The sequence below is a fragment of the Oncorhynchus mykiss genome, chromosome 8 (genome assembly GCF_057628025.1).
Source record: "Oncorhynchus mykiss isolate SJ-2025 chromosome 8, ASM5762802v1, whole genome shotgun sequence".
Taxonomy (NCBI): domain Eukaryota; kingdom Metazoa; phylum Chordata; class Actinopteri; order Salmoniformes; family Salmonidae; genus Oncorhynchus; species Oncorhynchus mykiss.
This window is the reverse complement of record NC_143029.1, coordinates 74,018,037-74,306,394: the sequence shown is the minus strand read 5'-3', so window position 1 is coordinate 74,306,394 and position 288,358 is coordinate 74,018,037. Positions and strand designations below refer to the sequence as shown.

The 288,358-nt window shown below is 41.2% G+C and overlaps 4 protein-coding genes and 1 pseudogene across 7 annotated transcripts; 3 read left to right on the top strand and 2 right to left on the bottom strand.

Moving 5' to 3' along the window:
* The first annotated feature begins 53,613 nt into the window (after positions 1-53,613).
* Positions 53,614-122,373, top strand: LOC110530497 (corticotropin-releasing hormone receptor 2). Of its 2 annotated transcripts, XM_021613636.3 has the most exons (13): positions 53,614-54,193; positions 57,424-57,517; positions 67,362-67,481; positions 100,178-100,263; positions 102,309-102,415; positions 102,733-102,850; positions 102,949-103,102; positions 109,960-110,020; positions 112,714-112,786; positions 113,099-113,184; positions 117,530-117,665; positions 118,504-118,545; positions 119,180-122,373. In XM_021613636.3, exons 1-13 carry the CDS (start codon positions 54,152-54,154, stop codon positions 119,318-119,320), a joined length of 1,260 nt encoding a protein of 419 aa, XP_021469311.2. In that variant the 5' UTR covers positions 53,614-54,151; the 3' UTR covers positions 119,321-122,373. The 2 variants fall into 2 exon arrangements, with proteins under 2 accessions (XP_021469311.2, XP_021469312.2); XM_021613637.3 differs by lacking the exons at positions 53,614-54,193; positions 57,424-57,517 and adding an exon at positions 66,968-67,255.
* On the top strand, positions 97,009-98,828 carry LOC149982109 (uncharacterized; annotated as a pseudogene). The gene has a single exon (XR_016482817.1). The product of XR_016482817.1 is annotated as an uncharacterized LOC149982109 (transcript).
* A 4,489-nt stretch (positions 122,374-126,862) lies between the features above and the next one.
* LOC110530496 (myosin light chain 3) lies at positions 126,863-130,928 on the bottom strand. The gene is made up of 6 exons (XM_021613635.3): positions 130,765-130,928; positions 128,998-129,025; positions 128,055-128,204; positions 127,605-127,778; positions 127,269-127,346; positions 126,863-127,158 (listed from the first exon to the last, which is right to left on the bottom strand). Exons 1-6 carry the CDS (start codon positions 130,864-130,866, stop codon positions 127,130-127,132), a joined length of 561 nt encoding a protein of 186 aa, XP_021469310.1. The 5' UTR covers positions 130,867-130,928; the 3' UTR covers positions 126,863-127,129.
* Positions 130,929-156,878: 25,950 nt separating this feature from the next.
* On the top strand, positions 156,879-225,476 carry LOC110530495 (parathyroid hormone/parathyroid hormone-related peptide receptor). 2 transcript variants are annotated; one of them, XM_021613634.3, is made up of 13 exons: positions 156,879-158,086; positions 199,462-199,564; positions 204,700-204,810; positions 205,193-205,317; positions 211,428-211,522; positions 217,732-217,918; positions 219,790-219,943; positions 220,506-220,566; positions 221,181-221,247; positions 221,410-221,504; positions 222,465-222,606; positions 223,048-223,089; positions 223,310-225,476. In XM_021613634.3, exons 1-13 carry the CDS (start codon positions 158,000-158,002, stop codon positions 223,682-223,684), a joined length of 1,644 nt encoding a protein of 547 aa, XP_021469309.2. In that variant the 5' UTR covers positions 156,879-157,999; the 3' UTR covers positions 223,685-225,476. The 2 variants fall into 2 exon arrangements, with proteins under 2 accessions (XP_021469309.2, XP_090038687.1); XM_090182561.1 differs by having other exon boundaries at positions 156,887-157,047.
* A 20,003-nt stretch (positions 225,477-245,479) lies between these two features.
* Positions 245,480-272,829, bottom strand: LOC110529137 (transmembrane inner ear expressed protein-like). Its single transcript, XM_021611273.3, has 4 exons — positions 272,524-272,829; positions 256,779-256,896; positions 246,669-246,818; positions 245,480-245,613 (listed from the first exon to the last, which is right to left on the bottom strand). The coding sequence occupies exons 1-4, from the start codon at positions 272,641-272,643 to the stop codon at positions 245,480-245,482; spliced, it is 522 nt and encodes a 173-aa protein (XP_021466948.3). The 5' UTR covers positions 272,644-272,829.
* Positions 272,830-288,358: the final 15,529 nt, after the last annotated feature.

The following is a 288,358-nucleotide window of genomic DNA, read 5'->3' as shown; positions in this document are numbered from 1 at the left end:
CTAAGCAACGTATCACAAAGGCAGGGACATATTGAAAATGTTGAAAATGTCAGTGAAGACACCTGCCAGTTGGTCAGCACATGCCCGGAGCACACGTCCTGTAAATCTGTCTGGCCCAGCAGCCTTGTGTATGTTGACCTGTTTAAAGGTCTTACTCACGTCGGTTACGGAGAGCGTGATCACACAGTCGTCCTGATCAGCTGATGCTCTCATGCATGCCTCAGTGTTACTTGCCTCGAAGCGAGCATAGAAGTGATTTAGCTCATCTGGCAGGCTTGTGTCACTGGGCAGCTCACGGTTGTGCTTCCCTTTGTAGTCTGTAATAGTTTGCAAGCCCTGCCACATAAGACAAGCTTCAGAGCCGGTGTAGTATGATTCAATCTTAGTCCTGTATTGACGCTTTGCCTGTTCGCAGGGCATAGCAGGATTTCTTGTAAGCTTCCGGGTTAGAGTCCCACACCAATAAAGTGGCAGCTCTACCCATTAACTCAGTGCAAATGTTGCCTGTAAACCATGGCTTCTGGTTGGGGTATGTACGTACAGTCACTGTGGGGACGACGTCCTCGATGCACTTATTGATAAAGCCAGTGACTGATGTGGTATACTCCTCAATGCCATCGGAAGAATCCCGGAGCATGTTCCAGTCTGTGATAACAAAACAGTCCTGTAGTTTAGCATCTGCTTCATCTGACCACTTTTTTATAGACCGAGTCACTGGTGCTTCCTACTTTAATTTTTGCTTGTAAGCAGGAATCAGGAGGATAGAGTTGTGGTCGGATTTACCAAATGGAGGGCGAGGGAGAGCTTTGTTCACGTCTCTGTGTGTGGAGTACAGATGATCTAGAATTATTTTCCCTCTGGTTGCACATTTAACATGTTGATGGAAATTTGGTAGAACTGTTTTAAGTTTCTCTGCATTAAAGTCTCCGGCCACTAGGAGCGCCACCTCTGGGTGAGTGGTTTCCTGTTTGCTTATTTCCTTATACAGCTGACTGAGTGCGGTCTTAGTGCCAGCGTCTGTCTGTGGTGGTAAATAAACAGCCATGAAAAGTATATCTGAAAAATCTCTAGGCAAGTAATGTGGCTTGCAATATATCACAATATGCTCTACTTCAGGCGAGCAAAATCTAGAGACTTCCTTAGGTTTCGTGCACCAGCTTTTGTTTACAAATATGCACAGACCCCCCCACCCTGTGCTGTTCTATCTTGCCGGTGCAGCATATATTCCGCTAGTTGAATAGCCATGTCTTCATTCAGCCACAATTCCGTGAAACATGGGATATTACAGATATTACAGATGTCCCGTTGGTAGGATATTCGTGATCGTACCTCATCTAATTTATTGTCTAATGATTGAATGTTGGCGAGTAATATTGATGGTAACGGCAGCTTTCCCACTCGCCTTCTCCGGGTCATGACCAGGCATCCGGCTCTTTGTCCTCTGTACCTGCGTCGCTTCCTCTTGCAAATAACGGGGATGTTGGCCCTGTCGGATGTTTGGAGAATGACCTGTGCGTCTTGCTTGTTGAAGAAAAAATCTTTGTCTAATCCGAGGTGAGTGATCGTTGTCCTGATATTCAGAAGCTCTTCTTTTGCCGTTAGATATGGCTGCAGAAACATTATGTACAAAATAAGTTACAAATAACGCAAAAAACCCACAAAATAGCACAATTGGTTGGGCTATCATGGAAGTATCATTTAATTGACATGTTGCATGTAAATACACTGCCTGCCCTCTAGGACACCTACAGCACCCGATGTCACAGGAATGTCAAAAAGATCATCAAGGACATCAACCAGCCGAGCCACGGCCTGTTCACAGCGCTATCATCCAGAAGGCGAGGTCAGTGCAGGTGCATCAAAGCTGGGACAGAGACTGAAAAACAGCTACTATCTCAAGGCCATCAGACTATTAAATAGCCATCACTAGCCTGCTACCACTCAGTTACTCAACCCTGAACCTTAGAGGCTGCTACTTTATTTACATAGACACGGAATCACTGACCACTTTAATAATGGAACACTGGTCACTTTAATAATGTTTACATACAGTTTTACCCATTTCAAATGTACTGTATAAACTGTATTCTAGTCAAGGCCAACCTCTTCAACTATTTCTGTACATACACTATTCTATCCACATGTGTTTCAGATATACTATTTAATCTATCAATATACTGTCTATAATGTCAATACATCCCATCACACATACATTGCATTCGGAAATGTATTCAGACCCCCTGACTTTTTCCACATTTTGATATGTTACAGCCTTATTCTAAATTGGATTAAGTAAAAACATGTCCTCATCAATCTACACACAATGCCCCATAATGACAAAGTAAATGTTTGCACATTTATTACAAACAATAAACAAATACAAAATAAAAAACAATATTCTGGGGAATAAGGACTGACTGACCTTCATGTCTTAAAGTAATGATGGACTGTTGTTTCTCTTTGCTTATTTGAGCTGTTCTTGACATAATATGGACTTGGTTTTTTACCAAATAGGGCTATCTTCTGTATACCACCCCCACCTTGTCACAACACAATTGATTGGCTCAAACACATTAAGAAGTAAAGAAATTCCACAGCAAACTTTTAACAAGGCACATCTGTTAATTGAAATGCATTCCAGGTGACTACCTCATGAAGCTGGTTGAGAGAATGCCAAGAGTGCAAAGCTGTCATCAAGGCAAAGGGCGGCTACTTTGAAGAATCTAAAATATATTTGGATTTGTTTAACACTTTTTTTTTTTACTACATATTATATTATGTATTCTATTCTACTGTATTTTAGTCAATGCCACTCCGACATTGCTCGTCCAAATATTTATACATTTCTTAATTCCATTATTTTACTTTTGGATTTGTGTGTATTGTTTTGAATTGTTACTAGTGCACTGTTGGAGCTAGGAAGATAAGCATTTCGATACACCCGTAATAACATCTGCTAAATATGTGTATGTGACCAATAAAACGTGATTTGAATTTTTTTAAAAATTGGTTAATTAATTAATATAAAGTGTGACTGTTCATGTGTATCATGTCACCAGCCAGAGACTGTAGGGTTGGAATGACATATAAATATTTCTGAAGCACCTCCCGGCTAAAGCAACCCTCAGATGTGCGAGTGCTTTTAATTTATAAGAGATAGTTGGAAAACAAAGACAAATCAGTAAAAAAATAATTGACATTCAGTTGACATTCTGGCAGTCAACAGGGTTATGACAGTGTCATATGAGGTGGACATGTCAACACACTGTACTTATAGTAGATGTCATGGTTCTGTAATGTGTTTAAGACAGATAAGGGCTTCTCAAGCTTTCTACACAACTCTGGAAAGTTCTCTAACTAAAGTACAGTCTGAGCAAACATCCATTCACCAGAACAAACCAGGCAAACAAAGAAATGTATGCATTAGAGAAGTGAAATATCAGGGGCATATTTATTTAGCCAACGACTGAAAGAGTTAAAGGGGCAATCTGCAGTTGCTATATCAATTTCCTGACTTTTAAATGTATTGTATATACTCATTGGTTCTTGATGAATATAACGTATAGATGTCTCATGAGCTTAGTTCAACTGTCTCACCCCATCAGACCACAAAATATATGCTTATTTTACCTCTTTGTTTGTAAAATGTGTAAATGTAATTAAACACTGTATAGTGTTTAATTAAGGGAGACACTCAAGTGTTTTAGTACTATATCTCTTGACACAATGATGAAAATAATCATGGCCTCTAAACCTTCAAGCTGCATACTGGACCCTATTCCAACTAAACTACTGTAAGAGCTGCTTCCTGTGCTTGGCCCTCCTATGTTGAACATAATAAATGGCTCTCTATCCACCGGATGTGTACCAAACTCACAAAAGTGGCAGTAATAAAGCCTTTCCTGAAAGAGCCAAACCTTGACCCAGAAAAAAAACAAAACAACTATTGGCCTATATCGAATCTTCCATTCCCCTCAAAAATGTTAGAAAAAGCTGTTGCGCAGCAACTCACTGCCTTTCTGAAGACAAACAATGTATACGAAATGCTTCAGTCTGGATTTAGACCCCATCATAGCACTGAGACTGCACTTGTGAAGGTGGTAAATTACCTTTTAATGGCGTCAGACCGAGGCTCTGCATCTGTCCTTGTGCTCCTAGACCTTAATGCTGCTTTTGATCGCCACATTCTTTTGGAGAGATTGTAAACCCAAATTGGTCAACACAGACAAGCTCTGGCCTGGTTTAGATCTTATCTGTCGGAAAGATATCAATTTGTCTCTGTGAATGGTTTGTCCTCTGACAAATCAAATGTACATTTCGGTGTTCCTCAAGGTTCCGTTTTAGGACCACTATTGTTTTCACTATATAGTTTACCTCTTGGGGATGTCATTCGAAAAGATAATGTTAACTTTCACTGCTATGCTGATGACAAACAGCTGTACATTTCAATGAAACATGGTGAAGCCCCAAAATTGCCCTTGCTAGAAGCCTGTTTTTCAGACATAAGGAAGTGGATGGCTGCAAACTTTCTACTTTTAAACTTGGACAAAACAGAGATGCTTGTTCTAGGTCCCAAGAAACAAAGAGATCTTCTGTTGAATTTGACAATTAATCTTGATGGTTGTACAGTCGTCTCAAATAAAACTGTGAAGGACCTGGTCGTTACTCTGGACCCTGATCTCTCTTTTGACGAACATATCAAGACCGTTTCAAGGACAGCTTTTTTCCATCTACGTAACATTGCAAAAATCTGAAAATTTTTGTCCAAAAATGATGCAGAAAAATAAATCCATGCTTTTGTTACTTCTAGGTTAGACTACTGCAATGCTCTACTTTCCGGCTACCCAGATAAAGCACTAAATAAACTTCAGTTAGTGCTAAATACGGCTGCTAGAATCCTGACTAATACAAAACATTTTGATCATATTACTCCAGTGCTAGCCTTCCTACACTGGCTTCCTGTTAAGGCAAGGGCTGATTTCAAGGTTTTACTGCTAACCTACAAAGCATTACATGGGCTTGCTCCTACCTATCTTTCCGATTTGGTCCTGCCGTACATACCTACGCTACTGTCACAAGATGCAGGCCTCCTAATTGGCCCTATAATTTCTAAGCAAACAGCTGGAGGCAGGGCTTTCCCCTATAGAGCTCCATTTTTATGGAATGGTCTGCCTACCCATGTGAGAGACGCAGACGCAGACTCGGTCTCAACCTTTAAGTCTTTACTGAAGACTCATCTCTTCAGTAGGTTGAGTGTAGTCTGGCCCAGGAGTGTGAAGGTGAACAGAAAGGCTCTGGAGCAACGAACCGCCCTTGCTGTCTCTGCCTGGCCGGTTCCCCTCTCTCCACTGGGATTCAATGCCTCTAACCCTATTACAGGGGCTGAGTCACTGGCTTACTGTTGCTCTTCCATGCCGTCCCTAGGAGGGGTGTGTCACTTGAGTGGGTTGAGTCACTGACATGATCTTCCTGTCCGTGGGTTGTGCCGTGGCGGAGATCTTCGTGGGCTCGGCCTTGTCTCAGGATGATAAGTTGGTTGTTGAAGATATCCCTCTAGTGGTGTGGGGGATGTGCTTTGGCAAAGTGGGTGGAGTTATATTCTGCCTGTAGGGCCCTGTCCGGGGGTATCATCGGGTGGGGCCACAGTATCTCCTGACCCCTCCTGTCTCTGCCGCCAGTATTTATGCTGCAGTAGTTTGTGTCGGGGCGGCTAGGGATAGTCTGTTATATCTGGAGTATTTCTCCTGTCTTATCCAGTGTCCTGTGTGAATTTAAGGATGCTCTCTCTAATTCTCTCTTTCTCTCTCTCGGAGGACCTGAGCCTTAGGACCATGCCTCAGGACTACCTGGCATGATGACTCCTTGCTTTCCCCAGTCCACCTGGTCGTGCTGCTGCTCCAGTTTCAACTGTTTTGCATACGGCTATGGAACCCTGACCTGTTCACCGGACGTGCTACCTGTCCCAGACCTGCTGTTTTCAACTCTCTAGAGACAGCAGGAGCGGTAGAGATACTCTCAATGATCGGCTATGAAAGCCAACTGACATTTACTCCTGAGGTGCTGACTTGTTGCACCCTCGACAACTACTGTGATTATTATTATTTGACCATGCTGGTCATTTATGAACATTTGAACATCTTGGCCATGTTCTGTTATAATCTCCACCCGGCCACCCCTCATAGCCTGGTTCCTCTCTAGGTTTCTTCCTAGTTTTTGGCCTTTCTAGGGAGTTTTTCCTAGCCACCGTGCTTCTACACCTGCATTGCTTGCTGTTTGGGGTTTTAGGCTGGGATCCTGTACAGCACTTTGATATATCAGCTGATGTAAGAAGGGCTATATCAATACATTTGATTTGATTTTAGTGTAGCCTAAAAACATGGTCACAACTGTAATTATATTATCATGGATGGTCAGTCCTTTTATCCATTGCTTTGTCCATGAGTTTAAGAGTGATTACATTTCTCCAGCCCCATCCCTCAGTGGTGGGGTTGAACAGTTTGTTATTGTTGGAACTGCATAGTTCCCCTTTAAGTACTGCACATGTAATATTTTACTTATTCAAGATGGTTTAGATCCCAAATGTTTAGGTGCAATTAGTCTATAGAATCTGTATGATTTAGAGATGTGTGTATAATCACAGATTATGGTGAATAACGTTATACTGTAAGGGCTTGATTTCTCCTTCTGTGATGGTTGAACGGCTCAGCATGTCTTTGGTCAAAATATGTAAATATATGGAGTCAGCACTTCTTTTAACAGAATCATCTTATCAACCTCCTGTGGGGACTGGTGGGAAACACAGCAATATAGTAATCCATCATGCGACATCTCACTATTATTGTCTATGTAAAGACAATTGCTCCTTATCATATTTCAAAGAGAGGCCGGTTCATCTATAGAGCTGCTTCTCCTTTAGAAGTGGTTAACAAGCTGCTTGGGTGGTGGCGTTCTGGTGAAAACGGATGATGGAGGAAACGAGGCTTAAAGGAAACATGACTATTGACAAAAGCTTTCGCATAAACGTTAACATAACACTGAGTCTGAACTCAAAATATGGAAAGTGTACTGGCGGAGTGTTGTTTCAACACGGCATCCTGTCATTGTAAGACTGGACTTGATGGAAGAAAATAGGAAAAGCAAACGGGCCATCCGAATCAGGCTCTAGTTTGGTATCTTCTTACAAAAATACATTCCATATGTTTGTCTTTATTTTCATGTTATAAAACATCACATTCCTATGGGTCATATGCACATACAGTACAATAGCAAAGAAACAACTGTTGCTTAGCGAAACTCTGCTGTTAAAATTGAAATATTATTGAATGTTGAATAAACGTTCCCCTTTAGTCATTCTAGTAATGAATGACCTTGAACTTATCATGCTCATATCAGCAATCAGACATATAGGATATTTATGTCTTTATTTTCATGGAATTAAAAAATGTCACATTCTGGAAACTGTACAATGGTGAAGAAACACTTAGCAAAGCTTTGTTAAATATATCTTAACCTTTAGTCAGTTTAGGAAAGACGGACCGCCTTGTACTCATCACACTCAGAGCAGCCAATCAGTCAGACAGCTTCATGTGGTTCCAGCTACTGGTTTTTGAAGTAAGAATTCATATAGATATCAGTTTATCTTTCTGGTACCAGGGCATACCTCACATTCATAAGAGGCCACACATGAAGACCTTCATTTATGTATGTTTTGGTATACGTGGTTGGGGGGTGAACTTAAATCCGGTGCACAATACATATATAGTACCAGTCAAAAGTTTGGACACCCCTCATTCAAGGGTTTTCTTAATTTCTACTATTTTTTACATTGTATAGTAATAGTGAAGTCATCAACATTATGAAATAACACATATGTAATCACGTAGTAACCAAAAAAGTGTGCAAAGCTGCCTTGATGACAGCTTTGCACACTCTTGGCATTATCTCTACCAGCTTCCTAAGTAGCTTCCTGGTAGGCATTTCAATTAACAGGTGTTAAAAGCCTTATTAAATGTTAATTTATGGAATTTCTTTCCTTCTTAATGCATTTGAGCCAATCAGTTGTGCTGTGACAAGGTAGGGGTGGGATACAGAAGACAGCCCTATTTGGTAAAAGACCAAGGTCATATTATGGCAAGAACAGCTCAAATAATTAAAGAGAAACAACCTTCATTAAGACATGAATGTCAGTCAATCCGGAACATTTCAAGAACTTTGAACATTTCTTCAAGTACAGTTGCAAAAACCATCAAGCGCTGTGATGAAACTGGCTCTCATGAGGACCAGAACAGGAAAGGAAGACCCAGAGTTACCTCTGCTGCAGAGGACAAGTTCATTAGAGTTACCAGCTTCCGAAATTGCAGCCCAAATAAATGCTTCACAGAGTTCAAGTAACAGACACATCTCAGCATCAACTGTTCAGAAGAGACTGAGTGAATCAGGCCTTCAAGGTCTAATTGCTGCAAAGAAACCACTACTAAAGGACACCAATAATAAGAAGAGACTTGCTTGGGCCAAGAAACCAGAGCAATGGACATTAGACCCGTGGAAATCTGTCCTTTGTTCTGGTGAGTCTAAATGAGAGATTTATGGTAGGGGTAGGGTAGGGGAATGAATGTTCTCCACATGTGTGGTCCCCACCGTGAAGCATGGAGGAGGAGGTGTGATGGTGTGGGTGTGCTTTGCTGGTGACACTGTCAGTGATTTATTTAGAATTCAAAGCACACTTAACCAGCATGGCTACCACAGCATTCTGCAGCAATGCTGCATCCCATCTGGTTTGCACTTAGTGGGACTATCATTTGTCTTTGAACAGGACAATGACCGAACACACCTCCAGGCTGTGTGAGGGCTATTTGACCAAGAAGGAGAGTGATGGAGTTCTGCAACAGATGACCTGGCCTACACAATCACCCGACCTCAACCCAATTGAGATGGTTTGGGATGAGTTGGACTGCAGAGTGAAGGAAAAGCAGCCAACAAGTGCTCAGCATATGTGGGAACTCCTTTAAGACTGTTGGAAAAGCATTACAGGTTGAGAGTATGCCAAGAGCATGCAAAGCTGTCATCAAGGCAAAGGGTAGCTTCTTTGAAGAATATGAGTTTAACACTTTTTTGGTTACTACATGACTACATGTATGTGTCATTTTATAGTTTTGATGTCTTCACTATTATCCTACAATGTAGAAAATAGTCAAAATAAAGAAAAACCCTTGAATGTGTAGGTGTGGCCAAACTTTTGGCTGATACTGTATATATTTGTTTTTATTTATTTAAAGTTTTTTTAAACTAGGCAAGTCAGTTAAGAACAAATTCTTATTTACAATGACGGCCTACCCAAAAAGCAAAAGGCCTCCTGCGGGGATGGGGGCTGGGATTAAAAATAAAAAATGAAATACAAATTTAGGACGCAACACACATCACGACAAGAGAGAAACCACAACACTACATAAAGAGAGACCTAAGACAGCATAGCATGTCAGCAACACATGGTAACACAGCATGGTTTCAACACAAGATGACAACAACATGGTAGCAACACAACATGGCAGCACAACATGGTAGCAGCACAAAACATGGTACAGTACAAACAACAATACAACATGGTGGAGACAACAATACACCACGCAAAGCAGCCACAACTGCCAGTAAGAGTGTTCATGATTGAGTCTTTGAATGAACAGATGGACTGTCCAGTTTGAGTGTTTTTTGCAGTTTGGTCCAGTCGCTAGCTGCAGCAAACTGAAAAGAGGAGCGACCCAGGGATGTGTATGCTTTGAGGACCTTTAACAGAATGTGATTGGAAGAACGGTTGTTGTATCTTGAGGTTGAGGGCTGTAGTAGGTATCTCAGATAGGGGGGAGTGAGGCCTAAGAGGGTTTTATAAATAAGCATCAACCAGTGGGTCTTGCGTCCAGCCATACTCCCAAGTAATTGTATAAGGTGCTAAACCCTCAGAGGTAGTAATCACACCGGTGGGGAGAGGGACATTCTTCTTACCAAACCACATGACCTTTGTTTTGGAGGTGTTCAGAACAAGGTTAAGGGCAGAGAAAGCTTGTTGGACACTAAGAAAGCTTTGTTGTAGAGCGTAAAATAAATATATATATATATTATTTTATCAATTTTACTGAGAAAACCCAGTAATCGCCCTTTTGTCACATTTGGGCCTACACTGCAAAATAAACTAAAGGTTACGGACTTCACCTGTCGGCGTGTCTATGGTGATGGACTGGTTTATTCCCATGATACCTGAAATGAACGCAAACTGCACTAAAACTAACAATGCACTTGTGGTTCAGTGTATGTGAATAATCACTGTCTACTTTAATGATAAACCCTGAACCTGGAGAATGTGAAAAGGGTGAAAAGGTCCAATTGTATTCTATTTTTCAACTCCTTTAGTTATCCAGGTGGGTAGGGTTGCACATTCTTGTGACTTAATCAAAATGTACTTGTTTTCGAGAAATCCCGGTTGAATCATTAACCAAATCAGGAGGGACCAAGCGGGAAATCTGGGTTCCTCCAAAAAGCATTTCCAATTCCTGGAATTTTGCAACCCTAATGCTGACTGAGATAATCATGTATTTTTCTAGAAAGCCCTGACCAAGAAGTAGCAGTTTAATCATATCTCGGGCCAAAGAAGAATCACAGAAAATGTCCTAGGCTGGATTCTTTGTACAGTAAATAGGAAGTAGAGATCAATTACTGTAAACGTATAATGTCTGGTCAATGTTAAATGCACATATTTTGAAAATTGTTCATCATGGTTTGTGTGCTCCTTAATTCCTATTTTTTTTGTTACTGTGGCTTGGCCTGATCGAACTCAGTGCGTTCTGGGGGAGTTTCATTCGACCAACAAATTAACCATATTCTCAGTGCAGGTTTTTCTTTACCTCAGCAGTTTTATGGACATGGTCAAACACCGGTCACTTTGGCAAGCCAGTATTGACATAAGAACCTTTCCCAGTACAAAACAAGGTTGGTTAATGGTAACAGACCCCATTCCTTTCCTGTAGTTTGTGAAAACCCCTGGCACGAATTGATCAACTTGACGCATATTATTATTTTAACAAGAACACAGCTTTTACAGGACGAACCTCATAACCATCCTCTGCTAGAGTCATCAGAAAGATGATAAGGATGGGACAAATTCAATGAAAAAAATTCAAGTATATTTGTTGTTTTAATCAAAAAACCTCCTAACAGAAACAGCATCCAGTGCCCAGTGCTAGATGTCTTTGCCAAGAACACCGTCAGAAAGAGTGGGGATCACTGGTCAATTAAAGAGCCAGAGAGACTAGGAGTGTCCGATAGTTATCTGACTGACTGGATGGGAACAGACTCCCTCACTCCTCCCTCCTCACAAACAGGGAGCATGCATAACAAACAGGAGCAATGCACGGAATCCTTCCACCTTTTTTCTTTCTCTGCTTCCCTCCACAAGGAAACGCATAGGAAAGAGCCTTGACCTTCTAAAATGGCACATTTGGGAATAAGCAGAGGGGACTTCCTTTCCAACTAGGTTACAATAGATGGTTCATCCATTTGGGTCCTGAGGGACATTTATAGCAACATGGGTGGGTCGTCTAATGTTTGACCGAGGTGCGAGACGTTGGGTTAAAAAACAATGTGTAGTACAATAAGGGATGGAATCACATGTCTTCTCCACACAACACAGGTCATTCTGACCTTATCACTCTTGTTGTTAACATGCCGTTAAATCTCTTTATTCTGATGTTCTTTCACTCAGATCTGGTCAGTCATGTTACTTTTGCTCTTTGTACACTAGTATGTTGTCGTTGCATCAGTGAATACTGATTTTGTCTGTTTGATGGTTTCTTGGATGAGAGATTGATGTAGAAACAATGATAATTTTTGGTGATTGTAGAATTCTGAAAGAAACAATTTTCAGGTATTTAATTACATGTTACTTTCTTCATAAATTCTACAAACAATCACCAGAAATGACCAATCATCACAATTTGATTTCTACAGGAAATTACTCATTATGTTCTTCAAAACTTACGAGAAGGCTGGGCTGGACATGTCCCCCCCCCCACATTCTGAGATTGCACCACCCCCCCACACAGTTTTATCATTGGAATGTGAAACCGAGACAACTGTGTTGACATGGTGAGTGGGGGAGGGATTTTTTTCTCCGCTCATACAGTAGTAATACAGGCCTAGTGTATCACAGGCTGTATCAGAACCGGCTGTGATTGGGAGTCCCATAGGGCGGCGCACGGCCCAGCGTTGTCCGGGTTTGTCTGGTGTAGACTGTCATTGTAAATAAGAATTTGTTCTTAACTGACCTTCCTAGTTAAATAAAGGTTAAATAAAAATGTTAAAAATAAAATAGCGCACTAATTTGGGGGGGGGGGGATTTTACAAATTTTGATTCATCAGGCAGCACCGAGGCAGCACCCTCAGCATCCCTATTTCCCCATGCTATGGCTTCATAGGATACATTTCTGCACTTGATCTATGAGTCGCTCAGCTTCCCAAACTTTACACGTCGCTCATGCCCCCTAGTGAATGCAATGTGGAAAAAGTTATACTCAAAAATATGCTCTCATTTGTACTGTCGTAGCCTGAAGTAAGCTGTTTTATGCTTTATGAAGGAGCAGTCGATTGGAAATCAGCACCATCATTGTGAACCTCTTCTCGCCTCTTGTCCACTGGACAGAAGAAGATGTTTTATTCTTATTTTCTGCTGAGATGGGACTGCTATATAGTTTCCTTTTATTCTCAATCTAGCAAGAAGTGTTAGAGATGGCCTGACAGGCTGAGGAACAGATCTAATTTGAATTGGAAGTGAAGTGTTCTGCATTTTTCTTACTATTACTATTTTCTTATTATTCTCTACAGCGTCAGATCCAGCCGAGCTTTGAAAGGTGCTTAAAGAGAGATGATTTACCAGCACAGGAGAGACCTTGTATAATCTCGCCATGTATTATTTTTTTCATGCAAATTGCATGCATTGCAATTTGAGCACTTCTCTTCCCAAACTAAAAGATTAATCAAATCATTCAAACTATATTTTGTAGTGCACCAGTGCTGAATTTAATTAATTACCCTTTCCCTTCCCTTCCTTTCTGGATCCACTTGGAATAATTATTGAGACTTGACATCAATGAGGATTATAATAGTTAACATGTATTGCTGAGTGGAAATCCCTTTCTCAGATTTGTTTAATCCCTTTCTGACTGCCAACCGAGAAACATGAGAAAAACAGAGATAACTAAGACAACTACAAAGATGACCAAATTTGAGGAACAATACGGTTTGATACAGACTAAGGACTACTGATTTCCTTGAACATTCAGACCATGGGATTATGCCCCACCCTCCTGCATTCTCTGTCTGAAAAGCTTTTAATAAAATGCCATCACACACACTTTTCAGTTTGTTACTTCACTTTGCAGATGAGTTGACAGAGGCGCCGTGTTCTTCGAACACAACAGCATCCCTAATCAAAAGAATTCAGAGCATTGCAGCGACAATAAAGCCTGGATCCCCAACACATCACCAGATGCAATATGCATAGGTTTGTATACAGTAAAGGTGTTTGTTTATGTATGACTCTCTGTATTGTATTGATTTTACTTTACCGTAGGAAATCACACAAACTAGTTTGTAACTGTGACTGGTAGTTTCACCTGTCTCTGACTTTGAAGCCCAGTCTTCAATCCAATTTTATGTAACAGATTAGTATTATGCTTCCACTTGCCATAGTTGACTGCATTCCAATTGTCTGTCTTTTCTCCTGAAGCATGCACTTGTTAACTTCTAGAGGAATGTCACGACTTCTCCCGAAGTCGATGCCTCTCCTTGTTCGGGCGGTGCTCTGCAGTCGATGTCACTGGTCTTCTAGCCATCACTGATCCATTTTTCATTTTCCATTAGTTTTGTCTTGTCTTCCTACACACCTGGTTCCAATCCCATTCATTATCCTGTTGTGTATTTAACCCTCTGTTTCCTCTCATGTCCTTGTCAGTGATAGTTTGTTTGTTCATGATCGTGTAGTTTGTATTGGTGCACGTCAGGTCCTCGTACCCACTTTGATTATGGTTTTGGAGCTGTGTTTTAAGTTATTAAACTACTCCATTATACCAAGTTTGATTCTCCTGCACCTGACTTTCCTGCCACCTATACACACGTCGATGACAAGGAAACTTTCTAGTCCAGGCTTACATCAATCCAATGCCTTTACTTGGGGAGTCAGCCCCGTTAAAATCTTCCCAACATACCGATTCTGCCCCACCAATAGGTCATGTTATGAACAGGGCTGGATTAATTAAGGGTACAGAGGCTGAAGTCCAAGAGGCAAAATAAACAAATTAAAAAAGAAATATACAGTGTTCAGTGTTTCCCAAACTTGGTCCTCAGACTGAGTTTGGGAAACCCTGGATATTGTATATACACAGAGTCCATCAGCCAGCAGAGGGTGATGATGGACTGAACGTGGCCTGGCTAATGAAAGGCCTGAGCCATCCATGCCAATTTGTTATTGATAGGTTCACAGTATTAGTACACTGCCATTTAGAACATGTTACTTAGTCATTTGTGTTAATGACAGTCATCTTATTCTGGATTTAAAAACAGTAAATTACTTGGCTACATATCATTTCCCGGGAAGTCTAAAGGAAATTTAAATACAACCTCAAGTCACTGTAGCATCGCAATAATAATCCATTTGCACATAAATACGGGGATTTGTCTGTGTAGAGGAAGTCTCAAGGATGTCCTTAAACCATCTCAAGTGGTGTTGGTGTTGATGCGTTGGTGAACTATATTCAAAACGTTGACCTCTGTGTGAGTTCATAATGCTGTGTGGTTGCTAATACCTCTTCTGCCTCCACCCTCTTCACAACCCTCCAAGCTGCCTGCCTGCTTGTATGTAGATATCAGACACCAGTCAACCCACAGGAAGTACTGCAGGATGGAGATGAAAATGATTCCAGTCTGACTAGCTGCTCAGGTGTCAGGTTTCGGCAGCTCATCAAAGCGTTAGCAGATCATAAGAAAGGAAGCAGCCAACAGACTGCCTACATTTCCCTACTTTCAAAATGCAGAAGCAGCAGCTTCCCCCAACGGGTCCGGGGATGGGAGGGAGAGAGAAAGTGAGAGAAATAATAGAGAGAGAACATTGTTTAAATGCAGCTTTTCTTCAACCTCTTGAAATGCAGATGACAAAAACAATTTCACAGGTTGTGATGCTTTTTCTGTTACATTTAATGTGGATCCAACATCACAATGTTGGTGTTAATATGGGGCATTGGTGAGGCATAGTTCTCTAATAGGGTAACCATCACCATAAGGGTGTAAAATACAAAATGCTAGAATATTATTAACATTGATTCAGCTCACTTAGAAGGAACCCCAAGACTCTTAATTGCAATTAAAACCATGATTAGAATATTAAATATCCTTGGGAAGGAATCTTTTTTTCTTATTTTAGCCTTGCAGCACATAAAAGCTGTACTGTAACATGTGGGGAAAATAATAATGAGAGAGGAAGTTCTCTAATCGAATACTTCCTCTCGATTAGACCCAGAGACACAGAACATTCCATAAGAGAAGGCTGTTTTCTCTCCGTTCAGGAGCCACCTGACTTCTTTGTTTACTCTCTAGAATCCCACCAGGGGAGACCGATAGCTCCTTGACATGCCTCTGTTCCTCCAAGGTGACAATCCTAGCTGTCACCATACAGTATCTCATCTTGTACCCCGCATTTACAGTACATCGCCTGCCAATATGGATGATAGTGATTTAACTTTGAATAGGTTATTCCTGATACTGAGTGAATGCCTTGGAACAGTAATTAAGGTTGTGAATAATAGGGGCCGTTAGGTTAATAATATTTGAACTTGCTTTGAAGGGGCATGGAGGTTCTGACAGGCTTTATAGTGGGGTGATTATTTTGCAAGGAGGGGTCATGATCACCAAAGCCTTTTAATTGCAGTGGTTGGATATGTTTCGGTCGAAACATAGGCTAATACTTAGACGTGCATGTGTGACTCCAGGACAGTCAGAGACTGAAAAAGGTTAGCCTTGAGGCTACTGCTCAATCTCAGAGAAATAGTTGTTTATCAATCTGGAAAAACAGTGGGCTAATCTAGGCTAATCAGTTAAAAATAGGATTCAGTCCCTCCAGCACTAGTAGCCCACAGCTGTGTTCCATACAGTTCCTTTAACACGCTTACAGTTGACATGCTCACTGCATTGTATTGGTTACCCACGTTCTTTCCAACTCATTACATTTAATGTGATTCACTAGATTGGGAACTCCTGACCTGGAACAGGCTGGACAAAGCCACAAATGGACCGTTGGTCATCCGAGGCATGTGCTTGGTTTCACAGAGGTAGCATTGACAATGCAGTATTTGCAGCTTCGATCCTTTTATTTGCAGAGCTCCAGGGTTCTAGTGGGGGACAATTCCACGCTAACAGAGTGATGCTGAGACTCACTTTTTCACTTTGAAATGTATGCCAACCAAAAAACATTGATTCCAAAGTTTGACAATCCATACACCTATATGCAGCAGTCTACGTTTAACAACTGCCCCAGAAGAAAACTGTGGTCACATTTTGGTTATTGAACTACAGTAAGTAAAGTGGATCAATACCCAGTAACAGCTGGTTAACGTGGTCTCAGAGCATTTCGTATTATTCTGTACGTAAATCCGAGACACTCCATTTGTATGATATATTACGTTTCGTATGGTAGATATTAACTTGTGGATGTCCATCATTCATTTCATATGAATTACAATTTGTATGATATGTTAAGGAATTTTATTATACGTTAGGAATTTGCTATATGTATGATATGTTACAAATTCCAATATGTTAGGTGGCTAACACTAAAGTTAGCTAGCTCTCGGGTTAGGGGTTAGGGTTAATGTTACGGTTAAGATTAGGAATTAGGTAAAAGGGTTAAGGTTAGGGTTAGGGGAAGGGTTAGCTAAAATGTTTAAGGTTAGGGTCAGCAAAGTAGATAAAAAGTAGTAGTAGTTGCAAAGTTGCTAATGAGATGAAATACTAAGTTGTCCGTGATGGAATTCAAATATTCAACCTTTGGATTGTTAGATGTTCACATTATATGACAACCCACCCACCCACCCACCCACCCACCCACACCAACCAACCTCCCTAAGTAGCCTTCTATCTCATGTAAACATACCAAATGTAACAAATCATACTAATTTGAGTGTCCTGGACTTATGTTTGCCATGTTACATCTAGTCTATGAGACCAGTCTGGGTAACATTAAGGTAACAGAATGACATCATGGGTCCTTGATCTGATCTGCTAACTCTTCCCCTAATCCTAACCCTATGTCATTCTCTTCATGGTGATGTATCCTGAATAGGTTCACAATTGTATGAAAATGTAATATCCTCCTTTGCATGTTTAGTATTATTCTACACACTGTTTTTATTCTAATGAGCTCCGCCCCCAAACAAGACCAAATTTGGTTGGTCCGGACCGGACCAAATCTGTATCAATCATAGATGTCTATGTTTCACATGTTTGGACATCACAGTACAGCACAGTAGAGCACAGTACAGTACAGTAAAGTAGAGGAGAGTTCAGCATAGAACAGTAGCGTACAGTACAGTAAAGTAAATGACAAGCAGTATATATTACATTATACTGTACTCTACTCATGTGTGCTCCACTGTACTGTACTGAATTCTACTCCACTGTACTGAACTATACTCTACTCTACTTTTATTTTAATGTACTGTGCTCTACTGTACTGTAATGTACTGTACTCTACTGTGTTTTAATGTACTGTACTGTGCTGTACTGTGTTCTACTATACTATGCTTTCAACTGTGGTTTGTGACTACTGTGATTTCCTATTTCCCATTGTCATTCTGTTACTGATTGTTTGGTAACATAGTGACACAGTGATTGGTAACAGAGTGACACATTTGAATTACTTAATTATTCATACACAAAATTGTTACCAGTAAAAACACTATAACTAATTGGAAGGGCTACCTTTACTTGTTTCTTCTGTGAACTTCCATAATCCTCCCTCCTCATGAGGGAAAGAAATTATACAATATCTAAAGATATGCAAGTTTTGGTAACAACAAGACACAATGCAATATTTCTTAAACGTATAGAAGGCAAATAATTTATGCAAAACTAAATATAAATGTTAATATTAGTTGGCATGGGCCATTATTTCAACAATATTGTGCTTCTATATTTTTTTTTTTATACCTTTAAAGACTTTTTCTAGTAGGTGTTTTTTAACTTCTGTGTGACCAGAAATTCCACATTTTTAGGATGAAATGGTTAAAAAACATATCTGTTCCTTAATTTCCTAAAAATAAAGACTGTTGGCTTTCATTTGACTCCAATTTTGATATGCTCCTATACAATTCACATGTTGGTGCTCATGGGTCACTTACACTTACCCCGGCCAATAAGTTTCTGATACGTTCACAACCACAAAAAAATACACAGAGACAAACACAAAGCAAGACAGCCTGAAGGCGCTTTAGCATTTGTCTGGGTATGTAAATAGCCCCTCAAATACGGATACATTCATGCAACAACCTAAAGGCATCATTGAGGACAACCAAAGCAGGTAGCCTAGTATTTAGAGTGCTTGGCCAGTAACCGAAAGGTCACTAGTTCAAAGCCCTGAGCTGACAAGGTGAAAAATCAGTCGATGTGCCCTTGAGCAAAGCACTTAACCCTAGTTTCTCAAGGTTTGCCGTTAATAATGGCTGACCCTGGCCGGGACAGCACTCTCCAGGGGTGTTTCAGGGGGAATTGGGATATGCAAAAAGCCTATTTCCATTTCACACGTGTATGAAACAGGACAGATTTAAGCACCCACCTTATTATTACATGAATCATACTATGATGTACAGAGTAACTGCTCAGACTCATATTTATTTTATAAAAATAACAGGAGGAGGTTTGGTTCAACCATGTATCAGAGTTTGACCCAAATGGGATTTATTAAGCATGTTTTCATGATGAGCTTTGATGATTAAAGAGCCACTCCACTGTCCAGAGGAGGTTGCAGGGGCACTGTAATGATGTAGAGGTGATGATGGGCCGATTGAATGGTTCTTGAGCTTCACAGAGTGTATGGGTAGAAAAATATCCATCTGATGTTGATGGCACAAGTGGATGCTGCAGTATGGTGATGATGGGTCGTGCTATTGTAAGTAGGTGGAATATGTTTTGAAATGAGAAGGTACTACAGTATCTGGACTTTCTTGTTGCAAAACGCTGTGCACACTGAACATGTCTGCAGCAACCCACATCCCTCACCCACCTGAGAATATGTATTTTTCAGCCATCTATTTCCTGTGTTTGAGGGGTGCAAAATTCACTTGTGACTTAATTCTCGCTGGACTGATTTTACTCCTCTGACTCTTTCATATTCTTGCTTGTTGTGTCTGCCATTTTATCTGTTAACGTTACCACTGCAGAAATGTTTGTAATAACCTGTCAAACACCCCCTGGCTGAAATAGGCTCAATGGGATACATGGGCTTTCCATTGAATCTATACGAACTCTAACGCCATATGTCTAGCAGATGTACATGCGCTTTGCCATATGTTGTTTTTGCTGGGTGTCTAGCCCGCATTTAATTTTCGTACTTGATGCACATGTGCTTAGCAAGGCTGGAGAACGGTTTGCAGCCTGGAGAAGATCATTTTAACCCTGTTTCACCAAAGCTAATATTTAGAACAGATTAAAGTTATTCTCCTATCCATATACTGGTTTCATAAGCTGGCAGAGCAACCAACAGACTGGCGTGCACAAGGGTGCATTTCAATAATTCATCCAGTTTGTTACCATTCTTCTGTCACCCATCTCTAGCTACATCAACAAATTGATCTGGCTGTTTCCAACTGGCTGTTCTCATGCATAATTTAGCATGCCATCATGCAGGGCAAGCTAATGATTTGAAGATTTGAAATCAGTACTCAATTGGGTACTGATTTCAAATCACTAGCTTGCCTGCATGTTGGCAGTTCTGTGCGTAGGAATTTTGCACGGCATACTAGCCAACAGGGCCCACTACCCAAGTGTAGCGGACTGCAGTAATGCAAAGAGTTTGACGCATCTGGTGGACATGAAGCTGACGCCTCGATCTTTGAAGGGTTGGTCATGGCTCACAACACCATTATCCAAGAAACCCTAGACCCACTCCAATTTTCATACTGCCCCAACAGATCCACAGATGATGCAATCTCCATTGCACTCCACAGTGCTCTTTCCCACCTGGACAAAAGGAACACCTATGTGAGAATGCTATTCATTGACTACAGCTCAGCGCTCAACACCATAGTGCCCTCAAAGCTCATCACTAAGCTAAGGACCCTGGGACTAAACACCTCCCTTTGCAACTGAATCCTGGACTTCCTGACGGGCCATCCCCAGGTGTTAAGGGTAGGTACCAACACACCTGCCACGCTGATGCTCAACACCTGGCCGTGTGGTGCCAGGATAACAACCTCTCCCTCAATGTGATCAAGACAATTGAGATGATTGTGCACTACAGGAAAAGGAGGACTGGGCATGCACTCATTCTCATTAACAGGAGCAGGCTGTAGTGGAGCAGGTTGAAAGCTTCAAGTTCCTTGGTGTCCACATCACCAACAAACTACCATGGTCCAAACACACCAAGACAGCCGTGAAGAGGGCACGACAAAGCCTATTCCCCCTCAGGAAACTGAAAAGATTTGCCATGGGTCCTCAGATCCTCAAAAAGTTTGACAGCTGCACCATCGAGAGCATGACTGGTTGCATCACTGCCTGGTATGGCAACTGCTTGGCCTCCGACCGCAAGGCACTATAGAGGGTAGTCCGTACAGCCCAGTACATCACTGGGGCCAAGCTTCCTGCAATCCAGGACCTCTAACCAGGCGGTGTCAGAGGTGTCATAGACTGTTCTCTCTGCTACCCCCTCTTTTCCACTGCCGCTACTCGATGTTTATTATCTATTATCTATGTCTTTTTTACTTATCTATTTTTTACATAACATTTATTTTTCTTAAAACTGCATTGTTGGTTAAGGGCTTATACGTAAGCGTTTCACCAATATGTTGGATTTATCGAACGTTAAATTAAACTGTATGCATAGATGGCTTGACAAAATAAATGGTTACAGAAGGTGAATGTTAAACTTTTGATGCACACAGATGAATGCATGTAGGGTATACAGAGCATGTAGGGTATACAGAGCATGTAGGGTATACAGAGCATGTAGGGTATACAGAGCATGTAGGGTAGACAGAGCATGTAGGGTAGACAGAGCATGTAAGGTAGACAAAGCAAGTGGTTGGTGGTTGCAGCCCTGTTCCTCATCTTTACATTAATGTATTAATATATGCAAATGCACCTGGTGTATTTATGCAAATGGTACCATATAAATGTATTTATTTTAAGACCAAATACATTTAAAAAATGCCTGGTACAATAAGAACATGTATATATGAGTCTGTTCTATGAAAATGATAAGTTACATTTTACAATAAATTAAATACATGAATTCCCACCAAAATCATTGAACTATTTGTCCATGCCAGTAAAATATTTTGCGTGCTATAATTCAATCAATATCTGATGGATTATACAAATTCCAAATGTTTGAATGTATTGTCCAACTGTTGCATTTATTAGAATTGTTTTTAAAACCTTTTATCAATTTTGATGGCCGTTGCTAGAACAAGTGCATTATGGTGGTGATGGGACTTGTTAAGTAGGAGGACATTTTTTTGAAACTTGTCCAATTACATTTCTGTTGCGATTTTTTTTTTGCTACAGTGTATCCACTGAACATGTCTGTGATATCTCTGGTGCATATTTTTTTTTTTTACCTTTATTTATCTAGGCAAGTCTGTAAAGAACAAATTCTCTTTTGCAATGGCCCACCAGGGAACAGTGGGTTAACTGCCTTGTTGAGGTCCAGAACAACAGATTTTTACCTTGTCAGCACAGGGATTCGATCCAGCAACCTTTCGGTTACTAGCCCAATACTCTAACCACTAGGCAACCTGCTGCCCCACAATGATGCCACTGGATGTAAATTACACATTTGTGGAATGGTTAATGATATGTTACTCTTTCTATATGCTGACTGGCCTTAAAGCAAATCACAACAGACTATACACGGAAACAAATATCAGAATGAAAAATGACAACAACTCAGGGTAATATTATTCATTAAATGACTCTGATAGCAACACCTGAAATGAGGTGGGATGAAGAAAATATATTGACATCTCAGACAATCACTGAAACAGGCCTATTAATTCTCTTAAGGCCATTAAGAATCTCCCTCCCTTGTGAATTTTATGAGGATAAACAGTTTGAGAATTTTAGCTTTCCTCTGTGGGTTCTACAACTAAAAATGACCACGATGCAAGTTAAATTGATTTTCGGGCAGCTTTACAGATCATCAAACAAGTCTATGGTATAATCACACAGTTTTTATAGAGATAATGGAAATAGAGCACCATTAAAAACATACACTAGTGGTTAGAAGAGTTCCACTGTTAAATGTCAGGTATTGTCATCCAGTCCTTGGCCTGGTTAGTTGTATTTATTATTATTCGTAATTGTTCATGTCATTGATCGGGAAACGTTGTTTGGGCAAGACAAACTCCACCATTCCATAATGAAAAAGCAATTCCTACACATCACCAGCATCCACCAATCCATACAGGGAACACCAATGAGCACAACATGACATTAATCTGGATGCACACAAATAACAACCATTGGCTTTTTGAAGCAGACTAGTGCGGATTTCTACCCTTCCTCACAAAATAGCAACAACAGTATTCAAATTCCTGTAATGAATACATGATGAATCTGGATATACAAAACATCTTCTTAAAAAATGTGTAGTAGGCTGGAAATGTCCCACTGTGATAAAAATCTAGGCCTATTGGCTATGAATTTAACTTCTGTGACTTCACACCCCAGGAGCTCTTTCGTGACGATTATAAAAATACCTTACTCATACAATTTGCAGAAAGAGGAGTGCTATGACAACAGAGTACACTCTGCTTGTCAATAATTCAACCCACTTACTCTGTCTTGTTCCCCTTTGGAAGTGGGACTGCAAAACTACACTACTAAGCTAATTATCTCAGTGTTGGAGTCGACTGAAGCTGTCTCTGTGTCTCCCTCTAGCTATGCCACTGATCGTTCTCATCAAAGGAAGAGATGTTTCAGAGTGGAAGGTAAAAAATTCATTATCTGACTGACATGGCAGCCTGGCCTCAGACCCATACGAAATATGCTTTACCTACTAATGGTCTAGTTACTTGAGACAGAAACGAGAGTAGGGAGGTTAGTCGGGCATAATCCGCTACAGTCTAGCAATGCAAAGGTTGCATGTTTGAGTTGCATAAGAGACAATTGTAGGGACAATTGTAGCATTTTAGCTAACCCTTCCCCTAATCCTTATTCTAAACTTAACCCAGTTCGACTAACCTGCTACGTAAATTCACCTAATCTTTTGTTGTTTTAGTTTTTCTAACCTTTGTCGTGAATTCCCCTAACCACCAGTGAAAATTCTCCCTGTAATTGTCTTTGTTCTGACTGTGCAACAAGCAACCTGGAATCAGATAAAGACGTGCAATACTATACGTCCTCCAAGTAGTATGATAAGTTTGAAATTCCAATTCGCATGCTATTCCATTCATATTGTCACCAAACGTAATGTAACTTAACATACTAAATGGAGTGGCACAAATTTACATACAGAATAATACGAATTGCCCTGAGACCACATTGGACATGGGGAGGGTGGAGGGTGGGTTGCTTCAGAGGACTGCATGGTGAACTGCAGGCAGTGCATCTGCCTTTGAAGAGAGTTAGAGTCACTGTACAGCAAATCACAATCTACTAGGCCTACATGACAGACAAAAGACAATTAATAGTGATAGTGAATAATTCAAGAATTATAATAATGGAATGCATAATAATGTAAAATGTGGTTAAATCAGTGCCTTCGGAAAGTATTCAGACCTTTTGACCCAAGAAGACTTGAGGCGGAAATTGCTGCCAAAGGTGCTTCAACAAAGTACGGAGTAAAGGGTCTTAATACTTACTGTATGTAAATATGATATTTCAATTTTAGATTTGTTTATAAATTAGCAAACATTTCTAAAAAACGTTTTTGTTCTGTCATTATGGGGTATTGTGAGCCAAATTGATGAGGAAAAAATTCAAGGGGTCTGAATTCTTTACAAAGGCACTGTATATGCGGTAGAGGTCAATTGAACTGGACCAAAACAATGAAATTGCCATGGAAACGTGTGGGGGAAAGGGCCGTAGGAAAATATCCTGAATTTCCTCATTGCCCCCCAGCAAAATTAGCCTACATTTAGGCTATTGTTTATATGTGTTTTTCACACTATGTTGAGGTAAAAATCTGAGTATAATGCTTGTACTGTATGGATGTCAACCCCTACACATGTCATCTTAACCAATGTCATCTTAACCAAGCAATTGCATTATGGTTAAATCAACTTTGACTACCACCACCGATTTCTGTATGCTAGCTATGCTAACCATCTTATAAAAACAGGAGTTAACATTTAGTAGTCACTTCTTCTAAACATGAAAAGGGACAACTTTTAATTGTTATGCAGTAAAAACAGCCAAATATATCAAAATTGGACCTAAGTAACCACATTGTGGTCCTGTTACAATACGTAAATAATGACACATTTGACTAATATCTACTTTGTTAGGTCAGATTGGTTGAATGTGCACCAGTTCGGTCAATGGAACAGTCTGTACTCCAGTTACCCCTTTACTGCATCTATGTTTGGGATAGTTTCAATGATGGATAGGTCTAGGGATACATGTAGTTTAAATGATATATTGGACCTAACATGGTTGAGAGGAAAGGAGCTTAGAGAGTGATGATAGCAGGTCACGGTTGGTTGATGGCCTACGGTGCCCATTTGGCAGGAGAGATAATTGGATCGTAAAACAGACACTTAAGGCCAAACATCTTCCTACCAGAGATGCTAATAACACTGGACAAATACAAAGAGGCGCAATGGCTCTCGACCAACCAATCTGTGACCCTTGATAAATCAACAGCTAGTGCTCGTTTCCATAGACACAGGAATTACAAATTCAGACGATATTTACAAATTATAAAAGTAATTACATATTTTCATTGTAGACACTATTTTATTCATATCACACCACTACACAGCAAAATATGAATACATAAATTAATATATTCATAATCTGTCCAGTGCCCAGTGCCCACACAGATCCGGATTTCCAATATCCATTAGCGCACCTGGTTTGCAGGTATTGGCATCTCACTTAGGTATGTATAAAGGATTGAACATTGATATGAACAATCACTGAGAGTAAACTATAGTTGTAGTTGCTAAGATTTTGAATAGCATGTTAATTAAACATTTTAAAATCACATTGATATGGTTAAACTCAGCTCGTATAAAATAGATACGTATGACAAATGCATCCTCTACCTTGGATGTGACTTAATGCAGTTCCTTCACAGCCACCTAGGCTAGGCGGGTCTGGTGTTACCAAACAATTTGGTAAGGGTGAGAGTTTCGTTGAGATTATCGAAAAATAAATCATTAGCATGTCATTATCTAGTCTCCAGAGATAGAGGAGAGAAGGAAGATCACTAGAAAATAAAGCATAAAAGAAAGTAAGAGGCACAAGAGAGAACCTGGAAAAAATGTGTACAGCAACATGGCCCAGAATTCAAATGCTTCATTTACATCTGAGAAACATGCTATGTGCAAAAATGACATTTTGTAATGAGCAAACTACTGAGGATTAGAAGCACATTATGCCTACATGTTGTTAGAAGGGAAATCCAACCCTTTTGTGTGCAAAATACCTACTTATGTTTTTCAAAGTGTTTTTTTCTCTCGATCATCTAAGCCAGTTTGATTAAAGTTTCGTCCAAATGTCTAACCTTTCGTTTTCTATTCAACTTACAAAAATAAATAACCCAATTGACACATGATCCCCTGGGGGCAGGAAATCTGTTTAGTGAGTCTCTAGCCATTGCTGGATGCCTCAATTATGGATTTAGCATATTTGAGGATAAGCTTTTAATTTAATTGCCTATCTGGAGCCATTGCTATGCATACCAGATGTTGTCTTGAGATTTCAAGGGCATCGATGATAAAATAATCAGTTGATGACAAAGGATCTGCGATACTATTGATTTAGTAATGCACTGCATTATTTACAGACATCTAGATCTTCTTAATCGAAATGTTCAAAGGATGGAACTCTGAACAATAACTGCTGACATAATTCAATATTATTTTATACATGTGTATTGACACTGTAATTTGCTGTTATATAGTATTTACATTTCCTCCACTGCAGATGTAAGACTACACTGGCTTCATCAGGATTGGAGGCATCCTCTCCTCCTACCTCCATCAGACCACTCTCTCCATCCCTCTTTACTATGCACTGTTGCTTCTATGATCTGCTGCTGACACATGGCACCGCAGGGGGAATACTATTAAGTGCGTCCAATGAGTTCATACAGGTTTGAGCACTTAAAATTCTCCACACACAGTTGCTAATGCAACAAAGCACACGTGGATATCCAACGTTTTACAAAAAAAAGACTACTAGGAAATTAAGTGCTGTGTGAATGACATCCCATCTAAGTGTGCATGAATTGGTAATGATGACCAAATCATCACATTTTTCTGATGATCTTGTAATGACGTTTTTCAACATTTATTGTCATATAATTGGATTCATGCTACTAGCACCAGCATCTGCTATTCTATTTATTTTCAGATCCCATTTGAGAGTTGTTGTTTTTTTGGGGGGGAGGGTGTGTAAAATATGGTTATTCAAGATACAGTATATCAGCAATCTCCCTGAGATACAGTAAAGTGAATGAATGTTGACAATGCTGTCTGAGTTTGGATGCAGACTCTATTTCTACTTGTATATGTGGTGTCACAGTGAGATGTACCCTTTAGATTCCTGTCGCTCTGCTTCCTTATTCTCAGGATACAGCACAGAGCTTTTTCCCAAATCAACCCCACAGATGAACATTCCTCTTGCTTCTCCTTTGGTGGACCCAGTTACTCAGACACTTCCCATTATAGAATAAAACATATCTGACATTGTAATTGATAAACTTTTACAGAATCAGAATAGCTTTTGTCATAGTAAAGGAATGTCAACAAATAGTAATTTATGGGGACATTAGTGAACTACTGTCCCCAAAAATTGTGAAACAATGTCACCACTGTGTCAATATATTGTTGCTGTCACGATGACAAAACAGTTTTATGAAGGTACACTTCAAATTGGAGATACAGCAGTTGGTGACAACTGTAAGGGCTTTCAAAAATGCATTTGATTGTAAAAAAAAAAGGTTTTGATATTCAAATGATACATGGTTTTGTAATATATTTCAGCTTCTATATACTGTAATGTTTTTGGGATGGCTTATTTTTTGCTGTTTCATGATGGATGCATTTTAAATCAAACCAGCAGTTTCCTGGAGCATGGAGTAAGAGGAATTAGCTGTGAAACTACCCTATTCCAAGTGGCTGTATACATTGTATTATGAGTATGAAAACCAAATCAAATTTGAAAGCATTTTCTAATATTTCCCTTTCAAATATAATATGCATGATGTTATTTTTTTCATGTCCAGACACATTGTCATTAGGCCATGTTAAAACCAGAGACAGATTACACTATTTCTAGGAAAATAACAAAGGTCCAATTTGTAGATGCTTTCAAATCTGTTCCAGGGTTATGGTGAAATATTGAGATTACAGGTGGCAAGGTCAGAAAGAGTTTAACCACTGTACCATGTTAACACAGTTTATTCCCATATAATAACCATTCCTCCTCTCTGTCAATATTAGTTCCCTACATCCTTGTGTTAGCTTTCCCATTTTGTTTGTGCTGGTTCTATCCTTTCAGATCGTCAGTGCCGAGAAGGTAGTGTAAAACGGTTGATTTGGATTTGGGAAAGTGACACTTAAGAGTTGGCGATGTCCCACACACCTGTATAGCTCTGAGATACAGTGTCTTCAGAAAAGTATTCATACCCCTTCACTTATTCCACATTTTGTTGTGTTACAGCCCGAATTCAAAATATTTGTTTTTCTCTAAGCCATCTACACAAAATGTGAATGACAATGTGAATGAAAAAGTGAAAACATGTTTTTATAAATGTTTGCTAATTTACTGAAAATGAAATACAGAAATATCTAATTTACATAAGTATTTACACCCCTGAGTCAGTACATGTTAGAATCACCTTTGGCAGCAATTACAGCTGTGAGTCTTTCTGGGTAAGTTGCTAAGAGCTTTGCACACCTGGATTGTACAATATTTGCACGTTATTCGTAAAAAAATTCTTCAAGGTCTATCAAGTTGGTTATTGATCATTGCTAGACAGCTATTTAAAAGTCTTGCCATGGATTTCAAGCAGATTTAAGTTAAAACTGTAACTAGACCACTCAAGAACCTTTAATGTCATCTTGGTAAGCAACACTACTGCATATTTGTCCTTGTGTTTTAGGTTATTGTCCTGCTGAAAAGTGACTTTGTCTCCCTGTGTCTGTTGGAAAGGAGACTGAACCAGGTTTTCCTCTATGATTTTGCCTGTGCTTAGCTCTATTCAGTTACTTTTTATCCTAAAAAAAACTCCCTGGTCCTTGCCGATGGCAAGCATACCCATAACATGATGCAGTCACCACAATGCTTGAAATATGAAGAGTGGTACTCAATGATGTGTTGTGTTGGATCTGACCCAAACATAACGCTTCATTTTTTTCATCCTCAGTTTTCTCCTATCATAGCCATTCAACTCTGTAACTGTTTGAAAGTCACCATTGGAAACTGAGATTGGAAGGATGCCTGTATCTTTGTAGTGACTGGGTGTATTGATACACCATCCAAAGTGTAGTTAATAACTTCATCATGCTCAAAGGGAGATTCAATGTCTGCTTTGTTATTTTTTTTTACCCCTCTATAAACAGGTGCCCTTCTTTGCATGACATTGGAAAACCTCCCTGGTCTTTGTGGTTAAATATGTGTTTGAAATTCACTACTCAACAAAGGGACGTTACAGATAATTGTATGTGTGGGGTACAGAGATGAGGTAGTCATTCAAAAATCACGTTAAACATCCATGCAACTTAATAAGTGACCAGTTAAGCATATTTTCACTCCTTAACTTACTGAGACTTTCCATAAGAAAGGGGTTGAATACTTATTGACTCATTTGACTGATTTTTATTTTGTATTAATTTGTAAACAGTCCTAAAAACATAATTCCACTTTGACTTTATGGGGTAGTGTGTAGGCCAGTGACACAAAATCTCAATGTAATCAATTACATTAAGGCTGTAACACAACAAAATGTGGAACAAGTCAAGATGTGTGAATACTTTCTAATGGCATGGTATAAGCAATAATTATTATAGTAGTGTTTCCACAGTTGTCCTCAAGTTGGAGAGGGAGAAAAAGGCCTGGGGGAGCAGCAAACAGAAATCACCTCAGTTTGCACATTTGTAACTGCAGTTCCAGTTTGCCCAACAGTCTTTTTAAATTAGATGACAATTCTTTATTTTTGCATAAAAACAACACCCCTCGGGATATTAAATTCGTCATCTCTTCTTTAAAGATGAATGTACTAAAACATAAGTCTGCAGTATGCGTCCATCTGGTGCATCCTGATCCTGTCTCTGCTACTCTAACATACTGTATGACCAAGCTTTTTTCTGTCCTTACCCTACGTACGTGGTTCCCATTGTTGCCAATTCCATTGCAGTCATTCTGTTACAGATTTTTGCTGTTTGTCCGGGGCCAGCTCTATGAAGAGTGTTGATGGTTCCAAGCTTCTTCCATTTAAGAATGATGAAGGCCACTGTGTTCTTGGGGACCTTCAATGCTGCATAATTATTTGGTACCATTTCCCAGATCTGTGCCACGACACAATCCTGTCTCCATGGACAATTCCTTCGACCCCATGGCTTGGTTTTTGCTCTGACATGCACTATCAACTGTGGGACCTTATATAAACAGCCTTTCAAAATCATGTTCTATTGTCACGTTCTGACCTTAGTTCCTTTTTTATGTCTTTATTTTAGTTGGTCAGAGCGTGAGTTGGGGTGGGCATTCTATGTTGTTTTTCTATGTTTTGTTCTGTTGTTATATTTCTATGTGTTTGGCATAGTATGGTTTTCAATCAGAAGCAGGTGTCAGTCGTTGTTTCTGATTGGGAGCCATATTTAGGTAGCCTGTTTTCTATTGTGTTTTGTGAGTGGTTGTATCCTGTGTTAGGGTTTTCACCATACGGGACTGTTTCGGTTGTTTGTTGGTACTTTTGTTATTTTATTCAGTGTTCTGTTGATTTGATTAAATACACTGCTCAAAAAAATAAAGGGAACACTTAAACAACACAATGTAACTCCAAGTTAATCACACTTCTGTGAAATCAAACTGTACACTTAGGAAGCAACACTGATTGACAATAAATTCCACATGCTGTTGTGCAAATGGAATAGACAACAGGTGGAAATTATTGGCAATTAGCAAGACACCCCACCACAGACCACTTTTCAGTTCCTATGCTTCCTGGCTGATGTTTTGGTCACTTTTGAATGCTGGCGGTGCTTTCACTCTAGTGGTAGCATGAGACGTAGTCTACAACCCACACAAGTGGCTCAGGTAGTGCAGCTCATCCAGGATGCATGTGTCTGCTCAAACGGTCAGAAACAGACTCCATGAGGGTGGTATGAGGGCCCGACGTCCATTTCTTTGGGGGGGGGCCGCACAGCCCTCCATGTGCTCGCCAGAGGTAGCCTGACTGCCATTAGGTACTGAGATGAGATCCTCAGACCCCTTGTGAGACCATATGCTGGTGCGGTTGGCCCTGGGTTCCTCCTAATGCAAGACAATGCTAGACCTCATGTGGCTGGAGTGTGTCTGCAAGAGGAAGGCATTGATGCTATGGACTGGCCCGCCCGTTCCCCAGACCTGAATCCAATTGAGCACATCTGGGACATCATGTCTCGCTGCATCCACCAACACCACGTTGCACCACAGACTGTCCAGGAGTTGGCGGATGCTTTAGTCCAGGTCTGGGAGGAGATCCCTCAGGAGACCATCCGCCACCTCATCAGGAGCATGCCCAGGCGTTGTAGGGAGGTCATACAGGCACGTGGAGGCCACACACACTACTGAGCCTCATTTTGACTTGTTTTAAGGACATTGGATCATCCTGTAGTGTGGTTTTCCACTTTAATTTTGAGTGTGACTCCAAATCCAGACCTCCATGGGTTGATACATTTGATTTCCATTGATAATTTTTGTGTGATTTTGTTGTCAGCACATTCAACTATGTAAAGAAAAAAGTATTTAATGAGAACATTTCATTCATTCAGATCTAGGATGTGTTATTTTAGTGTTCCCTTTATTTTTTTGAGCAGTGTATATCATTATGGACACTTACCACGCTGCACATTGGTCTGATCCTTGCTACTCCTCTGAAGAAGAGGAATTCCGTTACACCTATCAATTGAATTTACCACAGGTGGACTCCAGGCATCTAGAAACATCTCAAGGATGATCAATGGAAACAGGATGCACCTGAGCTCAACTTAGTCTCATAGGAAAGTGTCTGAATACTTATGTATATATATTACCTTATTAAGGTATTTATATTGTTTCTTAATTTTAATACATTTGCAAAAATGTCTAAACTGTTTTTTTTTTTGTCATTATGGGGTATTGTGTCTTGATTGATGATGAGAAAAAAATATTTTAATCCATTTTATAATGAGGCTATAACATAAAATGTAGGAAATGTCAAGGGGTCTGAATACTTTCCGAATGCACTGTATCTATGCCTTTATTTCCACAAAATATAGACTCTTAGCTTTCATTTGACACAAATTTTGATATGCTCCTATACATTTCACATGTTGGTGCTCATGGATCCTTTAACATGGAAATGACCTGGGAGAACACTTACACCGGCCAATAAGTTTCTGATATGTTTACAACCACAATAAAATACACAGAGACAAACACAAAGCAAGATAGCCTGGGTATGTACAGTAAATAGCCCCTCAAATACAGATACATTCTTGCATCATTGAGGACAACCACAGCAACGTTTTGAGCGTTTGTTCAGTAACAAAGGTCACTAGCTAGAAGCCCTGCGGCCACAAGGTGACAAATCTGCTGAAGTGCCTTGTGCAAGGCACTTAACCTTAATTGCTCCAGGAATGCTGTTGATAATGGCTGGCTGTGACACTCTCCAACGGTGTCTCAAGGGGAATTTGGATATGCAAAAAGCACATTTCCATTTCACACATGCATATAATACATACTTGCACATGTGTGAAACAGGACAAATATAAGCACCAGACTTATTATTACATGAAGTATGCTAAGATCTAAAGAGCAACAGTTTAGACAACAGTTTACCCCCCCCCCCCCCCCCTCCCAATGTGGTTGGTTCACCAGTCAGAGCTCTCACTCTCTCTTTTTTTTCCCTCTCGCTCCCCCCTCTCTCTTTCTCCCTCTTTCTCCCTCTCTCCAGTCCAGCCACCACTTCTCCTAATATCCAGTATTATTCCCCTCCCTGTAGCCTAGGCAACAGATGCCTCCAAGGTGGTGACATTAATCTGGATATTCCTCTGTCTCGCCATGACATTCTACCCCCCCTTACTCCATCATCAACCCACTCCTCTCCCAAACCCTGTTTAGACTGACAATTTGTAATTCTAATTCTCTCTTGTCCTCTTTGCCAGATTGTACCGTTTCATTCTAAATTGTCTCAATTTAGTTATTTTGCGAAAGCCATTTGGTGTTCCTCCCTCAGCTGCACTTTGGGTTTGGCCAAGGACAGTATAAGTAATGCAGAGGATAATGACTTCTGAGTCCTGTCATTGGCTTTTTCCAGCGCCAGGGGAACTGACTGTCAAGAATCAGGCAGTTGAGGTAGGAAAATCACTCTCAGAGGGGAGTGCCAGTTCAACTAATCGACTTTGAGGATTACTGAGCAACAATGAATTTGTTTACAACACCTCAATAGCAGAATGAATTTGCTTGCAACACAACAGCAAAGCACATAAGCAGAATAAAAGTGCTGTGCATCCATAGATGTAATAAAATGTATTAACAACCAAACAAAACCAGCCTACCGAGGATTCAAAACTGCAACCTGGAGTTAGGAACTTTTTGCTTACGCAGAGCAATGATAAACCAGGAGTGACATACCATATATAATATCAATAGGGACATACTGTATAACTAATATTGACATATTCTAATGAGACCATGTTTGCAGTATTACAAAACTCTTTATGTACATACCACAACAATGGAATGAAAGAGAAGAACACTTAAAGGTTAGCTTTGTACTCTTTACAGAGGCCTCAGGCTCTCTCAGGCATCAGTGTTTGGCCTTTGACCTATATCACATCCTCATAGAGTTTAAATACGGGAATGGTCAGAGTGGAAATGTAGAAAAGAAAAGAACCACTGTCATTTTCTTTCTCCCTTGATGGTAAAGGTGGAATGTGGTTTGATTTAAGAACTGTTGTTTGATGAGTCATCTTCTTTGACGGATGGTATTTTTATTGACAGAGTACTCGGGCCAATGCTGCTTATTTGCAGAAGTCATCTATCCTCCGTTCCCCAAGTCAGTCAACCCTTCAATTCTATATAGAGGTTTTGGATTGGAGGCAATTTTCTGAGATTTTATCTTGTTCAGTTCTGATGCCACCCAGACAGACAGCACACACAAATACAGTAGCAGGCGAGTCTTGGATACAATTATATTCTAGAAAATTCTGTGCTTCCAAATTTGTGGCAACAGTTTGGGGAAGGTCCTTTCCTGTTTTAGCATGACAATGCCCCTGTGTACAAAGCGAGGTCCATACAGAAATGGTTAGTAGAGATCTGTGTGGAAGAACTCGACTGGCCTGCACAGAGCCCTGACCTCAACCCCATCGAACACCTTTGGGATGAATTGGAACGCCGGCTGCAAGCCTAATCACTCAACATCAGTGCTCAACCTCACTAATGCTCGTGGCTGAATGGAAGCAAGTCCCCCCAGCAATGTTCTAGTGGAAAGCCTTCCCAGAAGAGTGGAGGTTGTTGTAGCTGCAAAGGGGGACCAACTCCAAAAATGATGCAGAAAGAGTATCCATGCTTTTGTCACTTCTATATTAGACTACTGCAATGCTCTACTTTCTGGCTACCCGGATAAAGCAATAAACAAACTTCAGTTAGTGCTAAACACGGCTGCTAGAGTCTAGAACTAGAACCAAAAAATGGTATGAAATTACTCCAGTGCTAGCCTCCCTACACAGGCTTCCTGTTAAGGCTAGGGCTGATTTCAAGGTTTTATTGATAACCAACAAAGCATTACATGGGCTTGCTCCTACTTATCTTTCCGATTTGGTCCTGCCATACATACCTACACGTACGCTACGGTCACAAGACGCAGGCCTCCTTACTGTCCCTAGAATTTCTAAGCAAACAGCTGGAGGCAGGGCTTTCTTTAAGTCTTTGCTGAAGACTCATCTATTCAGTAGGTCCTATGATTGAGTGTAGTCTGGCCCAGGGGTGTGAAGGTGGATGGAAAGGCACTGGAGCGACGAACCGCCCTTACTGTCTCTGCCTAACCGGTTCCGCTCTCTCTGCCTCTAACCCTATTACAGGGGCTGATTCACTGGCTTACTGATGCTCTTCCATGCCGTCCCTAGGAGGGGTGCATCACTTGAGTGGGTTGAGTCACTGACGTGATCTTCCTGTCCGGGTTGGCGCCCCCCTCGTGGTCGTGCCGTGGGGGAGATCTTCGTGGGCTATACTCGGCCTTGTCTCAGGGTAGTAGCTTGATGGTTGAAGATATCCCTCTAGTGGTGTGGGGGCTGTGCTTCGGCAAAGTGGGTGAGGTTATATCCTGCCTGTTTTGCCCTGTCCGGGGGTATCATCAGACAGTGTAGCCCTGTCTCAGCCTCCAGTATTTATGCAGCAATAGTTTGTGTCGGGGGGCTAGGGTCAGTCTATTATATCTGGAGTATTTCTCCTGTCTCATCCGGTGTCCTGTGTGAATTAAAGTATGCTCTCTCTAATTCTCTCTCTCTCTCTCTCTTTCTCTCTCTCTTTCTCTCTCTCTCTCTCTTCTCTTGGAGGACCTGAGCCCTAGGACCATGCCTCAGGACTACCTGGCCTGATGACTCGCTGCTGTCCCCAGTCCACCTGGTCATGCTGCTGCTCCAGTTTCAACTGTTCTGCCTGCGGCTATGGAACCCTGACCTGTTCACTGGACGTGCTACCTTGTCCCGGGCCTGCTGTTTTGGACTTTCTCTTTACCACACCTCATGTCTCTAACTCTGAATGATCGGCCATGAAAGCCAACTGACATTTACTCCTGAGGTGCTGACCTGTTGCACCCTCTACAACCACTGTGATTATTATTATTAGACCCTGCTGGTCATCTATAAACATTTGAACATCTTGGCCATGTTCTGTTATAATTTCCACCCGGCACAGCCAGAAGAGGACTGGCCACCCCTTAGAGCCTGGTTCCTCTCTAGGTTTCTTCCTAGGTTCTGGCCTTTCTAGGGAGTTTTTCCTAGCCATTGTGCTTCTACGTCTGCATTGCTTGCTGTTTGTGCTTTTAGGCTGGGTTTCTGTACAGCACTTTGTGACATTGGCTGATATAAAAAAGGGCTTTATAAATACAATTGATTGATTGACTTGCAGGTGCACAAAATACCACCCAAGGTGTTTTCAAGAGAAAACAACTTTTAAGTTCATAATCACAAACTGACAGGAAAACTGCAAAACCATGAAGCTTTTAAGACAAGGCATTTGTTCAATTGTCAATCATTTGTATCTGAAAAATAACTTTTTTTAGGATTCCTGAAATAGTATTTTAAATCTGAGTTGGGATATGATTCACTAGAGTCACACTACGCCACACAGCATGGTGAACTCACTCACACAGCAAATGTACAGTACAGTTGAGTATATGCATGCGATAAACAAGTAGCAGTACTTCCATTCAATTTAAGTGTTTGCCCCACTCAAATAAGTCCAAAGAAACCCCTCAATGGCTATACTAGCTCAGAATGTTCCATCTGTATATATATTTAAAAAATACCTACAAAGGAAATGGATTACAGTGAGAATCCAATCGTGATGCAAGGACAAAAACATTCAATTGAAGGAAATTGCAAATACAATTCATCAGGGTCTTGGAGATCGTGGGAAAGTATTTTGCTGAACTGAAAGCTATTTGTTGTTGTTATTTTCAATCAAAAGATCCTCTGTTCCACTGTGTTTTTCACCAATACAGCACCTGAGTGCACATGACCAGACAAAGGTGATAAAACAATCATGTTCCTACAAAATGTCCAATTTCGTCCATCCATATTTGCTTAAGAAAAATAGCCAAATGGGTTCAGCCGCCTTCCACTGACTTACAGAAGTGTTCTCAGAGCAAATCAGATGTTTTTCTTCTGATGAAGAAAGTGTCAGGGTTTTTCTTTGTAGCAGAGGGAGACAAGACACCTCATGAATAATGATGTGTGGGCATGCAGGGAAAGAAAGGTGACATTTAATTGCGTCACTCAGCCCAATGGCCAATGCATCACCTTCCTTACACATGACAAAGGAGAGTTCACTGAGTTCACAGACATTATTATGAGTGATAAAGATAGACCACTTGTTGCATACAGATTTCATCAAACATTTGATGTGGTGTACTGTATTTCTGATATAGGCAATATTAATTTATATATTAATATTAACTGGCTGCTGAGCTTACAGGTACGTGGACTGAAATGTAATTGAGTGATAATCAACAAAAAACTATCATCCCATCCCCAAGAGGAAGGAAAGGAAGGATGTCCATTTCAGGATTCCTAGCAGCAAGTCAGACATTTCTGTACATCATCCATCACTGCACAAAAAAGCAATTAAATGAGTGCATCATCAGGTCTTTCTCATAGTTGGCCGTCATAAGCGCATTCAGCTGCATTAGTTCACTCAGCCATGTCAAGTAGATGTTTTTCCACCAGAGACACCCCATTATAGAGTGTGACAGTCACTGCAATCAATCACTATATACTGTACACGTCAATCATAATGCATTAATGTACACAGCTACCACCACATATAGAATCACTGCTGAAAGAGACTGTGACACACATCATACAATGTATAGCCTAGTGCACAAGCACACATTTCTGGTTCATTTGGACGATTCACATAATTGTAGCTCTGTGTCTCCTTAATGTTTTCATGTGTCTTTCAGTTTTCCAATTATCCAAGAAAGTTGCTTTCCCACTTGTAGGTTACTTTGCTTGTCTACCTTCTGATTAAACTGTTGTCATGCATATGCAATGTTGTTTTTTCTCAACATAATTTTCAGAGTGGCTACGGATCTGACTTTCCCTTTCTTCCTGACAATTAAAGGCCTGAGAGGGCCTGCACATGTGCAAGATTCTCTGTAGATTTTGCACATAGCTGCTGCTCACACTGCTGCTGCTTCCCCCTCCTTCCTTTCCGCAGCGATGATCGGACGTCTTTGCTTGGTGTAGTCTACAAACTTCGACATGTAAAACAGACATTATCGATATGTTGTACAACAAACTTCTTTGTCTGTTGTTGTAACAGTAGGCGGTTGACAGTACTGCATGTATTCTTGGCTATCGTGCCATGGCTGTGTCAGAGTAAGTTGTATGTTAAACTTTGGTATTCCTTTATGGGTAAGACACATTTTTACTTGCAGTCATTAGCGGCCGTAAGAATCTGTTACTTTTTCCTTTATCCCTTCTTTGTCGGAATAAAACAGGCTATAATGAGGACTACATTAAATGTGTCTTGCATGCAATTGTCACGACTTCCGCCGAGGTCGGTCCCTCTCCTTGTTCGGGTGGCGTTCTCGGTCGAAGTCACCGGTCTTCTAGCCATTGCTGATCCAGCTTTCATTTTCCATTGGTTTTTTTCTTTATTTTCTATACATCTGATTTTCATTATCCAATTACATGTTCATGTATTCAACCCTCTGTTTCCCCCATGTTTGTTGTGCGTGATTATTTCTATGTTCAGTTTGGTTATGATGGCTGGTTTTTTGACGGGTGCTGTGTTCACCCGTGCGTAATATTTACCGTTGGTTATTGGTCAAGTGTATTTCCTTACCGTGTGCCTTTATTTTTTGAGTAAAGTACGTTGCTCACTCATTTTGCTCTCCTGCGCCTGACTTAATTCACCAGCTACACACATTCTGACAGCAATGGACATAAACAACTGGTCTTGCGATATATATAGGTTGTTATCTTTTAATTTTTTCAAAAATGTTTGAACAATTGAATCCAATGAATTGAGCAGGTTGGGTTGAGATGCTTATAGCCTTGCTAGGACTTTCTAAATATTAATTTATAAGATAGCGCTGTTATTATTTCTATTAATATGATATATTATTGTTACTATAAAAAATGTAATTTGGTTAGTCCTCTTAAAAAGCACCATTATAGATATTTATGTTATCATGGGACTGCTCATATTTCCCTCTGACCTACATCAATTGGCGGCCAAGGGTTTTTTCTTAGGCACCTTGCCAAAGGTGCGTCATGAGTCAGGGAGATGGTCTGATGGTCTTAGTGGGGGGAGGTTTTAAGGGGTGGAATAGTAGAACAAATGGAGGTTTACAAATTTGTAGCTACAGTATGCTTAACAGTGCAAATATTATGGTACAGCTACAGTATATGGACACTTAATCATTATGGTGCTTTTTAATGGTAAGTTGACAAACATTGGTTGTGGTAAGTATAATTGAAACGTGGGTATTATTATGGTATGTGGGGAAATAAGTATAGTCAGTTATAATTGTAATGGCTTAGCCGAACACAAAAAAAGAAGATCAATTTTTACCTGGCTAAAAGATAATGAATATAATATATATTGTTTACAGGAAACTCATTCTACAAATATAGATGAGGTTGGGTGGAAAAAGGATAGGGCGGGATAATTATATTTTTGTTATGGGCCAAAAAACTCAAAAGGGGTGCTTTATTTTATTAATACACATTTTTATCCGATTGTGCAAACAGATCCGCAAGGAAGATGGATTATATTAAATATGCTATTAGATCAAAAACAGATCTGGCTAAATAATGATGATCCACTCTTCTTCGAAAATATATATAATAATCTATTGCGCTCACAAGCAATGAATTAATCTATTATTATGGTGGGAGATTATAATGCGTTTTTAAGTACCGCAATGGATCGTAAAAGATATCCCCCTCAAGCACTTAAGGAGATCACAAAGATCATGGATACATTAGAACTATGACCTAGTGAGATATACGTGGAGGAGGCTTTAACAAGCTAGCCGTCTTGATTACTTCCCAGTCTCATTCTTGCTGGCATCAAAAGTTTAAAAAAGTATTAATAAGGGAAAGGAAAGGGGATACCGAGTCAGTTGTACAACTGAATGCATCTTACACATTTAACCCAACCCCTTTGAATCAGAGAGGTCCATAATCAACATCCACATTTTCAGCGCCCGGGGAACAGTGAGTTAACTGCCTTGCTCAGGGGCAGAACAGCAGATTTAAACCTTGTCAGCTCAGGGATTCAATCCAGCAACCTTTCAGTTACTGGCCCAACGCTCTAACCATTAGGCTACCTGCATAGGAGACTGAATGTGATCGGACCACCATCTAATTGGCCTCCATATAACTCTCTAAATTTTATCAAAGCCTATTGGATGAAAATGTGTTGTTAACTAAGACAAAATAATTAATTATTGACTTTATTTTGCACAACATACAGTAGGTATAGCAGATCCCCTTATTGTATGGGACACTTTTTACCTGTCTAGGACTGGGGTTCCGCTCGCCAATAGCCAATGAAATTGCAGGGCGCCAAGTACAAATCAACAGAAATCTCCTAAATCAAATTTCTCAAACATACAAGTATTAGGCACAATTTTAAAGATACAATTCTCGTTAATCCAGCCAGTGTCTGATTTAAAAAATGCTTTACAGCGAAAGCTCCACAATCAATTATGTTAGGTCACCACCAAGTCACAGAAAAACCCAGCCATTTTTCCAGCCAAAGAGAGGAGTCACAAAATGCACAAATAGAGATAAAATTAATCACTAACCTTTGATGATCTTCTTCAGATGACACTCATAAGACTTCATGTTACACAATACCTGTATGTTTTGTTTGATAAGGTGCATATTTATAGCCAGAAATCTCATTTTACATTGGCGTCTTATGTTCAGTAGTTCCAAAACATGCTGTGATTTTGCAGCGAGCCACATCAATTCACAGAAATACTCATTATAAATGTTGATGAAAATTCAAGTGTTATGCATGGGACTTTAGATACACTTCTCCTTAATTAAAACCTTTTTGGGATAGGGGGCAGCCTTTTCACTTTTGGATGAATAGCATGCCCAGAGTGAACTGCCTCCTACTCTGTCTCAGATGCTAATATATGCATATTATTATTAGTATTGGATAGAAAACACTCTGAAGTTTCTAAAACTGTTTGAATGATGTCTGTGAGTATAACAGAACTCATATGGCAGGCGAAAACCTGAGAAAAATCCAACCAGGAAGTGGGACATCTGATGTTTGTAGATTTTCAAAGCTTGCCCTACCAAATACACATTGAGATATGGATAAAGTTGCACTTCCTACGGCTTCCACTAGATGTCAACCGTCTTTAGAAACTTGAATGAGGATTCTACTATAAAGGAGGGGCTCATGAGACCTCTTTGAGTCAGTGGTCTGGCAGAGAGCGTTGGTCTCATGACGCGCGCCTCCGACAGAGTTACCTCTCGTTACAGTGCTTTTCTGAAGACAAACGAATTCTCCGGTTGGCAAATTATTGATGTTAAAAACATCCAAAAGATTGATTCCATACATCGTTTGACATCGTTTGAATTTTTTGAGTTTGTCTGGATGAAGTGCCTGCGCCTCATGAAGATGGACTACTGGGCTGAACACACTAACAACAAGTGGCTATTTGGATATAAATTATGGAACTTTATGGAACAAATCAGTCATTTATTGTCAAACTGGGATTCCTGGGAGTGCCTTCTGATGAAGATCATCAAAGGTAAGTGAACATTTATGGTGTTGTTTCTAACTTTGTTGATTCCAAAATGGCGGATATTCCTCTGGCTGTTTTGGGTTCTGAGCGCCGTTCTCAGATGATGCTTTTTCCGTAAAGTTTTTTTGAAATCTGACACAGCGGTTACATTAAGAAGTCTATCTTTATTTCTGTGAAAAACACTTTTATTATGATGTTTATTATGAGTATTCCTGCAAAATCACTGGATGTTTTGGAATCAAAACATTACTAATGTAAGGCGCCAATGTAAACTGAGATTTTTGGATATAAATATGCACATTATCGAAACAAAACATACATGGGGGCGTATGCTTCATGGTTAACGAGACGTGGTGTGGTCACAACAACATACAGGAACTCAAGTCCTTCTGTTCACCTGATTTAGAATTCCTCACAATCAAATGTCGACCGCATTATCTACCAAGGGAATTCTCTTAGATTATAATCACAGACGTATATATTCTCCCCCAAGCAGATGGCTCTGAACTAACTTTATTTGACTCTTTGCAAACTGGAATCCATATATCCTGAGGCTGCATTTATTGTAGCTGGGGATTTTAACAAGGCTAATCTGAAAACAAGACTCCCTAAATTGTATCAGCATATTGATTGTGCAACCAGGGCTGGAAAAACCTTGGATCATTGCTATTCTATTCTATTCTATCAATTTCTATAGAAAGTTAGCAAAAATAGATACGATTCTAAAACCATGGAGAGGTAAATGCTTGTCTATTAATGGAAAAATCACATTGGTTAACTCTTTGGTCCTATCACAGTTTACTTACTTAATAATGACACTGCCTACACCAGATGACTCGTTTTTTAAATCATATGAGCAAAACATATTTCATTTTATTTGGAATGCTAAGTCAGACAAAAATAAACGTGGTATTTGTATAATGAATATGAGTTTGAGGGGGCTAAATTTATTAAACATTAAAGCTTTAAATTGCTCACTAAAAGCTTAACTCATACAAATGGTTCTCCAGTAGAATATTAAGAAAGGCTCATCCTTTGTTAAAAAAAATGCCTTTTTGCCTTCATACAGATTAAATCAAAACAAATGTTATTAGTCACATGCGCCGAATACAACAGGACCTTACAGTGAAATGCTAACTTATGAGCCGCTAACCAAAAATGCAGTTAAAAAAATAAAATAAAATATGGATAAGAATAAGAAATAAAAGTAATAAGTAATTAAAGAGCAGCAGTAAAATAACAATAGCGAGATTATGTACAGGGTACCAGTACAGAATCATTATGAGGGGGCACCGGTTAGTTGAGGTAATACGCAATTAAATACAAATATATATAATAATATTTCACCATTATAAATCCTCTTTAGGGATCCCTTAAAGCGCCAATCCCGTTAGCAGGATAGATTTGACAACATCCGGTGAAATTGCAGAGCGCCAAATTCAAACTACAGAAAAATCTATATTCAACATTCACGAAAATATAAGTGCAATACATCAAAATAAAGCTTAACTTCTTGTTAATCCAGCCGCTGTGTCAGATTTCAAAAAGGCTTTACGGCGAAAGCACACCATGTGATTACCTGAGGACAGTGCCCCACATACAAACACATGAAAATCATTTTTCAACCAGGCAGATGCGACACAAAAGTCAGAAATAACGATACAATAAATGCCTTACCTTTGAAGATCTTCTTTTTGCAAACCCAAAAGTCTCAGTGACACAATGAATGGTCGTTTTGTTCGATACATTCCTTTTTTATATCCCCAAAATGTCAATTTATTTGACGCGTTTGATTCAGAAATACACCGGTTCCAACACACCCAACATGACTACAAAGTATCTAATAAGTTACCTGTAAACTTGGTCCAAACACTTCAAACAACGTTTTTAATCCAACCTCAGATACCCTAAAATGTAAATAATCGATACTATTTAAGACGGGACAAACAGTTTCCAATACTGAAGAAAAACAACACGGAGCGCACTCTTGTTCACGTGCACCAAAATACTAGATACCTTCTGAGTGACACGTAGAAAGAATAGCACTACTTCTTCATTTCTCAAAAGAAAAACATCGAAAAAATTCTCAAGACTGTTGACATCTAGTGGAAGACATAGAAACTGCAATCTGGGCCCTAATAAATCAGGGTTCCCATAGAAATGCATTGGAAAACACAATGACCCCCAAATATTTTTTCCCTGGATGGATTGTGCTCGGGTTCCACCTGCCAAATAAGTTCTGTTATACTCAGAGACATTATTGTAACCATTTTCGAAATTTTAGAGGGTTTTCTATCCAATACTACCATACATATGCATATCCTAGCTTCTGAGCCTGAGTAACAGGCAGTTTACTTTGGGCACGCTTTTCATCTGGACGTGAAAATAGTGCCCCCTATCCCGAAGAAGGACAGTTGAGAACAAGTTCTCATTTACAACTGTGACCTGGCCAAGATAAAGCAAAGAAGTGATATAAAAACAACAACACAGAGTTACACATGGGATAAACAAAGGTACAGTCAGTAATACAATAGAAAACCTGTATACAGTGTGTGCAAATTAAGTAAGAAGGTAAGGCAATAAATAGGTCATAGTGGAGAAATAATTACAATTTAGCAATTAACACTGGGGTGATAGATGTGCAGATGAGGATGTGCAAGTAGAAATACTGGTGTGCAAAAGAGCAGAAAAACAAATAAGGGATGAGGTAGGTAGTTGGTAGGATGGGCTATTTACAGATGGGCTGTGTACAGCTGCAGCGATCGGTAAGCTGCTCTAACAGCTGATGCTTAAAGTTAGTGAGGGAGATATAAGTCTCCAACTTCAGTGAATTTTGCAATTCGTTCCAGTCATTGGCAGCAGAGAACTGGAAGGAAAGGCGGCCAAAGGTTGGCTTTGGGGATGATCAGTGAAATATACCTGCTGGAGTGTGTGCTATTGGTGGGTGTTGCTATGGTGACCAGTGAGCTGAGATAAGGTGGAGCTTTACCTAGCAAAGACTTATACAGTATGCAGCTATTGAAAAGATATGGGAATATCTGCTCAATCCAAATGTACAACCAACTGATTGAGGCATTACCACATAAATGGAGGAGGCAAGATGAAAAGAGAGAAGGTAGGGAACTTGTTTGCCTGCCATGTATTAAAGATACAAATTGGCTGAACGGAATTGGCATAAATGGAAAAATATACCAGCTTCATTTGAGGTCAAAAATGTTGAAAGCTGCACCATACAGGTTGCAAAAAAAATGGGAATAGATTTTAGACGTACCGATTCCATGGCACATGGTTTATGAACTGGTACAAAAAACAATACTTGATTCATCACCTGTAAAAGTATTCACCCCCCTTGGCATTTTCCCTATTTTGTTGCATTACAACCTGTAATTTAAATAGATTTTTTATTTGGATTTCATGGAATGGACATACACAAAATAGTCCAAATTGATGAAGTGAAATGAAAAAAATTACTTATTCACGAAATTATAATTTTTTTAAATGGAAAAGTGGTGCGAGTATACGTATTCACCCCTTTGCTATGAAGCCCCTAACAAGATCTGGTGCAACCAATTACCTCCAGAAGTCACATAATTAGTTAAATAAAATCCACCTGTGTGCAATTTAAGTGTCACATGATCTGTCACATGATCTCAGTATATATACACCTGTTCTGAAGGCCCCAGAGTCTGCAACACCACCAAGCAAGCGGCACCACCAAGCAAGCGGCACCATGAAGACCAAGGAGCTCTCCAAACAGGTCAGGAACAAAGTTGTGGAGAAGTACAGATCAGGGTGGGTTATAAAAAAATATCTGAAACTTTGAACATCCCACACAGCACCATTAAATCCATTATTAATAAAAAATTGAAAGAATATGGCAACACAACAAACCTGCCAAGAGAGGGCCGCCCACCAAAACTCATGGACCAGGCAAGGACGGCATTAATCAGAGAGGCAACACAGAGACCAAAGATAACCCTGAAGGAGCTGCAAAGCTCCACAGCGGAGATTGGAGTATCTGTCCATAGGACCACTTTAAGCCGTGCACTCCACAGAGCTGGGCTTTACGGAAAAGTGGCCAGGGAAAAAAGCCATTGCTTAAATAAGAAAATAAGCAAACACGTTTGGTGATTGCCAAAAGGCATGTGGGAGACTCCCCAAACATATGGAAGAAGGTAGTCTGGTCAGATGAGACTAAAATTGAGCGTTTTGGCCATCAAGGAAAATGCTATGTCTGGCGCAAACTCAACATCTAGCATCACCCCGAGAACACCATACCCACCGTGAAACATAGTAGTATCATGCTGTGGGGATGTTTTTCATCAGCAGGGACTGGCGCCAAATACAGGGAAATTCTTGAGGGAAACCTGTTTCAGTCTTCCAGAGATTTGAGGCTGGGATGGAGGTTCACCTTCAAGCAGGACAATGACCCTAAGCATACCGCTAAAGCAACAAGTGTTTTTTTATGGGAAACATGTAAATGTCTTGGAATGGCCTAGTCAAAGCCCAGATCTCAATACAATTGAGAATCTATGGTATGACTTAAAGATTTCTGTACACCAGCGGAACCCATCCAACTTGAACAGTTTTGCCTTGAAGAATGGGCAAAAATCCCAATTGGCTAGATGTGCCAAGCTTACAGAGACATACCCCAAGAGACTTGCAGCTTTAATTGCTGCAAAAGGTGGCTCTACAAAGTATTGACTTTGGGGGGTGAATAGTTATGCACGTTCAAGTTCAGTTTGTCTTATTTCTTGTTTGTTTCACAATGAAAAATAATTGTCATTTTCAAAGCATGTTGTTAAAATCAAATTATACAAACACCCCAAAAATCTAAAACAAAACAATATTCGTCCTTCGAAGAGGGGGGTGGATGGGTTCATAATAAAATAAATAACAATAATGATAATAATATAAAGAATATAATAAAACATTTGGAAAATGAAATGAGGCTATTGCAAACATTAGCATGACATAATCAGGGAGTCTAAGTAGCTATTTAATTATTGGCTAAGCAGGAGGAAGACATGCCGTTTAAAGTGGAACGTGGGCATACAGCTACTCTGGCAAATTTCAATCATCTGCTGTATATCAAATTGTGTGGTACTGTATGATCATTAAGAAGCGAAATAACTTAAGGTTACTTGCGTAACCCAGGTCCTCTGATATTATGAGTGAGACATCTCTCTTGTGAATTCACCACAATCTCCTAAGTAGCTCAAAGAACCAATCATACACGTCTATCGGAGTGTCTTGCTAATGTTGTCATTTGGTGTTCAGTTTTCCAATTAGTCAAGAAAGTTTCTTGAATGCTTGCAGGTCATTTTGTTTGTCTACCTTCTGATTAAACTGTTGTCATGCATATGCAATTGGATGCTTCTTATACATATAATTTTTAATTACAACACCTTTCGTTTCCTTCTTCTGTAGTAAATGGTGTAATGAAGTCATGTGACCATGCCAGTGAGTCAACATGAACGGCAGGTCTTGTGTACACTATGTTCCAACATAAATAGAATGGCACAATGCCTATCCTTCTTCAGCCCTCAGTATCTTGTGCATGACTAAACAGTATCAATACCACAACAGTGGGCATGTGTTTGTTGCCCAAATACCAGGGGTGAACTCTCTTAAACCTCTGATTTGTCTGCCAAACAGAGGTTGCATGCTCACTGAAACGTTATAGAAGATACACAAATATACGGAATTTGTCCATCACTGCCCCATTTAAAACTTTCTTGGTACATGACCCTACTGCCTCCAAAATAGGCTCAAATGGGCTGTGGTTGGCAGGATTTCAAAACGCAAGTACCGCTATAGTTCTGGTCAACCAGAGTTAAACCCTAACATGATATACAGTAACTGTCTTCCCGAGGAGAGTTAGGACAAGGTTGTTCAACCTGGACAGAGCCACCGTACTCAGAGGTTAACCTCAGTCCCAGAGGTGGAACTCTTTTTGTGACTTGATAAGGAAAACTAGAAGTAAAATACCTCCTTGGCTAGCCCTGAAGTTGCCTCACGCTAACTAGCTCCTTTGACCATGAACTCCAGGTGTCAGATGTCTTGGGAGCAGCTGAGTTAGAGGGCTGTTGTGGTCTGGATGAATATGTTAGACGTTGTGGAATGGACTTACCCAGATAGGAAGACTGAGAGCAGCAGCTGATGCCTGTCCTACTCGAAAGACTTGATGAATAACCTGCCAACTTCCTGTTCCAACATAATCTTCTGTTTCATGGTCCAGCTAGCACACTGGTCCTTAACAGTATTTCTGTTTACATCCGAATGAAATTATGTGACTTGTGTGACATGCTTCAACTGAGCGACACATTTGGAATCTTACATTGATTTTGTGGTTGTTGTACAGCTGACTTCACATAAAGTCTTGTTCCTGGAGCTGTCATGAAGCATGTTGACAACAACACACAGCCTAATGGATCACTTCTAAATACATTAGCTACCCACATTCTAAGAGGTAGCCTGCAGCACCCGGCCTTGAACGTAGTCACTGTTACTAGCTGGCTACCACCCAGTACCCTACCCTGCACCTGAGACTGCTACAAAATGTACATAGCTATTGAACACTGGTCACTTTAATAATGAAAATTGTGTTTTTTGACCTTTTTATAAATGAATAAAAATTAAAAGTTGAAATGTCTTGAATGTCACATAATAATAAGCAATAATAGTGTTTAACATGATTTTACCTCATCTCTGTACCCCACACATACAATTATCAGTAAGGTCCCTCAGTCGAGCAGTGAATTTCAAACACAGATTCAACCACAAACACCAGGGAGGTTTTTGGGAAAGAGAAAGGGGGATACCTAGTCAGTTGTACAATTGAATGCATTCAACTGAAATGTGTCTTCCTTCCGTATTTAACCAAACCCCTGTGAATTAAAGGTGCGGAGGGCTGCCTTAATCAACATCCACACCGTCTACGCCCAGGGAACAGTGGGTTAACCGCCTTGCTCAGGGGCAGAGCGACAGACTATTAGCTTGTCATCTCGGGGATTCGAGGCCCAACACTCCTACCCGCCAGGCCACAATGCCTCGCAAAGAAGGGCACCTATTGGTAGATGGGTAAAAATGAAAAAGCACACATTGAATATCCCCCTGATCATTGTGAAGTCATTAATTACACTTTGGACGATGTATCAATACACCCAGTCACTAGAAAGATACAGGTGTCCTGCTTCTTTTATTGCTTCTTTAATCACAACAGTTTTCAGCTGTGCTAAATAATTGCAAAAGGGTTTTCTAATGATCAATTAGCCTTTTAAAATGATAAACTTGGATTAGCTAACACAACGTGCCATTGGAACACAGGAGTGAGGGTTGCCGATAATGGGCCTCTGTAATATGTAGATATTCCATAAAAAAATCAGCCATTTCCAGCTACAAAAGTAATTTACATAATTAACATTGTCTACACTGTATTTCTGATACATGTTATGTTATATTAATGGACAAAAAATGTGCTTTTCTTTCAAAAACAAGGACATTTCTAAGTGACCCCAAACGTTTGAACGGTAGTGTATGTAAATTGGATATTTATTTTAAATCATTTGAAAACATGTCTGAAACCCTGTTTTCACTTTCTCATTATTGGATATTCTGTGTGGATGGTTAAGATTAAAAAAATACTTAATCCATTTTGAATTCATGCCGTAAAATAGGGGTGGACAATACCAGTCCTCAAGGGACTGATTGGTGTCACAGTTTGGCCCCAGCCCCAGCTTACAAACCTGACTCCAATAATTACCTAATCATGATCTTCAGTTTAGAATGCAATTTGACTAATCAGCTGTATTTGCTAGGGATGGAGAAAACGCGTGACACCAATCAGGCCTTCGAGGACTGGAGTTGCACACCCTTGCAAGTAACACAACAAAATATGGAATAAGTTAAAGGGTATGAATATTTTCTGAAGGCGCGGTATATACTGTATTCTAATCATGGCTCATCCTATATAACTACTGCTGTACACATCTTTTCTATTTGTATACTGTCCATACTGCCCATACACAACATATAACTAACTAACTATTTTGGGGATTTGTGTGTATTGTTAGGTATTACTGCACTGTCTGAGCTAGAAACATAAGTATTTTACTGCACATGCGAGAACAACTGCAAAATATGTGTACGCGACATGACCAATAACATACTATTTTATTTGACATGCACTTAGTGCATCTGTAGTCGGATCTGTGTGTAGCTGGTGTAGAGGAGTCAGGCACAGGACAGCAGATATGAGTAAATAAACATACTTTACCCAACATATACAAATGTAATACAAAAAGATAACCCACATTAATGGACCGTACTACATACAAACAATTACTCACAAACAGACATGGGGGAACAGAGGGTTAAATAATGAACAAGAAATTGGGGAATTGAAACCAGGTGTGTAAGACAAAGACAAAACAAATGGAAAATGAAAAGTGGATCGGCAATGGCTAGAAGGCCAGTGACGTCGACCGCCGAACGTCGCCCGAACAAGGAGAGGGACCGACTTCGGCGAAAGTCATGACAGCATCATTTTATGAGAATGCATAAGAATCACTACTGTATATGATTGCATTTCACAGAAGGTTAAACTGAGGCATGTTATATATGCCATCCATCCTCTGAAGCAAAGCACAGGCCTTCAGTCTAGTGACATCTGAATGTCACACAGGACAGATCACTCTAACAAACCATAATGTGATGAAAAAGGGGGGATGAAAAGGGAGATGAGATCATCAGCCTTATTTTTCTTTGCTTGAGAGAGCGTGATGTGGTCAGGTCAGTGCCTAGCCAGCTCAATGTAAGCTGCAGCAGTAGCTTGGTCTGTCAGAGCCAGATGTAAACAGAGGAGAGATGCCAGGGAGAGTTAGCATTACCTTTAGATCCCCAACAACTCAGTAGTTCACACTACTGCTGCACGATCATCAACATCAGCCTCGGTGAGAGAGAGAGAGATCTTTGTTTTCTTCAAAGAGTTTGATAACTGGCTTAGTGACAAAACATGAAAACATTACTCAGGATGAATAGAACAGAAACTAATTAGACACATTACTTCACAACTCACAACCACAGATGCAGCAGAATCACATCCACAGATCTTTTGTCTGTAATAAATAGAAACAATTTAGGAATTGATGCAATAGTATGACCCAGCAGCTCCCTGATCATTGTGTAATTAGAATACATTGTGAAGATAAGATAGAATAGCTATTCTGCTATCATTGTGTCTTTGTGTCTTTGGATAAGAACCTGTCAACTAACAGTAGCTCATTTTACAGTAATTTGACCTGGGTGATAAAGAAGTGTTGAACTGTCATGAGCGCTCTCAAGGTATGACCAAAAATTTGCTTCGGTTTATCCGGAGGGGAAGAAGAAACCACTAAAATGGAGAAGCATGACGTTTTCCCCCATATTTCCTTAACTATGGTTTCTTTGTGTCAACAGACGGCTCAGACATTAGTCTCTTCTCTTCCAGACCTTCAGACAAAAGAGCTCAGTGAAAATGAAGTGAGCACAAAAAAAGTCTTATGATTTCAGTACCAAGTCTGAGCACGGTCATTGATCAGTTCTCAAATATCTCATAATCGTTGCAGTTAATATGTCACAGCCATTAACTCGCTATCCCCTCAGGTGCTAATAATTACACCCCATCACAGCTCTTCATGCATGATCATCATGCACTGTGCCGTATTTGCCCAAAGGAGCTAACAATTGTTCGCCTAGTTTTTTAGGTTAGGAAACGCAACAGTTGAGACAGTTGATTCTTCGATCAGGTACAAATATGGTGGAAGAAGACTGGATCCATGCAGAGTATTTACAAAAAAAATTGAAATGGCAAAAATGACTTGAGAAACATAATAGTAACATAATAAACTTGAATAATAGCATTTGATTAGGCCTAACAATAGCAATAGACAACTGTGTGTAGAGGTTAGGCTTGGAAAGGTTTTTTCACCTGGTCACATATAGCCAAACCGCTACACACAGCCTACATCGTTGTCACCATATTAGCTAAAGTAATGTCATAGTCACCATAGCTAATAGAATTAACATGTTAGTGAACCCGCTAAAATCATGCAGTAACATTAGTTTACAATCAGTAAGCAGTTACACCAGCAAGCCCCTCAATAAATAAGTAATACCAAAAGTGTGCCTTGACTTGGAAGACTTCCAGTGTTGTGTTGAAAAGTCATAGCCAGCTAGCTAACATAGCATCCCTCTGTTTTGAGCGGGGTGTTTCAGTAGGCTAAGCTAGCTAGCTGCATTTGCTAGCTAAGTAAGTCAAACTGAAAAAAATGGCACTCTGTCTTTCTATTTATCTCTTGCTTCTCCTTCAAACTGTTCAACTATTGTCTTTCTCTCTCTTTGAGTCAACTACTCACCACATTGTATACACTGCAGTAAGTCTATGGAAGGGGTGAGAACAATGAGCCTCCTAGGTTTTGTATTGAAGTCAATGTACCCAGAGGAGGACAGAGCTAGCTGTCCTTCGGCTACACCATGGTGCTACCCCACAGAGTAGTGTTGAGGCTATTGTAGACCTTCTTTGCAAAATAGTGTGTTTTAATCAGTTATTTGGTGACGTGATTATATTTAGTGTAGTTTTATCTAAAAAGTGTAACTTTTTAAATGTTTTACGATTAAACATTTGATGAAATTCCCTGGGGAGAGATGGCCCTCCCCTTCCTCCTCTGAGGAGCCTCCACTGGTATCAATGCACCCAGTCACTACAAAGATATAGGAAATCAATCAGGGATATCACCATGAGGCCAATGGTGACTTTAAAACAGTTACGGAGTTTAATGGCTGTAATAGGAGAAAACTGAAGATGGTGTCACGCCCTGACCATAGAGAGCTGTTTATTCTCTATGTTGGTTGGGTCAGGGTGTGATTTAGGGTGGATTATCTAGGGGAATTGTATTTCTATGGTGGCCTGATATGGTTCCCAATCAGAGGCAGCTGTTTATCGTTGTCTCTGATTGGGGATAATATTTAGGTAGCCATTTTCCCATTGTGCTTTGTGGGATCTTGTCTAGATATAGTTGCCAGTGAGAATTATTATTCGCGGCACGGTTAGTTTTGTTTTTAAAGTTTTCATTTCCAAAATAAAGGATGGAAACCTACCACGCTGCATCTTGGTCTACTCCTTATGACGAACGTGACAGATGGATCAAAAACATTGCAGTAACTCCACAATATTAACCTAAATGATAGACTGAATAGAAGGAAGCTTGTATAGAATAAACATTTCAAAAATATGCATCCTGTTGGAAATAAGACACTTAAGCAAAACTGCAACAAATGTGGCAAAGAAATGTACTTTATGTTGGGCTCCCGAGTGGTGCAGCGGTCTAAGGCACTGCATCTCAGTGCAAGAGGCACTACAGTCCCAGGTTTGAATCCAGGCTGCATCACATCTGGCTGTGATTGGGAGTCCCATAGGGTGGCGCACAACTGGCCCAGCGCTGTCTAGGTTTGGCCGGGGTAGGCCATCATTGTAAATAAGAATTTGTTCTTAACTGACTTGCCTAGTTAAATAAAGGTTACATATAAAATAAAAATGATGTCCTGATTACAAAGCATCATTTTTGGGGCAAATCCAACACAACACATCACTGAGTACCACTCTTCATATGTTCAAGCATGGTGGTGGCTACATCATGTTATGTGTATGCTTTTCATTGGCAAGGACAAGGGAGTTTTGTTTTTGTTGGATAAAAGGAAACAATACAGAGTTAAGCACAGGCAAAATCATGAAGGAAAAACCTGCTTCAGTCTGCTTTCCAACAGACACAAATTCACCTTCCAGCAGGACAACAACCTAAAACACTAGGCCAAATACACACTGGAGTTGCATAGACAACATTAAATGTTCCTGATTGCCTAGTTACAGTTTAGACTTAAATTGGCTTGAAAATCTATGGCAAGACTTGAAAATGTCTGTCTAGCAATGATCAACAATCAATTTGACAGAGCTTGAATAATTACAAAAATGTGAATCCAGTTGTGCAAAACTCTTAGAGACTTACCCAGAAAGACTCATAGCTGTAATCATTGCCAAAGGTGATTCTAACATGTATTGACTCAGGGGGATGAGTACTTATCTAATCAAAATATATTAGTGTTTTACCTTACCCTAATTTTTTTTTTTTACAAATGTTATTTTTCTTCCAGTTTGACATCTGAGAATTTTTTGTAGCTCGTTGACAGAATTATCACCATGTGTTATTACTTTTCTATTATTTCTCTATTTTATTTTTCTCTGCACTGTTGGGAAGGGCAAACCTTTCACTGTTAGTCTACACCTGTTGTTTACGAAGCATGTGATAAATACAATTCGATTTGACACACACACCACACACACACACACACACACACACACACACACTGGAAGTTACAAAAAATAGAGGCCTGAACTTTAGAATGTAATCTATGGCAGAAGGTCCCAAGACCAGCTGATCACTGAGTGGGAGGTGAAAGCTTGGAGAAATGGGAGAGAAATATTTGGCCTCACCAGTTGATCTGATGGTCTCATTACACTAGAGTTGCTTTTCCCCACAATGATTTACTCTCTCTGCTATTGCTTTCTGCTAGCTCTGCTCTGCTCCACATCTGACATGGCAATGTTTATTTTTGTTTTTTAGAAACCAGTTAGATCAGATTCTGATTCCTGGCAGAGAATACATGGCGGCATGAGGACATTCAGTCATTCACAGTTAATGAGGAGAAGTTTTATATTGCAGTCTTTTAAGAGTTGACCTCACCCATGTTAGTGCATGGATGATTGTCATCTCTTTTCTAATGCTTTATTGGTCCGTCTCTGTCTATGTAAAACTGAGCGGAATGTTTTCTTTCATTCATAAGTATGTGATTCCGTCTTGATGACAGTTTGAGATATGGGATGTGACACAGACCGTGAAAGAGCTGTCGTTTTTTTGGATCTGTCTCTCCTAACATGATTTCAGCATCAACATGAACGCTGCAAATATTTTGTTACTTCTGTTACTGTTGTATGTGAGTATTTAATACTTTACCTTTCCTGACAGTTTAGAAATATTATGTTTTTTTATATATGTACACTTCAACTGCAATGCCGTTTTTACCTTGACTGAAGGCAGAAATGCCTTGAAACTATGTCAATCTTCTTTAATGTATTCTATTCCTCTTGAGATTATAAATGGCTATACACATACAGTACTTGAAAACTAACCAGGCACATGTTGAGGGGCTACATGGATTGCTTTGAGTCAATTCACTGCCACTTCAGTGAGATCTACTTCAGAATGTGACTTTATTTTCGATGTCCTTAGTTGATCTATTCTACACTCAAGGCATGCAATTCTGTTTGAGTGTACATTTGTGAGACAGCATGCAGTCCAGATAATGCTAATCAAATCTGTACTTGATATTTGGATAAGATCGGAATTGAATATACAGTATGTTATAGGCCTACATGTGTGGGGGTTTAATGCTTACCAATTATTAATGGTTTTAAATAATTCTTGACTAGTAACATATTGAGACCTCACCATGAGTGACCTAGACGCGGACATGTGCAGATACACACACACAAACACACGTAATGGAAAAGCAAATGTGATCCCTTAGGAACTGTGTGGGAATGTTTTCTAAAATGTATTGAACGAACCGTGGACATTTCCTACATAGTTTTACAGGTAGACTAGTATCTTTCTTTTAAAGGGAACATTTTCTCGATGCAGTTATACAGTACAGGTCAATGGATACCTTGTTCAATTATTTTGAGGGCTATAGCAGTGAAGTGAAAACTGTACATGGCTAACTAGTCGTTAACAGTTTGTTCCAGATCCCAGTAACCATTTAAAAATTAGGCTACCATTATGAAGCCGTTGTAAAACTGTTAGTGCAGATTCCAATTTGTTACATAAGTATTCACACCCCTGAGTCAATACATGTTAGAATCCCCTTTGACAGCGATTACAGCTGTGAGTCTTTCTGGGTAAGTCTTCTAGGAGCTTTGCACACCTGGATTGTACAATATTTGCTAGACAGCCATTTTCAAGTCTTACCATGGATTTTCAAGTCAATGTAAGTCAACTGTAGCTAGGCCACTCAGAAGCATTCAATGTCATCTTGGTAAGCAACTGAAATGTATATTTGGCCTTGTGTTTTAGGTTATTGTCCTGCAGAAAGGTGAATTTGTCTCCCAGTGTCTGTTGGAAAGCAGACTGAACAAGGTTTTCCTCTTGGATTTTGCCTGTGGTTAGCTTTATTCTGTTTATTTAGTCCCTGCCAATGACAAGCATACCTCTAACATGATGAGGCACCACCATGCCTGAAAATATGAAGGGTGGTACTCGGTGATGTGTTAGCAAACCTCCCTGGTCTTTGTGGTTGAATCTGTGTTTGAAATTCCCTGCTCGAATGAGGGACCATACCGATAATTGTATGTGTGGGTACAGAAATTAGGTAGTCATTCAAAAATCAGGTTAAACAATATTATTGCACACAGAGTGAGTCCATGCAACTTATTATGTGACTTACTAAGTATATTTCTACTCCTGAACTTATTTTGGCTTGCCATAATAAAAGGGTTGAATACTTATCGACTCAAGACATTTCAGCTTTTCATTTTTAATACATTTTTACACATTTCCTAAAACATAATTCCACTTTGACATTATGGGGTTTTGTGTGTAAACCAGTGAAACAAAATCTAAATTTAAAACATTTTAAATTCAGACTGAAACATAGCAAAATGCAGAAAAAGTCAGGGGTGTGATGAATACTTTCTGAAGGTGCTGTATGTATAGACTAGAGGGGAGGGAGGTCTGTGACAGCAGCAGCAGTCAGCTGAGCATTCTAATTAGGCTTGCTGTGCTGTTATGCAATTCCTCAAGTCCAGAGCTACAGTTGTGAGTGAGGTTGCAAAATTCCGTGACTTTCAATAAATTCCCTGGTTTTCCAGAAATCCTGTTTGGAGGTTTATGGATTTCCTGCTTATTCCCTGCTGATTCCCGGAATCCTCCAACCGGGATTTCGGGTAAACCAGGGAATTTATTAAATGTTCCCAGAATTCTGCAACCCAATATTAGGGAGCATTAATATGTTGCATTTTTTAAATATCTTTGTTGCTGCAGCGGTACATCATTAATGTGACAAACTCTCTTGCAGGGTGAAAGATTGTAAGTTAGTATGACTACGCCACATGTGAAACAGCCCTGACCTGCCCTGTAATAGACCCTTTAGACAGCGTCCTTAGAATGACTTCGTCCACCACAACCCCCAGAACCCCCCAGAGAGCTCAGTCCAACCCCAGAGGAGACCTTAATGCTGCAGCTGCCCTTCTACCCTCAGCTTCCTTTGTGCTCCAGCCTGTTCTTGTCCCCCACTTCCTCCAAAAAAGGACATTCATCTTACAGAACACAGCTGGCCCCCCAGCTATAAAATGAGGGCTTACCTTGCCCACTATCTAATCTGACCACCAGTCAGTGCCCGTCAAAAAGGGGGGGATAGAGGAGGAGTGGATGTTGCTTTGGCACAAACACAAACATCTGTAACCTCTTGTTGCCACATTTGCCACACTGTCATATCTGACCACCAGTGGAGGTAGAGGTGGTTAGAGAGCAGAGGGGGAGAGAAGGAGAGAGGAGAGGACAGGATAGGGGAGGAGAGTAGGGCACGGTAGAGAAGAGGTATGGATAAAGATGAGACTTATATTTTGGCCCACACCCAAACTCAGCCATGTGGGAGCTCACGTTGCTACCTTGTTATTGTGCTCTGCCATGCCTTCACATCACCCAGAGGAGCAAGTCATGGGGTCAGGCCAGCCACCCTGTCTGGGAGGGGAGGGTCACTCTGATAAGCTGCACACATGCTTCTGTAGAGTCCTCCTGCCTGCCAAATGAACTTAGTCAGGTGGGTACATTACATTAGCAGGAGTCATTGCATTACCTGAGGACAGGAGGGACACACTGTCGACTGCCTCTGATTAGAACCACAGCTAAATTAACCTTCAGATCTACCTACTGTCTGTTTGGTTATTCATCATAGCTAGGTAATACCACCATGACTAATATTATGTTTTTTAATCCTTAATGCAATGCATTTGTTGCCAGATTTGAACCAATTGTCAAAATTATTCAGATGATTAAAAAAGCCTATTTGCATCCCTAATCATAGAAAACTTACAGAGTAAATTAATATTTACATTCATTCATCAAATTGCTCACATGCACTTCATTTTTCTTCTCCTGCCTTTCCAGCCCAGTACATTGTGTGAGCAGCTCTCCCAGCTCTCCCTGCTTGCCCTGCTACAGAAATACTGTGAGGCTCTCTCCGCACTCTACAATGTCACAGGTAATGTAAAATATTACTGAAAGTGGGGAACACAATGAGTGTTTGTTCTTTACAGCATGTTAATGACTACTTTATTTATTGACTGAAGAATTAGAGTGATGCTCAGTCAGAGCACATACCCCAAAGTAGCTTTGTCACGCAACAAGACTGAGGTAACACTCATTGGTGAGCACAACAGGCTGATTGAATGACAAGCACTGCTTAAGCCAAGGCAGATCATTTAACTAGAGGATGTTTATTGGCATAATTAGCTAGTATTAATAATCACATCCACCTTCAGTGTTCTCAGTCATACCAATTAATATGCTTGAGCAGCACTTATGAGTGTTGGATGTCTGGGGTTTTACACAGACTTGGTTGTTCGTTTGCGAGCGTGAAATTAACCTAGCTTCATAATACGTGAGGAATGAGTCAGTGTTGCTGTAGCCAACTATTTTTGGGACATGGAAACATGTAAATACCAACAGCTCTATTGTGTCATAAACATTTTTTTCCCCGGAATATCGTAAATGAAGGAATACGGGAATAGTCTGACCTCCTAGCACAACATGTCAAATTATTTTCCAATGTATTTAGCCTGTTGGATGTGGATAAACATTTCAGCAAGATTTGGAGATGACAAAATAATGAATTACACGTGTGTTATGAGAGAATTCTTATTTTCTCTCCTCCACATGTAACCGGTGTGAAATGGCTAGCTAGTGTTGTGCTCTATCTGTGATGTCACTCGCTCTGAGACCTTGAAGTAATTGTTTGCCTTGCTCTGCAAGAGCTGATGCTTTTGTGGAGCGATAGGTAACAATGCTTTGTGGGAGGGAGTTGTTGATGTGTTAAGAGGATCCCTGGTTCAAGCCCAGGTTGGGGCGAGGAGAGGGACGGAAGTAACACTGTTACACACAGAGAGCATTAATCATCATTCCTGTTGACAGGATTATTTGAAAAAGGCATCTTCTGCTCCTGTATTCTCACTAGCATGTCAAACTAAAAGCTCCCTCTCCCTGCTTATTTTAGATCAAGTCTAAAACATAAGTTAGATGCATCGTGAAAAAACTAAACTTTGTCAGAGAGATTCTACAATCATGTATCTATTACAATAGAGACTTTTGTATTGGTCTGTATCCCCCCCACCCCACTAATTCTGCCACCGCTGCAAAAAAAAAATCCTAAGGGAAATATTATGTAGTATCTGACATGAAGCCAATTGATACAGAACAATGGCAATAACTCTTTCAGCTGCTTCTTCCTCATTCGTGCTGTGTTTCCTACCTGCATGATTCCGCAATCTGTTTTTCCAGCCCATTTTGCCCTTGCTCTGGGCAACACCTTACTGAGTGAGAATCTGCAGATTCTCTCTCTGTCCGCCGGGCCTAGAAGACTCAGTCTTTGTCAATCAGACAACTGAAGCAAATGTGTCTCTTTGAACCAGCACAAAGAACGTCAGGAACTGGGCTTGCAGATAAAGTATGACAGTCAGTGTTTAAAATTAGGTCAGACAAGTTGACTCCAGAAGGAAGAACATATTATTAAATTGCTGGTTTCTTTTGTTATCCTCAAATGGTCCACACTTCTCACTGTTATGATGACATATAAAGAGTTACCAGGAAGACCTGTTATGATGATAAACTATATAAAGTTACCAGAAACTCAACACATTCAATTCACCTGGTTTAGATGGTCCATGGCGCCAGTAGATGAAATCTAGGTCTTCTCTCATCTGTTAAGGATCGGACCCTTTTTTCCCCAAATTGACATACCCAAATCTAAATTCCTGTAGCAAGGATATGCATATTCTTGATACCATTTGAAAGTAAACACTTTGTAGTTTGTGGAAATGTGAAATTAATGTAGGATAATATAACACACTAGATCTGGTGTTTTTTTTGTTTTGTTTTTCCATCATGTTTGAAATGCAAGAGAAAGGCTACAATGTATTATTCCAGTTTAGGCGCAATTTAGATTTTGTTCACTGACTGATCCAATGAATCATTGTATTTCTGTTCAAAGTTTTGTATCAAGTCTGCCCAAATGAGTCTAATTGGTTTACTAACAAGAATTTAAGCTTACTGCCCATATCAGATATGTCTACGTTCTTGGAAATGTTATTGTTACTGTTACTTACAACTTCATGCTAATCACATTAGTGCACGTTAGCTCAACGGGGGGGGGGGGGGGGGGGGGTGGCACCGATCCCGTAGAGGTTCCTTAATTTACCAGACATTATGGGCCAATGCATTCTTCATCTGAAATATATGATGAGAGGTGAAAGCTGTGCAGGACTGATTCACAACCTTACGGTCTCAAGGCGGCTCTGGGATCCATCGGTCTCCTATATTTGCAAGTATTTTGATCCAACTTTGCAACCCTGATGTAATGTCTCTCATCTTCACTTCAAGGCTTTTGAAGCATAAAACCCAGAAGGGTTTACCTTTACCTTTCCTCAGCAGAGAGAATGCGTATTTTATTGGACATGCACAGACTACACTAAGATGCACAGAGTTGATGACTGCAGGTCTAGCCTATTGTCCCAAAGTATACAGAGCACCACAGGCTATTTGTTTAAAATCCTTTTTAGGCGAAAGATATTAAAAACAAATTATTGTTCCTTCAACATGCTCTTAGAAAAGCAATCAAAGGCATTGCTATTAGTTTTATTCAAACTGAAATAGAATTGTCTTATACCACAGCCACTTTATTTTTATAAAGCCATATCAGTCAATATTCATAAACCTTTACGGTTCTGCATTCAGGGAATAACCCTGAAAAACTCTAATTAATGATCACTTGGCAGTTTTGTTTAAATCAGTTATTAATACATTTTCAAGTTCATAACTGTGCACTCTCCTCAAACAATAGCATGGTATTCTTGCTATTGTAAATTGCTACTGCATGCTACTGTAAATTGGACAGTGCAGTTAGATTAAAGACTTACTTTCAACCAGTCTGAACATTTCACAGCAGAACCACAGGCGATATAGCATGACAGCCAATATGTGAATACTGTGCCTAAGGCCTATAAATTGGATGTGCAGGGACGACAATCAATGTTATTTACAGACTTGTTTACTTATCTGCTTCCCCCATTAGCCTAATGGAATATGGAGCATAACAAGTAAATTAATAATGATCATCATCATCATGATGGTGATAATGATATCTAGTCTAATTCCATAGCTGGTAGCCTGCTCTGGGGGAATACATTAACATTTAGGTGGTGCTATTAATAGACATGGGCAATTAAAACTTCCTCCACTAGGCTACTCTGTGCTGAAGTTGACACTCACAGAGCTGGGTTGGGGGACGAATGGACGTGTATGTTTCAGATCTCCTAATACGTGTCTAGACTGCATATTACAGTAAATGAGATGGAACAGTAATTGTATGTGCGAGTCCAGTGCAAAACTGAGAGAACTCTCTCATTTAGATAAAGGTCATGAGTCTAATTGAACAAATAAACAGATAGATCATCAGTCTGTGATGACATGATGGTGATACATATGTAATACAGAAAGCATTGGAGAAAGTGTTCCTACAGGACATTTATCATAAGCTTCATCAAAAGCTATATAAACATTTATTTCAAACGTGACATCTTCAAAAGTTTGTTTGACACATTTTCCATGCAATTTCACAACCGTTTAATGTTAATTTCTTTATCAACCTAACAGGTTCTTTTCACCCACACAAAATAGATAGGTCGACTTAAAAATACATTGAAATAAACACTTTTGCCTGCAGTCAGAACTTTAGATGGATAACGCAAATTATATTAGGGAATTCTGAATCTCACAACGGTGCTTGGCATATGTCATGTACTGTCATGTTGTGTCTTGTCTCTGTCCTTTCCCTTCACCCTGTCTCCCTCTGCTGGTCGTTGTTAGGTTACCTTTTCTCCCCCAATTTCCACCAGCTGTGCCTTGTCTCCTCCTAACCACCTCGTCACCCCGTTTCCCACCTGTTCCCTTTTTCCCTCTGATTAGGTCCCTATATCTCTCTCTGTTTTTGTTCCTGTCCTTGTCGGATTCTTGTTTGTTGTGTTTCATGCCTGAACCAGACTGTCGTCATGTTTGCTGTAACCTTGTCTTGTCCTGTCGGAATCTGCCGGTCCGTCTGAGCCTACCTATGTTTGGTAATTAAAGAAGCTCTGTTTAAGTTAATTCGCTTTTGGGTCCTCATTCACGCACCGTAACAGAAGAATCCGACCAAGAATGGACCCAGCGACTTCGGATCCTCTCCACTCAGCCGTCGGGATCCAGGGAGCGATGCTAGGCAGACACGAGCAGGAAGTGTCTGCTGCTCGACATGCCGTTGAGACCCTGGCCACCCAAGTCTCCAACCTCACAGAACAGGTTCACCATCTCCGCCTCGATCCACCGGCCACTTCCAGGGCTTTCGAATCTCCGGAGCCCAGAATCAATAACCCGCCGTGTTACTCTGGGGAGCCCACTGAATGCCGCTCGTTCCTTGTGTTTTCTCTCCAGCCCAACACTTACTCCAGGAGCACTGCTCGTGTCGCCTACGTCATATCTCTCCTTATTGGACGGGCTCGTGAGTGGGGCACGGCAATCTGGGAGGCAAGGGCTGAGTGTACTAACCAGTATCAGGACTTTAAGGAGGAGATGATACGGGTTTTTGATCGATCTGTTTTTGGGGAGGAGGCTTCCAGGGCCCTGTCTTCCCTATGTCAAGGCAATCGATCCATAACAGACTACTCTATTGAGTTTCGCACTCTTGCTGTCTCCAGTGGCTGGAACGAGCCGGCCTTGCTCGCTCGTCTTCTGGAGGGTCTCCGCGCAGAGGTAAAGGATGAGATTCTCTCCCGGGAGGTTCCTTCCAGCGTGGATTCCTTGATTGAACTCGCTATTCGCATTGAGCGACGGGTTGATCTTCGTCACCGAGCTCGTGGAAAGGAGCTCGCGCTCTCCGTCGCCCCCCTCTCCGCATCACTACCATCTTCCTCTGCCGGCTCGGGTGCTGAGCCCATGCAGCTGGGAGGTATCCGCATCTCGACTAAGGAGAGGGAACGGAGAATCACCAACCGCCTCTGTCTCTATTGCGGTTCCGCTGGTCATTTTGTCACTTCATGTCCAGTAAAAGGCCAGAGCTCGTCAGTAAGCGGAGGGCTACTGGTGAGCGCTACTACTCCTGTCTCTCCTTCAAGATCCTGCACTACCTTGTCGGTCCATCTACGCTGGACCGGTTCGTCAGCTTCCTGCAGTGCCTTAATAGACTCTGGGGCGGAGGGCTGTTTTATGGACGAGACCTGGGCTCGGGAACATGACATTCCTCTCAGACAGTTAAAGGAGCCCACGGCCTTGTTCGCCCTGGATGGTAGTCCTCTCCCCAGGATTCAGCGTGAGACGCTACCTTTAACCCTCACTGTTTCTGGTAATCATAGTGAAACCATTTCTTTTTTAATTTTTCGTTCACCTTTTACACCTGTTGTTTTGGGCCATCCCTGGCTAGTTTGTCATAATCCTTCCATTAATTGGTCTAGTAATTCTATCCTCTCCTGGAACGTCTCTTGTCATGTGAAATGTTTAATGTCTGCTATCCCTCCTGTTTCCTCTGTCTCTTCTTCACAGGAGGAGCCTGGTGATTTGACAGGGGTGCCGGAGGAATATCACGATCTGCGCACGGTGTTCAGTCGGTCCAGGGCCACCTCTCTTCCTCCACACCGGTCGTATGATTGTAGTATTGATCTCCTTCCGGGAACCACCCCCCCCCGGGGTAGACTATACTCTCTGTCGGCTCCCGAACGTAAGGCTCTCGAAGATTATTTGTCTGTAGCTCTTGACGCCGGTACCATAGTCCCCTCCTCCTCTCCCGCCGGAGCGGGGTTTTTTTTTGTCAAGAAGAAGGACGGGTCTCTGCGTCCCTGCATAGATTATCGAGGGCTGAATGACATAACAGTGAAGAATCGTTATCCGCTTCCTCTTATGTCTTCAGCCTTCGAGATCCTGCAGGGAGCCAGGTTTTTCACTAAGTTGGACCTTCGTAACGCTTACCATCTCGTGCGCATCAGGGAGGGGGACGAGTGGAAGACGGCGTTTAACACTCCGTTAGGGCACTTTGAATACCGGGTTCTTCCTTTCGGCCTCGCTAACGCTCCAGCTGTCTTTCAGGCATTAGTCAATGATGTCCTGAGAGACATGCTGAACATCTTTGTTTTCGTTTACCTTGACGATATCCTGATTTTTTCACCGTCACTCCAGATTCATGTTCAGCACGTTCGACGTGTCCTCCAGCGCCTTTTAGAGAATTGTCTTTTTGTGAAGGCTGAGAAGTGCACTTTTCATGCCTCCTCCGTCACATTTCTCGGTTCTGTTATTTCCGCTGAAGGCATTAAGATGGATCCCGCTAAAGTCCAAGCTGTCATTGATTGGCCCGTCCCTAAGTCACGCGTCGAGCTTCAGCGCTTTCTCGGCTTCGCGAACTTCTATCGTCGTTTCATCCGTAATTTCGGTCAGGTGGCAGCTCCTCTCACAGCCCTTACTTCTGTCAAGACGTGCTTTGAGTGGTCCGTTTCCGCCCAGGGAGCTTTTGATCTCCTCAAGAATCGTTTTACATCCGCTCCTATCCTTGTTACACCTGACGTCTCTAGACAGTTCGTTGTCGAGGTTGACGCGTCAGAGGTGGGCGTGGGAGCCATTCTTTCTCAGCGCTCCCTCTCTGACGACAAGGTCCACCCATGCGCGTATTTTTCTCATCGCCTGTCGCCGTCGGAACGTAACTATGATGTGGGTAACCGCGAACTGCTCGCCATCCGGTTAGCCCTAGGCGAATGGCGACAGTGGTTGGAGGGGGCGACCGTTCCTTTTGTCGTTTGGACTGACCATAGGAACCTTGAGTACATCCGTTCTGCCAAACGACTTAATGCGCGTCAGGCGCGTTGGGCGCTGTTTTTCGCTCGTTTCGAGTTCGTGATTTCTTATCGTCCGGGCTCTAAGAACACCAAGCCTGATGCTTTGTCTCGTCTCTTCAGTTCTTCAGTAGCCTCCACTGACCCCGAGGGGATTCTCCCTGAGGGGCGTGTTGTCGGGTTGACTGTCTGGGGAATTGAGAGGCAGGTAAAACAAGCGCTCACTCACACTCCGTCGCCGCGCGCTTGTCCTAGGAACCTTCTTTTCGTTCCCGTTCCTACTCGTCTGGCCGTTCTTCAGTGGGCTCACTCTGCCAAGTTAGCCGGCCACCCTGGCGTTCGGGGTACGCTTGCTTCCATTCGCCAGCGTTTTTGGTGGCCCACCCGGGAGCATGACACGCGTCGTTTCGTGGCTGCTTGTTCGGTCTGCGCGCAGACTAAGTCCGGTAACTCTCCACCTGCCGGCCGTCTCAGGCCGCTTCCTATTCCCTCTCGACCGTGGTCTCACATCGCCTTAGATTTTGTCACCGGACTGCCTTCGTCAGCGGGGAAGACTGTTATTCTTACGGTTGTCGATAGGTTCTCTAAGGCGGCTCATTTCATTCCCCTTGCTAAGCTTCCTTCTGCTAAAGAGACGGCACAAATCATCATCGAGAATGTTTTCAGAATTCATGGCCTTCCGTCAGACGTCGTTTCGGACAGAGGTCCGCAATTCACGTCTCAATTTTGGAGGGAGTTTTGCCGTTTGATTGGGGCTTCCGTCAGTCTCTCTTCCGGCTTTCACCCCCAGTCTAACGGTCAAGCAGAACGGGCCAATCAGACTATTGGTCGCATCTTACGCAGTCTTTCTTTTCGCAACCCTGCGTCTTGGTCAGAACAGCTCCCCTGGGCAGAATACGCCCACAACTCGCTTCCTTCGTCTGCGACCGGGCTATCTCCTTTTCAGAGTAGCCTCGGGTACCAGCCTCCGCTGTTCTCATCTCAGTTCGCCGAGTCCAGCGTCCCCTCCGCTCAGGCTTTTGTCCAACGTTGCGAGCGCACCTGGAAGAGGGTCAGGTCTGCACTTTGCCGTTATAGGACGCAGACTGTGAGGGCTGCTAATAAGCGTAGAACTAAGAGTCCTAGATATTGTCGCGGTCAGAGAGTTTGGCTCTCCACTCAGAACCTTCCCCTTAAGACGGCTTCTCGCAAGTTGACCCCGCGGTTCATTGGTCCGTTCCGTATTTCTCGGGCCCCCGCTCGTCTTCCCCCCCCCCCCCCATCCTTGTCGAGGGCGCACCCATCTACAGGGTCCGTAGAATTTTGGACATGCGTCCTCGGGGCCGTGGTCACCAGTACCTCGTAGATTGGGAGGGGTACGGTCCTGAGGAGAGGAGTTGGGTTCCCTCTCGGGACGTGCTGGACCGTGCGCTGATCGAGGATTTCCTCCGTTGCCGCCAGGTTTCCTCCTCGAGTGCGCCAGGAGGCGCTCGGTGAGTGGGGGGGTACTGTCATGTACTGTCATGTTGTGTCTTGTCTCTGTCCTTTCCCTTCACCCTGTCTCCCTCTGCTGGTCGTTGTTAGGTTACCTTTTCTCCCCCAATTTCCACCAGCTGTGCCTTGTCTCCTCCTAACCACCTCGTCACCCCGTTTCCCACCTGTTCCCTTTTTCCCTCTGATTAGGTCCCTATATCTCTCTCTGTTTTTGTTCCTGTCCTTGTCGGATTCTTGTTTGTTGTGTTTCATGCCTGAACCAGACTGTCGTCATGTTTGCTGTAACCTTGTCTTGTCCTGTCGGAATCTGCCGGTCCGTCTGAGCCTACCTATGTTTGGTAATTAAAGAAGCTCTGTTTAAGTTAATTCGCTTTTGGGTCCTCATTCACGCACCGTAACAGCATAACTCAGAGGTATGGAAAACCTAATCTGATAGTAATCTGACTAACTGTTACAAAAATGATCTTATCTTTAAATAAAATAAGAGATTAGTCAGAAAGGGTCCCTTTGGGGGGATTCTGAGAGGAAAACAGACTGTAGTTAGTTTAAAACCATTTTCTTGAATGAATCTGTGTTTTGGATTTAAACATATAAATAGAATATAGATATTTATATATTCTCTAGGCTACATGCCACTGAAAACTATTTAAGGTAACATTTATGTCACCCACATCATGTCTGGGATGTATCCATAACCTGTTTCAATGCCCCCTTTTCCCTCCCTCCTGCTCCTTCCCTCTCCCCCCCTCATATTTACCTAAAGAAAATACCTTTAATCTTTTTACTAAAAGGTTTATGAAAAAAAACTATAAAATATCGTTTCCAACAGTGCTTCCATCAGAACATTGGATCAGCCACTGCTAACAGATTGGTATTTTCAAAGTTGGACGCATTTGTCTCAATAGCTCACTGACACCGGCTGTCATGAGACATAGCAGATGGGTAGTGTGTAAAAGACATCGTCTTTCGGTATTAATTTAACAAACTTTTATAATTTGTGCATAATTCCATAGAAAGATTATGAATTTGTGCTAGTAGGCTGAAGCTCACTGCATCGATCGGATTGTACAGGGAGAGGAGGAGATAGAAGGAAACTCTCGAGTAGCCTAAGTGGAGTCAGAATTCCGAGTGCGTCAATTGGACGAGCAGCTTTCCACGGGTTTGAAACGGGCGCACTATTTCTTGGCATTCTATTTTGGATGAAACACATGCACGTAGTAGGCAACGTGTTAGGAGCCTTTCGGACTTCAAGCCTAGCTCTTTGATTTAACGTATCAATTGAACCATGGATGCTACGATTTACCAAATCATCTTTGGGGAGTTTGGGGACCCAAACTGTAGTTTGATGGATGCCTTTCAAGACACTTTCTACGAAAACGCATCGTTCTCTTTGATGGATTTTGACGGTACGAGTTGGGGGGATTTTGACACTGTCATCAATGGTTAATGCTTTCCCTTGAAGTCTTGGGCAATTAATTATCATTATTTAAACGCCTTTTTGTTTATTTAAAGGTTTGTATTGCAATGCCACAACTGATGAGATTGGAACATGTTGGCCAAGGAGCAACACCGGACGGATGATGGAGAGACCCTGTCCAGAGTACATCAACGGGGTAAAGTACAACACCACAAGTAAGATATTAAACCATTTAAATATTTTTTTTTATTTTTTCACCGTGCATCTTTACACTGTTAACATTGGCTACATAGTGGTGATTGTCCCTGTCCATGCGTAATTGGTTGGCAATACTTATTTAGCCGTAATGTTCTGATTATTAATTGAAGGGGAAACTGTAAACTGTGCAATCGGAGCCAATCTTCTAATATTGGATACAGTAATAATATCATATTCAGTTTGCGGGTGGGTTGCTGTAATGGAGCCAAAGACTCAAGTGCCATTTTTAAACTCGAATAAATTATTAATTAATGCAGTGTTTGCAGCCACTTGCTCTCAGATATTAGCTGAAATGTGTTTCTTCTACCAAGATGTGTGACGATACAATACATTTTTATTTGAGCGAATATTTTTTTTTCGAATATTGAACACTGTTTGTAAGCAATTTGTCCAGTTATGTAAGAACCATTCTGTTATGACACATGATCATCAATGTCAAAATAAGACACACTATCTCTCCTGTCTGTTTTGGCCTTGTGTCCTTCCCTGTGCTGTTGGTGGACTCACTCACTCTTCATCACCATACCTCTCCAGATGAATTAGACCACATTGGTGAGCAGCAACACCCTGCTGATTGATAATATAGAGAAACACCTGTGTCACCCAATGCATCAGTCAGCATCCAGGAAAGTAGTTGATGAGATTATACAATAACAACCTCTGATTAATAAATACTAACAGGTGTCAATATGAAAACAATAGATCACAGATGATGGTTGACCAGCCAACTCTTTTGAGAAATTTTAACATACAATTAATTGTCCAGTAGATCTTGTGCTAGCTCAGCAATCTAATGCCTAAGCTTGAACCCAGCAGGTTCACACAGGAGACAGAGGTTTGAATCCAGTCGGCCATTTAGCATAAATAAAAATACAGGGTATTAAACTGATCCAAAGTGAAATGTTTAGCTTTTTGTTAGTAATTGGCACTGATATGGAAATTCAATATGTTGGCTATCATAGCGGGATAGGTTGACTGATTTGATAATTTCAGGATATACACAGACAATGAGTTTGCCTCTCACATTCAAATGTGATTTAACAGAAGCCCTATGTCCACACTAAATCAAATTAAATGTTATTTGTCACATACACATGGTTAGAAGATGTTAATGCGAGTGTAGCGAAATGCTTGTGCTTCTAGTTCCGACAATGCAGTAATAACCAACAAGTAATCTAAACTAACAATTTCACAACAGCTACCTTATACACACAAGTGTAAGGGGATGAAGAATATGTACATAAAGATATATGAATGAGTGATGGTACCGAACGGCATAGGCAAGATGCGGTAGATGGTATCGAGTACAGTATATACATATGAGATGAGTAATGTAGGGTATGTAAACATTATATTAAGTGGCATTGTTTAAAGTGGCTAGTGATACATTTTGTACATGTATGGCAGCAGCCACTCAATGTTAGTGGTGGCTGTTGAACAGTCTGATGGCCTTGAGATAGAAGCTGTTTTTCAGTCTCTCGGTCACTGCTTTGATGCACCTGTACTGACCTCGCCTTCTGGATGATAGCGGGGTGAACAGGCAGTGTGTAACGGCTTTCTTCCGTCGAAGGAGAGGAGGACCAAAATGCAGTGTAGTTCGTGTTCAACATGTGTAATAAAAGACGATAACGTGAACACTACACAAATACAAACGTGGCAAAACCCGAAACAGTCCTATCTGGTGCAGAGAACACAAAGACAGGAAACAACCACCCACAAACCCCGACACAAAACAAGCTACCTAAATATGGTTCCCAATCAGAGACAATGACTAACACCTGCCTCTGATTGAGAACCATATCAGGCCATACATAGAAACGGACAAACTAGACACACAACATAGAATGCCCACCCAGTTCACGTCCTGACCAACACTAAAACAAGGAAAACACAAAAGAACTATGGTTAGAACCTGACCCAGTGGCTCGGGAGGTTGTTGTCCTTGATGATCTTTATGGCCTTCCTGTGACATCGGGTCAAAGCCAGCACTATAATGTTAGCCCAAGTTAAAGGGACAAGACACTGGTTAGCAATGAAACAATTGCTAAAGCAGCTAAATGAACAACATGGAAACAAGAGATCAGCTAAAATGACAAATCGATGGTCAGAAACGTCTCAAGTCCGTGGAATAAACTGTTTGTTATTGTTGAAAGTTTGTGCAGTGTTGCTTGCATCATTTGCATTATATCTGCTCAGTGCCAACTGAGTTTCAATACGCCAACATCCAAGGCAGCACATTATTCACTCCCATAGCGCTAACATATAAGGTACTTTAGATAAGCATAATAGGGACATTGCGTTTGCTGAAAGCTTGGTTTCACATGAATGGTTTAAAAAGTAGCAGTTAGGTAGGACAACACATTAATCTGCTGTAAATGGTTTGGAATAATTGTGCTATCAACTTTGCCATAAATATTAAAAAAAGTTCCTATTTTCAATGCTTTGAAAAACAGGCAGTATAATGTAATTCACTCATTTACACCTGAACATTTCAGTAAGGATAATCAATAGATATTTTGCTCGTCACTGAGATATTATGAGTTATGTTTAGTTATGAGGAATATATGTGTGGAATCCCAGTGGTCTGGATAAGAAGTGTTTCTTCCACAATTCTTCAGGGCTTATTTAAAAATGTTATGTTCGAAAAAGCAGCAAACTCTGCAAAATGTAAAATACTAGTCAAATTTTACATGAAATCTCTGGTAATATTGAGAGAGTTCATGTCTTAACATTTGTTAGGCCTTTAAAAGCTTCTGGGCAGGGAGAGATGTGGTGTGTTAGGATTTTTTTTTTTAATGAAAAAACAGCCAGTGAAGGACATAGGGGTGTATGAAATGTACTCCTCAGCCTGAAGCGTCCCCACTTTTCGCATGGTGTCGACTGATAAAACGCTTCAGGAGGGTGGTCACGTGTGCTTGTGTGCTTGTGAACTCACTACTGAGTTCCAAACTGCCTCTGGAAGCAACTTCAGCACAATAACTGTTAATCGGGAGCTTCATGAAATGGGTTTCCATGGCCTGAGCAGCCGCACACAAGCCTAACGTGTTGATCACACCGACAGCGTCATTGCGCAAAATGTTACGGAGCATAATCTGGATATGTGTGCAACAAAATTTTAACATTCAACTGCTATCATTTCTATTAAGCCATTTACACATACAGTTTGGCGCATACATTCGATAAATCCAAAGTATGCATCACACAAATCGCACTGCAACTGCCTCTGCCTCTGCAACGCAATGCTCCAAGGCAAATGCAGTGTTCGGTTGGAAATGAATGAATTCCTGGTGTACCAAAATGCAATGACGCTGTCGGTGTGATTGAGGTGTGGGATCACTATGCGCAATGCCAAGCATCAGCTGGAGTGGTGTAAATCTCGCCGCCAATGGACTCTGGAGCAGTGGAACACGTTCTCTGGAGTGATGAATCACGCTTCATCCTCTGGTAGTCCGAAGGATGAATCTGTGTTTGGCAGATGCTAGAAGAACGCTACCTGCCCATATGCATAGTACCAACTATAACGTTTGGTGGAGGAGGAATAATGGTCTGGGGCTGTTTTTCATGGTTCGGGCTAGGCCACTTAGTTTCAGTGACGAGAAATCTTAATGCTACAGCATACAATGACATTCTAGACGGTTCTGTGCTTCCAACTTTGTGGCAACAGTTTGGGGAAGGCCCTTTCCTGTTTCAGCATGACAATGCCCCCATGTACAAAGCAAGGTCCATACAGAAAGGAAGAACTTGACTGGCCTGCACAGAGCCCTGACCTCAACCCCATCGAACACCTTTGAGATTAATTGGAACACCGACTGCGAGCCAAGCCTAATCGCCCAACATCAGTTCCCGACCTCCTCAATTCTCTTGTGGCTGAATGGAAGCAAGTCCCCACAGTAATGTTCCATCATCTAGTGGAAAGCCTTCCCAGAAGAGTGGAGGCTGTTATGGCAGCAAAGGGGGAACAACTCCATATTAATGCCCATGATTTCAAATCAAATTCAAATCAAATTGCATTTGTCACATATTCTGAATACAACAGGCATTACCGTGAAATGCTTATTTACAAGCCCTTAACCAACAATGCAGTTCAAGAAACAGAGTTAAGAAAAGATTTACTAAATAAACTAAAGTAAAAAATAAAATGTAACACAATAGAATACCAATAGCGAGGCTATATAAAGGGTACCGAGTCAATGTGTGGGGTTACAGGTTAGTCAAGGTAATTAGGGGAAGGTAGGGTTAAAGTGACTATGCATTTTGGAATGAGATGTTCAGAGAGCAGGTGTCCACATACTTTTGGTCATTTAGTGTATCTTGAGAGTCCTAGCAATACAGACAGTCAAGCTCAGAGACGATGGGGAACAAAATCAGCATGTGTAGATCAATGTATTTCACAGATTCATGTTAAGCGTGCTAGACAGGCCGTTATACTCAGTGAACCCAGCACGGGGTCATATGGGCCCTGAGCCAACTGAGCTGCCATAATGTGGTTATCCTGACCACATGGTGTCATACAATTTTTCATACAGGGGTCATACCTCTTTCCAGTATCCACAACCACTTACTTCTCTGGAATACACCCTAGAGACTTACACCAGAAGTGTAGTGGAAGGCAAATGCAAATCCACCTTTTGCAGAAAAATTTATTAAAAATGAATATAGAGAGCGTTTGTAATGGGTGCGTGTTGGTGGCAGGGAAATCAAGCGCAGGAGAACGAACTTGGTATAAACAGAGTCGTTTAATAAGTGCTCATAAAACAAAAAAAAATATATACAAAAAATAATAAAAATGGGTACAAAACCCGTCGCACACCGACACATGACTTGCACAAAACATACAATCAAACAATCTCCGACAAGAACATGAGGGGAAACAGAGGGTTAAATACACACCATGTAATTGATGGGATTGAAACCAGGTGTGAAGGAAGACAAGACAAAATCAATGGAAAATGAAAAATGGATCAGTGATGGCTAGAAGGTCGGTGACGTCGACCGCCGAACACCGCCCGAAAGGAGGGGGCGGAAGTCGTGACAGCGTTACTTTACTCAACACGAACGGTGGTCAGCATTTACCCACCAATCTTTTTTTTTACTATTACATCACCGCTTACAACAGTACATCTAATATGACACAACATTGAACATAAATACCGCTATCTATAATCCATGATAAGGACGTACAATATAGTTATTTTGATATGCCTTACCTATAGACTTTGGATCTGTAAATATTTACTTTAACATAACTTTGTGACTGCTAATTTATGCTTAGTATTTCTGTTATTTCAGGAGAATTTGTCATGCAGATCAAGAACAACTTCCACACTCTTATGTGAATTCACCTTATTAAGACACTTCTAAAGCTGTACAACCTTAGGTCAAGATTATGTAAAATTTTATTTTACGTAAAAGCAACATATTCTGTGACAGGTGACTCTTTAGACACAAATCTTGCCTACAGATGTAGGATCTTAATTTGATCACCCTGTTGCAGGAGAACTTTCTTACAATGTAGGATATTTAAAACGTGTAGTGTTTTTGAGGTTTAAAAATGCTTCTGAGATTGTAATTTCCACTGACTTGATTTTCCCTTACAAAAAATCTAATCAACCTCTACAAAAATGTCCATTAATTATAATCCACTTAATAATGAACTTTTCCTGTTGCTATAGGATAATTTTCCTGCTGTAGCAAACTGGGTCAAATTTAGATCCTACATCTGTATGATAGTCAGAATGATTTCTATTCACTGAATGATTGTCTCCTTGGGATTACAGTACAATGAACAATATTGGACATGCAGTTGTAGGCCTGCATATTAGAATAAGGGTTCAAATTCAGGTCACTGAATTGTTACTGGGAGGGTTGAAGATACTGTATGCCTGGACTCATAATAGTCTCAGTATTTTGACTTTGCGGTTCTAAAGATACCACTGTGACTGTCAAGTCTCTCAAATTTCACCTAGTTGGCCGACAGTGCACTAAAATGAACAGTTTAGTGGGCACCATGCCAGGGTTACATTAGTTGGTTTTGGAGACAATTGAACAGAAATCAGAGGTTTCAAACGGCAACGGACCCTCTCAGATAGGGTGCCACACAGTAAATTGATTATTTCCTTTCCTTTCAAAACGTCTAAATGTTAATGTCAACGGAGTGGCTCTTTAAGAGGTTTATACATTTTTAAACCGCCTCTGTGTGCCTTTTTTGTATGAGTGTTCATCTAATTCCATGGTTTATTTAAAACATGCTTTACCAGGCTGTTTGGAAAGAGGTCCATCATTGTCTGTCCCTTCGATGTCATAACCGTGTCATTCAATAACTGGCCAGCCTCTAGGTCACTGGATCTTCCCAAGACCTCTAGAGAGACAAATACTGTATATTAACACTTTGGTGTCACAATTGTGTGACCTCCCTCAGGAGCCTCATCTAATTTCAAGCCACTTCTCTGTTGCCTCAAGTGCTCGTCCAATTCAGTTAAATCAAAATTGGAGTGTGTAACTCTGATTAGTCAGACTGAATCATTTTTCCTTTCCACTGTCAACCCATCATTCTGCATGACCCAGTGTCCAGTAAAGCAACGAGTCTGACTTATAGTGTTTATAGTTTTATAGCTTCTTAAAGAGCAAATCCAATATCACACCAATCAAATGCTACTGATTGCTTCAACTGCTCGCAATTAAGAGTCAGCTGGAACAAAGCACTGACACCTGCCTGCCCCGCAGGTCTAGAGAGAACAACACATTTTTTGCAGTATTGTGGGGATAGCACTTGTCACTTCCACTAAATCAGAGAGAAAGAAAACAGAGTCCCACCACAGGGATTAGCCGTGGCTTGACGATCCAACGGAAAGCAAGCTGGAGCAGCGGAAAGCAAGCTGGTCTTTAACATACTAAATAGTTGGTGATATTACAATAATAGAATGTCAAGCTTTTTCACGTAATGTGTTGGAAAGAGTTGAGTAGTAGGACCAATACCGTAGGTGACGATTGGGATTTGATACTGCAATTTCATTCCGTTTTGATGGTCCAAACAATTTTGCTCAGTCATGAAAATAAAAGTTCTGAAAACATGTTTCCTTGCCATTTGAAAAGAAAAAGGAGAACAGAGTTTTGGCGCAGGAACAGATAACTTGCGCTACCTATAAAAAAACGTTTTTGGGTCTGAAGGGTTCTACATAGTCTACGCAAACGGAGCCGACGGAGGTCCATTTGCATCAGGTAAAAAAAAATCGCCCTCACAAATAAATGTACGTAGAACTACATAGAGAGCGACACAAACGGACCTCTGTCGGCTCTGTTTGCGTAGACAGTGTGGAAACCTTTAGACCCAAAAACGTTTTTTTTATAGGTAGCGCAAGTTATCTGTTCCTGCGCCAAAACTCTGTTCTCCTTTTTCTTTTCAAATGGCAAGGAAACATGTTTTTTTTCAATTTTTGTTATGTTACAGTCTTATTCTAAAATGTATAAAATTGATTCCCCCCTCCCCCTCATCAATACCCCAAAATGACAAAGCAAAAAAATGGTTTTTAGAAATCTTTGCAAATTTTTGCAAATGTAAAAAAACTGAAATATCACATTTACATAAGTATTCAGACCCTTCACTCAGTACTTTGTTGAAAGACCTTTGGCAGCGATACAGCCTAGAATCTTCTTGGGTATGATGCTACAAGCTTGGCACACCTGTATTTAGGGAGTTTCTCCCATTCTTCTCTGCAGATCTTCTCAAGCTCTGTCAGGTTGGATGGGGAGCATCGCTGCACAGCTATTTACATGTCTCTCCAGAGATGTTCGATCGGGTTCAAGTCCGGGCTCTTGCTGGGCCACTCAAGGACATTCAGAGACGTATCCCAAAGCCACTCCTGCATTGTCTTGGCTGTGTGCTTAGTGTTGTTGTCCTGTTAGAAAGTGAACCTTCGCCCTTATTTGAGGTCGAAGCGTTCTGGAGCAGATTTTCACCAAGGATCTCTCTGTACTTTGCTCCGTACTTTGCTCCATTCACTGTACTTTGCTCAACAATGCTCCTTATAGGACACATCACCACACTCTATACTCCTCTGTAAACTGGTCATCTCTGTATACCCGTCTCAAGACCAACTGGTTGATGCTTATTTATAAAACCCTGTTAGTCCTCACTCCCCTCTATCTGAGATATCTACTGCAGCCCTCATCCTCCACATACAACACCTGTTCTGCCAGTCACATTCTGTTAAAGGTCCCCAAAGCACACATATCCCTGGGTTGCTCCTCTTTTCAGTTCACTGCAACTAGCGACTGGACCGAGCTGCAAAAAACACTCCAACTGGACAGGTTTTTCTCCATCTCTTCATTCAAAGATGGACACTCTTACTGACAGTTGTGGCTGCTTCTCGTGATGTATAGTTGTATCTACCGTCTTGCCCTTTGTGCTGTTGTCTGTGCCCAATAATGTTTGTACTATGATTTGTGCTGCTACCATGTTATGCCACAGCCATGTTGTGTTGCTACCATGTTGTTGTCATGTTGTGTTGCTACCATGTTGTGTTGTCATGTGTTGCTGCCTTGCTATGTTGTTGTCTAAGGTCTCTCTTAATGTAGCATTGTGGTGTCTCTCTTGTCGTGATGTGTGTTTTGTCATATATATATATAGATATTTTTATCCCAGCTCCCATCCCCACAGGAGGATCTTTGCCTTTTGGTAGGTCGTAATTGTAAATAAGAATTTGTTCTTAATTAAGTGACTTGCTTAGTTAAATTACATTAAAAACAGTTTGCACCTGAGCTCAATTTCGAATCTCACAGTAAAGGGTCTGAATATTTAAATAATGAATCCGATTTGTATTTTTAATAAATGTACAAAATTTCTGCAAACCTGTTTTCACTTTGCCATTATGGGGTGTTGTGTGTAGATTGATGAGCATAAGGCTGTAACGTTTCAAGATGTGGAAAAAGTCATGGGGTCTGAATACTTTCCGAATGCACTGTATATAGTCTACCATGCATTACATTTGAATGAATGTGAATTCATGTAAACCCACTGCTGTGACATTGAACCATTATACCTCTTAGGTACCAAAAATGCATTTCTCACTTGGGTGGCTGAGTAATCTTTTGCCACTTGAGCAAATTAGTTACTTTAATTGACACTTAATGGGACAGCACTTAAATGAACATTACTCCTCTCTCTCTCTCTCTCTCTCTCTCTCTCTCTCTCTCTCTCTCGCTCTCTCCCTCCCCTTGTCCCCTTGTCAGTGAATAAATCCTGGTCAGGATGTTTTGTGAACACTTCACTGGCTTCATTGGACACACAATCGACCTTAAGGGATTGGCTGTCTAATCAGCACCAGTCTCCCTGAATACTGAACACTGCCACAGTTTCACTGCACTTTAAAAGTAAACACTGATTTTTAAACAATGCCACATTCTCCCTGTACACTGCCAGTCACCCTCCACTTCAACACTGGACACTGACATGGTGAGTGCTGACTATTCTCCATATAGAATCAGGACTCCAGAGGCTCATGAGATTTACATCCTCCTCCAGTACTCAGCAAACATGAAGATCTCCCAAATAATATTATTACTCCTGGAGGAATGAACTGTCATATTTTTTTTTACTATTTTCTACATTGTTTTAGGATGATGTGGGGATAATGTTGATCATGCCAGCTATTGGTGTTTAAAAAATATGTTGTCTGCCTGTTTCCTTGAATTAGAGGTTGCAACAAAATCAACTATTGTTTAGTTTGGGTAGAATTCAGTAACATATGTAGGCCCTGTTCAGAAAAAGAATCCCTAACCCCTAGAGACCCTCGCCAGTTTTGGATATCTGAGAGGATTTGATAGGTTTGAGCAATAAGCTAATAGCTCCACCTTGCCCTCTGATAGGCTATAGGGGCAGTTTTTGCACAGGGCCCTTAGTGTTTTCAGTACACATGGCAGAAAGAGACTACCCTACTGTCCTCATAACAGCTGGTGTCACTTATTTTTTGTTTCTAAATCTACTGTTGAGTAAAGTAATGCCAACATAATTATTGTTTAAAGGGACATGTGCCATCTCCATTCTCCAAATCGATCTGCTAGTTTAAGAAGTCTGACAGGGTTTACCTTGATAAGTTCAACCGTACAGTACAGGACAATTAAACTAAGTTTAGTATGAGGATTTGGCCTCCTTTGCTGCATTGTTCTCAAAGGGCATTTCAATCTTATTAATTTAATTAAATATTACCTGTCAGGTAATGTTTTCAAACAATTGTGTTTCACATTATTGAATTTTGACCTTCTGTGCCTTCCAGCTTTCCATGTTTTTGACTACTGTCTTAGATGTATGTGAAAGTGTGGAGGCTTCTCTGAGACTGCTGCTCTCTGACTCTGAGGCTTCAATGGATCCTGGTGATACTTTGAGGACATGATTTATTCAGTTCATTAACATCTTGTTCATAATAAAGTAATCCACCACTGATTCAAATTGCTCTCGGAGTATAAATGAAAGAATTCGACAAAGAGACTACACAAATAATAAGGAAAATTATTTACAAAGAGAATTCGGGGGGGGGGGGGGTATTTCTCAAGTGAATGCTCTGGTGAATAGATGGCACAGAATCTTAGCAGCTATAGGTGCAAAAGTGAGAATATTATTTGAAGATAACTGAATTTCGAAAGTTATGGTAGAAACTGTTTATTTCTGTTTTAACTGTTGTTAACTTGGAACATCTCAAGTTTTGAATGGTAGCTTGAGGCCTGGTGAACCTTCTAAAAAGTCTGACCCAGATACGGACATAATCTCAGCTGCAGCCAACCCTTGTTTGCTTCCCCGAGGTGGAAGCTTTAGACAAAGCAGATGATGACGTTTGAATCCTTGTCCAAGTGTACTAATCTTTTTTAATATGCTTTGGGAGCATGAAGGGGAAGCTTCAAAGACACAGCTGTGAATTAAGAAAAGCGTTTTCCACAACACCCTTCTCCAGGTTCTCACGGTTTGTCCCTTTCAGTGGCCGTCGCACAAAACAGGCCTTTTTTAAGGGCCATTTGTGAAAAGAAGTTGTTGTTTTTGGAATAATTAAATTGGAGTTCCTAAATCGACAGTATGGTTGAAAGTACACTACATGACCAAAGGTATGTGGACACCTGCTCATCGAACATCTTATTCCAAAATCAAGGGCATTAATATGGAGTTGGTCCCCTATACTTTTCTGGGAAGGCTTTCCACTAGATGTTGGAACATTGCTGCGGGGACTAGCTTTCATTCAGCCACAAGAGCATTAGTGAGGTCAGGCACATATGTTGGGTGATTAGGCCTGGCTCGCAGTTGATGTTCCAATTAATCCCAAAGGTGTTTGATGGGGTTGATGTCAGGGCTCTGTGCTGGCCAGTCAAGTTCTTCCACACCATTCTCGACAAACCATTTCTGTATGGACCTCGCTTTGTGCACAGTAGCATTGCCATGCTGAAACAGGAAAGGGCCTTCCCCAAACTGTTGCCACAAAGTTAGATGCACAGAATCGTCTAGAATGTCTTTGTATGCTGTGAGCTTGTGTGGCGTACCACTTCTCGGCTGAGCCGTTGTTGCTCCTAGACCTTCCCACTTTACAATAGCAGCACTTTTATTTACATTTTTTAATTTCACCTTTATTTAACCAGGTAGGCAAGTTGAGAACAAGTTCTCATTTACAATTGCGACCACTTACTAGGGCAGCTCTAGCATGATGAACTGACTTGTTAGAAAGGTGGCATCCTATGACGGTTGAAAGTTGAAAGTCACTTCAGTAAGGCCATTCTACTGTCAATGTTTGTCTATGGAGATTGCATGGCGGTGTGCTCAATTTTATACACCTGTTAGCAACGGATATGGCTGAAATCGCCGAATCCACTAATTTGAAGGGGTGTCCACATACTTTTATATATAGAGTATGTCTATTGTGGTGTTGTCTGCTGGAGGTTGAGTTTCAAATGGACAATTACATGACATGGGCTTTCTAACACCTTCACAGAAATTAGTAATTTAGCCAAATGTGTACCTCTTTCTCATGGATATCACAGCACAAACATCACAGAATCAGACATTTCTATTTCTCTAGACCAGTGGTCCCCAAACTTTTCATAGTACTCCCTCTATAGCACCAGGGTCAGCGCACTCTCAAATGTTTTTTTTTCTCCATCATTGTAAGCCTCCCCACACACAAACTATACGATACATTTATTCACACTTCATCCTTAATTATTATAACGTTAACATCATAACGTACACGCTTAAACTTTTACGAACTACACCTGATGACATGAAAATTTAGCTAACACAGCGCGGGATTGCCTTCCCTCCAAAGGTGTGTTGCTACAATACTGTCCCCGTTAAACAGGTATTAGCTATATAGTTCCGCTTGTTTTATCATTTCCCCCACTTGGCGAACACGTAAACAATTCAAACAAAAAACGACATAGACTTACAGGTTACTTGTCAGTTACATCCTTAGCATCACCCCTACTACCTGTACCACTACTATTTGGAATAATAATCACAACAACAATAATAATAGTAATAACTACAATAGTTCTAACAATAATACCACTAATAGTCATAACAATAATACCAATAATAACTAAATTACTGTTTACTATGCAGATGTTATTATTCAGTGTCCCTCAGGCTATGGCAGGCAAATACATATTTGGCTGCAAGAGGAGCCATTACTCCTTCGCCCATGAGTATTTTTTGTTTGTCCTCTGGGTTTAATAAGTTAACATTTGGAATAAATGTAGTAATTTCTGTGAATAATGAATCTTTTGTAAGAAATATGTATCACAGTAAAGGAGAAAGTGCATCTCTGTTTCTACCTCCCATGTTGTGCAGTGACCACATAAACGCTCCTCTTTGGGTAGCCATGTCTTTTTATGTCTACCAATTTCTGTTGCCAATTAGTGGTCACTCAGCCTGTTCTTGGTAAGGATCTGCTTCGTATCTCTGACAGAGTAGAGATAATCAGCCAATTCCTATTCTCTGTTTAGGGCCAGACAGCAATTTAGTCGGCTTTGATATTTTATTTCATTTTTACAATGTTGTAAATATGATTCCTTTGATTGGTTCATGATTTTGTCTATTTTAATTATTTCTTTTGAAGCAGTGCTGGTGCAGCTTAGTTGGTTAGGTCCAACACCAGCTGACTGAGAGGGCTCGTTTCTCGGCTCAGTTTATTGAGTAGCCCCCAAACCTAACTTCGTAAAGAGCTAGTATTACTCTGTCAAATATTTTGGTCCAAATTCTAATTGGGATATTGATTTTGAATAATTTCATTGTTATTGCACACAATGCTCTGCAAGCTTCTTTGAGTGCATTCACTACCATATTAAAGTTTCCCGATGCAGATATGGTCAGACCAAGGTATGAGTCATTTTTAGTGTGTTCAATTATGTTTTTGTTCAGGTTTGTTTAGATTTGTGTTTCTGACATCTGGGGGGTTTCTGGAAAATCATTATTTTCGTTTTTTTAAATAAAATACTGCCAGGGCCCAATTATGGCAATATTGCTCTAGAATGTTAAGGTTCTGTTGAAGACCTTATTTGGTTGGTGATATAATAACCAAACCATCAGCATGTAGCAGGTATTTTACCTCTGTGCAGAATAGTGTGAGTCCAAACCTTTCCTGTTGAAAAGGTGTGGACTCAAACTGCAGCCTTGTCTCACACCTCGAAATTCCCCTGTAATTATTGGGGTCTGATTTGTCTCCACTTTTGTGGGTAGGGGAAATGAGTCCCTGGTTCCATACATAAGGAAAGCAGCCAGAAGTTAGTACCAAGTTGTACCAAAATGTTCTACCTGAAGATCACTGACGCCATGATTTTTCAGAGTTTCCAGTTGTCTTGAAAGCACCATTACTAAATCAGATTTCTCTTCTTCTTTCAAATAAATTCAAAGATAAACATATTGGACATTTGAGGGTGTGGGTTCACAAAATATTGTTCATGACAGGCAGGCAATATCAAAACCAAATATGAACCAACTATATTAATTTGGGGACAGGTCGAAAAACACACACGAAACATTCATGGACATGTAGCTAGCTTGCTGTTGCTAGCTAGTTTGTTCTGGGAGATAAACATCAGGCTGTTATTTTACCTGACATGCATGTGGTCTTTTGCTGGATCTTTGTAGAATTTGGACCTATTTCTCTGCTCCGACAATTAGTCCACATATAAAAGGGAAAACTTTGTTTGTTTTTAGTTTGTTTTCTTTGATTCGTATCTTCTTGTTCATCTTTCAATCACCCACATGGGTTAGTTAGTATGCTTTTAAAACCAATGAGTAGATGGGAGAGGCGGAACTTGTAACGTGTCAAGCGTCTAAAATAGAACCAATTCAAAACAACTGGGAGCTTGAAAATGTCCTACTTCTGACTTTTGAACGGTCATCCAACTCGGAATTCCAAGTTGGAAACTTTCTGACCTGAATTTCATTGACCTCATGATTTGACCTCGTTTTTTTCCCGAGTTCCCAGTTGTCTTGAAAGACCCACTATTTTAGCACCTGGCTAACCAAAAAAGTGTTAACCAAATCAAAATATATTTTATATTTGAGATTCTTCAAAGTAGCCATGTGTACATTTATTTTACAGCACTAGTCAGCATGTAAGCCTAGGTGTTAAATACAGTATCTTCCTGCTGTGATAGGCTGTGTTGTCCATGCTGTGAGCCCATTGTTGTTACAACTGTATGAAGAGTAGCATGTTGTCTGTGCATACACTGTCATGTGAAAAAGTAAGTACACCCCCTGGAAGGTGGTATTTTTTTATTTTCTTATAATTTTTCGATATATTTGGACACATGGATATTTGAGCTAAATTCCAACCACATTCATTGATAATGATAGCCCAATTTTAAAAAAACACCCCAACATTTTTTTTACTTTGAAAATGTTATGCAATTAAAATGAACAAAAATGCAATTTCCTTATGAAGAAACAGTTAGTACACCCTTACCTTTAACATCACCTAAAATGGCTAAAATTAGAATCAGGTGCACCAAAACAAGTTCAAATTATTAGAGAGTAACTTGGGGGGGTTCAGTCTTCCATAAAGATTCGAAATTGGTCTGGTGTGGTCTTAAACCATATGGCTCTCAAAAAAAAAAAATGAAGACATGACTGATGTTTGCTGGACAACTCCTGGGTCAAGAACAACGTGCTCTGGACAGATGAATCAAAGGTGGAGTTGTTTAGCTGCAATGCTAGACTCCATGTTTGAACAGAATAACCTCACACCAACTGTAAAGCATAGAGGCAGTGGCATTGTGGTTTGGGGCTGCTTTGCTACCTCGGTTCTGGGCCAACTTGCCATCATTGAGTCAACCATGAATTCCATATTGTACCAGAGAATTCTTGAGAAGAATATCAGACCACCTGTCTAAAAACTGAAGCTGAGGCCTCCAGAGTGGCGCGGTGGTCTAAGGCACTGCATTGCAGTTGCTAGCTGTGCTACTAGAGATCCTGGTTTGAGTCCAGGCTCTGTTGCAGCTGGCCTCGACCTGGAGACCCATGGGGCAGCGCACAATTGGCCCAGCGTTGTCCAGGTTAGGGATTGGCTGGCAGGGATGTCCTTGTCTCATTGCGCTCTAGCGACTCCTGTGACAGGCCAGGCGCATGCACGCTGACACAGTCGCCAGGTGTACAGTGTTTCCTCCGACACATTGGTGTGGCTGGCTTCCGGTTTAAGAGGGCATTGTGTCAAGAAGCAGTGCGGCTTGGTTTCGGAGGACGCATGGCTCTCGACCTTCGCCTCTCCCGAGTCCGTACGGGAGTTGCAGCGATGAGACAAGACTGTAACTACCAATTGGATAACACAAAATTGTGGAGAAAAAGGGGTAAAAGTGAAACATGTAAAAAGTGAAATGAACATGTATCTTACAACAGAACAATGATCCAAAACACACAATGATCCAAAACACACAAGCAAAGCTACAACAGACAGGCTCAAAAGGAAGAAACGCAGGGTTATGGAATGGCCGATGGCCGATGTCAGTTCTGTGCTGTGGGGGGACTTGAAGCGGGCCGTGCATGCAGGAAAGCCCTCAAACATGGTACAGTTGAAGCAGTACTGTAAAGAAGAGTGGGAAAAATTCCTCCCAGTCGATGTAAGAGATGGATAGACAGTTACAAAAAACTGCTACATGAAGTTATTTCAACAAAAGGGGGCAACATCAGCTATTGAAGCTAGGGGTGTACTTTTTTTTCTGCATTATGAAATTGCATGTTGATTTCAAAGTATAATCTTTCAGTGTCATTTGTTAAATTAGGTTACCTTGATCTGTCAGTAGTGTTGAAGGGAAGATTTCATATCCATCTGTACAAATATGTAAAAACGTTTATTTTTGTATTTTTTTTAAATTCCAGGTGGTATGCTTGCTTTTTCACATGACTGTTCATGACTTAGGCATGTTAACCTCAGTAATGGAAGGAGTACTCTTGTGTGCTACACTACACATAACTTGACTGTTTGCTGTGTTAACTGAGTGATAGCATGCTGTTTAGCTATCCTGACTGATCTGTCAGTTATTGATGGTCTGAGAAGTACAAACATTTTATTCATGTATTTTATTATGCCCACCTGTAGAGTGTGAGTGAATTTGCTGTAGAAAGTTCATTTTCATCCCCATAGTGAAATCTTCAGTCCCTGTCCTCTTTTGTTTGACCAAAGAAAGATTTGGTATTTTGTCAGCAGAACAATAATCTCACTCCACACCAGTTTGTAAACTCCCAAATTCCTTCTTGTCGACTTCCACATGGATGGATTAGCATGTTTATGACATCCCCAGGAGCCTTACACTGTTCACAAAAGAAAAGTAGGTCAAAAAAAAGAGGTGTACTCGTATGCACTTCTTACTTTTCAGAAACGGTACCCCGCTGGCTTAAATGCCACTGTTCATGTAAATTGAACCTGACAACAGAGAGAAACAATGTCTCCAAATGCCATATTCATCCAACCAACTGTTCCTGGAATCTAAATGACTAGGGATTTAGGCTATTTATTTGTGATAATCTTCAACCCATAGTAATGAATAAGTGTTTTCTTACTAGACATGCATCAGTCTCTGGTTCAAATGTTTAAAATATGAGTTCATCGGTCCACGTGATCCCAAACCAATCCAAATTAAGCATGCAACGTTCAGGAAAAGCTATTTAAATGCTTTTTAAACAATGCCCCACCTAACTGATAATGGGGTGGGAGATGTTTATCTTATGGCTCAGCTCAGGTGCCTACATACACTATACATCATTTACATCATTTACATACACACTCAGGTCAACACAGACAGATCCAGCTCAGAGGCCCAGCTCGTGAGCTCCATCAGCAGCAGGTTTAGAATGGAAAATAAATATTTTTATGCCGTAAATGTTAGTGCATTGAACCAAATCGCATCGGTTTGTTTCTCTAATCAAACCGAATCGCTTCAAACTAAAACGTATTGTTCCTGTATCCAATGAATCTAGATATGGATCGAATCGTCTTGAGAGGGAAAGATGCACAGCCCTAATGCTTACAGATGAGTTCCTTGTCCTCTGCAATATAATCTGTCAAAATGACAGTGTTGACTCAGAGATCTTACCTTAGCCCCAAGTTCAATTGCAATTCACATTTCCATTGGGGGAGGTTTTTCTGCTTTCAAAACATGACCCTCGTCCCATCCACAAAGTTACAAACCATCAGAGATGACTGATATATTGAAGGGATGTGCAATGTGCATTTATATTAGTTTCATTTTTTTTTATTCCATGTTATTTCCCTCACATAAATCTACAGGGCATCAGCCACCCAGCCAGACTAGCCTGAGTGATTGTTGGATTGTCCCCCAGCCGCCTCTCTACAGGAGGTAGACTGTACTTAGCACCTCAAATCAACCTCTCTAATTTATCACGATATGTTCATTAATTATAAATCCACTACTGCAAGATGAGAATGAAAATAACCTGATTTATATACCGTAATCGGTAGTCCAAGTCATTTCCATAGATCTTTATGTCGGTGTTGCATGTGGATCAACATGCAGCGACTCCAAGTGTTTGGCCTGAGCCCCAGAGGCATGTGTGGAAGTAGAATCCATCTGTCATCTTACAGTTGGAGACAGATGTTAAGCATAGCCGCTCAGCTCTCCTCCAATTAATTATACTGTCCATTTAATGGTGTTAATGTGTATATTAGATGTAAAGTCCCCTGTTTTTACAGGACCTGCGTGGTTCTGGTACCGGTTCCGACTGACGTTGTATATAAATTGATCTGTGGACACTGAAATGGCTTGCATTGAGCAATAGCCCTGGTTCCTACGGTCACAGTAGTCTTTTTTCTGAGCCTGTGTGATGTAGGATGTGAAATCTGAAACCACTTGAAGCTGGGATGTCCCCCCTGCCATTTTATTTTCTCTTCTGACTGTCTGAACTCCTGGCTGAACCCTATGTCACAGCCACGGACAAGCACGTGCCTGTAATCATTACATCTTTACGCAACAGGAGAGAGTGGTTTCATCACGGTAGCACATCGATTTATAGCCATTCATCTAAAATAATTCATAGATTTTAAACAAAAACACTGTTATAGATGGACAACGTTACAGTTTTTCCTAATTGTTAACACACCTTTGCTGAAACTGGTACTCTGGTGCGCAAAACTCTAAGCACAAAACTGTAAGCCAATTTCCCCAAACCCTACAGACATCTTTCAAAATGAAACACAGCAATCAAAATCATGTACTCCCTGCTCAAAATGAAACTGCATACAGACACCCATCAAATTAATCTAACTTAGTGACAACTGACCTATTCAAAACACTACTATAAGAACCTATTTCAGACTAAGATTTTGTTGTTATACTGTATAGCAAGATGGCGCCAGAGAAGAAGGCTGACGTTTTACGTGTTACTAACCAATTGTGTTTTTTTTTTTTGTTTCTTTGCGTTGTTTGTAACTTAAAAAAACAAACATATTTTGTACATAATGTTGCTGCTACCGTTTCTTAAGACCAAAAATAACTTCTGGACATCAGAACTGCGATTACTCACCACGAACTGGCAGAATCCTATTCCTTTAACGAGTCTGACGAGCACGTCGTGAATGACATACTGCTTTCCCGGGAACAGGCCCAGATCCTCGTCATTTGCGTGAAGAGAAGGCAGAGAAAAAGGGTCCGGAGGGTGGGCTGCCTTCTGAGAATTCGTAGGTGATCGAATAAACCCAAACTGCCTTCCATTCTGCTATCAAACATGCAATCTTTGGAAAATACAACTGTGAAACTACAAACGGGACATTCAAAACTGTAATATCTTATGCTTCACGGAGTCGTGGCTGAACAGCAACATTTTTTATTTTTATTTATTTCACCTTTATTTAACCAGGTAGGCTAGTTGAGAACAAGTTCTCATTTACAATTGCGACCTGGCCAAGATAAAGCAAAGCAGTTCGACACATACAACGACACAGAGTTACACATGGAGTAAAACAAACATACAGTCAATAATACAGTTTTATATCTTCATGTTTGAAGCCTGAAATGTGGCAAAAGGTCGCAAAGTTCAAGGGGGCCAAATACTTTCGCAAGGCACTGTATTTTGTGAAGTGCACCAGTCCCTCCTACAGCGAATCACCCCCACATCATGATGCTGCCAACCCCGTACTTCACGGTTTTGATGGTGTTCTTCGGCTTGCAAGCCTCCCCCTTTTCCTCCAAACATAATGTGGTCATTATGGCCCAAAAGTTATATTTTTGTTTCATCAGACCAGAGGACATTTCTCCAAAATGTACGATATTTGTTCCTGTGTGCAGTTGCAAACCGTAGTCTGGCTTTTTTATGGCGGTTTTGGAGCAGTGGCTTCTTCCTTGCTGAGCGGCCTTTCAGGTTATGACGATATGTGTCTAATTTTACTGTGGATATAGATACTTTTGTACCTGTTTCCTCCAGCATCTTCACAAGGTCCTTTGCTGTTGTTCTGGAATTGATTTGCACTTTTCGCACCAAAGTATGTACATCTCTAGGAGACAGAACGCATCTCCTTCCTGAGTGGTATGATGGCTGCGTGGTCCCATGGTGTTTATACTTGCGTACTATTGCTTGTACAGATGAACTTGGTACTTTCAGGCATTTGGAAATTGCTCCCAAGGATGAACCAGGTCTACCATTTTCTTTCTGTGGTCTTGGCTGATTTCTTTTTCATTAACCCATGATGTCAAGCAAAGAGGCACTGAGTTTGAAGGTAGGCCTTGAAATACATCCACAGGTACACCTCCAAATCACTCAAATTATTTCAATTTGCCCATCAGAAGCTTCTAAAGCCATGATATCCTTTTCTGGAATATTCCAAGCTGTTTAAAGGCACAGTCAACTTAGTGTATGTAAACTTCTGACCCACTGGAATTGTGATTAAGTGAAATAATCTGTCAGTAAACAATTGTTGGAAGAATTATTTGTGTCATGCACAAAGTAGATGTTCTAACCGACATGCCAAAACTATAGTTTGTTAACAAGAAATGTGTGTAGTGGTTGAAAAATGAGTTTTAATGACTCCAAACTAAGTATATGTTTACTTCTGACTTCAAATGTACACCTGTTGTATTCTGCGCATGCGACTAATACAATTTCATTTGATTTGATTTATTGCTTGTGTGTACTCAAACAAGAAAGGAACACAAATTCAACATGACACAAATTTCAACATGACTCAATACATGTCAAACAGCATACTGTAAGCACACATGCAGTACATATTTTCCATATGCAAAGGAAGAAAAATGTGCCTATTATTACTACTGTACTGTATGTTAAATAAATAGTATGGAACAGATAAGGAAACTCTCAAACAGTCAAATCTAAATCAGAAGTCAAGAAACAAATACTCCATTGTGAAAACAGAATAAGTCATGTCTGTTGTATTGGTCCGGCCACAGATTTTCATCAACACCACAGGCGATATTCTCCTTGGCCAGACAGCGGGGGAAATATCTTCTGTCATGACGCATCCACCCCTGACAGGACTCTGCTAGAATGTCACCACATGCCTCCTCCATTGCCTGGAGAAGGGCCATACGTTCGTTGAGTTTACGATCATACACCTTCCACCGCCATGCTGAAAACAACTCCTCAATGGGGTTGAGAAATTGGGATTATGGTGGGAGATAGAGAATTGTAAACCTAGGATTGTCATGGAACCAGTTGCGGACCTGAGCGGCCCGATGGAAACGCACATTGTCCCAAATTAGAACATACATTTGCTGCACAGGATCACCTGGCCTTCTCTGCTCTGGCTGAAAAATATTGTTATGTAAGGTGTTCAGGAAATGAAGGAGATGGGCAGTGTTGTATGGTCCAAGGGTAGCATGGCAGTGGAGGACCCCATTGTGGCTCATAGCTGCGCATATGCTGACATTTCACCCGCGCTGGCCAGGTACCTCAATGATGGCGCGTTTACCTATATTCCTTCCTCTTCTCCTTTTTGCTAAATTGAATCCAGCCTAATCTATAAATATGAGTTGCTGGGGGATGGGACTTGCATCCAACTCCATGATTCTCTGAAATGACAGTAAATACTGTAATTGCTGTATAGTAAAGTTCACTGGCAACATCAATGAGTCTCTAATGTTTCAAGAGTGTAATACTAGTACATTACTTACTTGCACATATTCATATTTATCCTTCACTCTTTGGGAATTCCTTTGAAATAGGACTCTGTAGATATGCTTCATCCGGAGATGGTGTTTCTTAAGGATGCTGTCTATGGTTGATAAGCTCACTCTGATGTTATGGAAGATGGCAGGGTTTTAAAAAATCTGTTGTTGGATTTCCCGCAATCTTATGCCATTATTTTCAACATCCATTTGCACAATGGCAGCCTCCTATTTGTCTATAAATAGCCGCGTTCTACCACCACGTGGTGGTCGTCTTTCAGTTCTACAAAAACAAAATAGCTTACAGTTCATTTAACACTACAGTAGTACAGTATACAATATAAACATGTTACAAAGTAGTATAGCTCCCAATTTCATACATAACAGTAATACATTAAACATTTACTTTGTTTCCCCTTACTGTATGTATTGGAATCTACAGTCTTTACTGTGCTTTATGTTGTACTACTGTCAACTAGTAAAAGTAGTAGATAGGTACAGTATGTACTGCAGACATAGGACCTATTCTCATTTAGGAATGTCCGGATGATGGATGCTACGGTGAAGTGGTTCAGATTGGGCTGCACTCTCTGTCCAGCCTCTCTCAAGGTCAAACCATGGTTGACCACATGGTCCACCACCGTCGCCCAAATTTCATCCGAAATTACTCTCCCTGTTCTTCCACCACCTCCACCTCTACCCCGACCCCCACCTCTACCTCTCTCTCTGCCAAGTTTGCTTCCATTGTTCTCCAAAAACAGGAGTACTCACCTGTGGCCTTTTTTATTGCAAAGTGAACATTTGCGCAATTAGTGTTTGCCCATGTGAAGAGTGAAAGTGATCAGTTGGAAATTGAGTTTAGCTTGTTGAACAGGGTTGCTTTTCATTTGCACACAAAATATTTTAGTTGTGAAAGTTGTGCCAGAGGTAGAGAATTGTGTATTGTGTTTTGCCAAATGTTTGTTATAGAATTTCAAGTGTAAAGCAAAACGTGCCAGTAGTATTGCAGATTCGGTGTATGGTTCTGCTAAATGAGTTACAGGTCTGGGTCATTGTGCCTCATGGGCCAGTTTTAGTTTGTAAACAGTTGGGGAAAACTGTAATATGAGATGAAAGGCGAGTTCGTAAAGAGTTCAGAAAGCCAAGCTAGAGCTCTGTGATTTGTCCACAACGATGTGGGCAGACGTTTTGATCAAGAGAAACCTTAAGAAAATATGCACATTTTCTCTTAACGCTCAACATATTTTACAGTTATAAGAAAGGTGAAATCTTATAGTTCGTCATTTTATAATTTGATTATCCTATATTTAGAACACATATAGCCTACATCATAAAATATTTGTACTTGTGCTTGTGTCTACATCTCAACAATTTCTAAGTGACTACATCTCAACAATTTCTAACTATTTTAACCAGAAAGGTAGCATTTTAGCCTTTCTTTGAGTATGCAGCATTACTAGTTATTGATAAATAATAACTTTTGGGGATTACGTAGATTATATTTTTTATTACATATAGTTACATTTACTGGTTATGCTGTATATATTAGCATGTCTGGCGTCATTGTACAGTAGGGTTCACATTCCTTTAATTCCTCCAAGATCTCTCTTAAAAAATATATGTTTTACTTCCTGGCACAGTCTGGAATAGTAGATGTTTCTTAATGCCCACAGTGCTTTTATCTTTCCTGTATGCATGTATGTATACAGGCTTTCCTTACTTCTTTATTCTCATATAAATGTGTAAACCTAATATAATTCCACTCCATAATATCTGTTTATTGTACCGTATCCTATGATATTTTACTATCATAGGTTTTACTCTACTAAATGAGAGCATTGCTCGATCACTGCTAGTCAAGAACCGCTGCTAGGCAGGCATAGTGAATGTGACTGTCTGTACTGTTTTCCATTGATGCATATGAAATTCTGTCACGTTCTGACTTGTATTTCCTTTGTGTTGTATTTATTTAGTATGGTCAGGGCGTGAGTTGGGTGGGCAGTCTATGTTTGTTTTTCTATGTTTTGGGTTATTTCTATGTTTCGGCCTAGTATGGTTCTCAATCAGAGGCAGGTGCCATTAGGTGTCTCTGATTGAGAATCATACTTAGGTAGCCTGGGTTTCACTGTGTGTTTGTGGGTGATTGTTCCTGTCTCTGTGTTTTGCACCAGACAGGGCTGTTTTTGGTTTTCCACGTTTGTTGTTTTGTAGTGTTCGTGTTTATTCTTTTTGTTATTAAACATGAATCAATATAACCACGCTGCGTTTTGGTCCGCCTCTACTTCACCACAAGAAGACCGTTACACATTCCTGCCTTGTTAATGCATGCTTCAGATATTAGCACAACAAGGTTAGGGATGAGTCATTGTTATTAAATGTTCTGTCTCATTTACAAACATTTTGAGGTGCCTTAATATTAGGATTTAGCATTTTGACTGGCCAGTATATGAGGTTTATTTCCATACCACTTTCTCAGGGCCAGAAACTGCTCATTGTACTGTATGTATAGCAATAGTAAAAGCATGAGCACGTTGAGCTCATGGTAGTATAGTGGTTAGAAAGGTTGCTGTTAAGGGGGTAGGGCTAGCCAGTAGCCTATTTGAGGTTGATATCCATACCACTTGTAAAGCAGTAGTAAAGGCATGACAGCATTAGGCTCATGGTAGTATGAAGGTTAGAAAGGCTGCAGGCAAGGGGTTTGGGTTTCACCCCTAACGTCTAACTGATTGGGTCAGTGGCAAGGTGACTTGTGGCTGTTGCGGTAGTGGGCTAGGGTTGTGAATCAAGGAGTGCTTTCACTTGATCACTGCCAGCCTCTGATGGAGTGCTTTCACTTGTTCAGCTCCGTCCATATCTGATCTCTGACCAATCGATGGTCTGAGGAGAAGCAGCCTGCCAGATATGGTGGTGGAAAGGGACTAATACAACAGTATAGAACGGCAGTGTGTGCATCTTCTCAGGAAGCTGTTTGAGGGAACTTTTGTGGTAGATATGGTGCTGTAATTTAATGGCAACATTACTAGCCTTTGAAATAAATAACTCATTCTACTCCACTACTCTGTTTAGAATGCATTGATCCATTTACAAATTATATGCAACTATCTATCCAAATAAAAGTGCTATATTTCTCCAGAATTTGACAGCTACCCCTTTAAGAATCTCATTCATCATGTCATCACATTGAGTCTGGGTCAGAGGTGGAAGTAGTCAATTCAATTTGGTCACCAAATGCTCTCATTCTGGGGACTTTTCCAAAGAGACAAATGCTGTTTGTGTGTTGCTCAGTGAGCTTAGATAAAAAAGGCCAATCATATTATATTGTGGCCTGAAAGATACTCTCCTAGTCTGTTTATGAGCCTGGGGTGTTGTAGTGGAATGGTTAGCCAGAATTGTTTTGTTTTTTTGGGGTGATTTTCTTTACATACAGTATGCTGAAATCAGTGTCTACTGTATTTCAGTAGATGTCTACTGTAATGAATCTACAAGAACATATAATGTTGAGAAAAAATACAGCATGGGAAAGCGTTCATATCCAGCCCTAGGTCTAATTTTGTCCTTAGGCTGTTCCTTTTTTAGAAGTCATGAGTCAATGTCAGAGATACTACTGCATTAGAGCAGGGTTTCACAAACTCGGTCCTGGGGCCTCCCCTGGGTGTACGTTTTGGTTTTGGCCCTAGCACTACACAGCTGATTCAAATAATCAAAGCGTGATGGGTTGATTATTTGAATCAGCTGATCTGAAACAGAGATTTGCCATACAGGGTCAGATTTCTCAAGGATAAGATTTAAGGTGGCCTGCCAGACAGGGATTGAAGACAACACACTATCAACACACTAGCTGTTGTTTTACATACCATTTTAAAATCATATAAACTGCATTCAGCCGAGCTGTCTAAACAACCTTCGACGTCATTTCCTCTTCCTCTTTTCAATATATTCAAGTGTACAGTATCTATCTGGAAACACTTTAACAATGGACAAAATGTATGATATTAGTAAACATTCCCTCTCGAAAATAATAAATTTACCCATTAGAGCAGGGGTATTCAGCTCTTACTCTGACGAGGTCCAGAGTCTGCTGGTTTTCTGATCTACCTGATAATAAATTGCACCCACCTGGTGTCCCAGGTCTAAATCAGACCCTAATTAGAGGGGAACAATGAAAAAACACAGTGGAACTGACTTTGAGGTCCAGAGTTGATTTTGAGGGATTTAGAGCAGCAAAATAAATATGAGTAAATATTTTTTGTAGACATGAAAATCAAAACCTTTTTTTCATTTTTCCCTGGTAAGTGAATTTAAAAGCCTTTCCCTTGATGTTGTGTTTTTTTTTTTACATTTAAGAATTTCATCCTAGCCATGTTCAAATGGATAGGCTGTCACTCTAAGGCACTAAAAGGAACATCAAAGAAGCCATTGACATATTTAATTTGTGTCATTGTGTTTTGAAGCACTGCTGTTTTTCCTTAATCTGAGAATACTGTTTGACCCTCTTGACTTCTTTACTTTTAAAATTGAGGCAAACTACGCCCTAGCCTTACCCCGTATCTGATGTCTGTGTAGAAAACACCATCACAGTGACAGATATGCCTCGATTTGTTCTGTCTTAAAAAGACATGCCTAACTCTCTTAAGCAGGGAGGTATATCTACTGTACTTTGACATGCCTCAGGTCATACAATTTAATTTGAAATGTCAGGAAAGCGTGACTGACTTAACTGGCTCAGGTGGGTGACATGCATGGAATATAGAGTCAGTAATACATCCCTTTATAGGAGTTGTTTCATATGCAGAAGCCTGGAAACTCATCTAAATCTAGGAGAACATACAGTATATTAATATATCAAAAACCTAGGAATTATACCTTTTTATTAGATTTAATTGTGTTTTTGATTCGTTTTTTATCACTAGCATTGTGATAAAGTGGGTATGGAATTCTACAACCTGCTCAACCTGTACAACCAGCTGGATTCTCTTCAACCCTTGGGAAACCTCCTTCAATACTATAAACAACATACTGTACACTGAGTGTACAAAACATTAGGAACACCTTCCTAATATTGAGTTTCAGCCCTTTTGCCCTCAGAATAGCCTCAATTCGTCAGGGCATGGACTACAAGGTGTCAAACGCGTTCCCCAGGGATGCAGGTCCATGTTGACTCCAATGCTTTCCACAGTTGTGTCACGTTGGCTGGATGTCCTTTAGGTGGTGGACCATTCTTGATACACACGGGAAACTGTTGAGGATGAAAAAACCCAGCAGCATTGCAGTTCTTTACACACTCAAACCATTGTACCTGGCACCATACCCCATTCAAAGGCACTTAAATATTTTGTCTTGCCCATTCACCCTCTGAATGGCACACATACACAATCCATGTCTCAATTGCTTCAAGGCTTAATTTATAATTTGTTTTACCTGTCTCCTCCCCTTCATTTACACTAATTTAAGTGGATTTAACAGGTGACATCAATAAGGAATCTTAGCTTTCACCTGGATTCACCTGGTCAGTCTATGTCATGGAAAGATGTTTTGTACACTCAGTGTATACTGTACACAGAAGCCTCAGTTTCTCCTTATCCAAGTCCAAAGTAAGAGTTGAAACTGACTCTAGAGTGCCATAGTTATGGAAAGAGAAACAAATATATGAATAAAGTGGCTTCATCATGCGTTTTGTACAGATGGTTAGTCAGAAACCTGTACTCCTCTCAACCTGCTCCCCAGACCTAAATTCTTGACTGAAAGTGTGTTCTTCACAAAGAAAGGATGATATGAACACAGAGAAAAATGAAGTATCTGGGAAAATCCTCCTCGTCTTAGAAGTGTAGAACTGGGGGTGTTTGAGCTACCGTACAAGGCTTTGCCTGCAGACAGGCACTGTTGGTGTGAAAGTATCTGAGTATTCCCGGAATGCCACCCAATTACTTTGGATTTACTTTGTCAACTCTGGAGTGTCTGAGTACAGAGGAGGATGAATCTTTAGGGAGTCAGAGGTACAATCCAGTTCTCTTTAATATCCTAAAAATACACTCAAAATGTATTTAGTACATCTCTCATCTGTTGTCCAGTTCAGCACTGCCTCTGGCATTGGATCAATGCACATGTCCAGTTAGTTTTGTTAAACAGGGTCAAATGAACAGACTCAATGTATTTGGTTGGGTAATGTCATTGATTGTTTTGCCTTGTCTCATGGGACTCATGCTGCCTGTTTGTTCCAAATGATTTAACTGAAGGTGTACGCTGCATCCAATTCAACTGTATAGATTCTTCATGGTTAAATATCCATCCAGTGCAAATTAAAAACATTGATTATGAGCCGAGGTCTTACTGTTGATTAGGAAATACCATTGAACTCAGAACAATAAGATTTGACTCACGCTTAACTGATAGCGTGATACCTCGTTATGCACACATGTTAGCTTTATTCATAATCAGTTGTTGTCCTTTGTCTTGTGTCTCAGTAAATCCTCATGTGTTGAAAGGTAATAAAACAGATTGCATGGCCAGATCTGACCGTCTTTATTCAACTCACTGCCACCCCATCCACTAACTCAGCACACCCTGCTCCTCCAATCAATCATCAAGCCAATATTTAGCTAAAAAAGGTCAGTGAACATGCCCCAATGTTAATTGTATACATCAGGATTTTGTATATCTCATTATATAAAAGAGAGACAATCATACAGTATCAAAATGTTGAAAAGAAAATAGTGTGAGGCGTTGGAAAGGACTGATTCATTTGAAATGATCTGATTCTCTTTCATGAAGTGGACATAACATAATGCACAAAATTAAGAGGATTAAAAAGAAGTTTGAAGTGGTCTTCAAGAAGGAGATAAAAAAAGTATACTGAAATGTAGAAAATGGGGATATTACATTTTTTACAAATCTGTTCAAAGTTGATTACAATAAGAGGTTTTAAAAGATATGCAAATATATTAACTGGAGGACAAAGAGGCTTTGCAAATCCCCTTTCACAAATTAACATTTTTATTCCTAAAGTGTCTAGGGTGGCAGAAAAAAGATTAAACCGGTAAACTTTGAACCGAGGGGCAAAGTAACACTCTTGTCTCGACTCACAGGAGAGTGCTAAGTGAAAGACTCTTGTCACTACTATGGACTTAATAACTGCTACTGTAAGTTAAAGATTAAAAGTGTTACTGATTGTTGTGTAACCATTATTGACTTAATCCTACACATGAATGATTCTGTAACTATTATCGATGTATTATCTACTAGGACTACTACAAGTGAAAGATTGAAAGTGTTACTAACATTTGTGTTACTATTATTGACTTAATCTTACACATGAATGATTCTGTAACTATTATTGATTTATTATCTACTAGGACTACTACAAGTGAATGATTGAAAGTGTTACTAATATTTCTGTTACTATTATTGACTTAATCTTACACATGAAGAATTGTGTAACTATTATTGACTTGCTACTATACGTGGCGTGATGCTATGTAATGATTATCAACTAAATGAATTAAGGATTATTTAAGCAATAAGGCCCTTGAACCCAGGGATTATTGTGTGATAACTCCCAACTAAGGGCTGTTCTTAGGCCTGAGGTGAAGCCGATTCTAATCATTCTACTCATTTGACTATTCAATGCTAAACAAATCATTGGCATGTAGCTATCTAGCAGAGATTCAATGATGATGGTCCTTAGTTATTTTTTCATGTTTTGACCCAGTTGTTAATTGTTAATCATTCTATTCATTCAACGTTTGTCATGCCCTGACCTGAGTATTCTTTTTTTATTTATATATTTTGGTTAGGTCTGCACTCGTCATAGCGTCACATTCGTTTTGTTGTTTTTGTTTAAGTGTTATTCGTGTTTTTTCGTCATTCAATAAAATAATGGATTCACAGCACGCTGCGCTTTGGTCTACTCCATACGACGATCGTGACAGAATAACCCACCAACAATGGACCAAGCAGCGTGGTAATGGCCAGCAGCAGCAGCGGGCAAAGAACGCAGCACTCATGGACTTGGGAGAAGATTCTGGACGGCGAAGGATCCTGGGCACAGCCAGGGGAATATCGCTGCCCCAAAGCAGAGCTGGAGGCAGCGAAAGCAGAGAGGCACCGGTATGAGGAGGCAGCACAGCAGCGTGGCTGGAAGCCCAAGAGGCAGCCCCAAAAATGTATTGGGGGGGGACAAAGGGGGGTGTGTTGAAGCCAGGTAGGAGACCTGCGCCAACTTCCCATGCTTACCGGAGAGCGAGGGACCGGGCAGGCACCGTGTTATGCGGTGGAGCGCACAGTCTCCCCAGTGCGTGTGCATAGCCCAGTGCGGTACATTCCAGCTCCTCGTATCGGCCAGGCTAGAGTGGGCATCGAGCCAGGGGCCATGAAGCCGGCTTTACCCATCTGGTCTCCAGTGCGTCTCCTCGGGCCGGCGTACATGGCACCAGCCTTACGCATGGTGTCCCCGGTTCGCCAGCACAGCCCAGTGCGGGCTATTCCACCTCGCCGCACTGGCCTGGATACCGGGAGCATTCAACCAGGTAAGGTTGGGCAGGCTCGGTGCTCAAGAGGTCCAGTGTGCCTGCACGGTCCGGTCTATCCAGTGCCACCTCCACGCACCAGCCCTCGGGTGGCAGCCCCACGCACCAGGCTGTCTCGCCGTCTCATCCCTACAGGTGCTCCCACCTGTCCAGTACTGCCAGAGCCTTCCTCCTGCCCAGTGCTGCTAGAGTCTCCCATCTGTCCTGAGCTGCTAGAGTCTCCCGTCTGTCCAGAGCTGCTAGAGTCTCCCGTCTGTCCTGAGCTGCTAGAGTCTCCCGTCTGTCCTGAGCTGCTGGAGTCTCCCGTCTGTCCTGAGCTGCTAGAGTCTCCCGTCTGTCCTGAGCTGCTGGAGTCTCCCGTCTGTCCTGAGCTGTTAGAGTCTCCCGTCTGTCCTGAGCTGCTAGAGTCTCCCATCTGTCCTGAGCCGCTAGAGTCTCCCGTCTGTCCTGAGCAGCTAGAGTCTCCCGTCTGTCCTGAGCTGCTAGAGTCTCCTGTCTGTCCTGAGCCGCTAGAGTCTCCCGTCTGTCCTGAGCCGCTAGTGTCTCCCGTCTGTCCTGAGCCGACAGAGCCGCCAGTCTGTCCTGAGCCGTCAGTCAGCCAGGAGCTGCCAGAGCCGTCAGTCAGCCAGGACCTGCCAGAGCCGTCAGTCAGCCAGAGCCGCCGGAGCCGCCAGTCAGCCAGGAGCCGCCAGAGCCGCCAGCCAGCCAGGAGCCGCCAGAGCCGCCAGCCAGCCAGGAGCCGCCAGAGCCGGCAGCCTGCCAGGAGCCGCCAGAGCCATCTATCAGCCAGGAGCCGCCAGAGCCGTCAGAGCCGTCAGCCAGCCAGGAGCCACCAGAGCCGCCAGCCAGCCAGGAAACGCCAGAGCCGTAGCCAGCCAGGAGCCGCCAGAACCGTCAGCCAGCCAGGAGCCGCCAGAGCCGCCAGCCAGCCAGGAAACGCCAGAGCCGTAGCCAGCCAGGAGCCGCCAGAGCCGTCGGCCAGCCAGGAGCCGCCAGAGCCGTCAGGTAGTCCAGAGGCGCCTTTCCGTCCAGTGGCGCTCTCTACGATGACCTTCAGTCCGGGGCCCGCTGCGATGGTCCCCGCTCCTGAGGTGCCACTTAAGTGGGCCAAGACTGAGGTAGAGCGGGGTCCACGTCCCGCACCCAAGCCGCCGCCGTCGTGAAAGAGGCCCACCCGGACCCTCCCCTTTAGATTAGGTTTTGCGGCCGGAGTCCGCACCTTTGTGGGGGGGTACTGTCACGCCCTGACCTGGGTTTCTTTGTTTTCTTTCTATATTTTGGTTAGGTCAGGGTGTGACATGGGTGATGTATGTGTTTTTGTACTGTCTAGGGGTTTTGTAGGTTTATGGGGTTGTTTTCCATCTAGGTGTTTATGAATGTCTATGGTTACCTAGATTGGTTCTCAATTAGAGGCAGCTGTTTATCGTTGACTCTGATTGGGAACCATATTCTTCCATGGCCTGCAAACTCACCAGACAAGTCACCCATTGAGGATGTTTGGGATGCTCTGGATCGACATGTATGACAGCAATATCCAGAAACTTCGCACAGCCATTGAATAGGAGTGGGACATCATTCCACAGGCCACAATCAACAGCCTGATCAACTCTATGAGAACGACATGTGTGAGGCATGCAGCGCGACAAATATTTTTTTAGCGTTTTTTTTTTTAAGGTATCTGTGACCAACAGATGCATATCTGTATCCCCAGTCATGTGAAATTCATAGAATAGGGCCTAATCATGTTTTGTTTGTTTATTAATTTGACCATATAGAAAAACAAGCACACATAAAACTTGAAAAATCCATACATGCACATGAATATAATAATTGAGGATAACACACAGTAAAGTTTGGGTCTTATTTCCAAATTGGTCCTCTTCATTTATTTCAATTGACTGATTTCTTTATATGAACTGTAACTCAGTAAAATCTTTGAAATTGTTACATGTTGCATTTATATATTTGTTCAGTATATTATCGACTTACTTCATAACTGTTACTACAAATGAATGATTGTTGTTTTACTATTATCTTCTTATCTTAAATATAGCACAATCATATGTATTGTGTAATATTGAACTCAACATTGATGGCAAGACTAAATTCATACATTTGATTTTTGGCCAATAGGAGCAACCAGCTATGAGTACACATCTTAATTTAAACACTCTTTTGTTACTGAGAATTTTCCTGCATCACAGGAAATGCAGATGAGCTTTGTGATTTACATAAATTCACTGAAAATCCACACTAATACACAGTTATATTAACAGTATTGCACTTTTCATGTAGACTACTTTTAGCCAGCTGATAGCCTAACCACGGATCAAGCAATATTATGGACTAAACGTTCAAATCCTGTTGCTGAATGATTATTTTTCTGTGACAGTATAGTTCAAATTAAGATCCTACATCTGTATATTTCTGTTTACTCTATTGAATGTACCTGTACTTGAATTATAGCCCATAAGTAATGTGACCATACATTTACAATCCTCTCACTCCTCTTTTCGCAGGGAGTGCTTACAGAGAATGCATGGATAATGGAACGTGGGCTCTGAAGAGCAACTACTCCAGTTGTGAACCCATTTTGGAGGAGAAGGTTGGTTTAACTATTGGTTATACAGCTCAAACCCTATGCCTTCTCCTTTATTATGCTCATTGCAAGTAACCTGTTAGAGACAACGTTAACAACCAGAACCACACACATCACATAACCAAAAGTATGTGAATACCTGCTCATCGAACATCTCATTCCAAAACCATGGGCGTTAATATAGAGTTGGTCCCCCCTTTGCAGCCTTGACAGCCTCCACTCTTCTGAGAAGGCTTTCCACTAGATGTTGGAACATTGCTGCGGGAACTTGCTTCCATTCAGCCACAAGAGCATTAGTGAGGTCGAGCACTGATGTAGGGCACTTAGGCCTGGTTTGCCGTCGGCTATCCAATTCATCCCAAAGGTGTTCCATGGAGTTGAGGTCAGGGCTCTGTGCTGGCCAGTCAAGTTCTTCCACACTGATCTCAACAAATCATTTCTGTAAAGACCTCGCTTTGTGCAAGGGGAAATTGTCATGCTGATACAGGAAAGGACCTTCCCAAACTTTTGCCACAAAGTTGGAAGCACAGAATTGTCTAGAATGTCATTGAATGCTGTAGTGTTAAAATGTATCTTCACTGGAACTAAGGGGCCTAGCCCGAACCATGAAAAACAGCCCCAGACCATTATTCTTCCTCCACCAAACTTTACAGTTGGTACTATGCATTAGGGCAGGTAGCATTCTCCTGGCATCCGCCAAACCCAGATTCGTCCGTCGGACTGCCAGATGGTGATGTGTGATTCATCACTCCAGAGAATGCGTTTTCACTGCTCCGGAGTCCAATGTTGGCCACGCCACTCCTGCTGATGCTTGGCATTGAGCATGGTGATCTCAGGCTTGTGTGCGGCTGTTTAGCCATGGATACCCATTTCATGAAGCTCCCGACTAACAGTTCTTGTGCTGACGTTTCTTACAGAAGCAGCTCTAACAGGGCAGAAATTTGATGAACTGACTTGTTGGAAAGGTGCCATCCTATGACGGTGCCACATTGAAAGTCACTGGGCTCTCCAGTAAAGGCATTCTACTGCCTATGTTTGTATATGGACAATGCATGGCTGTATACTCAATTTTATATTCCTGTCAACAACGGGTGTGGCTGAAATAACCAAATCCATTTGAAGGGGTGTCCACATACTTTTGTGTATATAGTGTAATCAGATCAACCTGTTAGACACGATGATGTACAATATGTCCTAGATAACAACATTTAAAATTATATCTTTGGTGTAACGGTTTTCTTCCGTTGAAGGAGAGGAGGACCAAAATGCAGCGTGGTTAGAGTTCAACATGTTTAATAAAGACCATACACGAGAACACTACAAAACAACAAATGTGAAAACCGAAACAGTCCTATCTGGTGCAATGACACAAAGACAGAAGACAACCACCCACAAAGTACCCACAGAATATGGCTGCCTAAATATGGTTCCCAATCAGAGACAACGAAAGACAGCTGCCTCTAATTGAGAACCAATCTAGGAACCATAGACCTACAAACTACCTAGAAACATAAACTACCCATAAACATACAAAAAACCCTGACCAGACAAAACACATAAATCCCCCATGTCACACCCTGACCTAAACAAAATAATAAAGAAAACAAAGATAACTAAGGCCAGGGTGTGACATTTGGAATGATTGTGTAACATGATTAGTGGATTATTTTCATGCATACTTTAGGACATTCAAAATGATGATATTTATGTTTGCTGCTTTACTAATGTCACAAATACGGAAAGATTTTCACAAATAGTGCAGAATTAGTTGTGGCATAATTACCTTACTTGTCTGATTAGGGCATATTCATGGCACATTTACTATATAATAACAGTTTATTTATTCTTACTAATCCAGTCAGCTAAAGTATGTAATTTATCATCAGAATGTTTCACATTTCCATTTGTATGTATTATCAATATCTTTTGAAGGTGAATTGCGCATTGCAAATGTATGTCTCTGTCAATGTGTATATAACCCCTTTATTTTTAGTTTAACATTTTGTGTCTATCGAGATTTTGAAGTAGATCTTGTGATATTCTCTCCACAGAGGAAATACCCAATGCACTATAAGATTGCTCTGATCATCAACTACCTCGGCCACTGTATTTCTGTGGGAGCTCTTGTCATAGCCTTCATTCTCTTCTTATGCTTAAGGCAAGTACAGAAATAGTACCCTTCTAAATGTATCTGCAGAACATGTGACCTCTTACAAAATAATGACTGAAATGTATGTGAACTGCAGGACTGCCCTCCTATTAGGCTAACTCGCCTAATGTCTTTTAAGTGTCTTGATGCTTGTTAATATAACACTTTTTAAAAAATTTTAAAAAAATTATCAAGTAAATTGCACCCAAGAGTAAAATGTGTTTAAATGTATACTTGTCGCCTACTATAGGAATATGTTTTTGACTGGAATTTTGTAACTTTAGGTATGTAGACTAAAACATTGTTTTCTTTATTTCCTTCTCTAGGAGCATAAGATGCCTTCGAAACATAATCCACTGGAACCTGATAACAACCTTCATTTTGAGGAACGTTATGTGGTTCCTACTTCAGTTGATTGATCACAATATACATGAGAGCAATGAGGTAACTGTCGTTAAAAATGATTATTTACAATTCACATGACTGTTAAGATTTTTATTGCACTAATAACTAACTACGATCGTTTTCCTATCTTTCTACAGCCTTGGTGTCGTCTTATAACGACTATATATAACTATTTTGTGGTGACCAATTTTTTCTGGATGTTTGTTGAAGGATGCTACCTTCACACAGCCATTGTGATGACTTATTCAACAGACAAGCTAAAGAAATGGGTCTTCTTGTTCATTGGCTGGTGTAAGTGCATTCTAATTAATAATGTTCAGCATCAGCAAGTGTTTGAGTACCAATTTACTATGTCAGACTATGACAAGTGACTGGCTTCTGTCATAAAACTGCATAAGGCAGAATTAACACCGCCTAAATATGAAACATGAAATGGCAGTTATTATGTTTACCCTCTTTTCAAAAATCATATTGTCACCTCCATGAGCCAATGTGACAGTCTGGTTAAAACAAATTGTTTCTAGAAATAGGAATATCATTTTACTGTAGCTGTAAGAGGTAAATCCCCACATATTACATAGAAGAGACCAGTGATTTTATTAATTCACCTCTGTCACAAAGGGTGAATGCTACAGAATGCTTGAGTATACGTATGTAGACAATGTAGTTAAATATAGCTGATTAGCAAAACAAAACCCCATTCCATTTCTCTCAAAGCACCTTGTGAGATGAAACCAAAAGCATGTATTTTCAAGAAAAGACCATATGCTATTGGATTGTGGGTAAATCAGAGTTGGTTGTGCATCATTTCAGGCCTGTGATTGAGCAAGTACTTGATGGGACGGGCAGCAGATGCATCCAGTCATCACCACATAAATGACCCAGGCTCACCTAGAGCTGAAGTGTTAGTGAAAGCACATTGCAGTCAGGAGAGACTAGCACTTATGTTAGAAGCTGACTCACACCATGGAGAGGCACCTGAAATGACACGAGTAGCCTTGAGTCATTCGGCTGAGCTGAGCTCACTGCTGAGCCATCTTGCCGTTTTCTTTATGTAACATGTACAGTAGTGTAGGACTTTATATGCACTGGAATAAAAACATTGATCTGAATGGATATGTATATAGCTCACATTTAAGTGAATCATCCCAAATAGCTCTTTGTACTTATTGTAGGCTAGGGTAAAGGCCAGGGTATAGTAAATACATCCAGTATAGTTATTAGAAATCTCATATTGGCCCCAAAATGTAATTAACTAAAGTGTGTTCACTCAATTCAGCTACGTGTAGTGGAGGTGTTGTGGAGTTGTTTCGTTTCAGCAGTGGGATGTGTTGGTGTCAGGAGTGGGATGACGGTCAGAATTAATTTTATACATTTACATTTAACAACATTTTTCAATTGATCTAGCAGTCTATCTGAACAGTTATGTATTTGCTATGCACATTTATTCTGTAAGAAGTGAAAACCTTGCACAGTAGTGGATCATTTGTCTATATATATGTTAAAAGTTAAGATTGTAATCAGGTTTTATGTTTGTTTTATTGGGATGTCCTTGAGAAAACCCTTCAGTAATTTACTCAGTCTGCCACAGTTCCACTGATGATCAAGTGGTTTTCATGCGCAGGTCTCAGCTTTGAAGTGGAATCTTACAGTATTTGCAACATTGAATTATGATCTCTCATTTCAGGCATTACCGTGACAAGACTTGGTTCTTACTCTTGTGAATCATAATTTCTAATCAGTATGTCTGGCATGTGGGTTAATTTAACATAGACTTTCTTCTCTTTTTCTAGATTAGAACAACTATGCGTTGTCTAGGTATTATAAGGGCACAGGGCGAGACCCAGATGCAGACACGGGAGGCAGATGGTTCAAGTCTCTGATATTTATTATAATCCAAGGGGCAGGCAAGAGAATGGCAGTGGACAGGCAAAAGATCATAAACAAGGTCAGTCCAGGAGGTACAGAGTGGCAGGCAGGCTTGAGGTCAGCGCAGGCAGTATGGTCAGGCAGGCGGTTTCAGAGTCAAGGCAGGCAAGGGTCAAAACCCAGGAGGACTAGCAAAAGAGTGATAAGAACAAGACAATACAAACTGGCAACAGACAAACAGGGAATACTGCAATAAATACCCATGGACTAATGGGGAAAACGGGTGACACCTGGAGATGGGTGGAGACAGGTATTTGTATTTATTGTGGATCCCCATTAGCTACTCTTCCTGGGGTCCAGACACATTAAGGCACATGACAAAATAAACAGCAATTAATTAGGGGGTGGGAGGGCCAAAGGTGGTAGAACGTAGTACTCTGGTTGGGGTGTAGCATAGTCTGAAGGTAGAAAGGGGCAGTTCCTCTTGCTGCTTCATAGACATGTACCATGGTCTTGTAGTGGAAGCGAGATTTGACTGGAAGCCAGTGCAGTATGTGGAGGAACGGGTGAAATGGGAGAATTTATTATGGACAGACTTCTCCCCATCTTAGCTACCATTGCGTCAATATGTTTTGACTATGACAGTTTACAATCATGGGTTATAAATCTCCTCAACTTGCTCAATTTCCATATTATTCAGTACAAGATTTTGTTGAGGTATAGGGCTTAGTGAATGGTTTATTCCAAATACAATGCTTTTAGTTAAAAAAATGGCACTAGCTTATTATTTGCCACACATTCTAAAACTAACTGCAGTACTTTGCTATCACTTACTGTGATAGCTGATGTGTATACATAGATACACTGGCTTTATTCAGTGCCAGTGACAGGTCATTAGTAAAGATGGAAAAAGCAAGGGGCCTAGACAACTGCCCTGGGGAATACCTGACTCTACCTGTATTCTGTTGGAGGCTTCCTTAAAGAACACCTGCCGTGTTCTGTTAGACAGGTAACTCTCAATCCACAATATAACAGGGGATGTAAAGTCATAACACATATGTTTTTCCAGCAGCAGATTATTATTGATCATGTCAAAAGCTGCATTGCAGTCTAACAAAACAGCTCCCACAAGCTTCTTATTGTCATTTCTTTCAACCAATCATCAGTCATTTGTGGAAGTGATGTACATGTTTAGTGCACCTCCTTATAAGAATGCTGAAAGTCAGTTGTTAATTAATTTACTGTGAAATAGTATTGTATCTGGTCAAACACAATGTTTTCCAAAAGTGTACTAAGGGTTGGTAGCAGGCTGATTGGTTGGCTGTCTGAGCCAGTAAATGTTGCTTTTCTATTCTTGGGTAGCGGAATTACTTTTGCTTCCCTCCAAGCCTGAGGGCACACACTTTACTGTAGGCTTAGATTGAAGAGATGGCAAATAACAGTGGCAATATAGTCCGCTATCATCCTCAGTAATTTTCCATCCAAGTTGTCAGACCCAGGTGGCTTGTCATTGTTGATAGAAAATAATTTGTTCACCTCTTCCACACTCACTTTAGGGAATTCAAAATGACATTGCTTGGATTAACAGAGGCATTCAGTGGAGTTAGAGGAATATAAATTAGGTTACTTAAATTATGACTACCAACACCCTTGGGACAATATTTGAAGGGCAGCAGGTAGCCTAGCAACTAAGAGCGTTGGGCCAGTAGCGCTGGTTTGAATCCCTGAGACGTCTAGGTGAAACATCTGTTGATGTGCCCTTGAGCAAGGCACTTAACCCTAATTGCTCCTGTAAATTGCTCTGCATAAGTGTGTCTGGTAAATGTAAGATGACGTAGCCTAACATAGACAGAAGCATGTCTGTTCTATTAAATATATTCTCAAATACTTGTGTGCCTGAACTGACATGCATTATTGTTGCTGACACTGATGTTCAGATGAAGGGAATTAAATAGTCTAAAATGGGTACCATCTCAGTGCTAAACTCAAACAGCTGTGTAGCCTACTATAGCTGCTGGCAACCTAATTCAAAGCCTATACTTTATCACTCAGGTAACTTTCCAGTGCTACTATTTTTGTCATGTAATGTTGTTATTAAAACTGAATCAGACAACTCCATAGTAGAATAGTTGACCCATGTACCTAGTCATCTTTTTGTTGTGTGTTCTATGCAAGAGTAAATCAAATCAAATCCAAATCAAATTAAATGTATTTGTCACATACACATGGTTAGCAGATGTTAATGCAAGTGTAGCGAAATGCTTGTGCTTCTAGTTCCGACAATGCAGTAATAGCCAACGAGTAATCTAACCTAACAATTCCAAAATTACTACCTTATACACACAAGTGTAAAGGGATAAAGAATATGTACATAAAGATATATGAATGAGTGATGGTACAGAACGGCATATGCAAGATGCAGTAGATGGTATCGAGTACAGTATATACAAATGAGATGGGTAATGTAGGGTATGTAAACAAAGTGGCATAGTTTAAAGTGGCTAGTGATACATGTATTACATAAAGATGCAGTAGATGATATAGAGTACAGTATATACATATACATACTGTATTTGATGAGTAATGTAGTTTATGTAAACATTATATTAAGTAGCATTATTTAAAGTGGCTAGTGATATATTTTACCTCAATTTCCATCAATTCCCATTATTAAAGTGGCTGGAGTTGAGTCAGTGTGTTGGCAGCAGCCACTCAATGTTAGTGGTGGGTGTTTAACAGTCTGTTGGCCTTGAGATAGAAGCTGTTTTTCAGTCTCCCGGTCCCTGCTTTGATGCACCTGTACTGACCTCGCCTTCTGGATGATAGCGGCGTGAACAGGCAGTGGCTCGGGTGGTTGTTGTCCTTGATGATCTTTATGGCCTTTCTGTGACATCGTGTGGTGTAGGTGTCCTGGAGGGCGGGTAGTTTGTCCCCGGTGATACGTTGTGCAGACCTCACTACCCTCTGGAGAGCCTTACGGTTGTGAGTGGAGCAGTTGTCAGCCCGACAGGATGCTCTCGATTGTGCATCTGTAGAAGTTTGTGAGTGCTTTTGGTGACAAGCTGAATTTCTTCAGCCTCCTGAGGTTGAAGAGGCGCTGCTGCGCCTTCTTCACAATGCTGTCTGTGTGGGTGGACCAATTCAGTTTGTCTGTGATGTGTACGCCGAGGAACTTAAAACTTACTACCCTCTCCACTACTGTCCCATCGATGTGGATAGGGGGGTGCTCCCTCTGCTGTTTCCTGAAGTCCACAATCATCTCCTTAGTTTTGTTGACGTTGAGTGTGAGGTTATTTTCCTGACACCACACTCCGACGGCCCTCACCTCCTCCCTGTAGGTCGTCTCGTCGTTGTTGGTAATCAAGCCTACCACTGTAGTGTCGTCCGCAAACTTGATGATTGAGTTGGAGGCGTGCATGGCCACGCAGTCGTGGGTGAACAGGGAGTACAGGAGAGGGCTCAGAACGCACCCTTGTGGGGCCCCAGTGTTGAGGATCAGCGGGGTGGATATGTTGTTACCTACCCTCACCACCTGGGGGCGGCCCGTCAGGAAGTCCAGTACCCAGTTGCACAAGGCGGGGTCGAGATCCAGGGTCTCGAGCTTGATGACGAGTTTGGAGGGTACTATGGTGTTAAATGCTGAGCTGTAGTCGATGAACAGCATTCTCACATAGGTATTCCTCTTGTCCAGATGGGTTAGGGCAGTGTGCAGTGTGGTTGAGATTGCATCGTCTGTGGACCTATTTGGGCGGTAAGCAAATTGGAGTGGGTGTAGGGTGTCAGGTAGGGTGGAGGTGATATGGTCCTTGACTAGTCTCTCAAAGCACTTCATGATGACGGAAGTGAGTGCTATGGGGCGGTAGTCGTTTAGCGCAGTTACCTTAGCTTTCTTGGGAACAGGAACAATGGTGGCCATCTTGAAGCATGTGGGAACAGCAGACTTTGATAAGGATTGATTGAATATGTCCGTAAACACACCAGCCAGCTGGTCTGCGCATGCTCTGAGGACGCGGCTGGGGATGCCGTCTGGGCCTGCAGCCTTGCGAGGGTTAACACGTTTAAACGTTTTACTCACGTCGGCTGCAGTGAAGGAGAGTCTGCATATTTTGGTTGCGGGCCATGTCAGTGGCACTGTATTGTCCTCAAAGCGGGCAAAAAATTTATTTAGTCTGCCTGGGAGCAAGACATTCTTGTCCTCTCAGGGGCGCATTCAAGTTGGGAAAGACATATGAGGAAAACATGTATTCTGACAAGCAGTCAACGCACAACAATTCTTAATGGAATTACAGGGAAACACTTTTGAAAGCAGTTTTGGCAAACGTATTTTGCTAAAAAAGAGGGGGATCCCAGTTTTCCATCGCTACCACATTTATTTCTCTACTCCTTCAATTGCGCGTGTGACATCATTTTACAAATGCAGTTTTACAACTGAGTTTCAAGCATGGTTCAGGTCCAGCTGCACAATAGAGCTCTTAAAGGGGAAATTACATCTTAAAGGGACAATGACATACTTTGTAATAGAAACGAAAAAATGCCCCTATGCTGCAGCAGTTGGGCTATAGGACATAATGCTTATTGCTAATAACACATCTGATGATATGCATTGGCTACAAATAATTTTTACATACATTTTACCAATATGTTATTGGGCCCATTTCTGGAGGTGGAAATTATATATTAGATGGTTTCAGCATACTTTTTTTATCATGAATTTTGAGTAGAATGTCCTTTTAAAAAGTCCCCAGAACTGAGCTTCTCCGTCCTACATATAAATGATCCCAGGGAAGACCCCGGACCCCCTAAGCAACGAGTCTGGAACGGGTCTGGAACTCACAGTTTAATAAATAAACAAAATAATCCACAATCCCTAAAAGCATGATGGCCATGACTTTCTTACATGAAAGGGGAGGTTAACTTGGCCCCAGACAATCGATCTGAGATCAACTTAAGATTCATTTCTGGCATCTTTTTTATTTTTCTTTAACCGCTGAATGTAAAAAGTGGAATAGCTTTAACTTCATTTGTCCAACACTAGAGACCAAGAAGATAAGAAGTTCTTAAGCCAGATCAAAGTAGAACTGGACGGATCCAACTGGCCTCAATGGATTCCCTTGATTTAATCTCTGTAATAGCTGCTAAACACAGCAGCCTGATTCTAATTTAGAGCATGTCCCTACTCCCTAATGATATTAACACTATCACTCAGACGTTGTAGTCTTCAATACTTTTAGATGTGATGTTTATTGCCAATAAGTTAAAAATATATATCTTTCTTTCAGGCATTCCATGTCCTATAATTGTTGCTTGGGCCATTGGGAAGCTTTACAATGAAAATGAACAGTAAGTGCACATTTCTAATTAACAACAACAGTGGAATCTCAAGCATTTTATAGTAAGTAGTTTGTGTTGTAGACATTTTGTTGTATTTGATGACCTTTGATGGAGTGCATAGAAACCTATACGTATCACGTTTCAGAATGATGATGTCTTATATCCTTTGTGGTACAGTGTAGTAATTACGACTTTCTGGTTTTTGGTAACAGTATTGGTAACACTATTCAAAATCACACCATGGCCAAAACTATTGTTAGCAAAAACAGTTCACGGCAGATGAAACTCAAAACAATTATTAACAAAGTTTTTTTTTTTTTAAAGAATTGGACCACAAGGTTCCTCTTTTTGAATGATGTCTTATATCCTTTGTGGTACAGTGTAGTAATTACGCCTTTCTGGCGTAGGTGTTCCGCTAGCAACCCACCTCGACAACATCCCCTGAAATTGCAGAGCGCCAAATATAAAAATAAACCCAATATTAAATATTCATGATAATACAAGTGTCATACATGATTCTTTAGCTTAGAATCTTGGCAATCTAAACGTCTCATCGGATTTCAAAAAGCCTTTACAGCGAAAGCACATCATTCAATTATCTGAGGTCAGCGCCCCACAACAGCATATTATCCTAACAATCACAGGCGTCACAAAATCCCAAATAGCGACAAAATAAGTCACTTACCTTTGAAGATCTTCCTCTGATCGCAATCACAAGAGTCCCAGGAACACAATGGATGGTTGTTTTGTTCAATAAATTCCTTCTTTATATCTCAAATAGTCCTTTAGTGCCTCCAAACAAATCAAACAACATTTCCTATTCATTATTAGGTAGTCTAATATCTAAATAAATGATAATATTTCATACGGAGTGAACTATTTTCAATTGGAAAGGTAAAGAACTCAGCTTGCTCCCTCGGTCACGTGCGCAATGACACTAGTTTTGCCTTTGGACTTCCTGAGGATAAACAACTATTCCTCGTTGGTTTTTCAGAATACAAGCCTGAAACCATGTATAAAGACTGTTGACATCTAGTGGAAGCCATAGGAACTGCAATTTGGGAGGCGGAAGTCTTTGTTTTCAATAGCTTAACCTTTGAATTGGCTGACAGGTCAACAGAAAAAAATGTGTCCTCGGGTTTCCACCTGCCAAATCAGTTCTGTTATACTCACAGACATAATTTTAACAGTTTTAGAAACTTTAGAGTGTTTTCTATCCAACACTACCATGTGCATATTCTAGCTTCTGGGCCTGAGTAGCAAGTAGTTTACTTTGGGCACCTCAGTCATCCAAACTTCCGAATACTGCCCCCTAACCCTAACAAGATTTATTTAAATCCTTTATGTATGGTGGGGAAACTACTAATACTGATTCATGGTGATTCAGCAATTTACTGTATTGTAGGTGTCACAGAGGCATTTGCTGTAGCATTTACAAGAGGATAATTCATATTATCTAAAGTTATTTGATAGATAAGTGTATTTGAAATGGTTATTTCTGTCCTTTTTAATACAAGAAAGTCAGATGTCAGTTCATTAGTTAGTGGTCCTGTTTTATAGTTTTGACTTTGAGGTCTATGCTGCTATTATAAAGGTACTTCTCGGAAAATGAAGAGTCAACATTCACTCTCCAATTCATTCAGATCAAATTTACTTTCATTCATAGTAGCATTTTCTGACTTGGGTACTCTGGAACAGAGGCGTCATGGCCAAAGGGGGCACATGGGCACGTCATTTTTATCCAAGCCAAACTTGGTGCAAAACCATGCCCACGAGTAACCTAGCCACATTTAAAGTCGAGCTGATTGGTCAGAGTTCCATGTGACAAAGTAAATGTGCGTGAGAGAGAGGAAGAATGCTTTTATATATAAGTATATAAAATAATGTTTCTATAATACTACAAGCCACCTAGCAATTTTATGAAGTTGGCTTTAGCTAGCCTAGATAGGTTCCCAATCTCCCAACCTCATAACTAGCCACCAAGAAGCCATTTCAGGTTATCAATCAAGTTAGATAGCTAGCTTGTCTAACTATCGTAGCCGGCTTGCCTGCTGGCAAGGTTAGTAGACTTCAGAAAAGCAAGCAATTACTATATGTACTGAATAAGACTCACATTCCTTTCAATCTTTTACCCAGATTTTAGCACCAGACAGCTCAAGAGTTATGCTTAGATATGCAGAATTAAGCATAAGGATTATGGCTCTAGATTGTGTATATGAAGGGGAGGAGACAGGTTAAATAAGCATATTTAAGCCTTGAGACAATTGAGACATGGATTGTGTATGTGTGCCATTCAGAGGGTGAATGGACAAGACAAAAGATGTGTCTTTGAACAGGGTATTGTAGTAGGTGCCAGGCACACCGATTTGAGTGTCTCAAGAACTTCAACGCTGCTGGGTTTTTCATGGCCAACAGTTTCCCGTGTGTATCAAGAATGGTCCACCACCCGAAAGGCATCCAGCCAATTTGACACAACTGTGGGAGGCATTGGAGTCAACATGGGCCAGCAGCCTTGTGGAATGCTTTTGACACCTTGTCAAGTCAATGCCTCAACGAATTGGGGCTGTTCTGAGGACAAAGGGGGGTGCAACTCAATATTAGGAAGGTGTTCCTAACGTTTTGTACACTCAGGTTAGATTGATACAAATGGTTAATATGCTACATTTTGAAAGCAAAGCCATTTATTTAATGTTTGTCAACAGATGCTGGTTTGGGAAAGAACCTGGAAAGTATATTGACTACATTTATCAAGGGCCGGTCATCCTTGTTCTTTTGGTAAGTAACAAGTCACTGCAGTCCCTGGTTCAAATCCAGGCTGCCTCACATCTGGCTGTGATTGGGAGTCCCATAGAGCGGCGCACAATTGGCCCATGTTTGGCCGGGATAGGCCATCCTTGTAAATATGAATTTGTTCTTAACTGACTTGCCTAGTTAAATAAAGGTTAAATTAAATATTTTTTTTTTAAATAAGCTGCTCTAATGCAACAACACATTTCAGTTCCTCAGTTGTTGTTTTTTCATTACTAAAACATCATGTTCTACATAATGAACTCATAATTAAAGTTTTCCATCTGTATTCTCTGCTAGATAAACTTCGTTTTCCTCTTCAACATAGTAAGAATTCTCATGACCAAGCTGAGAGCTTCTACCACATCAGAAACCGTACAGTACAGGTGAGTCACTTCTCCCGTGGGGTTGTTATTTGGAATATCTCATGCCATATTATGCCACCTTTACTTGACCCCCATTTCCTATCTTTGATAAAATATTTAGATGAGATTCTGCATACTTAAGTAAAAGTAAAGATACCTTAATGGAAAATGACTCAAGTAAAAGTGAGTCAACCAGTAAAATACTACTTGAGTAAAAGTCTAAAACTATTTGGTTTTAAATATACTTAAGTATCAAAAGTAAATGTAATTGCAAAAACATACTTAAGTATCAAAAGCAAAAGTATAAATTATTTCAAATTGATTATATTTAGCAAACCAGACTGCACAATTTTATTGTTTTATTTTTTTTTACGGATAGCCAGGGCTACACAACAACACACAAACATAGTTTACAAGCGTTTATGTTTAGTGAGTCCGCCAGTTCAGAGGCAGTAGGGATGTCAATGGGACGAACTGAAAGCACGTATATCCTACTAACGGGACATTAAAAACGGTAATATCTTATGTTTCACCGAGTCGTGGCTGAACAGCGATATTAAGAACATACAGCTGGCGGGTTATACACTCTATCGGCAGGAGGGGGGGGCCTATGCATATATGTAAACAACAGCTGGTTCACGATATCTAACTCTTTTTGCTCGATGAGCTAATCATGAGTATCTCATGATAAGCTGTACACCACGCTATCTACCTAGAGTTTTCATCTGTAATTTTTGTAGCTGTCTACAGACTACCACAGACCAATGCTGGCACTAAAACCGTACTCAATGAGCTGTATACCGGCATAAGCAAACGGAGGAAAACGTTCATCCAGAGGCGGCACTCCTAGTGGCCGGGGACTTTAATGCAGGGAAACTTAAATCCATTTTACCTCATTTCTATCAGCATGTTAAATGTGCAACCAGAGGGAAAAAATCTACACCACCTTTACTCCACACACATAGACTCATACAAATCTCTCCCTCGCCCTCCATTTGGCAAATCTGAACATAATTCTATCCTCCTGATTCCTGCTTACAAGCGAAAATGAAAGCAGGAAGCCCCAGTGACTCTATAAAAAAGTGGTCAGATGAAGCAGATGCTAAACTACAGGACTGTTTTGCTAGCACAGACTGGAATATGTTCCGGGATTCTTCCGATGACATTGAGGAATACACCACATAAGTCACTGGATTTATCAATAAGTGCATCGAGGACGTCGTCCCCACAGTGACTGTACATACATACCTCAACCAGAAGCCATGGATTACAGGCAACATTAGCACTGAGCTAATGGGTAGAGCTGCCGCTTTCAAGGAGCGAGACTCTAACCCGGAAGCTTATAAGAAATCCCGCTCTGCTCTCCGACGAACCATCAAAAAGGCAAAGCGTCAATACAGGACTAAGATCGAATCACACTACACTGGCTCCGACGCTTGTCGGACGCTGCTCTTTAATGATTTGTTATTCTTATCTTTTACTTATTTTCTAAAAACTGCATTCTTGATTAAAGGCTTGTAAGCAAGCATTTCACTGTAAGGTAACCTGTTGTATTCGGTGCATTTGACAAATCAAATTTAATTTGCTTGGATTTGATGATCAGGGATGTTCTCTTGGTAAGTGCGTGAATTGGACCATTTTCCTGTCCTGCTAAGCATTCAAAATGTAACGAGTACTTTTGGGTGTCAGGGAAAATTTATGGAGTAAAAAGTACATTATTTTCTTTAGGAATGTAGTGAAGGGAAAGTAAAAGCTGGATATATGAATAGTAAAGTAATGTACAGATACCCAAAAAAACCTACTTAAGTAGTACTTAAGTAATTTACACCACTGCAAATTTCAAGCCATCCAGAAGTGAAATTTTGCTAAAAGGAACAGAATTTCCTATAATTTTGACAGACATGATATGTGACTGAATGGTAGAGAGTGGACTGTTTTTTCCAAGAATATTATCACCACATAACCTACTTGTCTAGGTTCCATTTTGTTTTTCCCTCTGATGCTGGTGCATTGAAGACCGTCAGGGGAGGATAAAAACACAACCTAATCCAATCACTTACAGGAAGTACACTACATGACCAAAAGTCTGTTCGTCAAACATCTCATTCCAAAATCATGGGCATTAATATGGAGTTGGTCCCCCCTTTGCTGCTACAACAGCCTCCACTCTTCTGGGAAGGCTTTCCACTATATGTTGGAACGTTGCTGCGGGGACTTGCTTCCATTCAGCCACAAGAGCATTGTGAGATCAGGCACTGATGTTGGGCTATTAGGCCTGGTTTGCAGTCGACATTCCAATTCATCCCAAAGGTGTTCGATGGGGCTGAGGTCAGGGCTCGGTGCAGGCCAGTCAAGTTCTTTCACGCCGATTTCGACAAACCATTTCTGTATGGACCTCGCTTTGTTCACAGGGGTATTGTCATTCTGAAACAGGAAAGGGCCTTCCCTAAACTGTTGCCACAAGGTTGGAACCACAGAATCGTCTAGAATGTCATTGTATGCTGTAGCTTTAAGATTTCCCTTCACTGGAAATAAGGGTCCTAGCCCAAACCATGAAAAACAGCCCTAGACCATTATTCTTCCTCCACCAAACTTGGCACTATGCATTCGGGCAGGTAGCATTCTCCTAGCATCCGCCAAACCCAGATCCGTCTGCCAGCTGCCAGTTGGTGAAGCGTAATTCCTCACTCCAGAGAATGCATTTCCACTGCTCCAGAGTCCAATGGTGATGAGCTTTACACCACTCCAGCCGATGCTTGGCATTGTGCATTGGTGATCTTAGGCTTGTGTGCAGCTGCTCGGTCATGAAAACACGTTTCAATTAAGCTTCCGACGAACAGTTCTTGTGCTGACATTGCTTCTAGAGACAGTTTGGAACTCCGTTTTCACTGTTGTATTCGGCGCACGTAACAAATAAACTGATTTGATTTGATTTAGTGAGTGTTGCAACCGAGGACAGACGACTTTTGCACACTACACTCAGCGGTCTTGTTCTGTCAGCTTGTGTGGCCTACCACTTCGTGGCTCCTAGATGTTTCCACTTCCACAAATTTGAAGTGGTGTCCACATAATTTTCTATATATAGTGTACCAATGGCTACTCTAATTCATAGTTAACATTGGAATGTCCACTCACTGTTTGTTTGCTCTATAGGTGGTCTGTAAAATAAGCTTTATCCTAATGTGCTCTTCCTCCTTACTCGTAATACATTGTATATATTGTGATGCGAGACTGCTCAACATTCACATTTTATGGAGAAATTGACGGAGCATTTAAACTCCCTTCTACTCAACAAAGTGATGAAACAGTCATCTGCTTTATTATGGATGAAGCCCTTCAATATGTACTTAACTTGCACGCACCATTACATAACATTCCTATGAATATATGGCCACACACACACATTTACCCACACACACACACACACACACACACACACACACACACACACACACAATCACACACATTTTCAATAGAAATGAAGTGCTGATGTTGCACAGTGTCTAATAACCTTGCATATCATATTCATAGAACAACTTGCATCGTCCTCAAATTCACATTTAAGCTCTTTTTCATGGTGGATTATTTGAGAGCTCAAAGGGGGAAATCTCAAATCCCAGCAACATCTGCAGACCTCTGTCCTAAAGAAAAGGGTATGGCTTATTTTACTCCTATGCTGACATTGCTGTCATTGGGTTCCCAGTGGATTTATATCCTTAGATACAATATGTAATGTGCTATTTGAGGTGTAACCTGGGCCATCAACTGCTTCACTGCTTAGGTAGATTAGCTGAAATCCCATCATATTTCGATAAAATGAATAACGCCATTTGCAACCAGATACTCAAATGGGCTTATAATGTCCGACTTTTGTTCTGGTATCAAGTTGTTGACACCACGGCTTTTCACTTTAAATGTATTTCTTCTCAATGCGGTTCTTTCATCTAGAATGGTAGAACAATCCTTGCATAATTTAATTCAGCTTTATTTTGATAAGTGCTTTTTGTTATGTAATTTCTACCGCAAAACCCTAAGAAATAAGCTCCATTCCCTCCTCAACCTGCTGGAGGCAAGCCTTGGGCAACATTGTCAACAATGTCAGTAGTCTTGTGGGATGGGGTTCTAATCATACTTACTCAGAATGTGTATCTCTGACATTCATTATTTGGGGTCTTTTGTAAACAGATTGTGGTAATGATTAAAAGCAAGCAATCTACAAAAATAGATGGAAAGGAAACTTTTTGGGTCTTTCAATGCTTTTTTGTATTGACGTACATTGAAACAAGCTACCACTTTCCCCAGTTACTTTTGTAACTATTGTACAGTAAATGGGAGTACTGATGTTTTTCTGTTATTTCCTTCACAGAAAAGCGGTCAAAGCGACATTAGTGTTACTGCCTCTGCTGGGGATCACCTACATGCTATTTTTTGTTAATCCCGGAGAGGACGACATCTCGCAAATAGTTTTTATTTATTTCAATTCATTTCTACAATCATTTCAGGTAAGATCATGGAGTCTGTTATTTTCCAAGTTGTGCCCCTCTTTTCCCAAGAACACAAAAACCCTGAACCTTTATAAATCTGTGTCATTATCTTTGTAGCTTTAATATACTGTTAATTGAAGGTGTTATAGGTTTTATAGCCTGTGGAAGAAGGACTATTTGTAGGCTACTATTGTAAGGCTTTGTGAACCTGGCCCTGGCTGCTTTAAGTGTTCTGAGCTGTCAGGAGAATATTTGTAGAGACATGTATGTGGGCGTGAGTTGTGCACAGTGGGTATTTTCAGTGTAAATCTTCCCTCCACAATGCAAGGCTGAGGGGGTGTGGAGAAGGTACTTTGTTAATGGTGCTGAGTGAAGGGATGTGTATAGGATAGGATAAGGGTCCATTTTATAACAGTTTTAGACTATTCTTATACAAATGTTATGAGAGGTTGTTCAATCCTGATTTAATATTCCTATTATTGCTCTGTATACTGTATAATTGAAATGGGAAAGGTAAACAAGTTTGTGAATTATTCAATTACTTTGTTGTTATTTCTATGCACTTTGTAAAATTAACTCAATTGGGAAGAAAATGTAATCTTCCACTTCTCAGAAAGCAGCATTTTGTTTACATTAATCACATTTTAATTCTGAAACAAATGCCTATTACTAGCATACCTTGAGTGGAAGTCGGATTATCTGGACACTAAACACTATAAAATATCTGACCAATAGCTGATATTGTCCAATACTGTGCATCCTTATTTTAGTTAATTTATAAAGATGGCTCAATGAAAACAGATTGTAAATACATTCTGTACTATACATTCTAACAGTGTCCTGTCTTGCTTTCCAGGGGTTCTTTGTTTCAGTATTCTACTGCTTTCTAAATGGCGAAGTGAGTCAACAATGATCTTATCATGTGTGGGCATTGCCGTGTGTCAGATCGCTATGTAAAGGTCTGAGAGGCAGTAGCCTTCTAGTCCTGAGACCCTTATTTCACCTCTATCATGGAACGCCATCCTTACCCTGCAGGCTATGTTTGAACATACATTACTGTAGATGCTCTTTATTTTTCTAGACCTATTTCCCCCATATTTCCCCCTTACTTTAGTGATGCATGATTGTTGAAAGTCATTAAGTGCCATAAAAAAGGTCATGAGTCATTCTGTAATCTGGAAAAATGTGACTCCCTCCTGCTGCTGCTGCTACTGTTGTTCTCCACTTCCTTTAAGAAGCTGTTATTGGTATACACACAAAACAAATACAAATTGTTTGAAGTCTACAGTGGCTACCTTGGAAACTATTTGACGTGAATCCTCATGTATCTGACATTTATTGTTCTGTACTGTTTTGTAAAGATTTTTTCTTGGCGGTTATTCAAATGTCAATTTAAGTTAAAGGGATTTCCTGTGTCCTACATATTGTGTGTCCTAGATGCTTTGTGTGGGGATAGATGTAGTATACTGTAGGAAGGACAAAGAAACACTGGCTGCCCACCACTAATACAGTATTTCATTGTAATCTTCCAGGTGCGCTCAGCCGCCAGGAAAAGATGGCATCGTTGGCAGGACAACCATGCCCTGAGAGTGCGTGTGGCACATGCCATGTCCATCCCCACGTCACCCACCAGGATCAGCTTCCACAGTATAAAACAGACCACAGCTGTTTGACCTAGATCACCAAGTTCAAAGGTCGCCTTTGGAAACGTCCCTTTTCTAGGGAAGACACTTGTCTTAAGGCATCTCTCCATAAATGTTGTCCATTTGCTTTATTTATTTTCCCTTCTGCATAAAGACAGAGACAGAGCACTTTGAGAAAGAGACCATTAGGATTTCCAGATTATAATACCGTAACATGACGTCCTAGGACGTAACACAGAAGTCAGGACCATTCAAAACAGATGGGCAAGGTTGCCTCTCCAAATGAACATTGTGAAGTAATTGCAGAGTCTAAGTTGTACTGCCATTGCATCAAGAGCTGTTATCATACTATAGTACATCAGATTATATTTTAATAGGTCAGGAAGGTTGACCTTTCAAGGCCCCGTGCTGGATGCTGATGAGGCAAAACAAAATCAGTGTTAGTGTCAAAAGAGACCCTAATCACTCCCAGCACTGTACTGTACTAGTGGTATTTATATCCATAACCCTTCATTATTTGATATCTATGAGAGGGCAGAGATCATTTAAGCAGGATTGTGCTTTAACAGTGCGGGCACGGGATGCAATTGCATTCTGTGTCTGTTGCACACCAAGTTTGAGATGAGATTAGAGAGATGTAATTATACTGTTAAATAAGGAAGTGATACTCTTTGGTTTGTCATCAGCACTACTTTTATGAGTTGTCAAAATGTCACCCTAAGAGCTTTTCATTTGTATAAATGTCTTAAGGCTAATTTATTTTCCGATTGTTCCTTGCCAATCACTCTCAAACTCTTTTGAACAGCATAACGTCAATGATGTGTTTTTCTCACTTCTGTATAAAAAACCCTAAGGCTACTCTAAATAAATCAAAGCTATCTTTCACTGGGTTCGAGTTCAGATTATATCCATTATCTAATGCAAATAATGGAGATGGGACTGTGATTCAGATACATTTATATGACACTTATTTCAAAAACTAAACACAAACACTATTTTAGTGTCGCAGACCCTTATTTCAGTCCGCATAATGCCACAGCTGTCCCAAGTCAAGATACATTTTAAGGTACAGTACATTAAATCATTTTAATGTATTAAAATTATTGAATTATTTTCTCTCTTTCAAATCCCAATGTGCTGCACTTAATCATTGGCAATGCTAAGCTGTTGTGTCCAGGAGCCAGAGAGAGATAGAGCCTGATGAGTTAGAGTTCCATTTGGCTTCCTTAATGCTTTGCCCTGCTCAGGTCAACATGCCAAGACCTGCCCCGGTAGTGACTGACCGACCATCTGACCTGCATGGGTGTTATCCACCTCTCCCTCCAGGCCCATTGCAGTGCCATACAAGTTCCAGGCACTTAGGCAAGCCTGGTTATTCAAGCTTCAGTAAGCAGTTCTGGGAAATAGAACAGTAGAACTCATGCACCCATGGAATTAACTTGGGATTTGGAATTGTAGAAATTGTGTAAATAGATGGCATGTTGGGGACAAACTCACTAATCTGGTGTGGAGGTATTTCTCTGATTTGGGTTCAAAAGCAAACTTCTTTGGTATCAATGATACATGCTTGTTACCTGACTAGTTGCCATGAAGATAATGATTATGGCAACAATCTTTCTCATTATTTTTGTTATGTTTGGAGTAGTAAGGAAGACCGTTCCAATAAAACAATATCACATCTGTTGAGGTTTGCTGTTGTGAAAAGGGCTTAGATATGGCTGTGACTACATCAGAAGTAATTATTGCTTTACACATTCTCTTGCAATTGAAATTGTACTCTAACCACATTTATGTTGTACAAAGTTAATTAAAATTACTTGACAAATGGTCTAAAATTGCTTGTAGGGGAAGGTATCGTTTGATAATTGCTGTGAACATGATTGACCTGTCATGACCATTAGAGTTTACATCCCTTGATTGCTCTAGGCCTAATTTTCTGGAACAGTTGTCTATGTAGCAGTTCTCTGTGATATTTTCATACAAAATGTATATTTTCATAGTTGTGACTAAGTCCATATGCACAAGAAATCTCTTGAATCAAAGTATTCAAGCAAACAGTCCCGAGATCTATATAAATACGTAAATAACGGTCAATATTTTGCTATTTTCTGGTCCTAAACCACTAAACACTGTTGGTTGAACATCATTTTGTTATTTATGTTTGGGAGGTGCCTCCAAGTTGAATGTTTATTTTGGAGAAGTTTTACTCAGATTTAGGGGTTCTAGTTTGAGAAGGTCTAAAAATAAGAATATATCATCAAAGAGTGCGATAAAACATGTATAACCAAAATGTTTCGTTGTAATGTACATAAACTCTTTTAAAGTTTGTTGTATATTGTAATTAGTAATTGTACAAATGTTATGACGTAAATATGTTTTTTTCTATTATACTATTGGAGTGAAAGTAATTCATTAAGAACATTCAGAGCATTCAGGTTACATGAATACCTAGGACCATCCAAAGCAATCATAGAAAGGTATGAATATTTTAATAACATTTTACTTCATCATCTCACAATCTCTTCTTGTGCAGCTTAAATTGTACTTTCCATTATGTTTTTAGTCTATTGAATTCATTACAATTCTGCACATACAGTACATATTACAATACTCCTATGAAAGTTAAAACTCACCAAGCGAAATCACCCCCAACATTCTTCTTTGATTGAAACATGAAAATGGAGATTTTTTTGTTGCAATTTTTATATTATTTTATGAATATATAATGAATAGTTTATTCAAAATGACAAATTCACCAAAGATAACAGACACGTTTACCTGAATATGTTTACTTGTTGTCAGTGCACTTTCTCTGACCAAATCATTTATTTTTCATATTTTGTACAGCTTCACCATTCTCTGATGTATTCTCGATTTAATAACTTATTAATGTACAGGAATTTTGGCTGTATGTTGAAACACCAACGTTGCCTTTTAGAAAAACAGAAAAGTGTGTTTTTGTGGAAAGAAGAAAAACTGTGTTTCTACAGTAAATGTTGTACGGTGTATGATCGATATGCATTTATAAAAGTACATGTGATAAAATCAACCTTCAGATTTGAAATAAATATTCTATTCAACTCTCTCTGGTTTGTACTGTCTGCTACCTGCAATCTTGTCCAGAATTTCCAGACATATTCATACTTATTCAATAAACAGTATTCACTGAGGAGACAATGAGGAGAAGGGATTGCAAGTTGTACATTGTATTCATTCTATTTCATTATACCAATATCTGATTTGGATTAGGATATTTTGGATCCAATAAAGGTTTGATAAAGGCTTGCCATCTCTAACCGCAGACTGCCATTAAAATGACTGAATAGAATAAATATTTGACTGATGAAGGATGCTGGCTTTACCGCCAGTGTGGCATGCTAGCCTTACATGCAATGTTAGACCCATTGGGATTATTTTACAATGGCCTAAGGAAGTGGTAGGTTATATAATATGATTGTGGATTGGATTTTATATTATTCTGACTGTGGTTGGACTGAGTGAAGTGGAGCAGAATAGGCTGCCTATGCCCAGACCCCTCAACACTCAACAATTAGCTGTATCTCTTATTCAAGCCAATAAAGACTTGTTTTGAAAATAACTGCTCCTGTTGCTTGACAGGCGCATCAAAGGTGGATTGTGGATCTGATGTGCCCCCAAGGCTATAGGGCCAGATGCTACTGGGTCCTCCTCCATCAACTTGTAATATTTCCCTCAAGTGCACTGTGACTATTTTCAGTCGCATTTCACCAGTCGTAAATGTAGCTAATGATAAATGTCATAACTGCATGTAGAGTAGCTAGGTATCTTTTTAATGAAATATATACTTTACTTAGTCATCATAATCTGACATAACTCTCACAAACTGCACTACACGAATATGACCTGTGTCCTTGACCTCATTGAATCAGTGGAGCAAAGGGGCCTCAACTACATGTCTCCATCAAAAGCGAACATGATAATTCCGGCTACAATGTATAAATGTATAAATATATATACAGTACCAGTCAAAAGTTTGGACACACCTACTCATTCAAGGGTTTTTCTTTATTTTTACTATTTTCTACATTGTAGAATGATAGTGAAGACATCAAAACGATGAAATAACGCATATGGAATCATGTAGTACCACAAAAAGTGTTAAACAAATAAAAATATAATTTACATTTGAGATTCTTCAAAGTAGCCACCCTTTGTCTTGATGACAGCTTTGTACACACTTGGCATTCCTCAACCAGATTCATGAGGAATGCTTTTCCATCAGTCCATCAGGACTTCCCACATATGCTGAGCACTTGTTGGCTGCTTTTCCTTCACTCTATGTTCCAACTCATCCCAAACCATCTCAATTGGGTTGAGGTTGGGTGTTAGTGGAGGCCAGATCATCTGATGCAGCACTCCATCACTATCCTTGGTCAAATAGCCCTTACACAGCCTGGAGGTGTGTTTTGGGTCATTGTCCTGTTGAAAAAAAATTACAGTCCCACTGAGCGCAAACCAGATGGGATGGCTACCGCATGGCAAGCGGTACCGGAGCGCCAAGTCTAGGTCCAAGAGGCTCCTAAACAGCTTCTACCCCCAAATCATAAGACTCCTGAACATCTAATCAAATGGCTACTCAGACTATTTGTTTTGCCCCTCCCCCCTATTTTACACCGCTGCTACTCTCTGTTGTTATCATCTATGCATAGTCACTTTAATAACTCTACCCACATGTACATATGACCTATATGAACCGGTGGTCCCGCACATTGACTCTGTACCGGTACCCCCCTGTATATAGTCTCGCTATTGTTATTTTACTGCTGCTATTTAATTACTTGTTACTTTTATTTATTTGTCTTATACAGATTTTTTTTTTAAACTGCATTGTTGGTTAGGGGCTCATAAGTAAGCATTTTACTGTAAGGTCTACTACACCTGTTGTATTCGGCGCATGTGACTAATACAATTTGATTTGATGGCATACTCATCAGACCAAAGGACAGATTTCCACCAGTTTAATGTCCATTGCTCGTGTTTCTTGGCCCAAGCAAGTCTCTTCTTCTTATTGGTGTCCTTTAGTAATGGTTTCTTTGCAGCAATTCGAAGGCCTGATTCACACAGTCTCTGAACAGTTGATGTTGAGATGTGTCTGTTACTTGAACTCTGTGAAGCATTTACTTGGGCTGCAATTTCTGATGTGCAGTTAACTCTAATGAACTTGTCCTCTGCAGCAGAGGTAACTCTGGGTCTTCCTTTCCTGTGGTGTTCCTCATGGAAGCCAGTTTCATCATAGCGCTTGATTATTTTTGTGACTGCACTTGAAGAAACTATCATTTCTGGATTTACTGACCTTTATATCTTTATGAAGGTCATTTGTCTTTACTTATTTGAGCTGTTCTTGCCATAATATGGCCTTGGTCTTTTACCAAATAGGGCTATCTTCTGTATACCACCCCTACCTTGTCACAACACAACTGATTGGCTCAAACGCATTAAGAAGGAAGACATTTCACAAATTAACTTTTAACAACGCACGCACACCTGTTAATTGAAATGCATTCCATGTAGAAAATTGTAAAAAAAAAAAAGAAAAACCCATGAAAGAGTAGGTGTGTCCAAACTTTTGACTGGTACTGTACATATAAACAACTAATTACCAATGAAAATTAAGTTAACCTCCCTGCGATTTCATAGATCAATTTAAAGGGATTGGCATGTCATGATTGCACATGGATTTTCTGCTCCAAATAACATCCACATAAATGTGACCACTCAGACCCCATTCATCCAAACGCTGTAGACACGCACAGCCACATGCATGCATTAACACACGCCGTCAAACTATAGTAGTTTATGATCATTATTCTGTGTTGGTGGAAGGAGATTTGATGGTGGCAATTGTAAAAGTAGGAGAGGTTGTGATGATGGTAGTATTTTAGCAGTACTATTGTAGTTATAGCTGTAAAAGTACAGTAGTACACTATACCTGCTATAGCGGTGTTTGTCATAGCACATTTCTTACAGAGGATGCATTCCAAAGTGCTTAAATAAAATGAAGAGACAAAATGAAGAGACAAATTGAGATAGTAAAACAACAGTAAAATAACAATGCACATGAGAGACATGCGATATTGCAGTATTTGTCTCAGTGTGCCTCCAGAGAACGACTGACGGGAGCAGGTTTATTTATCAAGTCATTCAGGCTTATTGACCCTCAGTGTCAGTTAGTACAGCAAGCAGCATGTAGGGGTCTCCCTGGGGTTGAGCCACAGGGTCTGGGGCTAAAACAACATGATTTGTTTACTGCTACAGCACATTAGGACAATGAGACCACTGTTCACTCGATTCTTCATAGAAGTCAGTTATTCAACTTGGCAAACAATTTGTTCCACATGAAAGGTCAATAAGTTGCAGTCACGATGAAGCCGATATACTGAAATGGAAAAATTAAACAGAAAAAAGGACAACACTGGTGACTGATGTATACCTACTGATCTGTATCGAATCATCTTAAATCAGATTTGTAATACCATGTGATTATTGGGTATTATCCTGCTGAAAACAATGAATCAAACAAACCAAACAGCCACTAAATGGTCTCTGGTTTTCAGACCACTGGCTCCATCTATTGGTTGGAGGTGAGAGACCAATGAACCTACTGCATACTGTAGATTACCCACTACAGTAATGTGTGGGATCTTTAAAAACGCAACAAAATTCTTCTTATAAAATGGAATGATTTCTTTGTTTAAAAATAATAATAAATTCCGCTTTTGTATTCAATGTTTGATTAGGTCTGCAACATGTTTTTCGGGACAGTTGCAAGTCTGCCCTCTTGTGTCTGCAATCAGGCAAATCAAGTGGCATCATTCAGGTGCCACAATACGTCATGTGGTTTGATAAACCACAGAAGAGAAAAATGGAGACATAAAAAGGGGGCCTTGTTCTACAGTATGTGGACACTGACAATAATCACCTCAGACATTTGCGATAACTTTAAGCAGAGTTACTCCTTTCAAGTGAAATTGTCTTATTAAGTAAAGTAAAGACAGACGAGACAGTGGAAGAAAAGATACTTTGTGACCACATCCTTCATTACACATAGTGTGTGCCTGGACTGAGAATGTATCTGATAGAAATACTACAATGGCTACTGACCATGTGTGAAGGACATATAGTACCTTACAGAACACACATGTCATAAAAGGAGTCCATCTCCTTTCTCCGTAAAAACATAATTTGTATATGTCTTCAGCTCATGCTAAAGATTGTTCATAAACTTACCTTGATGCAGTAAGAAGAATTGTCATTTCTGATATATAAAGATGAAGGACCTCAGTATGGAGTTTGCCTGTTCTGTTTAAGTTATATTTTTGGCAGTTTCTTTGAATTTATCACTGTGAGGTGCTTGTTTGGTAAAGTATGTTAGTTAGACCAATAGCACACTCTTTTGTTTGTAGGCTACATGAGGGAGCATTGACCATAGACCCCAATACAGGACATGTCACATGGCAAGAGAAATATGACAGAGGAAAATCAGTTACAATAGGTCAAATGAAAATTAGGAAGTAAAGTTGCATAATACCATAATAATGAATCATTATGTTTAATTACAAGTTTTGATCCACAAATGAACAGTGGGGATATACAATAACATTTGTTATTTGAGTCAACATGAAGGGGAACGATAAAAACAATGAACAGTTAGTTGAACGGTCCTGTCACATGATGGAATAGCAATCCAACTGGGCACATAGGGATGAACACATGAGATGAGAGGCATGGTGTGGACGTTACATAAACATATGAACAATCATCTGTCTTCAACTATCAGGTGTCTCGGCAGTGGCAGCCTTTTTAAGATGCCATGACGTGTTTTACAAAAGCTGTGAAGAAAAATAGACAAGGGAATTAGGTACGGAAATATTGATTGATTTAAAAAGTATGTTTTGGAATGTTTGGTCAAAGAGAGCAAGAAGAGGGTATAATTTTTTACCTTCGTAGTTTACACAGCCGTTGGCGTCCTCCTGGTTTGTCATGAGCTGCTCAACCTCATCCTCCTTCATCTTTTCACCTATAACCAATCAAACATACTGTTCAATTCCCTTTTTTAGTTAAATAGCATTTAAATTGAGTCTGCCCTAAAATCTTTATAGTCTACATTAGCTGTGTCCCATCCTGTATGTCATGTAGCCAACTCTTCTACTGTTGTCAATGGTCTGACAATAAAGAGTTGGCTACTTCCCATATAGGATGGGACCAGGCAAAGTCAAACTATTTTAGACTGTGTTATTGTATGCTATGTTAAAGATGTCTAAGGCCATGGACTCACCCAGTGATGCCAGGACGTGCCTGAGCTCAGCGCCCATGACTGTGCCATCGCCCAGTTTGTCGAACACCCTCAGTCCCTCAACAAAGTCCTCATATGTGCCGCGGTCCTTGGCTTTGCAAATGTGTTGGTGGATTGGCAGGAAGCTGTCGAAGTCCAGCATCTTTGTCGCCATTTCTGTGTATGAAACAACAAAATCAAATGTCATTGAAACCATCCACACTACCACCAATAGAGGATCTAGAAATGTAGAACATTAACTTGTATTAAAATAATACATATTCCATATATGATTAACCAAATTCGATTTCAAATATAAAAAGTTAATAATAGGTACATTTTAAAAGCTTATTGATAAAACATCAAAGAAAGCCAACTGATCAACATATATATTTTTTATGGTTTTAGAAACTCCCCAAAATAAACTGATCATGGAATGTTGCATGGACTTACCTTCAGGCTTGGGCTTTCCAAGGACGTACATGATTTCTGCGTTGGTGGGGTTCTGCCCCAGTGCCCTGATCACATCACCACACTGTCCGTACGTGATCTTCATCTCATTGAGTGGTGTCCTGTCGAACAGCTGGAAAGCATCCTTGAAATCTGTGGAGAGAGCAACACAAAAGTGGCGGTGTGTTTCTAGATTATTTTACGCTTGTCTGTCAGGGCCCTAAAAGCAGGCTGGTCTCACAGCATGCAAATCTCAATTTGAGTATAGGATGGACATTTTCAAAAGACGATGATTTACTGTTGCTTTCTCTCATCACATCTCTATCACTTTCATGTACCTCTGTCACATTCAGTGGTGGAAAAAGTACCCAACTGTCATACTTCAATAAAAGTAAAGATACCTTAATAGAAAATGACTCAAGTAAAAGTAAATGTCACCCAGTAAAATTCTACTTGAGTAAAAGTTTAAAAGTATTGGTTTAAAATATACTTAAGTATCAAAAGTAAAAGTATAAATAATTTCAAATTCCTTGTATTAAGCAAAACAGATGGCACCATGTGTTTAGTTAGTCCGCCAGATCAGAGGCAGTAGGGATGACCAGGGATGTTCGGTTGATAACTACGTGAATTGGACTCTTTTCCTGTCCTGCTAAGCATTCAAAATGTCACAAGTACTTTTGGGTGTCAAGGAAATTGTATGGAGTAAAAAGTACAATATTTTCTTAAGGAATATAGTGAAGTAAAAGTAAAAGTAGTCAAAAATATAAATAGTAAAGTACAGATACCCCCAAAAATGTACTTAAGTAGTACTTAAAGTATTTGTACTTAAGTACTTTACACTACTGGCCACGTTCATGTACTTCTGTCACACTGCACGCTCATGTACCAGACTAGATATATTGTGAAAAAACTCTAACAACTCTAACAACAATAATCTCGATCTTACCTTCAATTTGCTCGGGGGTGAATTCAAGCTGAAAGGAAAAGCAAAATCATTAAACCCTATTTGGTGCAGGATGTGAATGTGAAGGGAAGTGAGCAACAATTGAAAATGACTTTGAAAAACTGAGGTCAAACACATAAAGCCTTGATAGTAGTTGTATCACCCCACTCGCCTTTATGACGCCCCCACTGTAGGTGTCCAAACAATATAGAGATTCCCCTGGCTCCAGTTACACTCCACTTATTCTAGTTATTTAAAGCCAGGGCTTGGTCAGTGTCAATTTATGGCTGACCTTCAGACACACACAGCCTCCACACACATGCCTCCTGCTGACTGTTTTGATTGCGCACATGCCTTTGACCGACTGCTTTTCCTGTCTATGTTTTACACCAGGTCTGTTGTCTTAACGCAAGATGATGTGTAAGATGGAGGTTACAAGTGTCAAGCAAATGATTAAGTGACACTTCACCAGCATAGAGAGAAAGTGCCCTATTAAAAGGGTAAGCATTTCACAGCTGATGAAGGAGGTCAGGGTGGAGTCACTTGAGTCCCTCTGGATGATCCTGACTGTAAAGTGAATGTGAAATGGAGGAGAAAAGGAGGAGAAGGACACTAAAATGAAATGGTGCTTATCCCACATTTCTGGTTGTCTGAATAACTTCAAAGGTCTAACCTAAAGCTGTATTAAAATCCAATTTATATTCATTTGATATCCTTCATGTAAAGAGGATCGCACCCTTCTTGGCGATTTTCCTATTGTGTGTGTTGGATTTGTTTCAGATAGTCATAAATTACTGTCAGATCTGTGGATATTTAGAGATCCCAGCCAACGGTGGAGCTACATATTTTTGCATGTTTAAATAAATGGCCTTGGTAAGATATATATGTATTTATCTTTGCACTTTTTTCCCCTTTCTTTTTTGCACAAAGCCAGTCAGCCTTTCGATTTGGGTGGTCTGCTATGCATGGACATAATTTAAATCACATGGTGTGGCTTTAACCTCACTACATTGTAATACAGCTGCTCCCTCAACCATGGAACATGTTTACCCACATAGAAGAGGCAGAAATAGCAAGAAACAAACGTTGTCTTGTGTAAGCTAATATATACCATCAAGTTCAAGCTACTTTGGCTTATGTACAAAATGTGACTTACAATGGTAAATAATAGTACAAAGAAAGCTCAAGGCCTGTGTTTGCATATCACATAAAATGATCATTGTTGCTCTTCAATCTGTCATGCTACTGGTGTTTTGTCTTATCAATGTGGAAACGGCTGAACAGTAGGATTCCTATTTGAATGCACTGCACTGTTCACGTCACATGGTGTCTCTGATGTTCTTGAAAAACACAGATGACTATCAATGGAAGACCGAACTCTTAGTGCCATCTCCTTGAAAGGTCAGTTTTGCCCTCAAGTGGATAGATGGCTTGATGTTGAGATTAAGGGTATTACATTTTTCTTATCAATTTTATGAATGTGAAAAGAATGGATCCTCACCCATATGATAGTAAAATTATGTCCTGTCTGATAGCCCAGTATCAATTGTTGCATCTAATAAACATATAATAAACAGCCTTTTTCAATCTTGAATAAATCCCTAATCATTTTAAACACATTTGAAGATAACGAATAATTGAAAAACATGTTTATGTTAATGTTTCCCCTACCATCTAGACCACCATCCAACACTCACATCCAAAGCTCATCACATTTTCCTTATTCCCATCGTCATGCAAACTAAAGTGAAAATAGGAGTTTTTCTGTACCACAACTTCTGCAGGGTTAAACTCCGGGATCTTGACGGGCTCAGGCTCTGGGGCCTTGGGTTTGGGTGCTTCTTTGGGCTCTTCCTTCTTCTTGGGCGCCATTGTGAGAACAGAGATGCACAACTAAGCACAGGAGCCACAGGAGGAACAACACAGCAGAGGGTAACACTTTGGGTAGGGGCTGGGGCCCTTTATTCTGTCAGTCCAGGTGTCATCCTCACCCCCTCCCTGGCCCGCAGAGCTGCCAACAATAGTGAGTGTACTATAAAAGGCCATGCTTTGTGCTTCTATTTAAGACAGACTACAGGCTGCGGATGCACATCATCAAGATGCCTACTAATTTGGATCGAAATCCCCCGCCTGGGTCCTCATCCTTGAATCCAGCTATTTCTATCTAGTCCATATATGTGTTCAGGTGTGCATGCTAACTGTTCCTGTAGATGGTTCGCAAAACTACCTTTAACTTCCTTCATACTAAACACAAATAAATAAGAATGGTATCCACAAGTTCATCTGACTCTGGGGAAGTAGATAAAGGGATTTATTGCCAAAACCCTGAACTTTCCCTTTAAGGGAATATGATAGTGTTGTAACCGGAACTCTTTGTTCTACCAGTTATTTTACCTTTATTTAACTAGGCAAGTCAGTTAAGAACAAATTCTTATTTTCAATGACGGCCTAGGAACAGTGGGTTAATATGCCTGTTCAGGGGCAGAACGACAGATTTGTACCTTGTCAGCTCGGGGGTTTGAACTCTCCAACCACTAGGCTACCCTGCCGCCTACTGAGCTAAGGTGGTATGTGATCATCTGAGTAGACGGTGAATGCGACTCACATTATCCTGTCATAATAATATTGATAATACCCTGCAATTACTCTCCACTCAGATTGAATATTGCATAATGGCTAATAAATTAGTATTATCTGCCACGGATAGGACCGGAAGACATGTGTGTGGCAAGCATGGTGGGTCTGTGAGATTATTATTTATTTATGGGACAGATGTTCCTATCTGCAGGGATTTGCAGAGCATTAGTGACAGTGTGGAGAGAGATTTGAATAGTCTCTCTGCTGGCAGTAGACCCAATGGCATATTAATTGCTCTTGGACTGGACTTTTCAGATGTTAGCTTATGGACCTGCTAATAAAAAATGGCTTGCTTGATCCATGACAAGATGCCATTGTATCTTTCTGAACAGCTTGCCCCAGAGAAATCCACCGCACTGTGTATTTTCCCCTTCAGTTAACATGCAGGATCAATCTGATGGAATTATTGGTTAGTTTCACACTGACTGCTCAGCTTGCCTTGCACAAAAAGACAAGGAAGGAAACTTTCATTATAAGAGGATATTGAAATTCTGTGTTTAGTGATGCATGCTGCTGACTATGGATAGAAAAATGGAGAGAAGAATATGGAAATAAGATCAGTGTCAGAGAAACAAAGCATAAACACAGCACACACTCCTCCAAATAATGACTGCATCTAATATAATCAATGAACTATCAAGAACCTGCCTAGTAATGGTATCTTTATTTAATCCGAAGAAAGTGGTCTCCCATCCAATGTCTATAATAGTCCACATTGCATTGTTTGTTTCTGACAATGCTTGTGTCCTCTTGTCTGTATGCTACTGTACAAGGACTCTGGCAGCTGCTTTGTGGTTGTATTTCAAGACCCTGCGACTGATACATTATTCTATGCCCATGTCACGTGAAAATTTGACAATTTGTTTGATTCGTTAAATAAAGTTTAGGGTGTGACCGATATAATCTAAATGAACTGTTCTCCCTTATGTACTTTTGTTTCCTAGAATATCACACAGGCATGTGACCAAGTTTGGATTGGTTCAACACCATCTCCTGAGCTTCCCAGTGTGCCACTTTTAACTTCCGATTGCTTCCTATTTCCAGATTGTCTTTGAATTGTTTCAACATTTGGCAAGTAAATACTGAATGAGCCTAGAGATTTCCTGTTTGTAATGATGAGTGAGTATACTGCTAAAGGGAATATAAATACTAAATGAGATTTCCTTTTCCTCAACTAAATGGTCACACAGGTGGCTAACAGCTTTACTCTGACAACAGGGTTATATGATCATTGAGAGCTTTGGACTATAATGTTCTATCGGCATTTTAGTCAAAATTGAGTTATTGACATAGCCTTGTTCTGAATGTTCTCTACCGATAAAGTGCTCTAAATACCCCAATTCATGTTGTTAAGTTCAAAAGAATACAATTTCAAAATTGCCGACACCATTCAAACCAATGAGGATTCGGACCTTTAAAGCCAAGCATCTCAGAATCATCTTTTTGCAGATAAAACTTTATAGTCCCAAACTCTCAATGTGTCAATCTGGGCTGAATGAAGTTAATCCATACAGGGGTTATTCAAGGCTACATCTCACTCTACCTGGAGAGCCTACCAATCAAAGGCAAAATACAAGCTTATCAGGTAATAACTCTACAGAGCCATGTGTGAAAGAGGCAAGGTAGGCTTAAGGCCAGCAGTGCAGATTTCATTATCACAGGCTGTGATAACCCACAATACTGTGAATATAATGTAATTATTGCATCAAACATCATACACTGGCTACTGATGAACTCTGTTAGTGTTACTGAATTGATCAGCTCCTCTATTCAGAAATCATCCAGCTCAATGTCATTTGCATCAGTTATCAAATCAAAGTGAAATGTTCTACCAGCCATGAAATGACTGATAATTGCATATATATGTCAATAAAATGACTCTCTGAACAGACAGTACTGCAGCTTGCCATTATTATGTTGTAATGCCTATCCAACTCATTGCTGGCTTGCACTTGCACTTGAACAGAACCCCGGCCAGTCAATGAGTGTCAACCTACATAGAGGCACAGATGGAAACTCAGTGTGTCAGTTAGGGTATAAATGGATCAAGCCCTTCATAGCTCTAACTGCCACACCACGAACATTATATCAGATGATTGACATTGAAGAGGGCTATTGCAGTCATCCCAGAATGACCACCCCATGGGGAAGCTCGTAAAACATGCATGATCTGTCCAGTTTGCTATTTTGGTGCTGCCTGTTGTTCTCTCTGGAAAGGGTCCAGACGATTTACAATGTCAATTGTTATTTGGCCCTCAAACAAAGCGAAGCGACCTTCAGTGCAGCTGTACTGTAGCAGAGGCTGCTTAGCAAACTAAAGTCCTAAGTAAGTATAGACACACTTAGTTTGAACTTTACTGTTTGGATTCAATGAAACAAAGTAACATCCCTTAATCCAGAAGGGACAACCAGAGAAGGGTACTAACTCAAATTAATTAATTTATAAGCTGTACACTGTCGAATAACAGCCATAGAGCACAATTATCCAGGAAATTCAGCTGGCAATGTCTCAAATTATGGTTCTGCCCTGCCGCCTGGCAGGTTATACTTCTGTCTAAGTTCTGGAGGACGTGGATAGCCCTATTCTCAGGGAGGAAGAGAGTTGATGGTTAGAAGGAGAAACACCTATCAAGGTCCCCGATAACTAGTGTGGATCCCTTTGCATAATAGTTCAATGGCCAGGACTGGATTGTTAGAGCTTCCCTTCACCAGAATTTCTGAATTCAAGAATTGAATTTCTTGAATAACTTGAATATATATATTTCCACACTATGAAGTTGGAATAATACTGTAAAATTGTGTTAAGGATGATAATGCCCTTTACGTTTAAGAGTGTAAGAGCTGTTTGAAAAGGCCGCCTGAAATGTCAGCCTGTTTTGGTTGGATGGAGTTTGAGTGGGAAATTACTTAATTGACCAATACAAAAGAGAGTTCCAAATCTCTCTGCCAATAATAGCTAGTTTTCAGTTTTTCCCTCCCCACTCAGGCCACTCCCAGTAAGTCCTAGCAAATTTCTTGCTTAAGAAATTGCACATTGCTAAGAAGCTGTTTTTGTTTCTTTTTGACCATTTTAATTTAACACAGTCACAGTAAGTCACAGTCACTTTATAGTTTCCTAGAAATTATTTGATATTGAGATAAAAATGGCTGCATTGAACTGCGATTCAACTCATTCTACTAATATGAAACTACATTTTTACATTTTTGTATATTGAGAGTCACAATGGTTAATTGCGCTGACACAAACTTTTTAGGGCAATTTACCTTGTTGTAGCATCTTGTAGACATTAATTATTGAATACTGTTGAACCAAGTCTGCAATCAGATAGTCAACTTTAAGAAATGATTGTACAAGCATAGTTTGGAGTACATTATCGGTGGCATCTATAATCGAAGTGTAGGCTTCATACTGTGTCATCATACTGTGGCTATTGAATGGCAATAGTTAAGTTCGATCCTTTGTGAACTTTTTGTAACCGTCATACGTACAGCTGCATCATGCCCGGGATTAGCTTTATGTTGATGACAATGAATGTTCTTATGTGATTGACATTTACCTCTGGAAAATGTTTTCTTCCAAATGGGTCTTTTAGTGATCATACAAACAGCCTCTGCTGTGTATTGTCCATGCTGAAATAGAATCAAATAAAGTAAAGTAGCACATCATTCTAAAAAAAGAGGATGACACAAAAAGTCATTTCACATTTTAGATTAACCCAACAAGCTTAACATATATTACTTTCGGAGTTGTTCAACTTTGTTGTACATTTATTTGTCAATGGGGTTTCATAACTTGTTTCTGATTGGAGTAATTCAAGGTGTTCCAATTGAAATGTACCAATTGCCCTCGGTCTCCCTTATAGGACCGTCATGATGGAACATACAATTTATACTGATTTACTGTTACAACAGAGCATGGATGAATGTATATTATATACAATTTGTATTTACTGAAGACCTGCAGGGTTGAAAGCAATCTTGTCACTCAAAGAATATCAAACTATTATGGGCCAGCACAATGGCCTAACACTAACGATTGGTTGAATAGAGAGACAGAATGACCTAATACAAGATCACTTTACAGTTTCCTAAAAGGCATTGTCTTTCAACAGTGTGCTGTAATATCTGAAAATAGCAACTGTGCTCATCATGCAACTGTAACTTTAGTAAAAAATGATTTACTTTCACTAAGAACTTTTTGATGTACTTTTATTAAGAAATGATTATGGTCACATTTTGGATCTGGAAACCAGTAACAGACTGTCTGGGTAGCTTTTTGTTGATCCTTGTGAATCTTACTTTAACACAGTAAGGGTTGAAAGGTAAGTCACGTAGGGCTTTCTAAAACATGTTTCTACAGAATCCATTCAGCCATTCGGATTTGTACCTCATCTTCTTCCAGAAAACGTGTCTCACATTTCATCTGAGCTGATGATTGTCTCCAGTTCAAATCCCAAAGGCGATCAGACATTTGGGAGTATGTTGCTATCAGGAATATGTTCTCTACAGGAACTCTACTCAGATCTGATGGTCTCTTTGATCTCCTCTGTTCTTCTCTGACCATTGAAGTGCATGTATGTAAAATATTCAGGTATTATCTATTCAGTGATAGGACTAGACCTCAGTACTCATTGATTAGATTTAACATATGAAAAAGACACAATCTTTATAAAAACATTTGCCTATTTTAAACTCACAGGAAACACTTAGTTAAACATTGCATGATATTTGTGAGTATTTCAAATCATACAACATTGAGCAGCACTGAATAGAAAAAACTACACTTGAACCTGTTACTATGAGGCTAGTGCCACACTGTCAAACTGTCACCAGGCATAGACTGGGACACAGTGCCCCCCTTTGGCTAAAAGGTTAAATATGTGACATGGAGTCAACAACGCCCACTTACTTTCTATGTGACAGACAGGGAACAAGCTGTACAATTTTATATGAATGAAAGCTGTTGAATGAATGAAAGCATGAAATCATGGTTTTTGATGACCCCATCACTATAATTCCTGTGGAATGTACAGTATCTCAAGAAAACTTTACAAGAGCTTTGTTCGATCGAACCCATGCACACCCACTTGAACCATTTTAATCTACATTAAACTTAAAAATATTTGTTTTCTTAAATTTCATTCAAAGAACATCCAACTATTATGGGCCAGCTCAAATGCCTAACATTGACTGTTGACTGTTAAATAGAGAGACAAAGTTACCTAATACCAAAGTCACATAACTTGCATTCGAGTCTGATTCCAGTCCCAAATTTCATGACTTGATACTCAACTTGATAGAAATAAAATAACTTGAGACTTGACTTCGGGACTCTACTTGAACTTGACTTGAGACTGATGACTTGAAATGATCTGGCCAGGTTTTATAATGTCTTGTCATTCATTTTGTGGCACAGAGTCTACCTGGATTACTCTCCATGCACCCAGAGGCAGTAGCTGCAGCATCTCCCTTGCAAAGAAAACTGCAACAGATTGCCTAGTGAAACGCACACGCAGCACTCTGATTGGACCAGCAAACTGTCAATCAACACAGGTCGGGTGAGCTAGCATATTGGATCAGGTGCAGCACAGATGTCAAATTATAGGAAGAGCAGATTGTCATAATAAATAAATATGCTGCTCCAAAAATTGTTTGGTGATCAAGAATATTAATATTTACTTTGCAAGCTCATCAGCAATGGGGCATCAATTAGTAGCATAGGCCAACTGGTATTTTGGTATGTAACAGTTGCTGGAAATGTCGAATTTACTCATGAATCTTGCATTTAGAATTAGTTTAAAATGAATTATTACTGTGGCGAAGACACACCATAGGCGCGGCTCTTTACTTGAGCTCTCAAAACTATATTTTTCTCCTGTTGAAATGTTTGCTGTTGCTTTCACATGTTTAGCCAATATCTAAATTGCACCTGGGCAGGAAAACTACATTATGCCCTTTCTCCTGCAGATGATGATGATGGTACAATTTTCCAATAACTCAATTTAGCGGAGTATCTACAGAATTAGCATTTTATTTTACCCATTGATCAAAAGATTGGACACCCGACTTTAATGCACATTTATTGGGCACATATCAGATCTCAGTATAAGACCCAGATGCAGACAGTTCGAAATAACAAATGTTTATTTACGAAACAGGGAGCAGGCAAACGACAGTTCAAGGGCAGGCAGAGGTCAGTAATCCAGGGCAGAGTTCTTAAGGTACAGAACGGCAGGCAGGCTTCTGGAAACAGGAGACAAAGGGCTGTGAGACATAGGTTTAATCCTAGACACATGAAAAGTGAGATGTATACGGAGGGTACGGGGCAACAGAGGACGAACAGCAGAGGGGCTAAGAATCTTGGAGTTGGGGAAAGGGCCGATAAAATGGGGGAAAAGTCTTCGGGACTACACTCGGAGGGGCAGATCCCGAGTGGACAGCCATACCCTCTGCCCGAGACGATACCGGGGAGCTGGGGTCCGGTGGTGGTCTACCTGGAGGTGGACTTGAGAAGAGCCGACCGAGTTTTCTTCCAGATCCGACCTCTTCCTATTGCTCCGGGAAGAGTGGGGGCTGATATCCGAGGGAACGCTTAAAAGAAGACAGACCAGTGGCAGAGCAGGGGAGGGTGTTGTGGACGTACTCAACCCACACGAGTTGCTGGCTCCAGGTGGTGGGGTTGTCGGAGACAAGGCAGCGAAGAGTTGTCTCCAGGTCCTGATTGGCTCGCTCCGACTGGCCATTAGACTGGGAGTGGAACCAAGAGGACAGGCTGGCCAATGAGCATGCAGAACGCCTTCCAGAATCGGGACAAGAACTGAGGACCCTGGTCGGAGACCATGTCCACTGGGAGTCCATGGATCCGGAAATCGTGCTACAACATGAGCTGAGCCATCTCTTTGGCAGAGAGTAGCTCGGGGAGAGGAATGAAATGGGCGGCCTTGGATAACCGGTCCACTACTGTAAGGCAACGGTGTTGCCATCAGACGGGGGAAGACCAGTGATGAAGTCCAGGGATATGTGTGACCAGGGACGGTGTGGGACAGGAAGTGGTTGAAGGAGACCAGCTTGAGCTTGCCGATGAGTTATATTCTGTGCACAGATCGTGCAGGTGGCGACGAAAGCGGAGGTGTCAGGGACCATGGTGGGCCACCAAAAGCGTTGTCGCACCAAGGCCATGGTCCGATGGGAGACCAGGTGGCAGGCAAGCCTGGAGGGGTGGACAGCGTGGACAGAGTCAGGAACAAACATTCGGTTATCTGCTCCCCCCCCCCCCCCCCCGGCTGGGAACGCTACACCTCACAGACTTGATTCTTTATTCCCCAGCTGAGTGCTGCCGTCAAACACGAGATGGAAAGGATGGTCTCGGGTTCTGAGGGTGTAGCCGCGGGTCTATAGAGGCGTGAAAGCGTGACATTCTTGGATCCCGGGCAGTAGGAGAGGGAGAAGTCAAACCGTGTGAAAAGCAGGGCCCACCTAGCTTGCCTGAAATTGAGACCCTTGACAGTGCAGAGATATTCCAGATTCTTGTGATCCGTAAACACAATGAAAGGATGTTCTGCCCCCTCTATTGACAATGAAAATGAGGGGAAGAGCTGGAGAACAACGTGACAACTACGAATGAACAACCACCGAGGAACCAGGAAAATCAGGAAGATTGGGGCAGGGAAATGCAGCTAGCTAGCGTAGCTAATGTGACTAATGTGGCTCCGGTGGCTAAAAGAAGGATATGGTCGATTCAAGAAGAGAAATGAACAGACAAGTATTTTTTTGTACTGCATAATGGGACTAGTTCACTTTGTCTTATTTGCCAGAAGGCAGTCAATTGTTTTAAACATGCAAATAAAGAGCGACATTTCCAGTCACACCATGCCACTTGAAAAACATATACACCACAAAGCAACCACAAAGCAACAAAATAGTGCAACTCAAAGGACAGTTCAAAGGACAACAACATATGTTGGACAGATCTAGCACTGTTGCAGAGAAAACTACAGAGGCAACATATGAGATTGCTTGGATACTCACAAGAAACAAAAAGGCCTTTACAGGCGCAGAGATTGTCAAATAATATTTTTTGGCCTCAGCCAAAATATTGCATGCTGATTTCTGGACTGGATTTCTGGACTGGAACTCTCAGACTCGACCATAACAAGACGCATAGAAGATATCGGCGAGGACATCGGTAAGCAACTGATTACTGACATATCTGTGGCACCATATTTTAGTATTGCGGTTGACGAAAGCACTTATCCTCTACAGGATTGCTGGGTCCCCCTCGGGACGGTTGAGCTAACGTAGGCTAATGCGAATAGCATGAGGTTGTAAGTAACAATAACATTTCCCAGGACAAAGAAATATCTAATATTGGCAGAAAGCTTAAATTCTTGTTATTCTAACTGCACTGTCCAATTTACAGTAGCTATTACACTGAAATAATACCATGCTATTGTTTGAGGACGGTTATGAACTTGAAAAGTTATTAATAGACCAAATATTCACAAAAAATAAAATACAATTTTATTGGTCACATACTTAAGGTTAGATGTTAATGCGAGTGTAGCGAAATGCTTGTGCTTCTAGTTCCGACAGTGCAGTAATATCTAACATTCACAACGACTACCTTATACACACAAATGTAAAGGGATGAATAAGAATATGTACATATAAATATATGGATGAGCGATGGCCGTGCGGCATAGGCAAGATGCAGTAGATGGTATAGAATACAGTATATACATATGAGATGAGTAATGTAGGATATGTAGACATTATTAAAGTGGTGTTACTTAAACTGAATAGTGATACCTTTTTTAGATCCATTTATGAAATGTCTTAATAAGTGACATTGCCCAATTATGTGTTTGGCTCCACTTCCTTCAAAACGAGTTGTTCAGAGAGGAACTTTTATGTTTACTTCCCCTTCAGGGACAAACACGAGGAGAGGATATTTTGAAAGCCCTTGTTACATTTTTTGCTTATAATAATATTGACTGGTCAAATGTGGCATCTGAGTGCACTGACGACGCCCCAATAGTGCGAGGGAAGGAGAAGGGACTCAACAATGAACATTGTGAAACAAAAACAGAGAAACAGACTGACCTGGATTGCCTCACAACAGACAATAAATCTATAATTAATTCAGTCAAGGAGCCGAAGGGAAATTTTCGCTCATCCAACTACTGAGGTAACCCATATGTGTCTTATACATGTGATGTAACCTATTTGATGTGTGCATGTATATATTTGTGATGTGCTGTACATCAAATCAATTGCATGTGCTCTATTGCTCTGAATTTGCTTTCAATTGATAATTGATAATATTGGAAGAAAAAGTACAAATTAAAGATCTGTGCGGCAATCTGAATGAATGTGTCAACTCAAAGTGTCCCACTTACAAAAAATATTAACACTGATTTAGATCTACACAATAATAATATTTAACATTGAAATCAACACTAGGCCTGATGCTGCTCAAATACACTCGCTCCCAAATGTAAGCCCCGCTCTCCTTGTGCGCTCTTGAATTAGGCTAACTTTGACTTGCCCCATGTCCACAACCTTTCAATAAATGTATATCTTGTAAATGCTACCCTACCCTTATTGCTAGCAAGTTATCTATGCAATTCAAGTGAAGTTCTTTTCCTTCAATTTGAAAATGTATTTCAGGTGCTTACCTTGAGTCTGTCTTGTTTCTGTTCCCGGCTTCTTGTTGGTACACTCTTTCCATGCCACTTCGATACAAAGTGATTTTGGTAGCAGGTTAGCAGAGGATTTTTGCTAACCCTAACCTTTTCCTAACCTTATCCTCAGTTTCCTAACCTGCTATGTTAATTCTCCCAACCTGCTGTGTAAGTTATCCTAACATGCTGCGAAAAAGTCACTGGTGTTGAAGAGGCATGAAGAGTGCTTCCCGCCACTTCTTGGAGCTCTGCTCATGTAGCACCATTTCTCACACGTGTTCTGTCATTTTCTAATGTATTCATTTGTTTAATGAGATCTCTCATATTGAAAATGTATACTGGTTGGATGGAGAAGAGCCTGTAAATGTTATGTGATGCTATGATTAAGTCTGCTTCTATACGTTTGTATAGGCTTCAGCTTAAATGTTATAATTGGCCAGTTATATTGGCACCCCTCTTGGTGAGGCAATGGTTTTTCCCAGGTTGTAGCCTATGCAGAGTTGCCAGAAAACACTAACATCCAGTTTTCAACTAACTTACGTTTTCCACCCCTGCTACGTTATTTTACCCAGCTAGTGGCACAAGATAGGCCCTATTTCTACCTGGCTTTACCAGTGTTCTGTGCTCTGATCGGGAGCGTATCTGTGTTTGCAGGCTGTACATTTGTCTGACATTATACCGTTTCCTAGACCAGGAAATATCCTGGATTGAGTTCAGTTTGATTTTGATTTCTTTGGGGCCATTTGTTTTTTCATAGTTTCTTTGATTTTTAAAGTCCCTTTTGATCTATTTTGCCGACATTATTATATCCTAACCACTGCGCCATCGCTATCCTTATTTTGGGAAAGAAACCACAATTTGAGCACATTTTTGCATCCTTTTCCTGCTGCGTCATGTCCTTTAGCCAATATCAAATCTAACAACTATCATCATTAGCTAATTCATTTAATTGGTTTGTGATAGCTGTTGATAGACGTACGATGCTCCTGTTTAGCTGTATCATTTTCGACCAACCTTTACTTGGTTGAAAAGACCGGTGTCTTTTAACCTCCCATGGCTAGTTGCAGGTAGAATGTTGGAATTGAGAAAATGCTCCATTATGAAACAAAAAAAAAGTTTTGCTCCATGAAGTAATCCAACAATGTATACTCCCCCATCTTGTTGTTCGGCGCTTCCTCTTTCACCTGGCAGTCACTGGGAGTATGTGTGTGTGTTTGTGTGTGTGTGCACGCCTGCATGTGTGTGCATATGTAGCTGTTGCCTGAGAGACTAAGCTTTAACACATCTGTCTCGATGTCTGTTGGGCAGGATATGATAAATGACCTGATGTCTCATTACTGAATACCACTTAAATATTCACTCTCTAGTAGACAGCTTGCTGGTTCCGTAAGCAATAAGCATTATGCCTCCAAATGAAATTAACAGAAAAAAATACAATTAAAGGGAGCATGATATTTCTATTATAGCATATTGGCTGACTGTAATTCATATTCCATTCACCCAGCTCAATGTAAAATCAATAGGTTTAGGCTACTTCACCATAGTCAATATTTTCCCTGTACCCATCATGAGGTTGCTACAATGAATCTAAGGGAGTGCCAGATAAAGGGGAGGGTAATGAGTGAGGTAATGGAGTCCAGGTGTGCCTCATGATGATGCACAGGTGCGCATAATCATAATGATTGATGCCAGGTGTGCGTAATGTTGGTTGCCTGGACCGGTGGTTAGTAAACCGGCAACGTTGAACGCTGGATAGGTGGAGCAGGAGTAGACATGACAAAAAAATCAAATCAAATTTATTTGTCACATACACATGGTTAGCAGATGTTAATGCGAGTGTAGCAAAATACTAGTGCTTCTAGTTCCGACAATGCAGTAATAACCAACGAGCAATCTAACCTAACAAGTCCAAACCTACTACCTTATACACACAAGTGTAAAGGGATAAATAATATGTACATAAAGATATATGAATGAGTGATGGTACAGAACGGCATATCGAGTACAGTATATACATATGAGATGAGTAATGTAGGGTATGTAAACAAAGTGGCATAGTTTAAAGTGGCTAGTGATACATGTATTACATAAAGATGCAGTAGATGATATAGAGTACAGTATATGCATATACATATGAGATAAGTAATGTAGGGTATGTAAACATTATATAAAGTAGCGCTGCTGCGCCTTCTTCTCCGCCGACAGAGATGGCCGAGATGGCCACCTCGCTTCGCGTTCCTAGGAAACTGTGCAGTTTTTTGTTTTTTTACGTGTTATTTCTTACATTAGTACCCCAGGTCATCTTAGGTTTCATTACATACAGTCGAGAAGAACTACTGAATATAAGATCAGCGTCAACTCACCATCAGTACGACCAAGAATATGTTTTTCGCGACGCGGATCCTGTGTTCTGCCTTACAAACAGGACAACGGAGCGGATCCCATGCAGCGACCCAAAAAAACGACTCCGAAAAAGAGGGAAACGAGGCGGTCTTCTGGTCAGACTCCGGAGACGGGCACACCGTGCACCACTCCCTAGCATTCTTCTTGCCAATGTCCAGTCTCTTGACAACAAGGTTGATGAAATCCGAGCAAGGGTAGCATTCCAGAGGGACATCAGAGACTGTAACGTTCTTTGCTTCACGGAAACGTGGCTCACTGGAGAGACGCTATCCGAGGCGGTGCAGCCAACGGGTTTCTCCACGCATCGCGCAGACAGAAACAAACATCTTTCTGGTAAGAAGAGGGGCGGGGGCGTATGCCTTATGGCCAACGTGACATGGTGTGATGAAAGAAACATACAGGAACTCAAATCCTTCTGTTCACCTGATTTAGAATTCCTCACAATCAAATGTAGACCGCATTATCTACCAAGAGAATTCTCTTCGATTATAATCACAGCCGTATATACCCCCCCCCCAAGCAGACACATCGATGGCTCTGAATGAACTTTATTTGACTCTTTGCAAACTGGAAACCATTTATCCGGAGGCTGCATTCATTGTAGCTGGGGATTTTAACAAGGCTAATCTGAAAACAAGACTCCCTAAATTTTATCAGCATATCGATTGCGCAACCAGGGGTGGAAAGACCTTGGATCATTGTTACTCTAACTTCCGCGACGCATATAAGGCCCTGCCCCGCCCCACTTTCGGAAAAGCTGACCACGACTCCATTTTGTTGATCCCTGCCTACAGACAGAAACTAAAACAAGAGGCTCCCACGCTGAGGTCTGTCCAACGCTGGTCCGACCAAGCTGACTCCACACTCCAAGACTGCTTCCATCACGTGGACTGGGACATGTTTCGTATTGCGTCAGACAACAACATTGACGAATACGCTGATTCGGTGTGCGAGTTCATTAGAACGTGCGTTGAAGATGTTGTTCCCATAGCAACGATTAAAACATTCCCTAACCAGAAACCGTGGATTGATGGCAGCATTCGCGTGAAACTGAAAGCGCGAACCACTGCTTTTAATCAGGGCAAGGTGTCTGGTAACATGACCGAATACAAACAGTGCAGCTATTCCCTCCGCAAGGCTATCAAACAAGCTAAGCGTCAGTACAGAGACAAAGTAGAATCTCAATTCAACGGCTCAGACACAAGAGGCATGTGGCAGGGTCTACAGTCAATCACGGACTACAGGAAGAAATCCAGCCCAGTCACGGACCAGGATGTCCTGCTCCCAGGCAGACTAAATAACTTTTTTGCCCGCTTTGAGGACAATACAGTGCCACTGACACGGCCTGCAACGAAAACATGCGGTCTCTCCTTCACTGCAGCCGAGGTGAGTAACCCTCGCAAGGCTGCAGGCCCAGACGGCATCCCCAGCCGCGTCCTCAGAGCATGCGCAGACCAGCTGGCCGGTGTGTTTACGGACATATTCAATCAATCCCTATACCAGTCTGCTGTTCCCACATGCTTCAAGAGGGCCACCATTGTTCCTGTTCCCAAGAAAGCTAAGGTAACTGAGCTAAACGACTACCGCCCTAGCACTCACTTCCGTCATCATGAAGAGCTTTGAGAGACTAGTCAAGGACCATATCACCTCCACCCTACCTGACACCCTAGCCGAGGATTGTGGACTTCAGGAAACAGCAGAGGGAACACCCCCCTATCCACATCGATGGAACAGTAGTGGAGAGGGTAGCAAGCTTTAGGTTCCTCGGCATACACATCACAGACAAACTGAATTGGTCCACTCACACAGACAGCATTGTGAAGAAGGCGCAGCAGCGCCTCTTCAACCTCAGGAGGCTGAAGAAATTCGGCTTGTCACCAAAAGCACTCACAAACTTCTACAGATGCACAATCGAGAGCATCCTGGCGGGCTGTATCACCGCCTGGTACGGCAACTGCTCCGCCTTCAACCGTAAGGCTCTCCAGAGGGTAGTGAGGTCTGCACAACGCATCACCGGGGGCAAACTACCTGCCCTCCAGGACACCTACACCACCCGATGTCACAGGAAGGCCATAAAGATCATCAAGGACATCAACCACCCGAGCCACTGCCTGTTCACCCAGCTATCATCCAGAAGGCGAGGTCAGTACAGGTGCATCAAAGCTGGGACCGAGAGACTGAAAAACAGCTTCTATCTCAAGGCCATCAGACTGTTAAACAGCCACCACTAACATTGAGTGGCTGCTGCCAACACACTGACACTGACTCAACTCCAGCCACTTTAATAATGGGAATTGATGGGAAATGATGTAAATATATCACTAGCCACTTTAAACAATGCTACCTTATATAATGTTACTTACCCTACATTATTCATCTCATATGCATATGTATATACTGTACTCTATACCATCGACTGTATCCTTATGTAATACATGTATCACTAGCCACTTTAACTATGCCACTTTGTTTACATACTCATCTCATATGTATATACTGTACTCGATACCATCTACTGTATCTTGCCTATGCTGCTCTGTACCATCACTCATTCATATATCCTTATGTACATATTCTTTATCCCCTTACACTGTGTACAAGACAGTAGTTTTGGAATTGTTAGTTAGATTACTTGTTGGTTATTACTGCATTGTCGGAACTAGAAGCACAAGCATTTCGCTACACTCGCATTAACATCTGCTAACCATGTGTATGTGACAAATAACATTTGATTTGATTTTCACAACGCTGTCTGTGTGGGTGGACCAATTCAGTTTGTCTGTGATGTGTACGCCGAGGAACTTAAAACTTACTACCCTCTCCACTACTGTCCCATCGATGTGGATAGGGAGTGCTCCCTCTGCTGTTTCCTGAAGTCCACAATCATCTCCTTAGTTTTGTTGACGTTGAGTGTGAGGTTATTTTCCTGACACCACACTCCGAGGGCCCTCACCTCCTCCTTGTAGGCCGCCTCGTCGTTGTTGGTAATCAAGCCTACCACTGTAGTGTCGTCCGCAAACTTGATGATTGAGTTGGAGGCGTGCATGGCCACGCAGTCGTGGGTGAACAGGGAGTACAGGAGAGGGCTCAGAATGCACCCTTGTGGGGCCCCAGAATTGGAGTGGGTCTAGTGTGTCAGGTAGGGTGGAGGTGATATGGTCCTTGACTAGTCTCTCAAAGCACTTCAGTTACCTTAGCTTTCTTGGGAACAGGGACAATGGTGGCCCTCTTGATGCATGTGGGAACAGCAGACTGGGATAAGGATTGATTGAATATGTCCGTAAACACACCAGCCAGCCGGTCTGCGCATGCTCTGAGGACGCGGCTGTGGATGCCATCTGGGCCTGCAGCCTTGCGAGGTTTTGTGCTTTCAGTTTCACGCGAATGCTGCCATCAATCCATTGTTTCTAGTTTGGGAATGTTTTAATCGTTGCTATGGGAACGACATCTTCAATGCACTTTCTAATGAACTCGTTCACCGAATTAGCGTATTTGTCAATGTTGTTGTTGGACGCAGTGCGGAACATACCCCAGTCCACGTGATGGAAGCAGTCTTGGAGCGTGGAATCAGATTGTTCGGACCAGCGTTGAACAGACCTGATTCTGTCGACAACATGTCAATTTATATTGCAAGAGCTCTGATAGGTTAGAGGATGTCCTCCAGAAGTTGTCATAATTACTGTGTGTCTATAGAAGGGGCTGAGAACCATGAGGCTCCTAGGTTTTGCATTGAATTCAAGGTACCCAGAGGAGGACGGAAACTAGCTGTCCTCTGGCTACTCATGGTGCTACTCTAAAGAGTGCTGTTGTGGCTACCATCACCATTGCAAAACAGTGTTCAAATACATTATTTGGTGAAGTGAATATATTTAGTATAGTTTTTTCTAAAAAGGCTAACTTTTTTTTGTTTCACTATTTTGCTGAAATTCAATGAGGAGGATGGTCCTCCCCTTCCACCTCTGAGGAACCCACACAGCTACCACTACTCTTGCTCAACTAAAAAGGTTATCTGTCTCATCTACATTTTTTAAGTCAATCTAAAAAAAAAACGATTCTGAGGTAAGTTGATCTAATATTTTGTCATTTACAAAAAGTTGTATATACATAATCTAAGTTAGATCTATAAACGCTTTACATTAACCATTAGGGGAGCCCAAAGATACTTTGGAAAAACAACCTTTTTCTAAAATCAACATTTCATTAAATAACAAAAAAAGTGTAATCTGCTTCCATCATCCACATGCCTAATTTTGACCAAACTTTTCTTTTTTGTGTCAGCAATTGGATATTGTTCTTAGGGGGGCTAGTTACCCCAAATTAACATATTAATGCTTCTCCCTAGCCATATTAATACTGCTGCTTATACAGTATTTGGATATAGTCAAGTGTAGTTATAGTGAAAGGATCATTGGCTACAGTTGTCCTCTATAAGCCTGTGAGGAAAATGGTTGTTGGGTGAAAATCAATTATTGATACGTTAAGATCAACAGAATAGGCTGCCAGAATCAATTTGTGAAGTAATCAGTTTGTTTGAAACACATATTGTCTTTTCCAGCTTGGGAGAAGATTGTGAGATTCCTTATCCGGCTTGGATCTTATTTCCTGTTTCTCAGGTTCCCGTTGGGAGATCTGAGTGGTGAGCTGTCAACGCAATAAGAATTGCTGTCATATTAGATTGAGATGGGGGAGGGCGGCAGTAAACTATTGTTCTGTTGCGTTCAGAGAGAGTGTTTCCTCACCTTGTTTGTTGTCCTGGAACAATAATTCAACCATAATTAGAGAGATAAGCCAAAGCCAAAGTATTATACTGTAATGAAGTGTTTATTACCATTGATTACCTCATATTTCTTTCGCAGAGTTAGAGTGGATGAGGGATGCAAGCAAACTGGAGGACCATGAGCTTTTACTATAACTTCTACATAATGTACATTGAGCAAAGATATAAATGCAAAATGTAAAGGGTTGGTCCCATGTTTCATGAAAAGTGTTGATCCCAGAAATGTCCCAAAAGCTTATTTCTCTCAAATGTTGTGCACAAATTGGTTTACGTTGCTGTTAGTGAGCATTGCTCCTTTGCCTGACAGGTGACAGGCGTGGTATATCAAGAAGCTGATTTAACAGCATGATCATTACACAGGTGCACCTTATGCTGGGGACAATGAAAGGCACTTTAAAATGTGCAGTTTTATGTGTAGAGTAATGCCACAGATGTTTCAAGTTGCATGCAATTGGCATGCTGACTACAGGAATGTCCACCAGAGCAGTTGCCAGAGAATGTAATGTTATTTTCTCTACCATATGCTGCCTCAAAACATTGTTTTAGAGAATTTGGCTGTACATCCAACCGGCCTCACAACCGCAGACCACGTGTAACCTCGCCAGCCCAGGACCTCCACATCTGGCTTCTTCACCTGCGGGATCGTCTGAGACCAGCCACCCGGACAGCTGATGAAACTGAGGAGTATTTCTGTATGTAAAACTCATTTCTGTATGAAAAACTCATTCAGATTGTCTGGGCATGTCTCCCCAGGCAGGGGCGCAGCCATGGGTGGGCCTGGGAGTGCATAGGCCCACTCACTTGGGAGCCAGGCCCACCCATGGTTGAGCATAATATATATTTTTTCAATTGACTGATTTCCTTATATGAACTGTAACTCAATAAAATTGTAGAAATTGTTGCACGTTGCGTATACATTTTCTTTCAGTATATATTGTTTGGGAAACATGTACGTCATCTACGTGTTGTTGATTTTGTAGTAAGCATTATGCTTAAGTTTGTGAAATTCAAGCCTGAGGATTGGATCAGAAGGTAATGTTTAGAAGGTAAAAAAAACAATAGTGGGGGTCGTATTTTGAAGAAACTAAAGAATCAAGTGAAAATGTTGGAACGCGACATTTTAAAATCACTTGATTGTGATTACATCCTTCTCCACAAGACAACAAAAGTGATACATGTATCAAACATATCTATATTCTTGATATATATATATATATATATATATATATATATATATATATATATATATATATATATATATATAGATAGATAGATAGGCTCTTCAATGATGATGAGAAGTTAAAGTGAAAAGGCTACGAGTCTGTCTGTCAAGCTAATAAACTGTGCCTTGTGTCACATTGTGCAGCTAGGGGCATTAACCTGGGTCCCACTCTCTCTCTCTTTCTCTCTGAGTTTCCACATCATTGATAATTTCCCCTTCACTTCAGGCATATCACAAGGCATAGCCAACATAGGAGTGAATGTTGTGCTCTCACCAAGCAGATGACATCTATACAACTGATTAAGCAAAGCAAGATGCTCAGGAGGAGATGCACCATGCTATTTCTTATTCTATCTACAATGCCCATTCTACCCAACTGTGTTCCCAGATTGAGTCTGTATTTTTACACTTTCGGGGCCGCTGACTCATGACTGTCATCACTAAGGTGTCCCAACAAAAAAGTTATTGTAACTTTTACTAACAATATTGCAAAAAAAACTGCCAAAACATTTGGTATAATCTAGATTATGTTTAAGGGTACTTCCCAGCCACCATAAATTTGTCAAATATACAGCCAACTCAATGATTTTGGTTGAGAGTTGGTGTAAAATACATGTGAATGTAATGGGTTGTAATGGGTTGACATTGCAGTCCAACAGAGAGTTGAACTTCTGACCCAATGTATCCAGACTAGCTAGGTCCATCAACTAATTGAGTTCAATCAATGGAGTGTGCCCTTGTCTAAAATTTTTCCACTCGCAACCACATCCCTAAAACCCAACCACACATTGGCATTTAATGACTTTGGGTTTTAATTTGTCCATAGAGGCCTTACAAACCAAAAAATACTTATTTTCCACCATAATTTGCAAATAAATTCATAAAAAATCCTACAATGTGATTTTCTTGATTTTTTTTCTAATTTTGTCTGTCATAGTTGAAGTGTACCTATGATGAAAATTACAGGCCTCTCTCATCTTTTTAAGTGGGAGAACTTGCACAATTGGTGGCTGACTAAATACTTTTTTGCCCCACTGTATATGTTATTTCAAATATCTTGAGTTCTTTCTGCTCGTATCAGTATGTGATAATAATGCATACTTTATCATGCATATTTGTTCCTTCTATCTGTCCAATGTTGAGCTATATAAACTGTCAGTTAGAATGACATCAGCTACAATAATTCACTTCATGTTCCTTTATATTTTCTTTGTAGAGTACATATTCTATTATACAGTTCAAGTATTTCACAACAGTATTGTGATTCAACTGGGCGAGACTATCAATGGAGGCTGCTGAGGGAGGACGGCTCATAATAATGGCTAGAACAGAGTCAATGGTGTCATACCAACCATATGGAAACGACGTCTTTTATGTGTTTGATACTGTTCCCTTGACTCCATTCCAGCCATTATTATGAGCCATCCTCCCCTCAGCAGCCTCCATTGCTCTTTAGAGCAGTTTGCCCTATGCATACACAATACATACACAAGGCCAGTATTTCTCAGATGTCACCAGCTAAAAACAACCAATGTCCTAGTCTGTAACCAAAGTATGGCTCTTAATCATCCAAATTAGCCTGCATGCCACCCTGTTTCATCCAGCCAGTGGGACACCAGCAACGGTAAGGTTAGAGGGAGTACGGCATAGCACACAAAACATAAGCATCTCATTATTGAGTATGTTGTAATTTGATGTTTAATTATGTGCTTATTCATGCATATAAATGACAATTTAAATGAATGTTTAACTCCTGCAGGAGGACTGCAAGCTAGATAAAATGTGATACATAAGACTACATATTGTAGAGACTGTATAAAATGTGATATCTCATAAGCATAGCGTATGCACATAGGAGTGGCGAGATACTCTTAGATGCAAAATCTATGCTGTGTGACAATCTCTGTCAGTGTGATATACGGTTGAGCATTTCTGTGGCACAGGAGCATCATTCTCTCCCATGTATAATGGATATGGATTAGATGGCGCATTAATCCAAATCAATCTACTCACCACACACATCACCTTGTCGCTATGTGTGTGGTAGGCAACATGTAAGCTACTATAAAAAGACACTTTGATGACTAATTCCCAGACTCTTTACTTTTAGTAATATATTTATCATTTTTTTATAAAGTGAAAGGTATTTGTCTATCTGTTCTAATGAGTAAGCAGTAAGATGAATGGTTGTGTCAGTACATGCAGTAGGGCGATTTATCTACTGAACTTGACCAATTTTTCTTCTTGAGTGCATTACCTTTAAGGCTTCTGTACACATTGGTGGTTGATAGTCTTGTTTATTCATGGTTTTGAAAGAAGAAAAAAAAACAGAGTAGGCACATGTTTTGAATTTGTCACCTGAAAGTGGTGACATTCAATAGATACAAATGTTCCTCTAACAAAACCAATCAATGAACCAATATTGTTCGACATTGCACTTATTGGCGTCATTAAGTCTACGTGCTGACTCACTAATCTATACAGAATCTATATAAATGATATGGTTGTTCCTCATGTAGAAATATGCCAACAAATGAGTACAAGTATGGTTTTACAAACACCATGTCGTTATTGTAGAAAATAATGTGTTTTCAATTACTTAAATGCTTCAACAAAGGCAATTAACACCATGTAGTATATGTAGAACAGCCATATACACTGAGTATACAAAACATTGAGAACAACTGCTCTTTCCATGACAGACTGGCCAGGTAAATCCAGGTGAAAGCTATGATCCAGTATTGATGTCACTTGTTAAATCCACTTCAATCAGTGTAGATAAAGGGGAGAAGACAGGTTAAAGAAGGATTTGTAAGCCTTGAGACAATTGAGACATGGATTGTGTATGTGTGCCGTTCAGAGGGTGAATGGGCAAGACAAAAGATTTAAGTGGCTTTGAACGGGGTATGGTAGTAGGTGCCAGGTGCACCGGTTTGTGTCAAGAACTGCAACGCTGCTGTGGTTTTCACGCTCAACAGTTTCCCTCGTGTATCAAGAATGATCCACTACCCAAAGGACATCCAGCCAACTTGACACAACTGTGGGAAACGTTAGAGTAATTTTTTATTGATTTGACCTTTATTTTACCAGGTAAGTTGACTGAAAACACATTCTCATTTACAGCAATGACCCGGGGAATAGCTACATGAGGATTAATGAAGCAATTGGATGCTGGGGATGATTAGGTGGCCATAATGGTATGAGGGCCAAATTGGTAATTTTGCCAGGACATCTGGGTTAACAACCCTACTCTTACAATAAGTGCCATGGGATATTTAGTTACCACAGAGAGTCAACTGTTTAATGTCCCATCCTAAAGACAACACTGTACACTGGGCAATGTCCCCAATCACTGCCCTGGGGCATTGGGATATTTTTTTAGACCAGAGGAAAGAGTTCCTCCAACTGGCCCTCCAGCACCACTTCTAGCAACATCTGGTCTCCCATCCAGCGACCGACCAGGACCAACTCTGTTTAGCTCCAGAGAAATGCCGGCAGTGGGATGCAGGGTGGTATGCTGCTGTCTGAACATTGGTCAATATGGGCCAGCATCCCTGTGGAACACTTTCGACACCTTATAGATTCCATGCCCCGACGAATTGAGGCTCAATATTAGGAAAGTTTTCCTAATGTTTGGTACACTCAGTTTAGAATACCTAGAATATCCATATACAGTGCCTTCGGAAAGTAGTCAGACTCCTTGACTTTTTCAACATTTTATTAGGTTACAGCCTTATTCTAAAATGTATTAAATATTTTTTTCCCTCATCAATCTACACACATTACCCCATAATGACAAAGCAAAAACAGGATTTTAGAATTTTTTGCTAATTTATTAAAAATAAATTCAAAAATTTTACATTTACGTAAGTATTCAGACCCTTTACTCAGTGCTTTGTTGAATCACCTTTGGCAGCAATTTCAGCCTTGAGTCTTCTTGGGTATGACGCTACAAGCTTGGCACACATGTATTTGGGGAGTTTCTCCCATTCTTCTCTGTTGTTCCTCTCAAGCTCTGTCAGGTTGGATAGGGAGCGTCGCTGCACAGCTATTTTCAGTTTGATTGGGTTCAAATCCGGGCTCTGACTGGGCCACTCAAGGACATTCAGAGAGGACATTCAGAGACCACTACTGCGTTTTCTTGGCTGTGTGCTTAGGGTCGTTGTCCTGTTGGAAGGAGAACCTTCGCTGCAGTCTGAGGTCCTGAGCACTCTGGAGCAAGTTTTCATCAAGGATCTCTCTGTACTTTGCTCCGTTAATCTTTGCCTCAATCCGGACTAGTCTCCCAGTCCCTGCTGCTTAAAAACACCCCCACAGCATGATGCTGCCACCACCATGCTTCACAGGGATGGTGCCAGGTTTCCTCCAGACGTGACACCTGGCATTCAGGTCAAAGAGTTCAATATTGGTTTCATCAGACCAGATAATCTTGTTTCTCATGGTCTAAGAGTATTTAGGTGCCAACTCCAAGCGGGCTGTCACGTGCTTCCGTCTGGCCACTCTACCATAAAGGACTGATTGGTGGAGTGCTGCAGAGATGGTTGTCCCTCTGGAAGGTTCTTCCATCTCCACAGTGGAACTCTAGAGCTCTGTCAGAGTGACCATTGGGTTCTTGGTCACCTCCCTGACCAAGGCCCTTCTTTCCCAATTGCTCATTGGTGTTTCCAGACTTCTTCCATTTAAGAATGATGGAGGCCACTGTGTTCTTGGGGACCTTCAATGCTGCATATTTTTTTTACCCATCCACAGATCTGGGCCTCGACACAATCCTGTCTCAGAGCTCTATGGACAATTCTTTCAACCTCATGGCTTGGTTTTTGCTCTGACATACACTGTCAACTGTGGTACCTTATAAATTGAATTGACCACAGGTGGAATCCAATCAAGTTGTAGAAACATCGCAAAGATGATCAATGGAAACAGGATGCACCTAAGCTCAATTTTGAGTCTCATAGCAATGGGTCTGAATACTTATTTCGTTTTTTAATTTGTAAGAAATGTATAAAAATGTATAAAAACCTGTTTTTGCTTTGTCATTACGGGGTATTGTGTGTAGATTGCTGAGGATTTTGATTTACTTAATCAATTTTAGAATGGATTAAGATAACAAAATTAGGAAAAAGTCAAGGGGTCTGAATACTTCCCAAAGGCACTGTATGTTCTTGCAATTTCTAGTGTATTAAATTTCAGATGTATATATGACAAGTAGTTTCTTAAACCATAGGATTCATGAGTTTCTACTCACCAATGTAACAACACATTGTGGTCAAAGACATAGTAACTTCGTTTTAGTCACGATTTGGTTTCCTATAAGTAAAAACACAGTTATGTTTTTGGCTATTACATTTTTATTAACTTATTTCCGGATATCTTCTACACTATCCACAATACACAATTTCTGAACATCATATGGAGGATTTCCTCTGTGCTAACGTGTTCGTATGCTAGCTCGGTAGCTAGCTCAAGCTGGCTAACGTGAGCCACTAACCATGCTAGCATGTATTTACATTCCAGACCAAGTGTTGACGGTGGTGAGCTACAATCCACCGATCACAGGAAATGGAATCTATCTATTTGGGATTTCCCTGACTCTCCAATGACCGGTGAAACACCCGCCCCCACCATGGTAGCTAACTCAGCCTTCACTCTTTCAAAAGTTTTACCGTTGGATGGGCCCAGCCATCAAGTCTCTGCTCTCTCTTTGCTTTGATCTGTGGTTATCTTTTAGTTGTGTTGTGTTAGTTGTATTCTAGCCGGTCTCCAGTAGTTGGGCTCTAGGTTGCCGACCATAACCATGGTGGTTGGCTAGGCTAGTTAGGCTAATAGCTAGTTAGTTAAATAGCTAAAGTTCGATGGCTGGCTAGCTTTCTGGCTAAGAAAATTGCATTTAGCTAACATTCTTTGATAACTGGTTAGATGCCATTATTAATTTCCAAAACTTTGGTTTACTTTAATGTAGCTGTAAACTAGGTGTTGATAGCAACTGGCTGACTTATGTAGTGCTAACATAACGTTAGCAGGCTGGTATGGCTAATGTTAGAATGCTAATTGGTTAGCAATCTTGCATGTTGATTTGTAACAGTAAATGTAGAAAGTACTGTATTTGCTTGTAATTTGGCTGAAAATGAAATTGAAACTAGTAGTCATGAGTGCAAACAATTTGGCTTAATTTGAAGTTATACATAGGAAGTTATTTCGGTTGAAATTTAGGCTGGCTTGTCAGTTCCTCCATTGTCACGCCCTGACCTTACATATCCTTTTTATTCACTATTTTGGTTAGGTCAGGGTGTGCCTATGGTGGGTAATCTAGTTTTTGCATTTCTATGTTGGCCTGGTATGGTTCCCAATCAGAGGCAGCTGTCTATCGTTGTCTCTGATTGGGGATCATATTTAGGCAGCCTTTTTCCACCTGTTGTTTGAGGGATCTTGTTTTCGTGTAGCTGCATGTGAGCAGCTATACACTGTATTGTTTTTGGTGAGTTGCATATTTATTAAACATGTTGAACTCTAAGTACGCTGTGCCTTGGTCCATTCATTCCAATGATCATGACATTCATATTACATCACCCCCCCCCCCCCCCCATTTGATTTTTAACTAAATGACTTCGGCATTCTTCGGAATTCTGGTTTTAAGTAATAACTAAAAAAAAAAGTGTAGCTTAAAACTTCTTCCATTATGAAGTAATTGGTAGCTCAACACTGCTGAAGATACAATAGTTGGCCATTTGAAAGATTGTAAATTGTACATTTATGAAGGGTCACTTACATTTGGAAATGTATGTACTAATACAGTAACAATAACAATATGTATGTCGATAACAATTATATTATGACAAAGTGGACATATCATGTTAGAGAATATGCGCAGTATGGCTAGGCTACCAGTGGAAAAATAACAGTGTAGGCTAAATTTGCCTCGAACATCTCCTCCCATACATTATCTGTTGATAGCAAATACAATAACATATGCAAAATGTTAGCGTAGTTTACTGTAATAAACTGGCAACACTCACAAATATGTTGAATGTGGAGATTGTGTGGAAAGAGGTGAGAAAATACTGTATGTCATTTTAGAGACGTGGTTTAATCTAACGCAAGAGAGCGCGGACCAATGAGTACCTTTTACGCGCTTCTCTAATACCTGCCTCTTTCATCCGCCTTCATACTCTCACAACTGGTGTCGAGCAACTGCCGTTCACATCTGGCGCCGCGTTGAATATTAGGGTTAACTCTTTAACTTTCTGATTTATTTCGAAAGGAGGCTGCCTTTTTAGATTTTGGTGGTTCTGAAAAAGCTGAAATGCATCAGAGTTTGGTTTGTCACAAATAGCGTAAGTGTGATCTTTATAGCCTGCTTTGCGATTTCCTTGGACTGTCTACACCACCATGCGTAAACAGAGCATGGTTCCGTTTGTAGATTTGATACATCCACATAGAATGAATATAAGTATGAAGTTACACTTTTTATAGTTCGATACAATGTCTAGAATGTCATTCGTATAAATGGTCCATCATCTATTCAGTTTAGAAATTAATGTCTGGTGGGACAGCCTACACGATAAAATGTTTCGTCATAGCACGAATCTTATTAGAAAAAGTTGATAATTCTACGACTAACATGACGCTTTGCCTTGAGATTCACTTTTCATTTTAACACGGCTTCCCGAGAAAAGATTATGTAATTCAAGTGTCCATAGTTCTTCACTGTGACAGATGACATGATGAATCATGCGTTTGTGCACTATATGTAAATTATCTTAGGTCATATAATAAGTGACATTTTCATATGATTTTGTCCACTTAACAAGTAACAGTTGGAAGGGGCTCTTGGGAAGGAAATTTGGGATATGGCATAAAGGCGCACAGCTCCATACTGAAGTGTTTAAGTTAGTCTGAAGGGAAATTTAAAAGACCTAAAAATACAGCGCTGGTTTCTTCTCCACAAAGAATCATTTGAACTTCCCACCGCAGAACGAGAGCGACATAAATAGTTCTGACATGTGGATGTAATTTCAGAAGAAGTAAAAAAAAATTAAAAAAAAACAGACATGCAGATAAACAAAGTGAGTGGGCTCAGTTTGAACGTATTACAGATTTAAAAAGAGGGAGGGAAAGCGAAGAGATTATAGTTATGATTTTACAAGCCACTATCAAGACCATAATGAGAGGACAGATAGAGTGAAAGATGACTTGCTCTTTTGAAGACAGTTTAAAGTAAATTAAGTCATTTTACTGAAGCATCAACTCAACCTTGCTTTCTGAAACGACTATTGGAGGTTCGGCATGGTTGTCTCAGGGATGGGCCCCCCTCTAGTGTTCCACAGTGTGGGCTTTATTTTCTTCAGCTTGGTCCTCAGTCACGTCTGTCTGGTAAGTTATTAATTTCATTATAGAACATGTTCTGCATGTCATTCTTGTATTTTACCACATGTGTAGGCAGCTCACCTTACAGCCTATTCAGTTGTAATAGGTTGAAGCTAGGCTATATATTTTTTAATAATTGTGACCTTCATTGAACATACCAGCCTATTGAAGCTGGAATTATGTTGACAGATGATCCACGATATGAATAAAACTGTCTAGAAAAATGTTTCTTCATAATGGAACAAATTAAACGGACACATTCCTTAACATCTCTTCCCATAGCACTTGTAGAGCAAGGATGTTTTGTTAGACATTGTACCTACAAAATTATATTCTGACCTATTCCACTGCCCTGCTCAGAGCATACTGTGGATGCATATACTTTTAGAAAAAAGGGTTCCAAAAGGGTTCTTCGGCTGTCCCCATTGTAGAGCCCTTTTTGGTTCCAAGTAGAACCATTTTTGATTCAAAGTATAACTATTTTGGGTTTCATGTAGAACCCTCTCGGGAATGGTTCTACCTGGAACCAAAAGGGTTCTACCTAGAACCAAAAAGGGTTCTCCTATGGGGACAGCCAAAGAATCCTTTTAGGTTCTAGATACCACCTTTTTTTCTAAGAGTGTACCCACCCACTCAGTGTATTGCATTCACTCAGGTACATAATGCTATGCAGTGCAATTTCCATGAATGAATGCTATTAAAGAACCTCATAAAATGTAGGCATTTACTTAATTATATGGGAAATTGTTTTACTACAGTAGACTATAATGTGTGTCATTTCAATTATGCATGAATCCTACTGAAGCCCCATCACACTGAGAGATAGAGTGCATGTGTTAAATCACTTTGCCAAGCCTAATCAATAGTAATGATGACATCTCTGTTCAACTATGTTGGATACAGTAACTGCATGTACATCATCAGGGGAGACAGAGAGAGTCTAAATACAAATGTAGGTTTTTACCATTCTTTGTATCCGGCATGGGTATTATATTAATGAAAACATGCATTCACATGTAATTTCAGTGTGGTGTTTTCCAAAGGAGAATGCTAGTGTACATGCACCGCATGGGGGCAAATCCTCATTAACATTTGATGTCTGTGTAATATCATGCTCATGTAGGTTTTCTCATGTTGATAGGAGATGCTAACTTATTAGTAAAGCCACAAGGTTGATGATGCTATTTTCAAAAGTCAGTATAACAGTAGCTCTACTCTGTAGACTACACAGTGGCTTTACCGACAGCAGTACAGGCAACTGCAAGTAGCACTGCTGGTCGTGGTTGTTCTGTGTTTTTTGGCTGAGTGTGTTGAGCGTTCAACAAGCAGTTTGCTGGGGCTGTGAGGTACAGTGCCTTTCCCTGGTGATGTGGTACATCACTGTGCCGCAGCACTGCTGGCATCATTGGTTTAGATGGCAGGGGGAAACAATTCTAACATAGCTAACTGCATTTATAGCTGATTCAACATTTGGTCGTTAAAGGCTGTGTCTGTAAATTTTGTTTACCCTTTCAGTTTTGATGTTTACCCTTTCAGTTTTGTTATTTTTCTCAAAAAAGTTATATTTAAGAGTTGTGTTTTTTATAGTATATGTCCAATGATGATATCCAGATAATTATGGAAAGACTTGAGTAAGTGAGGGATACACAGTATATTGAAAGCAGGTGCTTCCACACAGGCGTGGTTCTTCAGTTAATTAAGCAATCATGCTTAGGGTCATATATAAAAATGCTGGGCAGGCCATTATTTTGGCTACCATAGGATGACAATGCCCCCATCCGCAGTGCATGAGTGGTCACTGAATGGTTTGATGAGCATGAAAACGATGTAAATCATATGCCATGGCCGTCTCAGTTACCAGATCTCAACCCAATTGAACTCTTATGGGAGATTCTGGAGCGGCACCTGAGGCAGCATTTTCCACCAACCTGAACAAAATACCAAATTATGGAATTTATCTTGGAAGAATGTTGTCACATCCCTCCAATAGAGTTCCAGACACTTGTAAAATCTATGTCAAGATCATTGAAGCTGTTCTGGCTCATGGTGGCCCACCATCCGATTAAGACGCTTTATGTTGGTGTTTCCTTTATTTTAGCAGTTACCTGTAGATGTCCCCCAGTTTACGTAGGCTGAGTAATGAAGCACTAACATCTAACACCTATAACTATATTAAGAAAGTCTAAGTCCTATGTCAGTTAGTATGTATCCTTCCATTAAGCTATACTTCATTTGAAATACTTAAAAAATAAAATGTACATTGATATAAACTGATGGTGCTTGCTGTACAGAGGAAGGATCTTAATTTCAGTTTCAGGAAGCTATGTCGCACAACACTACTTCACAGGAGAGGCATTTCAATATATTTTTTGTTGTTGTTGATCAAAATGCGTTTTTTGGTAGAAATGCCTTCTGGAACTTGTGAACTTTCATGTGCCTTAATAACGAACTTGTATTCCATCTGTAAATACGAATAGAATTGTTAAGTTAGGAGCCTAGTTGGTTTAGCCATGGAAAAAGACAGGAACCTTACCACTAGCCATGATTAGCTGAGGTAATGGATGGGCTGGACATGCCGAGAGATGAGTTTGGATTGGTCTTCTATGTAGCATGCTTCTGTCTATAACGTGAGCTACTCAATATATGTTGATAGTCCTTTCTAACATGGTGTTTTTTGAAAGATTTAATTTAATATTAGCCATGGAGAAACATAATAGTTTTGCGTCTTTTCTCATCAACATTGATGCCCTGATGGGCTACTTTCTGCACACACCACGGTCAGTGTGAACCAAAGTGACTTGACTTAACGCTGGCCAAACAAGACGTAGCTACAAACAAAACGGAGTTAAATGGTTCCAGTCTGCTGTGAAGCATTCATCCATGTATACGGGTAAGAGTCTAGCTACATTTTCAGATTTTATACGTTTCTAATTATGTCAGAAAGTCATATTCATTGCAAGTTAAAGTGTACTGTTAGCTAGCATGTGTATGATCTGTGTCGTAATATTATTCTAATCAGAACTCCATTTGGATTGCTAGTTAGAGCCTAATGTAAGCCTGCTAACATTGAACCTAGTTGGTTAGCTTTAGCTACCTGCAGATTCATACTACAGCTATGACAATGTTTACATTGGTAGTAGTATGAGTTGGGATTATGCCGCTTCATTGTTTAGCCAGCTAGCTACATGTCTAAACAAGATACTTTGCCAGATGATTACATGAGCCATCAATTTAGCCAAGTGTGTCTGGTGGTGATTACGACCATCTATTGTATTTCATGAACGTGTGTACAGTACATGTCTAGACAATAGTGACCCATCCACTTAGCTAGATGTGGCTGGGAGGGTGGTTATAGCATTTCTTTCACATGACCCATTAATTTAGAAAAATGTGTCAGGTAAGCGTCATCTAATAGTTATAAAATATCCTGTGCATGTGACAAATACATTTAGATTTTATTTGATATAGTATGTGTTTACCAGAGACGATAATGTAAAGAACAACATGACCTGCACCAAAGTCAGATTAGGATATAGGCCAAGGACTAGATACATTGTATTTTTACATGGAGTTTTTCCTTACTGTAGGCTACTACTTTTACCACTTTTAGTCTTGAAATCTTTGATTTTTATCTCACTATTCACTCTTATTAGCACATGGCCTCACATGTGAATGCTTAAAGAGATGGGTGGGGCTAAGGCTTCAGAGGGTGTGAACGATGCTGAATGGGTGTAGACAAAGAATAACTCTCCAGTAGGTGTACCAAAACATTCAAGGGCAATTTTCTCAAAAGTGGGGTTACAAGTTTATCAACTTTCAAAGCATAATTATTTTCCCACTGTTCCTCAACTATTGTGCAAATATATTTCGTTTTCTAGCTCTGAGTCTCTACTTTTTCCCAATGTTAAAAACACAATTTCAAATTACATAGGACCGAATCCAGGTGGTAGGTCATATTTGATTAGTATTGTCATAGCAAAAGTATCCTGCAGCAAGAGGATTTGAGCATTTTGTCCATAATATTGCTTGATCGGTGTTTAGGGTATTAGCTGGATGAAAATGTGCTTCAAGAAAAGTGCAGTACTGTTAATAAAACCATGTGTTAACATTCTCAACAAAAATGTTATCAAATTAAGATCCTACATTGTCATTCTCTGCTTTTTATTAACCTTGACACTAATAGTTTAGTGCCAACTCACAGACATGGCCAACACACTGCTGCCTGCCTGGTAGGATTGTCTGTTATCAGACTGAGTGACTCAGACTCACTGGGTTATTGAATTTATTAAGAGGAAATGCTTCTTTCAGTAACCGCGGTCGGTGTGCATCGCCATCTAATTCCTACCTCATGACTGTGTTTTGGCTGTCTGATGACTTGCAAGTGTCATGTCTTCCTCCCAGAGTGAGAGTTAAACACATAAAGTATCTGTAAAACAGAAGTTAGCCATGTAGGATATGTGATTCAGTCAAGATGTTTATCCAAGAAGCAGCTTCATTGTAAGCACTAGTGACAGGGAAAAAACACTGTTACAATATATCGTATATTATCACTTTGACAATATCGCAACATTAATTTGGGGCTAGTTGGCTCTACCTCTTTTTAAACAGGGGGCCAATTTGTTTTCAGCACTTTTATTTCCATGCCTGATCAAAACGTGTTTTCTCATTGGTCTCTCTTGTCGCTCTGCAGCAGACATATCGTGAGCAATATGTTTGGAACATTGAATTGCAATAAAATCACAGTATCAAATCGTAATACATAAAGAATCGTGAGAATCACAATACAGATCATATTGGCACCTAAGTATTTGTGATAATATCGCATCGTGATGCCAATTCCCAGCCCTGGTAAACATGTTTATATACAGTGGGGCAAAAAGTATTTAGTCAGCCACCGATTGTGCAAGTTCTCCCACTTAAAAAGATGAGAGAGGCCTGTAATTGTCATCATAGGTACACTTCAACTATGACAGACAAAATGAGAGAAAATATGGTGGAAAATAAGTATTTGGTCAATAACAAAAGTTTATCTCAATACTTTGTTATATACCCTTTGTTGGCAATGACAGAGGTCAAACGTTTTCTGTAAGTCTTCACAAGGTTTTCACACACTGTTGCTGGTATTTTGGCCCATTCCTCCATGCATATCTCCTCTAGAGCAGTGATGTTTTGGGGCTGTTGCTGGGCAACACAGACTTTCAACTCCCTCCAAAGATTTTCTATGGGGTTGAGATCTGGAGACTGGCTAGGCCACTCCAGGACCTTGAAATGCTTCTTACGAAGCCACTCCTTCGTTGCCCGGGCGGTGTGTTTGGGATCATTGTCATGCTGAAAGACCCAGCCACGTTTCGTCTTCAATGCCCTTGCTGATGGAAGGAGGTTTTCACTCAAAATCTCACGATACATGGCCCCATTCATTATTTCCTTTACACGGGTCAGTCGTCCTTGTCCCTTTACAGAAAAACAGCCCCAAAGCATGATGTTTCCACCCCCATGCTTCACAGTAAGTATGGTGTTCTTTGGATGAGTTTTTACCAAAAAGTTATATTTTGGTTTCATCTGACCATATGACATTCTCCCAATCTTCTTCTGGATCATCCAAATGCTCTCTAGCAAACTTCAGACGGGCCTGGACATGTACTGGCTTTAGTGGGGGGACACGTCTGGCACTGCAGGATTTGAGTCCCTGGCGGTGTAGTGTGTTACTGATGGTAGGCTTTCTTACTTTGGTCCCAGCTCTCTGCAGGTCATTCACTAGGTCCCCCCGTGTGGTTCTGGGATTTTTGCTCACCGTTCTTGTGATCATTTTGACCCCACAGGGTGAGATCTTGCGTGGAGCCCCAGATCGAGGGAGATTATCAGTGGTCTTGTATGTCTTCCATTTCCTAATAATTGTTCCCACAGTTGATTTCTTCAAACCAAGCTGCTTACCTATTGCAGATTCAGTCTTCCAAGCCTGGTGCAGGTCTACAATTTTGTTTCTGGTGTCCTTTGACAGCTCTTTGTGCTTGGCCATAGTTTGGAGTGTGACTGTTTGAGGTTGTGGACAGGTGTCTTTTATACTGATAACAAGTTCAAACAGGTGCCATTAATACAGGTAACGAGTGGAGGACAGGGGAGCCTCTTAAAGAAGAAGTTACAGGTCTGTGAGAGCCAGAAATCTTGCTTGTTTGTAGGTGACCTAATACTTATTTTCCACCATAATTTGCAAATAAATAAATTAAAAATCCTACAATGTGATTTTCTGGATCTTTTTTCTCATTTTGTCTGTCATAGTTGAAGTGTACCTATGATGAAAATTACAGGCCTCTCTCATCTTTTTAAGTGCGAGAACTTGCACAATTGGTGGCTGACTAAATACTTTTTTGCCCCACTGTAGACTTGTACATAGACATTTTAACTGGTCAATGCTCATCCTATCACACTGCCAGTTGCAATTGAGGAGACATCAGTTAGTGTCTGTTGGAGAACACTTTGAATGTGTCTCAAGTTAACTGTTTTTGCTGTTTCAATAGATATGTAATTATTATTTACAACACAGTGTATATACCATGTATATTTCACAAAATAACACATAAGGCACTCAATTATTTCCCATGAAGTCAAAAGAACAGCTGTGAGTTAACAATAGGGGTTTGTTCCCCCTAGTTAAGTGTACCACAGGAGGTTGGTGGCACTTTAATTGGGGAGGAACATTTTGTGCTAACGGCTGGAGCGGAATTAGTGGAATGGTATTAAATACATCACACACAGGGTTTCCATGTGTTTGATGCCATTCCATTCCCTCTGTTCCAGCCATTATTATGAGTTGTCCTTCCCTCAGCAGCCTCCACTGAATTGTAGAGTAATTGAATGGTGATAACACTGATAGGATACAAAAGTACAATTATCTACTTACTACCTGCGTTTAGTCAAAACAATTAGCACCTGGCTTGTACCTGCTAACACACTGACCATTTAGTCAAAACAATTAGCACCTGGCTTGTACCTGCTAATATGCTGTTTGGACCACATTACTGTAAGTATTATTAAGCCCCTAAGCTCTTAAGTAAAGACCCATTTTCTCTGCTTGGAATATTGTTCCAATATGTTAGCTTGTGTGTCTTTCGATTCTACACTGAACAAAAACGTGAACGCAACATGTAAAATGTTGGTCCCATGTTTCATGAGCTGAAATAAAAGATCCCAGACATTTTCCATATACACAAAAAGCTTATTTTTCTAAAATGTTATGCACAAATGTGTTTACATCCCTGTTAGTGAGCATTTCTCCTTTGCCAAGATAATCCATCCACCTGAGAGTTGTGGCATATCAAGAAGCTGATTAAACAGCATGATTATTACACAGGTGCCCCTTATGCTTGGGACAATAAAAGGTCACTTTAAAATGTGCAGTTTTGTCACACAACACAATGTCACAGATAAATTGACTGATTTCCTTATATGAACTGTAACTCAGTAAAATCTTTGAAATTGTTGCATGAAGCGTTGATATTTTTGGTCAGTTTAGTCTAATAATCAACAAGGCAACAGTGAATGATGCAGCCTCCCCCCCACCCTTTTGGGCCATTTGAGATATGACTAACACATTTCAATGAATTACTATAGCTCCCACCTTGGGCCAATCAGTGTCATTTAAAAAAAGTTACGGATCTCTATGGCAAGATGCATCATGCACAAAAGTTTGCTGTCTGAGATATCGCGTGTGAATAACGGACGGACGGATGGAAATAGATCCACAGTCCCTTCCCCGATTTCATCGTGGGGGACAGCAATATCTGAGATCGATAGAGTGGAATGTTATCGCTAACCATGTTGTTATTACTGTTTTAGAGCCCTAGGCATGTCATATCCCTAGATGCTTTGGGTGAATATTAAAACACAAGCTGTGTTAAAAGTTGTTGCCAACATTTAACCCTTTCGGAATAAGTTACACAATACACTTGAGTGCTTGAGTGGTGAAATGGGATTCACTGTGCAGCGGATGTATGATGGACAGACATTGTTCCACAGTATTATCTGGTACTGGATTGGTTGTTGTCCTTTCAACTGAAGTAGGAAGGTAATGCAGTATCATCAGATGTGCACCACACAGACATCATTGTCTCATAGCTGTTTCACTCTTTATCATTATGTGTATACTGTAGGTCAGCTTTTAAGGTGCACGTAAAGTGTAGTTTTGGAAATGATTTTAATTGGTCAGAAGATTTCTCCCAGACAAAAAAACACAAATGGAGATCTCAAGTGCCTTGAAAATATCTTCCTCAGAGAGGAGAGAGCTTAATACATGTAATGATCATGCATCACTGATCATCCTTTGACCAGCATCAGTACAGGTACACAGATTGATTTCTACTGGAATTGCTGTAGTAAGACTTCCTGGTTGTTCTCTCTCTATTCTTTTAGAGATCTACAGAGGATGGCGATGTTAGGACAGTACTAGGTAATCTGTTGCACCATGTTTCTATGGATGCTACTGATAATAGCATCACTGTCTGCACATTCACAACAAGAATAGCTAGGCTTTTCTGTATACATTTGTATATTGTCATCAGACAGTCACCGTGGACAGTTTAGAACCTGGCGTTTCCATTTTGTGCATTAATTTCAAGGTAATGATGATTGCGATCAGACTTTTAAATTGATAGCTGGTAACCTTGCTGGCACTTGAGCATTTCTGAGGAAACCTGTTAGATAACCCTGAGTTGACAATGGATGTCACTGAGACAGAGGAGACCATTTTTGGTTCCAGGTAGATCCCGCCGTGGAAAGTTTTTTTTAAAGGGTTCTCTAGAGAGCTAGTGCTTTGTGCTTTTCTTTAGTTCTCTGTCATCATACAGGGTTATTTTTTATCTTTATTTAACTAGGCAAGTCAGTTAAGAACAAATTCTTATTTACAATGACGACCTAGGAACAGGGGCAGAACGACAGATTTAGCAACCTTTCAGTTACTGGCCTAACGCTCTAACCACTAGGCTACCTGCCACCCCATAATTATGTTGTGAATTATAGAAAAAACATTTTCCTGAATGTAAGATTATATAATAAGTGTACTAGAGACTGCCCTGGCTGGCACACAAATGTGTGTGTGTGTGCGTGTGTGCGTGTGTGTGTGCGTGTGTGTGTGCTGACAAAGTGAAGAGGACAGGAGGTAACGAAGTAGTCTTCAATCTGTATCTGTATAGCACTTTGTGACAATTTTACTGATGTAAAAATGGCTTTACAAAATACATTGGATTGATTGATTTAATCGGCATGGCCGATTAATTAGGTCCGATTTCAAGTTTTCATAACAATCGGTAATCTGCATTTTTGGATGCCTATTATGTCCGATTACATTGCAATCCACAAGAAGACTGCGTGGCAGGCTGACCACCTGTTTACGTGAGTGCAGCATCAAAAGGACCTGGTGGCTGCAAGGAACCAAGGTAAGTTGCTAGCTAGCATTAAACTTATCTCGTAAAAAACAATCAATCTTAACATAATCACTAGTTAGCTACACATGGTTGATGATATTACTAGTTTAACTAGCTTGTCCTGTGTTGCATATAGTCAATGCAGTGCCCGTTAATTTATCATTGAATCACAGCCTGCTTCAACTTCGCAAAACGGGTGATGATTTAACAAAAGTGCATTCGTGAAAAAGCACAATCGTTGCACCAATGTACCCAACCATAAACATCAATGCCTTTCATAAAATTAATACACAAGCATATTTTTTTAAACTTGCATATTTCGTTAAAAGAAATTCATGATAGCAGGCAATATTACTAGGGAAATTGTGTCACTTATCTTGCTTTCAGTGCAAGCCGAGTCAGGGTATATGCCGCAGTTTGGGCCGCCTGGCTCGTTGCGAACTGTGTGAAGACCATTTCTTAATTAACTTGCCAGATTTTTACATAATTATGACACAACATTGAAGGTTGTGCAATGGAACAGCAATATTTAGACTTATGGTTGCCACCCGTTCGATAAAATACGGAACGGTTGAGTGCATTTTTTTATTATATTAAGTTAAAATAAAAGTGTACATTGTTCATTCAGTATTGCTGTAATTGTCATTATTACAAATATATTTTTTAAAAATTGCCCGATTAATCGGTATCAGCTTTTTTTGGTCCTCCAATAATCTGTATCGGTAGATTGATTGATTGATTTAATGGATGTGACACTAAACACTTAATTCACAACCACACAGCCTAACATATTATGTCTTTAATGGTGCAATAGAAGCAATAAAGGTGGAGAAATGTAACCACTCTCAAATTCATAAACAGAGCTGTGGATGCAAGTACTGACCATCCATTATAGGTTCGGCCCTAATTTATGTATTCTCTGTCACCTGGAGCTGCATTGAAAATGATTCAGGAAAAAAAGGACAATGCCCAACGACTAGTCAGCCCTTCCCCCTCTGAGGGGCCAAAATGTATCACTCTGTTACAGTATCCAGAGGACTGACTATTGTGACCGAATAATGCTATAGTATCCATGTTTGATATCTATCTAAAACTTGTTCACTGAGGATAACTCTGATGCTATCTTTAAGGATGTATGATCTCCGTGGTTACTTGTAATACAGGGTGAATTCTCAATTACTCTATTATGCAAAAAGGTTTTATGGTCTTCTCAGGAATTCTGTCTTATGTACACTGGTCTCATCCCCACACAAGCACCTAGATGCTGTAACATTCTGTAAAACGTTTACAGGTTACTCTGTAAACTTGGTATTGTTTGATTGGTCAATTGTGGTTGGTTTTTGGTTAAAAGGTTACACCTTCAGATGTTATAAATGGAATGAAATGCCTTTGTTCTCTCTCTTATCCTGTAAATTAACCGTAGAGTCTATATTAGTGATGCACCGATATGGCATTTTTGACCGATACCGTATCCAATATTTTCCTTGCCAAAAAGACCTGATACCGATAACCGATATTTAATGGCCGAAATTTTAATGGCCTTTTAAGCATTCTAGTACAGTTAAATAGTTAACATACACATGGACACAGAGGTCTAAGGCACTGCATCTCAGTGCAAGAGGCGTCACTACAGTCTCTGGTTTGAATCCAGGCTGTATCACATCCGGCCGTGATTGGGAGTCCCATAGGGCAGCGCACAATTGGCCCAGCGTCGTCCGGGGTAGGCTATAGTTGTAAATAAGAATTTGTTCTTCACTGACTTGCCTAGTTAAATAAAGGTTACACACACACACCACACTGACCAAAAATATATTTTGATGGCATTTACACTACCTTTCAAAAGTTTGGGGTCACTTAGAAATGTCCTTGTTTTTGAAAGAAAAGCAAATATTTTTGTCCATTAAAATAACATAAAATTGATCAGAAATACAGTGTAGACATTGTTAATGTTGTAAATTACTATTGTAGCTGGAAACTGCATATTTTTTATGGAATATCTACATAGGCGTTCAGAGGCCCATTATCAGCAACCATCACTCCTGTGTTCAAATGGCACGTCGTGTTACTTTCAAATAGGTTCTTAAATTTTGAAGGCAAACTGCAAATTCCACTATTGTGCCTAATCCTTATTGTGGCTAGCTTCACAACACATAACAACGGTCAGGTCGAGCCTCACTAGCCAGATGAAGCTAGCTGACTGCTTATAACATTAGCTATGGGGAACAGAGTTAAGTAGCTGGCTAGCTTTTTATTTTCATGAACTGAAGTTCAATTTCAATAGGCGAGCAACAAGTGGCTACCTAGCCAATACTTACTCACAAGGATTACTAAATCATTGCGAAGAATAATGAAAATGACTGCAGTTTCTACTGGTTATTATTTTCAGGCTGGTTTTATTGGTGCCAGCTAGGTACCAAGCTAAAGCTAGCTAACTACCCCAGAAGTTGCCGTTGAACAAATAATGCTTCATTACCAACGTGGTATTGTTAACACATCGTTCGTGGCCGGTGTTAGCTTGTTTGCAGACTTTTTTGTACAGCTTTGATAGTGCTACTGATAGTAGTGGTGACACTTGGCTTGTACGTGCAAATTCAGAACACACAACATTCTATAATAGAACTGTGTTATTTGACGTGTCAAATTAAAAGCTTATTTAACGCGTCAAATAATGTTATTGTCAAATAGTGTTATTTGACATGTATTTTTTTTGACACGCAAAGACCCAAAGGCATTCCATAGTATGTCATGAAGCTAATAGCAGTGACTATATTACTGTATAACTCCGGTAGGGCAACAACTGAAAAATAGCGCAGTTGGTAACGTTAGTATGTACTGGGGCTCGACCAGTCGTGAAAGCCAACATCACCCACGACAGAGAACGGTTGATTGTCAAGGGCAATGAATTCCATTATCTTGGCATTAATGGATTTCGCCTTTGAGTTGTCTCGCTGAAATGTTCTTACTCTTTGAAATGACTGCTCGACTTGTTGACTGCTTGATCCACACAGCAGACATTGTAGGCTAGGTTAGGAATGCTGTGTTGCACGTGTAGCGCAACATTTCACGCGGCGTCATTACATCATGTACCTACGTTATATAGGTATGCATGTCAGCTTTGACAACGGTTTTGCACATCGGCGTTAAACTAGACATCGGGCAGATACCGCTGTTGGCATTTTTAGCGAATATCGGCCGATTCCGATAAGTTCACTGATGTATCGTGCATCCCTAATCTACAGTGGGTAGAACAAGTATTTGATACACTGCCGATTTTGCAGGTTTTCCATCTTACAAAGCATGTAGAGGTCTGTAATTTTTATCATAGGTACACTTTAACTGTGAGAGACGGAATCTAAAAAAAATCCAGAAAATCACATTGTATGATTTTTAAGTAATTAATTTGCATTTTATTGCATGACATAAGTATTTGATACATCAGAGAAGCAGAACTTAATATTTGGTACAGAAACCTTTGTTTGCAATTACAGACATCATATGTTTCCTGTAGTTCTTGACAAGTTTTGCACACACTGCAGCAGGGATTTTGGCCCACTCCTCCATACAGACCTTCTCCGGATCCTTCAGGTTTCGGGGCTGTCGCTGGGCAATACGGACTTTCAGCTCCCTCCAAAGATTTTCTATTGGGTTCAGGTCTGGAGACTGGCTAGGCCACTCCAGGACCTTGAGATGCTTCTTACGGAGCCACTCCTTAGTTGCCCTGGCTGTGCGTTTCGGGTCGTTGTCATGCTGGAAGACCCAGCCACGACCCATCTTCAATGCTCTTACTGAGGGAAGGAGGTTGTTGGCCAAGATCTCACAATACATGGCCCCATCCATCCTCCCCTCAATACGGTGCAGTCGTCCTGTCCCCTTTGCAGAAAAGCATCCCCAAAGAATGATGTTTCCACCTCCATGTTTCACGGTTGGGATGGTGTTCTTGGTGTTGTACTCATCCTTCTTCTTCCACCAAACACGGCGAGTGGAGTTTAGACCAAAAAGCTATTTTTTTTTCTCATCAGACCACATGACCTTCTCCCATTCCTCCTCTGGATCATGCAGATGGTCATTGGCAAACTTCAGACGGGCCTGGACATGTGCTGGCTTGAGCAGGGGCACCTTACATGTGCTGCAGGATTTTAATCCATGACGGCGTAGAGTGTTACTAATGGTTTTCTTTGAGACTGTGGTCCCAGCTCTCTTCAGGTCATTGACCAGGTCCTGCCGTGTAGTTCTGGGCTGATCCCTCACCTTCCTCATGATCATTGATGCCCCACGAGGTGAGATCTTGCATGGAGTCCCAGACCGAGGGTGATTGACCGTCATCTTTAACTTCTTCCATTTTCTAATAATTGCCCCAACAATTGTTGCCTTCTCACCAAGCTGCTTGCCTATTGTCCTGTAGCCCATCCCAGCCTTGTGCAGGTCTACAATTTTATCCCCAATGTCCTTACACGGCTCCCTGGTCTTGGCCATTGTGGAGAGGTTGGAGTCTGTTTGATTGAGTGTGTGGACAGGTGTCTTTTATACAGGTAATGAGTTCAAACAGGTGCAGTTAATACAGGTAATGAGTGGAGAACAGGAGGGCTTCTTAAAGAAAAACTAACAAGTCTGTGAGAGCCGGAATTCTTACTGGTTGGTAGGTGATCAAATACTTATGTCATGCAATAAAATGCAAATGAATTACTTAAAAATCATACAATGTGATTCTCTGGATTTTTGTTTTATATTCCGTCTCTCACAGTTGAAGTGTACCTATGATAAAAATCGCAGACCTCTACATGCTTTGTAAGTAGGAAAACCTGCAAAATCGGCAGTGTATCAAATACTTGTTCTCCCCACTGTATATGCTTGAAATAATGCCTTGTAATGCTTGTTAAAGGGGTAATCCACCCTAAACCACTAAATCATGTTATTAACAGTGTAAACACTGTTAAATAACAATAATATGTGAGAACAATATTTTTTTGTGAACAAATGTATAATTTTGTTGTGATAACAAGATTGGTAGAAACTTGCATTTTTTTTGTGAAATCTGTTGCAGCTCAAGTCTACTTATTCCCCCAAATGCAATGGTCCCATATTGCTCAGTTGGTAGAGCATGTCGATTGCAACACCAGGGTTGTGGATTTGATCGATGGAACAGTAGTGGAGAGGGTAGTAAGTTTTATGTTCCTCGGCGTACACATCACAGACAAACTGAATTGGTCCACCCACACAGACAGCATCGTGAAGAAGGCGCAGCAACGCCTCTTCAACCTCAGGAGGCTGAAGAAATTCGGCTTGTCACCAAAAGCACTCACAAACTTATACAGATGCACAATCGAGAGCATCCTGTCGGGCTGTATCACCGACTGGTACGGCAACTGCTCCGCCCACAACCGTAAGGCTCTCCAGAGGGTAGTGAGGTCTGCACAACGCATCACCGGGGGCAAACTACCTGCCCTCCAGGACACCTACACCACCCGATGTCACAGGAAGGCCACAAAGATCATCAAGGACAACAACCACCCGAACCACTGCCTGTTCACCCCGCTATCATCCAGAAGGCGAGGTCAGTACAGGTGCATCAAAGCTGGGACCGAGAGCTTCTATCTCAAGGCCATCAGACTGTTAAACAGCCACCACTAACATTGAGTGGCTGCTGCCAACACACTGACTCAACTCCAGCCACTTTAATAATAGGAATTGATGGGAAATTATGTAAAATATATCACTAGCCACTTTAAACAATGCTACCTAATATAATGTTTACATACCCTACATTATTCATCTCATATGTATACATATATACTGTACTCTATCATCTACTGCATCTTTATGTAATACATGTATCACTAGCCACTTTAACTATGCCACTTTGTTTACATACTCATCTCATATGTATATACTGTACTCAATACCATCTTCTGTATCTTGCCTATGCCGCTCTGTACCATCACTCATTCATATATCTTTATGTACATATTCTTTATCCCTTTACACTTGTGTGTATAAGGTAGTAGTTTTTGGAATTGTTAGCTAGATTACTTGTTGGTTATTACTGCATTGTCGGAACTAGAAGCACAAGCATTTCGCTACACCCGCATTAACATCTGCTAACCATGTGTATGTGACAAATAAAATTTGATTTGATTTTGATTTGATTCCCACAGGGTATGAAAATGTATGCTCTCACTAGTGCAAGTTGTTCTGGATAAGAGCCTCTGTTAAATTACTAAAACGTAAATGCAATGTTCTTTATTTCGGCTAGCTAGAAAACATAGCTACATACAATAATCCCAAAGTTAATATCAGCATGTGAAGGAAAAATCTAGCTGTAAAATCTCTAAACAAACTGCGCTATCAATTCAAGAGTCTTGCAGTTTTTCTCTACCGAGAGCAGCATTATGTTGCTTTCACACAGAGACAGTTTTGAGGACATGTGAACTCCATTTGAATCGGATTGTATGATGATTAGCTTAGCAACTGCATGATGCAAGCATGACAACATGAATGCGATTGGTCGACAGTCAGTTGGGTGGGGCGTTTCTCCATTCATTGCGCAATGAGATTCCTCCTATCTCCTCCTGTAATAGCTCTGTTTCCTACAGACACGGCAAATTGCGTCATGGTTCTTGAAGTAGGAACAGAGGTTAATAATTTGGGACACTGTTTAAATTGAGCACATCTACGGGAAGTCTATGCTTTGTAATGACGATATAAACTGATGGATGTGTTTTAAACATTTATGGCCATCCATATTGGCTGATTTGACAATCTGGAATGCAGGTCATTGTTTTTAAAGCGTTATGAAATGCGATAGTTTGTAATCCCCTCTCTCCAGTTTCAAGAATTATGTAGTTTCTACACAATTTCCTGATTTTCACAGGCGGACCACTTAGAAGTTAAACCATGGGGATTTTTTTTTACCCAGAGATAGAACATAGGCTTTCAACAAATTGACAGGAGTTTCATGATTTTTATTTCTGTGGGTGGATTATCCCTTTAATGCTTGTAACTTAATCTTCATGCCTTGTATGTGAATCCATTCATTCTTACAAAGTAATTAAATAGACTTGTATTTACAATTCCACTCTCAGACATTTCTTGATGGCCTATTACTGTAACTCAACTATAATGTTTCTGCATATTGCTGATTATATTTATGGAGTCAGATAAACATTTTAATACGCTAATAGGCTAATTGCTTAGTCTGGGGCGGCAGGGTAGCCTAGTGGTTAGAGCGTTGGACTAGCAACCCTAACCCTAACCCCCGAGCTGACAAGGTACAAATCTGTCGTTCTGCCCCTGAACAGGCAGTTAACCCACTGTTCCTAGGCCGTCATTGAAAATAAGAATTTGTTCTTAACTGACTTGCCTAGTTAAATAAAGGTAAATAAATAAAAGTCTTAGTACGAGTCACATGTGAAGTAGATATACTGTATATACACATATCAAATATTATTACTGTACACTACACAATGATATAAAAAGTATAGTTTTAACCATGTTTTGAGGCTGCATTGTTTTTGTTCAGATTTTATTCGTTTACAAAAGTTGTAGTAAAACCAGCTAATATTTGGGGTTCTGATAGGGTACGACAGTTGAACAAAGCTTATCAGGCATTTATAAGTTATATTATTCAAGAATCAATGGGCACATATTCTTATTTATTAGTCCAAAAATGTATGTAGTAACTGCTGATTGCCCCTTTAAGGGTAAATGTTAATTATTAGTCAACATAAAGTTTATAAATAATTAATAAATATTTATAGCTGAAATTGTGTGATCATCATTGGGTGCTTGCCTAAAAGTGATTGTATGTATTGAGAGTTAGTTGTTGACAGATTAGAAGCATACAGTGTTTATGAAGATCTTACTGTAAGATTGAAGGCCCATTCTTGGGTTGGAGAGGAGGACATTTCTTATAGGTGTGAGAAAGTCACCCACAGTCGTCATTGCCTGGTCTCTTGGAAACGCGAGTTTATGTGATTCCTGGGATGAACTTTAGATTCCTCACACACAAGTACACTTTTATGGGGTTAAGCACTCCTTAGACATGGTTATACAAAACATCTTAGATAACAAAAAAATATATATATTTTTTTACTGTTCATTCCTTTTCTTAAAGGGAAATTCTTGGTGTTTGTTTCATTACTCCACTGTTGATTCAGTCTCGAATTGATTTCAGTCAGCTATCAAGTTTTCAAGAAATATAATTAGCAAAGTACAGAAAGTGTCACAGCATGATGCGTTTTGCAAATGAGTTGCATTTTCCTTTAATGTTTGTAATTCTTTATTAAGAAATGTATCCTCAGCTCTCACACAATTGTTGTTTTTTATGTTGACTCACACATAGCAGGGCTTTTGAGAAGGCCCCTGACTCAGTCTCATAACAGACCTGTTAATAGTCAAGTCTTCAGTTTCCTTGGCATGGTAAGGTTATACCATGGCTGTGTTTGACTCAGGAAAGAGCTTGTTTTCTTGACTTCCCTTGACCTTCTCTTTTTTTCTCAACTTTTCCATTTAAAGAATGCAGGAGTGTGAGTAACTCAATGCCACTTTTACACCCCACTGAAAAAGTTACACCACTAACACAGATATTTTAATGATGTCTCTCTCTTTGCCGTAGTACTTTTGGAGGGTCTCTCTAATAATCTTTCTAGCAAAGATAAACCTGTTATTTGGGGTTTTGAAGGGACCATTTTTACAGTATATTTATTGACATTTCTTGACAGGATTACTCATGGCACCATACCATATTTTGGGTAACTGACTAAATTCATATATTTTATTACAGTACATTTTGGAGAAATGTTGTTGCTGAAACCAGTACAGAAAGAATAGTGCTGATGGTGTTTACCTACCAGAAAGTAAGGTCACAAAACTGCTCCCACATTGTCTTGTATTTCCAACACCACTGACTGCATTGCACATAATTATGTTAAATCATCCCTGTTCTAATATTCAACATTCCCAAAATCATAGCACGCTGCATAGGTGCATTTTAAGAAGTTAATACCCAAATCATAGTTTGAACATCATGAATTTAAAGCCCAGGAAGGGCCACCATCTTTATTAATACCTGTATGAAGAGCCAGGAGTATGTGAACAGGTATATAGTGAATATGACTGGACTGGTCTTTTGTACAGACAACCTATTGGAGGTATAGAAATAAATAGGTAAAGAAATGAAAAGAGTGGTTTTGTCACATGGGCAGTTGCCGTGTTTCAAAAGAATAACAAGAGACAAAATGTATATGTGGGGCTGGTTATCTCTGAAGCTGTAAATGTGTGTGTCAATGGTTTAACTAACTTGTAGGAATTATCACTCTTTCAATGTGAATATTTGTGTCATTTAGCAGACATTCTTATCCGGAGTGACTTACAGGAGCAAAGGTTAAGTGCCTTGCTCAAGGGCACATCAACCAAATGTTCACATAATCAACTTGGGTATTCGAACCAGTGGGGCCAGTAACCGAATCCAACTCGCTTAACCGCTAGGTAACCTGCCACCCAATATTAGATATCCTAGATATCCTGTCTTCATGATCCAGGATTAATTGATCGTAAATTGTTTCGAAGATGCCTATGAACAGTGTTATTTTGTTTTACAACATGAAACAAAACAATATTACATTTTGTATTAGACCATGAAATAAACCATGTTTGATGAGTTGTTAATAATCACTAAGCTAATGTCTTGTCCTGTGGGGCTCTTCTTCCCTCTACCTAGCTACTGGATGAAAATGCTGCGATAGATTTCTAGAATTCCATGTGGTGTGCATTCCATAACTCCCAGGGTACCTCAATTGCGTGTTCTTAGCCATGTTGCTGCCTTCCACATTGACATAAAGTCCTGCAACGCCCTCCCCCACCGGCAGCGCAAGGGATAACATTTCAAACACATAGGAGAACCTATGACATATTATGACATAGCCTCCCACCCCCAGCCCTCGTCACAACATCAAATGGGCTTTCACAGAATCCATTTCTCAGATCAATGCAGCACCTGAGATCTGTGGTTACTAGGAATTCTCCTCAGTTCTGATCCAGTTGTTGTTGATGTGATTTGAAGGCAGCTCTAGTTTTGGGCAGGTCTAACCCGCTTTCCTTGGCTGGCACATGGCTTATATGCAGAGAGGAGGGAGCATTTCTTAAAAGGACCTTTATTAGTTTCATTGCGAACCTCTGGGGTTTATGGGTTAGTAAGTATGCAGTTCACAGCTCCCAGATTTTCCAGCAAAGAGTAAGAACAGCACATTACAGATCCAAGCCAATTCAAATTAAGATAACAGTGAGAGGCCTTGCCTGGATTGCTGCAGTAGCGCAATTGCATTTAGCACATGATCCAAAGTGAAAAGGAAATATACAAGCTGTTGCTAAGCTCACAGGCTGATGATCCATGTTTTTGTCTAGGGAATATATTGTAATTTCTTGAGTAAAATGGTACTTACATAGCATTGTGTTCACAATATGAATGATGTGGATGGTGCATTGCATCAGTGTTAATTTTGGAAGCTATTTTTGTTTTCGTCTTAGTTTTAACTTTAAAATGCAATTTAGTCTTAGTCACATTTGAGTGATTTCATCCTCTGTTTGTTTTGTCTAGTTTTAGTCACAGCCATTTTAGTCACATACTATTAAATATGAAATATTCAGGCTACCTCTACCTCTAACCTACTATCCCATCATATACATTAACTGGCAACATTGATATTGTGGCAGATTGTAACCAATGACAGCCATAATTAACCATATAGGCTACAAAGACTTAATCCCCATCATAGCCGTCAAGGGGGGGGGGGGGGGGGGGGGGGGTAAATAACAGTGGTTTCCTTGAAAAGGGGAGAATTTGAGCTTTGCAAAAATGCCAGAAGTATGAAATATTCTGCATGCATGCTTAGGATTGGACAAAACAGATGAAAAGGAGCTTCACGTGAAATGAACTGTCCATTAGACTCGCATGGAATTCTTGTCTTGTCACATTTTCGCAGTCTAAAAAAAGTCATTTGTAATAGTTTTTCCACGGAATCTCATCTCATTATCGTCATAGTTTAAGTCAGGAAAAGTAGGTTGTTGACGAGTATTTTTCGTCATGACAAAATGAACAATACATGAAAAAAGGTCAAAACAGAACTTGAAGTGCTCCTTCTCTTTGTGGAAGACACATTAACCCATTGACAATGAAGAGAGCAATCGAAGAGAGCAACCACTTGTGAAGCACATAGGTTTGAAAAGAGATGTGGAGATATTCAGTGCATTCGGGAAAGTATTCAGACCCCTTGACTTTTTCCACATTTTGTTACGTTACAGCCTTATTCTAAAGTTGATTACATTTTTGTTTTTTCCTCATAAATCTACACACAATACCTCATAATGACAAAGTGAAAACATAAATACCTTATTTACATAAGTATTCATACCCTTTACTATGAGACTCAAAATTGAGCTCAGGTGCATCATGTTTCCATTGATCATCCTTGAGATATTTTTACAACTTGATGGAAGTCCACCTGTGGTAACTTCAATTGATTGGACATGATTTAGATATGACATGTCAGAGAAAGAAACAGGAAGGAATTGTCCATAGAGCTCCGAGACAGGATTGTGTTGAGACACAGATCTGGGGAAGTGTACCAAAACATTTCTGCAGCATTGAAGGTCCCCAAGAACACAGTGGCCTCCATCATTCTTAAATTGAAGGAGTTTAGAACCACCAAGACTCTTCCCAGAGCTGGCCGCCCGGTCAAACTGAGCAATCAGGGGAGAAGGGACTTGGACAGGGAGGTGACCAAGAACCCAATTGTCACTCTGACAGAGCTCAAGAGTTCCTCTGTGGTGATGGGAGAACCTTCCAGAAGGACAACCATCTCTGCAGCACTCCACCAATCAGGCCTTTATGGTAGAGTGGGCAGACGGAAGCCACTCCTCAGTAAAAGGCACTTGACAGCCCGCTTGGAGTTTGCCAAAAGGCACCTAAAGGACTCTCAGACCATGAGAAACAAGACTCACAGGTCTGATGAAACCAAGATTGAACTCTTTGGCCTGAATGCCAAGTGTCACGTCTGGAGGAAACCTGGCACCATCCCTACTAGAGGTCGACCGATTAATCGGAATCGCAGATTAATTAGGGCCGATTTCAAGTTTTCATAACAATCGGAAATGGTTATTTTTGGATGCCGATTTTGACGATTTTTAATATTTTTATTACAACTTTATTTAATGAGGCAAGTCAGTTAAGAACACATTCTTATTTTCAATGACGGCCTAGGAACGGTGGGTTAACTGCGTTGTTCAGGGGCCGAACGACAGATTTTTTACCTTGTCAGCTCAGGGATTCAATCTTGCAACCTTACAGTTAACTAGTCCAATGCTCTAACCACCTGCCTCACGAGGAGCTTGCCTGTTACGTGAATGCAGTAAGAAGCCAAGGTAAGCTGCTAGCTAGCATTAAACTTATCTTATAAAAACCAATCAATCAATCATAATCACTAGTTATAACTACACATGGTTGATGATATTACTAGTTTATCTAGCGTGTCCTGCGTTGTATTTAATCGATGCGGTGCGCATTCGCGAAGAAGGACTGTCGTTGCTCCAACTTGTACCTAATCATAAACATCAATGCCTTTCTTAAAATCAATACACAGAAGTATATATTTTGAAACCTGCATATTTATCTAAAAGAAAGGTTAGCAGGCAATATTAACCAGGTGAAATTGTGTCACTTCTCTTGCTTTCATTGCGCAGGGTATATGGGTATATGCAACAGTTTGGGCCACCTGGCTCATTGCAAAATTGTACATAATTATGACATAACATTGAAGGTTGTGCAGTGTAACAGCAATATGTAGACTTATGGATGCCATCTGTTAGATAAAACACGGAACGGTTCTGTATTTTACTGAAAGAATAAACGTCTTGTTTTCTAAATTATAGTTTCCGGATTCGACCATATTAATGAGTTAAGACTCGTATTAATGTGTGTTATTATGTTATAATTAAGTCTATGATTTGATAGAGCAGTCTGACTGAGCGATGGTTGGCACCAGCAGGCTCATAAGCATTCATTCAAACAGCACTTTCGTGCGTTTTGCCAGCAGCTCTTCGCAATGCTTCAAGCATTGCGCTGTTTATGACTTAAAGCCTATCAACCCCCGAGATTAGGCTGGTGCAACCGATGTGAAATGGCTAGCTGGTTAGCGGGGTGCGCGCTAATAGCGTTTCAAACGTCACTCACTCTGAGACTTGGAGTAGTTGTTCCCCTTGCTCTGCATGGGTAACGCTGCTTCGAGGGTGGCTGTTGTCGATGTGTTCCTGGTTCGAGCCCAGGTAGCCCAGGAGAGGGATGGAAGCTATACTGTTACACTGTTACACTGGCAATACTAAAGTGCCTATAAGAACATCCTAATAGTCAAAGGTATATGAAATACAAATCGTATAGAGAAATAGTCCTATAATTCCTATAATAACTACAACCTAAAACTTTTTACCTGGGAATATTGAAGACTCATGTTAAAATGAACCACCAGCTTTCATATGTTCTCATGTTCTGAGCAAGGAACTTAAACGTTAGCTTTCTTACATGGCACATATTGCACTTTTACTTTCTTCTCCAACACTTTGTTTTTGCATTATTCAAACCAAATTGAACATGTTTCATTATTTATTTGAGGCTAAATTGATTTCATTGATGTATTATATTAAGTTAAAATAAGTGTTCATTCAGTATTGTTGTAATTGTCATTATTACAAATAAATAAATAAAAATCGTCCGATTAATCGGTATCGGCTTTTTTGGGTCCTCCAATAATCGGTATCGGCTTTGAAAAATCATAATCGGTCGACCTCTAATCCCTACGGTGATGCATGATGGTGGCAACATCATGCTGTGGGGATGTTTTTCAGCTGCAGGGACTGGATCACTAGTCATTTTAAACAATGCCACTTTAAATAATGCCACTTTAATAGTGTTTACATATCTTACATTACTCATATCATATGTATATACTGTATTTTATACCATCTATTTTACCTTGCCTATGCCGCTTGGCCATCTTTCATCCATATATTTATATGTACATATTCTCATTCACCCCTTTAGGTTTGTGTGTATTAGGTAGTTGTTGGGGAATTGTTAGATATTACTGCACTGTCGGAACTAGAAGCACTCGTATTAACATCTACTAACCATGTGTATGTGACCAATAAAATTTGATTTGATTTGAATAACAGAGAATAGTATAGAGAGACCCTTGAGATCCTCTGCTTCAGAGTGCTTACGACCTCAGACTGGGGCGAAGGTTCACCTTCCAACAGGACAATGACCCTAAGCACACAGCCAAGACAATGCAGAGCCTCTGAATGTCCTTGAGTGGCCCAGCCAGAGCCCGGACTTGAACCTGATCAAACATCTCTGGAGAGAACTGAAAATAACTGTGCTCTTAACTCTCCCCATCTAACCTGACAGAGCTTGAGAGGATCTGCAGAGAAGAATAGGAGAAACTCCCCAAATACAGGTGTGCCAAACTTGTAGCGTCATACCCAAGAATACTTGAGGCTGTAATCACTGCCAAAGGTTCTTCAACTAAATCTGAATAAAGGATCTGAATATTTATCTAAATGGGATAATTCTGTTTTCATTTTTAATAAATACATTTTTGCTTTGTCATTATGGGCTGTTGTAGGTAGATTGTTGAGGAAAAAACAAACATTTAATCCATTTTAGAATACGGCTTTAACCTAACAAAATGTGGAAAAGGTCAAGGGGTCTGAATAATTTCCGAATGCACTGTAAATGTAATGGTTGGGAGCAACTCACTGAAAAACATAATTTCAGTGATGTTGTAGGAAAACACTGGGTCTCATTTATCCCGGGCAGTGGGAGGCTTCATATGTTTCAATGACTGGCTGCAATGCTGTGTGATTGTCACTTGAAAATAAAGTATTGCAATCAAGCCAAAACATGACAGGCATTGCACTCAGTTTTCTGGCCTTTGAGAAGAAATTCTCCAATGAAGATTTATGGAAGTCTTCAAATTGTTTGAGCATTACTGTTTGATTGAAGCTGGTATGTCTGAAATGTTGTTTTTTTTACACTTTTCTTTTTCTCTCATGCTTGAAAAGTAAAATCTACTTTATAGGGGCAGTGCAGTCAAAAACTTTGTTTTCCAGTTTTTTTTCTTCTGATACTTCTACAATATGAGGTCAAAATAACACTCTGAAATTGTGAAAATTATGTTGATGCCCTTTTATTAAAACATTTTGAGTGGAATTTCAGCCTGCTCAGGTGGGATGGAGTTTTTGGCCCACAGCATGACATCATAATATGATCTGATTATTCTGACCATTGACCAATCATCTTTTTATTTGCATATGTATTCTCCTATTTTGAAGGGGTAAGTGGGGTAGGCTCTAGAGTTTAGAAAATCCTATCTTCCAATGGGCTGTGTATGTAAATATATTTACATTTGTATTAACACACCCAGACTGAGAATTTAAATTGCATAAGGAGACTCAAGGAAATAAAGGATCAAAAATATTTTTTTGTCATTTTCATGAAATTAACACACACAGTGATTTATTAGGCATACAGTGATGATTTAAAACATTTAATAAAAAATACTGCATTGGAGCTTTAAAGAGTAACATTTATGAAAATAACAAAACGAATCGAAAACCAAATATTATAGGCTTATTTCTAATGATACACGTCAATTCTGGTCTTCATTTTGACAGTCCTTTGCAAAGGTGATACATTTTGGTATTTTAATAGAAATCTAGCTCTTTTTGCCCCTAGCGGTTCAACTCTACCATTGAAATTGTGATGTAGCTGTACCCCTCTCAGTGGAGGGGTTCGGTATGAAATAAACTACCTTCTGGATGTGCTGGGTGGTACCACCTCAAGGCTTACTATAAAAGCAGGTGACAGCGCGCCTTATTTGGCAATGGTCTTGGTGAGTGGAGGGCACCAATATATTTTGCATGATGCTTCCTTGACTAGACTACTGACGTTACACAAAATATAAAAGGAAGTAAGGCACATTTCCACATATGACCAAATTCAAAGTTTTTGCTTACCGTTTCATACACATAGCTTTTTCAAATAAAGCAACAGGTAGGCTATGAGGATTATACGTTTATACTCATAGCTACATCCATTACAACAAGAACTAGATGAGAATGGAGGTCATGTCAAGTTGGTATATTTTTTTCCAAGCTGCTTTTGGTTGTGCAGTCTGCTAAGAAAGTTGGCTTATAGTTCAATTACTGAGTTCTAACCCCCAGATATCTATTTTTTCTTCAAATCCTGCTGAGCTTTCTACCCAAGCGCTCTTTCTTAATTTGAGCTTTCACATAAATAAACCATCTTTGATTTGACTCCTCAGTTTTAGTGGGTAAAGAGCTCCTGTGTAAGCACTCCAGGCTGCGTTTGACCTTCCCATCAAGGTTCACTTGCAAAAGACCCTTTAACAAGCTAATCAAAGGGGCGGGATGTTTGGGGAACAAGAGACACCTCGGATAATTAAGCAGACGCTGATTATACTCCAATTTGGGAAGCTGTCGCTTATTAGCGAGGCAAGCAGTCATAATTAGGGGCCTTACACAAATGCCTGGCCCTGCTCGGCTCCTCTGCTCTGCAGGAGTTTGTGCCCTTGGATGACAGTGAAAAATTTGTATTTAAGTAGAATTTTCACTGCTCAATTCCCCATTTTTCATCCAACAGTTGGGGCATAAACACTTCCAAGGAATTGTTCCATACGCTTGGCCCATTCAGAGAAAGAGATGGTGATGGTAAAGATGCCGACAAAACATCTTGATTGATAAAGCGGTGTCGTGAGGATTGTGGAGGTTTAAGATGGTTAAAATATTTCATTTTCTCTATAATGGGCATGTTGGCATTGCACCGTTGCTTTTATGGGTTATCGCTTATCAAATATTCTAAACAGACATTTGCTAATGTGCATAGAACAAATTCCATTATGGGGAAAAAAACTGAGATTACCAACAACATTTTGTTTGTGCAAAAATCTGACTATTTTATTAAAATTTTGGGTGCCATTTTAGTACTAGCTCAGTTATGGTGGTAATGCCAATATATTTACATTTTTACTTTCCTGAATTATACTCTTGAACGTGTGGAATCCATGTAATTCTGAAAAGCATGAACAAAGATAACATCTCACACGTTCTGAGGATTTTTTTAAACATATGAACTTAAAAAGCATGCTTGAATTAAATCAACCTTAATGTACTGTAAGGGGTGTGTTCATTCATCTGAAATCTTCTCTGGAGCATGACCTAATGCTCTCTGGTGGAAAATAGCTTAATATTTCATAATGTCCAATAGTGTCCTTCCTCTGGTTAAAACTACCTGACCACACATGGTATCTGAACAATCTATACTGAACAAAAATATAAACGCAACATGTAAAGTGTTTCCATTCAAAACGCTTATTTCTCTCAAATTTTGTTCACAAATTTGTTTACATCCCTGTTAGTGAGCATTGCTCCTTTGCCAAGATTATCCATCCACCTGACAGGTGTGGAATATTAAGAAGCTGATTAAACAGCATGATCATTATGCAGTTTTGTCACACAACACAATGCCACAGATGTCTCAAGTTGACTGCAGGAATGTCCAGAGCTTTTGCCAAGGAATTGAATGTTCATTTCTCTACTATAAGCCACCTCCAATATCATTTTAGAGAATTTGGCAGTACTTCGGACCGGCCTCACAACTGCAGACCACATCTAACCACGCCAGCCGAGGACCTCCACATCCAGCTTATTCACCTGAGAGATCGTCTGATACCAGCTGATAAAACTGAGGATTATTTCTGTCTGTAATAAAGCCCTTTTCTGGGGAAAAAATAATTCTGATTGGCTGGGCCTGGCTCCCCAGTGGGTGGGCCTATGCCTTCCCAGGCCCAGCCATGTCTGCGCCCCTGCCCAGTCATGTGAAATCCATAGATTAGGGCCTAATGAATGTATTTAATTTGATTTCCTTATATGAACTGTGACACAGTAAAATCATTGAAATTGTTGCATGTGCGTTTATATTTTTGTTCAGTATATTATAAACACTTACTACACTGAGTGCCCGAAAGAACAGACATAGAAAACCTTTTAGTTATACTTTAACAGTGAGTTACGAACTGGCTCATAGCTCGTAACAAAGAGGAAGACAATGTGGAGATAGAGAAATAACAAACATATTTATTAAATTAAGTAAACTACATCCATGTAACAATGGTGTGTAGTCAGTAGTGTGAGTGAGTGGATGCGTGCATAGATGGTGATAATGAGGGTTGTTGAAAGGTGCCAAAACAAATGAACACCAAACAACAGTGTCTCTGCGTGGAGAGAGTCTCCTCGATGTATGGGGGAAAGGTGTATTTATCCCCGGGACACACCCGAGCCCACATGTATCCCATTTCGCTGAAGACCCTCCCAGGTCCGTCCCCCGACATCCTATTAAGGAAAACAAGAGCAGAGAGAAAGGATTCGGCAGACAGAGTGAGATGGTCGTCACACATGTAAACTTATTACAGTTACGTTACAAGCAAAAATATTGTAATAAGATTACAGATACTTTTGAAAAACTAGATGAGTCGGTTTTTTTGTAATTATGTTTTTGGAAAAGTACATTATGACACCTTTCTATTTTTTCAATGACATTCAACTTGACCTCCAGTCAGAGACCACTATGAGGACACACCAAAATGCATTTGATGGATCCTTTTTGTCTTCTAATGCCTTTTTTCTAATGCCTTTTACGGGTTATATAAAGCCTTTTAAGGGTATAATGCATTATTACTAGTTATACGCATTTATGACTCTTTATGACTCTCCTTATGGGACTAATTATGCTGTATGTTATGTCTCTATGTAGCAAATTCATTATAATTGTTGGCTTTTACACTTGAAAGTGTTCCTAAGTTTTTCAAAACAGGCATCCTAGAAATGTGTAAAATCCCTGTTAAATATGACAGGTCTGAGAAAGCAGTATGATACCGCTCAGCTGCAATGGAGCGGCAGGTAGCCTAGTGGTTAGAGCATTGGACTAGTTACCAAAAGGTTGCAAGATTGAATCCCTGAGCTGACAAGGTAAAAATGTGTTGCTCTGCCCCTGAACAAGGCAGTTAAACCATTGTTTAAAAAAATTTAAATGGCCGTTGGAGGCCTTTTCATACAGTTAATGGCCTGTGGAAATACCTGATTTTTAACAATGTGGACACCCCTTCAGATTCACAAAGTGTGAACTGTTGCAATTTTGGCCAGGTCGCAGTTGTAAATGAGAACTTGTTCTCAACTGGTCTACCTGGTTAAATAAAGGTGAAATAAAAAAGAAATAAAAATACAATTTCAGTCCAAGCAGCAACCTGTCAATCCATTGGGTTGTAGACAGACCATCTAAAGCTGCGCTTACACAGGCAGCCTAATTCTTATATTTTTTCCACTAATTGGTCTTTTGACCAATCACATCACATATTTTCACATCAGATCTTTTTCAGAGCAGATCTGATTGGATAAAAGACCAATTCGTGAAACTAAATATCAGAATTGGGTTGTGTGAACGCAGCCTTAGAGACTAACCTGAAACGCTAATGGACTGGTAATGTGTTTTTGTCCTATGTACACACACAAGATACCACAAGACTTATTGAATTAGACTGAGCCAGCAGCAGAATGTTGATTGGTTATATTGTGGTCTTGGATTGTCAGTAGTGGGAAAATCTGATGAAATGAAAAAGGAAGTGAAATACATTGATCTCAAACGATGACAATGCTGTCGATGTGAATGGTAAAAATGTGTTATGATGAAACTTGAACCATTTGGGGATATTCTAAATTGAATTATCGTTAACCTTTGAGTTCCACTGTCCTGGCATTGGGCGTTCATTCACTGTCATCATTCATTTATGGTATTTTCTGTAAGGTAAAAAAAAAACTACCTGTGGAAAGCTTTCAGATATTTCAGGCGTCTTCTTTTTTCTTCTTAATGGGTTCTTTTTTTATTTTTACGTAACTATCTTTAAAAAATTGATGGAGCTACTAGAACTCACCTGCTGTTCATCCATTGTAAATATTGTAGAATCTGGCTTTCTGACTCACGTATTGTAGTTCTTTTTCACAATGAGGCCATGGCTATGTGCAAGCGATTCAATGAGTTTGGTCCACAATAGTGTCTCTTTCCTCTGTTATCTCTGTTTCAACCAGTCTCCCCTGCATAGTGTACTGAAACGCACATTTGAACCATGGCATCATTCATGTTGGGAATAGGGCTCTGATCATGTACAGGTATATCACAGCAAAGAAGATAAACATGGGAGTTAAAGTAAATATACAACGGATACGTCTGTAACACTTTACACTAAGTAGCAGATATACTTGTGCAGTAATGCTATTATTACTTCAGTATCAACATTGAATTTCACCAATGGTGTAGTAATGGAGTTTTTCTGTCATTACAATTATGTATCTTTCTCAAGGTGTAATGCTATTTGTATTATGCTTTATCTTGGCAAGGTCACAGTTGTAAATGAGAACTTGTTCTCAATGGGCTGAGGTGGTAATGTTGTGTTACAGTGTCACAGTATCAAGAGTAAAAAGACCAGGATCTTAAAATAGAAAGCTTTTAGGAATATAAATAAATAAATGTAAATATATTTAATCCATCATCTAGATAATCTGTCAAGTGTATGTCAAAAGGATCACTCCCCTTAACAACATACTTTGCAGATACTGCATTCCCCAGATGTATGTAAATATAACCTATTGTCATGCTGGCCACCCCCACCCTCCATCCATCCTTCCCAATGTGATTTATTGAAACATTTCTGAAACGTCCATTAGGATATTATGAAATATCTGGTGTCTTTGATTGTTATATAACCATTAGTAGTGTTTAAGCTTTTGATGAAAATTAAAATGCGGTCATTCTGGCTGGCATTGCTGTAGTGACAGAGAGACAGAGAACTCATGCATGCTCTCTGTATTAAAGGCAAAGTGCTTATACAACTTAAAAAATATATATAAGTGCTCAATTTCCAATAAAAGGGAACCACACAGACAGAAAGACCTCTTCTGGCCCCATGATATGTAGGGCTCTGCTGGTTTCCCAAAAGCACACATAATGTTTCCATCAGGGACACAAGTGCTGTTCTTAAGGCATATCTGGCCAGGCCAGGGTATAATTAGAAGCTGAATGCTGCTTTAAGTCAGAGTGTGGTTTGCAGAGCATTTCCAAAGGACAACTAGTCTAGTGGTCTGTGGTTTTTTATCATCAAATGCAAATTGCACATTTAAGGAGGAGTTGCACTGACTCATAGAGTTTATAATATCCAGGAACTTGCGTCCGCTAAAACATTCATGTGGTGCAATATGTCAAAAGTAAAATATTCATGTTTTTTTTTTACAGATAGTGGACAGGCCATTAAAAACAAGATTCGGTGGAGCTATAATTGACAAGATCCCCCTATTATTTATTTATTTGAAAAAAGGCGTGGAAATAGGCCAACAATAAGGAAGGACATGTTATACAGTGTAAACAAATTGATAGCCATAATTGATAGCCATGATATGTATATTATTTATCCATGTGACGAAGTGTGATCTGAGCCGAGACGCACGCAAACTCAGATAAAGCATCCGAGTGAGAAAAACAGCTCCTGTCTGGACAAAAAGAGTATGGCATGCTTATTTAACCAGGTGGGCCAGTTGAGAAGTTCTCATTTACAACTGTGACCTGGCCAAGATAAAGTAAAGCAGTGCAACACAAACAAAAACACAGAGTTACACATGGGATAAACAAACATACAGCCAATAACACAATAGAAAAGTATATTTACAGTGTGTGCAAATGAGGTAAGATAAGAGAGGTAAAGCAATAAATATGCCATAGTGGTGAAATAATTACAATTTAGCAATTAAACACTGTAGTGATAGATGTGCAGAAGATAAGTGTGCAAGTAGAGGTACTGGGGAGCAAAGGAGCAAAAAATAATAATAACAGTATGGGGATGAGGTAGTTGGATGGGCTATTTACAGATGTGCTATGTACAGGTCCAGTGATCTGTGAGCTGCTCTGACAGCTGGTACTTAAAGTTAGAGAGGGAGATATGAGTCTCCAGCTTCAGTGATTTTTTATAAATTCGTTCCAGTCATTGGCAGCAGAGAACTGGAAGAAAAGGCGGCCAAAGAAGGAATTGGCTTTGGAGGTGAGCAGTGAAATATACCTGTTGGAGTGCGTGCAATGGGTGGGTGCTGCTATGGTGACTAGTGAGCTGAGATAAGGTGGGGCTTTACCTAGCAAAGACTTATAGATGACCTGGAGCCAGTGGGTTTGACGACGAATATGAAGCAAGGGCCAGCCAACGAGAGCATGCAGGTCGCAGTGGAGGGTAGTATATGTGGCTTTGGTGACAAAACGGATGGCACTGTCATAGACTGCATCCAATTTGCTGAGTCTATAGCAGCTTATAGATACGTGTAGGTGGCTTCTCTCTCTGGCGCTGGCACAAATTATGAAGAAGTGTAGGCGTGTGTGCAGAGGCCCGTCGGTAAGATGCTTGACTACTCTACTTCGAGCGTGCCAAACCCGATATAACAAGAACAGCCACAGACAGAAAACTCTACCAGGGCAGTGGAGGCTATCTCATAATAATGTCTGGAATGGAATTAAACCATGTGTTTGATTTATTTATCTAGGCAAGTCAGTTAAGAATAAATTCTTATTTACAATGACGGCCTAGGAACAGTGAGTTAACTGCCTTCTTCAGGGGAAGAATGTCAGGTTTTTACCTTGTCAGCTCTGGGATTTGATCTAGCAACCTTTCGGTTGGCCAAATTCTCTACCTGCCGCCGAGGTGTTTGATATCATTCCACTTATTCCACTCCAGCCATTACCACGAGCCTGTCTTCCCCAATTCAGATGCCACCAACCTCCTGTGTATCAGGGGTTGCTAAAACGGGTGTCCACAAAACAGTTTGTTATGGACTTGGAGCTCATGTACGACGCACTTAAACTCGCCCAACTGTCCGAGTGCTTAGCTTACAGAAACGTACCACCTCTATTGTGTATGCAGACAAACTGATCCCCCGCATGAACCTTATCATCACACCAACGAGATCATGGATGCAAATTCACAGTGTGTCTGCATGGCTGTTAATAAAAGTCCATGGACACCTCTTACGCAGTGGAACCCAGAACGATATGTGACGACTTGGTTATGGTGCTGTCCTTTCAGCAGCACGAATAGAAGGGAGATCAAATCTCTTTAAATAACATCAAGTTCTGTTGTCTATGCCTAATAGTCCTACTCATCACTTATTATTATTATTATTATTAGAAATAGAAGATTTTTACTTCTCACAACGGTGTTTAGTAAAGTTAGATCAAAGCAAGATCACAGATTAGAGGTTGACCGATTCATTGGAATGGCCGGTTAATTAGGGCCGATTTCAAGTTTTCATAACAATCTGAATTATTTTTATTTATTTTTTTATACCTTTGTTTAACTTTTTAACTGGGAGGGTCAGTTAAGAACACATACTTTTTTTCAATGAGGGCCTAGGAACGGTGAGTTAACAGTCTTGTTCAGGGGCAGAACGACAGATTTTCACCTTGTCAGCTCGGGGGAGCCAATCTTGCAACCTTACAGTTAACTAGTCCATCGCTATAACCACCTGCCTCTCGTTGCACTCCACAAGGAGACTGCCTGTTACGCGAATGCAGTAGAAGCCAAGGTAAGTTGCTAGCTAGCATTAAACTTATCTTATAAAAATCAATCAATCATAATCACTAGTTATAACTACACATGGTTGATGATATTACTAGTTTATCTAGCGTGTCCTGCGTTGCATATAATCGATGCAACGCTGGGGGATGATTTAACAAAAGCGCATTTGCGAAAAAAGCACAATCGTTGGATGACTGTACCTAACCATAAACACCAATGCCTTTCTTAAAATCAATACACAGAAGTGCATATTTAGCTAAAAGAAATCCAGGTTAGCAGGCAATATTAACCAGGTGAAATTGTGTCACTTCTCTTATCACTTCTCTTACGTTCATTGCACGCAGAGTCAGGGTATATGCAACAGTTTGGGCAGCCAGGCTCATTGCGAACTAATTTTCCATAATTTTACGTAATTATGAAGTAACATTGAAGGTTATGCAATGTAACAAGAATATTTAGACTTAGGGATGTCACCCGTTAGATAAAATACGTAACGGTTCCATATTTCACTGAAATAATAAACGTTTTGTTTTCAAAATGATAGTCTCCGGATTCGACCATATTAATGACCAAAGGCTCGTATTGCTGTGTGTTATGTTATAATTAAGTCTATGATTTGATAGAGCAGTCTGACTGAGCGATGGTAGGCAGCAGCAGGCTCATAAGCATTCATTCAAACAGCACTTTAGTGCATTTTGCCAGCAGCTCTTCGCAAGCACAGCGCTGTTTATGACTTCAAGCCTATCAGCCTAATGGCTGGTGTAACAGATGTGAAATAGCTAGCTAGTTAGCTGGGTGCGCGCTAATAGCGTTTCAAACGTCACTCGTTCTGAGACTTAGTTTTTCCCCTTGCTCTGCAAGGGCCGCGGCTTTTGTGGAGCTATGGGTAACGCTGCTTCGAGTGTGGCTGTTGTCGATGTGTTCCTGGTTTGAGTCCAGGTAGGGGCAAGGAGAGGGACGGAAGCTATACTGCTACACTGGTAATACTATAGTGCCTATAAGAACATCCAACAGTCAAAGGTACAGTATTTGAAATACAAATGGTATAGAGAGAAATAGTCCTATAAATACTATATTAACTACAACCTTAAACCTCTTACCTTGGAATATTGAAGAACCACCAGCTTTCATATGTTCTCATGTTCTGAGCAAGGAACTCAAACGTTAGCTTTTTTACATGGCACATATTGTACTTGAACTTCTCCAACACTTTGTTTTTGCATTATTTAAACCAAATTGAACATGTTTCATTTATTTGAGGCTAAATGGATTTTTATTTATGTATTATATTAAGTTAAAATAAGTGTTCATTCAGTATTGTTGTAATTGTCATTAATACAAATAAATAAATAAAAAACGTCCGATCAATCGGTATCGGCCTTTTTTTGGTCCTCCAATAATCGGTATCGGCATTGAAAAATCATAATCGGTCAACTTCTAATAATGATTCATTAGTATTTCACATAACAACCGAATATAATAGCATACACTTTACCATAGAAGGCCTATAAAATGTTACACCAAAAACACATCCTCAGTCAGTTCTTATCTGAAGCTGAAAAGTCGATAAAAGTCCTCATGTGGCCAAAACTCAACAGAGCGAGCCACTATACAGGATATATGCTTTAATTAAAACAAAATATGCATACAAGAAAGGCTCATAGTTTGTAAACACTATCCGCTTTAACTGGCTCACGAAACAAAACTTCAAGAAGATCTTAATGCGCATTCCCATGAAACTGATTGAGATCAAATGATTGGCATGCAGACGCAGTTTGGACATTTCACTGTAAAAACGTGAAGAATTATCATTCACATTTGACAGTGATGATGGCTGAATTTTGAAGTAAGGTATGCCTAACTTGGTGTATGAGTCTAATATTCTTAGGGCTATTCTACAATGATATTCAAAAGGCTATCAGACAGTCTGTCGGTACAAACTTTGACCGACAAATTATGACAATGTTTCTAAAAGAAATGTTGCACTACCTCACCAAAAGAAGATAGACTACACCAATGGAATTTAAAGAAAGTTGGCGGGTGCACAGATACTGGGATTATTGTGGAGGAACATGCGAAGGTAACCTTCTTTTGGAAGTGACTTGTTTGACAATCAGATGAAAACATCATGACTGCTTGTGTTCATGCCACATTAAAAGGTAATACATTTGTAAAGTTAAATTGCATGTCTTTATTATAAAACCCATTAAAAAAAGTTTTGCACATGCAAGCACGTGCACACATTGGAGGCAACATGAAAAAAAGTTCCCCCCCTATGGAAATCAAATCCCTGTCCAATGCCTGTCCAACACACCTAGTGGCATATTGGTCTGCAGTAGGCTATTCTATCTCTCACTTTCATCTTTCTTAATCTTAACCATCCCAGGTTAGGTTTAGTTCCTCTTTGTTCTGTATGGTCCCCAATCCCCATTGTAGTATGCATGTATTTTTTATTTGTGCAATAATATGATTTCAGCAACAACTTACTTGTCTGCTGTTGCATTTTATATAACATCATGTTAATTTAATCTGCTTGGAACACATACAGACATTGCAGTTCTGTTTTTGGATGGGAGTCGATTTATTCCACTTTCAGCATTGGAGTCACAAATACACAGAGTAGACCATTTCAGGAAATGCTTTGGTTTACCACAAGTTTCTAAAGAAATGTCCTGCCATTGTATAAGGCGGTCTATAATCAAGACTGTGGGTAATGCAGCTGAACCCACTGTCTCCACTCAGAGCTCAACTCGTTATTCTTCTCTTGTCACTCTCGTCTTCACCCACTTCCTATCACATGTATTTAATTTGCAACAAAAGCTAAATCTTTACTTTCTGCAGCATTTTTGTAGAAACCAAATCTATTCTCTCCTGTTACTCAAACAGCATTGACTGACAACCTTGAGTGAGATGTAAAAGGGTGCATGCAGTATGGCCACAGTGTAAAGCTTTATTCATTCTAGAAACTTAATAAAGCAAGACTAGTCATAATTGGCTGTTCCAATGGTCCTTCAGCCTATATGCAGCAAACTCAATATTGGTCCACACATTTCCTTGAAAGGAGAGATTTTCTTTAATTAGTCTGAAGACAAACAGAAACGAGTGGTTTATTCAAGTAATGTTTTTATTTAGAGGACTAATGATGAAAACGCATGTTTACTGTATGTGGTGTGTATTTAAAAAATAAAATAAAATGGGCATGCTGTCAAAGGTATTTTACAAAAAGAATACTGTATTTTTGAATGGAATGCTGGTAAATAAGAATGTGCAACGCTTCTCAATGTGAGAGTTATGTTTGCTTTGGTGGTTTGGAGCCCGGCCAGTGGAGAAGGAATATAGTTTTCAAAAATAATCAAGAGGCACGGGCTTATTAACCATGATCCTCCTCTAGGGGATGGCTCTAATCCGAAATTATACATCATGATATCTCGGCATGTATCTTCCTTACAAAGACGTGTGCAAGCTGCATTATCTGCTAGTGAAATATTGAGGGCCTCTTATTGTCTTTCACCTATTTCTGACTTAACACACTTAAAGGTCCAATGCAGCTGCTTTTATCTCAATATCAAATCATTTCTAGTACAGTTAAATAGTTAACACACACACATGGACAAAGCAGTCTAAGGCACTGCATCTCAGTGCAAGAGGCGTCATTACAGTCCCTGGTTCGAATCCAGGCTGTGTCACATCCAGCCGTGATTGGGAGTCCCATAGGGCGGCGCACAATTGGCCCAGCGTCGTACGGATTTGTTATTTTAACTGACTTGCCTAGTTAAGTAAAGGTTACACACACAAACACACACACTGACCCCAACTTTTTTTTGGGGGGGGGGGGCATTTACGTATGTCCCCATTACCAGCAAAACATAATCAAAACCTAATTCTTTCACTTACTTGCTGTGCTGTTTCGTTGTTCATTTGTTCAGTCGTTTCATTCTCAACCAGGATTTCATCATACATGTTAAGCAGTGAAGTTTCAGCTCTGTCTGTCCATGGCTTCTTTTCCTCTGTGTGCACTGTCACTGTGTCTGTTTCCCTCTGGTCCAGCTGTGTATGTAACATTTCACGTTAACCCTGTTTCTTGTCTGCATCTAAGTAGCGGTCCTTGTACAAAGCATCGAGCATGGTGGCGACACAGTAGAGAGAATGCCACCGAGTCGCTTGTTCACAGCTTGTGTCTGCAGTTTTGTTGACAGGCGTTTCAATGCCATGACAGAGGGTATCACGTCTGCTGCAGGTGCAGTTGATGAGCTTATTTCTCCAGTCAGTTGTTTGAATGGAGCTAGCTAGCTAGTGTGTTCATGTTTCAAACATGTTGTGAAATGTCTTTGAAATGGCAGCAGCTGTATGACAACCAGCACATTCATGAGCATGCATTGCGACTTTTCTCAGTACGAAATACTCAACGACCCACTGTGCTGTCAGACTCAGCATGCTCATGGGGCTGACATCGCTGGTCCAAATGTCAGTCGTGAAGCTCATAGCAGTGACGCAATGTTTAATTTATTTTCAGTTTAAAAAAATATGTATATATTTTATCGTTTAAAAAAAATTGTTTTTGCACATCGGCATTAAACTAGACATCGGGCAGATACCGATGTTGGCATTTTTAGCTAATATCGTCCGATTCCCCGATAAGTTAACCGATATATTGTGCATCCCTAATTTCTGGGTAGCAATTCCGTAGCTTACTTGTATTTTTTTTTAAGTGTCCATTAAAAAAGCAAAATTTTCTTCCAGGCAGCCCTAAAAACACATTGCAATACATTTCAAGTAAATAATTGCGCTCTCTATACCTTGCAGTTATGCCTAAAATCTTCTTTCTCCTTCAACATCCTTGTGCATAGTTTGTTAAAACCTCGGATGGTTACTTAATGTCAAAGTAAATTATTTGCTGAATATGCCGTCTTTAGATTTGGATGAAGACACCTGTCTAAGATGATGAAGACACCTGTCTAAGATGATAAAGACACCTGTCTAAGATGATGAAGACACCTGTCTAAGATGATGAAGACACCTGTCTAAGATGATGAAGACACCTGTCTAAGATGATGAAGACACCTGTCTAAGATGATGAAGTCACCTGTCTAAGATGATGAAGACACCTGTCTATTCGAGGGCTGTTTTCATGTTTTTCTGCCCTGTCACTGCCATTACCCCTGCATAAAGTAACAGAAGTCAGCAGCGATTTAGATGTGAACATTATCTTTGCTTCTCTGGAATAGACCTGTGGAATATTCTATATTGGCATAGCCAGTACAGTAAACAGGTTGTATCTATCCTTGTTCGCTGTGTTGTGATATGTTGTTCCATCTGTGGTTGTTTACCATCCTAGGCCATACATTTCTCTTTTCCTCTGTAGCCCCATTCAGCTCTCAAAATTGACATTCTTATTTCAACCCTTAAACTTGTGAAAATATTGATGGATCGAGCATTATGGTGTCAAGTGTTGCAGTGCAGCCCTGTGTGTGGCTGTGGGCCTGGTATTTGCCATTTTAATATTATATCCCCTCCCTGAAAGGTCTGGCTATCTTATTTCCTAAATTATTCAAAGTAGATTTATTTAAGTCATGCACAACATGGTGTTTAACTATACAGACAACAAGAGTAGACATAGACTGTCATAAAAATAATGTAAAAATAAGAGTCAAGATGATTTACGAAGGTACCTCTGAGAGTAGGCCTGCATAAAATATACAGTATATTAGTCCATGTAATTTACTGTTAAACCAAACGTCTCTTTCGGGTCAACGTGGTGGCACATTGGATCATACTAGCGTCTCCTTTAATGGTGTTCGAATCCATATCTGTGTAAAACATATGCTGACACCTGCAGGGTGTGACTTAACTGAGCTTGTACTGTACCACATGCTTAGATTCTCACAGTGGTTGAGGGATTAAAGTTATATCACTTCTTTAGTCACTGTGGGAGGATAGATACTAGGCAGTGTTCACCAACCTTTTCTGAGTCAAGATCACTTTAGCAGTCAATAGGCAAGCCGATATCTACCGCTCGGATAAAAAAAAAAACATGCAATATTAACCTAATAAAAACAGTTGTGTAGGAAAGAGGTTTGTGCAGTAGGCCTAATACATTATCACATCATATTGGCTATATGCCTGGCCTGCCAATGTTCTTCTCAGATCATATTATATTTCAAAGCCTGAGCTTTGATATCAAAATAGATCAGTTGGTGTAACCCTTGCGAGGCACAGCTGAGCATAAATTTAACTGGACTGATGGTACCTGCATCTGATGGTCAGTCTCAGCGGACGAAGGGAGGGAGAGAGCATAAGAGGGAGAGACCACACCTCCGCCTTTCACGGTCCCTGTTCTCTCCTTTCCTCCAGTGAGATTGACCAGAGAGAGGGGACACTGTCTTCCACCTGATGATGAAACTCGAGTCGCACCACATCTGCTTCATGCACAAATTCATGTTGTTCCCATGGCCAGAGAAAGTGAAATATTCCTTGATATTAAAAAGATAAGAAGTGCTAATAATAATAAAAACGCGGCCTATCGATACATTTGGCTACTCATTGATTGCAGTTGAAATGCTAATGGAAGTAGGGAGAAGTGCGTTTTGTTTTGTAAAAGTGTTGACAGTGCTGATTTAAAAACTTAAACATGAATTCAGAAAAAATCCTCATAAAAACAGCTGCTCTTTTGCTGTATTCTTTGACAGTCTATCTCTGGTCATGGTTTTAAAAGTTATGAAATCTCATGTAGGCTGGTATCAAACTTTGCTGTGAGGTCGCGGAAGCAGTAGGCACGGTAATTTGAGATAAAGGATTGGCCAGCGCAGTAGGCACACTTGATTTAGCCACAGCTCTCCTGGTCTGCTGGGTAGGCAGAAATGTTCAGTCAAATGAAATGGTTCAAAATGGGAACACCTTGCCTACCCGGCGCGCAGGGCTTCTGAATCGATTGCACCTACCAACAACAGCGCAAGGCAAATAAAACAACAAAACAAGGCTTTATCCTTGGCTTTTCTACAGAAATGTTTGGTGATCGAATAGGAATGCCTTGAAGATCGATCGTGATCGACCGGTTGGTGACCACTGGTCTAGGGTCAACCTTTTTATAACCTTTGACATTATCACGTCACTTTGGCTCAGTTAGACTGTTCTTCCAGCACGTACAGTAAAACCTTTTATGAATTAAATACTTTACAATGATTAGAAATGTAGTTTTGTGAGTTAGGTGCCACTCGTTTAAGTTTACAAGATTTGCAAACGTGAGTTTGCATGAACAGTTTGAAAATGGGTCTGCTGGTAAATGTTTTTGTCACAAATGCCAAAGATGACACAAAGTCAAGGGAAAGCTCCAGCCAAAGGTACCTATTAGAAGGGGGAAAGTTTCCTAGAATAGAAAACCACACCTGGATATTATGGCTCTCTCTCCAGAGCTGTGTTTGAAAGCTGAGCAAATGTTGTGAGGTGTAAGAGGAAACCGTTTGGTATAAAATGTATTTTTCCCTTTTCTGTGTCATATCTGATTAGTGCTTCAGGGTACACAAGCCACAGAGTGGCTAAAATCACAGGAATACCAGCTGGGTCTATAAACAAAGAGCGAAACTGATACTGTTTAGACAAGAAACAGAAACCGCAAGGTCTTTTATAACCCTTTGCCTTCATGGGCAGCTAAGACAGAAATAAAAATATGTAATCGGCTTTACGTTTACACAACTCATTGTGACTTACAGTTGGCCAAATGCCTTTATTTTGGTTCATCTCAAATGTATCATAGAAGAAAACACTGTCTTATGTTTGAGGAAATTGTTAGACTGAGACAATGAGTGACAGGGTTTTGATAATTGGGTTGCATTGCATGCATGCACACATTACACACACTACCACCTGCTGCTGTTCTCTAGGCTAGTTGTTTATATACAGTGTGTGTGTGTATGTGTATGTGTGTGTGTGTGTGTGTGTGTGTGTGTGTGTGTGTGTGTGTGTGTGTGTGTGTGTGTGTGTGTGTGTGTGTGTGTTTGGGGGGGCAGCTGTGTTTAATATTGTCCATTTGATGTATTTCACGAAGCTGTCAACCTCACTTAAAATGCTTATTGATATGGGAAATGAAATGTGGGTTCACAACGATGCATTGCTCCTCCGCTATCTGATGTTTGTTACAATTCAAGTTTCATGTTGTTTCAGATGCTTCACTTTTCCATTGTGTTGTTGGAAGAATGATTGCTCCTCGCTCCACTAACTCAGTGTCATTGTCCTTTCTATGCAGGTGGAGGCAGATGATGTGCTCACCAAAGAGGAACAGATCGGTCTGCTGTTTAAAGCCAAACGCAAGTGTGAGGTGGCCATCAGTAACAAACACAAGCCTGGTGGTGAGTAAAAAACTAATCTCAGATAAAAGTTATGTAAACCTGACGTGTTTTTTTTTCATTGACATGAAAACAGTCCTGTCACATTGGTAATAGATAAATGACATCTGTGGCTTCCTGCAGAGTTAATCTGTTGGTTCACTGCCTGCTCTGTTAACCATGCACACGTCTAGTTCTGTCACATTGGCACCTGAGGACACACCAGGAACATAAGCATTATTTTGTCTACTGGGTTGTCCAAGCAGAAAAATAACTCTGTTTGAACTGACAACATCACTATAACAGTGTTGACACGGAGCAGTGGATTTAGAGGCTGAGATGTACAGATTATTGAGTGGGTCAGAACTAATATGCATCAGACATGGAAACAGGACAGGGTTTCTGTAGGAATAATAACCCGGCTCTGACAGAAAACCAGAAAATGTTGATGTGTTTTTAGAGCCTGTCACAAGATGAATTATCTCAGGTGGAGAAAATGGTTTCCTTCCTTTGTCACCATTGACTCACATTATTCCAATTAGTGTGACTGCTGCTGGCATTGATCCAATATCAGATTGTAGCTTTAATATGAGGCATTCATACTGGACAAATACAGATACCGTGGCTGTACTGTAGTCTGAAATTAAGAGGGGGAAATGTATTATATTTCTTCCTGTATGGTTAGGAGGTTACGATGGTCAGGGGGGCTTTTTGAGAGAATCCGGTCCATATTTGTTTACTTGTGGTTATGTGAAGACTGTCACATTCAGCCAGACCCCAGAATCCCCCTGTCTCTGTGGTCACTGTCATTTTTTCTGGTTGATTATTCTAAAGAGGTTTGGGATTCCATATCCAGCCAGTCATATTATTTTCTCTTTAACCCTGGTTCATTGTGGTCTTCTTGGGTTCTTTCTGTGTTGGGTTCTCAGGCTTTCTAAACAAAACTTCTCTGTAAATGAAACACAGCATTGCAAACCTTTATTTTAAAATTAAGAAAGCAAAAGGTATTATTGATGGATTCCCAGCAGTTATATTATCTCTCACCACATTCCCCATAATGTGCACATATTCTGCAAATGTTCACAGTTTTAGGTATAACTGGAAATAGAACTTAAAATAACACATTATATGGTAATCTATTATCAACGGTCATCAAAATACTTGTTTGAAGGTGATGGTTTCAGTGTTTAAGAGGGAAAGTGTAAAGCCTGCGTGTGTATTGATCAGAATGATCCTAGACACTTGACACTAAGCAGGGCTGTTATAGCCACATTAGAGTGTTCTACGATGACAGGCACCTTGTCTCCCCTGACCACCGTCACCTGTAATGCAGCCTGACATTTGTTGCATGTCCCTGTTGTATGAGGTGTTACTCTTTTTCCAGGTATCTGGGGTACATTTCCAGGGTTCATTTCAGCCTTCAACAGTTCCCTTGGACTAGAAAGTTATCCTTCTTCATTTGGGAGAGTATTTTAAATGAAATTGTCTTGAGTAAGCATAATACTTTATAAACTTGGAGAATACACATCTTACTTCCAGTTTTTGTCGGTTTCTTTTTAAATGAGTCAATTTGTGAAATGAACAGAAATGCATATCACAAATTGAAATAATTGTCTTTAAAGTGGTGGTAAACTTTCAAATATACCAAAGACAAATTGAAATGTTTTAATTATTCTCTTGGTCAGTGGATGCTGCTGAGGGGGGGGGGGGGGGGGACTCATAATAATGTCTGGAACAGAGCAAATGGAATGGCATCAAACCATGTGTTTGATGTACTGTATTTGATGCCATTCCATTCATTCTTCCATTACCACAAGCCTGTCCTCCCCAATTAATGTGCCACCAACCTCCTGTGCTCTTGATGGTTACTTTTGCTGATATGTTCACATATGCAGTATTTTACGTTTTATCACCTGGGAGAATAGAACTGTTACCTTCAGTTTGGGTCTGAGTATATTTAAATTAGTCATTCAGAAACTGACAAATGTGGGCCATTTAATAATTTATTCAAAGACCAATTAAAACTCATGTTTCAATGATTTCTCTTGATGGTTTACCTTTTCTAATATGTTCTCAGGTACATTTATGTTACTTTTTTAGATACACTTCTTTAGAGATCTACTTTGGATATGGTTTCTAGACAAAGCTGTTGCTGGAGGGACAGTTTTCGGGCAAACGGTAGATGCGTCAGAGATGACCACTACATGACCTGTATACCTGATGACGCTGTCAGAGAGTAGTAGACTCGACATAGCCTTTATCTGGTGGCTGTATCCCAGCTCCTTTTGGAAGGTTGCACACGTCTTTTGAATCATAGCTCAGTTGATGCTGAAATTAGCGTAAACATATGACCTACCTCTCAAAGAGAGGGAAAAGGCCCTGGTATACTTTCTGCCTGAAAAAAGAATTCAAGACCTCATTTTGTGCGCTTGAGTTTTTTCTTCTTCATTATTTCACTCTTAGCGTTTTCATTTGAACTTCATTTCAACCTAATGTGCACATCTGTTGATCTGTTTATTGCTATTTATTTTATGTCGATATTCAATCAACATTTTTTATTTAGATGCCTATTACAAATATAATTGATTAAGGTAGAATGGCAATATATTATATTAGGTGGCAAAGACTTCCACATCATCATGTTCTGGAATGTTACAGCATAGCCTATGGTGTAGTGAGTCTAATGATGACCCTGTAGAAATGACGATGGAAACTGTTGCTGTTAACAGGCAATTATATTTTATGAATCGTTTTTATTTTTGTAATGTTGCATTGGCCAAGAAAAGAGTTCCCCTTTTTTTTAATAGGCTACTGCTAATTGTGGTCTCCTCTATTGTGGAAAAACCATGAAACCTGCATTCTGACTCAAACTCAAAGAATAGCAATTGAATGCAATTTTGAGGACTTTTCTTCCAGATTTGTCTTGCCTATATTGTGTGTCTCCACCCTTGGGGTTCTGTGCCACTGTAAACTCTTGGTTAGCCTAACTATTATTACTGTGGAGGGGAGACTTTTTTGCAAATAGTAATGAATTGATCTTGCTATTCTAGCTATTTTGAAAGTGGTGGCTGGTAGGGTGGTGGGCCAACTTCAGCCCAAGGAGAGGGTCTTGCTTAGTATTGCGGTGTTTCACTGTGAAGCCCATCTATTTGTTATTATTTTTCATTTGTGCCTTAAATACTTGAGTTCTCATTACTTCCTTGACACAACGTTTTCATTGAGGGAGACACTGAGGTTTGCCTGGTTAGGACAGTAGAAGGATGTGGGTTCAAGGCCCTAGACCTTGCAGTGTTGAAAATAGCTCAGCATTCAAACCTGTAGTGCCAGTGTAAAATAACATCAGCACTCATCATAACAGCTTGTACATATCAAAACTCTACTGCGATATATGTTTTGACATCTGCAAGGCCTGAATCAAATGATTGCAGGGAAAAGAAAATGTTATTTAAAACCTCTAATAGATCACCAATACCAACGTCCCCCACAGTCACGTTTATATTTAAATCATGGCCATGAAATTTATAGGAAATGATATATGTGTGTGTTCTGTGTTTAATTTGAGTCTGTTGGTAGGTGGTCCAATGAGTATTAAAAGTACAGCCAAAAAAACTAAAACCTAAGACCGATTTCATTCTCACTTCACTCCCAGGACCATGTGGTCATTGTGATTTTGAAAAACGTGAAGCTTCTCAGGCTACTTTTTCAACCCTGTCATCTCTCACAATCCAAAATCAGTCTAAATCATACAAAGTCTACGCTTTCATTGAGAGCTGGGTGACAGGCCATTTTGAAGGCACATGAAAAGCATTTGATCATTGCCTCTGATGTTTCTTTGTAACTTTGATTACAGGAATGAGACAATAATAGATGTAAAGCAAGGAGAAAACAGTTTTAGTTTTATCCTCAACTAGTTATTAGTGGTGAGTGTGGGGCAGATGTTTTCAATAATAGAAAATAAAAGCGTAGCCAGAAACCGGCGTCTGCCAGGGATCTGTGGGGAGAGGGGACTACACTCCCACTATTGCAGGGCTATAGGGTTAATAATAACGTTCTAAAATGCTCCTGCTGCCCGTCTTAACGAACGTGAGGCTGCCGATCCCAGAAAAGTAAGGCTTCTGCCTTCCACTCACAACAATTCATTGTGAGATAAAGGCATTTTAGCAATCCTGTACAAATAGCAACTTCACTGCACATTACACACACTCAGGGGACGGGGAAGAAACATTTTACAAGAGGGTGGATTTGAGAGCGGTTAGCAGAACAACAATTCTGCTTGACTCTGCTCTTCCACTGTGGTAGACTAGACTCGTGTTCAGTGTTGCGTCATAGTATCTTTGCTTCTTCCCAGGGAGCCAGAACGCTACAGCCTTGTCACTGTTGTTTTCTTAATTTTGCATGGAATCTCCACAAATAAGATCCATATTAAAACCACTTTGACAAAACAGATGCACTATAGCGTGTGAGTGCTGCGGTGAGATCATAAGCTTTCACTAAATAGCCCATTTAGGCCTATGCTGCTCCTATGGATCATTAGAAACATGTCTGCTTAGACCTACTCAGTTATTTAATGATTACAACATTTCAAGTGTCCATTTCAGGCAGAGGAAGCAACGTAGACTAGCAAACATGTCTTTCTTGTGGGGTGGACATAAACAGCCTACCATGACTGATTTGATATGTCGGATGGGATTGAAGCGGATTCATGCCACAGCAAATGAAAATTAAAACATTGAAATTAACACATATTTGCTTGCAAATGTAGACATTTCAGAGGTGTTTGGGGAATTCAATGCTGGTTTGTTGAGCCTTAATTGTAAAGATCAAACATATCCAGCAGACAGAACACAACACTGCTCTGGATGGCTGGTGTTGTGAACATTCAGCATCACAAAGGACATTGCATCTGTTTCCTGCATACCCACCAATTAACAGGCCGCCAGGGCCGTCTTTCTCTACATGCTATTTATGATCATAACATTAGGCTACAGTTCATTTGTGTATTGTCTTTAGAGGACAACACAATAAAAAAAAACAGCTACTCGCTGGTGCTCTGGAATTTAACAAAGAAGCCTCCAGCAGTGTAATGTTGGAGCCAAGGCAGTGAACACTCAAACTCACTACACTTAAATGTCACCATTGCTTTGTCTCTACTCCTGCAGATGGTTACTGCTCGCCAGAGTGGGATGGCATTGTATGTTGGCCTGAGGGGTCTCCCGGGAAGCTGGTGTCCACTGCCTGTCCAGACTACATCTATGACTTCAACCATAAAGGTAACACTGGCCACTTGATAGCCTGCAGTTCAACAGTTCTCTTGCACAGAGCTCATTTTCCATTTTAGGTCATGGTGCTCAATGCCCACATTAGTAAGATAGCCAATAGGCCGCTGAGATAGTGGATAATCTTTTATCTACTTTAATCTGTAACACAGCATGGAGCATTTCTTTTCAGTATATTTATATAGCTATGGCAATGCAACAAGATATTGTAATTTTTTATGTAAGTACTTCGTCATACAAGGCTGTTGTGAAGTTGTTGAAATGCCCATGATTTCTGATGGGATTAGACAACGGCAATATGCACTTACAGGTGAAAAGAAATGACATGTGCATTGTGTCATTCTGTTGTTTTCTGTAATTGTGTTGTATTCTACAGGACTAGCCTATCGTCGCTGTGACAGCAATGGGACGTGGGAGCTGACCACCACCAACAACAAGACTTGGGCCAACTACAGCGAATGTGCAAAATTCCTCTCGCACTATAACCAAAACAATGAGAAGGTGAGAGTCATGTCCATCCCAGCATGCATTTCTCCGCACCATTAGACAATGCCAACTTTGTCAGAGACGTGACACAATAGTAGTAGACAGGGACAGTGGCCATTGTGTGTCGTTTCTGGGAAAAAAAGTGACATTTCAATCTATTCTATTCTTTGGGGGCTGTTGTGGCATTAGCATACATAATCAATGTGGAGGTATTAGAATGTTAATGATATTGGACGTGTGATTTGATTGGTCAGAACAAAGGTCCTTTTCACCAAATCAGTATGCAGTGGGATGCTTTTCATTTCTGTCACACATCAGATGGTCCTGGAGGGGGCTTTGTGTCTAAGCATACTGGAGCAGCTACCTGGCTCACATTCTCTGAGTGTTCAATCATTCTATAACCTTGTCTGTAACTTAATGAGCATCTACAGTGTTCATTGTCTGTCTGTCATCCCCTTTGTTAGACTCATTTACCTTCTGCTTTTTCTGATGTTTCTACTCATTTGTAAGAAACCTAACAATAACAATATATATTTAGAAGATGAACATAAAAACCCTGTTTATAATTTAGATGAAGTGTCGCGTAATGGAACAAAAGACATGTCCCCTCAGAATTGTTGGACTATTTGAAATGAAAACCAGACATGACAATTTACTTATTTCCCCCATGGAGATTATGTGAACAACACAACAGTAGGCAGGTAGCCTGATTGCTCGTTTGAATCCCTGAGCTGACTAGGGGGAAAATCTGTGGATGTGCCCTTGAGCAAGGCACTTAGCCCTAATTACTCCTGTAAGTTACTCTGGATAAGAGCATCTGTTAATACTTGTGTTTGGAAGTGACTTACAGGAGCAATGTTTCACCTAGTTAAACTTGTAGTGTATTTGAGCTTTAAAACGGCTTATGAAGTTTGAAATATCCACTTTGAAATACCAGACTGGATTTTCCCTTATGAAAAATGTATTAACCCCTACAAAAATGTCCATTAATTATAATCCACATAATAATTGATTAAGTTGTTTTTTTGTGTTTTACGACTCAACTACCATACACTCACGTGGTAGTCGGGACTAGAAATATCCAACTAACTGGTTGTATAACTACAATCATTTAGCAGGTATAAAATTCAGAGTTTCCTAGTTCCAACTAGCACGTGAACGCTGCATGAGCTACCGTACAGCGAGAGTTTGGACTTGTGTTTCGAAGGCAAAGGATGAGTCTGAGTCTTATTTAGTTTTACACAAATAATTGTACATTTTCAGTAATAAAACTGACAATTATTTATTTTTGATTAAAAGTACTGAAGATGGGAGTACAGTTTCTTCATGCATTGTATGCGTGTGCTTACTGTCACCCTGATATTGGCTACTAGGTAGCTACTTCCCCAGCCTTTGCCGGACAGAAGTGCTTGTCAAGCGGAGTGAAAGGCACTGTGTCCCGGTAATGTTGCCGTTCATGCCCTCCCCATTGAGTAGCAGACTGTATGTATGTATTGAGGTGATATCTATATGGTTATCCATGTTAGTTATTTATTGTGTAGGCTGCTATCCTACTTGAAATAAATTGATGGGAGGTGAATCGATTGCCATGTTAGCTACCGCCGCTGACACGACCGTGATACAATAGGAAGCATCTCAGGTCGGCAGGCACGTCAATACAACACTGGTTCACTGGTCGCTGGCTTATCGACTCGTCGTGCATCCCAATCAGCCACACAAAATAGTGTTGAGTGGCAACAAATCAGCCCAATTAGCTGATTCGCTTTCCACACACCTACTCCTTTCGACAAACCCAGTCACCCATACTCCAGTCTCCATGGGCTGCAGCGACCCATACTTGCATTCAGGGGCTGATTACCTACCGCTTCCTTATGAAGGCCCAGTGACGGAGCAGACAAACTAACCCATGGCGGCCCACTGTCCACTGGCGTAGAACTGAGTGTTAAGGAAATCCATTCGATCGTTGAAATGAACACCTCTAATAACGGTTGTTGAGGGCCAAGGGGTTTAACCCGTTACAATCGTGGGAATTGGCCTATATGGATAAGGCCAAATTGAAATGTTTCTAACATACGAAATATGAGAAGCATATGCATAACCATGATTACAATTTAAATGTGACATTTTGGAGATTATTGGGAAATTACTGGACCAAAATTGAGGACACAACAGTTTACCTTACACGAGACTGAATCCAAACATTACGCTGCACTTTTCGCAGCATTTGACAATTATTAAATCTGAAAATACTCTGGACATAATCAATAACATTATAAGAATATTCATGGCAAATGTGGCGTAGGTGCAACATGACAAAGAAATTACAAGGGAATGAGTGAGGCCTAATTTGTGTGCACAGGTAATTTCAATGCAATTTTATGACTCAAAGAACAGTCTTAATTTACTTTTTTTTTTTTTTGCTCTCCTAGCTATGTATGTCCTTGAGGAACTGAAGCAAGCACACTTTTGTTTGTAAAATAGGCCTGCACTGCTACCAATTACTGTTGTTGTTCACACAATCTAAAAACGGTCCATTATAAATCACAATCTGGGTCAGGTGGGCATCATTTGAAAGTGTTTAGGCTCGTTCTGTTCAGAACAACCCAGGGTATAATGCCATGTTATCCTTGGAACTGCACATCAAACAAAGTGATCAGAAACATTGATACTGTAAATTACATGAGTTTTATCATATTGAAATATGAATTGCACATTTGGACACACGGGTGTATGGTTTGCTTGTATGACATCAAAGCGGTATTTATTATAATGTTCAACGTCTGATATTTCAGAACACATCAAATGCTCTTAATTTACAGCATTCCTCTTGCTCAGACAACAAAATAAAAAATAAAAAATCTCAATTAGCAGGAGGGATGGGAACATCTTCTATTTCGGCATTATGCTAACAATTAGAACATGGTTCGAATCTTATACAACTCTGTATAGCAGAGATTCTAAGCTTTATCATACACTTAGTTTACAAAACATTAGGAACACCTGCTCTTTCCATGACATAGACTGTCCAGATCAAAGCTATGATCCCTTATTGGTGTCACCTGTTAAATCCACTTCAATCAGTGTTGATGAAGGAGACAGGTTAAATAATGATTTTTAAGACTTGGGACAATTGAGGCACGGAATGTGTGTGTGTGCCATTCAAGAGGGTGAATGAGGGTATCAGGTAGCCTAGTGGTTAGAGCATTGGGCCAGTAACCGAAAGGTTGCTGGATCGAATCCACGAGCTGACAAGGTAGAAATCTGTCGTCCTGCCCCTAAACAAGACAGTTAACCCACAGTTCCCCTGTTGGCTGTCATTGTAAATAAGAATTTGTTCATAACTGACTTGCCTAGTTAAATAAAGGTTAAAAAAAAATGGGTAAGACAAAATATGTAGTTGCCTTTGAACAGGGTAAGGTAGGGGGTGTCAGATGCACCAGTTTGAGTGTGTCAAGAACTGCAATGCTGCTGCAATGCTCAACAGTTTCCTGTGTGTACCAAGAATGGTCCTCCAGCCAACTTGACACAGCTGTGGGAAGCATTGGAGTCAACATGGGCCAGCATCCCTGTGGAATGAGTTTGACACCTTGTCGAGTTCATGCTCCAACGAATTGAGGCAGTTCTAAGAGCAAAAGGGGTACAACTCAATATTAGGAAGGTGTTCCTAATGTTTTGTACACTCAGTGTATTTCTTTTAAAATATAAATTTTACTATTAAGAACAGATTTACAGCCACTGTGTTCCAATTTAGGCGCTTATCAGTGACCAAATCTGCAATTTTCATACCGAGTGAGTGAGTGTAAAGGACTACTGAATGGAATGGAATTAAATTGGAATGACCTCTGTGATAACAGCAGAATAAAGCAAAGGAGATAGATATCAGTATCAGTCATTTCTATGATTAAAGTTGCTTTGAAAAAAATCAGTGTTGAAAAAAAATCTATTTCCACATGTTGAATTTTTCCCTTAACATCCTGGCTACAGCACTTTGTATTATTTTGGGAGAGAGGTGCCTGTCATGTACCATTTTCTTCTGACAATCCAATCCAGCTCCAATCCATTTAAGTCAGGGGAAGAGGTTTACAGGAATCATATCAGATTGTAAGAATCTGTTTAATGAAGGTAAAGCTAGGGTGACAGGTAACCACAAATACACTACACTTTTGCAGGAAAGTTCTACTGCAACAGGGTGATAAAATGAAGATCCTAGGTTGGATAGTGATGAGATCTGCTCAGCTGACAAGGACAGGGCCAAGAGAGCACAGGAGAAGTAGGCCATCAGATAAAACAAAGAGCGGACATTCAGCCTTTGTGATTTTTACTGTCCAATGTTTTTTCTTCCCAATAGGATCTGTTTTCTCTTCAGTGCTGCTCAATGCAGCTTTTTCTCCTGTTAACCCCAACATTTCTCTGGTCTCTCCCCACCTGCATTCTTCACTCCTTCTTTTAAATGTGGCTCTCAACATTAAGGTTTTGGGTGGAGGAGATTGTGGGTATCCATCCACATTTTGATGAGGCCCCCTAATTTTCCTCCCTTTTCGACTTTGAATGTTTATGCCAATGGTCTCCCGGTTCCAGGATTCACAGCAGCAGCAATGAAACCCTTCAGCCGCGCACCACAACTTAGGAACCCTTTGGTTTGGCGCTGGGTCTCCATCCCTAAATGATAACAGCAGTGGAGGAGGCTCTGGTTACAGCAGGCCCCAGAGTAGCCCCTCCACTAGGCTGTGTTGATACAGGGACCACGGGTAGCTAGCTGGAGGCCAGACCTAGATTCAAACAGTATTCGTTTTCTTGCAAATACTTTCAGGGTTGATTGAGCCTACCTGGAGAGCCAGATGGGCAAAGTGTATTATTTTGGAACTATGCTGTTGGTTCCATTACGCCAGGCAAGCTCAATCAAGTGCAGCTAAAGTATTTGAAAGAAAACAAGTCCTATTTGAACCCAGGTGTGCTAGCTTCTCACCTCTCCAGCAGTATGTCCTCTGGCTGCCTGCTCTGTGCTGTAATCTCCTGCTGGAAGCCCCTGCACTCTCCGCACCTCACCCAGGCTTTTGTAAGCGCGGCACATCTCTCAAGCCAAATGTTCAGTTTATTAGAAACCTGGAGTCATCTCAGTCAGTCTCTTGGTGGGCAGCCTTATTGCTTGGTGGGCTTTAGTCGTCTGGTGGGCAGCTCGCTGTCAGAATCAATGCACCCCATTTCATTCAGAAACTAATTAGAGGCCTGGAACGGTCGCACACCATGGCATGACCTTTGATCTTGGAATGGTTGCACACATTGACATAAGCTTCTGTGACCTTTGGTGTGCAGGCTGTTTAGTTTTTGGTCCACAGCAGTTTTCTATGTTGCAATGTGTAGCCTGCAACTGTATTGGTATTTGGTATTTATTAGGATCCCCATTAGCCGCTGCAAAAGAAGCAGCTTCTATTCCTGGGATCCACATGAAACATGACATAATACATAGTACAGAACATTATTAGTCAAGGACGGAACTACATATAGTTAAAATGTCACACACAGCCGACATGTCAGTACATACACACAATATCTAAGTCTAATAAATAGTATATTGCAAATTAGAATACAATATACATAAAATGACTGTGAGTCGTTTGTCAAGAGTAACATTATCCTCAGTGCTTCTGGAAAGCATGAAATGTGTAACTTGTTTATCACAGATTTATCAGGACAATATTGTGTCATTGGAATGGTAGGTTGTATATATTGTAAATTATAAATGCAGCACACAAGGCACAGAGGCCCATGATAGCTTGACATTATCAACAAATGTATGGGGACAATATTGTGTAATTGGAATGTCATCGGTCAGTGACTGTATAGCCATGTTTTATGTATTGTAAACTGATCAATCTAACACACCAGGCACATACTAGTCATGGATTTATGAAACATCTATCACTTCTATCACTTCCTCAACCAAACTACTGTAAGTAGGCTGACACCTCTGAGTACACAGTACATGATATGACAAACAACATTTATCCTTCATATGTCTCTCTTGTCCCAACAGGAGGTGTTTGACTGATTGTACCTCATCTAGACAGTTGGGTCCTCCATCTCTCTAATGTTTCTCCTTCATATGTCATTGTCTCTCTCAACAGGAAGTGTTTGACCGTCTGTACCTCATCTATACAGTAGGATACTCCATCTCTCTGGGATCACTTATGGTGGCTGTGGTCATCCTGGGTTATTTCCGGTGAGTGATCTACTTGTTGCCATTGGGAAAATTCCTTTCTCTGTTAATATTTTATCTTCCACCAAATCCCACCTGGGCTTGAGGGCTGGGTGAATTAACGGTCCGAGTGGGACAGAGATTAGGGTTAGTGTCACAGTAATGATATTGGTACCTTCCATTAAAATCAGGACAACTGTGGTTTAATATTTGATGGGGTGCCGCTGAGCGTACATATTTAAACAATGCCGTTGGGAAATAGTAAAAGTACTGTGAATATGAGACAACAAAGAGTAAGGAACAATGAAGAAATACAGTGCCTTGCAAAAGTATTCGGCCCGCTTGAACTTTGCGACCTTTTGCCACATTTCAGGCTTCAAACATAAAGATATAAAACAAGTGGGACACAATCATGAAGTGGAACGACATTTATTGGATATTTCAAACTTTTTTAACAAATCAAAAACTGAAAAATTGGGCGTGCAAAATTATTCAGCCCCCTTAAGTTAATACTTTGTAGCGCCACCTTTTGCTGCGATTACAGCTGTAAGTCGCTTGGGGTATGTCTCTATCAGTTTTGCACATCGAGAGACTGAAATTTTTTCCCATTCCTCCTTGCAAAACAGCTCGAGCTCAGTGAGGTTGGATGGAGAGCATTTGTGAACAGCAGTTTTCAGTTCTTTCCACAGATTCTCGATTGGATTCAGGTCTGGACTTTGACTTGGCCATTCTAACACCTGGATATGTTTATTTTTGAACCATTCCATTGTAGATTTTGCTTTATGTTTTGGATCATTGTCTTGTTGGAAGACAAATCTCCGTCCCAGTCTCAGGTCTTTTGCAGACTCCATCAGGTTTTCTTCCAGAATGGTCCTGTATTTGGCTCCATCCATCTTCCCATCAATTTTAACCATCTTCCCTGTCCCTGCTGAAGAAAAGCAGGCCCAAACCATGATGCTGCCACCACCATGTTTGACAGTGGGCATGGTGTGTTCAGGGTGATGAGCTGTGTTGCTTTTATGCCAAACATTACGTTTTGCATTGTTGCCAAAAAGTTCAATTTTGGTTTCATCTGACCAGAGCACCTTCTTCCACATGTTTGATGTGTCTCTCAGGTGGCTTGTGGCAAACTTTAAACAACACTTTTTATGGATATCTTTAAGAAATGGCTTTCTTCTTGCCACTCTTCCATAAAGGCCAGATTTGTGCAATATACGACTGATTGTTGTCCTATGGACAGAGTCTCCCACCTCAGCTGTAGATCTCTGCAGTTCATCCAGAGTGATCATGGGCCTCTTGGCTGCATCTCTGATCAGTCTTCTCCTTTTATGAGCTGAAAGTTTAGAGGGACGGCCAGGTCTTGGTAGATTTGCAGTGGTCTGATACTCCTTCCATTTCAATATTATCGCTTGCACAGTGCTCCTTGGGATGTTTAAAGCTTGGGAAATCTTTTTGTATCCAAATCCGGCTTTAAACTTCTTCACAACAGTATCTCGGACCTGCCTGGTGTGTTCCTTGTTCTTCATGATGCTCTCTGCGCTTTTGACGGACCTCTGAGACTATCACAGTGCAGGTGCATTTATACGGAGACTTGATTACACACAGGTGGATTGTATTTATCATCATTAGTCATTTAGGCCAACATTGGATCATTCAGAGATCCTCACTGAACTTCTGGAGAGAGTTTGCTGCACTGAAAGTAAAGGGGCTGAATAATTTTGCACGCCCAATTTTTCAGTTTTTGATTTGTTAAAAAAGTTTGAAATATCCAATAAATGTTGTTCCACTTCATGATTGTGTCCCACTTGTTGTTGATTCTTCACAAAAAAATACAGTTTTATATCTTTATGTTTGAAGCCTGAAATGTGGCAAAAGGTCGCAAAGTTCAAGGGGGCCGAATACTTTCGCAAGGCACTGTATATCGTCAAAGATGATTTTGATGGCAGTGAGTGACTTATATAACTAATTGAATTCTACCCTGTTTTACTATATCTGATTTATAATGTGTGTGTGTGTCTAAAGCAGTGCTTCTCAATTATTTTCTGTTACGCCCCTCCTAGGAAGAAGTAAACATTTCGCGCCCCCCAACTCTCTGCCTCGACTGTAAATAGTATCATTTGTCTATAAAATTGTTATAAGTACATCTCTGCATAACATTGTATCCATTGTATTTGATACTGAAAAATAAAATAAAATATAATCAATAAATAATAAATTCAAATTGATCAGCAACATTAACTCTATAAAACAAAAATTAATAAACAATTTGTGCTGATTTTTAATGGGAAAATCAGTCAATAGCCCTGGTGGTATCTTGCTACTGCCCTAGACTGTTTTTTAAAAACCTTTATTTAGCTAGGCAAGTCAGTTAAAAACAAATTATTATTTACAATGACAGCCTAGGAACAGTGGGTTAACTGCCTTGTTAAGGGTAGAACAACAGATTTTTACCTTGTTGGCACAGGGATTTGATCTAGCAACTTTTCAGTTACTGACCCAACAATCTAACCACTAGGCTACTTGCCGCCCCAGGTAGCCTAGTGTTTTGAAACAAAATGTGCAAAATGTGTATGTAAACTCAGCAAAAAAAGAAACGTCCCTTTTTCAGGACCCTGTCTTTCAAAGATAATTCATAAAAATCCAAGTAACTTCACATATCTTCATTGTAAAAGGTTTAAACACTGTTTCCCAATGAACCATAAACAATAATGAACATGCACCTGTGGAACGGTCGTTAAAACACTAAAAGCTTACAGACGATAGGCAATTAAGGTCACAGTTATGAAAACTTAGGACACTGACTCTGAAAAACACCAAAAGAAAGATGCCCAGAGTCCCTGCTCATCTGCATGAACATGCCTTAGGCATGCTGCAAGGAGGCATGAGGACTGCAGATGTGGCCAGGGCAATAATTTGCAATGTCCGTACTGTGAGACGCCTAAGACAGCGCTACAGGGAGACAGGACGGACAGCTGATCGTCCTCACAGTGGCAGAGCACGTGTAACAACACCTGCACAGGATCGGTACGTCTGAACATCACACCTGCGGGACAGGTACAGGATGGCAACAACAACTGCCCGAGTTACACCAGGAACGCACAATCCCTCCATCAGTGCTCAGACTGTCCGCAATAGGCTGAGAGAGGCTGGACTGAGGGCTTGTAGGTCTGTTGTAAGGCAGGTCCTCACCAGACATCACCGGCAACAACGTTGCCTTTGGGCACAAACCCATCGCCGCTGGACCAGACAGTACAGGAAAAAAGTGTTCTTCACTGACGAGTCGCAGTTTTATCTCACCAGGGGAGATGGTCGGATTCGATTTGGAGGTGGAGGGTCCGTCATGGTCTGCGTTAGTGTGTCACAGTGTCATCGGACTGAGCTTGTTGTCATTGCAGGCAATCTCAATGCTGTGCATTACAGGGAAGACATCCCTCCTCCCTCATGTGGTACCCTTCCTGCAGGCTCATCCTGACATGACCCTCCAGCATGACAATGCCACCAGCCATACTGCTCGTTCTGTGCGTGATTTCCTGCAAGACAGGAATGTCAGTGTTCTGCCATGGCCAGCGAAGAGCCCGGATCTCAATCCCATTGAGCACGTCTGGGACCTGTTGGATTGGAGGGTGAGGGCTAGGGCCATTACCCCCAGAAATGTCCGGGAACTTGCAAGGGCCTTGGTGGAAGAGTGGGGTAAAATCTCATAGCAAGAACTGGCAAATCTGGTGCAGTCCATGAGGAGGAGATGCACTGCAGTACTTAATGCAGCTGGTGGCCACACCAGATACTGACTGTTACTTTTTATTTTGACACCCCTTTGTTCAGGGACACATTTTTAAATTTCTGTTAGTCACATGTCTATGGAACTTGTTCAGTTATGTCTCAGTTGTTGAATCTTGTTATGTTCATACAAATATTTACACATGTTAAGTTTGCTGAAAATAAACTCAGTTGACAGTGAGAGGACGTTTCTTTTTTTGCTGAGTTTATAATGTTTTACCTTTGCCTTTTCCGTGAGCGTTTGACTTTCAAAAGGATTAGAGATTGCTGCCTTTGAGGTTGTTGCCTTGGGGCCAGTGTGTGATTGTGGTACGTGCCTCATCTTGCTGACATTTATATTCTTAGTTATTTTCATACTTATTGATCTCAGGCCATAGAGATCTATAGGATAGCTGTGGTTAGTGTTTGCTGTTATTCTGTCTACTTAGTGGGATGTTTATATGAAGATATCGTTAATATATTGGTGTGCAGTTTCAGCCTCATCAAAATACTGTCATCTACAGGCTGAAACCTTTAAGGCGGGCTGAAAGGACAAATTTATTCTGACAGTCAATTTTATATGTAGTGAATTGACTGGTTGGATGTTATAGAGAGAGTTACATTGTTCTTATCATTGCCTTAGAACAACGTATGACTCATATTCAACAGTATAAACGCTAATCCTTGAATTCATTTGATATTTTACAGTGAATCAGGTCCAGGAATTGGTGTAAAGTCGTGTTTACAAACGTTCCGCTCAACTTGACTTAGTTTAATAAGGCGTCTCAGGGGTCCGTGGATGTCTGGGCTGAGTATCCAGCAGCATGTTCAGGAGCACTCCAGCCACGACTCCCTCTTCCATTTAACTTCAGGCTTTTAAAACCCTTGGACACGAGAGAGGCAGGTTCATAAACGTTTTCTGGGGAGAGACCAAGTGATACATACTGCACATTAGCAGTAGTGTTCCTCCTCTTCACCCAATGCACTGGGGGACTGTTCACCTCACAGGAGACTGGTGGCACCTGAATTGGGGAGGCACGGGCTCGTGGTAATGGCTGGAGTGGAATCAGTGGAATGGTATCAAACACATCGGTTCCATGTGTTTGATTCCATTCCGTTCACTCCGTTCCAGCCATTATTATGAGCCGTCCTCCCCTCAGCAGCCTCCACAGGTTCACAAACAATATGATTTTCCCTCACAACTTCATAAATCAATATTCCCCAAAGCAGAGCTTGTCTAATAACCAGGTTACCTATTGGTTTGACTACAGAGGTTAGTCACAAGCAAATAGTGAGTGAATAATGATTCATGAGTTTTCTGCTGTCACTTATTATATAGCTCCCTATGATTTAAAGATGTTGACAAGGGATATTTTGAGTGTAATGTGACAGATACACTTGCTTGTCTGGGAGGAAATGCACATGCTCTTTGATCTGCTCAATACATCAGGGCTTGACATGAGCTTTTTTAGCCACCTGTCCTTCGGACAAGTAGAACTGATCTTTTACTTGTCCGAAAGCTTGAGTCACTTGTATGGTCTGTCACACCATGGGCCAAAAAGGTGACTGAACATTGCGTTTTTGATGCAAGAAGCCACTTCACAATATACAGTACATTCATTATGATCACTGGTGTTGACAATGGAACGCGGCTGGTCTCTGAACCCAAGTATTGTATCTCCTGCCATTGTGGCCTTGAGCAAGGCCTTAACCCCCACAAAGTATAATACTGCACTGATAGGCTACTGTATAAAACACCTGGTCCGTTAACCGTCCATCTGGAGAGCTACTGGCTGTGAAGAATCTTCACCCAACCCTGCTCAAACACACCAGTCATCTTAGTCATCTTATCAAGGTTCTGTTGAGCAGCTGATTTTTTATAATGTGGGGTTTTCGAGCAGGGCTGGAGCAAACGCCTGCACGCACAGTAGCTCTTCTGGAATCTCCAGGAGGATGTTGGCCACCCTGCAACATTACAATTACCACCAAATACTTTTTATGTCTTTATAAAATAATTCCCTCACTCAATGAACCAGGGACCAAATGGCTAAGGTGGGCGAGGTTCATTCAATATTTGTGCTTTTCAATCCCCTAAATCTCTAGAATGTGTTATAGTCTGCGAGGAATTCAGCTGGCTCTAATTATGATGAGTACTCTTCTGAAGAGTGTGAAAACACACACCCACATTCACACACATACTGTTCACACGCACACTCACTGTGAAAAACCTTCACCCGTTCACACACTTACCACCTTGATAACATTTCAACATGGGTTCCTAGTGTAGTAATGGCTCAGTAGCAACACATTCTCTGATGTTTTGCACAAGGATTTATGTATTTTTTCAATGATTGTCTTTGGTTTGAAGAAGCCAACAGTATAACGTACAATTACCCCAACAAGATGATTGCATATCACGGTGCAGATTATATCATCATTTATACAATCTTTTTCTCCTCTCCTCTCTTCTCTTCCAGGCGGTTGCATTGTACCAGGAACTACATCCACATGCACCTGTTTGTGTCCTTCATGCTCCGAGGCATCAGCATCTTCGTAAAGGACGTGGTGCTGTACTCTGGCTCTGCCCTAGAAGATATGGAGAGAGTCAGTGTGGAAGATCTCAAGTCCATCACTGAGGCTCCTCCAGCTGACAAAACCCAGTTTGTAAGTACCTAATCTTTTCTCCCCAGACTATAGGAAGTTTGGTGCACGAGAATAGTAGGTAGCAGGCTAATGTAGTTAAGTCACTGACCAAACGCAACTGTGAATTATTTCCATAGAAAACAAATACTTGCTGTTTACAAATTCTATAACTTTGTTATTTTGAAAGGTCCATTGTAAATTGGTTGGATCGTTGTAAAATGCCTTCCTCTAAGGATATAGTGATCAGTGTAATCCAGGGACTATTGGATATGACTTACTAAAGTCGTTCCAGCATTCAGTATTATGAGTCATCAGTCTTTTCATTATAATTATTATTTTTTCATTACTGTCTGTCGCAGCATTTCTAAATTAGAAAAAAAGTAAATGCTACTGGGAAAGACTTGCCTAATGATTATAAAACAGGAGAGAGAGAGAGAGAGAGAGAGAGAGAGAGAGAGAGAGAGAGAGAGAGAGAGAGAGAGAGAGAGAGAGAGAGAGAGAGAGAGAGAGAGAGAGAGAGAGAGAGAGAGAGAGAGAGAGAGAGAGAGAGAGAGAGAGAGAGAGAGAGAGAGAGAGGCAGGCTAAGTCTCTCTTGGCTCATGTGTATCATCCCTAGCTGGAGTGAGCATGCAAGGCTGAAGGAATCAGCTATGGACTTCAAAGTACTCTGGTAGAATAGACAGGCATAGAGGATGGCTTCTCTCGGGGCATACACAGGCTGAACCTCCAGGGATTCCCTGTTGTTTACAGTTGATCAGCATTTACAGATTGGAACAGTATTCATTAGGATTAGAATACATCTTTAATTGTACAAACCGTGATCGGAACCTAGTCGTTACAGAGGCCGTTGCAGTGCGTTCTGTGTGGTGCATACGTTGGATTCATTCGAACGTGTGCGTCAAAATGTATGCTTAGACGGCTCGACAGAAATGGTAACAGAAGGTGAATGTTAAACTTCTGTTTCAGACATATCCAGATGCTGCTGTGTACCATTTTGCGCAATGATGCTGTAGGTGTGATCAAGGTGCAAGGTTCTATCTGCCCAAAGCATAGTTCTGAGATATTGAGCATAAACGTTTTCACATGCCAGATCTCAGAACTGTTTTGTAGTGAATTCTTATTTTGTTAACCATTAAGGTCCTCAGCTTAAAGGTACCTAAAGTGCAGACTATCAAAATCCTGAGACATTTGTAAATCTGTTTCTTTAGGGGGGGGGGTGCAATCGCAGATATAACCTAATGGCTCTGAAATGTCAATCTGGGTCAGCCATAAGGTTCTGTCTGACACTTCTGAATTAGACATGTTCAGTTTTTAAGAAGACTGTAGCTATTTGAATAGCATAAATTATAGAACAACACTATTGTATCAGGATAGGGTCAGAACATATCATCAAATACATTAAGACATGTATTATGATCCTCGGATGAGTTACTGTCATCACTGAACAACGATGTGATATCATTTACTGTAAGATTTCTGACAGTGTTGTTTTTTTTTGCTTGCATGCCTTTATTGCTGGCTAGACGAGCCTAGATCATACTTAGAGGGAGATGGCAGAGACATGCGTTCTGATTCATTTTGTATTTGTTCAGGCTTGTGATTGGATTGCAGAAATAACCTTATATCACAAAGTTCATATTGGTTCATGCAGATAGAATTGTTTTTTTGTTTTGTTTTTACTTAAAATGTACTTTTTCAAAATGTTTACTTCATAGAAATATGAAAAACCATCTAAAGATCAGATAGAACCTTATATTGCCTAGGTCTCAAGGTGTTGGAAGTCAGTAGTCATTCATCTACAAGTGCTTGTGACCATGAAATAGGCTGCTATATTTAAGGATGCTTAGTAAGCTCAGTATATTTGATATATTTGTCTGTTGCGTTTCCTTTAGATTGGCTGTAAGGTGGCAGTGACCCTGTTCCTATATTTCCTGGCTACCAACTACTATTGGATCCTAGTAGAGGGTCTGTACCTTCACAGCCTCATCTTCATGACCTTCTTCTCAGACAGGAAGTACCTCTGGGGATTCACTCTAATTGGATGGGGTGAGTGTTCCCAGAATTCTTTGGAGGTTTTACTGCAAATTCACTGCTACGAAGTCAAAAAATAAGCTAAACAAACTATCCCAGACAGATGTATTAATCAATCAATTTCAAAAGCCATTCCAATGTTGTCATGTTTCGAGGAAGGTTTAGAAGAAAGCTGATAATATTGTTGATTCCACAATTGTCTACAATTCATTGGTTTCACACATACTGTGTGAGTTCTACTATAATCAGAACTCAAGAAGAGTTCAGAAAACTCGGCTGTACGGCTCCTGCATTGTACACACTGTGCGTATCTGTAATGTAAGCACAGCGCATACAATGTGGATGCCGTGTCACCCAATTGCCTCGCTGCAAGAATCCGAAAAACTACATTATATTAGCAGTATATTACAAGGGTAATTTTGATTTGAATCCACAACGATAATTGAAAGAAAATGACTGTATTTTGTTTCTGAATCATTGTTTGTGTGATTGCAAATAATTATGCTCTGTTCTGCAGGGGTCTCGGCTGTTTAGTTGTTTTGAGATCTTTTTTATGTTTGCTGTTGTTGATTTACAGGGGTCCCAGCTATGTTTGTGACAGTGTGGGCGAGTGTGAGAGCCACCTTGGCAGACACAGAGTAAGTACTGCACTAAAATCCCAATTCGTCATTGATGATGTCAGGTCTAAACACATAGTACTGTACATTTGCCAGAACCTTTCATGGGAATGTGAAACGGGACCTTAGAACATGTTCCAGAATCCTCTTAGATTCTTAGAACATGTTCCAGAATCCTCTTAGATTCTTAGAACATGTTCCAGAATCCTCTTAGATTCTTAGAACATGTTCCAGAATCCTCTTAGATTCTTAGAACATGTTCCAGAATCCTCTTAGATTCTTAGAACATTTAAGGGTGTGAGTGTACATCCTCAATTTCATAGAAACACGCAATGCAGTATTTACACAGTAGTTCCTCTCACAGATAGATTCTGACAGTTTTCAGGATAGGAAATGTGTGTATGGAGGCAGTAGTTTGTGTACAAGGACCATGTGTAAACATAGCCATGGCTGGTTGGATTGAATTCCAGCCTTGGACTCGGAGCCTAGGAACAGACTATAAGCACTGCCAACTTCCCCATGTGTTGTTGCTACACTAGGATAAACCGAAACAGATCAGATCCTGAAAGCGATTAGTTAAGCAATTATACCTACCTGTATTAGTTTTTCATAAATGCCCTGTTTATCACTTGCAGGTGCTGGGACCTAAGTGCCGGCAATCTGAAGTGGATCGTACAAGTGCCAATTCTAACAGCAATAGTGGTAAGTAAACATGTCAATTGAAAATCTTAATTGGCGTAATGGCATTTAAGGTTTTCGATTGACACGTTTACTTACCACAATTACTTACCACTATGACCACCATTTGCTTTTTGAGAGATTTGGCCTTGGTGTTCTACATTGTGTCATTTTCTGTTTTCAAAGGTGAATTTTATGCTGTTCCTGAATATAATACGAGTTCTGGCCACTAAACTTCGGGAGACAAATGCTGGCAGATGTGACACAAGACAGCAGTACAGGTAAGAAGCATTACTCTGACTGACTGCTCCTCCTTCCCTGACTGCTTTATCATGACATTTGTATTCTGTTTTATCTCCAGCATGCTGATAGAAATATAGACTCTTTATCACACCAAAACATGCCACCAAAAATGTCAGTGATACATAGTATGTATGAAAATGCATAATGCAGTGAATGACCACGATAATATCAAACTTAATCTCCTCATTACAATAAATGTCACGCACAGTAAATCTAAAAATACATGTTAAAAGTATAATAATAATAATCACATTGAAATCTGTACAGAACTGTAGAAATCTGTACAGAACTGTAAAGGTACAGTAGATTATCTTTGTAGCTGGCAAAACAATTATAATGAACAATGGGGCAAAATGCCAATAAATACACAGAGTGTACAAAACATGACAATCTATGTATTTCCATGACATAGACTGAGCAGGTGAAAGATATGATCCCTTATTGATATCACCTATTAAATCCACTTCAATCAGTGTAGATGAATGGGGACAGGTTACAGAAGGGTGTTTAAGCCTTTAGACAAGACATGGATTGTGTATATGTACCATTAAGAGGGTGAATGGGCAAGAAAATATATTTAAGTGCCTTTGAAAGTGATATGGTAGTAGGTGCAAGGCGCACCAGTTTGAGTGTGTCAAAAACTACAACGCTGCTGGGTTTTCAAAGCTTAACAGTTTCCTGTGTGCATCAAGAATGGTCCACCACCCAAAGGACATCCAACCAACTTGACACAACTCTGGGAAGCATTGGAGTCAAAATGGGCCAGCATCCCTGTGGAACGCTTTTGACACCATGTAGAGTCCATGCCCTGACACATTGAGGCTGTTATGAGGGCAAAAGGATGTACAACTCAATATTAGGAAGGTATTCTGTTTTGTACGCTCAGTGTAGATTGTAAGAAAAAAGAATCTTATGAACATTTGCTTGTATTTATTCAGGAAACTGTTGAAGTCTACATTGGTCCTGATGCCACTGTTTGGTGTCCACTACATAGTGTTCATGGCGATGCCTTATACTGAAGTGACTGAAGTCCCATGGCAGATACAGATGCACTATGAGATGCTATTCAATTCATTCCAGGTACCGACTTATGTTGTACAGCATGGATGGATGGATGGATGAATGAATGAACAAACTAACTAATGAATGAATGAACAAACAAACAAAATAATGAATTAATATACTACTGTATATAGGTTTAGTCACAGGCAGCCAGCAATGGATCCGAAACGATGGGCTACTACAGTACTTTAAAAATATCCACTAAGGGGCACTGCATCTGTTCTAGTGGTGTGCTACACATAATTAGCTTTTGAGTTGTGATTAAACTGTGAATGAGTTAAGATTTTGAGAGAGCACAGCTCAGTGTTTTCAGAGTAAGCAGCTGGTATCAATGACGTGAAGAAGTCACTTTAGATTGCATGGCATTCTTCCAGAGTGCTCTGGATAGATGCACAGGTCAACCTGTGAACCTTGAGGCTTAAGCAAAAATGTAATAATGTTTTTTTTTATCCTTTTCAGGGATTCTTTGTAGCAATTATATATTGTTTCTGCAATGGGGAGGTAAGGACTACTTTGAACAACTTTGTTAATATATTTATTTGAAAATGTCTGCAATGACTCATTATAGTATTTTATTTAAGACAAAATATGTAATCCTGAAAGATAATATAATGTTCAAGATGAATTGCAGTCACAGCATGCACAGACCTGAGACTCAATTATTGTATGTCACAGTAGATTAGATCTATTTAGTGACAATCTAATTTCTTTCCATCTTTAGGTCCAAGCGGAAATTAAGAAATCGTGGAGCAGGAGGACACTTGCGCTGGACTTTAAACGTAAAGCCCGTAGTGGCAGTAACACATATAGTTATGGACCTATGGTGTCTCACACCAGTGTAACCAACGTCACTGCCCGGGGGCCCCTGGCACTGCACCTCACCACACGCCTTGGGGGCCCCGTCACCGTGAACGGGCACCGGAATCTCCCGGGGTACGTGAAGAATGGTTCCATCTCCGAGCACTCCATCCCTTCCTCAGGACAGGAGTTACATGTTCCCGAGGAGGAGCAGCCATCCAGTAACGTGCCACCGCATTCTGTTGAGGAGGAGAAACCCTCGCCTGTAGTGGAGGAGGAGCGGGAGACCGTCATGTGACAATCATGTGACCTCTTGCGAGAGACTTTCAGGCAGCCTATAGCGCCTCCACTGGGAGAACGATCTCTGTAGGAATGAGTCATGGAAAAGATCTCAATTACATACTCCTTGTGTCCTCTCTCCTCGTCTCCAGAGGGACCTCTGGCTTTCTCATCCAATGAGTTTTGAAAAGGAGAAGAGGAGAGAGGGCGCAATTGAGAGCTTCCCATGAAACATAGCACCACATAGACCAGTCAAGCTTCTCAGTTGATTTTATTTCACTGCCTTCAATGTGTTGCAGCAAGTACTTTATAATGGATGAATACCAACCATGGTCTGTGGATGAACAGTAGGCTAATGTGTCTGACTGAAACAGACAGCATTGATTGTCCACAGGTCCTGTGGCTGAAGGTATCAACCGTTTACTATGGTCCTCATTCTGGCAGGAGCATGTTAGCTTATGTTAGTGTAGCAGATGGCTAAGTTAGCATACAGCTCACTAGCTCACATCTGCTACATTAGGCACTCCTAGTGATATGAGAATATGCCTGGCTGCAGTTGATTCTGCATGCGTAGTTGGGGAGATCTCACTACGTTTCAATTTGTTTGAAAATGTGGATGTACATTGAGATGACCCAACCCACTTTGATGTAGCTAAAAGGGAATAAAACTCAGGTCCTCTAAACCCTCCATTCTAGTGCATCAGTTGGAGCTAGTCTGTAGTTTCAGAGGTGTGCTGGCTTCTAGAGTTGATTTATATGGAGAAAGGCCCAATGGATTACTTTTCCCCATGAGTATCAACTTTTTGTACAGTTTGTATTTTTGCTATTTAAAAGAGACTATCCTAATATTCAATGGCTAATGAAGGTTATGCTTTTTCCATGATGTGTTGATGATTACATTCTTCAATAATAATATTATATTTCACAATATATAATGCCACAAAAGTAACCAAAACCTGGAGCTCATTGGAGTCAAAACGTGATTTTCCTGTTTTTTACATATATTTCCACACTCTGAGGTTTGAATAATACTGTAAAATTGTGAAAATTATGATTATGCCCTTTTAATGTAAGAGCCGTTTGAAAAGACCGCCTGAAATTTCTGCCTGTTTTGGTTGGATGTAATTTTGGCCTGCCTGGCAATATCACCAGGGGGTAAATTAGTTAATAGACCAATAAGAAAGAGAGTTCCAAACCTCTCTGCAAATAATAGCTCGTTTTCAGTTTTCCTCTCCCAACTCAGACTACTTCCAGATAGTCCTAGCAAAATTCTTGCTTGAGAAATTACTCTTTGCTAAGAAGGAATTTTGGTTTATTTTTTACCATTTTAATTGAAAACAATCACAATAAGGTACTTAATTGTTACTCGGAAATGATTTGTTATTGAGATACAAACGGCTGCATTGGACCTAAAGTTTTGGGAGAAATGGAGTGGTAGAGACAGCTCAAAGAGGACAAAAAATGGCTATTATTATAATGGAATTGTAGAAAAATACTTTATTAATGTTTTAAAGGGAGGCACCCTCTCCAAAACTCAGGGTGCAGAAAACAGTAAAAAAAAAAATACGGAATGTTAATTAGATGAGGAACTCCTAGGGATTCTCAAATTCCACAGGAGAATTCCCAGGGAGACTTATGAAGAGACGGACGGTATGAAGGAACACCAGAACTGAATAGTACACAACTGTTATGTTTTATATAGTCCAGTGTTTTGCTGCTCTTTTTGTATATACAGTATGTATGCATTTGCATAGAAGTCACAATGTTTACAATGATAATAAAATACATTCTAGCTGTGAGCTAAAATAGCATCAAAGGTCATGTAAATGTATTAGAACTATAATTTGATATTTGTACAGACTGTTGAAAATGTTAAGGGATGTTGAAAATGTAGAATGATTTATATTGTATTTAGTGGTAAAAACATAGAAACTGGATATATACTATAGGTGAGGGACAACATACTGTATGAGGATTCAGGACCATAGAGTTAACATTTCAGTAGAATGCCTATCAGAGGTAATAACATTAGACAGCTATTTACACTATACTCACATGTAATTCTGTGAATATGGCAGTTTAGGTTGATGGGAGTCAAGAACTCAATTGCACTCCGCTACTGTATATCCACATGTATACACTTTGACCCTACAGTTCCCTCCCCCACTACTCTATATCCACATTTATAAAGTGGGAGGTTTGAGCCCTGAATTCTGATTGGCTGAAGGCCATGGTATATCAGGCCATATACCAAGAGGTATGAGAAAACATTTAGTTTTACTGATCTAATTACGTAGGTAACCAGTTTATAATAGCATTAAGTCTCCTCTGGGGTTTGTGATATATGGCTAAAATACCACGGCTAAGGGCTGTGTCCAGGCACTCCGCATTGCGTCGTGCATAAGAACAGCCCTTAGCCGTGGTATATTACATCGGCCATATACCACACATCCCCAGGCCTTATTCCTGAAATATATACTTTGCGAAAATATTTCTAGTTACACTTTACATTTCACTTCCATCACACTGCAGTTTGCTTCCCAGACAATGTTCAGGGAGTGAAGTGAAGGGATGAAGTGATTTGTTTGTTAGTTTGTCACAAAAGCAGAATGTGTGTCTTTTAGAGTGTGTCAAGTAGCCTGATCCTATACAGTACAGTATGTGCTGTAGCCAACTCTTCTAGCATTGTCATGCCTTACTGTATGTACTGTATGTTTGGCATGAAAATGAATGAACACATAGAACACAGAGAGGAGTTGGCTAAAGCACAAACAGACTCATTCACCAGGCTATGTGTAAAGATGTCAAGGTCCCAACACGCATTGTCCATTTCATTCCCAATCCGTCCCAATAGGTCATATACGTTTTCAACCCTGTCCATCACAATGTCCGTTTCATTCCCAATCCGTCCCAATAATTCATATACGTTTTCAACCCTGTCCATCCCAATGTCCGTTTCATTCCCAATCCGTCCCAATAGTTCATATACGTTTTCAACCCTGTCCATCCCAATGTCCGCTTCATTCCCAATCCGTTCCAATAGTTCATATACGTTTTCAACCCTGTCCATCCCAATGTCCGTTTCATTCTCAAGCCGTCCCGATAGTTCATATACGTTTTCAACCCTGTCCATCCCAATGTCCGTTTCATTCCCAATCCGTCCCAATAGTTCATATACGTTTTCAACCCTGTCCATCCCAATGTCCGTTTCATTCCCAATCCGTCCCAATAGTTCATATATGTTTTCAACCCTGTCCATCCCAATGTCTGTTTCATTCCCAATCCGTTACAATAGTTCATATACGTTTTCAACCCTGTCCATCCCAATGTCCGTTTCATTTCTGATCTCGGTGTGGCTTGCTATTCCTATTTATTGTCATGATCTTATATGGTTAGGGCACATTATCTTTTATACTGAAGAGTAGAGCTAAATATAAAGGTGGAGATCATTTTCTGCCTCACAAAGATCTGTTGCGTGATATAAGCGTGATGTAAGGATACCATTAGAGAAAGTGTTACCTAAAGATGCCATCTAAGCCAACAAGAAAATTAAAAATACAGTAGAATATCCCCATTTTCTTATACAGTGGTTATCTTAAACCAACCTACAGCCAACAAACATTCCACTGGCAAGTAGATACGTTTGGGAGTATTATTAGTATTATGTTTTGTATGTATGTCCATCTGAACTTTAACTGTCCATGTTTGGTTCGAAGGGGGCAATGCTAGAGCCAGTATTGATTAGGAAAACATTTTTTTTTTATATACATATTTGAGCACTTTAATACCCTATTATATTTCCTATTGTTGGAGCTAGGAACACAAGCATTTCATTACATCCGCAATAACGTCTGCTAAATATGTGTATGTGACCAATAACATTTCTTTTGATTTGATTTATTGATTGTATCATGTAAATGTATTGTTTTTTAAATTCAGTATGTAAACAGGCCAATACTTAACAGAGCTAATATTGTACTCGTTTTTTGAAAGTTACCTCTCATGGAAGTAAAAATTACATGATATTTTCATTGTTTTATTATTTATCTTATATTGAAAATGTGTCTGTCCTCAAAGAGATAGGAGTTGTTATTTTTCATGAATAGTCTTTATGCCATGTGTAGAGAGGGTGTGACTGTTTGTGTTTGAAATAGGACACATCATACCTGGTTGATTTCACTCAAAGTCGGTTGATTGAAGTCAATGTTGTAAATGTAAACGTGGGTTTAAAATAAAATAAAATTCCAATCTAATGTTCATCATTGTATCGTGAATAAGACATTAAAATGTACAATTGTACTGTAACTGAAGTGTTCATTGAATTTGAAACATGACTGCAATCCTATAGTAATTCTGTTCTTGTTCGAACAAGAACTTACATACAGGTTGAAGAAATTAATGTACCTTTATTCTCATTATATACAATATTATACGCATTCCATATTTACAAAAAGTATTAAAAGATCGACGAGTAAAAAAATAAATGTGTGTTTCCGGCCCAGTGTTCACTTTTTCACAGCAGGTTTTTTGGCTCCCCCCTTTGCGCCTCCTTTTGCACCTCCTCCTTTATCACCTCCTCCTTTCTCTATCTTCTTCCCTTTTACTTCACTTGCTTCTCCTTTCTTTCCACCTTCCTTTTCACCTTTTTCTCCTTTTTTCTTAGTTGATCCCTCCTTTTCATCATCCTTTTCCTCATTGGCACCCTTGCCCTCTTTCTTTCCCTTGGTCTTCTTTTCCCCCTTGTCACCGTCCACTTTTCCTGAGACCGTTGTTACCGCTTCTTTTTTCTCCACAACTACAGCTAGAAGGATAAAAAGCACAAGAGGGAACAATCACTTGGAGGCCGCAACAATAGCATTTGTTATCATCAAGACCTCTGACAGCAATAATATCTGGTAAGTGGAAAGGAAAATATATAATCCCGGCAAAGAGAACCCTACCTTCAGTGGGTCACAGTATTCTAATGAATGCGCATCTGTCTTTCTCCATTCTAATGTACACGGCCAATATATTCTACTAATGACGTTTCATACGTTTACTGGGCTGGCTGGGAAACAAATTATGGGTATTTGAAATAGAAAAATATTTGATTAACTACGTTTGAATCTTCCAGAAGGCCATGAAGTATTGTAGGCAATCTGCACTCCAGAGGATTTCATAATCCTGGTAACTGATCACGACAAACATAACAATCTAAATGGCCTCTGTACTACACAACATCAAAATAACTATGTTTGTTCTATGCTATGAGTTTCGTTTGCTCCACCTCCGAGAACCAATCAAAATGTAAGGTGAACCCAGGTCAAGGTAGGAACGAGCTTCCCGCTGATGCTAGGACAGCAGAGTTCCTGTCCATCTTCTGAAAATGTTTGAAACGCTAACTCTTTAAAAGTATCTTAAATACCCCCCCCCCCCCCCCCAAAAAAATACCCCCCCCCCAAAAAAAACAATACAAATAAAAACTTAACACCCTTGCCTTTCATGAACTAACACTCGCACTTCATATTTTACTACTCACACTGACTTTGCTGATAGCTACTTTATTGAGGAAATATGTGCTTACAATGACTGTGAATTGTGGTTGTCTCACCTAGCTATCTTAAGTTGAATGCACTAACTGTGAGTCGCTCTTGATAAGAGTCTGCTAAATGACTAAAATGTCAATCGAATGAGACTTTACTGCAAAGCAAATAGATCTAAAATATATGGAAATAATTCAAGACGTACAGTGCCTTGAGAAAGGTTTCACACCCCTTGAATTTTTCCATGTTTTGTTGTGTCACGCCTACCTACAATACCACATAATTAATAAAAAATGGGAAGGGATGGTAGACTTAGAGGGAAGGATCATAGGGTTAGAGGAAAATAACAAAGGAAAATGCATTTACAAAATCTAAATATATATATTTGATATACAGTACCAGTCAAAAATTGGACACATCTACTCATTCAAGGGTTTTTCTTTATTTTGACTACATTGTAGAACAATAGTGAAGACATCAAAACTATGAAATAAAACATATGGAATCATGTAGTAACCAAAAAAGTGTTAAACTATAAATATGTTTTATATTTGAGATTCTTCAAATTAGCCACCCTTTGCCTTAATGAGAACTTTGCACACTCTTGGCATTCTCTCAACCAACTTCACCTGGAATGCATTTGTGGAATTTCTTTCATTCTTAATGCGTTTGAGCCAATCAGTTGTGATGTGACAGGGTAGGGGTGGTATACAGAGGATAGCCTTATTTGGTAAAATGCCATGTCCATAAAAAGGCAAGAACAGCTCAAATAAGCAAAGAGAAAAGACAGTTCAAAATTACTTTAAGACATCAAGGTCAGTCAATCCGGAACATTTCAATAAATTTAAGGTTTCTTAAAGTGCAGTCGCAAAAATGATCAAGCGCTATGATGAGACTGGCTCTCAAGAGGACCGCCACAGGAAAGGAAGACCAATAGTTACCTCTGCTGCAGAGGATAAATTCATTAGAGTTACCAGCCTCAGAAATCGGCATTTAACTGCACCTCAGATTGCAGCCCAAATAAACGCTTCATAGATTTCAAGTAACAGACACAGCTCAACATCAGCTGTTTGGAGGAGACTGCGTGAATCAGCCCTTCATAGTCGAATTTCTGCAAAGAAACCACTACTAAAGGACACCAATAAGAAGAGACTTGCTTGGGCCAAGAACCACGAGCAATGGATATTAGACCGATGGAAATCTGTCCTTTGGCCTCATTAGTCCAAATTTTAGATTTTTGGTTCCAACCGCTGTGTCTTTGTGGGACGCAGAGTAGGTGAACGGATGATGTCCGCATGTGTGGTTCCCACTGTGAAGCATGGAGGCGAAGTTTTGATGGTGTGGGGGTGCTTTGCTGGTGACACTGGGATTTATTTAGAATTCAGGGCACACTTAACCAGCATGGCTACCACAGCATTCTGCAGCAATACGCTGCCCCATCTGGTTTGCACTTAGTGGGACTATCATTTGTTTTTCAACAGGACAATGACCCAAAAACCAGGCTCTGTAAGGGCTATTTGACCAAGAAGGAGAGTGATGGAGTGCTGCATCAGATGACCTGGCCTCAACAATCACCCAACCGCAACCCAATTGAGATGGTTTGGGATGAGTTGGACGGCAGAGTGAAGGAAAAGCAGCCAACAAGTGCTCAGCATATGTGGGAACTCCTTCAAGACTGTTGGAAAAGCATTCCAGGTGATTACCTCATGAAGTTGGTTGAGAGAATGCCAAGAGTGTGCAAAGCTGTCAACAAGGCAAAGGGTGGCTACTTGGAAAAATCTCAAATATATTATGATTTATTTAAAACTTTTTTGGTTACTACATGATTCCATATGTTTAATTTCACAGTTTTTATGTCTTCACTATTATTCTACAATGTAGAAAATAGTAAAAATAAAGAAAAACCCTTGAGTGAGTAGGTGTGTCCAAACTTTTAACTGGTACTGTATATACAGTTGAAGTCGTAAGTATACATACACACATTTCTTGATAACAAACTATGGTTTTGGCAAGTCGGTTAGGACATCTACTTTGTGCAAGTAATTTTTACAACAATTGTTTACAGAGAGATTATTTCACTTATAATTCACTGTATCACAATTCCAGTGGGTCAGAAGTTTACAAACACCAAGTTGATTGTTTCTTTAAACAGCTTGGAAAATTCCAGAAAATTATGTCATGGCTTTAGAAGCTTCTGATAGGCTAATTGACACAATTTGAGTCAATTGGAGGTGTACCTGTGGATGTATTTCAAGGCCTACCCTCAAACTCATGCCTCTTTGCTTGACGTCATGGGAAAATCTAAAGAAATCACCCAAGTCCTCAGAAAAAGAACTGTAGACCTCCACAAGTCTGGTTCATCATTGGGAGCAATTTCCAAATGCATGAAGGTACCACGTTCATCTGTACAAACAATAGTACGCAAGTATGAACACCATGGGACCACGCAGCTGTCATACCGCTCAGAAAGGAGATGTGTTCTGTCTCCTATAGATTAATGTACTTTGGTGCGAAAAGTGCAAATCAATCCCAGAACAACAGCATAGGACCTTGTGAAGATGCTGGAGGAAACGGGTACAAAAGTATCTATATCCACAGTAAAACGAGTCAACATAACCTGAAAGGCCGTTCAGCAAGGAAGAAGCAACTGCTCCAAAACCGCCATAAAAAAAGCTAGAGTACGGTTTGCAACTGCACATGGGGACAAAGATTGTACTTTTTGGAGAAATGTCCTCTGGTCTGATGAAACAACATTTTGAGATAGATGAAAGTATTGAAACTATTTAGATGAAGACTGTTGCGGATACAGGTATTCTGTGTGTATCCTGTGTGTGTGTGTATTTCTTTTCTCTCTTTCTCCCCTCCTCACAGGTGGCAATCATCATTCCCCAATCAGTCAACATGCAGTCATCAATCAGAAGACACACCTCATTTTCCCTTACCCTATCACATTTCCTTTCCCTTGGTTTAAAAACCCAATCAGTTGTTTTCTCAGGAGCTCGATCTCTTTGTGTTTCAATCTCTCTGTGTCGCAATCTCTCTTTCTCTGGATTGAGCTCTTTTGTTTTGTTTTAGCACCTCCATATCACTTTGTCCCCACCTGTGAGTATTGGTTTTGTTATGGTGTTTGATGGTGGGAAAAGGGGGAACCAAGACAAGTTGCCCATGGGCATACACTACACGTAGGACTACTTTGTCTAAGAACACTAGTTAGAACTGGGCGGACCACCCACTGTATTTTTGGTTAGTTAGTTAGCTGTATGGAAGTAGGCTAGTCTAGTTTAGGGGTATTTTTGGATATTTGTTTCTTTCCTTGGGTCCAGCTCAGCCCCAACTAAACATGTGAATCAGCATGAAGACAAACACAGTGTGCATGTCTTACAACGTCCCCTCCATGCATGAGAGGATTTCTGTAATGAAAAATTCAACAGCTCCCACAATCTAGAGCTGTGAAGATTGCGAGGATTACCTACCTCCCGAATGCCCCCTCCCTCTATAACATCCATGGTAAAACCCTGGGTGTGGTAGTTCCTGCTCTAGGTGAAACCACTGCTGAGAGGGAGAGGATACTGCTGCTTCTTACTATACCTTCTTAAAGCAATTGAGCGGGACCTTAAGTGCAACAAATGTGTAAAATACTGTATGAATTAGATTCATAACATATCACACGAAAAAAGGACGTAACATACAGGAAATGGATGACGTAGTAGATTGTGCAACATTTTCGGGGACCCGTTTTGGTTTGTGAGCAGTACTTTCAAAGCAGTACTTTCAAAGCTACTGGCTAAAATTATACAAAACTTGTATAACGCAGCTTGAATACAGTAACAGAGGAGCAAACACAGAGAAATAGAATGGAAGTCCCCATTCAAGTCAATGATGGCATAATGGGTGGACCGGCAGCCATTTTCAGTGAACTCATTGGAGCAAAGGAGGAAGTAAAAACAGGAAGTAATAGTAAGAAGTGTACCCATCAATCTGTGCTGTGATTTCTTGATTCAACTCAACTGACATGCCATTATATGAGCCACATCAGTTAACATAATTTGAATGAACATTCCACATTACATCCAAGATGGTGTAGCAGTCAGACATATTTTATCCTTGTCTTGTTGTATATATCTTTTTTTTTTTAAATTCAAATTTTTTTTGCATATTTTTTAAATATTTTTCTTAACCTCAACCTCAATATACTCTCCTGCAATCCGCCTCCCCCAATGTGGTATGGATCTGCTATTTTCTTTACTCTTTGAACCGTAAACCCGAACATAAGCTAGCCAGCTAACTAGCTACTAGCTAATAGTCAGCTAGCTACTGCTAGCGGTCATCAGCTACCTTTAGCCCAACTCTCGCCAGTCTGCACAGCATGACTCAAACCAGAGCAAATCTGACTTATTTTTCTCCATATCTCTGGATTCCTACCTCAAGCCCTGAACCTTTTCACCTGGATCATCGCAACTAGCTAGCTGCTATTCGAGTGGCCACTCCTGGCTAACATCCATGTCCCGAAGCAAGAACCAATTAGCCTGGAGCTAGCTGTTGCTAGGCCCAACTCAAGGCTAGCCGAAGAGTTCCAAAAGCCACTCCTTTGGCTACAATACCTATTTTGCCAATTGGCCTGGACCCCCGCCGACCCATCATGACTGGACTACCGACGTAAATCACCCGAGGGAGTTTTTCAACTGGCTCCTCCGTCGCGACGTCCCCTGAATGCCCATCTGCTAGCCTGCTAGCTGCGGCCGGCTAGCTGTCTAGAGCATGTCGGATTGTTAGAGGCCCATCGGACAAATTGTTTGGCCACTACACCTATTTTGCCAATTGGCCTGGACCCTTTTACCACATGGAGCCCTGCTGATACCATCCTAACCAAATACACCATCCTAGCCCTCCAAATACACCTCTGCTGTCTTTAACCAGGATCTGTGTTCACTGCCTCATTGCCTGCGTCCGTAATGGGTCTGCGGTCAAATGACCGCCCCTCATCACTGTCTAAAAGCTCCCTAAAACACTTCAGCGAGTAGGCCTTTCTAATCAACCTGGCCCGGTATCCTGGAAGGATATTGACCTCATTCTGTTAGTAGAGGATGCCTGGTTATTCTTTGAAAGTGTTTTCCTCACCATCTTAAATAAGCATGCCCCATTCAAAAAATTTAGAACCAGGAACAGCTATAAATCAAATCAAAACAAATGTATTGATAAAGCCCTTCTTACAACAGCTGATATCTCAAAGTGCTATACAGAAACCCAGCCTAAAACCCCAAACAGCAAGCAATGCAGGTGTATAGCCCTTGGTTCACTCCAGACCTGACTGCACATGACCAGCACAAACATCCTGTGATGTACTGCATTAGCATCAAATAGCCCCCGCGATATGCAACTTTCAGGAAAGTTAGGAACCAATGTACACAGGCAGTTAGGAAAGCAAAGGCTAGCTTTTTCAAACAGAAATTTGCATCCTGTAGCACAAACTTCAAAACGTTCTGGGGCACTGTAAAGTCCAAGGAGAGTAAGAGCACCTCCTCCCAGCTGCCCACTGCACTGAGGCTAGGAAACACTATCACCACCAGTAAATCCGCAATAATTGAGAATTTCAGTAAGCCTTTTTCTACGGCTGGCCATGCTTTCCACCTTGCTACCCCTACCCCGGTCAACAGCCCTGCGCCCCCTACAGCAACTTGCCCAAGCCTCCCCCATTTCTCCTTCACCCAAATCCTCATAGCTGATGTTCTGGAAGAGCTGCAAAATATGGACCCCTACAAATCAGCCGGGCTAGACAATCTGAACCCTCTCTTTCTAAAATTATCTGCCAAAATTGTTGCAACCCCTATTACTAGCCTGTTCAACCTCTCTTTCGTATCGTCTGAGATTCCCTATATTCCCTATATCTATCCTACCCTGCCTTTCTAAGGTCTTCGAAAGTCAAGTTAACAAACAGATCACCAAACGTTTTGAATCCCACCTTACCTTCTCCACTATGCAATCTGGTTCTGAGCTGGTCATGGGTGCACCTCAGCCACGCTCAAGGTCCTAAACGATATCATAACCGCCATCGATAGGAGACAATACTGTGCAGCTGTATTCATCGACCTGGCCAAGGCTTTCGACTCTGTCAATCATCACATTCTTATCAGCAGACTCAACAGCCTTGGTATCTCAAATGACTGCCTCGCCTGGTTCACCAACTACTTCCCAGACAGAGTTCAGTGTGTCAAATTGGAGGGCCTGTTGTCCGGACCTCTGACAGTCTCTATGGGGGAGCCACAGGGTTCAATCCTTGGGCCGTCACTTTTCTCTGTACACATCAATGATGTTACTCTTGCTGCTGGTGATTCTCTGATCCACCTCTACGCAGATGACACCATTCTGTATACTTCTGGCCCTTCGTTGGACACTGTGAACTAACCTCCAGACGAGCTTCAATGCCATACAACTTTCCATCCGTGGCCTCCAACTGCTCTTAAAAGCAAGTAAAACTAAATGCATGCTCTTCAACCAATTGCTGCCCACACCTGCCCGCCCGTCCAGAATCACTATTCTGGACGGTTCTGACATAGAATATGTGACAACTACAAATACCTAGGTGTCTGGTTAGACTGTAAACTCTCCTTCCAGACTCACATTAAGCATCTCAATCCAAAATAAAATCTAGAATCGGCTTCCTATTTTGCAACAAAGCATCCTTCACTCATGCTGCCAAACATCCCTGTAAAACTGACTATCCTACCAAACCTTGACTTCGGCGATGTCATTTACAAAATAGCCTCCAACACTCTACTCAGCAAATTGGATGCAGTCTATCACAGTGCCATCCATTTTGCAACAAAAGCCCCATATACTACCCACCACTGCGACCTGTATGCTCTCGTTGGCTGGCCATCGCTTCATATTTGTCACCAAACCCACTGGCTCCAGGTCATCTATAAGTCTGCTAGGTAAAGCCCCGCCTTATCTCAGCTCACTGGTCACCATAGCAGCACCCACCCATAGCACTGATCACCCCCAAAGCCAATTCCTCCTTTGGCCGCCTTTCCTTCCAGTTCTCTGCTGCCAATGACTGGAACGAACTGCAAAAATCACTGAAGCTGGAGTCTTATATCTCCCTCACTAGCTTTAAGCACCAGCTGTCAGATCCTCTCACAGATCACTGCACCTATACATAGCCCATCTGTAAATAGCCCATCCAACTACCTCATCCCCATACTGTTATTTATTTTGCTTCTTTGCACTTAAGTATCTCTACTTGCACACTAATCTTCTGCACATCTATCACTCTAGTGTTTAATTGCTATATAGTAATTATTTCTGGCCTATTTATTGCCTCACATCCCTTATCATACCTCATTTGCACCACACTTTATATAGACTTTTTCTATTGTATTATTGACTGTATGTTTGTTTATTCAATGTGTAACTGTTGTTTGTGTCGCACTGATTTGCTTTATCTAGGCCAGGTCGCAGTTGTAAATGAGAACTTGTTCTCAACTAGCCTATCTGGTTAAATAAAGGTGGAATACGTTTTTTTTACAAAAAAAATAAAAATTACAATTGAAATGATTGTATCACAATACCAAATTGTGAGGGATTTCTGACATTGCAATGCAGCAAATACATAGAGCACAACCCCACTAACTTCGTCACCGACAAGAGCAGGGTGGATTTTGTGGCTCTACTCACAGGCAAAGCCCTGGATTCCCACCGCCATATGGACTGCCAACAGCACAGAACTCGGCTCCAAGACCCATTTCCGCACCCTCTTCAAGGAGGTATTCGATCACTCTCCCTCCGGTCGTCCTTCTCTGATACAGAGCGTCACCTTCCAGATTGGAGTTTTCCACGCCGAAACCATTCAACTCATGGAACTCTCATCCCAAATACAGACACTCGTTCTCAGACAGCCCTGGCTTTGTCGTCACAACCCTGCCATCTCGTGACAACAAGGTGAACTACTGTCCTGGTCTTGTACTTGCTTCTCCAGTTGTCCCAGCCTACCCTGCAGAGCCATCACCATTGAGGACTCTGCCTCGGCAGTGCCACCCACCATACCACCTGAATACGCCCAGTACAGCAATGTCTTCAGCAAAATTGAGGCCTCCACTATGCCACCACATCGCCCAGTTTACTGTGCTATTGACTTACTCCCTGGAGTGTCCCCACCGAAGGGCCGTGTTTACACCTATCTATCCCGGAAAATTAGGCAATGGAGAACTACATTGAATCACTCAAACGGTTTCATTCGTCCTTCTTCACCGGCTGCGTCCAGCTTCTTCTTGGGGAAAAAAGTATGGTGGTCTTTGTCCATGTATTAATTGTCGTTCCCTGAATGACATAGTCAAGAACCATTTGCCTCTTCCTCTGATCTCAGCGACCCTTGAACAAGTGGGCCGCACCAACATCTATACTAAACTCGACCTGCAAAGTGCATATAACCTTGTCTGTATTCTTGAAGGTGATGAATGGAAGATGGCCTTTATCACCGCTCGAGGGCACTATGAATACCTGTTCATGCCTTACGAACGCCCCCGCCATCTTCCAATCCTTTATGAATGAGGTTTTCTCATCTTCTACATTGTTGACATCTTGATTTACTCCCACTCCCTGAAGGAACACATACAGCATGTGCAAAAGGTTCTTCAAGGGCACCTTGACCATAACCTTTATGTGAAGACTGTGTAACCTCAGTAAGGGTCTTACGGACACCTGGAGGGGTCCGAATGGATGAGAACAAAGTCACCCCCATCAATAACGGGCCCAAACCCACCATCGTTAAGGAACTCCAACTTTTCATTGGGTTCTCCAACTACTATCGCCGGTTCATTCAGAACTTCAGTTCTACTGCTGCTCCCCTAACTGCCCTTACCAGCCAAAAGACCCTGACCCTTCAATGGACTGAAACCGCCCTGACTGCGTTCAACAACTTGAAACACCTCTTCACCTCCGCTCCTGTACTTCGCCTACCTGATCCGACCCTTCCTTTCACCCTTGAGGTGGAAGCCTCTGGAGTAGGAGCCATACTCTCTCAGCGGGTGGGAACACCTCCCAAATCACATCCCTGTGCCTTCTTCTCCAGGAAGTTATTCCCAGCTGAGAGGAATAACGATGTGGGGAACTGCACTTCTCACCATCAAGCTGGCCCTCGAGGAGTGGCGCCACTGGTTGGAGGATGCACAACATCCCTTTCTCGTCCTAACAGATCATTGTAATCTGGAATATATCTGATGGGCCAACAGATTAAACTCCTGAGAAGCCCGCTGGTCTCTTCACACACTTCCATTTTCATGTTACTAACATCCTTGAAAAGAAAAACGACCAGTAACTCCGACCCTACACCCATTCTTCCTCCCTCTTGCGTTATGGAACTGGTACAGTGGGAGGTTCACTCTGCCATACAAGAATCCCTAACCTCAGACCCAGCTCCTCCTGAGACACCAGCTGGGAAGAGTTATGTACCAGCAGCTGTTAGACCTCAACTGATGTAATGGTGTCACACGTCCTTGGGGTCAGGACATCTGGGCATTACACGAACCACCGAATTTCTCGCCCGGAGGTTTTGGTGGTCCTCACTGGCATCTGACGTAAAGGATTATGTACTCTCTGCCCAGTCTGTGCCCAAACCAAAAGTCCTCGTCACCTCCCTTCCGGGAAGCAACTTTTGCCAACCCCTCACAGACCCTGGTCCCACATTGCTGTTGACCTCATCACAGACCTTCCTGAATCCTCTGGCAACACCACCGTCCTTGTCATAGTAGACTGTTTTTCAAAAATGTGTCTAGTTCCTCTAACGCCATGGAATTGTCTGAGCGTATGTTCCAGCAGTTGTTCTGTATGGGATTCCGGAGGACATCGTCTCTGACCGCGGGCCCCAGTTTGTCTCCCAGATGTGGCGAGCCTTCTGTGACCGACTGGGGGTCACCCTCAGCCTCTCCTCAGCGTGAACCAAAAAATGGGGAAGTACCTCTGCCAACAATGTTCTGCCTCTCCACACGGCTGGAAACGGTATATGGCCTGGGCTGAATACGCTCAAAACTCACTCATGCACTCATCCCTCCGCCTTACTCTGTGTCAGTGTTTCCTTGGTTACCAACCCCCCATGTTTCCCTGGGAGGAGGAGCCTGGTACTGTCCCAGCTGTCAACGACTGGTTTCGGCATAGTGAGCTGGTATGGGAGACCACTCACCGGAATCTGCAGGAAGCCTCTAATACCTAGAAACACTTATCCGACAGACGCTGCCGACCTACGCCACTCTTTCACCCCGGACAGCGTGTGTGGCTCTGCCTCCCCTGCAAAAAGTTCTGTCCTCGCTTCATTGGTCCCTTTAAGATATCACATCAACCCTGTAACGTACCGCCTCCAGTTACACCGTCAGTATAAAATATCCTCGTCCTTCCACTTGTCCCTGTTTAAAATTGATCACCTTCAGTCCTCTTCATTCTCCAATCTTTACCCGCAGTGCGCCCCCACCGTTAGATGTCGGAGGGGAACCTGCCTATGACATACCGGCCATCCTTGATTCCAAACACCTGATGGGTCGCATCCACTACCTAGTGGGCCTGAAGACCAGACCTGGGTCCCCGACCAAGACATCCCAGACCCAGAGATGATTCAGACATTTCACCATAATCGTCCTGCTCCCCGACCTCGGGGTCGACCGACTAGACCCACTGGACATCAGCCTCGACTCAGACAGTTGGGTCAGTCTACGACCTCGTCGAACCAGCCTGCCGGACCTCGCCCCCGAGGTAGGCGTCCGCCTCTGCTCCTTTGCCCGCTCCACCCTCCGGTGCCGTTGGGTCGTCAGGAACCTCCCTGGGGGGGAACTGTACGGTTCTGCTTTTCTTAGTCAGCCTTGTGTTTTTCTTTGTTCTTGGACGTAGCCCTGTCTTTCATTTTTGTTCATTTTCACCTGTGTTCGTTTCTCACCTGCTCCCTATTTAGTTCAGTTCTTTCTGTTTGTATGGTTTAGGTATTGTTTGTTTTTGACTGCCTACCTGTGTTTGGCCATTGCCTTCTGTGAAGGCTTAATTAACAACTGCTGCGCTCTGTGCGTCAATCTATATATTATATATTTCTACCTGAGTATTTAGGGAGATGCAGAAAAATTAATCCATGCTTTTGTCACTTCTAGGTTAGACTACTGCAATGCTCTACTTTCCGACTACCCGGATAAAGCACTAAATAAACTTCAATTGGTGCTAAACACGGCTGCTAGAATCTTGACTAGAACCACATTTTTTTATCATATTACTCCAGAGCTAGCCTCTCTACACTGACTTCCTGTTAAGGCAAGGGCTGATTTCAAGATTTATACTGCTAACCTACAAAGCATTGCATGGGCTTGCGCCTACCCATCTTTCCTATTTGGTCCTGCTGTACATGCATAAGCTATGGTCACAAGACGCAGGCCTCCTTACTGTCCCTGGAATTTCTAAGCAAACAGCTGGAGGCAGGGCTTTCTCCTATAGAGCTCCATTTTTTTGGAATGGTCTGCCTATCCATGTGAGACGCAGACTCTGTCTCAACCATTAAGTCTTTAATGAAGACTCATCTCTTCAGTAGTTCCTATGATTGAGTGTAGTCTGGCTCAGGAGTGCGAAGGTGAACGGAAAGGCACTGGAGCAATGAACAACCCTTACTGTCTCTGCCTGGCCGGTTCCCCTCTCTCCACTGGGATTCTCTGCCCCTAACCATATTACAGGGGCTGAGTCACTAGCTTACTGGTGCTCTTCCATGCCATCCCTAGTAGGGGTGTGTCACTTGAGTGGGTTGAGTTACTGATGTGTCCCCCCCCCCACTTGGGTTGTGCTGTGGGGGAGATCTTCTTGGGCTATACTCGGCCTTGTCTCAGGATGGTAAGTTGGTGCTTGAAGATATCCCTCTAGTGATGTGGGGGCTGTGCTTTGGAAAAGTGGTTGGGGTTATAACCTGCCTGTTTGGCCCTGTCCGGGGGTATCGTCGGACGGGGACACAGTGTCTCCTGACCCCTCCTGTCTCAGCCTCCAGTATTTATGCTGCAGTAGTTTGTGTCGGGGGGCTAGGGTCAGTCTGTTATATCTGTAGTATTTATCCTGTCTTATCCGGTGTCCTGTGTGAATATAAGTATGCTTTCTTTTTCTTTCTTTCTTTCTTTCTCTTGGAGGACCTGAGCCCTAGAACCATGCCTCAGGACTACCTGGCCTAATGACTCGTTGCTGTCCCTAGTCCACCTGGCCGTGCTGCTGCTCAAGTTTCAACTGTTCTTCTTGCGGGTATGAAACCCTGACCTGTTCACCGGACGTGCTACCTGTCCCAGACCTGCTGTTTTCAACTCTCTAGAGACAGCAGGAGCGGTAGATATACTCTGAATGATCGGCTATGAAAAACCAACTGACATTTACTCCTGAGGAGCTGACCTGTTGCACCCTCGACAACCACTTTGATTATTATTATTATTTGACCCTGCTGGTCATCTATGAACATTTGAACATCTTGGCCATGTTCTGTTGTAATTTCCACCTGGCACAGCCAGAAGAGGACTGGCCTCCCCTCATATCATGGCTCCTCTCTAGGTTTCTTCCTAGATTTTGGCCTTCCTATGGAGTTTTTCCTAGCCACTGTGCTTCTACACCTGCATTGCTTGCTGTTTGGGGGTTTTAGGCTGGGTTTCTACACAGCACTTTGTGACATCAGCTGATGTAAGAAGGGCTTTATAAATGAATTTGATTTTATATTCATTACAGGTATGTGTAAATACACACATTTGCAGTAGATCCATGAACACACTCAAACCCCCTCTCCTCATCCCAGAATTATTGCTTTGGATTACTGATTTAATGAACTACAAAATCGATCAAAACAGTCATAAATACAATGTCATTGTACCCACATGTTCAGTTCCACTGTACCAGCCGATGTAATTACTATGAAAATAGTGGTCACACTTAGAGTCAATCTTCCTCCATCCCACTGACGTCCCTAGGCTACAACTCTTCTCACTGATGGTGTTATTTTCTCAGTCTGAGACACACAGGCGCACTCACACAGTCTTGCACACCCGCACACACACACTCGCATGCACACTGTTAGTCTTCACCTTTTGTTTACGAAGCATGTGAACAAATACTATTTTATTTGTCTGTCCGGTGGAGGCCAAGGTGCAACATGCACACTCCCCCTCCTGACTCGTCTTTGCATGCGGATGTGTAGGGTCATCTGAATAATCCTCAGATGACCCGACACCTCTGTGGGAATGAAATGTGGTTGCGTGTGCATTTGTGACCATGCGTATGTGTGCATCAGAGCTAGTAAACTGACACAACGCAGTGCATGACTGATCAAAGTGTGCTCGAATAATGTCTACTTTCCATTTGAATAGCTTTTCCACTTGTCTGTAAGGCAAAGAATTAGGGGAGTGAAGTTGCACTTTGTCCCTAATCCTCCCCTCATCGTTTCCTCCTGTCTGGTGTTTGCTTTACCGTCTCCTGTGAATGTCAAACACTTACAGAATTTAACATTTAGAATGATCTTTTCATTATCACTTTAACCAAGCTGTCTGAAACCATTTTTTTAAATGTAGGCCAGGGGGGAACCGTGAGGGCCTTCTACGTCTTCAGAGAAGGCCTAAGGACTTATAAAAATAATTGTTTTTAATTATAAACGTTGTTTGAATTTATATTTCATCTTATCAATACTATTTCAATTGTATTCTAATTTTATTTTTAAATGATATTCTGATTAAATCTCTTCGAATAGTGTTGGAAAGGGTTAACACTGAAAATATGTTTTTACATACATTCATACAGTTTCTTTACTGTGTCCAGTTTGCTAATTATCCCCGAAATGAAAGCTAGACAGTCTAGATGGAATTTTTTTCATCCCATTTTGACAGTGAGGAAATAACAAATTGTCAATGTGGCCCTCAGGACATTGTTGAAGACCGAATGCAGCCCCCGTGAGAATTTGTTTGACACCCCTGAGCTTTATAAAAGGCACGTGCCATTCAATTTACAAGGGCCTTCTCAAAGGCCAAAATAGCGAGCAGTAGTTTTCCGACAGTCTAGCTAGCCAGCTTTTATTGTAAGCTAGTAAAAAGTGTGCAGCAGCAGCTGTTATCGATAAAGATGTTGCTAATTTGTTAGATTCGCCCTTTTCAAGATTAACTTTAAACAAATTAAGTTTTAAATGATTATCATCTGGTGAGTGGAAACGTGATTTTTTTTATTGCAACTTGATTGCTGTTGGTAGCTGTCTCTTCGAAAATAGATTGTGTGTTGAACATTGTTCCACTTAAACTTTAGATCACCGGTTAGGCTACTTTATGTGCTGAATGTGAAAAATATGTTTGCAAATGGAAGTAATCATTTCACATTTCAATTGGGAAATGCTTAGTCTAATGGTTGTGTTTTTGTTTTCTTATGTGATTGGGACCTACTGGCTTATTATGTCTGAGTGAATGGGCTGCTTATCTTTCAACTTCATGCTGTGTGTGACTGCTATCTTTCTATCGACCCTATGTGTTTTACAAAAAGTCTGCTCTCCTACATGGTGATAGTGATGGCATTAGGCTATAGGTTGTGTAAGCTGTGTGGTTGTTGTTGCTGGTAGCATTATCCGTGCGGGTGCTGTGTCTGTGAGTGGAAGCCAGTAGCATGGCTTATTCAGTTGGGCGCATTAAGTGATGTTATGTTCCTGTTATTTTACTTGATTTTTGAGTTTGGTACAATGTGTTGGAAGATTTTCTTTCTACACTTTTTTTGTTCTAGGTAGAACCATTTGGGGTTCCATGTAGAACCCTCTGTGGAAAGGGTTCTAAGTGGGACCGAAAATGGTTATTCTTGGAACCAAAAGGGTTCTACCAGGAACCAACAAAGGTATTTCAAAGGGTTCTCCTATTGGGACAGCCAAACAACACTTTTAGGTTCTAGATAGCACCTTAATTTCTAAGAGTGTAGGTCCAATTGCCAATGTTCCCAACTGATTTTAGGTCATGCAGGTAAAGTGTGCAGTAAAACGTTTGAGAAGGAAGGGATGTCAGTATTACCACAGCCTCTTTGCTGTAGGGGCCGATTACAATTTAGGAAATTGAATGGATTCTTAAATGGATTCTTGAATGGATTCTTCATTCTTCAGAAGGGATTCTTAAAGGTTAGGCTTGGATGAATCCCGGGGTAAACAGATAGAGTTGTGTGGGGTCCACGATTATAAACCATATCTGTTAATCCTTTCCATTTATAATTGCCACACAGCCTCGCCTGCCTGACTGCCTGACTGCCTGACTGCCTGCCTGCCTGCCTTCACTGCGTAAATATTAGAGCCAGTATCCCCTTATGCTGCATTATAATATACAGCTGTAGATTATGATTTCTCTCATGGATTAAGCTTGTATCTGACTGACACTTCATTATGGTAGCAATCCAAATACAGAGTCAGTCCCCAAAAAGCATACTTTTGTTCATGTTATTGTAAAAATAATAATACCAATATTGTGGTATAGTACTGATATTGTGGATTATATATATATATATATATATGTCTGGGTTGGTTATCACGGGTGTTACTGTATAAGCTTGCATTAAAGGGAAGCTATATTTATTCAAAGCCAAGCTTACAGATTGAGTCAGAGGAAGAGAAGGAAAAACAACGAATGACAAGGAATAGACATGCAACATCACTGACAGAAGCCTTAAAGATGAATCTACATTTTTTCATAATCCACAGTTGGCTACCAGATACTGAACTTGCAGTTCTGTGTCCAATGTACAATCAATGTACAGGGTAGCCTAGTGGTTAGAGCGTTCAAACCCCCGAGCTGACAAGGTTCTGCCCCTGAACAGGCAGTTAACCCACTGTTCCTAGGCCGTCATTGAAAATAAGAATTTGTTTTTAACTGACTTGCCTAGTTAAATAATGGTAAAATTAAAATAAAATTAAAATGTGTGATCGACAAGGATGAGTATATCAACAAAGAGCAGATGAGGAAATAGTGAAAACCCATTTCAAGTACTTAACACCTACAATTGTAACTCTTCAGCCGGCAATATTCTCAACAATCTCCAAGTCATTCTTTCTGGGAAGTAATGACTAACGCTGAGTTACTCAATGAACTATTCTATTCAGCTATTCATTCCTTTTTTGTGAATTACTGAATGCTGAGCTTCATGCTCCAATATTCCCTCTAGTGGATTTCCCATTTTGTCAGAACATAAATAGGAATGTGGAGAGAGGGAAGTTGAGAAGAAACAATAAGAAGTAGGAAACGGAGGGATAAACGTAATCCAGTCTCAGGCTGAGTGATAAGGAGGAGAAGGAGGGAGGAAAGTCATCCAGTCTCAGGCTGAGTGAGGGGACCAGTGAGCACCACCTCCTCTCTCACCACTGGGAGCTGGCTGCTGCTGGCGCTGCGAGTCTGGACCTGCTCAGAGACCGTTGGGAGGGATGCAGTGTCCAGGAACGCTGGAGGGACAGGATGAAGAGGAAGAGATGGAGAAGGATGAGGGGGAGGAAGAGAGGGAGGATAGAGTGGAAGACAAGTGTGAGGATAGAGAGGAGGACAGGGAGGATGAGGAGGAAAAGAGGGAGAATGAAGAGAAAGAGGATAGTGAAGAGAGAGAGGAACACAAGGAAGAGAGGAGGAAAGACAGGGTTTGGAGAGGAAGGGTACAGGTCAAATGGAAGGGATAGGGTTGGAAGATGAAGGATTGCGGGAGGAAGAAGCCAAAGGGAAGGCATGAAACTTAGAACAGTTGCAAAGGAGACAGACTCTGACATAGAGGAAAAAGCTTTAATGTAAAGTCAATGAAACTTTGAATATCCTGTATTCATTAATCCAGAGTGTGTCTGTATCTCCAAGACTATATGTCTATGTTGACTCCATCTACATCTTCAGTCAGATAGGACAGGGACAATATGGCACATTAAACTAATTCAAAACACCATTTGCATCCAGAGAGATTCAGACAGAGGTGTGAGATTTCGTGCTGCTTGTTCTCCATCGGAAATGAGAGAAAACATATCTTAGCTTCGAATGGTTGGAAGTGATGACCATTAGCATAATATGATGAAATCTGAGAGAAACATCAAATTAATTAATACAAAAGCTGTCAGGGGCCCAGTCTCGTTAGTGTGCCAAGTCAAACAGCTATGATTCTCCTACTGTATAAACAGGCCTAGCAAGTGGTATTTCATTAATAGCATCCAGAACTCGCACTTAATTTTCTCCTTGCTGTGGATTTATTTCACCAAGGAGAGATGAGTGTGACTTTTTTACCATTCGTAAAGTTATAATGTAGTTCAAGAGAGTAGGGACATTTGTCACAAGGAGAAGGGATGTGCTAAAATGTACACCGCACCTGCCTCTTAGGGACTTTGTCGTAGAGAGTAGTAGAGATGTCCTAAAATGTACACCACAACTAACTCCTTGGGACTTTTGTCATGGGCAGAAGGTATTTTCTATAATGTGCACCATATTATTCTTGAGGGGATTCTGAGAGGAGCTTTAGCCTACTTACCTCCTGGGATCTCTGTGAGCTCGTTGAGAGGAGGCACTGTCTCCAGTGTGTTGGCGTAGTCCTTAGCTGCTACTCTCTGAGCATGTCGCGCCTCAATCTCCTTCTTTGTCCTGGGGATACGGCATTTGAAGATGCAGCATAGGGTTATGACTTACAAATGGAGAAAGAGGGAGACAGAGAGAAAGATAAAATATAATAGTATTTCCTATGTGGAATGTTATGTGTTTCTGAAGTACATCTGAAGACGTTTTGAATTAGACACTACTCAACTGTGTCACATTACAGCTATTATATAACTGTATACGTGACACTTCATTATCCACTTATCAGACTATTTTCCTTTTTCTTGATTTGGGCTCTGTCATGACATGGTAAATTATTACTGTCTGATGGATTATCACTAATCTAGAATGCCATCATTGTCTTGTGAAGTGCAATTGCTGTCCTCCACCCCTTATTGAACCATGCATCATGTGGTTTGATAAACCAATCACAAACAGACGATGCCATTACCATTTGGAACCCTCCCTCATAATAACCATCATGACAATTCAGCGCATATAATATTACAGGACCATGATATTTATTTTACCTTTATTTTAGCAGAGTCCCCATGAGACCAACGTCTCTTTAGCCAAGTACAAACTCAACTCCACACATTGTCCCGTGTAATTGAGTACTGTTCTTTGGGTGCTGAAATCCATAGTATTTTAAAAATATATAAATATATTTTTGTACCCCTTTTCTCCCCAATTTCACAGTATCCAGTTGGTAGTTACAGTCTTGTCTCATCGCTGCAACTCCCACATGGTCTCAGGAGAGGCGAAGGTCGAGAGCTGTGTGTCCTTTGAAACACAACCCAACCAAGCCGCACTGCTTCTTGATGCAATGCCTACTTAACCCGGAAGCCAGTCGCATCAATGTGTCGGAGGGAACAGCGTACACCTTGCGACCGTGTCAGTGTGCACTGCGCCCAGCACGCCACAGGAGTAGCTAGTACACGACGGGACAAGGACATCCCTGCCGGCTAAACCCTCCCCTAACCCGGACGACACTGGGCCAATTTTGCGTCGCTCCATGGGTCTCCCGGTTGCGGCCAGCTGCGACAGAGCTGGGACTCGAACCCAGAATCTCTAGTGGCACACACCACTGCGTTACTCGGGAGGCCCCAAATCCATTGTTTTTTATACAAACTTTTATGTGATGTAGGAGCTCCAGTCCGCCCACACTAGTTGCTGCTCAACTCTGTTGATGTGAAGTACATAATAGAGTTCAGTTTTACTTGGCTAAGGTCTAAAGCCTGCATCTCACAATTAAAACAACAAATTACACATTCGCCTCTCCATACATCATGCAATATATCTGTTCAGTATGCAAACTAGTTGGACCATGAAGCCAAATACAGTGCATATCATAAGTATTCAACCCCCTTGGATTTCATCACATTTTGTGTTACAAAGTGGGATTAAAGTGGATTTAATTGTAATTTTTGGACAATGATCAACACAAAATATTCTGTAATGTCAAAGTGGAGGAAAAGTTTGAACATTTCTCTTAGATTAATGAAAAATAAAACACTAATATACCTTAGTTTGATAAGTATTCACCCCCCTGAGTCAATATATGTTCAAAACACCTTTGGCAGCTAATTACTTCTGTGAGTTGTGCAATATTTGCTCATTATTCTTGAAAAAATTCTTCAAGCTTGGTCAAGGTGTTGGGGATCCTGGCTAGACAGCAATTTTCAAGTCTTTCTACAGATTTTCAAGAAGATTTAAACTGTAACTTCAAATCAAATGAAATGCTTTCTAACAACAGGTGTAGACTTACGGGTCCTTTTCCAACAATGCAAAGTTAAAGATAAAATATATAAACTACCAATCAAAAGGTTTTTTTTGTTGTTGTTTCATCTGTACAAACAATAGTACACAAGTATAAACCCCATGGGACCACGCATCATTCATACCGCTCAGGAAGGAGACACGTTCTGTCTCCTAGAGATGAACGTACTTTGGTGCGAAAAGTGCAAATCAATCCCAGAACAAAAGCAAAGGACCTTGTGAAGATGCTGGAGGAAACAGGTACAAAAGTATCTATATCCACAGTAAAACAAGTTCTATATCAACGTAACCTGAAAGGCTGCTCAGCAAGAAAGAAGCCACTGCTCCAAAACTGCCATAAAAATGCCAGACTACGGTTTGCAACTGCACATGGGGACAAAGATCGTACTTTTGGGAGAAATATCCTCTGGTCTGATGAAACAAAAATAGAACTGTTTGGCCATGATGACCATCGTTATGTTTGGAGGAAAAAGGGGGATGCTTGCAAGCTAAAGAACACCATCCCAACCATGGGAAGCTTGTGGAAGGCTACTCGAAATGATTGACCCAAGTTAAACAATTTAAAGGCAATGCTACCAAATACTAATTAAGTGTATGTAAACTTCTGACCCACTGGGAATGTGATGAAAGAAATAAAAGCTGAAATAAATAATTCTCCCTATTGTTATTCTGACATTTTACATTCTTAAAATAAAGTGGTGATCCTAACTGACATAAGACAGTGAATTTTTACTAGGATTAAATGTCAGGAATTGTGAGAAACTGAGTTTAAATGTATTTGGCTAAAGTGTATGTAAACTTCTGACTTCAACAAATATATATATACATATACACACACAGAGTGACACGAGAAATAAATACACTGAATAATGAATAAAAATAATGAGTAAAAATGGCAGGGAGTATCAGTACAGAGTCGATGTGTAGTGGTACGAGGTAATTGAGGTAGCTATGTACAGGTAGTGGTAAAGTGACTAGGCAACATGATAGATAATAGACAGTAGCAGCAACGTATGTGGTGAGTGTGAAAGTATGTCTGTGTGTGTGAGTGTGTGTGGTGTCAGTATCCTTGTCTGCGTGTGTTAAGTGTGTGTTTGGGCGTATGTGTGTGTTAGGTTGTCTATGTACGTATGTGTGAGCGTGTGGGTAGAGTCCAGTGTGTGTGCATAGTCAGTGCAGGAGAGAGAGTGAAAAAAATGTATGTGTTGGGGTGTGTGTGTGTGTGTTGGGGTGTCAGTGTAAGTATTTGTGAGTGTACCTACCCGCCCCCAGGTGGTGAGGGTAAGTAACAACATCTCCACCCCGCTGATCCTCAACACTGGGGCCCCAAAAGGGTGCATTCTCAGCCCTCTCCTGTACTCCCTGTTCACCCACGACTGCGTGGCCATGCACGCCTCCAACTCAATCATCAAGTTTGCAGATGACACTACAGTGGTAGGCTTGATTACCAACAACGACGAGACGGCCTACAGGGCAGAGGTGAGGGCCCTCGGAGTGTGGTGTCAGGAAAATAACTTCACACTCAATGTCAACAAAACAAAGGAGATGATCGTGGACTTCAGGAAACAGCAGAGGGAGCAGCCCCCTATCCACATCGCCGGGACAGTAGTGGAGAGAGTGGAAAGTTTTAAGTTCCTCGGCGTACACATCACGGACAAACTGAAATGGTCGACCCACACAGACAGCGTGGTGAAGAAGGCGCAGCAGCGCCACATTGAGTGGCTGCTGCCAACATACTGACTCAACTCTAGCCACTTTAATAATGCAAAAATGGATATAATAAATGTATCACTAGCCACTTTAAACAATGGCACTTTATATCATGTTTACATACCCTACATTACTCATCTCATATGGATATACTGTACTCTATACCGTCTACTGCATCTTGCCTATGCTTTTCGGCCATTGCTCATTCATATATTTTTATGTACATATTCTTATTAATTCCTTTACACCTGTGTGTATAAGGTAGTTGTTGTGAAATTGTTAGGTTAGATTACTTGTTAGATATTACTGCATGGTCGGAACTAGAAGCACAAGCATTTTGCTACGCTCTCATTAACATCTGCTAACCATGTGTATGTGACATAAAATTTGATTTGATTTGAGTTTGTTTTGCTAGAGTCCAGTGTGTGTGCATAGAGTCAGTGTAGGAGAGTTAATGCAAAAAGGGTCAATGCAGTTAATCCGGTTAGCCATTTCATTAGCTATTTAGCAATCTTGTTTAGCAGTGTTATGAATTGGGAGTAGAAGCTATGGAGTGTCCTGTTGGTTCCAGCCTTGGTGCACGATCAGCTCCTTTGTCTTGCTGACTTAGCCAAGCAGGAACATTCACTGTCTTCTTGGTAAGCAACTCCAGTCTAGATGTGGCCTTGTGTTGTACAGTAGGTTATTTTCCTGCTTAAAGGTGAAATTCCTCTCATAGTGTCTGTTGTAAAGCAGACTGAAGCAGATTTTCCTTTAGGATTTTGCCTGCGCTTAGCTCTCTCCCATTTATTTTTATCCTGAAATACTCCCCAGTCGTTGCCGATGTCAAGCAAACACATACAATGATGCAGCCACCACCATGCTTGAAAATAAGGTGGCAGTTACTCAGTGACGTGTTCTGTTGGATTTGCACCAAACATAAGGCTTTGCATTTAGGCCAAAAAGTACATATATGGTGTTTTTGCATCATTACTTTGGTCCCTTGTTTCATGTTATAGAATATTAGTATTCTGTATCATTTTTTTCACTCCGTCATTTAGGTCATTATGGTGGAGTCACGACAATGTATTTTTTTTATCCATCCTCAGTTTTCTCCGATCACAGCCATTGAACTCTGTATTTGTTTTAAAATCACCAATGACATCCCTGAGCAGTTTCCATCCTGTCCTACAGCTCAGTTCAGAAGGAGGACTGTATCTTTGATGTGTCTGGGTAGTTTAATTCATCATCCACAGCATAATTATTAACTTCAGGTTTCAAAGTTTCAAGTTCTACGTTTTTTTGTCACGTGCACAGGATACAACAGCTGTAAAACAGTACAGTGAAATTATTACCTTAAGAGCTCTTTCCGAACAATGTATTGATAGTAATAATAATACATACGGTGTCATGATGTTGGCATGTGGGTAAGGTTTATGACCCCCCCACAAATACCTTTCTCCCTTCCCTCTCTGTTGACTCTACATGAGGGACTCTTGAATAGCCTTTGTTAAACATAGAGAGTCTGGGAACATCAAACAAGTTGGGGGAAAGGAACCTTTTTTCGGTAATAGAACCAGTTGAAAATATGCGTTGGTACTTAATGAATATGATGTCAGTTCGGTTCTCATCTGAGACATTATGACTGATGACAGGACAACATAAACTGTATCTGGGCAAGTCTATACATTATAGTTATCAGATTCACATGGAATTGTTGTGCAATTCAAATGTTTAAATATAAAATTATTTGTGAAAAGATTAAATGTAATTTTAGCTTCCAAATGAAAGATTTGGGTTTTCATAAGGTTAGGGCTCTGCTCAATCAGTGGCCCGCCCCTGTGAAGAGACATGGGTTGTAAACTATTAAACACACCCTTCTCTCTTTCCACTATATAAGCCCTTGACCAAAATGTAACCTCCTGTTCCGGGTACATTAGGATGACGGTCCGATGTCAGAAGGATTCAGATAATAACTACAGAATGACGCCAACCTCAGCGTGAGGTTTGGTTGCAAATGGTGTGAACTTTGAACTCTTATTCGCTACAGAAGTGACACCTCCTAGCCGTTGAGTTAGCAGCGGCCGCTGTAAACGTTGGCTAATAAAAGACGAACAGAGTATCCCATCTACCACACAACGACGACACGACAACGTATGCCGTTCACCACCAGAGACACTCTTCAAAGGACAAAGGACTCTGTTGGGCAACACGGCTATCCATCTACCACCAACCAATTGAAGCGGAGCTTCAAGAGTTTATTCGGAAGATTTATAAGAGTTTATTCGGAAGATAACTGCTCTATAAATATTATTTTGTGGTGCCCCGACTTTCTAGTTAATTACATTTACATGATTAGCTCAATCAGGTAATATTAAATACAGAGAAAGGATTTTATAGAATAGCATGTCATATCACTTAATCCGGCATAGCCAAAGACACGACAACTGAGTGTACAAAACATTAAGAACACCTTCCTAATATTGAGTTGCACAACCCCTTTTGCCCTCAGAACAGCTTCAATTCGCATGGACTCTACAAGGTGTTGAAAGCGATCCACAGGGAAGCTGGCCCATGTTGCAATTCTTCACACAAACCGGTGTGCCTGGCACCTACTACAATATTTAATTCAAAGGCACTTCAAGCTTCTGTCTTGCCCATTCACCCTCTGAATGGTACACGTGCGCAATGTCTCAGTTGTCTCAAGGCTTAAAAATGATTCTTTAACCTGTCTCAGACACCTCACAAATCCTCAACTGGCCTCACAAGTCCTCATTAAATAGTACCCACAAAACACCAGTCTCAACATCAACAGTGAAGAGGCGACTTCGGGATGCTGGCCTTCTAGGCAGAGTTGCAAAGAAAAAGCCATATCTCAGACTGGCCAATAAAAATAAAAGATTAAGATGAGCAAAAAACACAGACACTGGACAGTGGAACTCTGCCTAGAAGGACAGCATCCCGGAGTCGCCTCTTCACTGTTGATGTTGAGACTGGTGTTTTGCGGGTACTATTTAATGAAGCTGCCAGTTGAGGACTATTCTGGTTAGAGCCAGTTTGCGTTGTTCTGTGAAGGGAGTAGTACACAGCGTTGTATGAGATCTTCAGTTTCTTGGCAATTTCTCGGATCAAGAATAGACTGATGAGTTTCAGCAGAAAGGTCTTTGTTTCTGGCCATTTTGAGCCTGTAATCGAACCCACAAATGCTGATGCTCCAGATACTCAACTAGTCTAAAGAAGGCCAGTGTTACTGCTTCTTTAACTTCTTATGGCTGCAGGGGCAGTATTTAGTAGCTTGGATGAAAGGTGCTCAGAGGTGGCCAGAGTAAACGGCCTGCTCCTCAGTCCCTAGTTGCTAAAATATGCGTATTATTATTAGTATTGGATAGAAAACACTCTGAAGTTTCTAAAACTGTTTGAATGATGTCTGTGAGTATAACATAACTCATATGGCAGGCAAAAACCTGAGTAGAAATCCAAACAGGAAGTGGGAAATCTGAGGTCGGTCGATTTTCAACCCAGCCCCTATTGAATACACAGTGGGATATTGTGGCTTCCTGGGATTCCTGGGAGTGCATTCTGATGAAGATCATCAAAGGCAAGGGATTATTTATAATGTTATTTCTGATTTCTGTTGACTCGAACATGGCGGATAATTGTTTTTTTCTTAGCGCTGTTCTCAGATTATTGCATAGTTTGGTTTTAACGTAAAGTTTTTTTGAAATCCAAGACAGCGGTTGCATTAAGGAGAGGTAAATCTATATTTCCATATCTAACAATTGTATTTATCAACATTATAATGAGTATTTCTGTAAAATTATGTGGCTCTCTGCAATATCACCGGATGTTTTTGGAACTAGTGAACGTAACGCGCCAATGTATACTAATGTTTCTTTATTTAAATATGAACTTTATCAAACAAAACATACATGTATTGTGTAACATAAAGTCCTATGAGTGTCATCTGATGAAGATCATCAAAGGTTAGTGATTAATTTTATCTCTATTTGTGCTTTTTGTGACTCCTCTCTTTGGCTGGAAAAATGGCTGAATTTTTCTGTGAGTTGGTGGTGACCTAACATAATCGTTTGTGGTGTTTTCGATGTAAAGCCTATTTGAAATCGGACACTGTGGTGGGATTAACAACAAAAATACCTTTAAAACGGTATAAAATACATGTATGTTTGAGGAATTTTAATTATGAGATATCTGTTGTTTTGAATTTGGCGCCCTGCACTTTCACTGGCTGTTGTCATATCGATCCCGTTAACGGGATTGCAGCCCTAAGAAGTTTTTAACAGGACAACAGTTTTCAGCTGTGCTAACATAATTGCAAAGGGTTTTCTCTAATGATCAATTAGCCTTTTGAAATGATAAACTTGGATTAGCTAACACAACGTGCCATTGGAACACAGGAGTGATGGTTGCTGATAATTGGCCTCTGTACGCCTATGTAGAAATTCCAAAAAATATCTGACATTTCCAGCTACAATAGTCATATACAACATTAACAATGTCGGCACTGTATTTCTGATCAATTTGATCTTATTTTAATGGCCAAAAAATTTGCTTTTCTTTCAAGAACAAGGACATTTCTAAGTGACCCCAAACTTTTGAACGGTAGTGTATATATAATACACAAGAGTGTGGCTTCCCAAGTGCTGCAGCGGTCTAAGGCACTGCATCACAGTGCTTGAGGTGTCACTAAAGACCAGGGATTGATCCCAGGCTGTGTCACAACAGGCCGTGACCAGGAGTCCCACAGAGCGGCGCACAATTGGCCCAGCTTCGTCCAGGTTAGGGGAGGGTTTGGCCGATAAGACTTTACTTGGCTCTTCGCGCTCTAGCAACTCCTTGTGGCAGGCTGGGCGCCTGCAGGCGGGCTTCTGTAATCAGTTGAGTGGTGTTTCCCTTCAACACGTTGGTGCAGTTGGCTTCTGGGTTAAGCGGGTGGGTGTTAAGAAGCGTGGTTTGGCGGGTCATGTTTCGGAGCACACATGACTCGACCTTCGCCTATCCCTAGCCCGTTGGGAAGTTGCAGCGATGAGACAAGATTGTAATTGGATCGCAGTTGGATATAACGAAATTGGGGTCAAAAAAATATAGAAATTAAATTAAAAAATAACAAAAAAACAAGTGTGACAGTGAAGGTGTTTGTGTCAGAGTGGGTAGAGACCTGTGGATGGCCATAGAGCCGGTGTGGATAGTCTGTGGGAGAGGGAGAGCAGTAGCTGTTAGCCATTTAACCCGTCTCATTGCCAGGGGATAGAAGCTGTTTTGGAGTCTGTTGGTCTGAGCATTGATGCTATGGAGTATGGATAATAGTCAATGTTTTGGGTGGCTGGAGTGTTTGGCAATTCTTTGAGCCTTTCTCAGACACTGTCTGGCACGTCCTTAGAAAATCATTCAACCCCTATCATTTAATTTTTCAATCCCCCTTTGTAATGCAACAAAATGTGAAAAGGGGTATGGATACTTATGATACCCACTGTAGCTGAGCTGTGGCATTGTGGCTTAATTGACTGACTGACTGACTGACTGACTGGCTAACTGACTGACTAACTGACTGGCTGACTGACTAAATGACTAACTAACTGACTGACTAACTGACTGACTGACTAATTGACTGACTGACTGATTGACTAACTGACTAACTGACTGACTGACTAATTGACTGACTGGCTGACTGACTGACTAACCGACTGACTGACTAAATGACTGACTAACTAACTGACTAATTGACTAACTGACTGACTAACTGCAGACTGACTGACTAACTGACTTACTGACTAATTGACTGACTGGCTGACTAACTGTCTGACTAACCGACTGACTAACTGACTGACTGAATGACATTGAATATCTGATGCACTAACTAACTAACTGACTAACTTACTGACTGACTGACTAACTGAATAACTGGCTGACTAACTAACTTGCTGATTGACTAACTATCTAACTGACTGACTAACTAACTGACTGACTAACTATCTAACTGACTAACTAACTAACTGGCTGACTAACTAACTGACTGACTAACTAACTGCAGACTGACTGACCAACTGAATGACTAATTGACTGACTAACTGATTAACTGACTGACTGATTAACTGACTAACTGACTAACTAACTGACTGACATTGACTAACTGACTAACTAACTGACTGACATTGACTAACTGATGGACTAACTGGCTGACTAACTAACTGGCTAACTGACTAACTAACTGATGGACTAACTAATTGGCTGACTAACTAACTGGCTGAATGACTAAATTATTGACTGGCTGACTGACTGACTGACTAACTAACTTACTAACTAACTGATGGGCTAACTAATGGACTAACGAACTGGCTGACTAACTAACTAACAGATTGACTGACTAACTGACTAACTGAGTGACTAACTGACTGATTTATACATTCATTTTATTAATGTGATTTATGTAAAATAGAATTGGAAGGGAGAATTGATGTGAGATTGATAGATACTTAAGTGAATGTGTGTGAATATTCTCATCTCATAAATCATTGTGAATGAGTCTGGCACACGATTATGACAGGTTTGGAGAAATACTTACTGACTGCTAGAATAAACATAGAGAAGATGCCAATAACCTGCCATAACCGCAGTCCCCAGAACACGACTGTTTCTGAAGTGACTGGGTCTGGCTTCTTTGGGGGATCTGTCGGTAAAAGCTGAGGAAAAAGAGTCAACATTTGCATTAGTTAGTTATTGTGTAATCTAGACAGGTACTCTTCAAATCACTATGCAGTTTGAGAATCTTCATATAAATTAGTCTAATGCAAATTGGAAATATACCGCAATGGAAGCAAATATCAATCTGATTGAGAGAAAAATAGTTTTCGCTTCCTTTCAGTTTCTGAAGAGACATGGTGGAAAGACAACTGGAGGAAATACAGAATTGGAAAAGACAACACACTGGGCACACACTGGTTGAATTTTCTATGAAATGATGTTGAACCAACATGGAATAGACATTGAATTGACGTCTGTGCCCAGTGGGAAGTTTATGTCACTATGTGTTTAGGGAGAAAACAGGGAAGATAGGCTTGGAATAAAACCCTCAAAAAGAGGATTTAGTAGATCATGCAGAATGTGGAACATGCCAGTCTGGTGTGACCCCTCATGACCCATTCATATTCTGAATATCTCAATCAACCTTAGGCCACTTGTGAGAGCTACCAGCACAGGCCTAAAATAAATCTAATCTGCCTCACAAATTGACTCGAAAATAGAGAACAATGGGTTGAATCCCAACCACCTTTCACAGAAATAGAAAGATGACTATCTGAATAAGAAAAATTGAAAAAAAAAGAGCATTGAACAACAAGCAGCAATAGACAAAGAGCAACATTATGTTTGTCGTGTCATGCCCAATCACTTTGAACACTAGAATCTGTATTAAGTCATTTTTTTCCCACCAATTTGTTATATTATGTTGACTAAACGCAACTTTGCAGAAAACTCAAGCTACCGAATGTTGAGAAATACTGTAAGAACACAATGAAAACAAAATAATTGCCTCACTGAGTGAATGGCACTGATGGAGGAGAATGAATCACACATCTTGGCACAAAGAGTGAATGGAAGAAAACATTAAACACTCTCCCCCTAATTAGAGGGCTCCAAACACTGTTTGTTTGGTGGAGAGGAAAAGGGCACTTTTAAACTGAACATGCTCCTTCCTTAGTGTGACAACAATCTTAAGATATTGTTGAGATATTGATCTGACATGATTGGAAGCATGTTTTTTGCTGACTAAAAAGAGTCTCTAAAGTGTTGAAGGTTAAAGTGTTAGTCTGAGTATTCACATTTCAACACTTGTTTTTATTTCAGATAGGTCTTGAGAAAATTGAGAAATTCAGCGTTAGCAGACAGACATGAATCAAGAAAGATAAGCAACTCCTCTTAGCTCTGACTCAAAGTTACTAGTCCATTTCTTTGACATCACAATTAGACTACAGAGGTTATGCTGTTTTATCAATACAGTCATCATTATGATTCATTCAAAGCCCTGGTGATGAGCCTTAAATTATCTATAGTGTGTGAAATGTTTGTTAAAAGGATAGTTCATCCAAACTACAAAATTACATGATGCTTTAGTTTATACCCTGTAACCAGTCTGTCAGGGTTTTCCTTCTCTTCGTCTGAAGAAGAGAGGCGAGAAGGATCGGAGGACCAATATGCGGCGTGGTAAGTGTCCATGGTTTTAATAGGAAAACTCAAACATGAACACCACTACAAAACAAGAAACGTGCAAACCGAAACATCTGGTGCAGTAAACACAAAGACAGGAAACAATCACCCACAAAATACCCAAAGAATATGGCTGCCTAAATATGGTTCCCAATCAGAGACAATGATAAACACCTGCCTCTGATTGAGAACCACTCTAGGCATTCATAGACTTACCTAGACAGCTAAACTGAACACAACCCCATTAATCTAATAAAACCCATATACAAGAGGAAACACAATAAATCCGCCGACCTAGGATTGGCAACCCTACTAAATGACCCCACTGGACTGAGGGGCAGCTCCGGACTGAGGTAGCTCAGGACTGAGAGGTAGCTCAGGCTGGTTGACGGCTCTGGCAGCTTCTGGCTGAAGGGCGGCTCTGGCGGATCCTGGCTGACTGGCGGCTCTGGCGGATCCTGGCTGACTGGCGGCTCTGGCGGATCCTGGCTGACTGGCGGCTCTTGGCTGACTGGGGGCTCTTGGCTGACTGGCGGCTCTGGCGGATCCTGGCTGTCTGGCGGCTCTGGCGGATCCTGGCTGACTGGTGGCTCTGGAGGATCCTGGCTGACTGGCGGCTCTGGAGGATCCTGGCTGACTGGCGGCTCTGGAGGATCCTGGCTGACTGGCGGCTCTGGAGGATCCTGGCTGACTGGCGGCTCTGGAGGATCCTGGCTGACTTGCGGCTCTGGAGGATCCTGGCTGACTGGCGGCTCTGGAGGATCCTGGCTGACTGGCGGCTCTGGAGGATCCTGGCTGACTGGCGGCTCTGGAGGATCCTGGCTGACTGGCGGCTCTGGAGGATCCTGGCTGACTGGCGGATCCTGGCGGCTCTGGAGGATCCTGGCTGACTGGCGGCTCTGGAGGATCCTGGCTGACTGGTGGCTCTGGACAGACGGGAGACTCTAGCAGCTCTGGACAGACGGGAGACTCTAGCAGCTCTGGACAGACGGGAGACTCTAGCAGCTCTGGACAGAGGGGAGACTCTAGCAGCTCTGGACAGACGGGAGACTCTAGCAGCTCTGGACAGACGGGAGACTCTAGCAGCTCTGGACAGACGCGAGACTCTAGCAGCTCTGGACAGACGCGAGACTCTAGCAGCTCTGGACAGACGCGAGACTCTAGCAGCTCTGGACAGACGGGAGACTCTAGCAGCTCTGGACAGACGGGAGACTCTAGCAGCTCTGGACAGACGGAGACTCTAGCAGCTCTGGACAGACGGGAGACTCTAGCAGCTCTGGACAGACGGGAGACTCTAGCAGCTCTGGACAGACGGAGACTCTAGCAGCTCTGGACAGACGGGAGACTCTAGCAGCTCTGGACAGACGGGAGACTCTAGCAGCTCTGGACAGACGGGGTGCACTGTAGGCCTGGTGCGTGGTGCCGGCGCTGGTGGTACTGGGCCGAGGACACGCACCTCAGGGCGAGTGCGGGGAGGAGAAACAGGGAGTACTGGGCTCTGGACACGCACAGGAAGCCTGGTATGGGGGGCTGCCACCGGAGGGCTGGTGCATGTAGGTGGCACTGGATAGACCGGACCGTGCAGGCGCACTGGAGCTCTTGAGCACCGAGCCTGCCCAACCTTACCTGGTTGAATGCTCCCGGTCGCCCTGACAGTGCGGCGAGGTGGAATAGCCCGCACTGGGCTGTGCAGGCGAACCGGGGACACCATGAGTAAGGCTGGTGCCATGTACGCCGGCCCAAGGAGACGCACTGTAGATTAGATGTGTAGAGCCGGCTTCATGGCACTCGGCTCGATGCTCACTCTAGCCCGGCCGATGCGAGGAGCTGGTATGTACCGCACCGTGCTATGCACCCACACTGGGGACACCGTGCACTCCACAGCATAACACGGTGCCTGCCCAGTCTCTCTCGCTCTCCGGTAAGCACAGGAAGTTGGCGCAGGTCTCCTACCTGGCTTCGCCATACTTCCTGTGTGCCCCCCCAATACATTTTTGGGGCTGACACTCTGGTTTTCAGCCCTGCTTCCGTGCTGCCTCTTCAAACCGCCGCCTCTCCGCTTTGGCTGCCTCCAGCTCTGCCTTGGGGCGGTGATATTCCTGGCTGTGTCCAGGGTCCATCACCGTCCAACTCGTCCTCCCATGTCCATTCCTCCTTGCGCTGCTCCTGCTGGCGCTTCTCCTGCTGCACCTTGGGGCGGCGACACTCCCCTGGCTTTGTCCAGGGTCCTCTCCCATCAAGGATTTCCTCCCACATCCAGAAGTCCTGATTGCGCTGCTCCTGCTGGCACTGCCTGTCACCACGCCTCTTGGTCCTGTTGTGGTGGGTGATTCTGTCATGGTTTTCCTCCTTTTCGTCTGAAGAAGAGAGGCGAGAAGGATCGGAGGACCAATATGCGTCGTGGTAAGTGTCCATGGTTTTAATAGGAAAACTCAAACATGAACACCACTACAAAACAAGAAACGTGAAAACCGAAACAGCCCTATCTGGTGCAGTAAACACAAAGACAGGAAACAATCACCCACAAAATACCCAAAGAATATGGCTGCCTAAATATGGTTCCCAATCAGAGAAAACGATAAACACCTGCCTCTGATTGAGAACCACTCTAGGCAACCATAGACTTACCTAGACAACTAAACTGAACACAACCCCATTAATCTAATAAAACCCATATACAAGACGAAACACAATAAATCAACCATGTCACACCCTGGCCTAACCAAAATAATAAAGAAAACAAAGATAACTAAGGCCAGGGCGTGACACAGTCTAATAAACAAACAGTGCCAGAGAAATAAAACCAAAGCATGAATTGCTGTCACAACATGTTCATAGACTGCTTACAAGCAAACAAATGTGTATTGTGTGAACTTGTGTGAATTTGTGTGAACTATCCCTTTATGTGAATAGAGGCTATGAAAAGAACAGTATGCTGTGATTGCAGTTTAATCAGGAAGGTGTTGGAAAATTTATAAATCAAATCAAATATATTTGTCACATACACATGGTTAGCAGATGTTAATGCGAGTGTGGCGAAATGCTTGTGCTTCTAGTTCCGTGCTAGTATACCGTGCTGCAGGCAATGCGAGCCATCACACTTACCCTACAACATATACAAGCATGCACACACTCGCACTATGGGTCTCATTCCTCTTCCACACCACAGTCAGTGAGGTTTTCTTCCTGGTGCTCCAGAATTGACATGCTTGGTTTAATTGAACAACGAGTGATGGGTTACATCCCATTATGTACAGTGCTTTTGGAAAGTATTAAGACTTTTTCAACATTGTGTTACATTACAACCTTATTCTGAAATTGATTAAATAGTTGTTTTACTCATCAATCTACACACAATACCCCATAATAACAAAGCAAAAACAGGTTTTTAGAAATTTGTGCAAAAAGAAAAATAATAATACATAAATATTCAGTACTTTGTTGAAGCACCTTTGGCAGCGATTACAGCTTCAAGTCTTCTTGGGTATGATGCTACAGCTTGGCACACCTGTATTTGGGGAGTTTCTCCCATTCTTCTCTGCAGATCCTCTCAAGCTCTGTCAGGTTGGATGGGGAGCTTCGCTGCACGGATATTTTCAGGTCTCTCCAGAGATGCTCGATCGGATTCAAGTCCGGGCTCTGGCTGGACCACTCAAGAATATTCTGAGACTTGTACCGAAGACACTCCTGCGTTGTCTTGGCTGTGTGCTTAGGGTTGTTGTCCAGTTGGAAGGTGAACCTTCGCCCCAGTTTGAGGTCCTGAGACCTCTGGAGCAGGTTTGCATCAAAGATCTCTCTGTACTTTGGCCTGCTCATCTTTCCCTTGATCCTGACTCATCTCCCAGTACCTTCTGCTGAAAAAAATCCCCACATCATGATGCTGCCACCAGCATACTTAACTGTAGGGATTGTGCCAGGTTTCCTCCAGACGTGACACATGGCATTCAGGCCAAAGAGTTCAATCTTGGTGAAATCAGACTAGAGAATCTTATTTCTCATGGCTTCCGTAAGGGCACTATACCATAAAGGCCTGATTGCTGGAGTGCTGCAGAGATGGTTGTCCTTATGGTAGGTTCTCCCATCTCCACAGAGGAACTCTGAAGCTTTATCAGAGTGACCATCGGGTTCTTGGTCACCTCCCTGACCAAGGCCCTTCTCCCCAGATTGCTCAGTTTTTGCCTGGTGGCCAGCTCTAGGAAGAGTCTTGTGGTTCCAAACTTCTCCATTTAAGAATAATGGAGGCCACTGTGTTCTTGGGGACCTTCAATGCTGCAGAAATGTTTTGGTAACCTTCTCCAGATCTGTGCCTCGACACAATCCTGTCTCGGAGCTCTACAGACAATTCCTTCGACCTAACGGCTTGGTTTTTGCTCTGACCTGCACTGTCAACTGTGGGACCTCATATATACAGATGTGTGCCTTTCCAAATCATGTTCAATAAATTGAATTCACCACAGGTGACTCCAATCAAGTTGTAGAAACATCTCAAGGATGATCAATGGAAACAGGATGCACCCGAGCTCAGTTTCAAGTCTCATAACAAAGGGTCTGAATACATTTGTAAATAAGATACTTTTTTATACATTTGCAAAAATGATTTCACTTTGTCATTATTGGGTATTGTTTCTAGATTGATGAGGAAAATGTTTAATTGAATCCATTTTAAAACAACAGTGTAATGTAGCAAAATGTGGAAAAGGGGAAGGGATCTGAAGACTTTCCGAATGCAATATATATAAACCCTGGATTGCTGACGTGATGTATTGGCCATTGAGAGGCTTTGAAGCCAACAGTCGGCCATATTGGCACTCCCCAGTAGAAGCAGTCCTCCATAGGAATGAATGGAATTCTACAGTATTTACATGTTTTTACTTTTTTTGTTGTTGTTGTAGTGGGGACAGTAACATCAGTAATCAAAAAGAATATACGTACTTCAAGGAAAAAAAATATTTGTTCATTTTTTTAATGTTTGTCTCACATAACGCAATTTAAAAGTATGCATAAAGGTGTCTGTAATGGAATAAATGTGGCAAAAATGCAGACATTAACAAATGCATTTCTATTTTTTCCAAAATATGTTTTTACAATGGTGGGGGAGTGCCAAGATCGAGGCACGGTGGTTTCAACACAAATCCCCCTCTCAGTCAATTAGTGTGTATACAAATCATTGGTTTAATCTAGCCCCATAGTTCATGTCTACTGATCAATACATGATGGGTCAGGACATGAACACTTATTATGTTTTCTGCCTTTGGAAATAATCTAATCTCACACTGTAATGGGAAGACGGTTTATGAAACAATACATCTGGGAAAAAGCCAAAACACTTACTTCAGATGACTGTCAAGCAAATGGGACTTTCATGTGAAAAATTACATGTGCAATATTAGAAACATTCATAATAGCACCTCCTCCCAGCTGCCCACTGCACAGAGGCTAGGAAGCACTGTCACCACCGATAAATCCACAATAATCGAGAATTTCAATAAGTGTTTCTCTACGGCTGGCCATGCTTTCTTCCTGGCTACCCCAATCCTGGCCAACAGCTCCGCACACCCCGCAGCTACTTGCCCAAGCCTCCCAGCTTCTCCTTCACCCAAATCCAGATAGCAGATGTTCTGAAAGAGCTGCAAAACCTGGACCCGTACAAATCAGCTGGTCTAGACAATCTGGACCCTCTCTTTCTAAAATTATCCGCCGCCATTGTTGCAACCCCTATTACCAGTCTGTTCAACCTCTCTTTTGTATCGTCCGAGATCCCTAAAGAGAGGAAAGGTGCCGCGGTCACCCCCTCTTCAAAGGGGGTGACACTGTTGACCCAAACTGTTATAGACTAATATCCATCCTGCCCTGCCTTTCTAAAGTCTTTGAAAGCCAAGTTAACAAACAGATCACTGATCATTTTGAATCCCACCGTACCGTCTCCGCTGCGCAATCTGGTTTCCGAGCTGGTCATGGGTGCACCTCAGCCACGCTCATGGTCCTAAACGATATCATAACCGCCATCGATAAAAGACAGTACGGTGCAGCCGTCTTTATCTACCTGGCCAAGGCTTTAGACTCTGTCAATCACCGTAATCTTATCGGCAGACTCAACAGCTTTGGTTTCTCAAATGACTGTCTCGCCTGGTTCACCAACCACTTCTCAGATAGAGTTCAGTGTGTCAAATTGGAGGGCCTGTTGTCCGGACCTCTGGCAGTCTCTATGGAGGTACCACAGGGTTCAATTCTCAGGCCGACTCTTTTCTCTGTATATATCAATGATGTTGCTCTTGCTGCGGGAGATTCCCTGATCCATCTCGACGCAAACAACACCATTCTGTATACATCTGGCCCTTCTTTGGACACTGTGTTAACAAAACTCCAAACAAGCTTCAATGCCATACAACACTCATTCCGTGGCCTCCAACTGCTCTTAAATACTAGTAAAACTAAATGCATGCTTTTCAACCGATCACTGCCCACACCTGCCTGCCCGACCAGCATCACTACTCTGGACGGTTCTGACTTAGAATATGTGGACAACTACAAATACCTAGGTGTCTGGCTAGACTGTAAACACTCCTTCCAGACTCATATTAAACATCTCCAGTCTAAAATTAAATCTAGAATCCGCTTCCTATTTTGAAACAAAGCTTCCTTCACTCGTGCTGCCAAACATACTCTCGTAAAACGGACTATCTTACCGATCCTCGACTTCGGCGATGTCATTTACAAAATAGCCTCCAACCCTCTACTCAACAAGCTGGATGCAGTCTATCACAGTGCCATCCGTTTTGCAACCAAAGCCCCATATACTACCCACCACTGCGACCTGTATGCACTCATTGGTTGGCCATCACTACATATTTGCCACCAGACCCACTGGCTCCAGGTCATCTATAAGTCTTTGCTACGTAAAGATCCGCCTTATCTCAGCTCACTGGTCAACCTAACATCACCTACCTGTAGCACGCGCTCCAGCAGGTATATCACACCGGTCATCCCCAAAGCCAACACCTCCTTTGGCCGCATTTCCTTCCAGTTCTCTGCTGCCAATGACTGTAACGAATTATATCTCCCTCATTAACTTTAAACATCAGCTATCTGAGCAGCTTACCATCCCAATATTGTTTTTATTTACTTTTTTTGCTCTTTTGCACACCAGTATTTCTACTTGCACATCATCATCTACGCATTTATTACTCCGGTGTTAATTTGCTAAATTGTAACTGGTGGCAAGGAAGTCAGATGCAGGAGAGGAGGACTGGGTAATAACCGGCGCAGTTTAATTGTCAAACCCAACGGCATCCAGAATAACAAAATATGGGTAGAAACCCCCTCGCGCACCAGTCACAAAGTGCACAAGTACTTACAACAAACAATTTCACACACAGACATGGAGGGAACAGAGGGTTAAATACACAACAAGTAATGTGAACCAGGTGTGTGGGAAAACAAGACCAAACAAATGGAAAATGAATGGTGGATTGGCGATGGCTAGAAGACCGGTGACGTCGACCACCGAACGAACAAGGAGAGGAACCGACTTCGGCGGAAGTCTTGACACACACTGTATATAGACTTTTTTCTATTGTGTTATTGACTGTACGTTTGTTTATTCGATGTGTAACTCTGTGTTGTTGTTTTTGTCACACTGCTTTGCTTTATCTTGGCCAGGTTGCAGTTGCAAATGAGAACTTGTTCTCAACTGGCTTACTTGGTTAAATAAAGGTGAATTTAAATAACAGAATGAACCGAACAGAATGAATGGAATGGTCTCAAACACATCAAACATCTGGTTTCCATGGGCTTGATACCATTTCAATTCATTCACTCCATTCCATATTATGAGTCATAGTCCCCTCACCAGCCTCCTTTGGGTGAAATGTAATCTTCCAGTCAATAAACAGGATGGGAACAATGTACAACTGTGACATTATCAAAACATAGATTACTGTACATCTTGAAGCCATTTTTATTTATGTAGATGTGTTGTTTAGTCATTGGTAGATTGACCAACAAATAACATCATATGTTGGAAATGACTTTGGGCCAAACTCTTCTAGACATCATACATGCTGAAAGACCATTACCTTGGGGTACTGTGTATTTCGTAAGGGAATTACTGAAGACTCATCTCTTCAGTGGGTCATATGATTGAGTGTAGTCTGGCCCAGGAGTGGGAAGGTGAACGGAAAGGCTCTGGAGCAACGAACCGCCCTTGCTGTCTCTGCCTGGCCGGTTCCTCTCTTTCCACTGGGATTCTCTGCCTCTAACCCTATTACAGGGGCTGAGTCACTGGCTCCCTGGAGGGGGTGTGTCACCTGAGTGGGTTGATTCACTGATGTGGTCATCCTGTCTGGGTTGGCGCGCCCCCCCCCCCTTGGGTTGTGCCGTGGCAGAGATCTTTGTGGGCTATACTCAGCCTTGTCTCAGGATGGTAAGTTGGTGGTTGAAGATATCCCTCTAGTGGTGTGGGGGCTGTGCTTTGGCAAAGTGGGCGGGGTTATATCCTTCCTGTTTGGCCCTGTCCGGGGGTGTCCTCGGATGGGGCCACAGTGTCTCCTGACCCCTCCTGTCTCAGCCTCCAGTATTTATGCTGCAGTAGTTTATGTGTCGGGGGGCTAGGGTCAGTTTGTTATACCTGGAGTACTTCTCCTGTCCTATTCGGTGTCCTGTGTGAATTTAAGAGTGCTCTCTCTAATTCTCTCTTTCTCTCTCTCGGAGGACCTGAGCCCTAGGACCATGCCTCAGGACTACCTGACATGATGACTCCTTGTTGTCCACAGTCCACCTGGCCGTGCTGCTGCTCCAGTTTCAACTGTTCTGCCTTATTATTATTATTCGACCATGCTGGTCATTTATGAACATTTGAACATCTTGGCCATGTTCTGTTATAATCTCCACCCGGCACAGCCAGAAGAGGACTGGCCACCCCACATAGCCTGGTTCCTCTCTAGGTTTCTTCCTAGGTTTTGGCCTTTCTAGGGAGTTTTTCCTAGCCACCGTGCTTCTACACCTGCATTGCTTGCTGTTTGGGGTTTTAGGCTGGGTTTCTGTACAGCACTTTGAGATATCAGCTGATGTACGAAGGGCTATATAAATACATTTGATTTGATTTGATTTTGATTTTGATTTGAATTGTAATTCTTTGAAATGTTATATTGTCATTTTTCTCAGTATTATTACCATGTTGTCTCTCATCTCAGTTTGACAGACAGGGGTGTGTCTGAAATGGCACCCTATTCCCCATAATACAGTGCACCTTTGACCAAAGCCCATCTATTCCCTACGTAGTGTATGACTTTTGACCAGGGCCCTAGGGCTTTGTACAGGGAATAGGGTTCCATTTCACACTCAGCCAGGGTCTTACAGGGCTGAGTGTTTGGCCTCAGTTGGGAGCTGCGTGTTAGAGCTGATTGGCTTTGGTGAGTCAGCATGTTAACGAGATGTCATGGGCCTAACCTTGTCTGACTTCCCAGCCAATCTCCAAATATCAGCAGTGTACCGTATGAGTATGTGTTCTATCTGCCAAGGCCATCAACCTGTTGCCAAAACCAAAACTAATAATGGATTTTTGATTAAAATTGTTTGTAGCCTGACATGACTTTACTCCAGAGTGTAATGCCACTTTAGGGGGGGAAACTCTGCTGGGGGAAACTCTGCTGCCCTTAATTCAAAGTAGTGAATTCATAGTATTTCAACATGATTATGTAATGCTGAAATGTCTTTCTCTCTCTCCTATTTGATGTGGTGGGATTAGTAGATGAGCCAGATAGCTTTGGTAAACATATTGAGACAACTCAGATCCAGTGGGAGAGTTGACTGTCTGCAGCTTGCAGTTGCTATGGTTGTCGAATTTTCGATGTCAAACCTGATTCAGGAAAGGCTTAGTTGAGATAATTCTGACTTTATGCCATAAAATGAACACACTCTTAGCATATTTTTTTCTAAGTAGAACCATACAGAGTTCTTTGGTTTGTCCCCATTGGGGAACTCTTTTTGGTGCTGGGTAGAACCCTTTGCAGAGGGTTCTATCTAGAACCCTCTATGTAGGGTTCTTCAAAGAATCCCCAGTATCCTCTATGAAGGGTTCTACCGAGAACCCTTTTATCTTAGGAGTGTTCTTCCTAGAACCCTCTGTGAACGGTTTCACCAGCCTTATTAGCCTTAAAAATGTAATTAGTTATAACAATATATTACAAACTGTGCATCATAAGGCCTTTCTTTGAGGGCCTAGTTATACCCTAACACAGTGGTGTTAGGAATCTCCTGGTTTACAGGCCACATCAGGCTTACAAATCACATTATACTGGCTTATAAAGTGATGTGTAATTCCTATTGGAATCCAGCCAGAGTTAGGATATCCAACAAGTGGAAATGTTAATCACCCGCATACTGCATTCAGAATAGGAAAGGTTGAAAAGGTTGAATACTGAGACTACCTCAATCATCTAAACTGGAACAACCATCTCAGTAACTGGTGCAATAAATCCAATTACTAACAGATGAAATTATACAATTCATCAATCAACCAATCAATGTACTGTACATGCAAAAACATAGATATTACAGTAAAACAAACAATTCTGAAAATCTCCCTGCAATAGAGCATGCTGGGAAATATTATATATGGTTCTATGTATAACCCTTCATGCCTTCTAAATCATTCTTCTTCTCTTCTAAAGAATCAAATAACTCTTTCTTCCCAAAATAGTTATTATGATGTTAAAGGTTTTAGGAAGAACCCTTTGCCTTACAAAACCCCATGTCTTCCAAAAACGGTTATTCTGATCAAAACGGTTCTTGGTAGAATAACCCTAGCCCTCTGCAAAGAACCCTTTTGGAACCCTTTTTTCTAAGAGTGTACATGAGAACATTCAAACTGAACCGGATGTCATTCTTCAAGAGAGTATACATCACATGAGTATTGTAATTCAAATGATTTGGGAGAGGTGTCATGTGCATGCTGGTTCTCTTTCTTTGTTATTATCTAAATGATTATAATTTCTCTAAGATTTCCCATTATTTAGATCCCTCTCGGAACATCATGAAATCTACCCCCTAAGTGAATGAAAAGTATAGAGTATTGAGTATACAAAACATTAAGAACAAAACTAATTGGATTTGAAAAAAGTTAATGTAAGGGAATTGAGTATTTTTTTCACCCAAATTTTTACCTAAATCCAATGACATGGTGACATTTGTTGTTGGTTTCACGTTAGTTAACAACTTAACCAAATGTAAATCAAAACTAGATGCTGAAATGACATCTGTGCACAATGGAATATGATTGACCTTGTTCACCAAATTCCAATTTCATTACAATCAATAATATATATATTTTTAAATGGCTCATTATATTTATTAATGAATCAGCTTTTCCTACTGGATCTGTCACCTATTCTCTATTAAACTCTCTACCAAAATCTTCTGAAATCAACATTTGAATATCAGAGACTGATAAGTACAAATTCATGGAGCAACCACCTTGGGAAAACTCTGGATCTATTGAAGCAAAGTGAAAATTAAAGCTGCTCTTCCTCATCGGAGGATTTCATCACTAACGCCCACAAACTACCAATGCTGCTGGCGCTGCTGGTGCAGCATATCAACACAGAAATTGTCCACATGATCAACAGTCTGGGTATCCATCAGCAATAACAGTGCATGTGTTGTCACTATATCAAGACGGACATTTCTAGAACTTTCATGTTTATTCTCTGATCTAGCATGGAATTGTGTTGCTTGTTTTGTACAACACCCTGTATGTGGTATAACATGGTGTCACGGTCGTCGTAAGGAGGAGACCAAGGCGCAGCGTGGTAAGCGTACATACTTATTTAATGAAAGAACGAATACTGAACAAACTATTCAAAACAACAAAACGAACCATGAAGCTAATATGAGAAGTGCAGAATAGACAACTGAACATAGAATAACAACCCCATGACATACAAAAACCCCTAGACAATACAAAAACAAAACAAACCACCCTCGTCACACCCTGACCTAACCAAAATTATAAAGAAAACAAAGATAACTAAGGTCAGGGCGTGACAGTACACCCCCCCCCCCACCCCACCCCCCAAAGGTGCGGACTCCCGGCCGCAAACCTAAACCTATATGGGAGGGTCTGGATGGGCATCTAACCTCGGTGGTGGCTCTGGTTCTGGACGCCGCCCCCCTTCTTTACACTGAGTTCGCTCTTGAAGCACTGACCCGTGGATCATCGCCGGAGGCTCTGGACTGCGGATCCTCGCCATAGGCCCCGGGCTGGGGACCCTCGCTGCATGGATCGTCGCCGGATGTTCTGGACTGGGGACCGTCGCTGGAGACCCCGGGCTGGGGACCGTCGCTGGAGGATCCAGACTGTGGCCTGTCGTTGGAGGTTCCGTTCTGTGAACTGTCGCCGAACGCTCTGGACTGGGTACTGTCGCCGGATGCTCTGGACTGCCGAGGCGCACTGTAGGCCTGGTGCGTGGTGCCGGCACTGGTGGTACCGGGCTGGTGGCACGCACCTCAGGGCGAGTGCGAGGAGCAGGAACAGGGCGTACTGGACCCTGGAGGCGCACTGATGGCCTGGTGCGTAGTGCTGGCACTGGTGGTACTGGGCTGGTGACACGCACCTCAGGGCGAGTGCAGGGAGCAGGCACAGGATGTACTGGACTGTGGAGGCGCACTGGAGCTCTGGAGTGTAGAGCTGACACAACCCGTCCTGGCTGGATGTCTATTCGCACCTCAGGGCACTGGCACAGGACGCACTGGGCTGTGCAGACTCACCGGAGACACAGTACGCAGAGCCGGCGCAGGATATCCTGGTCCAAGGAGGTACACTAGAGATCAGGAGCGCTGAGCCGGCACCCTCCTTCCTGGCTGGATGCCCATTCTAGCCAGACCATTGCGAGGAGCTGGAATAGAGCGCACCGGGCTAGAATAGCGTACTGGAGACACCGTGTGTTCCACCGCATAACACGGTGCCTGACCAGTAACACGCTCCCCACAGTAAGCATGAGGAGTTGGCTCAGGTCTCCGACCTGACCCATGCAATCTCCTCGTGTGCCTCCCCACAAAACAAATCTTGGGGCTGCCTCTCGGGCTTCCGTGCTAGCCGTGTACCCTCATATCGTCGCCATTCCTCCTGTGCTATCTCCACCTGCCTCCATGACAGGGTCTTGTCCCTTGCCATTACCTCCTCCCAGGTCCAGGATGTCCTCCACTCCTCTTTCTCCTGGGTCCAAGAAGTCCACTCCTCTTTGGCACGCTGCTTGGTCCTTTTTTTGGTGGGCTGTTCTGCAGCGGTCTTCGTAAGGAGGAGACCAAGGCGCAGTGTGGTAAGCATACATACTCATTTAATGAAAGAACGAATACTGAACAAACCATACTAAACTACCAAACGAACCATGAAGCTAATATGAGAAGTGCAGAACAGGCAACTAAACATAGAATAACAATCCACAAAATACCCAAGGAATATGGCTACCTAAATACGGTCCCCATTCAAAGACAACGATAAACAGCTGCCTCTGATTGAGAATGAATCTAGGCAACCATAGACATATAAACCCCATGACACAAAAACCCTAGACAATACAAAAACTAAACAAACCACCCTCGTCACACCCTGACCTAACCAAAATAATAAAGAAAATACAGATAACTAAGGTCAGGGCGTGACACATGGAGTCTCACATTTCAAAACAATGCATTAGCTCCCTTCTATATTCTGCCGTGGTGCTCTCAACTGCCTGCCACAGTATTTCATTTTTGATTCCGCCACTTACGGCATCACTCCCAGCTTTAGAAAATACAAATGGCGGCAAATGGCTATCACTACGTCTGTGCATGCTGCAACGGCCCGTATTAGCCATGCTACTCTAGGAAGAATGCCACCACAAAGTATCCCATTACGACACATGTAGATTGACTATTGTCTAAGGGGCCGCCCAACACTATAGCTCTATAGCAAACAGGCCCCATTCATTAATCACATGAAAACAAGCAACCAGCCTATAAACAGGGGAGGGAGCGAGTGTGACAGACACCCACACCTCCGTAAGCAGTAACCCGATGATGAGCCTCAACCAGTGGACAAAGACATGTATGAACGAACACTTTCTTACCTCTGGGTCTGGGACCTGGGAGAATACAGTGGAGATGCAGAAGGAGAGCAGCGCTGCCTCCAAGCCCAGCATCACTGGCTGGAGAAGAGGACAGGAAGAAGGCCGTTCCCCGGCTGCCATTATTTTCCACTTTCCTTTCTCCCTGAAGGCTACAGCTCGTTGCCCCCTCTCTCCTCTCCTCTCCTCTCTTCTGCCTGCCTGGCTGGGTGGCTGGGCTGTGTGGTTGCGCTGCAGGCTACCCTGGATAGGACCACAATGGCCCTGGATGATTGATGGTCAGAGAGGGGTGCTGAAGAGGAAAGAGGGCGTCCTCTCTCCTCTCATCTGGTATACTGCCTCTGCCTCTCCTTCCCTGTTCTTCTTCCTCCCAACACAGAGCACCATACACCACTATAGCACATCACACTGTCTTCCTGTAGACAGCTCCACGAGCCACTAGCCAGCCCCTTCAGGTAGGGTCATTAATTAATGAATAGGACCGGTGTAGTTTACAGCCCATTCTGCCAGGAACGAGAGGTAGGGAGGTTATAACACTGTTTTGTCTGGGGGACGGGATGTAGGGAGGTTATAACACTGCTCTGTCTGGGGGACGGGAGGTAGGTATATTATAATACTGCTCTATCTGGGGGACGGGAGTTAGGGAGGTTATAACACTGCTGCCTGCTTGTGTTGAACAATCAGGGGAATATAGAGAGGTGAATGACATCATCTTTCAGTTCTACTGTCCTTGTCCTCTGTGTGGCAGGATATAATATAAAGCATAGGTCGTAGGTGTCTGGCTTCAGATCACAGTGTTTGACTGACACTGTGTTGTTGCCAGTGGACTGTTGACAGGAATTTTGCTCCTGAAATTACAGATGGATAAATATAATCAATCACTTGGGTAATTTACTGACTTCAGAGATGCAAGTATGTTAAAACATAGTTCATGTTTTTGTCCAGTTTTTTTGGTCTACAATGACCAGATATTCACACAAATCTGACTGGTCCATTTCACAGGATTGTTTGCTGCATTTATTGGTAAAATCGATGTGGAAATCAGTTGACTCTATACTCTGCTTTGACCATATGTAACACCCCCACCTCCACAGCAAGCAGGCAGAGGCAGAGGTGGTTAGCTAGTGGTCATGGAACACACAGATGATGGCTCAGTTACACAATAAGAGAGCTGAGGCATAGTGACTATCACTGTAGCAGCAGCAGCAGCATGGAGGAGGATCCCTTTCCCTTTAATCCCAGGCTCACATCCACATCACAGGAAGAGATGTACTGGTTGATTTATTTTAGTTGAGTTTTTAAAGATATCCATTAGTCCATCAGGGATAATACTCCCAGTCTTTGTCTGGCTAAGCCACCTTTTCTCGACTGGCTAAGGAGTCACTTAGACTACTTAGGCGCCGTTCACACTTTTTTCTACTAATTGGTCCTTGACCAATCACATCAGGATCTTTTCACATCAGATATTTTTCACAAACTGATTGTTCAAAAGACCAAAAAAAACATCAGAATCGGGCTGCCTGTCTAAACGCAGCCAATGCCCTAGATCTGTGCTCTTGAATATTAAGCTGTCATGCTCTCTATGATTAACCCTTACAGGATGTGAGAGGCCTACAGTACTCAAAATGATACATTAATGTGCTGCTCTTAGTTTGAATTAGGTTGCATCTTGTCATGTAAAACAAGCCACAATTAAGGATTTCATAAAGGGGGCCAACAGCCTAGGTGTTTTTCTTAGTCTTTTTAATGATCAAATACCTCACTTTGACATGTAAGTGCCCTTACAATGTGTAAAAAACTGTATTAAATTACTCATCATTTCCTTTTGAGTGTTTTGTGTACTACCAACTACAAAATGCGCTTCTGATAATGGTATTCGGGAATGTCAAATGGTGGAAAATGTACAGGTTATTTTGGATCTGGGTTGCGCCCCGGCAGCGTGAGGTAGCTAACTGGGTGACAACATCACTTCCTGTGGGCAGCCATCTGGAACACAATAATAAAGGGGTTTAAATACATATCACTTAGGTCAATTGTCCAATGGAAACACCTGCTGATTTTACAGGAGCAATTAGTCACACCTGTGACAGAACAAGTGAAACAATCGGGCCTGATTCCTCTGATGGATAGATGGCCTGATGGTTAGATGGCCTGATTCTTCTGATGGTTAGATGGGAGGATAAGGGGGTTAACATGACCTAGTGTAAGTGACACAAGCAAATTGGTTGGAAAACAAAATATGCTTGAAAGGTGATTACTGGTTATTTTCTTCCAAAATAGGTCATTTTTTTGTTTAGTCTAAATGTATTTGACATAGATGAATGTGGTGATTAGGCAATAATTATTTCAAGGCATCATACAAACATTTGATCAACTAGTTTTATAATCCCCTCAGCGCTAAAATGATATGAGAGTCAATAACCACAGCGTGAATGGCATTGGAGGAAGCTTTTGGACATTTGCTTGGTTACCAGAAGCCATAGCAGCGCAACAACTAAATGGATGTCAATGGTACCTTTTATTCAGCATTGCCCTTGGTGCTACGGATTTTGTCACACAATTGCACATTTGTATTGCTTTTCTCAATACAAATTGCTGGCATGATCAGTTATCCACTCCAAGCCTTTGCTGTACTTCGTGTAGACACTAGACAGTGGGCAAGGTTTTGACTAGACAATATACAGCTACGAAAATAATGTACTTTTTTTTGGCAGGTTAGGAGAACTTATGCAGCAGGTTAGGAGAATTAACATAGTAGCTTAGTAGAAATAGGTTAATGTTAGGAACAGGGTTTGGGTTAGGGTTAGTTAAAATTATAAAATTCTCCCCGACCAGTAGACCTACAGGCAACATGGTAATGAATAATTGGCCAATTAGGTTTTATTTTCTATAGTCACAAGATGCGAGGGGGCAGCTGTCATCTTCACAACTCACAACAGGAAATAGGCAGCAGTCACGCTCAAAGACGTGCTGATATTCTGTTCTCTAACAGCTAGGTCTGGAACAACATGTTCGCGGAGGAGGATTTCCCTCATGCTCTTTTCTTCTTCATGACAATTCCCATTATGGTATTTTTCTATATATATAACCATTACTTACTGATTTGTCACAATGTCAGTCTTACATACTGTACCTATATACTGTATCTTTATTTGATTTTTAACATATCCTTATTAGATTTATTGTACATTGGGAAATAGGGTTCTTCACTGTTTGACCCAGTGTACTTTGCACCCTGACTTCTCCTTCGACCTACTCTTCCTAAGATCAAATGGATTACATCATGTGCTAGAAACACACACACACACACACACACACACACACATACACACACACACACACACACACACACACACACACACACACACACACACACACACACACACACACACACACACACACACACACACACACACACACACACACACACATGGAGCAACCTTTACCTTAAGGCCATTAAAGCTTGGGACCAGGAAGTAGAGGACAGAGCAAGGTGAGAAACAGGAAGTGCCCTCTGGTAGCACTTGAATAAATGTAGTCTGACAATAATGTATTACTCTATATGACCTTCAGTGATTGGATCCATCTAACATGAATACATTGAGATGCTGTGCGTGAGCAAACATTGTCCTTTTGACAGCTGCTTTTGACAGTACCATTAGCCTATGAATTATTATTCATCTGACAATTTTCAGGGGATCTGACATTTCCTGGTCTGATCTATTTCTCATTCGGACTAAGATCAGCATTTTATCTGAGCAGGGACTGGAAAGACAAACTGATTTCTACAACCACTGAGAGAGCTTGACAAGCCAAGATAACCAAAGAAAATACCAAGAGAAACATGCAAAAACTAGCCTGCATTCTTAAAATACAAATAAAATAACTTTGAGGAAAGAGAATATTCCCTTGATCAATGGTACTCTTCCTGCCGTTTGCTATAAACAAGGCAATTCCCCTGTATCTGTTTTGCCACGGCACTGTGATATAACACAACACCAGTCATATCCACCAACCATCTGTCGGTGGGGCGTCATGGACAGCAGTGTGTGAATGTGAAAAGGAGTTGAGCTAAAACGGTCGCCAGGCCTTATCCCCATTTATCCTGTCTTGCTTGTTTAACATATGACTCATGGCTGTACTTACATGTCAACTGGGGTACAAAGGGTATCTGCGTCAGTGGCTATGGCTATCACTGTGGCAGACACATAACACAGTCAGTGATTCAGACTTCCAGGCAGCTTGAGTTGGGCCTATTCATCCTTACTACCTCAGCCATAAAAAGTATATGCCCCTTTGCCATGAGGGATGATTGGTAATAACGTGTGTGGTGTCTTCTCAGTGAAAGGTGAAATACACTACCGTTCAAACGTTTGGGGTCACTTAGAAATGTCCTTGTTTTAGAAGGAAAAGCACATTTTTTGGCCATTAAAATAACATCAAATTGATCAGAAATATAGTGTAAACATTGTTAATGTTGTACATGACTATTGTAGCTGTAAACGGCAGATTTTTTTTATGGAATATCTACGGAGGTGTACAGAGGCCCATTATCAGCAACCATCACTCCTGTTAATTGTGCTAATCCAAGTTTATAATTTTAAAAGGCTAACTGATCATTAGAAAACCCTTTTGCAATTATGTTAGCACAACTGAAAACTGTTGTTCTGATTAAAGAAGCAATAAAACTGGCCTTCTTTAGACTAGTTTAGTATCTGGAGCATCAGCATTTGTGGGTTCGATTACAGGCTCACAATGTCCAGAAACAAAGACCTTTCTTCTGAAACTCATCAGTCTATTCTTGATCTGAGAAATGAAGGCTATTCTATGTGAGAAATTGTCAAGAAACTGAAGATCTCGTACGACGCTGTGTACTACTCCCTTCACAGAACAGCACAAACTGGCTCTAACCAGAAGAGAAAGAGGAGTGGGAGGCCCCGGTGCATAACTGAGCAAGAGGACAAGTACATTAGAGTGTCTAGGTTGAGAAACAGACACCTCACAATTTCTCAACTGGAAGCTTAATTAAATAGTACCCACAAAACACAAGTCTCAACGTCAACAGTGAAGAGGCGACTCCGGGATGCTGGCCTTCTAGGCAAAGTTGCAAAGAAAAAGCCATACTGTATCTCAGACTGGCCACTAAAAATAAAAGATTAAGTTGGGCAAAATAATACAGATACTGGACAGAGGAAGATTGGAAAAAGTGTTATGGACAGACAAATCTAAGTTTGAGGTGTTCAGATCACAAAGAAGAACATTCGTGAGATGCAGAAAAAATCTAAAGATACTTGTATAGTTTGGAGTGCTTGACGCCATCTGTCAAGCATGGTGGAGTTAATGTGATGGTCTGGCGGTGCTTTGGTGGTGGTAAAGTGGGAGATGTGTACTGGGTAAAAGGGATCTTTAAGAAAGAAGGCTATCACTACATGTTGCAACGCCATGCCATACCCTTAATTGGAGCCAATTTCCTCCTGCAACAGGACAATGACCCAAAGCACAGCACCAAACTATGCAATAACTATTTAGGGAAGAAGCAGTCAGCTCATATTCAGTCTATAATGGAGTGGCCAGCACAGTCACCAGATCTCAACAATATTGAGCTGTTGTGGGAGCTGCTTGACCGTATGGTACGTAAGATGTGCCCATCAAGCCAATCCAACTTGTGGGAGGTGCTTCAGGAAGCATGCGGGGAAATCTCTTCAGATTACCTGAACAAATTGACAACTAGAATGCCAAAGGTCTGCAAGGCTGTAATTGTTGCAAATGGAGGATTCTTTGGCAAAAGAAAAGTTTGAAGGACACAATTATTATGTCAATCAATTATAACCTTGTCAACGTCTTGACTATATTTCCTATTCATTTTCAACTCATTTCATGTATGTTTTCATGTGACCCAAAACGTTTGAATGGTAGGTATAGGCGACATGGGCAGGGGCGGCATCTTGCCAGGGGCGGCACAGGGAGCCCGCACAAAAAAATCGTAATGGTGACATTTGTGCGATCAGTTTTCTGTTGCTCATTTGCACGTCACGTCAATGATATCATGTCACCGTGTGGGGCTGTAGGTCAATTAACCTTGTTGGAGGGGAGGCCCTGATTCTAGTTTGTGAGCTAGGCAGGCTACTGCCTGGGAATGTCTCCACTCAGAAGTACGAGATGGGGATGGGGCGGGGTAGATTGACCTCAGGTCTCCACACTGGAAGCCCGAGGTAGGGGGAGTGGGGGATCTATCAAATAGCGCACCTCTAACTTTGTACAGTACTAATGCAATTAGTAAAATCAGTCACACTACGAAATGCTACCAAATAAATCACAATTCATTCATAATACTATAAATATATAGTTTCAAAGACATATTGTTGCATTTTTTTCTGGTTTGTGCAAAATCGTTAAGAATAACATAAAACCAATCTGCACACAACCAATGTGAATTGGTTTAGTCTTGACACTTGGTTGACAGTATTGGGGTCATGGGTAATGTTTTGATGCTCGAGCGCCAAATCAATACACATGTGTTTTTATGTGTCTTTGTTACTTCTTTTTGATATTTATGAGTCTTATTTTTGTGTATATTTTTATATTTATATAGTTTTAAATGTTATGATTATTTATTTGTGTTGTTCCAAATGTCTGAATAAAAATTACTGTTAGTGCAGAATGGTGCTTTTTTTGTGTTGGGTGGGGTGGGGGGTTCGCCCAGGGAGCCATACAAGCTAGAACCGAGAAGTCATTTTCCAAAAGGATTGCTTTGATGGTAGCCTCTGTCACAGGGTACTATAATAGAGTTGGGGTCAGCTGCCAAGGTGTGCATCCGTTAACATCTGATAAAATATTGTATAAAAACAGGTATAACTAGAGGACAGAGTCATATGAAGACAAAACAGAGGAATTGTCCAAGATAACATACATGGTGTATTGCAGCCTAGGGTTTAGCAATTTGACCAAATACGTGAGCTACACAAAATGGGGTGCTCCCATTCATTTTCAGAATAGAAGTGTTTATTTGAAGACTCGGAACATTGCTATTCGTTGAGGCCTCAGGCAACATCTTATCTTTGATTATTTCCCAGAAATGTTTTCTTCTTGGAAATAAAAGCAGTGCTTGCTGTTGAAAATACAAGATACGTCTGGAACACATAGGCTATGAATTCAAATTGGTAATTGAAGGAATAATCTAATTTATTAGAATAGAAAGCTGCACAAATTAATGTATTTTGTCCATTGTGAAATCAGATGAGATGTTCATCACATGAAATTAAATGATAATTCATTGTCAAAATAATTTCATCAGAGGTAGAAAATTGAAATACAGAATTGACCATACTGCCATCTAGTGATATGCACTGAATGTAAATGTTGACCCTGTCCCGTCTGTTTGTGCTTAAGCCAAGTCTCTGTGTATAATATATTTGTTATCATTCCAAAGATAAGTTGGTTGCAGCACAATATGGTTAGTACTGTTTTGGTGCAGAGCTGGTTTGTGTGCGCAGTTTAAAACCCTGGGAACTTCCCTTTTAAAACCAATGACAGGGAGTGACTGACTGTGATATCAACATCTATCTATATTGTACATCATGATATATTGAATATCAATAGTAATGTCAAGATCAGTTTCAATTACCTTTTCCAAGTCACGTAGGGCAAAACGCCAATGAAGGTTATTCCATAAAAAAATATATTTTCATTGTTGTAACCTTGATTTATTTTTATCTAGCCTAAATACCTTTGTTGTAAAACCACAGTCTTGGCTTGCTTTCCTCCTTACTTACTGTAAATGACCAGATTAGGACTCATCTGGGGCAGCATATTTATTTGCTTTCCATTGCATGTAAATGAGAAAGTTGTTACAGTGGGAATGAATAGACTCATAGAGGGGCACACATACCGTCCGTTCATTTTCAGGGCCCAGAGAAATGTTCACACACACACAGTATCCCTCAAATACTGATGGCTAACTTAAACCTCTGCGTTCACAGCTTCGGTGGTTGACTTTAGTTTCTGGATGCAGTGAATGGTCTGGAGGAAGCACTGATCCAGAATGAGGGGGAACACCTCTGAGGAGAAGGATGGAGAAAGGAGTCATTGAAACCTGGAATGACAAATAGGTCAGCATGTTTACGTACTGCTGTGTTTACACAAGCTTATGTTTGGCTTGGTGGGTTATTGGGCATTTTGGAATAAATCTACACCTTTCTGCGTAATCCAACTTTTATACAACAACATTAAAATCGTTTGGTTGAAATGTAATTTATTTGAAAGTGATGACAGTGACATCCCTGTAATTACTGAAGTCATCAGGAATAGACATATTAATGTTAATGCTGCATTTGTAAACAAGAGGTGGGAATTTACCTGCTGTGAAGTTGTAAATACCAGTTGGATGCATTCATGTGCCTTGAACTCATTCAAAGCATTCACATGCTAATGACCAACAAGCTACATAAACCATAAACTAAAAGTACAGCTATCATGCTTGGAAACAAATTACAGTGTTCAAAAACCATATTAGTTTTATAATGTTTTGTTGCCTCATTTAACTGCCGAAAATGCTGTTATTGAGGTCATTTCCTTAGTAGGTGATGTCAGAGGTCAAAATGTGGGAGAAGTGGGTGAAGTTGGTCTGGATGATAGAGGAGTTTCCCCACTAGTAATTTACCAGTGGAAGATTTTTCCCAGTCTTATGTGGTAAATTCTCACTTCCCACTTGGTTACAAATGCAGCATTAGACAACATGGAGGTTTACTACTTGGCGACATACAGGAGTGACTGACAGCTCATTTAAGTTGCAAATGAATGCAATATAATGGTACAATTGTATTCATAACTGACTTACACAGAATGTAAAAAACATTAGTCCAGTGTGGCTCAGTTGGTAAGAGCATGGCGCTTGCAATTGTAATGTCAGGAGAGTGATGGGTGTGGAGTCAGGCGCAGAGAGCAGAAGTTTCACGGGAAAAAACGCTTTAATGTCCACAGTAAACAGGAACAGGTTAAATAATGGGTGAAGCCAAAACACAGGCGCAACACAACCCAAAGACCACTGTTACATAAACCGGACAGCGAAAACCCAAAATGAACAATACACCTCCAGCGTACAATGACATGACAACAAGCCCGCACAAACACTAGCGGGCTAAACAAACTTAAATAACACCCACCCCAAAACCCCAACAAGGAACAGGTGAAAACAATTAGACAAAAAAAAACGAAAAGGAAAAAAAGATAGGTGGCAGCTAGTAGACCGGCGACGACGACCGCCACCCGAACAGGAAGGGGAGCCACCTTCTGTGATATTCGTGACAGCAATGTCAGGGTTGTGGGTTGATTCCCATGGAGAACAAGTATGATAAATCTATCCACTCAATACTGCAAGTCGCTCTTGATAAGAGTGTCTGCTAAATTATTCAAATGTACAAATGAATTAGGAAGACATGCTCTTTCCATGACAGACTTGTCACGCCCTGACCAGAGAGCCTTTTTATTCTCTATTTTGGTTAGGTCGGGGTGTGACTAGGGTGTGTAATCTAAGTTGTTTTATTTCTATGTTGGCCTGGTATGGTTCCCAATCAGAGGCAGATCTCTAGCGTTGTCTCTGATTGGGGATCATACTGTATTTAGGCAGCCATTTCTCCACTGTTTTTTTTTGTGGGATATTGGTTACGTGTAGGTGCCTGTGAGCACTCCATAGCTTCACGTTTTGTTCGTTTTTTTTTTTATTGTTTTGTGCGTTTCACAAAATAAAAGATGTGGAACTCAAAGCTGCGATTTGGTCAGAATGTTATTTCGACGATCGTGACAGAAGATCCCACCACACCAGGACCAAGCAGCGTCCCGAGGAGGAGAAGGTATCCTGGGCTTGGGAGGAGATCAAGGGGGAGATGATATCCTGGACTTGGAAGGAAATAATGGGAGGACACTAAAGCCTTCATTGGAAGCAGACGCAAAGAGAGAAGGCAAGACAGCGACGACGCCGGGGTTCGCGGCCACAGCGAAAGCCCAAAGAACAGCCCCAGTCCGGTGGCACCTGTGCTGGCTCCACGCACCAGGCCTCCAGTGCGCTTTCCCAGTCCTGTACATCCTGTGCCTGCTCCTCGCACTTGCCCTGAAGTGTGTGTCACCAGTCTGGTACCACCTGTGCCGGCTCCACGCACTAGGCCTCCAGTGCGCCTCCCCAGTCCGGTGCGTCCTGTGCTTACTCCTCGCACTCGCCCTGAGGTGCTTGTCACCTGTGCCAGCTCCACACACTAGGCTTCCGGCAACGGTCCCCGGTTCAGAGCTTCCGGCGACGGTCCCCAGTCCAGAGCTTCCGACGATGGTGCCCAGTCCAGAGCTTCCGGCGACGGTCCCCAGTCCAGAGCTTCCGGCGAAGGTTCCCAGTCCAGAGCTTCCGGCGATGGTCCCCAGTCCAGAGCTTCCGGCGACGGTCCCCAGTACAGAGCTTCCTGTGACGGTCCACAGTCCGGAACCTCCTGCGACGGTCCACAATCCGGAACCTCCTGCGACGGTCCACGGTCGAGAACCTCCTGCGACGGTCAACGTTCCGGAACCTCCAGCGAGGGTCAACGGTCCGGAGCTTCCAGGCAAGGTGTCCAGTCCAGCTCCAGGGCAGGAGCCTTCCTCTGCGCCAGTGTCCATTCCAGGCACGGTGTCCAGTCCCACTCCAGGGCTGGAGCCTGCCTCTGCGCCGGTACCCAGTTCGGGTACGGTGTCCAGTCCAGCTCCATGGCCGGAATCTTCCTCTGTGTCGGGGCCCAGTCCGGGCATGGCGTCCAGTCCAGCTCCAAGGCCGGAGCCTTCCTCTGCACCGAAGTCCAGCTCAGGTCCAGTGTCCAGTCCTGCCTCCCTCTGTGCCGGTACCCATGGTGTCCAGTCCAGCTCAGTAGTGGCTTCGGGACAAGTCTCTGAATGTCCTTGAGTGGCCCAGCCTGAGCCTGGACTTGACCCCAATCGAACATCTCTGGAGAGACCTGAAAATAACTGTGCAGCAACGCTCTCCATCCAACCTGACCTAGCTTGAGAGGATCTGCAGAGAAGAATGGGAGAAACTCCCCAAATACAGGTGTGCAAGCTTGCAGCTTCATACCCAAGACGACTTGGGTATGGCGCCGAAAGGAGATGGCTGCCGTTTTACGATCCTGCAACCAATTGTGCTTTTGTGTATGTTTTTTCGCGTTATTTGTAACTTATTTTGTACATAATGTTTCTGCCACCGTTTCTTATGGCCGAAAAGAGCTTCTAGATATCAGGACAGTGATTACTTACCCTGTACTGGAGGAATACTTTTTCTTCAATGAGTCGGAAGGGAAGTATTTACTTCAGAGACGGAGGTATGGGAGATGAAGGTCTGGGTGACTTGTAAGGATCTGTCGCCGAGAGGGTAGTCTACCTTTACCATCAGTCCTATCAGCCAACATACAATCAATCAATAATAAAATAGACAAAGTACGATCAACTGTATCCTACCAACGGGCCATGATTAAAAACTGTACAATTTTGTTTCACACAATCTTCGCTGAACAACGACATGAATAAGATACAGCTGGCGTGTTGTAAGCTTTTTCAGAAGGATAAAACAGCGGCCTCTGGTAAAGACAAGGGATGGCAGTCTATGTATATTTGTAAACAACAGCTGGTGCATGAAATCTAAGGAAGTCTCAAGGTTTTGCTCACCTAAGGTAGAGTATATCATCATAAGCTGTAGACCACACTATTTACCAAGAGAGTTTTCATCTGTATTTTTCATAGCTGTCTATATACCACCACAAACCGATGCTGGCACTAAGATTGCACTCAATGAGCTGTATACGGTGTTACAATCTGGCACAAGAATGTAACAAACAATGGGAAACCACACACTGAGTAAAGGAATAACAAAATGTATTTATTCCATAATCAGATGGGACATGAAGGTCAGCAAATTAGGTGTCAACTGCCAAAGTCACAGCGAAACAACCAATGGTATGCATGGAGAGAGGTATCTCTTGCTGAATTGGGAAACAGTGGCTTTATGCCACATCTGAGCTTTCACAGGTGTGCCCCATCAGCACTGACGACCCTCCTAGCTCCGCTCACCTCTCCTAATCCGCCCAGCAAACTCCTGCTGGAAGTAAGCACAGCAAAACCCAGTAGACAGAGCAGGGAGGGGCAGTCACAACAGCCATAAGCAAACAGGAAAACACTCATTCAGAGGTGGCGCTCCTAGTAGCCGGGGACGTTAATGCAGGGAAACTCAAATCCGTTTTACCTCATTTCTACCAGCATGTTAAATGTGCAACCAGAGGGGAAAAAACTCGAGACCACCTTCACTCCTCACACAGGGACGCAAACAAAGCTCTCCCTCGCCCTCTATTTGGCAAATCTGACCATAATTATATCTTCCTGATTCCTGCTTATAAGCAAAAAGTAAAGCAGAAAGCACTAGTGACTCGGTCGATAAGAAAGTGGTCAGATGAAGCAGATGCTAAGCTACAGGACTGCTTTGCTAGCACAGACTGGAATATGTTCCAGGATTCTTTCAGTGGCATTGAGGAGTACACCATATCAGTCACTGGCTTCATCAATCAGTTCATCGATGACATCGTCCCTACAGTGACCGTAAATACATACCCCAACCAGAAGCCATGGATTACAGGCAACAACCGCACTGAGCTAAAAAAAAAGAAGCGGGACTCAAACCCAGAAGATTATAAGAAATCCTGCTATGCCCTCCGACGAAAGCATCAAAGCATCAATACAGGACTAAGATTGAATCGTACTACTACACTGGCTCCGACGCTCGTTGGATGTGGCAGGGCTTGCAAACCATTACAGACTACAAAGCACAGCCGCAAGCTCCCCAGTGACACGAGCCTACCACATGAGCTAAATTCTTCTATGCTCGCTTCGAGGCAAGGAACACTGAAGCATGCATTAGAGCACCAGCTTTTCCCGGAAGACTGTGTGATCACACTCTCCATTGCCAATGTGAATAAGACCTTTACACAGGTCAAAATTTACAAGGCAGCAGGGCCAGATGGATTACCATGACGTGTACTCCAAGCATGCGTTCACCAACTGGCAAGAGTCTTCACTGAAACTTTCAATCTGTCCCTGACTGAGTCTGTAAAACTAACATGTTTCAAGCAGACCAACATAGTCCCTGTGCCCAAGAACACTAAGGTAACCTGCCTAAATGACTACCAACCCGTAGCACTCACTTCTGTAGCCATGAAGTGCTTTGAAAGGCTGGTCATGGCTCACATCAACATCATTATCCCAGAAACTCTAGACCCACTCCAATTTGCATACTGCCCCAACAGATCCACAGATAAACCAACTCCTTATAACACTGCCCTTTCCCACCTGGACAAAAGAACACCTATGTGAGAATGCTATTCATTGACTACAGCTCAGCATTCAACACCATAGTGCCCTCAAAGCTCATCACTAAGCTAAGGACCCTGGGACTAAACACCTCCCACTGCAACTGGATCCTGGACTTCCTGATGGACCGCCCCCAGGTGGTAATGGTAGGTAACAACACATCCGCCACACTGATCCTCAACACGGGGGCCCCTCAGGGGTGCGTGCTCAGCCCCCTCCTATACTCCCTGTTCACTCATAACTGCATGGCCAGGCACGACTCCAACACCATCATCAAGTTTGCCGATGACATAACAGTGGTAGCCATGAACACCAACAATGATGATACAGCCTATAGGGAGGAGGTCAGAGACATGTCCGTGTGGTGCCAGGACAACAACCTCTCCCTCAATGTGATCAAGATAAAGCAGATGATTGTGGACTACAGGAAAAGGAGGACTGAGCATGCCCCAATTCTCATCGATGGGGCTGCAGTGGACCAGGTTGAGAGCTTCAAGTTCCTTGGTGTCCACATCACCAACAAACTAACATAGTCCAAACATGCTAAGACAGTCGTGAAGAGAGCACTGCAAAACCTATTCCCCCTCAGGAGACTGAAAATATTTAGCATGGGTCCTCAGATCCTCAAAAGGTTCTACAGCTGCATCATCGAGAGCATCTTGACTGGTTGCATCACTGCCTGGTATGGCAACTGCTCTGCCTCCGACCTGCAAGACACTACAGAGGGTAGTGTGTATGGCCCAGTACATCACTGGGGCCAAGCTTCCCGCCATCCAGGACCTCTACACCAAGCGGTGTCAAAGACTCCAGCCACCCTAGTCATGGACTGTTCTCTCTGCTACCGCATGGCAAGCGGTACCAGAGCGTCAAGTCTAGGTCTGTAACGGTTTTCTGTATGAGAAGGAGAGTCGGACCAAAATGCAGCGTGTAGATTGCGATCCATGTTTTAATAAACAAACGTAAAACACGAATCAATACAAACACTACAAAATAAAGAACGTAACGAAAACCTAAACAGCCCTATCTGGTGAAAACACATAGACAGGAACAATCACCCACAAACACACAGTGAAACCCAGGCTACCTAAATATGGTTCCCAATCAGAGACAATGACGAACACCTGCCTCTGACTGAGAACCATATCAGGCCGAACATAGAACTGGACAAACTAGACATGTAACATAGAATGCCCACTCAGATCACACCCTGACCAACCAAAACATAGAAATATACAAAGTAAACTATGGTCAGGGTGTGACAGTACCACCCCCCCCCCCCAAAGTGCGGACTCCGGCCGCAAAACCTGAACCTATAGGGGAGGGTCTGGGTGGGCATCTGTCCGCGGTGGCGGCTCTGGCGCTGGACGTGGACCCCACTCCATAATAGTCTTAGTCCACCTCCTTAGCGTCCCTAGATAGGTTACCCTCCTTAATGACAGCTCGGGACAGAAGGGCAGCTCGGGACAGAAGGGCAGCTCGGGACAGAAGGGCAGCTCGGAACAGAAGGACAGCTCGGGACAGAAGGACAGCTCGGGACAGAAGGACAGCTCGGGACTGATGGGTAGCTCAGCACTGAGAGGAAGCTCAGCACTGAGAGGAAGCTCAGCACTGAGAGGAAGCCCAGGCAGGTAGTTGGATCTAGCAGATCCTGGCTGACTGGCAGATCCTGGCCGACTGGCCGATCTGGCAGATTGGCGGATCTGGAAGAGTCTGGTAGACTGGCAGATCTGGAAGAGTCTGGTAGACTGGCAGATCTGGAAGAGTCTGGTAGACTGGCAGATCTGGAAGAGTCTGGTAGACTGGCAGATCTGGAAGAGTCTGGTAGACTGGCAGATCTGGAAGAGTCTGGTTGACTGGCAGCTCTGGCTGCTCCATGCTGACTGGCTGCTCCATGCTGACTGGCAGCTCTGGCTGCTCCATGCTGACCGGCTGCTCCATGCTGACTGGCAGCTCTGGCTGCTCCATGCCGACTGGCTGCTCTGGCTGCTCCATGCTGACTGACTGCTCCATGCTGACTGGCTGCTCTGGCTGCTCCATGATGACTGGCGGCCCTGGCTGCTCCATGCTGACTGGCGGCCCTGGCTGCTCCATGCTGACTGGCGGCCCTGGCTGCTCCATGCTGACTGGCGGCTCTGGCTGCTCCATGCTAACTGGCAGCTCTGGCGGCTCCTTGCAAACTGGCAGCTTTGGCGGCATCCTGCAGACTGGCAGCTCTGGCGGCTCCTTGCAAACTGGCAGCTTTGGCGGCATCCTGCAGACTGGCAGCTCTGGCGGCTCCTTGCAGACTGGCAGCTCCTTGCAGACTGGCAGCTCTATGCAGACTGGCAGCTCCTTGCAGACTGGCAGCTCTATGCAGACTGGCAGCTCCTTGCAGACTGGCAGCTCCTTGCAGACTGGCAGCTCCTTGCAGACTGGCAGCTCCTTGCAGACTGGCAGTTCCGAACAGGCGGGAGACTCCGGCAGCGCTGTAGAG

Coding starts and splice junctions, on each gene's coding strand:
- LOC110530497 (XM_021613636.3), top strand. CDS start 54,152: ATGAACGCTGCAAATATTTTGTTACTTCTGTTACTGTTGTAT. Junction 103,103..109,959: donor CTTCTTGTTCATTGGCTGGT/GTAAGTGCATTC, acceptor TCTTTCTTTCAG/GCATTCCATGTCCTATAATT. Junction 118,546..119,179: donor ACTGCTTTCTAAATGGCGAA/GTGAGTCAACAA, acceptor GTAATCTTCCAG/GTGCGCTCAGCCGCCAGGAA.
- LOC110530496 (XM_021613635.3), bottom strand. CDS start 130,866: ATGGCGCCCAAGAAGAAGGAAGAGCCCAAAGAAGCACCCAAACCCAAG. Junction 129,026..130,764: donor TTAACCCTGCAGAAGTTGTG/GTACAGAAAAAC, acceptor TTTTCCTTTCAG/CTTGAATTCACCCCCGAGCA. Junction 127,779..128,054: donor TGGAAAGCCCAAGCCTGAAG/GTAAGTCCATGC, acceptor TTTCATACACAG/AAATGGCGACAAAGATGCTG.
- LOC110530495 (XM_021613634.3), top strand. CDS start 158,000: ATGGTTGTCTCAGGGATGGGCCCCCCTCTAGTGTTCCACAGTGTGGGC. Junction 219,944..220,505: donor ATTCACTCTAATTGGATGGG/GTGAGTGTTCCC, acceptor GTTGATTTACAG/GGGTCCCAGCTATGTTTGTG. Junction 223,090..223,309: donor ATTGTTTCTGCAATGGGGAG/GTAAGGACTACT, acceptor TTCCATCTTTAG/GTCCAAGCGGAAATTAAGAA.
- LOC110529137 (XM_021611273.3), bottom strand. CDS start 272,643: ATGGCAGCCGGGGAACGGCCTTCTTCCTGTCCTCTTCTCCAGCCAGTG. Junction 246,819..256,778: donor TATGTTTATTCTAGCAGTCA/GTAAGTATTTCT, acceptor TCCATTTGTAAG/TCATAACCCTATGCTGCATC. Junction 245,614..246,668: donor GCTCACAGAGATCCCAGGAG/GTAAGTAGGCTA, acceptor CTGTCCCTCCAG/CGTTCCTGGACACTGCATCC.